The sequence below is a fragment of the Psittacula echo genome (genome assembly GCF_963264785.1).
Source record: "Psittacula echo genome assembly, chromosome: 4".
In the NCBI taxonomy this organism is placed as follows: domain Eukaryota; kingdom Metazoa; phylum Chordata; class Aves; order Psittaciformes; family Psittacidae; genus Psittacula; species Psittacula echo.
Window position 1 is genome coordinate 21,571,088 of NC_137738.1, and position 288,358 is coordinate 21,859,445.

Here is a 288,358-nt window from a genome sequence, read left to right on the forward strand (position 1 = left end):
AAGTCCTATAGCATTTGCTTGTAAAAATTGATAAGACCACACAAAATGAGTAGAGATCAGGCCAAACAGCATAGTGATACTGCTCTCCTAATTAAAACATCCTTTCTTAGAACTTCCAAGGAACAGGTTTGGAGTCTCTGCTGTTACCTGTGTCTTGATAACGTTCTCAGGTCTTCTTGTCCAGATTTTTTTTTTCCCCTTAAACTTTATGAACCCATTCCTTGCTTTTTCTTACACAGGAAATTGAAGCTTAGGTTATTTGATTCAAATTTTCCTTTGGAGTTGGCAGTAATTCTAAGGCTAAATGCCAATTCATTGTTCCCATGCCATTTCAACCTTTAATGCAGTTAAACTTTGTAAAACTGTTTAGCTAAGTTTTTCTCTTATTGTCAAATAATCCATCTTAGAACCCATTATTAATTCTTTTTTTAGAAAAAACCAAGAGCCTTTTAGAGAGGTGAAAATGCATTTATTCATTTTTGCATTACATTTCTTGACTCTTAGGGACAGGTGGTTTTGTTTTTCTAAAAATGGCTGAAGAGATAGGGAACCAGGTTTTGCTTAAATTTCTTAGCTTTATTTTTTTCCATTAATCAGTAATTCTCAACTCTGGGTTTTTGGTTTTTTTCCTCAAATTTTGTTTATTTCTTTATGAACTAACCTATGAGAAAAGAGCTAGGATGGTATTTAGTCAGAAAAAGAAGTCTTATGGGAGTTTGTGATAGTCTTCCCACTAATAGGAATTGCTATAAAGGGGATATAGAGGATGTTCAGCACACACATTTGAAATTTCATCATAGAATAGTTTGGGTTGGAAAGAACCTTAAGATCATCTAGTTCCAAACCCCCTGCTGTGGGCAGGGATGCCTCACACTAGATCATGTCACCCAAGGCTCTGTCCAACCTGGCCTGAACATCGCCAGGGATGGAGCATTTACTACTTCTTTGGGCAACCCATTCCAGTGCCTCACTACCCTCACAGTAAAGAACTTCCTTATATCTAACCTAAACTTCCCCTGCTTAAGTTTGAACCCGCTACCCCTTGTACTGTCACTACAGTCCTTAATGAAAAATCTCTTTCCAGCATCCTTGTAGGCCCCCTTCAGATACTGGAAGGCTGCTATGAGGTCTCCACACAGCTTCTCTTCTCCAGGTTGAACAGCTCCAACTTTCTCAACCCATCTTCATACAGGAGGTGCTCCAGTCCCCTGATCATCCTTGTGGCTCTCCTCTGGACTTGCTCCAACAGCTCCATGTCCTTTTTAAGCTGAGGACGCCAAAACTGCACACAGTACTGCAAGTGAGGTCTCATGAGAGCAGAGTAGAGGGGCAGGATCACCTCCTTCGACCTGCTGGTTATGCTGCTTTTGATGCAGCCCAGGATATGGTTGGCTTTCTGGGCTGCAAGTGCACAGTGCTGGCTCATGTTCGGTTTCTCATCAACCAACACTCCCAAGTCCTTCTCCGCAGGGCTGCTCTGAATCTCTTCTTCACCCAACCTATAGCTGTGCCTGGGATTGTTTTGACCCAGGTGCATTTTTTGATCTGCTGAGGACAGGAATTTTGCCTAAATTATCTCCTGACCTCCCTTTATGAAGTTTTTTTCCGTATGATTTTGTTGCTTCTCAAGTTTTTCTCTGAACCTTGAATCACCTTGATGGGAGAAGTTTGCATTCACATTTGGTGGCTAGGAAATACATTTTGCAGCAGTACTGGCGTAGGAATAACTTTCAGCAGTATAGAACTTTACTGGTCTGCTCTGTAGAACGTATAGTCAGGAAAAGGGAAGCAAGATCTTTCCATAGATGGTTGTGATCTGATAAATAAGCTTGTGTGTTATTTAAAACCATGCATTCGATTTGCAGTACTGATCAATCATACTTTAATTCTTTTTAGTCTAATGATTTTAGACAAATGATTGAAAACATTTAATCAAATGCTTCTCAAAAAAAACCTGAACAACAAAGCAAACCCCAACTTTTCCTTATTTTCCCTTTTCTCTCCTCTTTTAGCTCATTATCTCAGTCCACACTGTGCACCCAGGCAGAGCCCCAAAATGTATAAAAAGTTTCATTTTGGGAATGACACTTGCATGACCTGACCTTAAAGAGACTAGATAAAATTACAGTTTTGATTGGAAATTGCTGCCGCTCTTTATTGGCATTTTTTAAAGTAATGTATTATTCAGCCTTAATGGCATTAGGTATTTCATCTACTTTATTACTTTTCTGAAAAGTTAGAAAGGTAATCAACAAATCTGTGTTGCTTTTTTTCTTTTCTATAGATAGGTATAGTTTTTAATAGCTGAATTTAGATTGGAGAGGCAACATTGTGACTAACTGGCATGGAACCAGATTCTGATAGCATCACAGTGTGTTATAGGTCAAGAATTAATTTAGTGTGGCTTCTAGTGTGAAGAGATTCTCCTCTAATGTCATGTCTTTGTTCCTGACATACAATAATAGCTATTTCTATTTACATCTCATTTTCAAGCCATAAAAGTCTATGCCAGTACTAAAATGGGAAGAAAGGTACAGGATAAAGATAGTGTCCTTGCTATAGTTCAGTTGTTTCTGGAAGAGCAGAAATAGGTGTTGAGGACTTAGTTTTTGTCCTGCTCTCTTAAAGATGGCTAAATAAAGGTAAGATAAGGCTTGCATCTTTAAGTCACCTGTTTAGTGTATCAATATATGTTGATTTATGTTTTGCAGCCCTCCAGTTTCTAAGTTGCTGATCTAACTAATTCTAATGAATCTGCTGCTGGGATTTAGTATGTGATAGCTGAGTTTTGCAGAGACTGCAGATACTTGTTAAAGAATTTACACCTAGCTTATACTTGTGATTAATACTGTGTTTTGATCCTTCTGGTTTTAAACATGTAGTAGAATCACGTTTTCACATCTTCTAGTTCGTTATTGCTCCTTCTTGACAAAGTAACAAAATGTATTCTCTCTCTCTCTTTTAATAAGCCAGACTGTCCTCCATTTCTGGCAGCCAAGTTTTAGGTCTTTCCAAGTTTTCAATCAATTATTTGGGAACTTGCTGCTGTTTTGCTTTATAGTATTTGTATAATCTTCTCCTTACTGCCTATTGGGATTTGAGTTTTATATGCATGGGATCTTTAATCACCCTTTTTTGGCATCTTAGCATCTTGAATTAATTTAAGCAGATGAAAGAGATCAATAGGTAAGGTCTTAAATATTCTTGATAGCCAGATCTCCTACATTTTGCATGCAGAAAGCTTCCAGCTGCTCTCAGGTTGACAAATGAACTGAGTTTTGAATGTGTCCCCCATCTCCTTTAATGGTCAAGTGTTCAGGTATTCCAAACCCCATGTTCTCTCTCTGCATTGAAGTGCATAGGCCTTATAGCAGGAAGCTTCATCCAGATTAGTTCAGTATATAATACATTTCTGGTTTAGTGCCATTAGTAGTAGTTCATCTTAAATATTTGTAAGTATCTTCAGATTTGAACTCCAAACACAGCAACATTTAACTGCTTCAGGCTTGCACAGAAGGCACTTGGGGGAGGAGGAGGAGCAGCTTATTTCAGTAGCTGGCTTTTGAGAACTGGAACTGAGAATGTTATTCTTTGTCACCTGTGTTCCCTATAATTATTTTTTTAATTTGATATAAAGTTGCTGTAAATCAAAACTGTTTCACTGTAGTATATACACAGATATTTCAGTTAGCCTTAGATATTATTGCATTATTCCAGTGTTTGCAAAGAAGCTTTTTTAAAAAAATAATCTAAAGTAGTTACTATATTCTCTGATATTGTTTATGGTAAGGACTTGTATCAAAATACACACACTGTCCTGCTGTAGGAAGGTCCCACACTCAGAATGTACAGAGTATCTGTTGTCACTATGTAAAGCCTTAAGACTTGTTGACAAAAAAGTTGGAAGGTAATGCAGCATGTGGAGCAAAATTTAAAAGACATTATCAACCATGTTATCATCATTCTACTAGAATAATTGTAAAATTCAAGACATTAGATATAAAGATTTTATTGTTGCTTAATGACTTAGAAACACAAAAAGAGGGAAATCCCACAGGTGGAAGCACAGCCAAAATCTCTGCCAAAGTGCAATTTGGACAGATGCCATATAACCCCCAGAAAAAATCCTGCCAGAAGCTTGGACTAAGAGTTGTTCAGACTCACTGCCTAAATAGTCTTTACAGTCTATTGGATGATGATAATACATAAAAATATATATTATCCCAATAATGGGGCAATACCAACATCTTAGTCCTACATATGACTGAAAATAAACACAGCACTTAATATAAAGGAGCAAAAAGAAATTATCCAGCCCCTGTATTGCTGTTCTTGCTAGCCTCATTTCCTAGGGAAAATGGATCTATGCAGTCTTGTCGGCTGTCCTCATTTAATACTTTCATAACCCACTGGCTATGTTCAGCCAAACTGAAACAGAGGCATAACTTGTCTCTAAGACTTTTCTTTCTTTCTTTCTTTTTTTTTTTCCCTAGATTTGTGAGGAAGCTGGGTAGATAAGGATAGATAAATTTGTGTCTCCTGCATGAAAACTTTCTTATTATCATGTAACAGAAAACTCAACCTTGTGGGGTGAGGAGTGTGGGGAACCATTAAATGCCCTGAGAGCACAAAAAGTCAGCTGAGACACAAATCAGTAGGAAGCCAGGCCTCAGTAACTCTTGTGTATGCAAAACTCCTGATTTAGTTATATCAACATGATCCTTAAAATCTCTGTTCACAGCACACAAATTTGGACACTGTTTACTTTTCCACCAAATTTTCTCTCTTAATATTCCTTTGTATAATGGAGGGATTTTTTACTTACACCTATTACTGCTTTTCCAGTGTCATAGCATCTATGTATATCTAGGCTAAATTCTGCTGCCAGTGACAATGCAAACCACTGTTATAGTTCACTTTTGCCCTGTATTGCAATTAGTGGTATTGTTTTTGTCAATGACAAGCTTGCATTCAAGTGTTCGATAAAAATGTGTAGCTTAAAATCTCCAGATTTCAGTTCTGAAGCAGAATTTGTGACTATAACTCATGTTGATGTTTCTGGGGAAGGGTTACATTCTGATGTACAGTGACTTTCTTTGGAAAATTTTTCCTGTGTCTGTCATCATAATGCTAGTTGTTGTCAGTTTGTTCCAGACTTTCTACCGTAGAGGATGTGGTGCTTTGCTTCAGGTTACTAGCACTGTCTTGAAAAAAGAATAGGAAAAAATAATAGCTAAAAATGAAGTGTGAGAGGGAGGGATGAAAGGGAAAAGGCTTTTCATTTTCTGTGTTAAGTAAGATCTGCCAAAATCCTTGGATTGCAAAGTTGACAATTATTTTCTTTAGGTGTCTTCTTCGTTTCTTTTGAAAAGCAATATGTAATCTCATTGAAATACTTTCGATTGGTAGTAGGGCCTAACAGGGGTTTATGAGTAAGATACGTATGTATTGTCCATGGACTTGCAAAGTTTATCATTTCCATAAAATACCCTCACCATACCTGCCTTTGAAAAGAACAGATGAATTTTGCTATTAGGTTCTGTGTATTTCAGTGAAATTGAAAGCTGCTGCTGCCACACGGGCACCCTCATTGTGGTTCCCCGCTGCAGCAGCACTGGCTGCTTGCTTTTCATGTTTAATTCTTTGTCTGGACCCAGGGAAACAGCTGTGAGTTTCTGGAGGAGAGTTTCTTTAAAGAAGGGATTTCCATTCCTCACTATGTCACAATTCTAAGTTACAGTTTTAAAAATACTGATAGGGAGTGTATAGGGCTTCAGTCAGCCTGATCAGTGTTTGAGGCCAGAATTTTCTTTTTTTGAAGCTAAAGTTATTTTCAAATCAGAGGGATTTTTTAAAAACAAACCAACCAACCAGGTAATAATCTGTAGCAGTGGTAGCAGATTAAAGCCAGTCAGAAATTACCAGTTTTAAAGGGGTTTCTTTGACTGTTTCGTCACAGAGCTTTCTCTTGGGCATCAGAGCTACGCTGATAGTAGAAGTCAAATGTAAACCGTTTTGTCTTCTTGCTTTTCTGTAAAGAAACCTAAAGCAAACCAGTAAACATAAATATTACTACTAGTTTAATTAATTTATGTAACTTGCAGGAATCCTAAATCAGTTTGCAGTTGGCTTTACATTTTAACTCAAGAGGATGTGAAATTCAGCTTTCATGACAACAATGACTGTAGGTGACATGCAGAATTTTGCTTTAAGAAACCCATCAAGAGCTTGGGGCAGCCAAGCTTTTCTGCTACTTGACCTTCATACAGAAAAAAGCAGTGGCCATGGCCAAAAGTAACTGCTGAAAAGGAAATCTCCAAGCTCTTGAGGATTCATAGAAAAATTCTTTGCTGACCACAACTAGAAGAGGAGTTAGCTGTCTTGCTGGTTCTTGCTGGTTGGCAGTTATCCCTGTTCCAGTATTTTTATATCGTAATGATGTTTATCTATATACCCAAACTCAGAGTGAGATAAATGAGTTACATATGTGTTTGAATACAATGCAAGAGGGAAGAGTAGTCTGAGACACAGAAAAAGGATCAGTTCCCAGAAATAACAATGATCTAGTATTTCTACAGTCTTCATAATTTCCTAGGCATGAGTGAATGTATAGCTTCTGTAACGTGTGACTTTTTGAAGATTAAATAGAATAACTGAATTTTAAACAAAGCCAGTGCTAAAGCTTACTGCTTTGTGTGCTAATACAGCACCAGTCTGATTTTTTGCCTTTTTTTTTTTTTACCCCCTGCACACTCTTCAGTGCTACTGTAGTCAGATATCCCAAGAGATCCACCCTTGGAAAATCTTCCACGTTCCTCAGGTGGGATACCTACTTTTAAATTTTCTTATAGTTTTTGTAAGTGAACCTTAGACCTGTTATTCAGGCAACTAGTTGAAAAGCGAAAGAGGTGTCTTGTTGATAAATATTGCTGTGTGGTTTGAAGCACTGGTTTGGTGTATAATTCCAGCAGCTGGCAGATTTCAAATGCAAGAAACTTTCAAGTTCAGCACAGAATAATCTTCAAGCTGCAAGTAGCTTGGATGAAGCCACAAGATGAAATAAAAACAGTAAGCTCCCTTAGAAATTATTTATCTGCATTCACCAAATGTAAGAAAACAGCAACAGCTTTTTCTCCAGTGTTGACACTGCAGCTCAGTGCCACCAGCTAAAGCTTTGCTTACAGATAGAACACTCACATAATAAAGTACTTGCAATTTTTCATATTTGCAGATACAGATTTTTGAATAGAGAACACTTCAGTAATGTTTTATAAGCTTGCATAAATGAAGGTTATTTCTTTTCAAATTTCCAAAGTTGCATTGTTATTTACCCATATTAGTGTAGCACCTCTGATAGGCCCTGCTGTTCCAGTCACTATACAAACTCAGAATTTGTCTGTTTCCAGAGAAATAATAGTCTAAATTCAGTATTGCACAGGAGCTGCCTTGCTACTCATTGCCTGAGAAGTAATTTTCTTATTTTTAATAAACTATATTAAAATACCCTCTAGAAATCTTAATCATAGCAGAAGAATAGGGTAACAGTTGTTACAACAGGAGAGTAATAACTCTCCAGCAAAGCACAGCAAATGCTGGCTGCTCCTTAAGGGCCAGCAAGCTGGGGCAGGGGGGGCACACACCTGGCAGGGTGGGGTCCCCACTAGCCATTGCCTGAGCAAGGCAGAGCTATAAGCTGTGGCCAAGTTCAATCAGGCCTAAATCATTATGTAAACTCACAGTGATGAGGCAGGTCCAAGGTCAAACCAGACCAGGGGTTGAGATCAACAGGTCCATGGCTGTGACAGAGCTGGAGACCAACACTGTGATAAGTAGAAGGCCCTTGGCTGGATTTAAATAGAGCTCCTGAGCCCATAGGCAGGTGTGTGTGGAGGTCCCAGGTGAGGCTGCTCAGGGCTGTTAAGGCCTACAAGTTGCACAAGAGGCTCTGACAAGGACTCTTTCGGTGTTTAAGATAGGAAGCTAGAGTTGTTAGAAGATACAGTGTAGAGCTAATGTAGAAAAGGCAGAAAAAAATAATGTTTTCATAAGCCAGCTGTGTGAACAGCTGCATCTTGTCTGATTTTATCTTTTTAATGAAAATATCTGAATGCTACATAAATAATGGAAATTGCTGCAAACCCTCCATGTATATACAATCAGTATGTTGCAGGAGCTGTCACGGTAGATACTGAAAAAGGATGAGAAAAGGAGTGTTGAGAAGTGGCATTGCAGACAAGCCTGGAAGGGTTTTCTTTTCGTTTGCCTATAATGCAGTGTGAAAGACAGCATGAACATGTTTGTAGAGGAAGGGGTAAAGAGGCAACGGATGTTGCTAACTGAGAGAGGATCAGGCTCTACTAATTTACATACATGTATATTAAGAGGTTTAGTATCTTGTTCAAGAGGTGATGAGTAAGGGGAGGGGGGTGGATATTTAAGAGGTCTCATACGTTATTGTTACTGACAAGGAAAATTATTATTAATGGTAGCATTTTATGCTGAGAATAATGTTCTGGAAGAACCGCTTGGTAAGTTGTGGCAGCATCACTGATGGAGATTAAGCATTTGGACAAAAGGTTCAGTGATTGACGAAGACTATTTTGAATCTGCTTTGTTTCTTTGGAGTGCAGTAGAATTTTCCAAGCAAATGAAACCTGGTCCATGTTCTTTCCTCCCACACATAATTTACATCCTTTTCTCCAAAACACCTCTTTGATTGTCTTGTAAAAAAGAGCATTTCAGCCTCATAGCTTAAATGCAGAGCAGATGGTGCCCTTGCACAATTTAAATAAGGTATCAGCATGTTGTCACCTGTAGTGCAGTGGTTAGTGTCATTCTGCAGTGCAGTCACTGGGATGTCAGAAAACAGAGGAAAGAAATTTTACTTCGGCAAATGCTGCGTATGAGAGTTTTGCGAGTTGATTAATGCTGTTCTTTGGCTTGCTGCAGTGCACCCAGCAGAAAATCATTAGTGTGAGGCACATTCTCACACAAAAGTACTGAGAGTTAAAAAAAAAATGTAATTGGTTTCTGCCTGTAGGAGGTTGAGGGAATCAGAGGGAATTTAATATATCCATAGCTGGCAGGTTTAATTTGTCTGCTTTTAGCATGACTTTAGATGGTGATGGGCCCCAGTATGAATTTTAAAAAACATACTACCTTTATCAACATCAAGGAGTACAAAAGCATGAATACCCAGTTTTCCTAAAGTAAATACAAGGTTGTCAGCTGCAGTCTGTTCTTAAATTGAGGGCAGTATGGAGAATGTGTGCATACATTTCCCTTTTCATTTGTGTTACTATTGCCATTATGATTTAAACATTACATTAAGATGTTGCTTAAACGATCACTGTTTCAATTACTGAATTCCATTTTAGATTTTCTTCTTAAAGGGGGCAGAAAGGTGAAGAGCTTGAAAAATAATTTAGATGGAACACAATTATTTAGGGTGCCATCTTAGGAGAAAATGGTGACGTTTTTATTGTTAACTTAGAAAATAATTTGGGAGTTAAGAGAATTTAGCATCTAAGTATACGGTAAGTACTAAGCACTAGTTAAATAGTCTGGAGGGTAAAGAGTCACATTACCAGAGGAAACCATTTTTTAAATAAAGATGTCAAGATTTGCAAGAACAAGGGGAATCTAGACGGGAAAGAACAATGCAAACACTGGAAAAGTTGATAATAGTTTTTGCAGTGACAACAAGAAAAGTAAATAGAAAAATCAATTAATAAAGAGAGTCATACAGGGAAACAACACTCGAGAACGTAGTGTGTGAGTTTAAAACATTTTAGTGAGAGGAATTCATATTTTGAGTCAGTGTTTTTTTGGATCCAGTTCTGTGTTGAGCCTCTTCAGTCAGCAGTATAGATTCCATTTTGGGAAGTTATACCAGATCCTGACTAGCTGCTACCAAGGGTTGTTCTTATTTACGGTGGCATCCTCCAAGATGTCACTGAACATATATGCAGCTATAGATAATCTAAAGCACTGATATTGCATGTTAATCTATTTCCTTTCTCTTCTCCCATATCAGTATTGACAAATTAATGAAGCTTAACTAAAGCTCATCAGAAGGAAAGAGAGCATGTCATCCCTGTCAGAACCAAGCAGAATTATTGTTTTTGATTTTGCTTTTCTGTCATAATTGGTGGGTTCACACACAGATACAACTACAGAAATACAATCTTTCTCTTTTCAAGGGGTAAGAACAGAAGGGGGCAGGAAGGAAAGATTTATTGTCCCTGAGATGGTTCGGTTCTATTTTGATGTGTCATACGAGAGGCAGAAGGATTCCCAGACAATGTACAGACGTATGGAAGAAGAAATATTTCTGCTCGTTTTCTTCATGTATTCAGGAGAATGCTTTACTAATGTATTGGTTTTGTTTTGTTTTCTTTACTTCTTCCCCCCCAATATGTACTAAGGTTTTCCTGGTGCAAGGGCATGTTAATGAGGTATCTTACCCCTAGAATTTATTTCAAAGCACATCTAGAGGAATTTAAAATTGGTGAGCTAATCAAGCTGAATAAAAATTACTAAACATCACTGGTGAAAGGATTAGGTTGAAATTAACCAAGAAATTGTCCTGTTGTAATGAATCAAATTACTTGAAGGACCTATTAAGATCTATGAATATTTATTTTTTTTTGAACAGGAAACTGATGGTTATAAGGTAAGTTAGAAGAGCTGTGGCTGTACTTGCATGAGCAGCTGAGCTGGCCAAACAGCTCACTACCTCTGAAAATGAGAGATCTCATCAACCTGCCCTCCTGCCTTGTTTCCATCCACACTGCCCTATCCTTTCCTTGGAGGTTGCTGTGGTACCCAGGAGATCCTTCCCTTGGTGGACTGCATTTCCCACAGGTTCCTCTTTGTACAGCAGCTTTTTGTCAAGTTGAGGATGACACTGTCACAGTGATGTCAGTGGTTAGATGATCACTGGAGCTGAGCTGTAGGAGTGCAACTCTGAAGTGAGGAAAAGAGGACCATCCTCATTCTCACAGCACTGATGTCATCTCACATGGCTGTGTTCTGTGCTTCAGGATGAAATGGATAATTAAAACATTCGTGTTAAACATCAAACCCACTTAACTGTTCTACAGAAATAAACTGCCCTGACAAAATTACTTCTCCTTTTGAGTCGGGTGTTGAAGTATGATTTGAACATAAAAAGAAACAAATATAATGAACCAATCCATATTTTTAAACATTAGTTTTCTTTTGCCAGACTAGATGTTCTGTAAAATGGTATTTGTTTCTTTGAGGTGTCTCATTTGTAAGTGAAGATGTAAAAGTCTTACATGCAAAAAGCTGGCTTTGAAGGAGCTGATTGGGAAGGTGACAGAGCTACAGTCCTGCAGCCATTAGAGGCTGTGAAACCCATTTTAAGAGCTGGATAAATGCTAAGAGGATACCCAGCTTTCTGCCTTATCTGTACAGAAAATTGCTGTTTTAAAGGGGACTTGTTTCTTTCATTGCAGCTGGTCTGTGATTAGATCTCTGATTAGATCAACTGTGTGGAAAGAGAATTTCTATGCCTTACCCAGCAGAATTGTGGTTACTGAGTATACCCACTGCTGCAATAAGGAGTAGGAATTAAAGCTATGTGAAACAGCTTTTCATCTATTTTCCCCCAGTCTGTTTTGCATTTATTTTCCCAAAGAAAGAGACCAAATAAGAAAAAAAAGGTTTGAGTCAACCAACGTTAGTAATTTCTTCCAAAGCGTGACTGGGGCAGATCTTATATAAAGAATCAGGGAGTAATAGCTTTGACTTCTAGGTTTTGTCACAGCCCTTCCATTTTCTATGATACCATATATATATATATATGTACATATATCTGTTCTACCATGCTGCTGTAGGATTTCAGTAAATAGTTGCATTTTGGTTAAGGTACAGACTGCAAACCAGGCAAGTTGGTTGCTTTTGGGGGGAGAAATAAAATTCTGTTCCTTTCCTGTACTACTGTTTCATTGTTTGAGGATTCTTATGCATCTAGCCAAAATAGAAGCAAAACTAACTTCAGGTACAAGAAATTATGTGTCCAACTATCTGTACATGTACAAATGGTGAACATGAAGGGCCAAATTATTGCTTAAAAAGAGGAATGAAATGATACAACTTGCAAAGTTAATTTTTGTTTTAATCCTCTTTTACAAATTTCAGAAATTTTTACTATTAGCTAGAGCCAGATTTTTATTCTAGAAAGGTCTTGGATTCTTACTGCTCCAGTATTTATTTATATGTCTATTTTCTGAGTCTGTAACAGTGTGTCTGTGTCAATACAGTATTCACCTGTATTTTATAAAAATTAAAACCAAATTTTTCTTACCAGCAGTTGACATCAATCATGCCCTGCTACCCACCTCCCCAGTAACCTTTAATGCTAAACAGTGTTCTAAATGGAAAACTTATTAGATTACCTATTTAGGTTTTCTGACATCATTCTGTCATGGCAATGAAGTGATTTACATAGAAAAAAATATTAACTCTGCTTTTAGACAAAATGGGTTTATGATGATTAATGCTTTCACTCCTAGTATGATAAAAACTGGAACTGGCCAGCCTTTTTAAAGTGAAACATGTCCTGTGCTCAGTTTTCCTCCTTATTTTCTTCACCCATGGTAAAAAGGCTTTGAGTTTGAGTAAATTAAAATGTAGAAACTGTCTTGTAACTGAAGTGAGCGATAAATGCAGGGTATCCATGGTAACATCAGTGCAACTAGAGACAAAAGGGAGAAAGCAATTAGTTTGAAGACCACACTTCAAACTAAGGTGATGGTAGGGGACCTAGATCACGTATTCCATGAATAGTCGTATTCACTGAGGGAACTAGATGTTTAGTTTGGGGAAGAACAGGCTAAATGGATGGTCACCTCCAGCTGTCACTCCTGGTCAGCTTTTCTGTGATTCTATGATACAAATTAACTTTAGGTAGAGAACTTAGTATACAGAATGGTCAGGAAAATGGCAAAATGGTATTTTAATAAGAAAGCAGGAGGAAATAATCTTTCCTGAAACATGTCTTAAAATGACACTTGAAACGTTTCTTTTAGCTTCATACAGAGCTTTTTCCTTAGATGTCATACAAATAACAAGTAATACACAAAGGCCTAAACTGAGAAGATGATGCTGAATCAGAACTCTGAAATAGTTTCTTTGCGTATGCTAACTGAACTAGAACCCAAAGGCCATTTATGGAAAAGCTGTTCAACTATGGAAATGCTTAAATTTCAGAAAAATATAAATAGTGTGATTTTTTTCCAGAAGGCTTATGGAACAAACTCAGTCTGATAAAAAGACGGCAAAGGTTGAGGTGAACGCTGCTGGCAATTTAATCTACATGGAAACTGCATCAGTCACAGGATGTAGTATTTGGGAACGAACAGAGAATAATTTCTGTATGACAACTCAAGCACATTTTGCTGTGGAACCTCAGATTCTGATGTAGTAGGATGCTTAATTGCAGCCTGTGATGAATGCTGGCACACTGAGCACTGTTCTGTTGCCTCAGTGGAGCTTTGATGTGTACAAGGTCAGTGTTTTGAAATCTGGAAACTGAACTATTAGGGGAAAACGGAGACTGGATGAATTTACAGTCACGGTTTGTCCTTAGTGACATTGACTCAACAACTGTCTTTGAGGGCATACTTGGCAATAGAAAATCCCTTGCTGTTGGATTCTGTGCCTGAAAATGCATTTGCAATTAAAAGCAAAAGCGTATTTAAAGTAGTAATGAAAAATACACTTACGTAAATCATATTAACATTTTCAGGAAGACAGCAGTATCATAACAAGCATTTTAACTGTGTTATTTTTATTCAGATGATTAATCTGTGTCTTGCACTAGGCAGACATTGCATTTAGCATTCTAGTGCAGTTCTCTATATGCAGCCTTGAAATTTCAACACTATCCTTCATTGATTTCTGCTAGCAGTACAGTCTCTTGAGAGCTCTTCAGGATAGAACCATCTTTCCTGAATTACACAGTTGTTTATCAGGAGCCATGTACTGTTGTTCTCCTATTCTTTGTTCAAATGGCTTGGCTTCTCCTCTGATACAGGTTATTGATGTTCAGGTCCCTGCTCTGTGCCATTTGTTCATCTGGCTATTTGTTTTCTAACATGAATGATTTCCTTGGAGGAAGAGCTAGAAAAGAGCTGAAGGAAGTCCAACACATCAGTGTTAGATGAAGGAGGTCTAACACATCAGTGGCAGTGCAGAAACAAAAGGATATTTTGTTTTCTGGAGTACCTCTGCTTTGGTCTCTGCTGTCATCAACAGCAGTTGTCTGTTGTGTTGGTTTTTATAGTTACATTTGTTGTGTTGGTTTTTTTAAACTACAGTGAAATCTGTATTGAGCTAAATCATCACTCAGATGTAATTTCCACCTTGTCTTCCCTGTTCTGTCATATGGATCAGGTGGTCTCTATTAGGCCTTTCATGTTCCTCATGTTTAGAGCCTCCCGGGGAGCTGTATGATAGCAGGTGTTGCAGTGTCTGTGTAACCTGCCTTCACACTCTGTTGCCTTTAGTGACTGTGAGGCAGATGGGAGATGTATTGAATTGAATCTGGAAGAAATTTTTTCCCCCTAGTTTGGGGCTGCTGTAATGCTCTGGGACTTATGCAGAATCCCACATGCTATAGCAAAATTCAGCCAGCCAGATGGTTACATGATTTCTCTCATGATTGCTGCTGAGCTGGAGGCCAGCCCCTGTGAATTTCAGGTATCACACCACATTTCACTGGTTTAAACTGCCTCAGAATCCAGTTGAGATTTGCAGTCACAACTTGGTAGCTAAGAGGATGGGTCCTGTTGGCAGCCATGTAACTTCTTTTCCAGCAATCCTGCCGTTGGCTATTAGTTTTTGATCTGCCATGTCACCTCCGTTTCCTCTTGAATCACTGCCATACTACATTGCCAGCAAATATTTGCAAGGTTTTCAGGACAGCCTGAGCTGTAGCTATATAGCCAGGATGCAGGCTGGGATTCGCATCCCACAGGAATGTTCCCAGCCATGGGATCTGGCACCCTGGCTTCCCTAACATGAGAATGCCACTGCTTGGCTGGGCCGGCTGAGCATCTGTAATCATGGTGGCCTTGCTACATCCTGGATTAACCACACTAAAGAGCTGCTGTCATACTCTAGGCATAGAACTGCGCTGCACTGGGATTCAGCTAAGACTCCTGGACAGCTGTGTGGCATCCAACTCATTGCCACTTTCTTAAGCTGCTTAAAATAATGGTAGAAATAAGCTTATTACTATTACCAGAGGTTTCAAACAAAGGAATTCTTACTGACAAAGTCCTGGAAGTTTGCATTGATGTGGTTCTTATTAATTTAGGTATAGTCAAAGATTTTTTGTGGCTGAAAACTTGCAATTTCAAGGTGAGAGAACAGGACTTTTGGGGACATCCTGGCCATTGGTTTGTAGTAGGCTGAAAGACATTTTCTGTTGCCATTCTTTTTCTGAACCACATACTTGCTTAAATATCTGAAAGAAAATAGAAAAGATGGAAACCCCCCACATTTTGCTTTTCCCATTTGCTCTCCTGGTAAATGAGAAAATACTTAATGTAGCAACAAAAGCAGTCTGTAACAATAGCAGATTGGATTGTTCATGATGAGATTTTGGTTTGCTTTAGTTTTCTGGTTTGGTGTTTGCTATGGTTTAAAGATGTGTTCATATGTGTGCTATTGGGAACTGTGATGTGGTTGCTTTCTACCCATAGAGCTTTATGTAGAATCATAGAATCATACAATAGTATGGGTTGGGAAGAACCTTCTAAGGTCATCTAGTCCAACCCCCCTGCAATGAGCAGGGATATCTTCAACTAGATCAGGTTGCCCAGAACCACATCCAATGTAAAGAGTTTATGGACTACTGCAGGGTTCATGCATGTCTGTGGGTGTGAGTCAGTAGGTGAAAAGGAGAACAGTGAACAGAGATGCAGGCCAAATAAATTGAAAAATAATGGAGGACGTGGCTAAGCTGGAAGTATGGAGCACAACACTGGCAGCAGCAAAGTGGCTGCAGGTTTTTAAATGCTGTGACCCATGGCATGTTTGAGAAGCATGTTCCTCATGTAAAATCATGTCTGGCTTGTTGGTCTAGCAACCTTGATAGATCGGCCCACTTGTTATTTTTGCAAATATACATTTATAATTTGGTTTTAAGTGCAATTTCAGGCATTATTGTCGAAGCTTAACAATCTCTGCTGTGTGAAAGTCTCACCTGCTACCTCATTTCTATGTGTCTTTGAGGGGGACAATAATACACTTTTCTTACTCCTAGATTTTCTTGGGGCTCTGCTTGCACTGGTTCTCAAGATCAACTCATCTCTTTTCCCATCAGAAGAAGGGCTACTATGTGCCCTGTAGAGTCTCTGATAAACAACATGCTTCTTTCCTTTCTGGACTTTTAACTGAACAACCTTAAATACAAAATTGGTATTAAATTTGTATTAAAAAGATAAGTAGCATTAATATGGGTGGAGACCTAAGTGGACCAGGTTATCACTTTTCGAGAGACAAGAAGCACAGAACAGATTGCAGCCTACGGAGATATCAGGTCACAATATGCAGAACTCTCAATCAAGATGGAACATTGTGGTTTGGGATTTCTTTTCTCTGAGCCTTTATTAAAAATAGAGGCAGCGGTGAGACTATTTTAGAGCTCTACTATAGAAATTCATTGCACAGGTATTGTATTTTCTGAATTCATGTTCTAGGAGAATAAAACAATGGCAACAACAAAATCTCTGGAGAATTAAATGTTTTTACCTGCTATTCATTTCAGTAATTGTGGAACTTACTCTTACCCCCCTTCAGCTTACTCTGTTTCAGAAAGCACATATGCTGGCATAAACACCTGCACATTCCACCTAATGTTGTCACTATCTATGGAAAAAAAAAAGAGGGAAAATAAAGCTCAGAAAACTGTTTTTCAAAGATTGCCAGAGCAGACGCATTTCTGCATATAGAAATACGTATCTGTGTATACACATGGTAAAGAAAAAAAAAAAAGGGAACATATATCTGAAATAACTTCTGTACCTTTATACTTTTTCCTTATAGTAAGATAAATATAAATCTGTGTTTCCTTTCCATTGAAAAATGCTTCTGATTTCTAACTACAGAGAGTTCATGGTTCATGGAGCTGAGTCCATCTGATGGTGACTGGCTTCTGGAAAAAACCCAAGGAAACAAGATAAGAACACTTCTGAACCACACTACTACAAAGGCAGCACAGAGGTAAAAAATGAAGATGCCATGTCTGAGAAACTCCAATTGAAAACCTAAGCCTAAATAATTCTCCTTCACAGGGATCAGGGTATCATAGTATAGTCTCAGCTTACATCTAGGTCAGCTGGATTTGTGTTCAGATATTTATAGGTAAACATGGTCTATTAATAATATGGTTATTTGTTTATCAAGCTATTTGCCTTAGGCTGGAAAACAGAACATTTGTTTATGTAACACCAGAAACATTTTTGGGGAGAAAAACTCCCCTAAGAAACACCCTATGTAAGGGATTACATAGTTGCATAGAAAAACAGGTTGTTTTGTAGAGATGTTTTGGTTTTTTAACTGAATTCCCTATTTGATAGAGTAAGCAGAGGTTAAAGCCATCATAACTGGTGTAGTACATTGATTTCCTGTATTACATGGGAGTTTTCTTTTAAGTAAAAAGAGTTCAAGCTCTACTGCTTCTTAATAGTTCATCATCCAATCACAGAACCAGTGCCAGCTCCACACCAAATCTCCCTAGAGGCTATTGGCAGACCAGTGCCTTACCTGTGCTGGCATGATTTTACCTGCTTCAAGGAAGGCTCCTCGACAGGCTGGCAGATGTGCAGAATCTCTACCTTGAACTTAGGTCAAAAATTTAGAGAAGAAAAATAGTAACAAAACCCAACCAAAATCACCAAACAGGCTGCTGTTGACCCAGTCAGCCTATAGTCCCACATACTTTATTCTGCTAGCACCTAAACATCTAACAGGTAATTACTGGACTGAAACTGGGTGGTTTTTTACAGGGTTCTTGTTTCAAAATTTGTTTTTTTTTTTTTTTTTTTTTTTTCTAGATTGTCATCTTTTTTTTTTTTTTTCCTGTGTAGCAGTGAAAAGATTACAGGGAAGCATTAATCCATACATTTATGCACATCTTTTACCCAAAGGCAATTCCAGAGGAAGCCACTAAACCTTGCAGGGGCATCATTCATGTCTGTATACAAAAGAGTACTGTGTCTACAACTGCAAGAGACCCATTGTTTATGCATAGCAAGCGGTGTAACAAGTGATTTGCTCTCAGGAAGCACAAGGTTTCACAGATTGCTGAGCTGTGCCCTCTTCATTAGCACTGTAGGCAGACTCGGTCAGAAAAGCTTATCATTACTAGCCATTACTAGCATAAAGGAGGACTACTGCCAACTTAGGTGTTATGCTTTTCCTTTGGTGGAGTGGCTACAGCAATTGCAACGGCTGATAACATCCCCCCCTACACTGCACAGCAGTTTGAAGCCAAAGGTAGGACCAAAACCACAGGCTAAAATTCCAGAATGATCTAATGAGCAAGTTGCTGCCTCTTGCTTTTTGAAAATAAGTTCTGTTGATTTTTAAAACATTTGCTACAAAAGCAGCAGAACAGTTAAACCACAGGACTTTAACGTGATGGTTAGAAACCATCTACGTATATAGGTTTGTATTCAGTTTGATAAAATGGTAAAAGATATGGGGAACTGGTTAAAGAAAATACTGAGTTGTCTACATACCTCATAGGATTTACCGTGATTTTACTGCAAAGTAACATAGCTACCTTGTGTGTTACATCTAAAAACCTGAAAAGGTGTATTTCGTATCTCTTGCCAAGTTCATGATTTACTTCCTAGACTGTAACATAGTTGTAAGTTATTAAGGATTGAATCTCTGCATTCACTTGATGCAATACGATTTCAGCTCAGGTTAGCAAAAAAATGATAATTGCTACGTGGATACAAATCAGAGTTTAATATCCCATGCAGTTGTTTACATCTGCTTAATTAAGCAGCAGTGACTTCACATCAGCATTGCTAGATACCATAAATACACGCTAGAGAAAAAGGTACAATCATGTTAGCCACCCTTTTAATGTCAAATCAAAGCAAGTCAAGTACTTTCTATTTCAATGGTTTTTTTAATGATAAAAAAGTCTTCATGTTTAAGGAGAATCTTCAGGTCTGATACATTTGGGTTCGGTACAAGTGCCAGGACTTTATAAAAAGGCTGTGCTCCTTTAGACAGACAGCTTAATCACTAAGTGAAGAGCTTTAATGGAAACCACTAACAAATACAGTTGGAAGTTGGTGGGTATTTTGCTTTTGGAGCCTTTACAATAGTATCGCAGTCATTTTGTACAGTAATAGCAGGTAAGTAAATACCCATCTAGAAAAATGCAGTGTTGTATTAACACTGATAAAGGTCTAACACTGCCTGTGTGGCACAAGCTCTTTGTTTCCTGTATTCACGAGAGCTCTGGCACAGAGCTGCTTGGCTCGCATTCGGATTAAGAATCCCCTAAAATAAGGCAGACATGCCTAAATTGGGATTTTGAGAGGTACATACAATCTGGACAGGCCTTGCATTAACACAACGTATCAGTGTAACAGAAAAATAGTACTTTGGTCAGCACTATCAAAGTCTGTTAACCATCAGCATAAGAACACAACCTCAGTTGGTGTCATTTTTAATGATTAGGAATAATACATGGTAAAACAAAAAGTGAAAAAATTCCAGCGTGACTCTCATAAACAAAGAACAAACAGAAAACAAAAAAGCTGCGGTTTTGCCTGATTTATAGTATTTATAATACAACAGATCATTAGTCTGAGGTAATACCAGTGATAACTTTTTTAGTCTTTTAGACTGCTCAAAAATTAAGAGCAGTGAGAGTAATGCATGTCATCATGTTAAAAGCGAGACTTGATTATTAAATCAAGCAAATCCCTTTCCCTTTCTAGTTAGGGATCTGTGGTTGCAAGTATAAAACTGGACAGAAGTCTACACAGTAGGAACTACAGAATGTTCTCCTGTGTGGCACGTCCTTAGCCCCTGTCATCACTTAAAGAGTACAGTTGATTATCTAAAAATCAGGCATTTCAACAGAGGAAAGATGTTGTCTCAGAATAGCCCTTAAGAAATTTAGAATACCGATAGTTTGCATAAAATAGCCAAATAAAAGATGAATTCAAGTCCAAATTTTGGCATGAGGTAAAACCATGTGCATTTATTTCATCTGCATTTTAGAATTAGTAAGCATAAAGTTAAATATGTCGACTGTAATGAATTCAGTCATACAAGTGCAAGTCTTCAGCTAGAACGTATTTTATGGCAGTTTATTTAAAAAATGTACCAGTAAATCATAAAAGAGGGATCATGTCCATTTAACATTTATTGAAGTATACAGGAGGTTTTCTTTAGAATCAAATATGAGCATGAATGTATGGCCAAACGTAAAATCTATCAAATTCAGTGAAAATTGTCTGACTTTAAATAGTAGCTGTAAGAATGACCAATATATATTCTTTGTTACAACCGCCCTCACTCTACAAGTAAAAAAAAAAATAAACATTCAGTAAACATTCTTTCCTAAGGTAGTTTCCCTTATATAGCAGTGATTTATCCATTTCTTGTATACATAACTTTTTAAACATACCAATCAGTGGTTCTCACAATTGAAAAATAAAAGCACAAAAAAGTTTACACTCTTGTACAGGTAAATAAAAGATCATCTTGAATTAAACTGTATATCCTTAAGGGCATAGTATAGTTTCGATTTCATTACCTATTACATAATTAGCTTCTTACATACAAATATTGACATATTTGGCTTGTGCTTCAAAGCCTTTGTGTCTAGAAAGTCCATGTCAATGCAACTCATAACTTGAAATCAGTGGGGATGTCTTTACTGCTGCTGGGTTTAACCTGTTCGTGCAACATAGTCTCTTCTGAGCCTGTGGCACCACATTTTTCTGTGGAGTCATCGGCGTCTGGATCCAATCCTTCAGGACAGGGAAGCTTCAGAAGTTCTTCCCGCAACTGAGCTGTATGGCGCTGAATAAACAAAAAACAGTCGGTGTGGAAGGTCATAGTTGAAACAACACTTTTCACAACATTGGACAATGTGAGCAAAAAAAAAAAGGAGTAAGTACAAGAGGTGTAAATGTACTGTTTCAAGGACTGGCTAAATTTTCCCCTGGTGTTTAAGGGCTGTTACTGTCCTTGTAGGGACAGAATAGTCAGCAAGTGCTGCTAGGGACAAATTAAAGAACAGAAATGCAACAGACAAGTGCATCAGTATAAATGCTACGCTACTTATCTTGCAGTCCTATCTGTGTTCTGTGCTCACAGGCTTAGACTACGGAGGTCACACAGACAAAATGGACCTTTCTGATGAGTTCATGATGAGATCTGTTACAGACAGAGTTAGAAAGATTTGTATTCTGATCCTAGCAACCAACTGTAACCTCATTTTGAAGACCAAGAATTTTGAAAGCAAACAAGTCTGGCAATGGAAAAAAGAGGCTTTCAAAAAATTTTTTTTTTGCTCCTCTGGAAGGAAAAATAAAAGGAAAACCAAAGTAATACAGGTGTGTTGTCCGTGTGACACAATATACACAAATGCTAGTACTTGGCTAGGAAAGGAGAAAACATTTATAATGGTTATAACTGTTGGTAAAAATTAACACAGGGTAAAACTAAATGTAATGGACTACAGTTTAATAACTGCTTGTGTATTCAAAAAGCTTATTTGTTGCTGGCTGTAGTACAATAGTACAACTTCATCATAAACCAACACTCACCCTTAGAGAGAACAAAATAAACTCTCTATATAGAATCATAGAATAGTTAGGGTTGGAAAGGACCTTAAGATCATCTAGTTCCAACCCCCCTGCCGTACGCAGGGACACCTCACACTAAACCATGCCACCCAAGGCCTTGTCCAGCCTGGCCTTGAACACCTCCAGGGATGGAGCAAGATATCTTACAGAAGTATTCACAGAAAAATAGGCAGGACAGGGACCAAAGGAAAATCTTAACTTGTAGAAAAAACTACTGAGAAAGTGGAGTGCAGAGACATGAGCTCTTGACAACAGGGAAACACAGGTGTGTTTCCATGCTTTAGAGTTGCTAGAGTTTTCTGTTAGTGTTATTAGCAAGCTCAGCTGCTGAACAATTTAATTGCCATTTGTCATCTTTGGATTAAAGAACATACAATTACAAAAAATGAGTCTCACCTTCAGAGCTGCAGCATGATGGGACATAGTCCTGCCTACCCGTTTGTCGCTGCTGTACTGCTGTATGTCCGCTATCCACTCCTCACACTGAGCCATGATCTCCACTCTTTTCAAGTAAAAATGTTTGTGGATGACCTGCAAGGAAACATTCTGAATGAAAGAACAGTCTGCATTGTTTCTTAAGAACCATATACTTTAACAATACAAAATTTGCAAGACCCCTAATGAATCTAACTGGATCTAAGGGCAGAAAAAAAAATCAGTGTGAGGATAATTCAGCATTGAACCAGGCTGCAGATAAATTGTGAAATTCCTGTCCTTGAAGGTTTCCAAGAACCAACTGGAAAAAGCCCTAAGGAACCTCATCTGAATTCAGCTGATCCTGTTTTGAGGATCTTCCAGCTTGTATGAATCTATGAGTTCTGTGCAGCCTGCCATTTCAGCGTTCACTGAATGTTATCTGTGTGGAGGGTAAATGACAGCCAGCAATAGTGTCCCACCAGGGAAAAGAAAAAGTAGTAGCCGAACGTTAGATATGTTCTTTAGTTCAGTGATAACCTTACTATGCAGGCACCAAGTATGGATGTTTATATTTGCATATGTATTATGTTTATGTTACACAGATACACTATTAAGGCTTTTATTGTTGCTCTCTCAGTCCTATTTTATTAAAGCAGCATAGGCAGAAAGTGTTCGTACCATGTCTAACCCTGTCACTAACCACTTGCTGCCTGAACAGACAACAGGTAAGCAGAAACACTGTTGACAGTATAATCATAGGAACATAACACGCTTCTGCACAGAGAAGGATTATACCAGCTGCTACGTTCCATGCCCTACGCAGAGGCAGCACCTCTGGGGACACTAGAATTCCCAGGCAATAGCAGTTGAGCTGCCCATTGTTTGGGTGGGAACCAGTACTGGATTACTCAGCAATTTTGGTATTTCTGTACAGATTTGAGTTAAAAAGAAACAAGCCCAAAACCCAACCAATCAACCCTCAGATAAGAAGTTGTGAAAGTCTTAGGGCTGGCTTTGTCTTAAACAGTGTTCTAAAACTTTGCCTGATGAAAGAAACAGTAAAATCAAAGAAATGTTACTGAGCACTGAGAGCTTCTGGCACTACTGCAACAACTGACAAAATCATCTTTTCCTCTAGAGGTTAGAGAATATAGCTGTCTGTCTTCAAGAAAAACTGCATATTGAAAATTAAAAACGAAATTTAATTTAATTAATTGAAAATTAATTTACTTCCGTTCCAGATGCATTCCTTAGATCCATAATGGAGCTTGGAAAAACTCCTGAAGAACAACAGTTTAGATTGAGTGAGTCTGTCACTTAAGCCACTGAAGGGAAGGCAGCTCAGATTTGTGAAGACAAAAGATCTTAGGAACTGAAGGATGTACGCTCTTAGACCTCACTTTTCAGGACACCTTTGCATTTATGTCTGATCATCATCATTAGGGTTCTCAACACAACTATGCAAAAAACCCAGAGGTCTTAACGGCAGGCTAGTCTCTCAGGGAAGTGCTCAGACAATCTACACAAGAGATGCATTTTCATCTGGCTGGGGCTGCAGATGGAATCTAGCCTTCTTCCAAAATTCAGCTATTGCATCAGAAAACAGTGCATAGGTTCCATTTCTGGATATGTAAAGGAAGATACATGCCACTTTGCATCATGATAGGGAGTGTGTATTTAGAGAAGTAGCAAGGGAGCTCTCATGCTCACAAGTTTATAAGACAAGCTTAAGCTGGTATGATTGTGGCTTTAACACAAAAAGCAAGCTATCTTAGCCTCAAACTTCCCCTTACAGAAGCAGGCTGTCATAGCTTAAAATTTCTTGTCAGAATCTTGAATCTTTCACTTTACTGCCCAAAAAAACTCAAAGGGAAAACCAGAAAACTATCTTGGGAAACAAGGAGAACTGCAGTTACTTGAACCTGAACAAACCAATCTGAATGCAAAGCTTTTAAGTGTTGGCCAGTTCTCTTCCGTGCAGCAAAACCATTGGCTGTTCACAGGTAACAGAAAGGAGTTTCAAATGGCTAAGATGATCTTTAAGGTCCTTTCCAATCCTAACCATTCTATGAATCTATGAAGATACCTCTGCAAACTGCTGCCTACCTCTAAATGCTGCTTTTCATTTATGTGGGTCTATGGCTTAGCTCAGTCCCAGCTACACACCACACTTACAAAGCTAGTAGTGGTAACTGTTTTCAACATCTGCCTTTCATGCCGTGCTTAGGCCATCTGTTCTCAGGGAGCCAATGTTTTTCCCCTGAAACACCAGCACCTGGAGACACAGGATTACCTTCCTGAAGATGTAACAAGATGTCAGCTTACAAGCTGCCTTTTGTATACCAGTAATCAAAAAGCTAAGCTGCAGAGTAAGCACGGTATTGCTGAGACTCTTCTGAAGAAAACTGCAGTAACAGCAAAGTGGGATTAATTTACCAAATAATGTAATATTCCTTATCCTTCATTTCTCTATGTGTGAAAGGAAAGACGGAGCGTTACTGCTGGAGAGCCTACCGCCTTCTGGTATCTTCAATTGATTTAAGCTTACTGTAATTTGAGAACTTCTTTTTTAAAAGTGAGATTTTTTACATTTAGCTACAAGAAAAGGACCTATGAGAGAGGTTATCTGATTATGTGTCACAATATTATCTTCATTATGGGCTTCAACTTCTTGAGTAAAACATTTAAGCGATAATTTAGAACAACTGCCACATTTTTCTTCATTAATTCAAGATACCAGCATACACTGCACATCCTTCTTCTCCTTTCCACCTGCATGTGGATAAAATATTTAACTCCTGTCATGCAGGTGAAGGGTCTATGGTTTCTTATTCCACAAGAGACAGTAATTATAATTAAAAAAGGTTTTTGCATTCCAAAGGATGTTTTTATGGACAGCAGGGAAGGGATGGGAGAATACCCTTCTCACTCAGGCCCACACTTAGCAATATGCATAAGCCTAAAATAATTATGCTTTTTCAACATTTTGGTATGCAGCCAACTGAAAGCACAGGTGATGCCACAAGATGGTTCCACACACTACAAATGGCAACAGTTGTAGTAGTTCAGAGTAAAATGTATTTTTTTCTTAAATATTTGCTGGTAGTACTGTGAGACGATTCTATATTTGACCAGCCATTTTGCATTACTGTTCATACAGATTCTCTTACTCAGCATATCATCAGCTCTTTTTCCCTTGGATCCTTTGCCAGAGATGTTCAAGACCCTGAGATTTTATTGACCAGCTTTGAGAAAGGAGTTGGGCTAGAGACACTGAGAAATCCCTAACAAGTAAATTATTGTAATGTGTTACAGTGTGGTAGTCTAGTTTCAGAAATGTAAATAAATAAAGCAATTTCATTTCTTTCAGTAATATTTTTAAAGACAGTGTGCATGCATGGAGTTATTATTGCTTTTATCAGCATCCAGACAGTTGTTTCCAAAGGCAGAGATTTCTAGTACAGCACAGATGCTTTGTGGATCCTTCCATAAATATCGTACAGAATGGAATGTGTTTGAAGGTATTTTACCCATTTGCATTGTTTTGGTGTATCCAAAGTGTTTCCTGATACTTGCTTCAAATTCATGTTTTTTGGAAAAATACTTCCTGTCAGCTGGGCAGACTAACAAACACCAAGTGCCCATTTGTAGGGCTCATCAACAGTTTTCGTTTGAATTGTAAAAGGAACCACCTGACATTAAGACTGAGCCACACTGTATGAACCATGTTTGACGAAACTGCGCACCAACCCTCCTTACAGATCATCCCCAGTTTATGCACGCTCCCCTTTCCCAGAAAAGAATCTGTGAAGTCAGGTGCATCCTTATTCACTTCCGCCTCCACTCAGCTGCCCCAGTGCATAAGAGGAGGCTAAAAGGGACACTTTGTGCATGATGTTTCCAAATATTTGCATTATTCTCAATGCTCCAACAAGATAAATATTTACTGCGTTTCACAAAACCTACCTCCTTAAAACATGGCGATGGGTTTCTGATCTGTTCAAGCATTGCCCACTTGACTGTTGCCTGTCGTATATTTCCATCATATTCTCTGGAGCTCTGGGTACCACTCGGAGTACCTCTGGATCGTTCATAACCTGGTTCATTAAAATATGGTTCTGCTACCAGTATTAGGGATTGGACAGACACTAACACCTGTTAAGAGAAGAAAATAAATATTAAAACTGTGCTACCCACTTGTTTTTACAAATATACATAGTTATGCTCACCCTGTGTGCAAAACCACTTCTATGGCAAAGTACTTTCATTTGTAATACAGGCTACGTGCAAGTAGGGAACGTCCATGCTTTCAAACTGAAACCATTACCATACATAAACATTAAGTCCTATTATAGTGTATTTAGCTCAAGTGCTGAGAAAATGACAAATATAAGTTAAAAAATAACAAAAATAACAATATAAGTAAATGCTTAGAGGAACACATGTCTAACTGCACCCTTCTGTAAAAGAAAGTGTATTTGTTGTATTTGTTACGTTCTCAGTCAACAGTTCTTTTCCTGTAGCTGGGCTTACTAATTCTTCTAATGCTGAACTAGATGGAAAGGGAACAAGGGAAGTGAAAGTAAACCACTGAAATGAATCTTGGTATTACATGCTCTCCCATTTCTTCTTTCAAATGCATTCGATTGTTTTATCTGTGTTTTTAGCCCTTTAGTTTCAGATTTTACATACAACACTGTGTGTCACATGCCACTAAACAAAACCTCAGTATTTCTCTAAAGATAGATAAAAATATTTTTTCAGTACTGCATCAACTATTCGATGATAAGGAAATGACAGTTTTCTCCATTTCAATTTTATTAGCAAGTACATGTGGGAATAGATGCTTACATACATACAAGGCATTTAACAGTAATATCCCTAATATAAAACAAACAAATAAATAGAGACATGGGGTACTTAGGAACCCAAATGTGTAAGTAGTGCATATTAATGCTTTGATGGCTAGCTAATTTTTCCAGGATTAGAATGTTTGTCCCTGTCAACTTTTTTGCTGTATTTAATCAAAATTATGTTACTGCAAAGATGTCACAGAGTAGAAAAGACACAGCTGAATGGGTTTGTGTGGTTTGGGGTTCTTTTTCTTTTTTTTTTTTAACTTGGTTTTTGTTTGTTTGCCTTTTTTAATTTCTGTTAAATGAAGGACAGGTTTTTCTTAATGTACTTAAGAGCAAGTCCAGCAAGAATTTTAGAGATTGCAATTCTGTGACACAAACCTAGTTCCAGAACTGTACAGAATTTGAAAGAAAACAAACGGTGACTTGAATATTTGGATGTCCTCAAATATTGAAAACCTGATGACAGGTTACATCCCTAAGAATGGTGTTTCCAGCACCTGGCATATTGGCTGCAAAACATCCACTTCAGTAGATTAAAAATGTCAGGGCAGCTGTTTCTGGAACTTAAGTCTCGTCCCAGCTTAGAAACAATTTGAAGTCTGAAGCTGTTCCCTCATATAGCATTCCAGCTGGTGAATCTGGATATGGGAGACAACAGTCCTTTTTCTTGGAACGTAGAGCTTACATCAGATAGACACTGTGCCAGTGACAATTCAAGACACTGGGGTTCTTTCAACCAGGTAGCTGTGCGCTGTCCTTAAGTGTGCCATTGTCTCAGAGTTTCTCCTGTAGCAAAGCCAGCACAAAAGTGTTCCAGCTTTCCACCCCCTCTGCCATGTGTACTCACTCATAGACATGGTGCCAAACCGGTAGCTCAGATCAAAGCAACAGCCCAAGAATCAGTTGAATAACCTGGGTTAGTCTCAGTCCCACCATCAACTCACAGAAACACACCCTCATCCCTTTTGGTGCCATGACACTCTCAGTTTGTAACTGTGCAGTTGCTGTGCTTTAAGTATAGGGCAGAAGAGCAACCTAGGGCAGCCAAGTCTCTATCCTGATGGATAGGGCACATGGCTGTGCTGTGGTAAACATGGACTGGCATTCCCCATTGGGCTGAGAAGGAAAACCGAACAAGGTTTAATGTTTCTCCAGCAGGTGCTCCAGTTAGCTGCTGTTACATGGTATTGCATGTACCATCACACTGTCTCCCACGTCTGCCATGCGTTCAACTACAAGCAGCCATGGCTAATTTTTGTTACACTTGAAAATTAAAATACAGGTAAATGCATTAAAATACACAGAATGTGCCTCACAAATCAGGTTCCAGCAAGGGAACAGCCACTTACATTAGTATTCTGCCTTTTTTAGTGGTGTTAAGTGTGCTAAGCCAAGGTAGAGTAACTCATGTCCAAGGCTTCAGGTACCAAAGGAGTTCTGGTGATCTGTGGCATTTACATGTATCTGGAAGTAGCTGGGTTTTGCTTTTTTAAATATTGTATGTCAGATACATACCTAGATATACAGCTATGGTACAGAAATTTGACATTCTACAGCATTGTACTTTCTTGGCCTTAAGAACCAGTTATTACTTTGAAACGTAATTGTAATGAATGAGAAACTAAACTGATCTTCCAGTTTCATCTGGGTTATAAAAGTTAATTTCTGAAGTATTTTGGGTGGCCTGACAATAGTTTAATCTCTGAGGCAGAAAACACGTGTAGTGCTTAATTCTTTCCAAGCAATTTATTTAGTCCTGCAGCTGGTTTCCATTTAATAGCTATAGTGTTTTTCCCAGTATGGGGAGGGGGGGCTTTTCCAACAACTTTCTTACTATTTTAAAAATGAAACCCTAATAAACTTTAAAATTTGAAACTTAAATGTAGCATGAGATTTCTTACAATCAAATCTAACATTCTAATCTAAGAAAAAGGAATTCAGTGAAAATAAAACTTCCTAATACTTGCACCTTTCTACATTGATTTTATAGTTATAGTCCAAAATTTCAGTTCATCTTTAAGAGATTAAGTTCTATCTTCGGAGAGTTACACCATGTAAGGAACCACATCTTAGATCTCCAAATCATAACTGTCCCTTGAAGGAAGAGGGAACACGAATATCTCCAAGGATGGAAATCCCACAATCTGTCTTAGACACCTGTCACAGTGTTTGGTCACATTTCTAGTGAAAGAGTATTTCCCAATATTTCAACCAAATTCCCCATGTCCCATCTTGTGCCTAGTGGCACAAGAGATGTCTGCCTTTATCCTCTCTGCACCTTCCCCATTTAGGTACTGAAGACAGCAGTAAGATCGTTTTGCCATTAGTCCACAGCACTTTGCCACTCACTTATAATACACGTCATACCATCTTGGTTACAAAGGTAGTAAAAGAGACTGCACCAGAGGTCTTGCTGAAGTCAAAGCAAGCTACATTCACTGCTCTTCCTTTGAAAAAAGCCAGTCATGCTGCTGTAGAAGGTAAGCAGGTTAAGTGCTGTTTGCTGCCAGGAAATACACACGGCTGTTCTCAGCCACTTCCTTGTCTTTCATGTACTTGAAAATAGCTTCCAGGATGATTTGCTCCATAATCTTCCCAAGGACCACAGCTCCCCAGATACTCCTTGCCCATCTCGAAGATGGGTGTGAGGTCTGACAGGTAGGATTTGCCCTTGACTGTTCTGACCTTTCAAAGACAAGAGTTAGTGGCTTTGCAGTGGTATTGGCTGGCTCTCCCAGCATCTCTGGGTGCATGAGACTTGCTTACATGAATACGTGGGTCTGATCAGCTTGAATACCATTTCCTCTGCCGTGGGTAGTTCCTCATTCTCACAGACCTTCCTAGGGAGGGCTCAGGCACATGAGAAGCAAACCTTACCCCTAAGATGAGAGGCAGAGATGAGCTCTGCCTTCTGGATGTCTTGTCAGTAGGTTCCCTGCCCCACTGAGCAGCAGGAAAGCCTAAAGAAGGTGTGTTCTTCTGCTGTCAACATACTTAAAAGAAGCCCTTCTCGTTCCTCTATACCCTTTGCTATTTTCAACACCAGCTGACCTTTGGTCTTCCTAATTTCTCTTCTGAATGCTCAGCCAATGTCTCTTTATTTCTCACAAGTAGCCCACCCCCTCCTTCCACTTTCTGTGTGCTTTCCTTTGGCAGTTTTGCTTAGGCAGGAGTTCCTTGTTTACCGATGCTGGCCTTCTGCCACTCTTGCTTGACTTCTACACCTTGGAGCAGACCATTCTTGAACTAGGAGACTGATCAACCAGCTGTTCAATGCCATTTCCTGAACAAGCTGAAACCTGTTGTGCTGAAGCCCAGGGCTGTAATTCTACTACACAGAAACAGAAACTGTGCAGTCTTTCAGGATTTGGAACAGACAATGTACCTTGTGCTATGTACAGGAAGGAATAAATTCATAAAGTGCCATAGGAAAGAAGCCACTGCAAGCTTTACTTACATTTAATGTTTGTGCTTATAGTCAGTGCATCTCTATGACATAAAGCTGAAAATTAGGAGGATCATATGTTCTAATAAATTCTGGTCTAATTTAACAGTAATTGTTACTGAACACAGTATACCTACACTTCAACTCTCCTCAGCTTTATTCCTCCTATTCGTCCATTCAGCTCGCTTGTAGACTTCAGAGTAGTACATTTACAGTTTACACTAGGATACCTCACTTTCTCATCTCTCACAACATGGAGCCTACTTTGTCCTCACCATAAAAAGCTTGTGACAGAGTTCTAGGATATGATGCCATCTGCCAGTCTGGTTTGTTGTTTTGTTTTGGATTTTTTAAATTTTATTTTAATTAAAATACTTGAAATCATGCAAGGAGAGTCCAGGCAGTGCCTTCCTTATGCTTACTTGAGGAAGAAAATTCTGGTTTAAAAGCAATACAAAAAGAACCCTCAGGACCGATGGACGCTTTGCTACTCCTACATAACATCTACTGAAGAGAAAGAAGAAATGCTCACCTGCAAAAAACTTGATGTTTGGGGATTCCATTTCTCTTCTGGCCTCCCATGCCATGTGTTAAGTATACTTAAACACACCTAAAAAGGTGACATCATTAATACCACAGATAAATATTACAATAAAATTGTTCTGCTTGGGCAGAACAGAATGTTACTATTTTGTTTAAATTTTGTTTTTTTATAAGCATTTGTAAAAGTGCATGCTAAAAGACAAATTTGTTTCTTATGAAACCAATTTGACATGACAGCAGATAAAAGTAATGTGGATAAGCAAGAACTGCATGTTAATAAATAAGCAAGGCAGGGTAGATTACTTTTCTTCATGGAAAACATATGGATTTTAGTGGCTCCAAAAATAAATGAATCATCAGTACTATCTGATTCTTCACTTTCCTCTTTAAATACCGCTCTAACAGTTATTGTGGTTTTTTAAAGACAATCATTCTGTGCAGCGTGTGAAAGGTGGTTTCTGTCACACAGACTATCAAGAAATAGAAAATATTTCTTAACTTTATGACTGATCTGGACTTTAGGAAAGTCTGTGCAGTTCTTGAGCCTTATCACAAAGTGCGACAATCAAAGACAGGGAACACAAAAAGACAAAATAAACTACAGAAGTTTAGAAGCAAGTATGTGCCAAGACTCAACGCTTAGTGCTAGGCACAGAAAAAAATGAGATAAAAGTCTTCAAAATAAATTACATTCTGTGTCCATGTTAGGAGAAACCCTGTGTCTAGTACTGGAAAGGGGTATTATAGTTTGTGAAACCGGGAGCATGGGGAACCCAGGAACGAGAGCGGAATAAGGGAAAAATGTTAGCCTATGGATTAAATGTTTATACACAAAAAAGGCTGATGAAGTGCCAGACAGCTGCAGCCAAAGCTATTTTGTGGGTCTATGCTTCAGTGAAGACATACACGGAGCCACCTCTACCGCTCTGTAGACAATTTCATGTGTGCTGACTTTCAATATAAGTCGCACCTCCCTGATATGCACTCGACTTCTTGTTAGCTGTTTGAAGCCTTTAGTATGAGCCACAACATACCAAGGAGATGGAGAAAAGAAAGGAGGAAAGCTTGTTTGTTTTAATCTTAATGTTGCTTCCAAAAGCTTTACTATTTTTCTAAGAAAACTATCATTAAGTCCCTATTTCAGAGTTATATTTTCTTTTTTAAAAGATACTGAGCTTAAGGGAAGTCTTTATGTTCCCTCAAGAAAAATCACTTTGGTGTGGAAAAAGAGACAAGGCACTTGGCAAACACATTCAGCTGCAGCTGCTATGAAGCATATGTTGACCGTGGAAAGGTTATTTCAGCTAGCCAAACAGATTTTTGATTAATTTAGCAAAGAAGGTGGAAAAGAACATTTTTTCTAGGTCAAAATTACTCGCTTTTTGGTCCAATCCAGCTCATAAAGGCTCTAAAAATTTCCCAAGACAATTCAAGAGAGGAGATCATTCCTGTTTGAAGCTGTTAAATCACTCCTCATTTCAATCTAAAGCCTAGCTTTTATCCAAACAGCTTCCTCCAGGGTGCTAGATGATGATGATATTTTTATTGCAAAAGGAAGAAAATTTCACTTCCCTGGTAGATCTATATACAAGAACAAAGCTGACCTACCTTGCCATCATTGTAGAGGTTTGGATTAAATCTCACACTGTGGCCTCCAGTTGTTTCCAGATTCACAAGTGGAGGAGAATTAGGATAGTCTTGTGGAAAATATACATCAAATTCAAAGCAACCATTTGCGTAAGGGGTGTCTGCAGGACCAGTAATAAGAACCTACCATTGTAAAAAAAGACAACAGCTTTTTAAAAGACCCCTTATGTATTTGTCTCACAGTTGGCATTTTTTAAAGTTATATGAAACATGCTACTTATCAGAAAATACCATTAGATATCATAATCATACACAGGCTGTCTGTTCATTTTGATACTCTGGCTAAGTGAAGCTCTCTGCAAACCAGGAGGAGCTAAAAATCTACCCTCTACTGCATGCTATTAATAGAATCTTAATTCAAATTTCAGGTCCAGAGATAGTCAGTGTATTTGTCCACATCTACTGCTTTTAATTGACATAAATGCTTGTATGCGAAGACACACTTAGACCATAATGGAGTAACAAAATTAAAGTCTTCCCTTAAGAACAGCAGAAGAAAAATGAACCTTGTTGTGATGTCTCACTGGCTACCAGGGCACTCCTGGATAGAGGGACTCTTGCTGCTCCTGCCAGATTCTTGAGAAATCAGGATCAGACTCTAAAATCCTATTTCTTATGTTAAAGTTTGGACAGCAGTTAAAGTACACGTGAAATACTTCTGATTTTCCTTAAGATGTAAGGCACCTTCTTAAACATTTATATGCCAAGCTTAAAGAGAGAAATAAAAATAGCTTTACTTCTTCACCTTCATTATGTCAAGCCGCTCCTCATCACAGCGTACAAAAACGCTGGATGAAGATGAGAGAGGCAGTGAGGTTGAAAGAGTCACAGCTTCTTGAGCAAGACGTCGGGCTCTGGCAGCACTGTTGGCGTCACTTGCGTTTTTTACCTGAGACATGTAGTGGTAATTTATTTTGAAGACCAATTTTCCATCATCATCTTCAGAAACCATTTCAAATGTATCTAGAAGAGAAGAAAATGTTAATGCTCGGGGAAGCAGTGAAGTTAATAACGGATTAGTCTTGGATAAAGATTCTGAATATTAAAATCAGAAAAGTTTAATTTGCATTACACTGCTGCAAAAAGAAAACCCAACCCTGTATTTTGTGACTTAACAGTGATCACAAAATAAAGCATTAACAGTCTTGGGTCAAATTAATTTCTGCAGAAAATTTATGAGCTTTCATATGCAACTTATCAAATGTACACCATTTCTGACTTGGAAAGCTACCAACTATGCCAGGCCAGGAATATAATGATACTTACGAATACATAATCATGCTAATAAAGGAATCGGTGTGAAGCAGCATGCCTGCGGTATTTACTTCTGTGGTGGCTGCAATGTTATTAAAGAATCATAAAATATTGGAGTGAAGCTGGTTTTCTTTAATCACTTATAACACAAAATCTGCAGCACGGCTGCCAGGGTGAAAAGCTGCCGTTGCAAACTTCCCTACCCCCTGCTCTTGGGATACACTCCACAAAAGCATTTGTGAGAAAAATCCCGAGCAAATACAACAGCAAAAAAATATGACTGCAAATTGTATTTCTCTGCAACTCAAAAAATACTCATAGAACATGTTTTTGCAGTAATTTTATAGCTCTTTTAGGATGAGATACTATTTGTTCTTTATGAATTCTTTCTGATCATTCTTCCTTTATGGCTAAATTAAGCACCGAATCCCATCATACTTTCCAAATGCAACATACTGCACTCCATGAAAGGACTCAATGAAGGTTACTACAGTTTCATTTTAGAAAACACATTATGATCTCAATTCCATTCCATTTAAAAAATAAAAGCTACAGTAACAAATATATAGATTTATACATAGTCAGACAGGAGCTTTAAAAAGCACTACTACCCTGTTACTTCAATATAATTTGAGGATTGAAGGACTTACAAATCATTACTGCAATGAAAACATGAACACCATCATCGAATTCATCTGGTCCCTTGTATTAATCTAGTGTGTGCTTAAAACATTTATTAGCTCAAAGAGTGAGTTAGTTGGTAACCTGAAAGCACAGACCTATATAATTTTCCGTATGTCTAAAGTATCAGTGGTCACATACGTAAAAAAGTTGGTAACTTTTAAAAATAATTAGGGGTTCCATCCAACAGATTACGTATTTCTTCAGCATCTGCTCTGTAAAACACAAATATCCCACTTCTCAACCTACCAAATTGGAGTTTTTTCATGACAGCCACATATTTTTCTTCAAGAGACCGTAAAACAGACAAAGGCTTGGGTTTCACAGCAGCCTTTTTGGAGTATTCAGCCATCTTCTTTTCTGTTACATAAAATGTGATGATTATTTGTAGTTAACCATGTTATTCTGAGACAAGTACAGCAAGCATGTAGGAAGTATTTAACTTGAAATGACATTTTATGGCTACATCGTTTGCACACAAGTCTCAAATCCGGGGATCACTTACAAGACACAAAACCTGGTTTTCTCATGACCCTGTGTTTCATTACCTGAACAGCTACAAGTAAATTAAGGTAATAATTTCAGTTCAGAAATAATTCATAACTGCTGCTGCTATCAATAGTCTTTTATTGTTTCTTCTATGTTTATTTTATTTAAAATTCAAAGCGTGACATATGCTTGTGTGGATGCACATTCACACAGGTATTCTTGATGCTCTGGCAAAATCAGGAGCTGATTACACAGGCCTTTTTAAAATCCACTCCCCTTTAGTTTTCTTTACTAGACAACCAGATGGTCCTCGAGCATCTGCAGGTTCAATCCATGATTTAGATTTTTGGTCTGTGTTCATCTAGTTAAGAGCTAATTTACTTCATAAGATGTAGTTTTAACATCAAAAGCTTTACTATTAAAGGTCATGTAGGTTGTCTTCTGCCAAGAAAAAAACCTGTAAGTCATGAGATGTACTCTAACTTACTGGCATTATTCTGTTTCCTGATAAAAACATTTAGGACTACTACAAGGTTTCAGCCACCTTTGAAAATGTAGTTGGGGCAGAAGTGAAGTATTTTTTTCTTGCCTTTAAGCTAATTGTAAGTTATCTGTTACTGAATGTATTACAAACAACACTATACAGTATTTAGAAAAGTATTTCTATTTTACCTTGGTTTGCTTGGCGCAAACTGGTGGTAGCAGCATAAACTATCTCCGCAGTTTTCTGGATGTCTGGTACCAAAAGCGTCAGCCCTTCCGGTTCTTGATCAGAAGTATCTGGTTTTACTCCTGCTTTAGCTTTGTCTTTTTTAGACCTGTTTTGAATACAGAAATAGGATGTAGCATGAAAGAAAGCTTTTTCAACCACTCATTAGTACTCAGCATATTTGTCAACAGGGAAAAATACCAAAGCTTAAAGGACCAAGTTTAAAACAAGTCTTCTGAAATGGAATGTCTCTGTGGACCTACAGGTTAGCCACTGAATGTAGCAATCAGCTGTGACAATACCAACACACAGTTTTGGTTTGACAAACAAAAGTATGTCTGACATGAAGAATAAAGATATGAACATGAAGGCAGCGAGACTAGTTTCTGCTTCAGCCATTTAGTACTGTTGATTGTTACGCTGAACGCTGACCTTATGTTTGAACATTTTCAATATGTGTTGGAAAAGTTTACAAAATCAATGTACCAGTGATCATGTGACAAATGTGCCTTTCATCCACCCATGCAGATCCTTGTGCAAAATCAAGTCCTAAACAGCTAATGAAGCACTCTTTCCTACTACACAATACACCAATTATTTAAAATACACTAATGGCAAAGCACTAGGAAACCTCTAGTAAAAATTCATAGCCTATCTGACCTACAACCCAAGCATCACGAGAGAGTGGGGCCAACATGAAGTTTGTCTCTCTCTGCAGTTCTCTCCTGCACTATAGAAGTTAAGACATTTTATTTCAATAATCAGTTTAATGTAGTATAATTTTGAAAGTCTTACAAATATAGAAGGCAGCTATATTAAACGTTTACAATGAACATATTGGAAATCAAAATGTCAATTTAAACATCTTAAATTTTTATAATGAAATAATTTGAAAATACAGTATCTACTAACACCAGTGTTTGATAGAAGGTAGTTGCCTTGTAATTTGAGATACATGTAAATATTTAGATTGTGACAACCCAGTCTCTACTATCCTTTATACTCAACTGTTGAAACAAAGATACGGTATTGATAACACTGTGACCTATATGTGATATTTAAAAGCTTCTATGTTTTAAGAGCTATCGTGTTTACATTGGTATCCTGCAAAACTTTGGAGATTTTAGTGCTAACAGCCCCCAAATGACTGCAATTTCTGTATTTCTTTTTTTGTTTTAACAGTACTTGTTCATTTTAAGACCCAAGCAAGTTCAACAGCCAAGCAGCACTGGTGTTTATAGTATTACACTACCATGCTAAGAAGCAAACCAGAAAGCTAGCTACACAAGAAAACCCAGTAATTTAATGCTTTGATGCCCCAAACATATTTCAGCAACTACCACATACTATGTCCTTTCTGCATTTTAATCTAGACTGAAATCATGCATAAAGAATGAGCCTCTAAACTATTCAGTAGAAGTGATTACAGTAATACTGAAAGCCTTTGCATAGTACCTAATCATACAAGAATATCCCTAGAGTGCATTAATAAAGGAATCCATTACTGTAGCGTGGTACATTTTTCCTGTTCCAGGCTAAGCCAAAAGGATGTCAGCCTGCTGTTAACCTGAAGCAGTACTGAGCTTTCAGATGCTAGAAGTCGGGAGGAAAGCCTCAGAGCCAAACAGGGTTGTTCAGCCTTTGAGGAACCATTTAAGACAAAAGACAAGGCAGCAGCAGCTGTCTCTCCCATTCATACTTTCAAAAATCCTATCACTGCCTTTTCCCTTGTGAAAAATCTAGGCCGCTATTTCTTAAATAACCTATTAACCAGGTTCAGAAATACATATTTAAGCCCGCTAAACCTCAGTGATAATCTGTCACAATGATCACAGACATGGTAGCAGCCACCAGTCTCAAGAACAGCGCACAAATTTAGAACAGCTTGCTGTTGATGGAGAATCCTTACGCTATTTGCTACAAAACCCTTGGAGATATTTTGGCTAAAATGAAATGTCAGTGGACTTATCCAAGAGAAAGATGTGTGAAAAGCAATAACAATGCGATTGGTGAAGATACTGAAAGTGAAATTAATTCTTACAAATTTATTTTCAAGACAGTTACCTTGCAGTGTTTCATCTTCCATGTGGTTTGACAATTTAGACTACCAGGTTTTTTTCCTTCTGCTTGGTCTTAGAATCAAAAAAATTAAAGTTTGGCCTTATTAGACAAAATGCTTAATCACATGCTTAAAACCTCCTACAGATATACTGAGTTACTGACAGCCAACTACCTGAACAGTCAAGGAACGTATCTAGCTGAAACTGTAGGAGAAAGAGGCATCTACTCAAATGCAAACTCTCAGTACCAATAACAGAATTCCCTCTCCCTCTCCTTGCGGTCCAGAACCTAGTTAACACTTCAATGCTTCAGAAATATCAGAAGAGAATGTGTTTTCTTAATGTCCCCTTTACCAAAATATGATTCTGTCCACTGCTACCATCAGCAAGACAGACAACATGGCCCTCTCCTCAGAGTAACTTTTAAAACCAAGTGTTGGCAGAATCGCTCTACCCTCTCACCTGCAGTTATCTGGAGCTTGCATGATGGTCTACATTACCAAGCCATCTAACTTCTGAGTCAGGCCAGAACTGTGTGAAAGCAGTTTAGGAATTAAAGTGCAAGATTCTGCCTTGGACACAAAACCCCTCCAGCCAAGGTCTCATATTTGACCTTGATTCTACCTAATCAGGGATTTCAGCCAGTTTCTTGGGGAGTACAAGCTAGCCCCACAAACCCCCCAAATCAGACATACTGCCTTATCAACATCTAGTTTCCTTACACAAGCCAGGCTTGTCTATTCTAATGGTTAGGGGAAACAGATTTTTTTTTTTTACCCCCTCTTTTGGGGAAAACCCCAACTGGTACGGCCAGAACTTGCAAGACTTCTATTAATGATGACCTCTGTTTTTTTATTTCCCTCATTGCCTCCCAACCTTTATTTGACTGAAATTTTTTGCAGTAAGAATACCAATTTAATACAGTTAATCCTGCACGCTTCATAAGATGCTGCCTGCTACATTATCTTACTCTCTACATATTTAGTGTTGTACAAACATATTTGGAGATATTTAACAATACTTTACAGCTTCTCAGTTTATTTACAATCACCATGTGGGCAAATCAACCGATTCTCTAGACTCTAGATAGGGAAATATGTCAAAGGTTCCCCAGTGCTATGTACCTTCACACTGATCACAAGTTTTAAAGTTCACACAGTTTTGTCATCACTTGCCACATGAGACAGAACTGAACTCCACTGCAGACATGAGCTACTGCACTTGATTTCATATTTCTTTTACAAGACCACAGCAGCCTTTTCTAACATCATAGCCTTCAAACATGGTTGATCATAATTATTAAATAAATGCAATTTCAAAAAGAAAAAATAAATTAGGTACATAATAAAATTAAAATCTTGTGTGAACCAGCTCTGGGACTGAAGGTAGAGTCGTGAAGCTGATCCATATTCCCATCTCCCTAAGGTAACAACATGCCCTGGTCTGGTAAATCTGAAAGTCTATATAGTTTCCTTAACCATATAGTTATAAAAGGGGTGAGACAGATGTAATTCAAAACCCTGTAAAAGGTTAAATGGGTTTTACATATAACTGACCAACTAGTGTATCTTAGAACACATGAAGCAAACCAAGGTCAAAGTCACTTCTGGCCTCTGTAAGCCCACAGTGGCCCTGCAGCCAGCTATATGAATCCCAACTAATAAACACTAATGGGCTTTGGTAGATTCAATCTTGGAGGTGGGAAGCCAGAATGTCAGGGGAATGCAAATGTTACTCCCAGGACAAAATTACAGCATTACTGAAGACGACTGGTTTTGGGTCATAAACCTATCTCTTAATGTAATCTGAAACACATGGTATTAATTTGTGTGCACTCAAGAAGAGCAGCCTGGTGACCACTCCACCATTTGTGAGCATGTATAACACAGGCAGACCAAATTATTAGTTGAGGAAATGTCCTCCCTTCTTGGCATCATCTCACTTTGATACCGCTGCTGAACTCCCACCTGGATTCAGAGCTGCAGTCAGCTCTATCCAAGGTGTAAGACACACAAGTGTTGCAGAGGGACAAGTGGAGTCCCAGCTGGAGAGAGGGAGTTGCTGGGAATTACAGGGCTCTGCCAAAAACATATGAACGAGGAGATGAAATACCAAAATCAAAGTGATAAAGCCAGTAAGATCCTTCAGCTCCCTCCCTGCACTCTAGCAACCTGTATACAGATTTCTGCATGCAAATAACCTAATGGTGTTACCAAACTCCTGAGCTCCGATAGTATGTTTTTCAATGGTATTACAAAGAAATGTGAGAACCTCATGAATACTACTCATGAATAATAAGCTACAGTCAAATACATAACCATATGAATATTTTGCTATAAATGTTCTCTATTTTTGGGAAACACTTAAAGGTCTGCATTATGCTGTACATTTCTTTCTGCTAAGATTCTGCTTGTGGAGCAAAAGGTAATGCAGTTATTTAGTTACAGTTTTCAAAGTGGAGGAGAAGCCAAATATTTAATTTAGACTTAGACACTTTCATAGTTTTTCAACCATTGAAGAAAAAGAAGACAAAATCATGTCACCTTGTATTTAAAGGGATGACAGTCACCAATATATTTGCTAAAAGAGACAGCAGCATACATGCTAATAATTTAAGCCATTAATTTAGCTTGTGCTAGAAGTTGACAGCCTTCTCTTCACACTGTGCCAAATGAATAATGAATGATATACTCCCAGGGCAACTTTAATTTTTAAAGCCAATACTAATACTTACTCATCCATGCCTGCTACTTTGAGGTAAATGTGACGATATGGAATGATATCTTTACCAAAGCATTCACCAAATAAAAGGGAATGCACCATCCAGCCCCTGTGTACTACTGAGACAGCGCTTATAGCAGACTTCTGCTCGGTTTTGATATTCATTGGCTTGGGATAAACCTGCCATGGGCTCCCACCAGGCGTAGCTCCCACCAGGCGTATCACCCTGCCCTCATGGTTTTCCACAGGTACCAAATAGAAGCTTGTTCCTTCCAGTAATTCATAGATTCTTAAACTAACTTCCTGAAATCAGGCAAAACACGCAAGGGACCATGCCTTTGCAGATAAACACTGGTGAAAACTCGTGACCTTCTCTGAGCTGGCTCCACATCCTCCTCCTTAGGACTTCCAGAACTGTATTTACAGACACTATGCTGAAGCAGTCCAAACCGGTAAAGGCTGCAGGACAGATCCTCACAGCCAACCATCAGGCCTGAACAGAGGTTTGAGAGTGCAGTGAAAGAAACGGACAGTTGTTTTGTCTTCTAAAAAAAACAAAGCAAATTACACCTCAAGTCTTGGTACTAAATTATAAAGAAAAATTTCTGGTTGCAAAACCTACCATTTCACATAGTAGTTCTGCAAAAAAAGAACCCAGTGAAGACAGTGAAAAGCTGTAGAAGGGAAAATGCCAGGGGCCTACCTGGTTGCATTCCAGCAACCTCACGTTACAGAAAAAACATCCAGGTCGTAACAACGATTTGGCAGTCAGACAATCTTGGAACTGTGCAGGATTAACCCTCAGTAGCAGCATGACAAGTGATAGAAGTGTGAAGATGACCGAATTCAGATCTCCCTCAAGCAGCTATTGTGGAGGTGGCCAAAGGGATGTGGACAGATAAAGCACAGCTGGGAATTTTAGACATGGGCTTGCTAGACTCCACACTGTAAAATAAGCCAACAGCTTATTTTGCCAAATTTAACAATTTGCCATGAAGTTCCCCTGGCAGATGGCGGCTCAGATGAGCCTGCTTTGCTACGTGGCATAGAGCTCAGCCATCACAGCAATCAAATGTCTCAAACTCAGCCCCAGTGGCAACCATTACACAAGCATGACCATGCTCAAACTAGTGATGGCTTTTGACTCCCTAGCAGTCCTAGCAGTCATGAGAAATCACCTCATACCTAAATGTCTTCTCCATTATCCAGAAACCTCCCCATTTCCTGACAGAATATAAATATTTTTTGAAAATAAATAAAATCAAATGGACAGTCCAAAACTGTTCCTCTTAAAGTCTGGAACTAAGCAGACACTCTCACTCCAACCTGGAGGTGACATCTGGTAGACATGCAAGTAGAAATGCTCTCCAGACAAAGGAAAGTCTTGTCTTTGAAAGCAGATCCCATAATTATGTTGTTGTTCTGGCATTTGACCTAAAAGGGGCAGCAGATTGTCCCATTTAAGAAACTCATGCCAGCACTTGCTCATATTGCTGGCACCCCTTCAACTAAAATACTGAGAATTAAAACATTCCACCCCAATGATTCCAGGCTGCTCACCCTGTTGGTGTTTTCATCCTTGCTTAGACACTGCTTTAGAGACAAACAGTATTATGCTTAACCCAACCAATGAAAGACAAGTCATATCAAAGTCATACAAGAAGACTGAACAGATAATGTAACTGAAACAACCATGGGATTTTTATCAAATTCATCAACTATTAAAATAATACCAACTGTGCTTCTAGAATTCTTCTTTGTTTTCAGACCCTGAGCTGACACTGAAGAAATAGTTATTTTACCAAATTGAAAAGATCTTAAGAGTGGTAGTAATGTGCCATTCTCACAAAGAAACTTTTTAGACTTCACCTGGGAAGTGACATGAGAAGACAGACGTTTCCATGCTCATTAAATCCAAGGCTCACGTGTGACCAGATTAACAAAAAAAAAGTGTGGTAGAGATTTTACACATACATCTATACCAGAAAGGGATTACCCAGAAGCCAAATACATTTTATTTTCTATTTTAAGAAGATTACGTATACAATTATCTACATAATACTGGCAGCAAGCACAAGCTGACATTTTTAGGTGAGTATCCAACATACGTAACTATTATTTGTCCTTTCTAATTCTGTTTCTTTTGCATTAAACTGGCAAGAAAAATCCCACTGCAGGTACCTTACGTGCTTGATATGCAAGATTACTAATCTCAGTCAAGAAGGATTAAAGAAATTCATGGTTAAAGACCAGAATATCAGCAGATACTAGAAAGAGTTCCCAAAAATGGGATTCCTGCTCTGAAAAATCTCTGGGGTACTGGTTGGTAAATATTCTCAGTTTAGAGTGGGAGGAAGAAATTCTACAGGCACCTTTTCCTGACATTATATTGACCTTCTTTTTGTGACATATCCACATATGCTGACGGAAAGCACTACATTTTGCAGGGAAGGACAGGTATTATTTCCTAACAAGCCGTCTTTAAATTGGAAGCACGTAAACAGAATCAAGAAATCAATTAATTGCTGGAAGCAGAAAATTACTGAAAGAAAGAAATGAAAATTTGTATTGCAGCATTTGCAGTTAGCAGTGAAGTGACAGAAGCACACAAACCTCCCCCAGCTTCTCTGTGTTGTACAAAAAATTCTTCGTAAATAGTAAAATAAAACAGATTACAAGCATAAATCTGGATCAAACAATGGTACATTCTCACTCCAGACCGCAGCACCCATTCAGATAAATATACAGAACTAAATCTTCTTTTGCTTCTAGATTCATGGTATGTAGGTATAAAATACAGTTTCAATGAAGATCAGGAATGATGAAAGCGCTTACCTCAGTCGGTTGGTATAGGTATCTACGCAGGTCTTCATTTTAGCCAGCAAAGTCCCAACAGAAGCTTGTGACTCCAACTGTTCCTCCTCCTCTTCACTACTTTCCCCTGACAGGGGCAGCAGTAATGGTACCATCGATGTGCAGGAGGCAATAGCACGGAGTAATTCTAGCAGAGCTCGGTAAAGGGGAACGTGTCGGGCCATATCCAAAACTAAGAGAGAAAAACAGTTTACGAAAATTAGTCAAATTGAAGAGTCTTAGTACAGATGTTTTAAATAGAATAGTTAGATTCTAATTGTTATTAAAATACTAATTACATTAAATGGTAAAAATACAGTATTTTGCAACAGGCATTTGTAATTTGTGAAAGAATTGAATAAGATACCTAGAAAACAAAGGTTAGCAGGAGATATAAGAAGACAAGAGTGCTAACAAGGTATGGAACAGGATCACCATACACTATATTAATTTCTAGCAGCCTAATACACAATCCTGGCTCAAGTTGTATGTCAACAGTAATTGCAAACAAGTATCTATGGAGGAAAAATTGTAACTTACAGTGTAGCAGGGTAGCATTTGCTGATTCTTATAGCATAAGCATTAATAAAGACAGACTTTCATATGACCCATTTTATAGTTATCTTCTCCTTTGGGAAAAGTTGTCTGCATTACTGCAGAATATTTATGGTCATGAAATACATGAAGTTACCTACTAAGAAGCTTAGCTTTGCTCCTTTTCATGGAGAAAGTATCATTTTAAAAAACATTACACTTTCCTCAGAGCATGCAGAGGCTCTGAAAATGATGCAGATTTTATCTGCATACATACGAACCACCACGCAGTAAACATGAATAAGAACATATATTAGGTGGGCAGCCTTAGTGCTGCTCAGTGTGATGTATACGTATCACAGAAGGAACCGTGGTTAGAATGTGGACATCAGCTCCTCTGAGGAGAAGACAGGCAGAGACACACAATTCTAGTGGATTCTCCAGCACCACATTGTTTATTTTTCTTTTCCACTTGCTTGGAGAAATACATAATGGATGTCATTTCAACTGACTTTCTATCATTAACAGAAATCCTGGAAATCTAGCAATACGCAGATACTTTAACACAGCTGCTTCCTCTGTCCCTAGGACATGCTATTTTTAACCTAACTGCAGAAAAAAATTGCTCTAGTTCAAAGTACTTACAAGTGACCGAGTTTATGATAAAATAAATCTGTTATTTTCCAGAAAAACAAAACAAACAAAAAAAAACCTCAACAAAAAGCCCCGACAACTTGCATTAGGGCAGAACAAACCATAGAAGAACTCTTTAATATTTCATTTAGCACATCTCATCCTCCAAGCTAAAAGCAGATCACAAACTTTCATCTGTCACCAAACTCTTAGCTCTAAATACAGCACAATGGGACAGTATAAACAGCCAAGCAAAATTCAACAAGCCAGTTTATCCAAGTTTAAATATACATTTCTCTCTCTCTACAAAGAGTTCTTTGATCAATAGCTTGCTATTTGTATTTTGAAACTGTTACAATGGCACAAAGTCTTCATTGGGTGAAGTTCTGATGTGGTGAACAGGAAGAAGATTTACTGGATCAAAGTACTAATGTGTCAGGCTTGGTATCATGGCTCTAAAAATATCCTGTGTCAAAATATCCCATGTATTTAAAGCAAACTCCACTGAATTTAAACACTGGCATTAAGAAAATCAGTTTCAATAATCTGATCCTTACGTTTTATATATTTTTATATATATCCATTCCTTACGCTCAGTCTCCAGGGAACAACAGTTGCCCGCAGAAAAATCCCCACAATGTGTAAAATTGCCTTAAACATGAACAGATCTGATGATGGTAAAATTAAGCAAGAAGTAAAAAAAAGAAAAGGAGAAAGAAGGGCGGGGGAGGAGGGCGTAGCAGGGCGAAAGGAAGGGAGAAGTGGAAATCCTAAAACCACATATAGCCCCCATCAGAAACCTCCCGCCTGCACTGCTAACCATGAAGCAGCTCTTCAATGTAATCAACTGCTGTTTATTATGGAGGCAGCGAGTGAAGGAGAGATACAACCTCTTAGATAAACACAGCATTTCACTTCTGGAAAGCTTTTATTTATTTTAACCATGAAATTTTCATGAGACCAGAATACGTAACTGGAAATCCTGCACTGCCTGCCTGCCCTCTCCCTTGCTAAATGGGATAGTTAAATTCAAAATTACTGTCATGAGGGAAACTGAACTGATGTAACTTTAAAATGGGACTGTTTTCCAGAAAGATAGGAGAGATTTCTGGGTTTAGCAGATTCAACTCACTTGCACTGCTTTGCAATTGTTCCCGTGGGAAACACATGAAATGCATTCACTTGGTTTCAATTTAAACAATCTTTTAGGGAACAGCTACCAATTTCTTTTACCTTAACATTCGACTCTCCTAAACTCAATTTCTTGATACCACTATGCGTCTTACGCTATTTTCGTCCAAGGCCTGTATCGTGCTTAGAAAGGATTATGACTCATGCAAGTCTGTCCAAAATGCCAGAATTTCCCACCCATCCCCAATCTAAATCCTAAGCCATGTTTACCAAGGCTGGGTGTCTGTAAGTAAGTATCAGAAAAACTTGCTGTAAAGAACGCAAAATTGGCAAATTACAGTTTATTACCTTTATTTGGCAGTTCACCTACTCCTTGTGCCTACTTTGCTTTCAAATGAAAGGGAATGCCAAAATTACTACTAAAGTATGTATCTGCAGACACAGCTTTGCTTTCTGAAATAGGTTAAGAAGACTTGAGCATTTTTTACATCCCTTTACACATAACTGGATGTTCCAAACTGGACAGCAATCAATTTTTAAGACACTATGTTTATGCCACTAGGACTGAGACACTCTGTAAAATACTCCCCTGGGCCAGATCCACTGTTTGCCAACTTGTCTGTCTCCTCCTGGTATGGCCAGCTGCACCTGCAGCCATCCAAACAGCACCTTCCTGAAGTCCAGAAGTGTTCAGACTAGAACTTCAGTGTTTGGGCTGTACCACTCAGCTGCCACCATTATCTTTACCGCTTTTAGTGTTTGCAGCCTATTCAGATAGTTGGGATTTAGGATAGATGCCTTCCCTTTAGATATCATGTCTAATGAGAGTATTTCAGAAACCTTTGTGTGAAAAACAAAACAATTTATATTCTGTAACAAAGTCTTTTTAAGGAACTGAATTAAAATACTAAAAATATGAATAAAAATACAGAATACAAATCTGCAAATGAACAAATCCTATTTCCATTAAATAAAAGCAATGCACCCTTTGGACTATCATCCTTATATAAAGGTATCTTACCAACTAAGATGCCAGCAATTTGGATTTTAAACAAATACAAACTTCAATGAAGAACAAGTGTTAAATGTAACCCACTGCTTTCTTCCAAGTGTGTTACTCCTTGGGAACACATCCAGCTTCTTTCTGCCTGAGTGAGTTGGGCAACGTGGGTGTAGCGTAACACTTTACTTGAATTAAATAAGGTAGCTGCTTGTATAGGAAAGAAAATCCAACACATCACAAAATAGAAACAGATACTTTTGTTTATAGCAGAGCTAGAATTTGAATAGCATTAGCACATCTCAAATATGTCAGAATTTTTTTTTATATGGGTACTTCAGTTGTGTTAAGAAGGCACTAACATTATTATTATTTGATTTCTGTGGGCATGCACATAAGCGCACCAAACTGCAAATACACAGCATTCCTAAGAAAATTAAAACAGGAGATTAAATTCTTAGCTTTGTAAAAATAACAGATAGATATATTACCTAGGATTCTCTGTTATTCCAAAGTCAAAACCATTATTGAATAATGACAAATTCTTTCTCCAAACAGATCAGTTTGGTGCTCTCAAGACTCCCACACCGCGTGTGTGCCTGGACTTCCTTGGCTGTCAGGCTTGCACGGACGGGGGTCTTTCACATCTGCCCATTTTTGTGCTGTTGGTGCTTGCCGATTCTGCAGGGCAGTGAATTGCTGAGGAAGGTGAAACCCCCTTGTACCATGGACCAGTTCAGAAGCTGCCCCTTGTTGACTCCCAAACACAACTGCTGCCCAAGAGAGCCTATCTCGGTCGGCTTCTGCTAGGTGTCCTGAGCATTTGCCATTTATTTCTACCAAAAGAGAGGTAATAGAGAAGCTGACAAGGACAGGTGCCATGCTTGACCTCGTGCTCACCAACAGGGAAGGGCTGGTTGGAAATGTGACGCTCCAGGGCAGCCTTGGTTGCAGTGACCATGAGATGGTTGAATTCGAGATCCTTGGGACAGTGAGAAGAGCATGCAGCAAGCTCACTGCCCTGGACTTCAAGAGAGCAGACCTTGGCCTCTTCAGGAACCTGCTTAGTAAGGTTCCATGGGATATAGCCCTAGAGGGCAGGGGGGCCCAAGACTGCTGGTTGTTATTCAAGGATCACCTGCTCCAAGGTCAGGACTGTTGCATCCCAACTAGAAGGAAGTGCAGCAGGAGGGCCAGGAGACCTCCTTGGATGGATAAGGAGCTGCTCAGGAAAATTCAAAGGAAAAAAGAGGCTTATAGAAGGTGGAAGCAGGGACAGGCGGCCTGGGAAGAATGCAGGGATGTTGTCCGGGAAGCTAGGGACCAGGTGAGGAAAGCTAAGGCCCAGTTAGAATTGAACTTGGCTAGGGATGTTAAGGATAACAGGAAGGGATTCTATAGGTACGTAGCGAATAAAGACAGTCTAGGGACAACGTAGGCCCTCTCTGGAAGATATCTGGAGAACTGGCTACCCTGGATTTGGAGAAGGCTGAGGTTCTTAATGACTTCTTTGCCTCGGTCTTCACTGGCAAAGGCTCTGACCGCATCACCCAAGTCTTGGAAGGCGGACGCAGGGACTGTGAGAATGAAGACCCTAGGCCCACTGTAGGAGAGGATCCGGTCTGAGGCCATCTTAAAAACCTGAACGTACACAAGTCCATGGGACCTGACGAAATCCATCCGCAGGTCCTGAAGGAGCTGGTGAATGAAGTTGCTAAGCCACTGGCCATCATATTTGAAAAGTCATGGCAGTCAGGTGAAGTTCCCAACGACTGGAAAAAGGGAAATATAACCCCCATTTTCAAGAAAGGAAAAATGGATGACCCAGGGAATTACAGACCAGTCAGTCTCAACCTCTGTGCCTGGCAAAATCTTGGAGCAGATTCTCCTGGAAGGCATGCTAAGGCACATGAAAAACAAGGAGGTGCTTGGTGACAGCCAGCATGGCTTCACTAAGGGGAAATCCTGCCTGACCAATTTGGTGGCCTTCTAGGATGGGGCTACGAAACTGATGGACAGGGCAGAGCAGTTGACATCATCTACCTGGACTTGTGCAAAGCCTTTGACACTGTCCCACACAACATCCTTGTCTCTAAGTTGGAGAGACATCAATTTGATGGGTGGACCACTCGGTGGATAAAGAACTGGCTGGATGGCCGCACACAAAGGGTTGTGGTCAATGGCTCGATGTCTGGCTGGAGATCGGTAACGAGTGGTGTCCCTCTGGGATCGGTGTTGGGACTGGTCTTGTTCAACATCTTTGTCGGTGACAGGGACAGTGGGATTGAGTGCGCCCTCAGCAAGTTTGCTGATGACACCAAGTTGTGCGGTTCAGTTGATATGCCGGAGGGAAGGGATGCCATCCAGAGGGACCTTGACACGCTTGTGAGGTGAGCTGATGCCAACCTGATGAAGTTTAACTATGCCAAGTGCAAGGTCCTACACCTGGCTCAGAGCAACCCCAGGCACAGCTACAGGTTGGGCAGAGAAGAGATTCAGAGCAGCCCTGCAGAGAAGGACTTAGGGGTGTTGGTTGATGAGAAAATGAACATGAGCCGGCTTCAGTGTGCGCTCACAGCCCAGAAAGCCAACCGTATCCTGGGCTGCATCCAAAGGAGTGTGACCAGCAGGTCAAAAGAGGTGATCCTGCCCCTCTACTCTGCTCTCGTGAGACCTCACTTGGAGTACTGTGTGCAGTTCTGGTGTCCTCAACATAAAAAGGACATGGAAATGTTGGAACAAGTCCAGAGGAGGGCCATGAGGATGATCAGGGTACTGGAGCACCTCCCGTAAGAAGATAGGCTGAGAAAGTTGGGGCTGTTCAGCCTGGAGAAGAGAAGGCTGCGTGGAGACCTCATAGCAGCCTTCCAGTATCTGAAGGGGGCCTACAAAGATGCTGGGGATGGACTATTCATCAGGGACTGTAGTGACAGGACAAGGGGTAACGGGTTCAAACTTAAACAGAGGAAGTTTAGATTGGATATACGGAAGAAATTCTTTACTGTAAGGGTGGTGAGGCACTGGAATGGGTTGCCCAGGGAGGCTGTGAATGCTCCATCCTTGGCAGTGTTCAAGGCCAGGTTGGATGAGGCCTTGGGTGACATGGTTTAGTGTGAGGTGTCCCTGCCCATGGCAGGGGGGTTGAAACTAGATGATCTTAAGGTCCTTTCCAACCCTAACTATTCTATGATTCTATGATTATTTTACTACTAGACTCAGAGCAGGGATTTGCGCTCAGTTTTTATCCTGCCTCCTTGTCTGCTCTAAACAGGGTCGGCAGGACACGGCTGCTTGGTGACAACAGTATTGTTTTGAATGAAGTTCTAAAAGCAGTGCCTGGGACCTTTGGCACAGCCTGACCCACTCGGCTTCCCCTGTGAGCTTCCTACGTGCTTTTCAACTTGCATTCAGCAAATACACAGAGGTTTCACCTTCTGGCCATACCAGTAATTAACCAGTTAAAAACAGTGGAGCATGAAGCAGAGCACAAATGAAAAACTGCTGTGGAACCTGGAGTGTGAGCAGCCAGAGACCTGTAAAATGGCCCCTTGATAGTGTCCAAGAGACAGCTGTGACAGCCCAGGGTGAGGGAGTGGGGATGGGAGGCAAAAAAGAGCAGCAGGGTAACATCGTCACAGAGTGGGCAGCAAGACATGACAGCAGTGCTCTGGAAGTGCTTGGAGCCCCAGTGCTACCACAGACAGCTGATTTAAAGGATCACAGCAGCAGCATCTTTACTACCACCACTGTTTTATTAATTGCAGGAATTAAGAGTTCTAAGAAGATGAGTGGACATATCAAAAAACAGGCCAATGTCTTACTGTTCTTGCTAATTAGCAAGGAAATTTCATTGTAGCCTTTCTGGACAATAGGCAGCAGGCACATACACTTACAATTCACATAAAGAAAGGTCTAAATTTATTCTGTTGTGTTTATGAAATGCAGAAATCTCAGCAATGTCACTGTCATTTTCTAAGAGAAGCAGGGATTGCAAACAGCTGGAAAATATTTCATGGTTTAGTGGGATAAGGTATTATCTCTCCCTCCCATTCCTTTGGGTACTAAAGGTCAAGTTTTACTGGCATCACTACAATTCAGTTAACCTCTTGACACAATATTTGCAATTTAGAAAGACACTGAATGCTAAATAGGTAAAATACAGTTATTTAATATAACCAGATCTCCCTTATATGCTAATAACAAGCAGTCTGATTTGGGCAGTGGAGGTAAGAGGAGCCTGAATGAAGTTATTGAGAAGGCCTGACTTTCAGAAACTGCCGAGCATCCTGTCTTTTGAAAACTGCAGTCTTTCACACATGCCTAAAGGTCATGAAACATTAGGGCACTCACCACATGTTTGGAAACTTCTAGACACAGCCTATTTACTCCTGGGAAACAACTGGTTAACATTCAATGACTGTGCATGATTTTAAAACATTTCAATTGCTCTCCACACATCTGTTTATTCATCACCAATATAGATCTATTTCTTACAGAGACCTAAGGCTACCCCTATGCAACTACAACCTTAGTGTAACGAAAAAGCATATAAGGGCAGGTAGTTTCACAGGATCAAGGTATCACCTTAAATTGCATATATATCTGTAAGAAGGTAATGGCCCAACTGAGTCTAATACTCCTTTGCTTTCTTTTAATATTATACAATATTCAAACAAAGAACAGCCAGGCCTAATGGCCCATTAAATAGACAGTACTGAGCAGCAATAAATTTTTTTTTGCAATTCATTTAACATCCTCAGTACAACTTAACTGGCTGTGAATAAGATTATAAAACTTATTCCCATTGCAAAGGATGTTTAAAACCTATCACAGAGAATATGCACATTTATGTTAAAATAAAGGAAACTATTAATATAGCATGTCCATTATATCAAAAAATCTTCACACTTAGCAGCAGATAAAAGCAACAAATAGAGAAGAATAATTTGTGAGAAAACAATGACAAGTTCTGCTTTACTTGCTCTGATATAAAAGCATTCCTACTGCGATTCTCACTGTGACCAAACTAGGAATTTCTACTCAAAGGAGCTTACTAACTTGATGTAAAATAAAGCAAAGCAGACACTTGAGGAAAAAACCAAACAACTTTACCAGCTTTAAATACATCACATTGCCCACTGCATGTCCTCCTTGCTTCTGTGCGAAGAGAAATATGATATATATATCCTCTCAATCTCTCTCCTGTACATCATTTCTCATTTACTAGACTCTCATCATTTAAGGACTCCTTTAATTTCAATTATTCTAGAGGCCCACAAACTTTGACTATTTTTTCTTCTGCGCAGTTTCTTTTCACTTCTGCCAATATCCATGGACTGACTTTCTGCCTCTGCTGAAGGAAAGTAGGGTGTGATGGCAGCAACCCTACTGGAAACTCTTTCCAAACTGCATCCCTTCTGTTGGCTTTCTCAATGAGATTTGCCACTGCAAAACCGAGAGCGATGGTCACAAATGGATATTAAAAGGAAATAACTGAGAAGAATAAGGCATTCTGAAGAGAATGCACATCTACAACCAGGAAATGTAAATTTAATCCATTAAATTCTTGTGAATGCCTATGAGCACAGCTTACATTTAACAGATGAGAAGAGAGAAAAAAATCACCCCAGGTTTAAACTTGTAATGAACAAACTGATCTCTATAATCAGACAAAACTGCATTCTGATTTTATAGCTATGCTCGCATCTTCCATTCCAAGAGGCCTCCTTACTGCATTGGGTAGTTTCCAGTGACCCAAGAGATGCTTTCAAGGCTTATTTCTTATTTTGGATCTATTTTTTTCCTATTTCAACGAGACTTTACATTTTCCTGGAAAGATGAATGATTGTGTTTTTTTAAATATTCATCCAGAAGCAGCCACCTAATTCTGCCTCTGTTTTAAGTAATGTGAAAGAAAACCTCTGACAGTTATGTACAGCAGCTATATTACAAAACTGTTCTATTCAAATCATGCACAAATGCTTGAAATTTACTACACTGTATCTAAACCTCCCCTGCAAAAACCCCAAGGAAATACCTTTGTATTTCAAAGCACATTTTCTTTTATAGTTAAGTTTAATGGACATGGAGTCCCATCAATTTAAGAAGCTAAAAGTAAAATAAGACATTCTTATTACCATGTTACTTAGTAAACAGCTTAAGTCCAATGTCAAGATCACAACTGCGGTACCACACACACCTGCCACCACATTTTTCTTTTACCTTTTTTACCTCTAGATAACATAAAAGAGACAAAGTTCAGTCAATTTTATACCATTTCCAAAATGTGCTTAGTACTGAGAATGTATTTTTGATCCTTCAGGATATTATTCACAACCTAACCCTCACAGCCACAGTTAAAATGAAGACTTGAGCACCTCATTACCATATTAAAGACTCTCAGTAGCTACAAACACTACTGTTCAAAGAAGCCACACAAAGGAAACAACCATTTTGTATTTTTAATTGAAACCTTCAGAGGCAGTTTTGTGCGCACAGACACTGCCAAGCACGAGTGAGGCACACTCTCTTTCCAATAAGGCCACACATGCTCTCACTAAATATTTAAATACAGAGCTGCCCTCAGCCCCCCTTTACTGCATCTTTGCAAGCATATGATCTATGAATGCGGTCCATGCTGCAGGCAATAGTGTCAGTTCCAAATACATCATGCTCTGCTGCCTCTTGATTTTCTGTTTCAGAATCAACCCAGGGCAAGCCTCTTTTCTAATAGGCCTAATTAACACCCTGTGTTCTGCTCCAGTTTGATAGGGGGAAAAAAAAAAGACTGCCTACAGAGGACTTCAGAATCAGATCTCTTTTAGAAAATATGAGCCTTCGGGTAAAAATGAAACAAAAGCTTTCTAAATATGGTCATCTTGTAATAATTTAATTGGCTTGCCTTTTTCTTCGCTTTTCTTTATAGGAATAACACAAACGTTTTCACAGTACCATTTTGAGCATCTGAAAAAACAGCATCAGAAAATACAATTCCCCTGCATAACGGAAGCAGGAGGAGGAGGAGGCATTAATTCCCCTTATGGGTCATGAGTTAAAAATCCTGTGCCAGAGCAGTGAAGCAATGCAAGAAGGGTGGGCCTCTGAATTCAATGTTCGGCTTCAAGTTGATTCTTATTAATGTTCAGATACAGCCTTAAAATTTTGCTCTTCTGATGTGCATTAGAGTCAAAAGAGAAAAAAAAAATCAGCTTAAATAATAGAAAAAGTGAAGAGAAATTAGGAATTACTTAATGAGACTGCATTCAGTCATTAGTACCACTTCAAACCAGGTGCATTTTTACCCTATCTCAAACATACAGGCCAGAACTTGAAAAGGGACGAGAGAAAGGCGACTAAACAACCTAAGGTACAGAATGAGCTCCTGTACTATCTGGAATGAAATCAAGTAAGACTTTGCAGCTTCAGGGACTAATGAAGTGCACCATAAAGGTTTTGGGTTTTTTTTAATTGTAAGTGGTAAAAATAACAGAACTGGACTGATCAATAGATTCAGAGGAATAGACACATCAGTAGAAGAAATAGTGCCACTTGCAGAAGAACATACACTACACAACACATCACTGTTAAGCTTTGGAAAAGTTCAACACTAAATGCTGGGGCAGTAAATATTGTTACAGGTTCAAAAGTAATTGGGTAAATTCATGTAAGAAAAGGCCAATAAATGAGAAGACACCACCCTTGGCCACGAACTAGCAATGTGGGGCAGCATCTGTGTCAGCCCCATCCCTATATTCTCCTATAGGCACCTGTTATTGCCCACTACTAGTGACAAAGTAATGGGCTAACAACCTTGGTTTGTCTTGGCATTGTTATAATTTTAAGTGTCTTCTAGGAAATCTGGAAAAAACCCCCAGCTTAACTGCAACATAAAAGCAAAACTCTGTTCAATCATAGAAGCAAATGCATTGCTCGAGTTATTTGGTCAGTCATCTGGAGTTGGTGTAGTAATTTGGCTCAAGGGAGCACACCATGGCTCTTAACTATTTCTGGTTTGCTTAGTTTTAAAGAATATTTGATTTTGAAGAATATTGGATTTGGTGAAGCATTTTCAGGAAAGTTTATTTTACAAGTCAAGTCAAACAACATGTAAACGTTTGTCATAAACGTATCCATGATTCCAGAAAAACAACCCCTCTGCCAGAAAAAGCAGGAGGCATTATTTCATTAAGGCAGTGTGTACAGTTGAGTAAACAGACACAGCTTCCTGTATTTTCAAAGGACAGGGAAAAAAAACCCCAAACAATCTAAAAGACAAGCTGAGCTTTTAAAGCAGCAGTGACTACTAAATATCATGTGTGGTTCCCAGTTTTGGGGATATTACTATTTCCATGCCACACTCTAGTCTCTGTGAGAGAGATCACTCTGCCATTACATTTGCTCCAAATAGTCTTGAAAAGGTGGTCAGGTGATGAAGGGACGCTTCTTGGAGGCTACAGAGCCATCTAACATGGGAGGCTGGGAACACATCATTCATTAAGTAAGAATTATTAATGAAAACTAAAAACGCAAAATTCTACGCCCATTGGTTTTGTTAGTTTGTAAAAATGGCCCAATAGGCATCAGTGTAGAAAGGATGCGAACAAAATACTGAGAAGTCCATACTGCCCTGGGATCTAACCCCACTGCAACTTCCAAGAATCCCTCCTCTGAGAGACAGCTGTTTTACCCAGCACCAGTTCTTTAAAATCAACGAAATATGAAGAAGCACAATTAAAAGCATAAAGCTACAAACATATTCTGTGTGTATCGAATCTAGTAAACAAGTGTAAGGAAGCATCAATGTAAAGCTACAGGATTGCTCCACATTATCCAATAAATACATAATGATATAAAGAAAGGCATAGATAAATGAAAGATATTAAAAAGATATGAACACAGATATATATGTAAAGCATTCAGAGACAGCATGAGAATAAAGTTTTCTGCCTGGTCGGGTGATGAAAAAAAAAACTTGACTATTAATACAACTCTTTACTATGGCATTTAGCAAGATAAAAAGGAGCAGTAATTTCCAAGCTACAAGTGCCAAACTGATCTTCCAGTTAGCCAAGAAAATAAGAAATATATTTTCTGTAGGAAAACAAAACAAAACAAGATTTAAATATTCTGCAGACAAAATCTTCCTTGAAAAAGTAAAAATAAACCCAAACCACATCAAGTGCATTTTAAGTGTCAGAGAAGTGGGCACTCCACAGAGACGAAAGGAAAAGTATCGCTACACTAAAAACACGGAGCAGGATTTTTCAGGATGTTAATCTGGCTTTCATCATCGCTGCACTGGAGGAGGGAACAGTGATTTCACTATTTTTGGCAGAGGAGTGGGCAAGGAGCCATCCTGAAATGGTCCTTAGTCTGAGCGTTACCCCTTCCAGCCCATAAAGCAGTCACTAGCATTTTAGAGTAAGATGGGAATTGAAAATGAGATGGAAACCTGCCACTTCATTGCACATGCTGCAGAAATCGACGTGGAAATTCAAAATTAGATAATTAAGTTGCAGGGTGTTTTTAAACCATTACCTCAGCAGATGGAAAAAGGCCAAGACTTGGGTCTTCTCTTCTAACTGTCAGCAGAGGATACCAACATTGTTACTGGAATGAAAGGACGTGCAGGTCTTATGCTTTATGGCCAATTTTCCATATGTCTGAGCACACCTACAAGATCATGTCCTCAGGGAAAAGAAAGGAGACTACTTCAGAATCTCATTCTACCTCAAATATCTGTTTTGTCTGGGCAAGGTGGCAGAGCCCCTGTACATACGCAAGAAAACCTTCAGCACTTCAGTGTGCATTCTAGAGAATGGTTGTTTCAACACCAAGATGGGCATTTGGTAAACACACAAAGTGAAGGCTGAGGAGAAAAATTCAAGCCTAATAGCCTTCCTGAGTCAAAGTTAAATGAAAGGTAACCCCTTGCAATCCCTGCATATTACTAGTGCCTGGGAGTGTAAATAGTTACGTGGTAAATTTAACAACCAGCTTAACTGGAAACCACATATAATGGAGAGCATCATCTCTATGGCCCAGCTTTGTGGAATAGCAGAATTTGCACGTTCTGTGCAACCTCATGCAAGCTCCTGCAACACTTACTGAAATGGATCATCCTTCATTATGTTATGGTATACCACTAAAGGCTAACTCAAAAGAAAATAATATTGTTTTCTTAATGAGCCATGCCTGAAGTACTCCTCTGGAGAGCTCAAAAAGATATAAATGGTATTAAAAAAAGCTAGAGTTTGTGTGTTGGAGTGATCTACCACAGATTAACTCCCACACTAACTCCTTCAGCCACAGAGATCTGTTTCCTTTGACCTACACTCAATACTATGAATACCCTCAGACAATAATAAGAAAGGAAATATCATGAATGGGAAGTGTCTGCATAAGAATATGAGAAATGTCAGGACATTTGCAATATTTCATTCAAAAAACAAGAGAGAAAACAAGAACCCAGAGAGAAAACAAGAACCCAGAAGAAATAAAAGACAAGTGAGACTGTTATGGCCTGGAATAATGAAGACCAAGCACTTGACCAATCAAATGAGACTTTCAACTAGTGAGAGTGAAAGCTGGCTCTCACCTCAATGTTCCAGCAAGTTCTTCAAATGCAAGTTCAGCTGCACACCTCATCTGACAAAACCCTTCCCTGAAAGAGCAGTGAGCTCGTTCTAAGGAAAGGCAAAGTCAAAAAGTGTAGAACTAACCCTGGCAATCTGCTCTGGACATGAACTGAAATAAAGGGGTTGCCGATTTATTTAGTCAAGAAATTTTTAGCAGCTTACCGAATTGTGCTGCCACCAATCAACAAAGCCATTAATATGGAAGGAAAAAAAAAGAAAAGAAGATGCATTACTTTCATTACTCCTTTCAGGAGTCTCATGTGTAACCAATGCAGCATTTGTGCCCCACAAGTGGTTATTGTATCTTTAGCAACAAGCACCAGGAAGGCATGGGAGCTCCAAAAAACCCAAAGTAAAGCAGCAGATCACACATTTTGTGACATCCCACGGAAGCAGAGGACATCTCCTGCGCTGTCACATTCTCCTCTGGTGGCACGGTCTCCTCTCAGAAAGGACTGAGTCTGTAGGTAATGAGAGGCATCATTTTTAAAATTAATTCTTAATACCTCCAGCACAGTCTGTGAATGTCTGCAGGATGCAGTGCTGCACAGCAATGTATTCCAGACACCCAGCACTCATATTCAAACCCATGATTTCCAAGTCTAAGCAAAACCGCTTGAGATGTACAGACTAAAGTAAAATAAGAATGAATGGCAGGCCCTGTAACATTTACTCTGTGAATTTTGAAAGACACAATGTGGTTTCTCTGATTTTAAAAGGCCTGCTGAATGTCTTTACCGATTACCCTCAGAGGGAAAACCAGTCTAGACTCTCAATCTTGTCCTACAAGCAGGGATACAGCTACCAGTGTTGGCTTCCAATTAATGAAGGGAAGAAAGGAACTCCAAATGAAGCACTCATGGACCTTAACACAAGATAAATGGACCAGGAAAGCTTAAATGCTCCCTCCACCTTAAACAAGGCAGAAGCATTATTGCCTTGTGCCCTGAATTGTCATGTCAGTGACCTCTTCTGTTTCCTGAAATTTAAATTATACTGCTATGACAAGATGGTGACAATCTACTGGCAGACAAACTCTCATGGAACACTTATGGTCAAACCCAAATGCTTTTGAAGCAAACAGCCCCTACCTTTTATTTCTCAAGTGAATATTTCAAAGTAAACATACAGAAACTAACTTCAGAAATGAGAAGAGCACCAGCTGCATCTCATGTATGATTTGTGGGCTCATACACATCATTGTATCAAGCATCGGCATCTAACTGTATTTCTCGGAAAGCTTCTTAACATAGATAACGCATTTGTGGGAGACAGGAAGGCGAACAGGACTGTTTTGTTTCCTTTTACACAAAACACATTACACAGTGGAGTGCAAGGCATCAAGGTCTGCCAAAAAAAGTACATTAGTACTGGCAGTGCTGTCTAAGTTCCCAAAGGGAAACAGTAAAAACTTACAGGTCCTTGGCAGGCAGATTCAGATACATATGCACTCTGTTGCTCACTCTTTCAAGACAGCTCTGCTGTCCTGTAGCCACAGAGACCCAGAAATTCACAGTGGTCTCCAGATGAGAAACAAACCTTAGTTACTTATGTTTTCAGGACCGTGCTGTAAAGCAACTTCAGTGGCTTAGTCATCATTTGGGAAAAAAAACCAAAAAACCAACTGTGATTTAAGGCTCATAAAAACAAACAGACCACAAAACCTCACCCCACTCTTGCTTTTCTGAAAAGTACTCTGCATTATTTAGCCAACAGGACAAAGAATATGTGGGTGACAAGCAGAAGAAAGAACAAGGTGAGATTCAAGATACCTCTCTGAAATCTGGCCTTTACCCTTCCTATTTCTCACCTGATTTCTAGACTCCCTTTCCTACAAAACTCCCTTCCCCCTGAAAAATGTAACATGCACTTTAATTCATTGATCAAGTGAGAAGGGCCAGAGGTTGCACGTTTGTCTGAAGTATGCTCTGTATATGCAGCTGCAAAATCCACCACCAGCTATATAAATCAATGAAGAGTTCTCCAGTTAACAGATTTATGTTTAAAAGCCATATAAAGCAACATGTAGTACAGAAACAGATAAAGACTGAAGCAGAAATTACAGCCTCTCAGTGATCTTTGCTAAATAAAGATTCGTTGAAAAAAATACTTTTGTTTGGCTCTTTGAAGTAAACTTCAGTCTTTAAAGGACTAAGTGCTTTATCTGCAGTCCAGTACCCAATTATAAGCCAAATTTAAGCTGCTTCGTTCTTCCCAACAAGTAGGCTTTTAATTCTCAAAGATCTCAATGCCATGATGCTTCAATGCATACTTCATAATTACTCCCTATAAATTACAACAAATTTCTGCAACACAGAAGAGCTACAAGTACAAATTTACAATTTGTTCTTTCATAAATCTTTTATATTATTACCACTCAAATGGATAATTGGTTTTGACATTTAAAAAGAATGCTGTTATTAGATTTCTACTCCAAAAGCACTATCTAGTAGGAAATAGACCACTACTTTAAATGTTTTGAAAACCTAATAAGCATGTATTAACTTTTTTCAATAGAAAATAATAGATTTCCTGAGATAACAATTTCATCCTCTCATTCCAACACTAAGATGACAAATCAGAGGAAAGAAGTGTGGCAAAATAATATGCTGGGATGGTGGTATTTTGTTGTTTTTTTTTTTTTTTTTGAAGATCAGTCATCTGAAGCCTTGTATCAACAAAATTTGTTCTTTCTCACAAGGTAAGATGCTTTAAGGGCTTCAGAGAAAAAAGAACTTGTTTTAGTATTGTTGTTCTCCATGAGCCACCATCCTGGTCTAGGATGAGAACTAGGTGTAGTTCTCACCACTCTGCTTCCCCCCTGCTTTCCCAGGAAGGACGCAACATTCACTTACACTCAAACCAAGGTCAAGAAATAGTCCTGGGTACCCACTATCTTTGACCAAAAACCTCTTGAGCTGCAGAGAACAGCACTGAATCATGACTGAAGCATATTAAAAGTTACTAACTGCTTTTTTATGTGTGATACCCATACAAGAGATTCTTTCTGACTCCAGCGAAGAAGAACAAAATGAAGATTGCTTGATGTCCCATGCGAGACTAGAAACTGAAGAGAAATAAACCCTCTTGCCTTTTTTCCATTATTCCTTTCTACCATATCCAGAAGGTCACCACACACAGTTGGGGCTGAAACCCTCACTTCTAACTCAGGAACATTCGGTCACCAACTTCTGAGTTGCTTCAGTTCAGTAAGCGTGATTAAAATAGTTCCCTCAAAACAAGTGTGTGACATTGCACTTGACACCCTCCAAGCGCAGACTGGTTCAGTTTTTCCTGAACTATTACTCAACTGTCAAACTTGCCACTTTTCTTGACAAAATACCAGGGTGCATTCTGACTGTATTCACATACAATAAAGGTGGTTGGGCTTCACTGGTGCTAGAGAAGCTGGTGTTGAAAGGGATGTGGCAGAAGAACCAGTACTACTCCATGACCATTTAATTGATTTCTTAACACAGAACTATTTTAAAGCAGGTGTAAGCGATTGAAACAAGTAAATTTCTGGTAAGTGAAGACTGACAGGTGGGAACAAACTAGAGCAACTTCAGTTAGTTATGAGAGAATTCTGATTTTTTTGCCCAGGATATTCTGAATCAGTAATCAAGTTACAAAATCAGGAAAAAACCCCAGACAACACCAAAAGGCACTGAAGTTCCTCAGTCAGAGGGAAAACAAGATGTAGACACATAGTTGAAGTCTCAAAATAATCATGTCAATACTGAAATGAAACACACAAAAGAGGTGTGAATAAGAACAGAAAGAAATCTGTAAGTAACTTGTGTTGCTACAGATGATCAGAGTTCTTCCTCTTTTTTTCAACAGAATAGTAAAAATATTCTTCTAAACCTAGCTCAAACTGGCCATGCCCATCACTGCTGACTCAAGGGCATCAACACATCGATCTGTATCATAAAAAATAGGCTAACAGCTCTCACAAAGAAGACAGTAGCTCTGTCTAGTTCTCAGGAGACAGAAAAAAAAGGAAAAACCCAAACCAACACAAAACCCAAAGGAAGCAGGAAGGAGTGGGGATATCCACTTCTTACTTACGCCAAGCAAACCAGTTCATCCTAATGTGCACATACTATCGCATTTCCCAACAGACAGAGCTTTGTTTGCTGTTCTGCAATTTAACTGAAAAAGTGCGAGATCTCATAAAAGGAAGTCTGTGGAGGTTGTCAGAGAAAACTACAACACATCACCTACAGGAAGCACATGCTACTACATTTCAAGTAGTTTCCTTGTGTCTCAGAGAAATGCAAAGCAACTATACGGGAAAATCATCTTCCCCATCTTCTGGGGATGGACTATTCATCAGGGACTGTAGTGACAGGACAAGGAGTAACGGGTTCAAACTTACACAGGGGAAGTTTAGATTGGATATAAGGAAGAAATTCTTTACTGAGAGGGTGGTGAGGCACTGGAATGGGTTGCCCAGGGAGGTTGTGAATGCTCCATCCATGGCAGTGTTCAAGGCCAGGTTGGATGAGGCCTTGGGTGGCATGGTTTAGTGTGGGGTGTCCCTGGCCATGGCAGGGGGGTTGGAACTAGATGATCTTAAGGTCCTTGCAATCCTAACTATTCTACGATTCTATGGACAACCAATGTTACAAATGATTGTTTGGATTTCATTATGGCATGTTAACCTAAACAGATTTTAAGTCTAGACAGCTCTTTACATTTTATCTTCCATTTTCTCCTTCAAATATTCCTTTACATTCTGCTTTAACTTGCATTCTTTTTGAGAGCATTTGCTCTCTATAAGGGTAAACAATATCTGACACAAAACATGCTATTTTAATGAAAAAAATTAAAATACAGCGTATAGAATAATCTTAAACTGCATGAAAAATTATACAAATCTGTGCAAATTCATGGCGAAAATAAAAACTTACACTATGGTTAAGAATACATGTTCCTTTTGTAAATGGTGATGTTATGGGTATTCCACATTACTCACAGCAGTAGCATATAGAAGGATAATGATCACCTAAGGATCAAGGCTGTAAATCATTGAATTATACCACTGAGTTTTTACAAGACAGCCTGGCAACTTCCTCTTGCAGTATGAACACCTTTAAAATATGACATACATTTATATTGGTTAAGGTCTATTCCTGTGCAATACAAATGCTCAAACACCAGTGGTAATGAACAGAACAACCTCTAATTAACAGAATTTGTTCTGCTTTTCAAATACTACATAAATCACATAAATCAGTTACCAAGGAATTGCCGAAGTCTTACAAAGCGCTTGAAAATTCAACTAAATGAATGTAACAGATTTAAATTCAGGACATTTTTGTATGTGTCCAAACCCAAACACTATGTAACCATGTAATGTCTACACTGAAACAGGTGGTTTTACTACTGACTTGTATAAAATGCACTCCTAAGCTGATGTTGTTTTTCAGAAAATGCAAAATATCTCCCCCCATCTTTCAAATATCAATTATTGCAGGTAAATCAAGGCCTTTTCACATCAACCTATACTACTTCACTAGTGAGAAATCCTGTGAAGTTTTCTCTTCATACTGGAAATGCACTGTCACTATAAGGAATTTATTTGTAAATACCACCTTCCAGCTAACATGAATGAATTCTTCCAAGTTTCCTATAACTGAGGAATGTTAAGCCTGACAACCCTTCCTTCCTTCTTCCTAAACAGCAACTCTTTGTCAGCACTGACAACTTAAGCAGCTACTGTCCTATCCCTCCTGTTGTGCTAGAGATTCATTTTTGGCTGGGTCTCCTTTCCAAACCAGCTCATGGCATGTGCATGCAGACATGCACACCAATACAGCAGAAGGATGGGAAGGGAGAAATGCCTCTAATCAAGGACCATAGCAAACACTGGATCTGAATCATAGGGTGCAGGAGGTATTGCTCCTCCTGGACTGCATGCAGAGGGAACCTAGAGAGATTTGTTTCCGTGGGTTCTCCTTAGCCACTGAAGCACCAGCTGCATCACAACAGCAGACCAACACCAGACATCAACCATGGCAATAACCAGGCCAAGAAATACTCTGTGAATCTTTTGCTGCTCTCTGTGGATACATCTTATTTTGCTGGCTATTTGCAATGGAGCTGCTGAATTTACTTTACTGGCACTATTTACACTTGATAATATTGCAAGAAATTCTTCTGCTGGCTTTGACTCTTTATACAGCTGTCCTGCCGAGGTGACAGATTCCTACCCTCCAAATGCATCATTAATCATTAAAGATGCACTTTGCACAATTTCACAAAGGAAAAGGTTTGATTTTTAACATTAGAGCATTAATATTGTACAATGGCTTGAAAATTTGGTTATTGTGACGTGCTCGCAGCAATGCGAAGGGTTCAGAATACACTGGTGAAAATCTCACCATCTTTGTATCTCTGAATGCATCCAAATGAATACAGAAATACACTCAAGATACATATGCAGAAAACAATTCCAGGAACAACTGAAGCTGCAGCAGCCTTTTCAGAATAAGAAAAGAGCTTAAAATGAAAGACCACATAGACATATTAAAATATATTTTAAGGAAGTAATGCTAGAGAGATTTAACCTAATTACTTAATTCTTTTAGAGTCAAACAATTCTACTGAGGCAACATTACTTTCAGGATAAAGAGCAAATCACGTCCAAGCAGTATGCAACTCATGGTACTTCAGACATGGTATTTACATTCAAATAATGCATATATAAAATACACAGTTTTGTCCATTACTGAGAAACTAACAAACGTACTGCGATACTTTAGAAAAACGAGAAACAAAGTGTAACGTGTAAGTAAATTAATTTTAAAATGGAAGTATTTAAAGCAATGTTTTTACCCTCTTTTGCTTTCTCACAAAAAGATTATTGAGAACTGAATTTCAAACAATGCCTTGTAATTTCTAAAATATGCTGTTCTGGAAAGTGATCAAGGTTTCTAGTTCCATTCCTACTGTTTTAATTCAGTGCAATGAATTATGTTTTGATTTTTCATATGCATAAGCTTTTTGTACTTTTCAATTCTGAACTGCTTGATAGTTTAAGTATTTTTAAAAACATAAGTTTTCCAATGTATATAAAATGTGGCTGCCTTTATATCAAGAAGCTGCACTGTACCAGTGAAAACACAGCATTGGTAGCCTTCCTAGCTTAAAGTGACTGAATAAAAAAAATCTGGAACATAGCTACTTGTAGGGGTTATTAAAATTGTGGCTTTTTATCTGAAGAGATTGGGAAGAAGAGCAGACTTCAGGCTCCCCCCACCCCCCTTTTCCAATAAGGCAGGCAAAATATACCTCTCTGATTTACCTAGAAAAACATTGGGTTTTTCTTCCTATGAAATCACGACAGGAATATTTTTCTGCAAGTCTGTGTTTTCACTAATTACGCACTAACCTGCATTCTTTGGGTGGCGAATAAAAAGGAAAAGTGTTAGAAGTACCATTTCCCATAGAAACAAATGCCTGTCAAACAAAGCATAAAGAGACAAAAGGCAGAAACACTATTTCAGCTTGAATGCCTTAATGTCACCATTTGTCATGCAGCACTTCTTCAGCAAACCCCAAAGTACAGTTAACTCTACTCCTCCTTACACGGCACACTTTCTCCTGCGTCGGTACTACAGGATTAAAATGTGCGGGGCCTGACAATGAAACAGCAGAGCCATCGCACATTGTTATGCAACTCACTGTCTGCAAGGGTGGCTTGTAGCTCCTTCTTTATTCAGCAAGTGCCAACTGCATGTTTAATCAATGTCACAGCTCACCACAGTGTGCAACTAAAGCCACTGTCATTCCTCTCTTCAGATTTGCCTGGCTAAGTTATGCAATGCTCCGAAGAATACCTTGGAATTCTTTCCGGAGGCTCTGAATGCAGGTGTGTGGCAGCGTTCACACAACTGCCAGTAAAGCAGACTTCTTTTCATCCTTTTTCAGGCTGGACTACAATTACATAGTGTGACTGCACGTAGTTCGCTGCATTTGGAATTACAGTGTGTCAACGTGAGAAAGCCTCTTCAGATGGCTGCCACAGAGTAAATCAAAGGCTGGCTTTTTCTGAAGTCTTAATAAATAACTAAGTACAACTGAATAAACCCAGCAGCTGTTTGGGTCTTTTTTTTTGTAGGTTTGATTTTTTTCTCCCCAGGACAAAACCAAACAGTATGCATCAAACTGCTCTGCATCATCTAAGGAAAAAAAAATCCTCAGTTTTAGTGAGAATTAGTCAACAGTGAGGATCATTACCAGAAAGGGGTTTACTGTTTTTCGACTAGACTTCCTTTAGTGGATTACCGAGAGAGAAGGCCAGTCATTTGGAAGATTCTGTAACATTATTATCCTCACCGATAAACTTCATCAAGGAACTGTTCATGCTCCTATCTGGTCTGTATGAGTGAGGAGAGAAGCCTCTCCATGAAGATAAAAGCCTGGTTTGCCACTGAATCAGCGAGTAAGAAGCATGTCTGATGACATTTTATTCCTGATGCAATGTAGGGTAAGAAACATCTTTGGTTTTTTTACCTTTCTGTGACATATTCTCTGAGCTGATGACTTGAATTTAGACTCATAGCAGAAATACATTTATCTCTAATGATTACAGATGCTTGCCAGGAGAGAAAAATGCTATTACAGTATAAAATGTGAGTGCAAATCTTCAGTAAATTGTGGGTTATCTGAACTAGTAGAAATCCCAATCAAATTTTGGTTTAAGGCTAGATATTTCTGATCAATAGGGCAAAACGAGCATAGCAGATTACATATAAGATGAACATCTCAGCCACTCAGCCAATGAACATAATTTTACAGGAAAGATGTTTTTACAGGAAATTTGACTGTAAATTAAGAGTACAAGAGCAATTAATAGAGATGACCCGTAAACCTCACTTTCGCAACAAAAAAAGGTAATAAATCATACACGCATCCGTAAATATCTGAAGTCTTCTTATACTGCATAGAATTTTACTACTATAAAAGTACTGCTGTCCTTTGACATACTGCAATAATAAGCATATATAATGACAACAACAGCAACCTTTATATTTGAAGAGACAGACATTTTCTGTTAAATGTTTACTGTTGCATGGATGTCCAAAAGCTGATTTATTAAACAAATAAAAGGATAAGATCTCACCTGTAACTGCCTACTTAGGGCTCACTGGTCAAAAAAGACTGTGATACTGTGTTAAGGAGGCTATTTTCCACGTTGAAGAACAGCAGACATGAATATTTTCAACTGGTTTTGTACTGTGATAGTTAAATATTTAACAGCTGAAAATTCACATAATCTCCCCAGGCATTTCAGGGTATCTGACAATGCTCACATACCTGCTTTCATCAATTCCCTGTTTTATAAGGAAACATATTAGCTGGCTAAAGACAAATTCTGTACTTCTTTCATAGTAAAGCATATTAATTGGGCTTGAAGCATCAAGCTGTTTTTCACTCCTATCAAATCTACAGAACAATTAATTTTAATGTGGACACACACACACAAAAATAAAAAAAAAAAACAACTCAATAAACCGAGCATCAGGAAATACTGTGTATAGAAGTACAGAATTGCTTTTAAAAAGCCGAAGCTTGCATGTTTGTCAGACCAGATATATCATTTGCTTTCTTTCTTCTAGCTAGCTGCCAGAATACTGGTGAAGGTATTTGCAGGAAAAATGGGGACCTCTGCCATCACAACGCTGGAAGATGTAAAGAGGCAAGAAGAGAAAGAGGAAAAAGAAGAATCTATTTTAGCCCTACTTGGGATTATTGGAACTGTGCTCAATTTATTTGTTATTGTTTTTGTGTACATCTACACCACACTTTGATGACATTTTTGAACATCAATTGTGCAATTGCACACCGTGCAAAGACCAGCAATGGTAAGAATGATTACTATATTTAAAACAAAAAACCACCGCTGTCTGAAAAGATTATCAAAAACATTCCAGAGCAAAGTGTGTGGCTAAGGGCGCTGCTTCAGTGACTGCTACACATATCTGCGAGCCCAGCTAGGGTGCTAAATTACGTAAATGAAGGCAGATGATATTCAACTCCTCATTGATAACAGATGAAATCCAAATAACAGAGACAGAGATGGCACTGTTTGATTGTCAGCAAACAAGCAAGAAATGTAAGCACTGAAAACAGTGAAAACATAGAAAGAGATGAATTAAATATATAAGTACATATAAGCAAGCCCCATGATGCTTTCTATGGTTTTGTGCAATATGTGTCTTCATAGCTGAGACCAGAAAATGGACAAAAAGGTTTTCTTTTTAGATCACTATAATTTAGGCTTATAATTTACACTGATGTATAAATAAGTGTGGAAACAAGAACACTGTTATACCAAAAATCGTAATATTACAAATAAAATTTTAACAATTGACTATATTCCACAGCATTTTTATTAGTCTTGTGGAAAGCTGAGAAAGGTTAGATTTTCTTGCCTTTCCCAAATCTGTATTTGAAATCATCATGCTATATTGACAATGTGCTTTCCCAATTAAAAATCCTTTAAAGTGGTGTGAGAAAATAAAGAATAGTTTCAGTATTTCTCTTAAGAAATATTAATAATTACAATGGCACACCAATACATATTCTCCATATGAAAAACATCATAAATTACATTTTTATATTGCCATTTTTAGAATGTGTTTAACATAAGTAAAAAAAAAAAACTTTCATGTTTTCATCCTAATGCTAACATTCAAGTGAAATAAAACATATCACACAAGCATTCATGGTGTTGCATGGAGAACAGGTTTAATCATTTCTGCCCAGAAGCGTGTACTCTCTGTTTCTGGACCGAGTTCTGAAGAGATTTTTCCCTTTTTGTACCATTTATGACTGAGGCCCAGAATTGCAGCTCTTCAGCATGTTCCATCTACTGAAACTGATGAAACTCTTTCTACCTTTTAAATTAAATCTACGTATGTCTTTGAATTGGATCCAAACTGCAGTCTGAGATCATAGAAGATTTTTGTATACATTAATACGTCTTGCATATATCTTCTAAAAGAAAAGCTACTTTTGGGAGCTTAGGATTAGAAACAGTAAAAAAAAATAAATTAACACATACACACACAGAGCAAAAATAATAATAAAAAAACGCCCAAACCAAAAAGGAAACACTGAATTTATTAAATATCCTTCTTAGTATTACACGTGCCACAGAGGAACAATGGAGGAGCTGCATTTCTGAAAAATCAGTTCAGTTCCTTCTCCTGGACTGCAAAGCCCTTCCATAAATTGACAAAGCAGAGCAATACATCCCTTGTATAGGTGATAGCTGATTGCTGTATACAGCTTCATTACTGCTAAACTAACTGAGCCTTTGGAAGTCACTCTGAAACAAGCACATGCATTAAATAAGGTCAGGAATCCTGAACAGAATGAATTTGGCAATGTTATTTCCATCAGCTGCAGAAATTACTTTGTAATACTGATTTAAGGATGAACGAGGTAGATGATGGTATATTCTGGTTCTGCATTGTGAACCAATACTGGCTCAGCCAGAAGAACTGATAAGCAGAGCTGAGGCTGCACTGGAAGGAAGCATATGCAGACAAGAAAATTTATTCACTATCCATAGTCTACAGCAAGTCTCTGGTATTCTATACCTGTTTTCAATACATGAACCACCAAAGCATTTTATAAAACTAAGCTACATTCTACAGGAGTTATGCAGGTTATTCATCTTTAGTTAAGACTACAGAATAGAGTCAATACATTATTAAATTCTTCAATGTACTTCATATTGACATACTTATGGATATTATTGCATTAATCTTGTAATACAAGGGTATTTGAGATGGGTCTTAAAACGAGAGGTTACAAGAACCTGAAAACTGAACAGAAATATGAAATTCAGGTAGAAACTACTGCTGTTTTGATCCTGAACTTATTTAAAACTTGTCAATTCTGTGAAATAAATAAACAGTTTTATTTGATGTCATTTCAACGCATAGCTCCCTTCTCAAAATTGTGAATCAACTAGTACATCAGCACTGGACTGAGACACTGCACCTTTTTTTGCAAACACTTCAACAGTAAAATAGATAAAAAGCAAACCCAAAGTTTTAGCCAAATGTGGCAAAGGTTCAGCATCATTCCTTTCTCCAATGAATGAGTTCATTAACATTAATGAAAATCAGTGGAATTTTTAATTTCAGTAATTATATACTGTCTATCTAAACTGCCACTGTACTTTTAATTTCACTTACAGTAAAAGGCTTTGACGCTCTGAAGGAAGTCAAAGGGTAATAATATCATTAGAGACTGCCCTGGCATATGAGCTATATTTTGTTTTAAAACAGAAGTCTAATGTCGTCCCTTAACAGGTAATACTTGTCCTCTGTTAGGCTCATGCAGACCTAAGTCTTACCTTAGCTACATGAGCTCAGTATACAGCTCTGGTGCTTAAACATTTAACCCAATATATGCATAAGAATCTCAACAACATAGAATCACAGAATAGTTGGGGCTGGAAAGGACCTTAAGACCATCTAGTTCCAACCCTCCTGCCATTGGCAAGGATGCCCCACACTAGACCATGCCGCTCAAGACACAAATCATCATTAACAGCAACTACCTCTTATTAGACACAATAAAAAGTCAGTAGGCTATGGAAAAGCAGAATTTCATGATGATTCAACCTTTTCACCACAGTAGTACCTTTACACCTTCAGCAATGAATAAAGATGTAGTACACTCTTAGCTGAATGAGCTCAGTGTACCAACTTCATATAGCCATAAGGGAACACAAACTTCCTAAAGTACTCAGCCTACTCAGCCCTGTGGAACTGGACTACTTTGCAAACAGTAGAGCAACACCATATAATGCCTTCAAAATAAGTATGACTAGTAGAAAAGAAATGCCATCCTTCAGTAGACAATCTAGTGTAGTTTAAGCTCTGAGGTAAGGAGACAAGGCCTGAAAAGTATGACTACAATGGACTAACAAAGGTATATCAAAAGAGGCAGAAAAAAAGAATTCAGTGTGTTCACTTTCAACAGATTTGTCCATAGAACTTACTAAACGAAGTTCACAATGAGGTACTGGACAGCAGGATAAAGCAGCACAACTGTTAATGAATCCACAAGTCCAGGGTGTGATTGTACTTGGTAAACTATGAAAGGTTCATTAAAAGCAAATATTGGACTCTTACAAAGTGGAACATGCCGGTCAGTATACACAATCCTTTCAGTAAAACCCTCACATAGAAATGTGTCATCTCTTCTCAGCAGTCAAACCCAAGGAAGAGTGAGCTAATCTAACGACACGAGCTATGCTGACAGCATCACATGGAAACTTTGTCCACCAAAGAAGGAAGGGTGGCTAAGAGAGGTGTATGCAATAAAACCCCAGCTAAAATCACAGTATTGTCTGCTTCTTGTAAGCCTAGGAATTCAAGCATTCTACCTAATATTGTGGTATCACTGATAAATCCCAACTTCACTGGGGTTTTTATTGTCCAAGCCTATAACAAAATAGACAGTCCCTGTCCTAGAAGTCACTTGATTTTCCTTCTGTTTCATGATTCCCTTCCATTGCCTTCTCTCTGTAAACCTCATTAACTATTGCCTTCTCCTTTCTCACTTGTAAATACTAGCTTTTATTAGCCTTCATAAACCTAGGGCCACCAGCCAAGTAGCTCTTATCAGCAAAATCTAGACCTTCAAGATAGCCATGTACTCGAGTTAGAATCTGACGGTCACACGTTTGCTGGGAACCTCTTGTTGCACACTGTAATTATACTGTTGTGCATCTTGTTCAAGGAGACAAGTGTTCACATTTGTAAGAGTTCTACAGCACTAACTCTTTCAAATGAAATGTCCTATATAAAATACAAGTGAAAAGATTTTACATGACAGCTTTTGGTGTCAAGTGTACATAACTATGGTAACAAATACATGCCAGATGTTCCACAATATAGAAGAACAACATCAATTTTATAAATGTAAACCTGAATTAAGTCCTTAGGAATAAACACAAGTGTAATAATAAAAAAAAACCTCACCATGTTCAAGATAATCTTTTTTCCTTTGTAAAATGAAAGGCCATAAAAGCCTGTCATATAATGCCAAGACAACAGACAAAATAAATACAGGAAAAAATGATCAAGAAACAGGACGAAGCAGCTATTGCTCCTTGTGACTACAGCTATCTTGCATAATAAGCAAAGTCCTTCATAGACAGCTAAACCTAAAAAAAGCAATTATAGAAGTTAATGGAAGTGGTCAGTTCACAATTTTCAAGGACTCCACAATCACCTTGCTCTGATGCAGATGAAGCTGCAGAATGTGTCAGAGCAATCTCTTTTGTAATGATCTGCTTCAAGGTGAGGAGGTTTCTAAAAGATTAAACATTACGTGAGGACTCCTTACGTGATCAATATTCCTTTTACCTAGAAAAATCTAGATAGTAATCTAGTCGGTGTACATTTTGGGTAAATTATACAGGGATGGTGAAACATATTTAAACAACAAAAAACTAGAAAAATTTTTAACTGTGACATGGGCCAATTCTATATAATGATACTGGAACTGTTAATGAATTTTGCCAAGCCAGCTTTGCAAGAAGGAAGTATCACACCTGTACCTAACTGAGCATCTGTACACAAAATATAAAATTCTCATCAATACCAAAATACTTACTCTCTTGTATCACCACAGTGGTATCAGCCACTTGTTTGCAACAAATACAGCCTATCTCCAGCTTCACTGCACATATTTCTCTTAGAGAAAAATTCTCCCACATCATTTTATGCATATGACAGAAATGTGTGTGTGTGTGTGTGTGTGTGTGTGTGTGTGTGAAGATCACTGTCACTGCAACTACTGCCAGCAAAAACTAAAATCTAGTTGAGTACCTTCAAAGCATAAGGGTAGCCTTTAACTGGTCCCACCAGCACCCATGCAGGTCTGAGAAAGTTACAGAGTTGCTGAAAACTGCTATTTTCCCTCAGCACTGTGCCCGGCACAGCTTGTTCCTGCTGGGGTGCCAGAACCTGGGAACACTGTATTAGCATTCCTTATGCAGTGTCCTAATTCCACAGTCCAGCATGTTACAGGGACACGGTTCTTCCCCATGAAAGTACCTTTCAGCAGCAGAGGGTACACTGGTCTCAAAATTAGAATACCATGCATGCGAGTGTTTCTACTAATCCTGTTTCCTCTCCTACACCCCCTGGATAAGCATTCAGCCCTGTTGGAGATACTCAAGATAGAGAAGCCTGAAATTAGGTCAGGTCTAACAGAAAAGACTCAAATCTGTCCTACTGCTTCAACATTTGAAATGTTTCAACCATAAACAGACTAAGTGTATTTTTCAATCTTATGCCCATTGTACCAGAGCTTAACAGAGCTCCAGAGCTTCTCAACCTGTGTCTCTCTTGTGACAGCCACCATCTGCTAGCTATGTTTCCGGATACTCTGCTAGTGGCACTGAAAGCCCCAGCATCACCTGCAGCTCACACTCAGTAATGTGAGAATTATTTGTCTGCTTTTGAACGAAACAGTAATTACTGCATTGGAATTATGCATGGCGCTCACTAAGACAAACTGCTTTCAGGGACTTCTTTCAAACTCAATGCATCTGACTCAAACATTCATGAGAAGGAGTATACTTTCCTTAAGTCATCCTCTCTCTCACGCTGATAGCCTATTACGTTTTCAAAGGCAAGCTTGACTGATATAAGCCTGCAGAGTTATTATTTTTTTTTTAAATCCGGAAGAACATTGTTAATTATAGCTATATGTATTGACTTCTGAACAAATACATCAGGAAACATTCAAGACTACTGCTTGGATCAAACACAGAAAAACCACCTTCAGATTTTACTGTTCTGAATTCCACTAGAAATAACCTCATGCTTCGTGAATTCGTAATGAGAAGAGAATCTAAAAGCTTTTTGCTGAAAAGCAAGGTTTTGCTTTGCTTTGAGGTAGTTTAGCTGCTACATTAAGAGCTGCACATCTGTTTATGAAAAAGCAGGAAGCATCTCCCTTGTTTACTCTTTATTAATTGTCAATTCACAAGCACAACATTTCAACATCTTCTGCCAACCACAAATAACAGTAATACAACACTGGAAAACATACCTAAACCAAACATTTGCCACTGAAAATTTGCCTTTTCTTTGTACTTTGGCAAAACAAATGGTCTCTGAAAGCCAAACTAGTCTGAACTTGTCACTACCAGCCACATATCTCATCTCTTCTATCAGTATCTGACTGTTCTTTCCCAGTTAAAGGTGACTTATACAGACAGATACTTTTTTTTCCTGCTGAAAACAGCAAAAAGCAATTTCAACAGCCGTGATTCATCTGTAGTTCAGAACCAACAGCTTCATCCTTCAGATAATAAAGCATTTTTTGCCAGGTCTTTCAATGACTTGTCCTTCTTTACCTCAACGAGAGTATCTGTTCGAAAAATTACTTCATTGGTTTACACATTTTCATTTGTGATAATGAGCCCGGTCTATAAGCTCATACACAGCTACATATTTCATTTTCCTCACTGTAATATATGCAAAGTAGAAGCAAGAAATTAACTGCAGAATTAGGGAGAGGTGTCATACTGCAGACCAGCAAATGAAACCTATTTTTATTTTTACTATAAGGCCCCAGCAGACTTTTTGAACTACTTCAATTCCACCATGCAAGATTATGTTATGCCCTAGTTACTACAGATTAAGAGAGCTACGTTCTTGCTTTAGTCCTATGTAGCTTTGTAAATACTCAAGACATGGATGATTTCTGTTTTACCTTGGAGATAAAGTATACTGTGTAATTCAAAAAGAAGCTGTAAGAATTTCACATCACCAAACTCTACAACTGACATCCAAAAGAACTTTAGTATCGTGATAAGACATTTTACCAGTTACTCCAAAAATAGGGCAGGCAAAATAAGGTTCAAAATCAAATTATTCAGATTTGGAACAACTCCTTCTGCTACTTAAGGATTAAATCAATCTTTACAAACTAAGCAACTGACCAAAATCCAACCTAAGGCTCAGGCAGTGTTCAAGAACTTCAGGCTGACAGTTATCTGAAGAAAAAACGCATATCAATAATCCTCCCACTAAAGCTGTCGTGTAGTGAGACTGACGACAAATCACAAACCCAATCTGCTGGTTTTGCCACGAGTTCCACATGGGCATTTGCTTAACTCATACTGCTTGATTCTGTTGTGTACACTGAAATGGTTTCCACACTAAGGTGCGACATACTGGATGAAAATTATCAAAACATCTTTGTTTTAAAATTACGAGTAGAACTGTGATGACAACATAACTCATTTGTTTTCCCTTTAAAAAAACACTAAACAAACCAACAATTTAATTGTTCCCAGCTTTTTGAAATATTTTGCAGCTTTGATAAAAGGCTTATTTATGTATTTCCTAATCAAAGCAGAAAGAGCTTTGATCAAAATAAAAGAGAATTCCCCTAATACTACAACTTCAGGCATATACTTGCTCATTTTTCTTACTGAATAACATTTTTTCTTCACAGTAAGATTCATGGTCTTGTATAAAGTACTTTCCATGTATCTTCTGTAGAACAATTAAAAGGTAAACTTCTCAGATGGAAATACCATCTTCCTGTTAGTTTCAACCATTTAAGAAATTAATTTTAAATTTTAAAAGATATTAAACCAATAAAGTTTAAACTTTCACAACAAATGAATGTTTCAACAAACACTATCATTTTGTGTGCCAAGGCTCAAGTGAATGTTCCATGAGTATAATTCTAAATTGGCAAGTATTCTGAAAGAGACAGAACAACCTATTGTTCATATAATAGCTTATTTGACAGAATTAAGCTAACTTTGATTAGGAGACAATGGCACACTACCTGAATCGTTGCGGAGGTATGACGACATGGCTGGGATGAGGCAAGACTGACTGAGTAGCTCCAGGAGAACGGATGGAAGAGCAGTGCTGTTTTGTCCTCTCCCCTCATGGCTAGTTTGGGTGTCTCCATTTGATGTACTCCCTGCAGGGTTTATGTAACTGGCAAGAACCTGAAATACACAGAAATATTTCATCAAAACTTATCTGTTCTAGGCAAAACAACTTCCTTCCCTCAAGGAAGACGCCACAATACTTTAGTAGCTATTCTGCCAATTCAGTACTGGTATTTAGTTCAGCAGTCCCAAAGATGTCTCAAAAGAAATTCTATACAGTTATTAGATCATGATTTCAAACTTTTGCTAATGATACAATTAAATAGATATTATAATTCTGAATTACCTTAGAAGTTCAAATAATATGAATTCTGACAAACCTGCTGGAGTTACTCAAAGCAGGAGTTTGCAGGCTCACACTGAGACATGCAGCTGATGAGTCCCATTCACTTTAGAACACCAACTAGCAGCAAAAGATGCGTGTTTTGCTGTTGGTGTTTTTTTTTACTGCAAATGCTTCAAAAATCTTTGTAACTTCCTTTTGGATGGGACTTCAGGGTTTACAGATGAAACGACAAGTTATGGTGAGCATGACAGTTATTTGGAACAACCACTCGTGAGCATGACTCTTGCTTAAGTGAACAAAGAGCAACCTTCCCCACAGTGAAGGTAGGAGTCATCTCACACTGCACACCTGCTCCTCCGTTCACAGGCCCTGACTGTGTGCTGTACAGCCCAATGTACTTCCATGGGACTGATTTGTGCAGTTTTACTTTAAAACCAAGTAGGCTTGAAAGGCTGTATTATTTGAGATCTCAGGGGCTCTATTCACCTTTCCTCCTTTATTTCACTCCCTTTTTGCTCTGACCCCACTACACATGGTATTTTGCTGCAGCATCTTCTCAGCACCTCCATACAACAGAATTTCTCCAAACAATCTTTCTAGAGAAGAGACCTTTGGATGGCATAATACAAAACACTGCCTAGAAGCTCTGTGGAGAGCTACTTCAGGTGATTTTCCACTTTCTTGCTTAGGAAGGTTGTTTCAGATTTTATTTGATTTACTTTTGCAAAAGACATGATACTTGTGCCTCGTAATCTACAGTGACTGAAATAACTGATTATATCAAAATAATAATTTCATCAGTCAGGTCATGGCATTTTCAAAATCTCCTCTCCTTTGTGCTCTGCCCCAGCAATGAGTGTAGCTAATGCATCTGAGGTGACAGTTCTGTGAATGAAATTTTTCACGACTGGATAGAATCTCGTTTTCCCTACACTGACCTAAGATAACAGGGGTTGGTTCCATTTCACAATGGACTGAAAAGCCTAACTATGCAGTATTTTCTTCTCCTTAGCATGAGGCATTTGGAAGGCAGACTTTTACTAGTGATTTGCTATTGTCATTTAATTGACATACTCATGATTCGATAGTATGCCTGAGTGAGGTCTTCTTATACTGCTACAACACAAGGATGCTGGGGAGGGACTCTTCATCAGGGACTGTAGTGACAGGACAAGGAGTAACGGGTTCAAACTTACACAGGGGAAGTTTAGATTGGATATAAGGAAGAAATTCTTTACTGAGAGGGTGGTGAGGCACTGGAATGGGTTGCCCAGGGAGGTTGTGAATGCTCCATCCTTGGCGGCGTTCAAGGCCAGGTTGGATGAGGCCTTGGGTGATATGGTTTAGTGTGGGGTGTCCCTGCCCATGGCAGGGGGGTTGGAACTAGATGATCTCAAGGTCCTTTCCAACCCTAACTAGTCTATGATTCTATGATTCATTAGCACCAGTAACAACCATGGGCATTTCCTTGAAACAGAGCAAAAATATGCGAGAAATGAATAGGTAAGATTAGTTGGCATAAGGCCCAAAATGCCTGTTCCCACATTCTCCTCCTTTAATGGCCAGTTTTTACTTTTGATTGAATGCAGCAGCATTGACAGAGGTATGTGACAGCTCCAGGGAAACACAATGGAATGCTTCTTGGTTCACTGTCTATTCAGAACTGTCACCCGGGCTTACCCACGACGGTCTTTTTTACACAGCGCCCTAGTGATGTTTGAAAACAGCCCCACTCAAAACATGATCTATACCATTTTTCATGTACACAGGTGGTTGGTTGTACATTATTTTTTGCTCAAAAGAACATAATTACTCTGCTATAGGACTTAAAAAAATACAGGCTGCATTTTTAATATGCAGTTCTAATTTTTCAAGTGCTTATCATTAAAGTTTTTTTATTACACACCTGTAGAAGGCAGGTTACATGCTCTTCTTCTAGCCTTTGCTTAGTCAAAGCTTGTTCAACATCCCATCCTGAAGCTGTGGAGCCTGTTCCAAAGCCTGTACCCTTGGCCCAGTACAACTGCTGTTCTTCTGTTGATGCAGTGTTGTGTGTACTTGACACCTGCGGCTAAATTAAGAAAAGTCACAATAATTTCATGCTTTTCATCTTATGAACATTGTCTTTAGAAAACCTTTGTACTGCAAAAGAATGTAATCCCTATTTATTAACATCATAAAGATATCATCAGGATGCAGTGAAGTTCAAAGCTTTAGATCGGAAGGACTTTGCCACAAATACAGACTTCCAGTACAGATCAGCCCTAAATTGTTGTTAGTGGTTCTTCAATTTGACCAGAACTCTAAGCCCATTTTTGTTTTCTTTTAAGGTACTACTACTGCTTAAATGATGAAAGGTATCAGAATGCTACTTAATATCAAGGTAAACATCACAGCTCTGTAATTATTACTGTTTAGCATGTAGTCAAGTTTAATAACATATTCAGAGTGAAGGGGATGGGAGTAGATATGTTATCAAAAGCACAAAAATGAAATGTTGAGATGCTCAAGCACGTGCTGATTTTGAACAAATGCCCCAAAATAGCAAGAGGTGTAAGTTACATGTATAGCACTGAAACACAAAATATTTCCTCTCCAGGTAAGGGCAGGGAGGGAAATATCTTGTCCTTAAAATCATCTGAGAGAATGCATTTTTCCAAAGGTGCTTGTTCAGGTTTTTCCAGTGGTCTGCCTCACTGCATTTTACTAATATAACTCCAATATAATATTGTTTGGCTGTTATGAATATTTAAGTACTTATGTTAATTTTGAAATTTCACCATATATTTGGTGAAAAGGATAAAAAATTTGATCTGCACTTTCTAATCAATGCTCTCCTAGTTACATATTCAGCACCCTAAACAAGTGACTTAATTTTTGGGAGCACTGAGCACTGCTACTTTCTTTACTGGGTGACAATTAGCCTTACTGGAAACCAGGCATGTGCGTAGATGCCTAACTTTAATTTGTAATACTTGATTTACAGCTCTGAAGCTTCATTTTGTCTTCTTCAGTAAACTTCGTTAAAGGTTGTATTTGAAGGAAAAGAAATGACATATGAAATTACCACAACAGTAAATAAATTTACCACCTATGAAGTACCATACTGACAGCAGTCTGGAATCACCATCTAACTTTTACAGTGGGAATGTAATGCATCTCGGTGATGAAACAGCTGTGTGGTTATTCTCATGTAGACATTGCTCGTTACATCACTCATGAACATGTTATGCCTTTAAAACTCAAGAGGACTGTCATAAGCACTGACTTTAAGCACTTAAGGGAAAGCCTGGCCCCAGAAATATAAGCCTCAGTGCGGGCCTGATGGATCTCTAGTTTCAACTTACCATCTATCACCTGACAGATGCAAATTATGAGAAAGCAAGCTGTTTAAGAGGTCATGGTAGAACTGAAGCAGAGATAAAAATTAATGGCTGCCCTTTCCCTCCAAATGCACAAAAATTTAAGGCGTTCATGTGCCAGTAGCCTGATACCCCATCAGAAGCAGAATATCTCAACTTCCCCTTCAATTTGACTAGTCATTAAAGTGAATTACTCTGAGGCACGGCTTCATCTCTTCCTTGCTCAGCCCCTCAGTATCAGCTGATAAAATACAGACAGCCCTATACTTTGCAGCTATCTAGACAAATTTAGCCACAAAGAACTTTTTTGTTCAAGCCTCTGCCACAACAATGCTAAAGAGGGCAAATCATGAAGTTTTTTCAAACACTTTCATAGACAATAGGTATGTTATGCAGAAATGGCAACTCAGAATCTTAAAAACCCAGGGGACACATGTTCTGAATAGAAGGTATAATATAGGAAGCACACTTGAAAAGGTTTCATTTTGGTGATTGACGCAGGATCTTGAACCCTATGGAAAATTTTTGTCTTTAGATATCATTTACTCATCAGTAAAAGGGGTATAAAATAATTGCTGCATTTACTCATTAATTTTCACAACTCATTTGTTTGTGAAGCATTTAAGAGGAAACAGTTTGCAGCCAGTAGAGTTTAGATGATGAATACCAAATAAGGTAATGAGGTCATGCTATCTAATGAGGATTAAAGAACCACTATCCATTGAACATTATACCTCTCATACACTGAAAAAGAAGGTCCTATAAAAGAAACTGATTACATCTTAATGCCTCATGACAAGCCTTCTTTGTTGGTTAAATTTCATGATTACTAAGTTCATTTGCAACATGCAAGGACAATTACTTATTCAAGTTCTATTCAATTATTTTTGTTTTTCATTCAAATGCCAACTCTGCAGAAATTAAGACTACAACAAAAGCAATGGGATTATTTTCTTTTCTATAGTTTAAACTATTACTACTTCTCAGTGACAATAATGCTGCTGCTAAACTTACCTCTGCCTGGTTGGGACTAGAGTTGGGCACTCTTGGTGCATGGTGGCTTAGAGCAGAGAGACAAGCGAGGATAAGATGTATAGCCCCAATCTCCAGCGCCATGCGCCTAAGCAGTACTCCATCATCAGTAGTTAATGGTGTAGTGCTGAACAAACTGCGCAACACATGGAACGGCAGAGTCGGAAGCACATTTGCTGAAGGAGACTGCAGAATATGACCTAGATTGAAGAAGAAGAGTATCAAACCCATATTTTCTTTCAACAGTTCAGTACAGCCTGTTAATCTCTGCAACAATCTATAAGAAACACATCCAGAAAACTACTAAGGTCTTAAACACTCGGATATAGTGAGCTACCTTCACAAAGAAATTTCAGCTTGGGAAGAATGTAGAAGAAAGAATATTTTTTTATTTCTTTTATAGATTTTGTTAAGAACCAAAGTTATAAAATCTGATTCACCATTTCCAGAGGGAACACTTAGTTTGTGAATAATAGTGAGCATACTCCTGTATTTGATGACACTTCAGGTTGTTATTTCTGAATTAAGAAAACAAAGGAGGTTTAGACTAATTTAAAGAAAAAAAATAGTAAAATTCCAACTAGAGCAAATTAAAGAATGCACACGGTCAGCTAGCAGCAGCTCAGCTGACAAGGAGCTGCAGTTAGTCTTTTTTTTTTTTTTTTTCATATTCATGTGCCTGAAGTGGGAATTAAGTCACTGACACAATCGAATCTGTGATGCTATTCAAGTTGAGTGTGTGGTGAAATCCTAACATAATTTTAATTAATGAGTTGCATGTTTTGTAGTAGAATTATTTTAAGTTTTTAACCCTTCTGCATTATGAGCAAAAATTACTTCTTTTTAAAGCTACATTTCAAATAACAGCAAACCATTAATGCAACATACTCAGATGTGGGACTGTCTCAATTTTTTCTGTATTTAACCATGCATTTCACATTCCTTCCCCAGTGCATATACAGAGATATCTGAAAACTGAAAATACTTGAAAATAGCCAACTCTGTTGAGAAGTTTGCTTTTTATTCCAAATATATTTTCTACCTCATTCTTAGAGATTATCAGCTGTATTGTCATACTGATATCTAAACTGAAATGCATGTTTAAACTGAAATACATGTCTAAACTTAAATACATATGTCTATATTTGTATGTATATACTATGTAAGTATACGTTTGTACGTATACAACTACACACACTCATACACACGAGTTAATTCGTATCTATTTGATACTCTGTAAAGACAGTAACATGAAGGAAACAAAAAGTCCTCTAGGATCTTCATAAACAAAACCAAGCACCCCTGGAAAAGAAGCCCATCAGATATACTTGCAGAACTGCAGGTGCAGCAAAACAGATATGTAAGTTTAGCTCTTCATATTATATGAACAAGTAAAGAGGTTCCAGGTGTATGAAAAAATGCATTTTCAACAGAAAAGTAGAATATATACAGAGAATGAATGTGGGCTACTGTGTAAAACTGATCCCACATTTCATCAAGTTGAATTCAGAGGTTTGGCTTAGGGAATGGACAAATTCTTTGTTTAGTCCAGCAAAAACAAAGGCTAGGAGGGAAGACAGTTCCCCTCAACAAATGCATTGGAGAAAGAAGAGCTATATATGATGAAGAACAATGCTAGCACAATGATAAATGGGCAAAAACTGGATATGAATAAATGTAGGCTGAAAATGAAAGCAGCCCCTACTTATCAGGAAAATGAGGTTCTGGAACTGTATTCCAATAGCAACAGTGGATGCACAGACAAAAAAGAGAGCAACTCAGATTTTAAGGGTTTGAGCTGGTCTTTTGACTGCTAAAAAACAAAAAAATAAAAAATGGTTATTTGCAATAACATGGGACTGGAACCACCCAAGGACATAAGAATGGGACTGCATAGAGTCTTTCAGGTAGTAACTACTTTATCCAGTTTATTCTTGTCTACTGTCCTACAGCTTGTTACGGCAGAAATAAGAAACAGAAGGGAGAGTAAACAAGACTCTTAGTTTCTCAGCTGGTCTTATGAGCTACATGTTATCCACCACTCTATAGGCTGCTGGATAGACTATCTTCAGTTGACTGCAGCATGGAAAGAACAGCATTCTTTTCAAAGTCATAAGGAAAGGCAATGTCTTAAAAGTACTAAAACATCTTTCACATACACTGTTCCAGTTTTTCAAAACACTAACAAATACAAATATTAGAACTATATGCAGAATGGCAGGTTGGGTTGCAGACACTGACTACAAATTGTCTCTTTGCTCAATCTGTTCATTCACTGAAAGATACCCCATTTCCCTCTCTGAACTCACACCATTAGCTAATTTGATCACTATGACCTTTAGATCTTTCTCTTCTTTTCTGAAACAGTGTTATTCAACAGTTTATTCTACTGGAGCTATGGTCCTATCCATATTATTCTGCATTTGGCTGCAGAATTATATGATGTTTGCTCAATTATTTGAGTGTATCCAGCTACTTGTATTGCTCTGTTTGAATGCACTGTCATCTTGACAGTGTCACTCGAAGTTTTATCAGCAGTTATTTTACAATTACTCTGACACCGAGATGAGAACGCTTGAACACTGATGACTGTGACAAAAACTCTACAGACAGAATTTAATAGTTAGAGACAAAAGGCTATCAAAGATGCTATAGAAACACAGGTCTGCATAAACCAATTCTAACTTCCTGCTAAAAGCATTAAAATGTAAATAAATTTAAGTAAAATGATCTATCTGTGGTCTACAAAGAAACATAATAATTGCAGCACATACTTCCTTCACCATCATCTGTAACTCCCAACACCAATCTCAACAGACACTGAGCATGTTTCCGTTCTTTTAGCAGCACCTCAGCATAGCCCGGGAGACGAAGAAATAAACCAAAGGCAGCCAAAGAATGTGCAGGTATGGGAGACATAGTCTGAACTGTTGATTTGATCGGCGGAGGTTCTGCAGCAATTGTTTCTGGTGCTTCATACACCAATTCTCCTGATTGTTCGATGGTGACCCATTCAAACTGATCACTGTCCTTCTGCTTTTCCTGTGTGGTTGAAGTAACCACCGGAGTGCTCACCTTGACCACAGAAACAGCAAAACAATTTTGTAGTCATTCATTTAATCAAACAGGCAAAAATGTTACTAAAGTTAGGTTCTAAATGACATGCATAGGACTCCATTAAAAAGTCACATGAAATACACTACCATTTACAGACATGGGGACCAAGACAACTAAAAAGAGCACCTGTTGTGTTTTTAATGTAGCTCTAGAAAGTCCTGCCTACACAAGCAAGCAACTCTGTTTTGCCAACCTAAAACTCTGTTAACATGCTGCTTAAAATCTAGAGGCATAGGAAGCAAACTACACTGAAATAAAGAATACAAGGATTAGTTTATATATCAGACTTAAATAAGGAATGGACCTTCTATTTTTAACATTAAACATTGAGTGTGAATTCAGGTATCTGATTTTTAATTATGTGCTGCAAAAAGGAGAACAATTAATCATAATACCTTTAAAAAACTATGAAGAAATTTGGATATCGGCAGTCTTTTAGCATCTTGTGCTCCTTGATTTATTACTATTAATCTCCTAACACAACAGCCTGCTGTTCTGTTTTATGAACTATGCAGGAGGACTATGAGACTAGAGGACTATGAGACATAGAGGACTATGCAGCCAGGCACTATGATGGGCATCACAGTCTAAGGGGTAACAGTTGTAAAATTCCCCAGGAAACAGTCATACATTAGGTTAAAATGAAGGTATGACAGCCAGGTCTCTCTCACAACTAAGCATCACAGAAGTTTCAGGCTTTTATGCTATTCAGATGAACTGATGCAATCATATTTAAAATTTTAGTATTTATCACCAGACTGCATCAGAAAAGATTAATCTGAAAAGCCCTTGCAGAATTTATTCAGAATACCAAATTCCTAATTAAAAGTCAAAGCCATGTTTAGCTGCATTTATTCCAATCACCTACACATTAAGAGAGTAAGAACTATCAGCAACTTAGAGAAATATAAAAGTAAAATTAATGAATGAAGGGTCTGGAGAATTCATCAGTGTTCACTCAGAATCTTCAATTTGGTATTACTGCACTTAATTTGGTTTTATGGATCACAGAATTCTTACTCAGTATTTGAATCCAAACTTACATCAAGCTAAATAATGGTGAAAATAAAGTAACTTCTCAGGACTATAGAAAAAGGAAGGAAGAAAGGGATGAAATGCCTCCTGGTCATAATTTGCCTTTTATCTGTTGCAGAATCCCTTCAAACAGACTTCCTCAATACATAATACAGTTTATTGGTCTTGGATTTCAAAATACAATAATTGTTTATGTGAACATATTTCCTTAACTTTTAATTTCTGAACTGCATTAATACCAGACCTCTAAAACATCTTTGCAGAAGTATTTACAAAGAATTAATAAAAATTATCTGATCTTGCTAAACGGTTCCTATTCCTGCCATAGTTTTGCAGTCAGGGTACTGAACAGCACCCTGTTCATGAATTAATTCATGATTAATTTAATCTCAAAGGGAATAGATATTCAGTCTCCCCTGTTAGGAGTAGCAGGCAAAACTTCAAAAATAAAGCCAAACAGAATCTGAATAATTCACAGGTTATTTTTCCCTTTTTAATAGTTCGTGTACCAGAACAGCAGCCAAAGGAATAGTTTCACACTAATGCCACTACTGACACTTTTGAAATGCCTGTCAGTGCGTCCAGAGAAACTCCATACATAATTATAAGTATACAGATATATGTTCTTATATTATCTTGTAATTACTATTTATGAATATAAAGATAATTAAGATTATACTGTTGTTTATTATTTACAATAGTAAATTTAAATAAAATCATATAATCTGCTTTGAGAGCTAAATTTCACTTCATTAAAAAAATAGTTTAATGGTTAAGTGAGATGATCAACAGAAGCAAGGCAATCAGCAACAGCGAATTCATGCACTTGTTCCACAAGGACTTGGCTACTCAAGCAGACTATAACATTTAGCTGGACTGCGCTGTGTTAAAATAGCACTTGCCTATTTTAAGGCAGCTTCCCACACAACTGAGATGTCAAAGCGAACCGTAAAGAAATATGAGGAAAATACTATCCTTCAACACACACACACACACACTTTTAGTATGTTTTTCTACATCAACTTTTTCACTCACTTGCTGAATTACATCAGGATAAAGCATAGGGAGTCTCTCTGCAATAAGGGCCAATCCACCCATTCCTGCGAAAACTTGCAGTGGAGACTGAATGGGACAGGTTTCAAGAAGCGACTCATCTAGAACTGCATCCATACACTCATCCCCAGGACTGATGGCTTCATCTTCAGGGCAAGGTCCCAGTAAATCCACATGCTCTACAAAAACACAAAGGAAAGAGAAATTCAGACAACATCCTCAATATTGAGTTTATTTCTTCATCCTCAACTTAAAAACGGACTTCAGAGGTACCAGCTCCTTCTTAAGCAAAACCTGAGGTGAGAAGCTGAAATGAATGAGTACAAGAATATCAAATGAAAATTAAAGTATTCATGGTACTTTTTGCCAGTGATGGCAGATCATAACTTGGTATTATTTATATAAAGCTACATGTTAACAATTACATTCTTAAGTTTTATTAAAACTTGATCTATACCTTCAAGATGCTTTTTAAGTGTCTTTCATCTTAAGAGATTAAAACAGGTTTGTTAGTCTTCGATAAGTTCATGGCTTAAGAAAGGGAAGAACCTCACTTAAATTAGTCTCACTTTTTCCTCAAAAGTGCTGAACAAGAATTTTTTTTTCTTTTCTCCCTCCCATCATTTAACTCGCCATCCATAAGGTTGTATCACCCATCACTCACCACACCTATCATTCTCACATCTCCTCTCTGTGAGGCGTCCAAATGCCCCTCTGCCAAAGCTGTGAAATTTAATGCTACTCTTTCTCATAAAAAAGATCAAGATTTCTATTTTTAACTTTCTACTCACCTCCATCCTCCCAGTTTATGACTAAGCACCCTAATATCTTGTACAAGAGACAAAAAAAAGATTGTTTTGTAAAGCAATGCACACAGGTTGTACACACAGCACCCTACCACAGTTAATTTTGCCAAAAATCAACCCTCTTTGCTCATTACTGCAGGAAAACTTCAGCGAATAAGCAATATAGTTAATCTAAAAAAATCTGTATAGCAGTTATGTTGTTAAATACTACAAGGCAGTGGTCCTCAAGGCCTTCACAACATAGCCACATCAAAAAGCAGCATAGATCAAGTGATCTCACTATCTTTTAACTGTGATCAGTCTGATACACAACTACCGAAACAACCTTTTTTTGTTTCCCCCCAAGTTTTAACCACAGATATTTTATCTTTCCCTAATTTGAAAGCGAACAGGAAACAGCAGGTCCTTATCATCCTAATTCTCAACTTTCTAATGTGCAAGAAGCACCAGATTACAAGCATACCATGGATATGCTGTGGGGGAAGCACACTGCTATGGAGCAATATGATCAAAGTATCAGATTTAATAATCTCAAATCAGGGATGTGTAGGAGTATGTACATCAATTCACACTTAATTCAACCTGACAGATTATGAGAAATAGAAGAGGACACAGACTTCCAAAGCAGGATCATCCTTCTGAGAAAGAGCCCAAACATAAAACTTTTACAGAGAGCTTTTACATCTACTGTTCTTAAGGACACAGACAGAAACCACTTGTAGAAGTTTTCTGTATCATCACAAATAGTGGGTGAGGATGTCTGCAAACATGATGGTCTCAGTAAGAGATCACCACCTAGTATCAGAGAAGTGGAGGATTCCACCATGCTAGGCTGAACATGACTTACAATTTTTGATTGCTTGTGATGACATGAATAGATCAGACCACAAGAAAGGTCTGATTTTCTGTGATGAGGAAAATTTTTAAATAAAGATTTTAAAGGAAGACTCGCCCCTCTGCTTTACAGTGTAAAAAGCTGTAAGCCTTCCAAAGAAGGAAAAATAAAAAGAAGCTCTTGTCTTAAAACAGATCAATGATTAAATTGTAATTCCATTCTGTGATCAGCAGATCAATCTAGCTTAATCTCAACGACCCATTTCTCTAAGTCCTTCCCTGAAGGAACGCTATATTTCAAACCAAACTCCTGGGATACAGCTCCTCCCTCCCCTTTCCCCAGCACTATTAGTAATAACAAGCAATTAGAAAAAACATGAGCAAGAAACAGACCATATTAGAAAATGTTAAAAATAATGTTTTTAAAAGCTAGTTACAAGACCTGCCTAGATGGGCTTCAGAAAAATTCCCATTTTCAAAGAAGCATTTAAGTACCCAAGATGCCACAACAGAAAAATTCACAGGCTCCTAGAAACTGGATGGTTTCAACCAGCTCCTGCATTACTTAATCTGCCCTGGTTATCAGCATATACACTTGCTACAGAAAACCAGTATACTTGTCAAGAAATAAAGTATATATATCTATATAATAATATAATTGTATCATATATATATAACCCTACAATGAAGAAAGAAAAGTGAAACCAGAACAACCATATTGGTGCATCTTACAGATACAGTCTAAAGATGGCCAATTAATTTGTTCTTTATCGTTAAGTTTTACACTTGTCTTATAAAGAATGGCTCAGGAACATCATCCAGGAAAACTCAGAAAATTGATGCTTCTTAACAAGAAAATCAAAACCATTTTTGTCCCAAAGAAAAGCATTTTAAAATGAAGATGCCAAAAAAGTAAGAACACTCACCTTTTTCTGTGTGAAGACGTTTAAATGAGTCTGTTTTTGATAAGCTTGGATCTGAGATGACTTTGGAGCCAAGCTTAACTATCAAATCTATTGATCGGTATCCTTGAGGGAGTTTACGGTCATAGAGCAGAGTCAGAAGCTGGGCAAGTGTCATTTCAGCTGGTAACGGTTGGCCTAAGCAACAGTGGCATCAAGTCAGAGAGGAAAATGATGATTGGGTTATTTTAACATACATGTCCAGGTGCTGCTCATTACTTGTACCACAGATGCCAAGTGGACTAAATATTACCTGGCTCCAAACCAAGGCCTTAATTTTACCATTTGTTCTCTTGGGAAAAGGGGCCCCATCAGTTTGGAACCAACCATCAAAGAACCATGCCAACATTCCCTAAGGCAGCTCTGTGCTGAGAGCCCAAGCACTTCGCATATCTAACAAATGGTTATAATTTTATGTGCATTTTAGGTGGGTACTGCCTGTCCCTTAATATTAAACCCCACCCCTGCATTATCCTTGAATTGTGGTGACATAAAGGTATGTGACCACAAGGTAAAATGGCTGAAATGGAAAAAAAGGGGGGGGGGGGAAACCAAAACAAACTGCAATTCTTTTTTCAGTCCTATTAATCCCAAACATAGCTCACTACTCTTGTGTTGGGACACAACTCAGCAAGAAAAAAAATGAACGGCACTGCCAGGAATAATTTTCGGAGCAGCAATGCAGACTTGATATGCACATGCAATACAGCCCAAACTGGTTACTCAAATCAAGATTTTGGCTACTCTGCTGTTTCCAAAGAATATGTTCTTCCCTGAAGTTACAAACTACTCTCAAGGCAGAACAATTTTTTTTTTTTCCTGATAACAAGTAGTGAATAATTTCTGATAACACCTGAGGTGAAATATTCTAGAGTTGGATTTTATAATACACTTAGCATGCCCACTTCACCTTGACTGTACTTTATCAAGTAATACAAGTTCCAGGAAGGTCTTTAGTAGCAACCTGTTTCTTCAGTGGCAGATGGTGTCTGAAGAAATTAAAATTAAAAATGTCTTGCCAATGTGCAACTGAGTTTTCTACATTTTCTTTTATCACCGATTCTGCTTTCCATGGCTTCCCTTTTTGTAACAACTGGCACAAGACGTGTGATCAACCTAATCACACAGAATGGTCCGCATGACCATTAGTGGACAGTCAGCCTTTGCCAGCAAGATACTGAAAACACACACAGAGTTTTGATTTCCTCTCCAAAATAGCAGCATTAGCTTTATCAATTTTAGATAGTTTAATCCAAATATATGATCCCTCTAATAATTGCCAGAGGTTAGCCTCATATAATTCTGTAGTAAGCTGCAAATTTATTTTTTATCAGGCGAAAATGACTTTGATGAGAAGTTTACCACTTAATTCCATCAGCTTGTTCCTTATTTCTCTACTACAAACCAGATAAGCTGCTCTTCTGCATGATATTCAAGTGTTTCACCCATGTTCCTGTCCTATTATCCTTAATCTAAGGTTGAGAATTCCAGTGTCACAACCAATCTCTCTCTATAGGAGATCACAGAATAATAATCATAGAGTATCTCAAGTTGGAAAGGACCTATAAGATCTCCTCTATGCTCCAACTACAACATTACCACCAACTTTGTCCAGATACCTGATAAAATGTATCTGCTATATGTAAATCACGACTAGCTGTTTAAGACATGCTGGTTTTGAAAACACAAGTATTACGGAATTCAAGAATATTCCTGAACTGCCAAATCAGCCTTCCAGAGAGGAATGCAAGCTGGCTGTCCACTCAGAACACGAAGTAACAGGGCACAAATACCAGTTCAGTTCTGCCTTGCAAGGTGAAAGAAAATGTGAGTCACCTCATGAACCCATCCCCCTTTTATTTCTGAGTGAAGGCGGAAATCATTTTGAGATTTTGTTTATGAACAAGGAACTACAAAGAAGATCAGCACAATCATTACTTTTGTCAGGCCACTATGATGTTAAAATGCTCCACTTATTGTTGAAAGCTGTTACCAACCCAGAAGGGCTCTACAGTTCCAAGACTCTCAATAAAAAGATAAAGATGTCCATTAGCATTACATCTACTTTCTGATGACATACCAGTCACTGAAAAAGACCATAAGACTGAAGTTTAAAATTAGTTGTTAAAGTCACCTGGTAGAAGTTTATGGTATAGATGAAAGACTGGAACACTAATAGTCTTGCTGGAAGATTCTCCTCCTGAGGAAGAGGTACCTACTTTATCTGCCATCACTCTTCCTCGCCTTGATGGTGGACGTGGAGGGGTGGATGAAACAGCTCTTTTTGACTGAGATTTCAAACCTAGTACAGAAGAAAAAAAATCAAATTCATTCTAGTATTTAGTAAGTTCAGTCAGTCAAGACGCAATGCACTTAACAGCTTCAATGATAGCAAAAAAGATTAATTTTTCAGCACTGAGTAATTATATATCAGAATAGCATTCATGTATAATATATATTTGGATGCAGTCCTGGTATTTTTACAGTTGCAAGGCTGCATACTCCCCCCCGAGCCCCAAACCATAACTGTACTAGATCATATCATCCATAAAGAAAGCAAAAGCTATTCTGATTCTGCTCTTAAAGAGCCTGTCCAGCAATGGGTCCTACAGTTAAACTTTTTTAGGTTGTTTTTTCAACTAAAAGTAAAAAAGGCAAAAAAAATCTAAATTGACAGATATTTCAGCACAGACTACAGATAGCAACCACCTCTCTGGTCTACAAACGTGACTTCAGCTGCAGTAGTGACAGTACCACATGATGAAAGACATATTTAAACATACTTTTAGAGTTGCCTTGGTCAAAACATTTAAAGCACTACATGATAATTAAAAGGCAAAACGAGGTACGTAAAAGTACTAAGCTCATATAGCAAGGCTGCCATATTTTGGGACAGGTTAAGTTGACTTAAGGTACAGCAAAAATATACTGCTATCATGTATCCTTCTATGGAGGTGACAGATCAGCAGGTTAAGATCCAAAGACACCTACAACTACTGCCTTATCATTAACCAAGAGCAGCCGCAAGACCAACAACATCCACACCTGAAATGCTGTAATACACTCTGGTTTCAGCTGGTCAGTAGGAGCAGCTCTAACACAAAACATACTGTCCAATAATCTCAGTATACTGAACTAGCTTTTCTGAGAAAGATCAGGCTCCAAATACTATCTCTGCCCTCTATTAATTTTACCAATAGGGAACAAGTTAAATACTGGATTTAAGGCTCTGAGGACATTAAAAAACCTCAACAAATCACCAGAATATATGAAAAGATAAAGATAAAAGAAGAAAAGATTTCACAAACAAGTGGTAAACCCAAATGCACATAAAGTAAGCTTGTATTTAAACTATTTTACTTAACTGGAAAAAATGCAAACAAAAAGAAGGAAATACTTAAGTCTGCTTCATTCTAAACAGGGAATGGGCTATATATCATCAGGCAGTATGATCAGAGACGCAACTGGGATAAGACATCGCTGCTGACTACGTTATGCCCTATCTTCAAGCTTGGCATATTATTATTTTAACTTGTAGACTCTTTATTCATGTTTTAAACCTTCACTTGGGCCCGTTAACATTTTAAATATTATCAAAACCTGTTTACCCTGTTTAAGTGGCACCTACTGCAAATATCTTTCCAGGTAAATATGCTGTTATTAACATCAGCTGTGTTGCTTTAAATGTATAACAACATCCATGAAACTGCTGCCCTGTTCAACACTTGAGTTTAGAGTTGTATCTAAAAACCTGAAACAAAAAGCTTAAGAAATATTGGTGTCAGAAGTCAAAGGAAATCAGCATCTCTTCTTCATGCTTCATGAAGTGTAAATGAAATTGAGGTACCTCAACGAAGGCAGAAAACTAGATAGGAAAAGAGTAGTTTGAAGTTCATTAATCTCTCCACACAGACCAGAACTTCAAACTGAAAGACTAATGACCTCTACAGACATCATCTGAACTGTAATCTTGTACCACTGCAAAATTACTATGTTCAATCTATAACTTCCAGAATAGTTTTAGAAGAAAAGTGTTTATATGAATGATTTCAGGAGGATCTTCACATTAGCTTTTAAAAGATGAATGCTTGGAAGAAAATCCTGTATTTGTGGTTTCCAAGTGGAGTAACAGTTCAGTGCTTACATCTCCACCTGACAGTTTTTAGCAGAGTACCACCAGTTGTTACGCAAAGTATATGATCTGTTTCCAAAGCATATTGTGGGAGTGACTGAACTCTGATGCACCAGGCACTCCTAAAAGGTAAAGACAGCAATACCCATACCACAGTAACAGTATACAAATGCTAATATGTTGCCATGTAATCCGAGCTCCATGTGTGTGCCTACAAAATCCTGTAAAATGCACTAGCAACAGCATTCACAACATAATCACTGATACATTCAGGTAGAAATTTATCAAAGTACATAAGCTGCTAGAGGCAGTTGTTCTACCAGGAACCATTCTTTGCTGCCTAACAAGCAGTTAGATTAACTGGGCACTACAATTTTTCTAACAATCATTAGTAATAAAACCATTGTAGGTGGATATTCCACACACAAACACACCCTCTTTTAACATCAGAAAGATGTTTTTAGATGGTAGAAAAAGAAAGACATACCAGAAGCAACGACAACACTATAATTGTCCTGAAATCCATTTTCTGCTTTTACTTTTTCTTTCTCTTCATAGTTCTTTTTTTCTTTATCTTCCTTCTGTTCATTAATTAGCTTGGCTGTAATACTGGGGGTATCTATACAGGGTTAAAAAAAGGGCAAGAATGGCATTTCAAGACACAAAGTTGATTTTATTAATTTCTAGGCTGTTTAACAAGGCTATTCTCAACTACTTTTGTGGCTCAGAGTTCCACCCCTCGCAGTAATAGTCCAATAAGAATCTATGAAGTATGGTATTATGATAATTCTGGTCCTCTTCCCCCCAAAATCTCTCCTTTGACAATGTAAAACTGCAGCAGTTTAAAACCACTACACCTGATAAGCCAAATGTATTCATGTTAAAACACTACTTCAATCAAAGAAAAATGAGGTTAAGCAAAGAAAAAAACAAAACCCCAAAAAACCCCAAACAACAAAACCCCCAACAAATCAAACCCACCCAAATGCCCCAAAAACCCAACCCAAAACACCACACCAAAAAACCCCAACAACACAACAATAAAAACTCAACCAAAAAATCCAAAACTTTTTTCAAGGACACCTGTAGACTTATTAAAATTAACTGTTGTATCTAGGTCTGGGTGTTTAGTGTTATATACTGACCCAATTTCACAACTGGCAAGTGTGACTATTCCTTTGAAGCTGGAAGGTGTACATTACATATCTAAAACTTGTGCTGCTTGCTTAAGTGAACATTACTGCAGTTCAACTGGTTTGGTTCAGTCAATTAGTGTACATCTCAAATATCAGCAGGCAACTATTAGATGACACACGTGCGGTGACAATGGATCATTTCACACCTTGTAAGGTACAACACTGGCACCAGAATAGCCAAATCTAATTGCTTCTGAGTAGTAACTTGTTTCCACACAGCCACAGCAGCCTTAGGCTACAACCACAAAATCAAGACCTAGAAGTACCATTCAGCTCAACTTTAACTGTGTATCACCAGTGGGTGAGGTGTTGAGAGAGATATGGTTTGACAGCTTCAAAATACATTATTATTTGTGCCTGAAGACATTGGTTATATGTGTGTCAGACATAGTGCAGACCGAAAGAAGATACAGAGGATGAAATTGTGAAACTGCTGCTATAAAAAATTCTTATTATTACTACTACTACTATTATTATTTAACTTCTCTACTTTGGTCTGAATGCCCATTTAGTGCTGGAGAATTTAAAGGCCATTAATAAAATTATTAAGGAAGCTTAAGCTATGGTATTTTTGCTATTCAGGTGATACTCAGATTTGTTGTTCCATTTTTCTGACCATCCAAGACCAGTAAATTAACACTAAGTTGAATGACATACAAAACAACTGGTATTTGTCCTAGAGCAATCCTATCTACAGTGATACTGCACATTTTCTTTCTATGGTGAAGGAATGCAAGTAGCAGATTTAGCAATGATTTTAGAATCTCTCCCTCCCACACACATTTTTAAAAGACTGGGAGAAAGAGTATGACATGAACATACTTATTGTGATTTATTTTTGCAGCAAGCAAGACAATCAATTTGAGACACTAACAGCTTAGTTAACAAAAATGAAGTTAACTCAAGGGTCAGACTCTGACACAAGACCTTCACGACTTCCTATTTGTTGCAGTGGCAGTCTTTACTTCTTTTTCTTCCCTCTTCCCCAGTCTTTCTCCCTCTCAATCCAAACACACATTTTACTCCTCTTATATAAGTCTGCTTTACTACGTCCTAACCATGGACTTCATGGAATGATATAAAAGTACCCCAAAGCTTTTAATAACAGTCAGAGAAATCACTTTAAATGAGGGATGGAAATATAAGAGAAACTGTACTTTTCCAGAATTAATTATTCCAACTTAAAATGAGAGTTAAACTGAGGAGTAATGATTCTGCAGCAAACCCCAAATTTATGGTGCTCTACAAAGTCAGCATTTGTGATCAGTTTCAATTACAGGCTCTACAGTATATCACATCATCACATTCCCCTCCCCAGTCCCTATTAGCACTGGCTATCAAGCTGACTGCAATACACCACTAAGGCAGCTATTCAGTACAGTTTATGTCACTGCTCAGCAACTGACCCCTACCTCATATGCAGTGACTATCCCACCCATTACAGTAACTCTGACCATAAACTGCACAAAGATCTGAAGACCTCAGTCACATTCCACATGACTGTGTCTGCACAGTAAGTGAATATAGAATTCTATCAGAAATAGTGAGCTATTGCCTGGTAAATAAGCTTCAAGTATTTTTCACTGTTTTTTGTTCACTACTTTTTAATTAAAATCCCAAGCAAATTTCAACATAAAGATTTTAAGTAGATGTAAAAAAAAAGTACTAGTTCCTCTGAACTCCATGAAGATCTGCTTCAGAAATGGAAAGTTTCCAAAAAATTACACATACCAATGTATCTGCAGACAAGAACACACATATCCAGTCAGATGTGTGTGCTTCTAAGCGTGCACACTTCTGTGCACATCTGCAATATGGCAGTTCTATTTTCTAAAGTGTTAAATAGATGCTAAAGTTGAAGGTGGGATTCATTTTAAGATTAAGGCATCTACCATTCAGGTGTCAACAGAGGTGTGGTCAAAAGAACTCCTTAGAGAGGGATTCATCTCTCCATGTATATTTAAGTAGTACAACTGAGAGTACAGAACTTTGAACAAACAAATAAAATTCATGCCTTAACATTATCCTCTCATTGTATATAACTGTAAAATTAATCTCAATTTAAATTATGGTTTTCAATCTCCACTTAGTAAGCAAACCCAAATGTTTACGTAACAGGCAAATATATATCCACAGAAATTAGATGGAGCCTTCATTAATGTCCTTTCCATAACATGATTTTCTCTCTGTCTTGAGACCAACCAAAAAACCTCCAACCAACCAAAAAACGAATGAAATAGAAATCCCACCTTCACCACCCCAGTTTTATAGAGAGAAATAGTTCTATACTACAAACAAGAAAGAAACAGTTCTATACTACAGTACAGTATTTAACCTGTGAAAGCACATTTTAAATGCAACATGTAAGGAACACTGAAAAGCCTAAAACTTAGCCCACTGTTTCGTATTTGCCATTTAGCAATGAACGCAGCAAATATTTATGTTAGATATATCTAGTTTATGCAGTTTTTTGGGGTTTGAGGTTTCTTCTTTGAAACTGTATTTAAAAAAGTAAAATATGAACTATTGCAAACTTGCCTGACACACGATCAAGAACTTCTGCTAGAGTTGTTGAGACAGGCAAGTGAAGGGTACGAAATTTGTGTCCAGCTCCATACATGGGATGTTGAATGACATGACTGGTAGCATTAATTCTGCCTTTGTACAGCTAAAAATAAATAAATAAAAAAATCAACTTTTATCATGACTGACATTCAGAAATAAGTTAAAACATTATGTCCTTATAAACTCACCTCAGCAAAATAAAGCTAGATCTTTAGCATGCTAAAAATGAAAACTGACATATCCTTCAACTTGGAAGGTACACAGCTAAAATGCATTAAATTAAGACAAGTTTATTTTTTTAACTCAAAAATTCAAAAGCCTGGAGTATTTTTAAGATCAGCACCATATCAAATATGCTATCGTATTTGTTAAAAAACCACAACAAAACAATTACTTTACATAGCTGTATATGAGAGAAAAACTGAGTCTGAGACTTGCAATTACTTATGAAATTAGAAATTAATTCTGAAATTAAATTAGGAAAATCACAATATACTTGGAGTAGAGAAAGACATCATTTCTCTCTTGCTCTGACTTGAGGATGAAGTTTATTCTAGACCTAATATCTACTTTTTGCTATTATGATGGAAATCTAAGTCACTGCTAGTTAAAACACTTCAAGGATTTTATCTTAACATGTTTTAGCTTGAGCTCAGTTTGCATTTTGCATCATTCTTTACCTGCAGTACTTTTTACAGTTATTACACTTACCCCTTCCTCACATCATCAGAAGACGCCTTTACTAACACACACACACAAGACCAATTCATTGTTATGCAATATTATAAAAAAAATTAATATTTGATGACAATCACAATTTAGCTTCCAAAGTACAGTTTTGGTAAGAACTTGTGAGACAAAAATGAGGAACCAATCTTTGAAAGGTTATGTTGTCAGATATACTAAAATTATATGCTGCACATCCACATTATTTTTTAAGGTTTCTCTTTGGATGCTATAATAAAGAAGAATCATCTCAGTAAGAACAGAAGACTGTTTCCTGGTGGTTTCAAGAGAAGAAACGAAATTATCTGACAACTTCTTTTCAATATATTTTTTCTCCTTTTACATATCTAGTAACATTCTGTAAAAATCTGTTAAAACATATTAGTAGAAGACAGGTGTTACCTTCACATTACCAATGGCCATGTTAAAAATTTATCTCAGTTTGTGCTAAAACCATATTTGCTCCTCCTTTTCCTTTTTATACTATCTGATCCAGTTCCTCTGTCATATATCTCATGTAGTACTTTACTTCTAAGATATAGTAAGAACAGCAGAAACCAAAACAGAAAATAACTATTCTTTGTATGTGAGTAGCAGATACTTTAATAACTTCTGGTTTTCCTTTATTTCTTTATTCACAGCATTCAACTGAGAGCAGAGCACTTCAGACATTAATTATAATTCTGTGTTCTAGTGAAGCATGTGGAAGTATAAAAGCATTCATTTGTTTTATAAATTAATTCAAGTATCACTCAAAAATTTATTTGTGGTGTTCTGGCTAATGTTGAAGGATTTCTGCCGATTTTGAAGCACTAAAACTGTTCCTTAATGAATCTGATAATGAAGAACTGCTGTAAGGACTAAAACTGGCATCTATATTTACTGCTAATGCATAAGGATACTATTAAAAAGTCTTCCATAAGATAAATTTCAGTTGTCAGTTCTTTCCGAAGCAGAGTATTTTCAACAAGATGGCTTTGTCTTACAACAGCAGCTTAAATTTTCTTTCATGAAAAATGCTGAGTTGCAACTCAGCAATGGGTTCACAAACCCATTTCTTTTCAAAAGTCTACAATATGTACAGCAGGAAAAGCTGCCATCTGACATTTCAAAGTTGACTATACCTCTTTTTATTTATTTAATTATTTTTAAAGGCTACATTTATTCCATGGTCACCATATGGATATCAAAAATTCTTACTGGACACGGGGACTGAAGAAACAAAGTGACTTTTTCATCCTCTAGCATGAGCTGCAAAAAAAGCCTCCTAATAAATCCTGAAATGTTTCCAGAGGTTGGGAGGTTCCCACGCTGAGGAGAGGACTGGAACAATTCACAGAGAACCTGGGAATGCAAAATGACATCAGATTGAAAACATTCCTCTATTTAGGTCTCTAAAATATAGATCTACACAGCCATAATAAGCAGTGCATAAGATCTACCTTCCAGTCATTATTCAAACAGAACAGAAATGAGCACCACTGAAGAAAACATCAGCAGCAAGTTGTTTTTTTTATTAAAAAGTTCAAAACAGTGACTACAGCAACAAAGTAATTGTAAGTACACTGACTACTCATAAAGATAAAACCAAGAAGATTAAATACTTACAAAAATAGCTTTCAATTCCTGAAGCAAAAATTTTCCACTGCATAATGCAGTATTGCTACCATACAGAACTGTACTCATTTTTTTACTGAAGTTTACCTGTTTCCAGTGGATCATCATTCTTAGCTGAAAAAATTTATAATTTAAAAAAGGATTTTTCAACGCTAAGTCTGCAAGGTCAACAAATGTAAGGAAAATAGCTGGATTTGCACTAGAATTCCAAATGCAAAGCCTTATTCTGCAATAGCCTCTATTTCACTGGCCACAGATTGCGCAGGGTATATGGCTGCACAAGCAAATTTACCAGGAAATCTCTCTAAGTTGCTAACATAAAAGATGTGCATGAACCTTGATTTTCAAATTCCATTTCAGAAGGGTTTAGATCTATCCAATTCAATATAGTATTTTGGATTCTGGTCTAAAGTTTATTCTTCTAAACCAAGAGGAATACAAATCCATACATAGGACTGGATGGCCATGTCAAAATATTTTTATATGTTTCAAAGTCAGAGCAACAAACTATCAATTTTAATACAAAACTGTTTTTGTAAGCTGTCATTGACTAGAAGTTAAAGAAAGCTAAAAAAGTAAGTTTTGAAAGTTGGCTGTAGTTATTAATAGAGAAACTAAAACTTTTTTACCTCCTGACCCCTTACCTGTGCCATAAGTCTCTGGTTGTTAGGATGGCAAGAGATGCACTGTAAGAAGAAAGCAACTGTTGCATTTTCAATTGCTGTCCGCTGCTGAGTGGTCAACCCTGCTGTTACCGTGGAAGAAAGTAAGCTAGACCTTGTACTGGTCTGTTGTGCTGTCACATTGTGTCCTCCAGAAGTAGCACCAGAATGGCACAACAGAAATAAAAGTGCTGTCCACAATGGATTGACTTCAGAGCCACCCAACCAATCCTTCATCATGTGGCTGTTGCCAACTTCTGTCAAAAACCTGAGAACAGGAGCAACCAGGTCTGCCGTGATAGGCATTTTATTAAAGTGCTGTGGAACATGATGCCTCCTAAGCCTGTCCTGGGTGGTATCCATTGATTGTGCAGTGCAGTCAGAGCTAGAAGTATGGTTAAAGCAAAAACTAGCAAGACTTCTTACAAGCAGGGAAGGCAGACCTGAGTCCAATAATTGCTTGATAGCTTCAGGAGACTGAGAGGAGGCAGCAAGAGTAGCCAGGTGAGACTCTGTTAGTGCAAGAGGGGCTTGTGCATTTTTAGAGTCATCTGTTAAAGATGAACTAAGGTCCTGCTTTTTGCTGTCATCAGTCATGGACAGTCTGTGTTGACACTGCATTGGAGGAGGAGTGATACCCATCCATCCCATGAGTAAGGAAAAATAATTTGGGTGGATGTGGCACATTGAGCAAAGCAAACTATCAACAGCTTTCTTCAAAACCATGTTGCAGGGAAGAGACATGGACCAGTTAAACAGTGACCTGCAGAAGACAGAAAATCATGTCAATATATAGTTTCCCACTCTTATTCTGTTTTCATTGGTTCATAAAAGATCTTTCTACATTTATGATTAACTATTGTAGAAGCTGTAAAACACACTGTGCTGAGCTTGGAAGTCTCTTCTGGATCACAGTATCAGCAAAACATTCATTACCCAAAAGGCATTCCTTAACTGTGTTTAAAGTTCTTTCATCATACCCCATTTAAAATAGATATAAGCTAGCTTCTCTGGCATGCTGCGTATGAAAGGATTTCAGTCTTTTGACAGTTATCACATAATTTATGTAGTTTTGAGCCAACTGCAATCTCTTTGTGCTTTCAACTCTCCACACTGCAGCTACAAGGCTCACACACATGCATGCACACACACTCATTTAAGTAAAGGTCTCTTAATTCTGTAAGAACTGAAAGTATTTTAACATGTTTCCAAAATTTTTTAAAAATTTGCTTTATTGTTTTTTGTAAGAAAGTTGCAAAAACATGGAAGCACCAACAATCTTGTTGGTTGAATGACGTTAACCTCACTATCCTTACTCAACTTGCACTCAGGATGCAAGTTAACAGAGATACAGAGATGCTAAAATCCCACCTTACCTTTGGACTCAATGCCATTCAAATACTATCTGATTGAATGCTAATCCAAGGCATGTGAATGCAAAAGCTAATTTAGCTCCTATTACTCAGCTTAAAGTTCAGAAGTGGTTATTTGGAGAGCAGTGAAATGGTAATTTCTTCATACAGACATTTTCAGAGTAGGTGAAGTATTAAGATAAAAAAAAAAAAGGCAAGTTTTCAGACCCGCATTCACAGCACCTAACACCACAGGTAAGTTACATTAACTTAACCTTGACATACAGAGGTGAACGCACACTTTGTGCCACTTCAGTGTCAGGTTTTCAAATAAGTTTGGATGTATCATCATATATCACATTCCTATTTGAAGACAATGAATTTTTTTCCCTCTCCTCAATGGAAGCATTAGTCTATGTTTAGTCTGAGGGACTGTAAGAGTCCAGAAGAGAACATGGGCTCACCAAAAGTTAGCTTTATCATCAGTCTAGTGAATGGGTGATAAAAAAACCCCCCACGAAAACCTTTCCAAGATAAAACATTAAAGTCATCTCAGTGACTAAATGACCCATGACTTTGGGAAAATAGTCAAAATTTCCCAAAGTTCACATATAAAGGTAAACTTAAACTCTTCTCCAACTACATATTCAAACAATCCTTCCACCAAAATTTTTCTGGGTAAGTTCATGATCCATGAAAAATAAGATTCTTTTCCAACTAGATATTAAAAAACTAACTAAGGAATAAATTAGTATCCCCTAGCCAAAGCACCAGAAATGTTGAAATGGAAAATGTGAATGATGGAAAAATATATGCAAGAAAGAAGGGAATATCACATGAAAGAGAAACTAGGAGTTATAGCTAGAATCAATGAAAACATTTCAAAAGCTAAAACATCAAAGAGGATGAAAAATACACAAAAGAAATTATTTTTATTAGAAGAATTATTTACCCAGAGAAGTCTGACAACAATTCTGTATTTATTAAAAATGTATTTTATAATTTGCTCCAGATGCTGGCTGATATGAATTCTAGTTTTATTTGGCAGGAGGTAGAGGAACAGGGCTGTACTGCAACATGCACACTCAAGCTAGGTACAATAGTTTTATTAGCATTCCTTCATTTTGTCCTGTGATGAAAACAACATACTTTCCTCCAAAGTCAGGAATTCAACTGTGAAACCCACTTTTATATTACTATAAATGTAAATGGACTATCCATTTTAGAAAGTTTACTTTTATTAGAGTTCTTCCTTTGCAAAAGTTAAAACTTACTTGTATCCAGAAAATGTATTTTTGTTATAATGCGTTGCTGAAGGGACTAACTGACCTGCAATTTGAAAATCCTTAAATTGATTCCCAAAATGAACAAGCTTGCTCTGAATTACCTATTACTTATATTCCAGTATCACTGAAGGGTCTTTGTAAAAGGTCTAGCTTGTAGTCACAGATCTAAAGATCATCATGTTGCACATAGGTAAGAACTCCACATGCTTATACCAATAACCATAACTTGTACATTTCCCATTATTTGAATGTTTGACTGTGCCTAAACGAGATAGTGAGGTAGTATTAAAATATGAATGTTTCTTAAGGGTGACAAAAAGAATTACGTGCTGGCAAAGCTCCTTTCATTCACTGGAAATGTATTACTGGTACAAATGAAAGATGCTTCACTAGATATGAGAATTTACCAGTTACATTTTTTATAATACACATGAAACAAAGCTATGTGGCTTCTCTTCTGTTGCTTTGTTTAAACAGATGTTCAATGGTTAAGCAACATAAAGGAGAAATGTTTGCTCACATATTTTCAATCTGGAGTCACTAAAAGTATACATTTGGTGTTTAGGGTGAACTTTTCCTTAGAATACAGCAACATCCACAAAATTCATAGTTCAAGATTCACTCAAGAGTTTGTGCTTTGTTTCTTTCAAATCAGACTGGTCAGAAAAAAACAGTGGCAACTCCCCCCAAAAAAAAAAAATCCCCCCACTTCTCTAGCTTTTTGTTATTAGTTACAGATATTACACTCAATTTCAACAAGAACAGCCCTGAGTTATTAATTAATAACACCCACAAAAACCCCCAAACTTGTAACAGTTTACCTTTCACATATGTGCAAGTATATACATGGATTTGCTGGTTTGTTTTGGATTTTTTTATTTTAAACACAATTATGCCTGGAATATGTCAACTGCAGTTTTGTGTTTAGAACTACAAAACAATCCGTTCAAGTACTGTTAAGTATTCACTCTACCACTACTGTTTCACAATGAGTGCACTTCAAGTTGTATCATTTCATTCAATAAAATAATTTAGCTATAAAAAGCATGTGGTGCAAAACTTCGCTTTACTTACTCAAAGAGCTCTCTGTCCAGCAACGCTGGAAGATCGTATTCAACAAGTAATTCATAACTATGCCACAAAATTGCTGCCACACAATGCAAATGGGAAGGAGATGGCATCAAAAGACCATACTCTTTTGTTGAGCTATTCGGACAGATGTAGCTGACCCGGCCACTTTTTTTCATAGCTGCAACTCTCGCAGAATCACTGACCCATTTCAGCAATGCTTGAATTCTGGAAGACAATATGACGTAGACATTATAAAGGGTCAAAGAAACATTCAGAAACAAATTAGCTTCTTGTTTTTTTGCAATCCAATTTACACAGTTATCCTTCCCTTTGAAGCAAAGTTCAAGAATGAGCTCAAACTCTTTTCTCAAGACTTAGATCACTAACAGGGAAAAAGTTAATTAAAACCACTTATCTTGGACAGCCAAATATAAGTTCTCTTTCTACAGAGAAAGAAAACATAGCAGGTATCTGAGTTCTGAGTATTTGAGAGAAAAGTTGGTTGAGCCACAGAAGTTTTATCACATTAATAAGAGCAAAAAAAGAGGGACAGTATTCTCTGAAAAGTATGCAAAGAGCTATGAGGCAAGCTTCTTTGGATGTCTGCACACTCACACTATCTTGTAACAATCACATCTGAAAAAGTCTGTGCAGTCGTATCAAGCCAGTATTTAGCAGATTATTTTTGTATACACTTCCACATGACAATCCAAACAACATTACCTATCTTTTGTTCCAGGGTCTTGAGTTGTTCCAAGCTGATAAAGAATGTCTATTGTGGAGTCAGAAGAGAGACCATTTAATCTTCCAAACAGTAAAGGGCTATTCAGATCTTGCAGCATTCAAAAAAACAAACAAAACAACAAACAAACAAACAAAAAAAATGGGAGGGGAAACAACAGAAGTACTTACATATGCAGATTTTTAAAAGTACTAGTGAAATTATTATAGAATTACAATATTAACATTGAATTAAGTGGTGCTAATAACATAAGGATGCAATTCTCATATACACCACTATGTTGAAACTCTGCATTTCGTACGTTCAATGTAACATTCAGCCTTACTATGAAAGGAAAAACCGTTGCGATATTCAGCAGATACAGGACTTAAACGTTTAACTAGCAGGATTTTCTTACAAATATTCCAAAAAGATGTGACTAATTCCAATAGAGCTGTCAGACCTTGTGATTCACAAAAGCAAACATTTATTTCAAAATGGAAGTTAACTCCCATTTCCATCCCACTGGACTAAGGCTGAATATTTTCTCAGATTATTTCCTATTAATCTTCTCACTGTGTTCATCTCCTGCCCTGTATGAAGTTACTTCTTATCTAACTGCATTCCAGCAAAAGGCACCAGACTACACTGAAGCATTAACTCACGGCAAAATAAGTCATGGAAGCCATTTTGAAAAGTGTTTTCTGTTAGTATCAGCAACCTCAAAACAGGAAAAAAAACATGAATTCAGTTTTCTTTCATTTGAAAGCAAAGTGGTGTAGAATCATAAATACAAAAGCCCCGGTTCATTAACAGGAAGAGCTACTGCAAAATTCCACTGCGGGACACAGGTGTATGTCCACTTGTAAATATTTTCAGTACTTAGTGCTATTCAGAATATATACTGCCCTCCAGACAATTACTGCCCAAATAGTGCTGTGTTTGTTTTCCTTAACAGTACTCATGGATGCTCTTTATTCTGGAAGATTTGGACATAGTAAGACACACAATATATTGCATGTCCTCTCATGTCTTCAAAGCATTCACCTAAGTATCTATTCCATAAAAAAATCAAAACAACCCTGGTTGCACTGTTTTACTGTTGTAGAACTTCTCACATACAATGACTGTGATACTGAGAAACATGACAATGCACAACGGCAAGTTCTGGTAACCCAAATTCAGAAAGTAACATGCAAATATTTGTAAATTTATACAAGCCATGTTTTTAAGCAACAACTGAAAAGAAAAACAATGTACTCACCTGCAGGATCACTCCCTGAGGCTGAGCAGTTTCTTAGAAGAATGTCAATCAATTTCAGGCCTATTCTGGTGGACTGAAGCCCAATTTTGACAAGCACAGCCTCAATGTTTGGAGAATGCATACCACAGTAAGGTGACATTAGTAAAGCAGCGCATGTCTGCAACAGATTAGCTGTGGGTGCTGCAGCACTAGCCATCATTCCTTCTAAATCACTTATGTGAGTGAGGCAGTGGTGTAACAATCTTAACCATCCAATACTGAAAAGGAAAACATAAACATGAGCTAATGTAGAATTTTCTTACTATTTTATTTTTCATCTGTAACATAACTACCTACATTAGATTCTAGGACAAATATTGCAGAAAACTGCTGTGACATAACCACATATCATCCGAGAAAAACAAATTAAAATGACTGAGTTTAAGACCACAATGTAACATACATCAGTAATTGCTGTTGTAATCATTGGTTTAAGGTTGTAAGAAAGTAAGGATTTCAGGTAGGAACAATGAAGAGCCTGCAAGTTTTATTACTACAGTTTCTCAAGATTTCTTGATTCATATATTAAAAAGAAATGGCCAAAATGTAAGTGTGAAACATGAAAGGCCACACTGCCTCATTGGGGCACCACTCCATTTATTCCTATTTAAAGTCAAGATCCTGCAACAGTGATTGGCATTAAAGTTATACACCTGCACAGCTTCCTTAACATTACAAACTTTTAGGGTCATACACATCAACAATAAATTAAACCTTATTGAACCAGATTTAAAAATCACAGAAAAAAGGAGCAGAAATTAAAAATGTTAGCCACTGCATTTTCCCTGTCTCTCTTATTCTTTAACAATATCATTCAGCATTCCTTCTAATAATAAATTTTGTAAAGTAAACTTACTATAATGAAATCAATTTGGAAACACATTAACTACATGTTATTTATAAAAATACACTATAATGCTGTTTAAATTAGCATCAGGAACAAGATGAGAATCTAAGTTGCATGTGAAACAAATGACAAGTTCTAAATTAACAGGTTAACTTGTTTTCACAGCTAATCTTATCTCCCATCATTCAAAACAAGGTAAAGTTGCACACAGATCTTAAATGAAGTTTACAATTTATTTTAGGAATGATTTACTCCTAAATATTTATCATTTTAGGAAAGGGCAAGTTTTCTGTTATGTCTAAAAGATCAAAGTTTATTGAATATATCTATCACATTACTACCACTGCTTTATTGAGTTACTTATAAAACTAAGCCAAAAGCCACAATAAAGCGTATCAAGACACAAAGAACATACATTCATCTGCTTTCCTTAGATACTGATTATTTTTGTGTGACTTTAAGATAACCTTTTTTTTTTAACTCCTTGTCTATTTATTTTTATTTTAAAAATGAGTAATAAACTCAAGATGCCACCTAACCAAATAAAAGCTTTGGAAAAGAAATCTTGCTGATATGCCAGAATCCTAACAACATTCAGTTCCTATTTCTCAAATGTTTGCAAACAGCAATATTAGATACGACTTCCACAAAACATCCCATTGTCCTATTTCTATTTCTGCTTCAATACTTATGCAACTCCCTTGACTTCAATAGGGTTAAGAAATATGTTGCTACTTCAGTTTTTCTGACAACTGCCTACCCATTAAAAACACAGAATGCAACTCTAAATGCTTTCCTGTGCTTTGTATTCTTTCACCATTGCAGAGATGAAACATCCCCTTTTACATATGCAGATAAGCATGCTACCAAAAAAAGTTAGCACTGCTTCTATTTGCCTTCTGTTAAAAAAACCCAAAACACCACCAAACAACAAAAAGAGCAAGTTTTCTAAGATACTTGAAATAGATTCTGTAAATGTTAAAATTCAACTACAAAAACAGGTACTCATGAACACAGTTTGCTTCTGGAAGATCTGACTCAGAGCAGAAAACACCATGAAAAAAAAGCCCCAAACCATGAAGTGGTACGAACATGCCACTCTCCATTGATACTAGAAACTTACCTTGTTTTAGACACCTGATCCTCAGAGGGAAGGAATGGATTATTGACAGTTGCAGATGAGGTGTTTCCAAATGCTGTGAGGCCTAACAGTTTAATCTGAGAGAGGCCTAGTGTACTGGCATCCCGAGGACGATGGAGACGAAGGCAGACAGCTGAGGCAACTTCAGCTTTTACTAGCTGGATTTTTATATAGGTGAGACCACTCGTGATAACAGGAGTTGACAAAGGTAACATATTGACACCATCTGCGCTTATTTCAACAGATACTGATGAAGGGCAAGCTAAAGAGGAAGAGAAGGTTTAATACTATTTGAAAATGTGTACTGGTTTGAAAGTGTTAAACATGTATACAGACTAAGATGATTGAAAAGGTTTTGGACAAACACTGCTACAGAACTGCAGCTGGAGTATTTGACCTGTGGGATGGTATATGTTGAAATGCAAAAGCATTTTGATACATGCTGTATATAGTTTATTTTAAAGACTTAACATGAAGAAAAGTTGTGTCAATGTAAATGCCACATGTTTTCCTAAGAGGGCTACAACAATAAGAGCTGAATATCCTACACTTTATTCCAACTACCACATAAAACCATTTTGCCTGAAGACCCCTGACCAATATCTCACTAGGTAAAGTTTCAAGGAGTTTGACCAGGCATGTGTAGCATTAATGCTAAAGAAGCTACAAGAAACCAAGCAGAGGCAGGACCTTCTATTCTTAAAGAAAGCAGAATTAGGAAGGTTTTCCATTTATTTTACAGGTTTTCTTCAAACAACCCACCAGCTTTAGTTCCTCTGATTATACTTCTTGTATCATTTCTAAACCTACCCTTCCAACTGTCAAACCAGTGTCAATGTCAGTAGATGTACTTACTTGCCAGAGAGGCCAAGTGAGGCTGGATGTGGATCTCCTTGAGCAGCACAGCTGCAGGAAGGTGAATAGTGAGGTCACACCAAGCTTCCTCAGGTAAAAATATGTATGACCATGCAGCAGACCGAGCTCGTCTGTGGGGAGGAGTAGCCTGTAACAGCACTTCGGCAGGCTGGGCAGTGGGACTGCTTGAGGTGATTGAACCTTCAAAAACAGCACCATTCACCTTGATTATTAATAAAATCCAGATAAATTTACAACCTGAACTGCAGAAAACACTTTTTTTGTTTTTTAACTCTATCTCACCTGTTTTGGTTTATTGATAATATCCCATGTGTAAAACTGACAACTGCTGAGATTCATTTCTTCTACGCTGTTTTAAACAGGTAGTTTACATACGTACATATAGCAAAAACCAAAACTAATCACAGCAGCAACTGCTTATTTTTCTAATCTTAGCATGAGTTAAGAATGAAGTAGGAAGATCCAAGCTATGCCTTCTTTCGCAAGTATTACGGCACAACAAGACCAGATTGGTGCTGTTCAAGCTACAGGTTCTTGGGGGTTTATGTGAAAGTATCTCTAGCCTGGCACCATGACTGAATGCCTAGCAGCAGCTGTAGGTGAATTCCTGGCCACTTTTTAATAGACTTTCATCCTACGTAAACTGAATTCTCTCTCAGAGAGCACTTCATGATGAGAAACAGAATGTATTACATGAGGACAACCACTCCTGACTGAAAGTAAAGTATTAAGATAGATGCAGTCATAGCAGGTCATCAAGAACTGCTGGGAGATAAGGCGTGCAAGAACCCATCACCATATAAATGTAAGATATTTGCTACTAAAAGTAATCAAGAACCAACATTTGCAGGATTCTTAAATTCATCTTTTAGGTATTTCTGTAAAGCCAAATGGACTGAATGGATTTCTCACTTGCCCAAAAATTTTACCAGAAAATTTAAAAATAATCCTTTCTCTCCTCTTGACAGTGAGAAACACTTTATGAATACGTTCATGGGCTACGCTAGACTACTGGGCATTAAGACGCTAGCAGTGAAAAGGAGCCTTTGTAAGATATTAGAGTACATCTTAAAACACATGCATTTTAGTTAACTGACAAGCACTGTATTGTTATCAAAACATCTCTGTAATTCTAACAAATGCTCATGCAGGCAACATTAGAGCAATCAGGTGCATGTGTGAGAGCAGCAGCAGCAGCAATATCAGCCCTACACTCCAGCTTCTTCTGCTCTGATGCAGGTTAGGCTCATCCTGTTTCATCCAAGTCTGCTATGCTATGCTTCATAACATCATAATGTGACATGCCTTAAGTGAAGTCAGTGAGTGTTAATGTTATCTATAGCAGATGGTGGGGTGGAACTGATTACCCTGACCTATGGAAGGAGGAAGGGGACCACCTTGCTGCATGACTACATCAGATACAAATCACTTTCTTTCCTTCTTTGCCCTATCCACAAGAGGTCTTACTGTAAGTGGAGGAGGTGCACTCATATCCTTCCCCAACATCTTCCTGAAATACCAGCAAGCTCCCTGTTTAGAAGATTTAACAGCATCGCAACATTTGACACTACCACAATAATTCTAAGAACTTGATAAAGATTCATATGACCACTGGACATTAATGTAAGAGAAAGAAATATTACTTACCCAAAGGGGCAAAATTGTGAATTCCTTCTGCATTATCAGGCTCAGAAGCTAGCACTCTAGCTTTCAAACTGCTATCTGTTGCTTTGGTGGGTCCAGAATCAAGAAATTTCATAATAGTCGAAACCATACTTCTTGCTGTGTTAACTATAGCTCTTGTGCTCGTTACCATGTTGTTACAAATAAGCTGAACACCACCTGTGTACAACAGGGGCAGAGGGAGAGGAAACAATACTGTTCAGAAGCCTGAAATGGACTCTAAGCAAGCAAAGTACTAGTCAGTAAATTTGCTCCTCCAGACACGTATCTTTATTCCTGCCAAAAAAACCCCAAAATCTACAATAACCCTTTTACTTGACACAGCTGAAGGAAAGCCATTCTTACCCATATCATGGAAAGCCTTCAGTGCCTCACTTGTATCCAACACCCGCAAAATGAACCAGAGCAGGGGCTCAGATAACTGACAAGTGGCAAGAGAACCCTAGAAGAAAAACAGTTAAGCAATACACGGTTTCATACAAAATTAATATGACAGAAATACACATGACTGCTCTTAGCCTCCCTTTTTAGTAGGCAAAAAGCCCAGAGAGGAAATGCCAGCCCAGCTGACCTCTCTGCTACAAAATAGCAATACCATGTTTCACATGGTTCACTCCTTAAGTAGGAGCAGCCTTTGAGGTAAAAAGAAAAGCAAACTACCAGGACAAGCAGCTGAGGGAAATAATATTGAACACTTAAAACACCCACATTTATTGTGTTCATAAGAGTATTTCCCACCTGCACATAAGAAAATATTCAATCCATCCTCAAGCTTTTAGCCAGGAACTCTTACAGGAATGCTGAAATGTCCTTACAGAACTCACACACCCTCTACCATCGGCAATGGAGAGAGGCTTCCTAACTTCAGTACCAAACTGAAGTGACGTTGGAAAAACATTAACACTTCTTTTACATAGCATTAGTTCAGGTTTGTGAGCTTATTATAAATGACACCATCAACTAATCTGTAATTCCTCTGAAGCACAGTAGACCTAAAGGAACTTACCTGTCTTCCCATGTACCCACAGGCCATGTAGGTAAGAATCGGCTGAAGCATCACTTGCACTGTTGTTGCTTTTTTACTAAGCGTTGTCAGGATAGTGAACAACCCATCTCCAACTGATATTGCATCTAAGCCACCATGAAAATTTTCATGTTTAGTGAGATGTAAGCCACTTGCACCTTAGTGAGAACAGAAACACTTCAAAGGTCAGAAACTGAGATCTAAAAAACCATTACAGCACATAAGAGAACTCAAGGACATTTAAATTTCTTTTCAGTTAAATGTCCACATGGATTTTACAAACTACAAACTGAATGAGGTTTTCAGGATCAAAGAAATTGCTATCAGTGCTCTCAGATACGTGCTACCTTCTTTACAGTATAAGTAGGAAGACTCAACCCTGGAAGGGGGTCAGGAATTTAAATCCAATTTTAGGTAATATGTAAATACCTTTTAGGTATTTAGTGAAAGAAGCAGAGTAAGAGCTACATGGATTGGAATAACTCCTAGCCAGAAGGAACTGAAAAGAATTTTTTCATATAATAGAAGCGCATTTGTACAGCCAACCCCCTCCCCCCAAACATTTAACATGAATATTTCTATCAGAAATACCTCTCAAAATTCTCCTTCTCAGTGTTACAGCTCAGGATTTGTTCATGAGGATTTAACGGAATAGCAATATTCACCAATATTGATTACAGAGTGCTGAAACTGACGATGGAAAGCAAAAGAATAGTCTTCCCAGGGAAGAGACTACCTCCATAAATACAACTCTCTTATCAAGCATACAACATCTATCTGGAAAAGCTTTTAAAGTGGTTTTAGATTTGAGTGGGAGGAATCTATGGAATAATGCTGTTCCATTTAGAGAAACTGGAGTTATACTAAAAAATTATAGTAAAAGATGTGTTCAAGTCATCTTTGGAACATGCCTTAGAGAAACAGTTTGGCAACAGCATTGACAGCTATAGTACTTTAAACACCTTAAAGCTGTCGAGAAAGAAAATATTGATAAGCACTGGATGCATGGAGATAGACAAAAAAAGTCTTAAGAGTCAGCCTCTGCACAGCCTAGGAAAGTTAAATGGAATCAATGATGAAGCTTAAGACAAGTAATGTGGGTTTGCTGTGAAGACTTTGAAGCGAGGAGTTGGTAGACGAGGAGGGGAATACTTTTACTTGCATGGTTTTCATTGTCTGTCAATGACAAAGCATAACAACCTAATGAAATAAATAGACAAAATGGTCATAAAGAAAATCCAACAAATGTTTTAACTTCATGTGACAAATTAATTACTCAAGGCCTTCCTGGTTCCTGACCAGGTGGCTTACCAGGTGTCGTAAATTAACATGATTAGCACTAATTTTGACACCAAGGCCACATCAGTACACGTGCAGACATTGTCTTCTTTACCTTTCCTGGCTAGCTAGCATGCTGCACTAGGTATTACATATTTACTACTGAATGTTGATAACTGATTTTGTATCATATGTAACCTTGGCTGCAGTCTTGTTCATAGAAATTGTCCGGAGAGAGTTTAATGCAGTTTTTCATGAAGGAACTAAAACTACAAATAACCATGTTACATCTTCTCAAAATACACATACAAATTAGTTTCAATAACCTGTATCAAAAGACTGCAGGAGAAACAATCCACTGAAGGGACCAGCTGGCCCTGAATCCAGAATGCAATGAAAATACTTTGAAATAAGACTGCCTTTACAAAATTTTTAAAAATGCAGAACAACTGCTGGACAGAAATCAGTGGTTAGAACGACATCAAAGTTTAGGAGAAGAATATCTGAATTTCACTCCAAAGCAGCTCATTCTCAGACCAAACCACCATTCCCAGACGAAACTACTTTTTGTCTTCATAGTGTATTCGCAATATGACACCAATTACACAGAGTAAAGGAGGAGATGTTTCAGCATTAATTTCAGGAAGGTTCCAACAGCGCAGTCCAGACTTGTCAGCTCCTGCCTGCTGTTTAATTTGACTACTGGAGATTTTTCCTCAATTGTTCTTATGCCAAAATGAACCACTGGTCTAACATTCACATGCTCTCATCCAAAAAATATACTGCTTTCTGCTAACAGCACTGGTTAACAGTTTCATGTCTACTTAAAAGAGATGAGCGCAGAAAAGGCCAGAGGTACTTTGAGACAAGAGAATCACTATAAAGAGAACCACATTTTACAAGTCTTTATGCCTGAAATGGAGTGCAAACTCTTTGCCTATCCTCCTGCAAAATGTTTTTCCAGTTTTGCACACAGAGAAACATTTCCGGCCAGTGGTTTCATTTGTGCAAATAAATCCTATGCTAACATCACTGCTCACAAGCAAGTCACATCAAGATAGTCTCTCTGAGAAAATGCACCTTAGGTACGTGTCTGACAAACACAGTTAATGAGATTTCTAGTACAACAGAGGAATAAAAAAGTTTATGTATTCTGTGCAAGGGCCATAACTGTAATTTGACTGTTTTCAGAAACAATTGAAAAAAAGTAATGCAATACTTAAAGAACTGAGGTAATGTGTCTATAGGATAAACTGAAGACTAATTTGTGCACAGAGGCATGTGATGGGCATAGACTGAAATACAAGAATTACATTTAAAATTAAGAAAAAGGGTTTTCTACTTTAAGAATAACTGAACACTGTTAACAGACTGCCCAGGGTGGTTGTGGAGTTTCTACCCTTGAGGAATAAGAAACCCAACTAGAGAAGAGCAACTTGCCCTCTGAGGCAGGCTCTGAGCTGATCCTGCTTTGAGCAGGGAGATGGGACTTGATAATCTCTAGAGGCTCCTTTGAACATTGACCATTCTTAGATTCAGCAAATTTAAATGCCAAATGCATTCCTGTTTGGTTTTAATTACTGTCTCCCACCTCATGTTAGGTTTTTTCACATAACATTCTTTTTTCTTTCACTTATCAGTCTTTCCCTGTCATTTCTGTGATGCATTCTCCCATGTCTACATTCAATTTATGAGTTTGTAGTTTTAAGTATTTCATCACCCCAAAAGATCTTCTGTTTTATTTACAAATAAATAAATTACAAATACCTACCAATAATCATTGCCATAGCACTGCTGTTACACTGGCCAAGTGCAGACAAAATCTGGCTCATAATCTGCTGGTTGGCTAACACCAAGTCTGCCACATATGCAGTTGATCCTTGAGTATTAGGGTTGCTTCCATTGCCATCTTTTCCTCCTGAAACCTTTTCTTCATCAGACACACTGTCTGTAGTACTGCTTGCTACTGGAACACGGGCACTATATTCTCGGTTACTGGAAAGCGGAAGTTGAACTAAAATGTTGACTAGTTTTAACAAATCGAACATCAGTTGATCCCTTGTCATCTCTCCACAAACAGCTTTGGCATCACCTGGACGGATAATATTGGCAAAAAGCCCTCCAAAACAAGCTCGAGCACCCACAGAGCTGTCTGAGCCGCTGCGAGACATCACTTTGTCCGAGCATGTAATGTAATGATGCACAAGGAAGGTTATAGACTCAATCACTGCAGAAATAGTGCTAACTGATACAACTTCAAAATTCTGTTCCAGGGTAAATTCCAAGAGTTTCACTTGTGCATCCAAGGGTCCCTGGCCTGTCTGGAAAGCACCCCTGAAAGGAAAAAAAAAACCCATAAATAAAAATTCATCATTCAGTATTAACAAGTTTAAGCAGTTTGTTTCTTTTGGTTTTGGGTTTGGTCTGGATTTTTGGTGGTTTGTATTTTTTTTTTCCTCTTGATTTTTAAAGACTCAGAAAGCACACCAGAATTTCAACAGATAAAACTCCAGCCATTTTCAGAAATGCATGTTGAAGTACAATCTGATCTTTCACAAGTCAAGCATTCTTAAGTCTTTAATCAATGTATTGGTCATTACTGTAGAACCTGCTCATGCTATCACTTTCTTGATATCCACTGAGGATTACAGATTCATTTGAAAAAGTTGAGGATCCTTTTTTTTTTTTTTTTTTTTTTTTAATAATTCAATTAATTTTGCAGGTACAGGCTTGGAACAGAGTCCTGCTCAGTTGTGGGAGAAAAGTGTCATGTGTTCGCAAGGAAATTCCATAAGAAGAAGCAATCTAATACTTTAAAATCATTAGGATTATTAGTTTTCTAACAGGAAATCATGTTTTTTTTTTAATCTCATAGGAGAAGGTACTCAAACTATCACAGGCTGGTGCTTGCAGATAGATTGTTTGAAGGAACCCTCTTTTAGGGATAAGTTTATTTTCTCAATTGCTTTTGCACATACACTGGTGGACTACAAATCGAACCTTTTGAATCAGTACTTTTAAGATAAAACTGGTGCTAATTCTTGAAGTGTTAGTTACTGATTTTTGATATATTTCCCCTTTTGACATTGACCAATCTTAGTATGACTAAAAATTAAATACAGAAGAAAACATTTTACATAAATAGCCCTGAAGAAAATATTTGGCATTTAATTAGTTCTAATAGCAAAATGCTGCTTTTCTTCACAATCAATCTTATGCTTTGATCAGACATGCTATACTCCAGTCATTACCTGAGGTTTCAAAAATAACCATCTAAACCCTTTTTTGGTGCTTTGCTTCCATTTTCTGACATTTCAGTTCACCTTTGATTTGTCTCAAAAAAAAAAAAAAAAAATCTAATTCATTTCAAAAACTATTCTTTCCATGCTCTCATTTAGCTTATTTCAAATAAATTATGGCATGAAGATAACCATTCCAAGATTCATTGTGAATTAGTGATTTTGTTGTATTATGCATTTTTTGTATGAGTGAGTATCAGTGTAACCTGGTAAGCACCACTTAACCAATTTAAGTTACTAAAATAAAATCTCTTAGAGAAGGCTGAAACAGTTTTCTGCATGATTAAAGAATAGATAACACCAAAGTGCCACCTACTGGGAAGCCAGAAATTAAGGAAGCTCATCCCTAATTATATAAATCTTTTGTCTGGGGATGACCAGAACACCAGTACTGGAAATAAATGACAATTCCTCATGCACTTCAGACCAAACAATTGCCAGATTTCTAGTGTACTACTGTCTACACAGTAGTTCTGTGCTCATTGACCTAGCCTTGAGAAAGCAGAGCTTTCTCTTATAAAAGGCAAGCCATAAGCTCTTATCTCCTCTGGTCAATGGCATGTGTTATCTATACTAGTGGGAAGACTGGTCATCAGTAGGCCCCGGAAGAGTGGGGCAGAGGGGGTTTTCCACTGTTTGTTGAGAAGAGAAACAGAAGACAAAACAATAAACATGCATTTTGCATGAATAGAATTACACAATCTTGTATTACATCCCACCACATTATAAAAGCTATCATAGAATCATAGAATAGTTAGGGTTGGAAAAGACCTTAAGATCATCTAGTTCCAACCCCCCTGCCATGGCCAGGGACACCCCACACTAAACCATGTCACCCAAGGCCTCATCCAACCTGGCCTTGAACACTGCCAAGGATGGAGCATTCACAATCTCCCTGGGCAACCCATTCCAGTGCCTCACCACCCTCTCAGTAAAGAATTTCTTCCTTAGATCCAATCTAAACTTCCCTGTTTAAGTTTGAACCCATTACCCCTTGTCCTGTCACTACAGTCCCTGATGAATAGCCCCTCCCCAGCATCCTTGTAGGCCCCCTTCAGATACTGGAAGGCTGCTCTGAGGTCTCCACGCAGCCTTCTCTTCTCCAGGCTGAACAGCCCCAACTTTCTCAGCCTGTCTCCATACAGAAGGTGCTCCAGTCCCCTGATCATCCTCGTGGCCCTCCTCTGGACTTGTTCCAACAGTTCCATGTCCTTTTTATGATGAGGACACAATCTACGTGTAATTCCTAGAATCTTTCATTAATTCAGGTGTCTCAGAATACTCTTTTTAAAATAGTTAAACTAATCAACAGTGCCCCTATTTTAGGGATTACTTTAACAAGGCCTGTTTTGTAGGTCTCTATAAAATCATAAAATCAGTCCAAACAACTGTTCAGTGCTTTTATTCATTGTCCCTCACAAAAGATGGCTGTGTATGGATTCCAGTCACACTCTTCCACATGCCAGAAGCACCCCAGATCCTGCTGGTAGTGCTGCAGCAATAGCTAAGTTCTCCATCTATACATAACTTGACAGGATGATAAGGAAGGTCATATACATCTTAGTTGTGATTAATACACAGATTTAAAGATAAACAGGGCATGAAAAGAAAAAAAAATAGTTAAGATTTACCTTTCTGTTGAAAGTATATGTATTAATTTCAATAAAAATTCACTGAACATCTGAGGACAAGTTGAAGAAAGGTGCACTTGTAATCGAGTAAGAAATTCTTGCATAGCTTGTGTTGCTGTTGGCCCAACCTAGAGGGAAAGGCATTTTACTAATTTTTATAAGAACCTGAAATGTCTTCAGGAACAGTGAGTAGTATCTAACAAGAACATTTTCTAAGCACAGAAATGTATTATGTAGCTTAACTTACTTTCTGAAAAATCTTCCAGGGTTTTCACAGGAGAACTATTCTGCATCAATTTTTATTATGTGCTTTTCTATTAGTAACCATGAGCAAAAAACAAATAATTCTTTGATTAAGATGCATTTTGCAGATTGAGATTTTCTGTTCAGCAATGCAAACACACAGAATACATTTCTGTGCTGAACTGAATGCTTTTTCACAAACCACACATTACATGCAAGTGCTTTAAATTAAAGGAACAGAGCAATATTTAAGTTCTGGAAAAAACTTTGCAATTTCTGGAAAAAATTCTGAAAAATACTGTGTCTTCTGTCCCCTAAACTAACTGTTTCAGATTCCTGTCTAATGTTGCATACAATCTAGTTAACTTGGGCTTTTCATTCAATCCCTACTCACAGATGTTTCAAAGACTGCAAAAACAAAACAAAACAAAAACAAGAAAAAAAGCTGAAATTAGGAGCAACAGTAGACCCCACATGAATTCAGAAACAGGCCCAAAATAAAAGCATAATTTTAAATTCTGAAATTATTAGATATTTAAACTTAATCTTCATTGCCATTTTAATTGCAACCCAGTGAGATTTCAGGAAGCTAACAGAACTCTTACATTTTTCATGCATGCAACTACAGAATCCTAACAGGGAACACATTCACTGACATATCACATAGTATTCTCTCCCTGTGTCAAGTCTCCAAGTAGTTGTAAAAACTTATGATCGCTACTCAGAACATATAACCAATATGAACTTGCCTGTGGTTGCTTAGAGTCAACTAAGACTATAACCAAAAAAAGGAAACAAGCCAAGAATATACTATATTAAGAGTAACACATATTCATGTCAAGTGTACTGAAATCCTATTATGAAGAGGCTTTTTCCCTTATTTTAATTGCTAGTTACCTGTGGACTGTGTTGATTTGTTCCATGAGGATTAGTGCCAGAAAGAAATTTCACTAACACATGAATGAGGTTTGGATCTGACACCAACAATTGGGCAGTACTTTCCTGAGCTCCAATGGCACTGCTTGGACAGGCTTAAAAAAAAAGACAGAAGAATTAAATCTGTAATCTTAAGTATTCACTGTAAATCACACATTTATACTATATATCCCTTGTATTTATTTCATGATGTGCAAATATTTTCAGCAAGATCAGCTACTGCTTACTCAGATTTACAATTCTGAGTGTAGAGTTTACCATTTAATGCAGATACAACCCCCCAAACTGTTCCACCAGTATTTCAGGCTTCCTAAGGCAGTACTCCTGAAAGTAGAGCTTCATTTTGTAGAAGTAACATATATGGACATTTCGATTTGTTTTTCTTTGCTAGCCAAACACTTTAATAAGGCTTAAATGCATATATTAGTTTGCCAGACAGAGACTACGTGTTCTATTAACCTGCAATCAAGATACTTTTGTCCTTGGCACATTCAGAGACTTATTATCATTGACTAAAACTGTAGAGAGCTTAAGATATAAGAACTCTGAGAACCGGAATTAGAATTAAAATACACCCTTCAATGATCAAACAAATGAGCTTTATTAAATGTGAAGTCTTACTCATTCAACCGTGGTACACTGAATCAACTCAAAACAACTTGAGAAAAAGCATAACTACCTACTGAATAAAAATACACATTCTTATAACATCACACTTATCTAAATGAAGTTACAGGTTATTGTTGAAGATGCTCTTTCAGACTACCTCATCATACATAAGATTAAATCAAGAGGAAATGATGCTCTGGTAGAAGAGCTTGGCTGTCATTCCTTCACATCCCAAGATAAGATTCTTAATTAGGGAGGCTGTTGAAAGAATCAAATCATGAACTACAAACTAGTCACTCTGTTTATCAGAGTCTTCTTCATTCACAATACTTTCCCTAACCTAAGGGGCATTAAACTAATGATCCCTAATAGGAGTGAAATATCTCTGTCAAAACCAAATGAAACCCTGATTGCTTCTATCTCAATTGAAAAGCTTACAGAGAAATGAAATAAAAATAGCATTAGAGAGACACTTGCTATAAAAGAAATCCTTACAAGAAGGTGGAATGAGAAGATAATTCTCATGAGAAATAAGTTTTCCCTTAACAAATAATATTTTATTCTCAAACTATAAAGATTTCTTACTTTAGATAAATACAGAAAACTAATGCTGAAAGTATGTCTGGAAAAACAAGGCAAACCATTTTGCACTGATTTATCAACACTAGTAGTGGAACAAGACTATATGGCTATGACTGATGGCATGGCAATAGCTGGGGTTGAATATAAGCAAGAAAGCATCCCATAGCATTCCAGTTCCACTGTATTCTAGACAATAAGCCAGCTGTAGTTTATATTCCATATTGCAAAAGTTGAAGAGTTTAAGTGTTGTTTGGGTGAGGGACAAGTCTTTAGAAAGCAAACACATGATTTTACAGGTTCTTAAAAAGAAAAAACAAACATTTCAGAACAGAGAAGCCTTCCATGGCAGGCTGTGCCTTGGAAACACCAGTCTGAGTGAACTTCCCAGTTTATTCTCCATGCTGAATCTGCACCCCTGAACATTACTGAAGTAAAACATACAATACACTGATGTTCTCTCTAAGGAAATAAGGTAAGCAGGTTGATGGTGAGGACTGTTTTTTCATTTTTTGTTTTTGGTGGGTGTTCCTGAGTATATCATAATACAAGTTAAAACCGAAAATGATACTCAGGTCTCTAAGAACACAGCAAGCTCTAGCTCGTGCATGTATACTTAGACCTGTTACATTACTGCCTTCTGTGTTACAGTTTTTTTTAATTTTAAGTTCCTTATAAACAATTTTGAAATTTAAGACAAATCACTATCACTAAAATACGTTCAGCTGCAGCTGACAACTAATCAAATTTGGAAGTCAATCTGAATTTGGTTATTGTGTTTTTCAGTTTTCTGTAACTTGCCATCATTTCAATGTAACTGCATCATTCAGACTTCGTGTACAGCTTCAGTTTTGAACTAGATGTCATATGAGTTTGTTCAAAAATACTGAGTATCCAAATTAATTTTAAAATATATAGACAAAACTTAGGTAATTTTATTTTCATATTTTATATTTAAAAGCAAAAAATACCACTACAATATAAAGCACACAGCCCTCCTTTTTTTTTTACTACATTATATTTATAGTCTAACAGGTTTTGTTTGGCATTCTAGCTCAGTTTTCAGGATGCATCTACACTACGTGCTCTGTCAGGTACCGTTTATGTTCAAACCACTGCTCTCAAACAGTATTTCCAGTGACAACAATAACAGAAGCAAAGGGCATGTGAGGAGAACATGATTAGTTCTTGCTCAAGGAACAGATGACTAAATGCACTTTGAGAACGACTTGATACATGACGGCTGTTTACTTGAGAGCAGCTGTAGCTCTGAGAAATTTTCCTAGCCACGTATCATTATCATTGTAGATTTGCTTCTACCCACCTTCCTTTACATGGCATTAAATGACTCCAGATGTCACCCATCAAATACTGATTTTAAACACCATCCTTGCACAATTTGTCCCTGGATCATGTAACCAATTAAGGTCATTGCTCTGAAAAGAAATGGTTGGGGTACTGAACTGACCCCTGAAAAATATCTTGCACTCCTCAGGTAAGAATTTCTGAAGCACGGAAGTTACACAGCCTGAGCTCTCATTCTGAATAGATTTATCAGCAGGTAATGGCATAACAAAATACGATTTTCTGATCATGAACTGACTTGCCCTAGACAGTGGTTACTAAAAATCCTAGCATATGACAGTTCCCCAAAAGAATCTGCCCTACACTCCAAGCATGAGGAGGGGAAAGAAGGAAAGACAGCAGGACAAAACTTACCATTAAGCTGCATATTTGTCATGAGAGTTAGGCTATGAAGCACAAGGCACCACGTCCGGAGTAAGGTATTCGGATACCATGCCAGAACTGACAGGAAGCTAGTTACTGAAGCTGTCAAGAAAAATATGTTGTTCAAGCTTTAATCTTCAGCGTATTACTATGAATTTCTTATTTTTACTGTAAGGTGCTATGTTTATTACTATTGTTATTAAATTCAAGAGGAGTAACATTAAAAATACTTTGTTTTGTCAACTATTGTTCCAGGAAGTTAGGAAAAGAAGCCTCACCAACACTTCACAGATGCCGTCCCACAGAACTTACTACAGTGCCCACACCCTGACATCTCAGAGCAAATGAAGCAAAAAACTGGTTCCAAAATGCTCTCATGGAAGTAAATTTAACAGGTTCGTTATAGCAGGCATTAATGTTTTGAACTATAGTCACAAGAGACCACAGATTCTTAACTATACAGTATAATATGTAAAAAACCAGATTCTGCATATCTTTGTACTACCATAGTAATTTGATGGCAGAAAGTAATAGGGTTTCCCACCTCCTCTAAGCCATTTGGTAAGTCAGGGAAGTGCATACAGGTGCACAATTCACCTTAGACTAAGACATGTATTTTAAAAATCCCTCCTCAGTGTTAATGATGAGTTAAACCCCACAAATTTTACACTTTAATTTCCAAGGAGATTATGCAAATTCATCTTCTCAGTTACAACTCGCCACACATTTTTCATGTTAAGAAGATAATGAGCCCAAGGGCTCTCTAATAAGAACACAGAAATTATCCTAACACCGATCTTATCAAGAATATTTACTGCAAAAATTGACTAATTAACCCCCCCCAAAAAAAACCCCAGCAAACTTATCTTACAGTTCCTGAAAATTAACTTCCCATATTTAATGTATTTTACCTTGGTTCAAGGAAATGACAGGTATTCGATTAGCATTATAAAGGAAAATATCAGTGCCACTATCTTTACTTCCAGAGGAGCTGGAATTCAGGCTTAATGTGAGCCATAACTGTAAAAGGGATTCAAGCTGAAAAAGAAAAAAAAAAGGGGGGGGAGGGAAAACCCACTATCAGATCAAAATCACACTCTGGATTTCTGGAAAAATGCGTAACATGTATCTGTTTTGATTTCAAAAGGCTTATCTACATTCTCAGCTGCTACTGTTTCACTGATAATACACACACACTCTCTCCTTTACTGAATATGCTGTATTTGAAGACTCTTCTAACCATAATATTCAAGGCAAACTCAGCATAACTAGAAAATGCTTCTGCTATGTTTTTGTAATTGAGTTCTCTAAATACAGTAAGTTTTTCTTAACAAGTTTATCCAAACTTACGTTAAGGAAAAAAAAAAAAGCAGCTTTACAGACATTTCTGAGCAGCCTGTATCAGAACCTTACGCTTGTAACCTTGGTTTGCATGTAGGCTTTTGGAACGTCTCAATATAGTCAAGCAATGTTCACCACTCAACCAAAATTATTCAAAAGGCCCATTTAACTACTGGGAAACCTCCTTTACTATCATGGACACATTGATGCTCACTGAAAAACTCCCTTGAGGATAATAACTACTCAGATATTCTGGGGGAGCATCAAGGTCCTTTACACCACAAACTGTATTTTGGATGAGGTATTTAAAGAACTACTGAAGAATGGGTCAGCCACCCAATTAAAATACAAACAGGCAGGCAGGCACCTCATCACTTATATAGCACACATGGTGTTCCTTCATGTGTATCAAAAGTGTTGCTAAACCAATGACTTCTCAAAAGACACTTTTGACATTTAGGATTATTGAACAATTCAGGTTGGAAGGGATCTCAGAATGTTATCCAAGCCAATCTTCTGCTCACAGAAGGTCCAAAGAAGGTAGCAGACTGGGCTGCTTGGGATTTATCCAGCTGGGTTTTTAAAATGTCCACAGATGGGAGACTGAATACTAAGTGACAATCTTCACTAATAAGCTAACTATTATCCTTCAGTGAACCTACAAACTTACTTTCACTGTAACAAGAAATGTCCTATTTAATAAAACCTTTCAGCAGCTTGTCTATTACATTATTGGTACTGTTGTCCATGACAGCTTCACAAGCAATAAAGCACATAATGTAACAGGTTACTTGAATCCTAATTAATAAGAAGTATATGAAAATAACTTTCTAATTTAGTGAGAAATACTATCAAAACATTTCAAAGTTCATAATTCTATACCTGAACATGGTGGACCTGTAGCATGGAAAAGAGCTTGTTGAAGCATGCACTCAGCATAGGTATAGATGACAACTGTACAACCAACTGGGCGTTCTGGTTAGCAGTATGTAATCCTCTTAGCAATGAATCATCTGTTCCACTAGGAGACTGGGTTACTAAGAAACAAAACAAGAAGTGCCATCCTCCCATGAACTATTTTGTAAAAGTTGCTAAAGGTAATTCCATGTTTATTTCCTTGCATTTTATACTTAAGAGAAAAACACTCGTAGTTTACAAGAACACGTTCAACGTAGTGTTCAGCTGAGTTGGACTACTGGCTACCCTACTATGAAAGGCATACTTGAATATCAGACATCTTCATTTTCACAAAAAATGCTTGAAAAGAGACCCCCACACAAGTACATTTTCACAGTAAACACGTATTACGGGAGTGTCTTGGTAACACAATGGTAAGACAAACAACTGTAACATTTCTTCCTTGCATTATGGTAAAACTATTGCAATGAATAATAAACTTCTAGAGAATAAAGGCTGAGGATGTCACTACACCTACTCGATTATCAGATATTCAACTAATGACTGCATGTATATTAAGGTACCCGGAACAGCTATAAAGAAGCACATCTTAACAAGACAGGCAGTGCAACTCACTGAAAATATGTTCAGGAGTAAATTGGCATCATGTGTGCTCTTATAACATAAAGCTTACTGAACAGCTGAGTTTAAAACTGTATTAAAATTTATTCACTTTCATCACTAAATAGGTGAAACCGTCAAGTGCAAAGTAGTTTTCAAACGTGAAATATCACAATGAATGCAAGTTCACAAAACCAGGAAACTTAATGTTCACTTGCACCTAGATCAGAAAATAAAAACAATTCCTCCACTGTAGTGCAATGTACTTTCCAAGAAATCCGGCATTATTTGACCAGTTTCACAAAATGTTTTAAATACATGCACACACATAACTCAAAAATCTGATGAAAAAAAAATCTCTAATGCTCAGCCTAACAAGAAAACTCAAGCAAAATACAACTTTTTCCATGCGGTTAAGTGACTGCAGAAAAAATTAGTTGCAAATTTCAAAGCATCATGGTCATTATGTGAAGAAAATGATTTTTGAACATGTAGTTACATGTAGGAGATGTGTTTGTTAATGCTTGTAGAATGGAATCAGCCTCCAGGGTAGACATCATTTTCAGCATCAGCTCAGCCTGCTGTTCAAGTCCAACTTCTAGACGTGCATCTAAAGCTACACAAGGCAACAAACAGGGTAAAACTGAATTATATCACAGACATTTATAATCAGTTACTTCCTGTGCAAGTAATATAGCTATACAGTACACATTAAACTGAAAAAAACACCAAACCAAACAAACCTCAGAATTGCTAACAGGAAGATTCACTTTAATATGTGATGGAAGCAGAACATAGAAACTTATACTCTGAACTGAACATAAGATTCTTACAGGTGTAAAATACATAATTAATCAAATACTAAATTTCTGTGACACATACATATATTTCTTTTCACAGTCACTATAATAAACATATGCACATTTAGTCATGTGTGATAAGCCTGTTTTTCCTAAAGTAACAGTTCTCAACCAAGAACTAAAAAGCTGCTTCTCCCCAGCATGGCAAGGGAAAGACCTATCAACTCCAAATTAAACAAGTGTGCCACCTCATTCTTTAGGCTACAGCCAATTATCCAAACTATCAGCCAACTAGAAAAGAGCTTCCCAAATTTCCTAAGAAAACAGGAAAGCTTTAAACTTGCCTATAAGTGAATTCACAAATGCTAGAAAATAGGATTTTCTGCTGTATTAGGCTGATTTAAATAGAAACTTCACATATTTTCTCAGCTACCACAGAAAAACTGTGGCATATAGAAAAGTTACTTCTTTCCATTTAATACACATAGGTTCTTTACATCATTTGACATGCAAAAGTGTCAAATACAGTATCTCAGAAAAGGAATCCTGAGCAGAACTTTAGTTCATTACTTACCTTGAGACACTGATACGCTCACAGTTTGTGATCCATTTTTCTCCGTAGTTACCGGTGGTTTTGCAACTGGAATTCCAACGCCTCCAATGTAAGGATTGTAATTGTAGGTGCCATAATCAGCACCCCAGTAATCGTACCAGGTGCTGCTTATAGGCTTAAAAAACAAACAAAACAACAGAAAAAAATAAACAGCAACTCTTTAGACTGCCCAAGTAAAAGAATAAAATTTGTAATGACAAACAACAAACACTGAAGTTACAAAAAATGAAAACCAGGAGATTGGATGCAATAGCTTTAAAAAATTTTGTTTCCATAAGCTGCTGAATCCTTAGTGATTGTCAAAATCCAGCAATGCAGTTAGCTATCTGAAAGACTAAAGAAGCCAATTATCATCAGTTTTTGTTCTCACATTCATACCATTTTGTAAATTTGGAAGTGAAGACACAGATTTTTTGAGAAGTTATCTAAGACAGAACACTACAGCATTAACTGTACTTGAAGCAGCTTGAAGCCTCAGTGAGGCTCAGAGATTATTTGTAGTGGGGTCTGCAAGAGAAAGAATTGAATAATCTCCACTCAATTGTCAATTTAAGACATTAAGAAAGCATATGGACCACAAACCCAGAAAAAGTCATGTAAGACTGTATTAAGACAATTTGTGTATGCCTGTCTTTAATGGCAAGATCCAATATCAACTGTAATAAGATGAGATCATGAAGATATGTGTGAATGAAGTGGACTAAGGAGAAAGGATTTCACTATTTCCCAGGTAAAGGTTGTCCTGAAAATGCAGGTGTACCATACCTTGAAGACTTTGGCTGCAAGAGGATCTTTCTCTAAATCAATATCCAAAGGATCAATATCAACTTCCATCAGGTCCTGCAATAATTCAAGATCAATGTCCTTATCTTTTTCCAAAGATGACAGAGGTGGAGCACCTTTGAATGATTAAAAGAGTATTAATATTACCAAGTACAAATTATAAAAAATATGTATGATACTTAACAGATAATTTTAAGGCTTTTAATATTACAGCTCTTAGTGGAAAATGTTAATGAATGCAATCAAGTTGCCTTTTTTAAATAATCAGAAAAATAATTATTTTTTCCTGATTAGGTGTAAAATTAAGTGGAATTGCTCACAGTCTGCCTGTATTTTCAGAAACCTATTATGTCCCTGCCCATGGCAGGGGGGTTGGAACTAGATGATCTTAAGGTCCTTTCCAACCCTAACTATTCTATGATTCTATCACCAAAAATCCTTTACTGATATTTTGATAAGATGAATAACAGCAAAGTTTGTGGGTTGGTTTTTTTTTTCCCCCCACTTTTTCCAGTATACATATATACATCAAGGTCACGGAATAATGTACCTGTGATGTCATGGGTCAAAGGCTCATCTATTGTCTCCACTAACTGAACTGTGGATTGCTGAAGAGAGTCATCAGAATCCCCAGCCGAAGCTCCAGCATCTTCTCCCAAAGCACTTTCTTCCATAGCTTCAGCTGCTATAGGTGCCAACAACTCTCCTACGTATTAAATTAAGCAGACAACCAATTTCAGTTACAAATTAACACCACAGCCAACACCACAGTCTGTTTTTCTTTACCTAACTCTTCAAGTTCTCTAAGGGCTACTTCCTCAAGTGGAGGAGTTCTGAATAATTTTCACGTAATCAGGGCCATACAAACATTAACTTTGCAATGCACAAGTTACCAATTCAGGATTGATGGTAACTGTAATTTTAAATTGCATTCTTTACATGCTAATCTCAACATCATGGTGGTTTTATTTTGATTTTGGTTGTTGTTTTTGTTGGTTTGGTTTGTTTTTTTCTTGTTTTGTTTTTTTTTGTTTCTTTTTTTCCCCTATCTTAACAGTGTCAGCAGATTCTAACATAATAATAAAAAACCCCTAAAAACATTGAAGGAAGAAAGGTTCAAGTGTAACGTACATTCTGAAAAATATAAACATAAACTAAACCTGCTAGAATATCCTGCAGCATACAAGTCAAAGAATACTGAGCCCATGCTCCTCCCCAAGAGATGTCTCCTCTGTTAAAGTCAGTTCCCACAAGAAGCAGCAATAATCTTTCCAACTGAGTCTCATTTACAATCTCACATAAATGAATTGTTGGTCTTGTAGCATTGGCAATTCTAGCAAGAACCTGTAAGAAAAAGAAATATATGCCTATTCATATTTAACACTGAAAATATGTAGTAGTTTTAAATTTTATGATTGTTACCTTTGGTACAGAAGCAAATGAAGTATTTTTACTAGCTTAGATTTCATAATTTTGCAACTGTACTTATATGAAAATATTTTTTAAGTTACTATTTCTATGAGGTTTTGAAGCCATCATATTCTAAGTTACACAAAGGGTGACAGATCATAAGAACTACCTCACCAGAGGTTATTAGAAGTTTTAATGCTGCAGCTAATTTTTACCATCAAGCCTGCAAAAAAGCAGCAATAGAAAGCTAATGCAATGCAGTGTCCATTGCAACTACAAAGTGATGTTCCGTAGTCTGTTTACCTTACAAACAAACAGAAGTAAATCTGCATGACAAGTAAAGTCCATGGACAAGAGAAAGAGTGCCAGCTTCTGCACTACTGAAATGCAACGTTCATGTGCCAATGTAAATGGAAGTGGTTCAATTTCTGGAGTTTCCTTTGCTGTTGATACTTCTGTATCTAAAGTAGAACGAGGCCATTCTGCAGTCCGACGTAGGCGTATTAAGTCCTTGAAGTGCTGCAGAAATAAAATTTGAAAAACCAGCCACATTTTCAAACTAAGCTCTAAATCTTTTTCCAGTGAAAATCTGAGACAGTAATACCAGAACTGCATAACTTTTAAAAAAAAGAGAGAGAGAGAGAGAGTGTAAGAATATATGAGAATCTGGAACAGAATTAAAGCTTTACTGGCAGAAATTCATTCTGGCAGGATGTTATCTCGGGTGAAAGTCTCATATGAGAACCAGTTCAGGACAAATGCCAATTAAGCCTTGATCTTTGACATAAAACATATTGAGAATATGTATTTTAGAAGTTTGTTTCTTATTTCCACACCTGCACATAAAGCTACAGTTACCATGGAGCAAACTGCATATAAAAACAGCTAATCTGGAAATTTATCCCTACAAGAATGCTGACTTCTTATTTTTTCACATTAAGTAAACTATCAGTAAGTTCTAACTTTCTTAATACTTTCCAGAGTACAAAGTGTCGATTAGCCACCATAAACTGAACTAGTCCTGAACTGAACCTGATCAGGCTCTAAACTACAGTCTTTTTGACAGAGGGCCTATGTATTCAACAGAGGAAAGAAGGTGCTTCGATTAATCCTCCCATCCACCAAGGGCACACATTTAGCAGCTCAGTTCATTCTATCAGCTACACAAGCAGACTAAAATTAGTACAAATGACTCTTACAATCTCACTTAAGTAGTGAGTCTACTGTAGCAGACCAAAGAAAGAACTGTTTACTAACACACAGGTTTCAGCTTTCTCCTAAATGCAATGAATGTTTTAAGTTACTCACTTGTCATAACTGAAAGTGATTAGTAGGCAAAATAGTTAAAAATGCATGAAATGCAACTATCAAATAATACCATGGCTAGATGTTAAGATAGTGTAAGGGAAAACTCTTTAGTTCTAAATGCTTTTTTGATGCAAAATGGCTGCTATAAAGTGAAACTTAAATAGCTGCACAGCATTATTTCAGCCAGTGACTGGTTTAAAGATGTTTCAAGTGGGCCACCAGTGGAGTAGCCCCCTTCCTATAACCTGCTGGAATAAAGCAGAAGATAGCACAGGAAAGAACAGCTCATGACAAGCAAAGTTAGTGAAAACTTAGGGCTTTATTTTTATGCTGGAGTTTAAATTTTGTTGGTTTTTTTTGTGTTTATATGTTTTAATTTTTTTTTTTTCATAATTACAGGAAGTTCTAAGAATTCCCTTTAGATTGCCTGTAAGAGTAACATTCTACAATCTCTTTCCACAGGTCTACTTTCAGTCATCCTAACAGACATCAGCAATTCTGGAACCAGAGAGTAAATATTTAAAGTTTGGTAGCTAGAAAGGTTTACACATTTTTTTTTTCTTTTTTGTGTTCCCTGCAAAGTCCATGTTGCCATCTCCAGAAATCCCTACATTTCAGCACTTCTTCTCATAATCAAAGTAACTCTTTTAACTACCATGTCCACTCCCAGTATATCCTGGGCTGCATCAAAAGGAGTGTGACCAGCAGGTTGAAAGAGGTGATCCTCCTTGGACAGAGCCTTGGGTGACATGGTTTAGTGAGGTGTCTCTGCTCATGGCAGGGGGGTTGGAACTAGATGATCTTAAGGTCCTTTCCAACCCTACCTATTCTATGATTCTATGATCCTATTTGGGGCTTACTCCAAGATGCCACAATTTGCATGGTATGTAGTTTTAGGGAGCTAAGAAGCTTCTGAGAAAGTTCAGAAAGCATTCTCAAAAGTTGTATTTATCAGTTTGGGGAGACAGTCATTAGCATGATTATTTTCTGATTACTCAACCAGGAGATAATCCAGAAGAACATAATGCATAAAAGTTAGCCATATAAAATGCTATTTTACATGTTTTTCTCAAGGACTTGGGGGTGTTGGTTGATGAGAAAATGAACATGAGCCGGCAGTGTGAACTCACAGCCCAGAAAGCCAACCGTATCGTGGGCTGCATCAAAAGGAGCGTGACCAGCAGGTCAAAGGAGGTGATCCTGCCCCTCTACTCCGCTCTCATGAGACCTCACTTGGAGTATTGTGTACAGTTCTGGTGTCCTCAACATAAAAAGGACATGGAACTGTTGGAACAAGTCCAGAGGAGGGCCACGAGGATTATCAGGGGACTGGAGCACCTCTTGTATGAAGACAGGCTGAGAAAGTTGGGTCTGTTCAGCCTGGAGAAGAGAAGGCTGCGTGGAGACCTCATAGCAGCCTCCCAGTATCTGAAGAGGGCCTATAAGGATGCTGGGAAGGGACTATTCATTAGTGACTGTAGTGGGTTGGACAGAGCCTTAGGTGACATGGTTTGGTGTGAGGTGTCCCTGCACATGGCAGGGGGGTTGGAACTAGATGATCTTAAGGTGCGTTCCAACCCTAACTATTCTATGATTCTGTGTCTATTGGTGTATGTTATCCTAAGTTTAAAGATATGACTGGCACTTCCAAAGCTACAAGATTATTGGTGATTTTGGCCACGACTACTACAAAACCCCTGCAGAAGGACGAACTATCTTTCACAATGCAAGAAATTTCCAGATGGCTGCTGTTTTCAGTATCACAATATACTTGATAGCAGCCATGATGAAACAACTGTTTAAAATAAGGTCAACGAAGGATAAAAATGACTTTGCAGGAACAGGTCTTTTCACACAAAGGACAGGAAGTCAGTTAGTTTCAGAGCATCGTACCTTTGAAGTAGCCTGCTTTAGTTTTGCCTGTTCTACTAAAAGTTTGTATGATGATCCTTTGTTGCTTTGTATTTTCTCTTTTTCCATCTGTTCCACCAAAGCCTTCTGTTTTGCTTTTAATAAGTTAAGTTGCTAAAAGAAAATGTTAATAGGAAAAAATGAAAATTAAGCAATAAGATGTTAAAAGGATCAGTATGTTCATATGATAGCAATCTTCAGTTCAAATTGTAACTTGAGCTTTTAAAATACTTTAAAATTACAGCTTAGATCTGGGTGCACCTGAGTGCAAGCACCTATCTAGAAAGTTCAATTTATTGTCCAATATGAGCCACAGAGTGCAACAGTACATTCCAACATCAGTTCTTCCAGCAGACCCCATGCCCCACGGTTTGAGACAAATGTCAAAGAAGTTAGGCAGCCTTTAGCTACAGAACCAGACCTATGCAAAAGCAAGGCTGAATGAGTCCCAGGGCCAAAGCTGTTCAAAGAAATGAGATATACATGTGTGAAAATAACCACTACCATGCTGGAAGTCACCTGTTTATGATGCACAAGCTGTTTTCTGATCTTTCGGGAATACACTCTATCTAGGATACTGTTGCCTTTAGTAGATCTGCTCAGACTCTGAGTGTGAAGGCTATTATTTATAAAACTCCACTGGTTTCCTAATGGAAATAGGAAAAAAATAAAAAATAAAAAAACCCCGTATTATTAAACTTCACTTAACTCCAAAGAAAAGGATTTACATTGCAGCAATGGTTAGCATGTCCGTACACTAAATGCTGAAGAAACAAGCAAAATCTAACTCTTGGAGTGTTATGCAACTATCACCACTGATGGTAATGTTTTTGTGTTACTTTAAAATCCAGTGGTACTATCTTGTTTTTGCTATTTTTACAGCATATAAGGGTGTAAAAGCAAGAATGTCATAACTAAAAATACCAAAACAGCTTCCATAACACAAAAGCTTTACAGTTTTTATCTTTAGAAAAGATGTTCAAAGAAAAACACAATTAATTCACTTCAACAGTAACAAAAATAAGGAGACAAAAAATGCATTTAGAAATACTGGCTACAAATACCATGGCAAATATGAAAGCAGTTATGAAGTCATTTTCTCACAACACAAACTGTCTCAATATGGTCTAATCTAAATTGCTTCATCACAGATTCACAGGATAATATATAAGCATTTTACAAACTAAAATTGATGTTGCATTTTTCATTTTTAAAAAAATGAAAGAGATTATGTTTCTAAGAAGGGGGAAGCAGACAACAGTGCAAATAAAATGATCACAACATCTGTTTTTAAAATCTTATTTTTCACGTGAATTGAATATATAAGTACTTGCACAGATCCCAAACCAATACCCACAGAAGCAAGTTTTGATATTAAGTGTTAAATACCTGTCAAAAATCGATCCCTTTCTTTTCCATTCAGAGGTTTCTTGGCTGTGGCTGCTTCATCTTCAACAGTAGCTACATAATCCAGCAGCCTGGACACCAGCATTACAACCCAGCTGATCATGGGAATGTCTAAAACTCCTTCAAAATAAACAGATTTGAGTGTCTTAATGAAGTTTTAAAGCCATAACAAACTAATTTTAAAGAAACCATAAAAAGCACTCGATGGCATACATTTCACTAGGCCACAAAGATTCCACACCATTTTTCTTTTTTTAATGAGCATGTGAGTCTGAGCACTCACAAATGAAGGAAGAAATCAAACACTCAGTATAGAACTCAAGTGCAAGAGAGTACGCCACAGTTCTCTAAGTTTGAGGAAGTCAGAAGTCAACAGCTTCACCTCTACTATTAAAGCTAAAAATTAAGCAGCATTTAAAAGAAGAAATAACCAAAAATTGTATGGCTACTTTTCCTAAAAAACAAATGCAGAATGGCAGCTGCTTGCATTAAGACACATAAATTAGATGTCTCACATTCCATAGTGTGAAATTCCTCTATCAATCAGGTCTCCAACAAGGCAGTTAGAACCATGCACGCAAATACCTTTATTCTTACTCCTTTGTTAGTGTATTTTCATGTAGCCATTTGATTAAGATGTCGGAAAGCCAAGACTGAGTCCAGACGACATGAACCATGCTGGCAGCACTAGGGACTGGCTATTGCCTATTTCAGTCTCACAAACATTAAATGCACTATTTTTTTGTATAGGCAGGAAAAAACCCTACATCTTGAATATCATGCATGAAAAATCTTTGTGTGCAAATCCAAATGTACACTTCTGAAGTGAACTCATGAGTGCCCAATAAACACCAGAAGCCTACAATTAATGACCACTTAATCACAGCCATTATGCAGACAGCATACTTGTACATCATGTCAATACAGTAAAGTCATCAGTACTAGAGATTAAACTCACATTTTCAAATCTGTGCACTGTGCTGACAGCCACATTTAACTACACTACACTTTTCGTTCACTGACCTCAAAAAAAACTTTAATTAGCTCAAACTATTTTTAATTCCAGATCAAACAAGAAAACTAAAGCACAGAAATGCTTTCTCCAAAATCACACATAGCAGCTGTCAGCCCAAGCAATAGGATACAGGCCCTGACTTAATTCCAGTTTCCTCTCCACACTGGCAGAAAGCAACCCACCCCAAGCAGGCAGCGGAACAGGAGACCTCTCCATTACAGGACCTGAACAGGAACTGCAGACTTAATTGCAAGAATAAAAATGAGTAGCACTGGTGACCGCTACATACCTTTTAAGTTGGCAGAATAAAAAGGAGGGAGGCCTGCTGCAGGGTGAAGTATATACCTTTTCATACTTCTGTCTAAATAAGTGCATTTCTTTCCCTTTTATTGCTTAAATAAGTAAATAAATAGAAATTTTCAGTTTCTCTCCCTCCCTCCAAGTGCCTTGCTTACTTCTTCCCCCCTCTCTGCCTCAAAGCTTACAACTTTTCTCTACTCACAACACTCACCTCTTGTGCTGATTGTCCTTTTCCTTTCTGACTTTTTCCCCATTAAGTTTTCCCCCTTTGACACTCGGTTATTCACGACAGCTCTCAAGAAAAGATTTCTTCTGCGCACCTGATGCTTCCATCACACATAATAATGCCCTAGTACTCACCTGTACTGTCCAGGAGGAAGGAAGCTGGAAGACCAGCAAATAAAGCTCTGAAGTATCAGTTACTTCTGCTTCCTAAAGTCCTCCATGAGGACAACTAGTAAGGCAAGAGCTATGAAAGGAATTGGCAGCTGTGGGGAGAGTGCAAACAGAAGTAGAGGAGATGTAAGCTTGGGTTTGGCTCAAATTAGTTAGAGACTACAGAAGGATATGGCCTTGAAAAAGTACAACATAGGCCAATGGGAAGTAATAGGACAGCTTCTGACATGAGCTGAAGGCTTGTTTACATCAGGAGACAAGGTAAATAAGTAAGGAGAGTCTCAGCTGGCATGTACCAACTTCACAAGGCTAAGAATTTTCAACAACTTATCTTCTACAATGCTCTGCTATACGTACAAAACAAACGAAGTAGCCTAGAGTCTGATGGTTTCAAAAGCAAGCATTTTCTTCAACATCAGGTGGTTAAGAAAACACTCACAGAAAAACAAGTTGGGAGAATTTAACTTCAGTAATTTTTCAGGGTAAAAAGAAAAGGTAAGTTCCTTGTGATTACAAAAAAACCTATGTAGTTTGCAGAAACCTCACAGATACACCTAACAAACTTGTCTTCATAACCGCATTTCACCTCAAAAGCTTGAAAGTTAGAAAAGGATCAACAGAGCAGAAACGGCACTTATTTCCAAAATTCTAAATTCCAAAGTTATTCACAAAAACAACTGGAGCTGTATACACATTGGATGTTCCCCCACTTAGTTAAAACTTTGAAGCTTCCTAGCTGAATTAAAAGCAACCAAATAGATTTTGCCTCAGGTTTAAGTGGGGGTGAGGGGAGGAATCTCTTTTAGCACTTAAAGAACAGGAAGTTTCAGCACATTTTTAAAGACAACTGTGTTTTGGAAATACAGTAACCAAGCAATTTCTTCTTTTAATGCACCAAATTGTGAGCTAATCTCTCAATTTTCTAGCTTCTAATGAATATGAAAATATACATTCCCAGATTAGAGGGCTACCTTCAGTTCTTCTGTGCACAGGTAAATGAGGTTGCAGTGGTGACAGCAGGTTATCCAGGAGATTAAGTAAACTTTCTAAAACACCACTGTTGCTAAGCGATCTTTGGCCAATGCAAGAAAGCAACATGAAGACCCTAAAAATAAAATTTACATATTTAAGATTTTATTTCTTTTTCAGACCCAGTAATACCGTGAAACACCCCTTATAAAACAATATTTCCCAAGGCTTTCATCTGAGACACAAGCAGATTGCTACTGAAAGCAGTACTATGGGTCCAGCAACTGAACTGGATTTCATGATCTATTGTTGACAGGATAACTCAGTGTTTTAAGGTGAACATTTTCTCTTTCATCCTCAAGAGGTCAGCAGAGCATTCTACTTTGTACATCTGACATAAGATCTCATCTGTTTTATTTCCTATTAGATATGATGTACTACATAGCAAGGATAGAGAATTAAATATTCGTATATCCTTGAATTAATTAATTTCAAAAAAAAAAAAAAGAAGATATAAATACTGCTGTCCAAATAAGGCAGAAAGCCACAGAACAGCAAATATATTTGATTAAAATAAATGCTAATGTTTAGAATATCAAAGACCTCAATCAATAACCTGAAACAATCAACACACCTAACTTTCATTGCTCAGCTCTATGCTTGTTTGCTCTTATCTCAGAGAACTCCTTTGTATTAAATGCTAATAGTATGCTTTCCTGTCTCAACCCTACTTCCAAACACATTAGAAAAGCAGCTCTACAATAAGGGTGCACTTAAGACTGGTAAAGGAGAAGGCAATTTTTGACACTAGGGAGAAATCCTGCTAGGTATGCAAAGATCTCTATGGAAAAAGAGCAACTAATTGTGGCGCAAGCACCAAATAGGTGCAATAAATAACTGAAATCAGACATTTATCGTTTGCAGTGCTTTTGGGGACTATTTCTTAAATCAATGGAATAGAGATGGGTAAGCATCCTTCAGCCATATATTGTCAATTCCAATGTTAGGTTATGAACAACAGAATTATTGAAGTGATTTAAAGGTAACATATCAATATAGACTTACAGCTTACCTGTCTTGTGGGAATATGAGAAGTTGCTCTGAATTGTATAATTCTTGCAGTACATTTGAGAGAAATTGACCCCACCATCTTTCTCCTCCACAGAGCTGAACAAGCAGAAGGCCAGTATGCAACCGTATCTTAGGGGTTCCACTAATACACAGATGTTTAAACAATTCTTCACAAGCTTGAGCATGGAAAGTACTTTGCAGAACCACAGGAACAGAGTGCCCTTTTAAGAAAAGAAGCAACAATGTTTAAGGAGACAATGGCTTCAAAACCTAGGAGGAAAGAGTCTGTAGGAAGTTTTAAACACTGCAAGATTAGACTAACTGGCACAGGGGGAAGGAGGAAAGAACACATGGGGAGATGACAATTTGCAGGTAACCCATAAAGACCAGGCCATTTGGTCAAAACCAAATCCGTTTCACGTCTGTGCACATATTCCCACAGAATCTACGCAGAGTAAAAAACCCTAGTTTTGCTTAAGAACAAACTGGTACAGAAAATTACAAGACAGCCACAGCTGCCTATCAACAGAACAATGTAACAATGTTTTGCCTTTATGTTTTCAAAGCAAGACAAACCCCACCACTCCTACTCAGACTTCAATTCTGATTCTCCAAGAACTCATTCCATGGCAAGTTTAGGAAATAAAAATCCTTACTGGATATTAATAATCACAAACTGTGTGGGGATAATGGATTTATTACTCCACACACACACTCCACTCCTCCCACCCCCCCAAGCAATTTCTGCTTCCCCTCCCCACTTATAACTGTCTAATCTATCTCAGGTGTTGCATAGGCTTTGATTCTCATGCATCCTTCCACAAGCTGCTTCTAACTATAAAAACAATCTGAATATTCTGCCTGGGCAGTCTTTTCCTACTTCAGCAAACTGAATCAGTCCACAAAGGGATTAGATGAGTGTCTGAACAAAGGAATATGCAGCCAGGACTACAGAAAATGGAGAAGGACCTCAACACCCTCTCCTACCCTTTTCAGGAGCAGGAAGTGCTCACGTCATCCACTGGTGAACCTTTGCACTATATATTACCACGTACTAAAATCACATTAAAACATATCTGAACATAGCATAAAAGCTTTATAGTGGGCAAGTATAGATCAAGGAGTAGAAACACTTGCAAGTTGTTGTTACTAACATGACAAAAGTATCGACTTCAAAGAATACTAACCATTGGAAGAATGAAGCAAACTAAGCAAGGTATCCAGTAAGTATCTAATGATGGTGCGTAACTGTTCTGTGGATGACATCTGAATCAACTCTTTTGGATCAGACTGCTCCTTCAGTGTTTTCCTGCTTGCACCTAAAGCTACTTTGAGCCTCTGAACAGCATGATGAGCCAAGTTGAGTTGAAGCTGTAGCTGAATGCAGTCCTGGTAAGCAGAAAAGACTCTGCTATCTTCTTCTACTGCCTTATCTGGCTTTCGTAAAAAGTACTGGGCATTGTTAGCGCTATTGAGTGGTGGCAGGTCAATACTCTGCAGAAGGATTTCTAACCGGTGACAGGCCAAATTGTACCTAAAGGGAAACATTCCAACAGACAATTCAACAGATACCAGCAAATACCAATACATTTTAGTCATCCTGCCAGAAGACAACTTCTGGTCCATTTTGAATGCACTGTTAAAGCAGTAATACGCTGCAGTCTTTTTATTACTACTATAAAAGATGTTCACTGATATAACACTACAACAAAGGCAGAGTCTTCTTTAGTCTGAAGACTATCATGGGAAGAAAAAAATAAAAATACATCTACAACATTATGATATCCCAGTACTTAAGTTCAAATAATCAGGAAGTACATTCTTCTAACCTGCATTGTATGTCTTCTTGCAATGCAATCATCATTGCCAAATGTTGGTCAATTTCTGGCTGATTTGCAGCTTCACCTTCTCTGAGGGGATCATGCATTAGTTTCAAGTCATTTTCAAAGGGTAAGATATAGGTATGGCCATAATAAAATCCTAACGGGATTTTTGCTCTGGCATTTGTGCTACCATATCGACCAATAACAGTGATCTGAAAAAGAACACAACTATACTGTAACAAAATTGTATCAAAACAGGAAAAATAAAGTAAAAAGTTAATTAAAAAAAATACAGCCAACTAAAGTTTGGTCTAAAGAGAACTTAAGTGAAAGTTCATATATTATTACCAAATATCAAGAGTTTAGAAGATAGAGTATGCAGTCTAAATTAACTTTTACCTTCATAAACCTGCAAACTGGGGGTGGTAACAAGTCATGTAGAATAAGTGAATGCGTGCTAATGTCAGTAGCCACTACCAGTCGCCTTCCATCCACTTCTTCTCCTAAAGTCCAGATGTCAATTGACAAAGAAGCCAAATCTCCACAAGTGGGAATCAATACATCCGTCAGTAGTATAGGTCTTCCAAAATCTAAGGTCACGAATCTTCTTGCTCCTAGCGGAAAAACACAGGATGGCCTAAATGCCAGTGTGTGCTAAACCTCAAAGAGATGTTACTTCTCAGACAATAAAGCCATTATCTACATATTCTTCAACAGGCGTATATTTCAGGCTAAAAATAGCTGCACAATCTCAGAATATCTTACTACAGCTTGCATACTTTGAAAAGAAATTTTGGCTTCAACTAGTTTGAAGTAGTTAGACTTTGTAAGCATTACTTCAGAACAGGTTCTCTGTCCAGAGACCCAACATACTCGCTCAGCCCTCAGAACTTTTTACCTTGATAACCGATCACTGAACATTGGGACTTAAATTTCCAGATACAACAGAAATGCAAACTGAGAAATATCTTTTCTTTGGGAAGCCAAGTGAGACTGCAGCTAAGCAACTTACTCAACACTCTGGAACACTTATTTGAAAATGTGTCAAAATTATTATTAGGAATTCTGTTTTTTACCTGAGTGCATTCGCTCTATAATAATTGACTGATGAGGTGGAGGTTGAAGAAAATGTGAAGCGTGAGATATTGCAAGGGCAAGACCAGATCCAAGTGGATTCTGAGGAGTGCGAAAACATCAGTAAAATTAAGTCATTAAAATCTATGCATTTATAATCTGCTCTTCTCAAAAGACTAAGAAAACCTCTTGTGATTTAAAGATGTGCAATTTTCACAACACCTTGCTACACTTACATCTGAGCATGAACCATGAAAATATATTAACTACTAAGTTCAAAGGTTTAATAATTCCTTATACAGTTAAGCTAGCTTTAATTAAAAGAAACCATTTGAGGTACTATTAACAACTCCATCATGCTTTGTTAAGTCTTCCTTTTCATGTAGTCTAAATTTAGTGCTGTACATTTCACATCTCATCCAAATCAACAGATTTTTACAAGCACTTAAGTACAAATCAGATACTGATACAGCTTAAGAGCATTTTGCTTCCCTAACAAAAAACAAACAAAAATAATTACCGTTCTGGACTTGCTTGTATTTTTGTTATGTGCTGCAAGGTTAACTGTTGGGGGATCAATGACTGAACCAGGGAAAAGCTGAGCAAGTTCTGCATTAATAACAGCAGAAACTGCCTCGTTAGGAGGAGTCAAAGGTGGAGTCATGAATAGAGGAGTTGTTTTTGGTGTGGGTGGAATGACATCTGAAGGATGGATGAAGAACCCTGGGGCTGCTACTGGATTAGAAGGCACAGAGTTGTGAACAGGACCAACTGCTGATGCTGCTGCCGCTGCCGCTGCTGTTGTCTGATGCAGTTTTGCTTCCAGCTTAGCTTTCTGTGGGGAAAATTAAAGCAGTGTATGCAGCAGATAATACTTGTGAACACAGCAGTCATATTGAACTTCAAGTGCAACTTTCATTACAAAACTAAATTTAATAAATCCAAGCTACCTTCAAAACAGGCATGTTAGATAGGCAACTAGAAGCTGAAAAATTAAATACTGTTCAATTTAACCTTCCTTGCTGAGGAATGTGAGTAATTAATTGGAGAAATCAAAAATAATAAAAAATCTACAAGTGAACAGCAAAACAGGGTCAGCACAGCCAAGCTTCATACTGACAGTAGCTTTATGACTGGTATTTTCCTGTGTCAGCATTTGCACTTCTCACTTCAGTGGGCTTTTTCAATTTCAGACTGATACACTTACATATTAAGACTTGGTCTTCATTACAAACTCCCAACCCACCCTCAAAATAACAAAAAAAAAAAAAGTCAGAAAGACCAAAGAAGCATGAGAGACACTCAGCATTAATAACAGTGCAGAGCTGTTCCTTCCTCACATACGGTATGGAGAAAAAAAAAGGAAAAAAATAAAAACGGAAAAAAAAAAAGGTGACTAGCTCTGTGACTACTTTCTCAGCTTTTGAAGTTTAGAGACACCATTAAAAAATAGCTAAATAGCCTCCAACCTGTTGCTGAAGCTTCAAAAGCTGCTGCTGTTTCTCTTGCAGCACCTGGAGCTGTTGCTCGGCTGAGGCCATTGCATGAGAGAGAGACTGCAAAGCTACCTGGGCTGCTGAACTCAGTGCTGTCGAGGCTTCCCCAACTGTTCCAGAAGAGAGGCCACCAACTGCTGGGGTAACCCCAAAGGTACTCACTGGCATGAAGCAAACAAACAAAACAAAAACATGGATGTAGAAAATAAATGATAAAATACACCTTTAAATTAATTCCTTACTAATTGTTAAGAGCCATGTAATAACAAGAGGAAGATCTCCTTTTATCCAGTTCTTGCTAAAAAGCAGTATCATCTTGAATTACAAAGTATATGGTTTACAGACTATGCACACTCATGATACATGCAACATTCTCATTACAGAAAAGCCACCTAATACCCTGGAATTCTTTTGCTACATAAGGCTGCAAAGTAAAGATGCGAGCTTGTATGTTACCCTCTTTGACAGAAAAAAAATCGATCCAATCTAATACATTTTTTTGTTTGTTTGTTAAGCTCGAAGAAGTAACTATTTAAAAAACCAAAACACATTTCAACACTTACAAAGCTATATACAATCTGTTTGGCACACAATGTTCATTATGTCCAATTAAAAATAACTGTATTGTGGAACTATGCTAAGTAGAAAAAAATGAAAAATTGTATATACCAGTAAACGTACTTGCATCGTCCCTTTCTATTCTAGTTCCATCACTTGTTGAAACACAGGTGAAGTGCAGAGGTTCAACTTCCAGAAGTCCAGTAAGGGAAGTAAAACTACCTTCAGCAGCTGCACAGCTACTTATTTTCCCATTTCCTGAAAGAGAAATAAATATCTGTACAATGAGCTTATGTTTTCTTGATAGTGACATTTCAAGTCATGAAGAGCTGAAAGGAACAACTAAACACAATCCACATATTTTATTACTTCATTTTGTGGAACAAACACCTTAACACTATCACATTCACAATATAAATGGAAATATATTTTTTAATGGATAATACTGCCAAATCTGAGCAGAGTATCTTAGTAAATCACACTAACAAATGTAACAGCAGTAGCATAGTGTAATCTTCTTAATTCCAGATAAAAATTATACATGATGATGTTCTTTCCACACTGTAAGAAAATTACCTTGCAAAAGTATTGATGCTACTGGAAAGAAGAGAAAGTAAATAACAGACCAAAATCATACACCAAGTTAGATTAAAAACTAGACTACTACTCAATATACTAACAAATTCACAGTGATATATGGAGGGAGATGGGAAGGAGATGGATAAAACCATACAAGAAAAGGCAAGGAAAGAAGTCACTATGACTGATGAATTTGCTTGCTATGAAAAGAGTTTCCTGAAAGGTAAAAACTGTCTCATTCTTAGGACATTCCAAGGCCTAAAGATTCACTTACGATCTAATGTAAGAGGACGGATATAAATATGCTTTAAGGTATTTTAATGTGTCTGAAACAGAGAACATCTCATTAAATCTGTAATATTTAAGTAAAAGAGTGCCATGTGGCAGCTTGCCAACTTCAGAAAAATCCATTTAGATTTCTCTGTCTATAAGGTGGTTGCTAGTTTAAAAGAATAATAACACATCTCAAGGAAGCTGCTCAATAGAAGGGACAGATGCTTCCTAGACGAGTCAGACCCAGGGAATGACAGCAGCCTTTCTGTTTAATCTCTAGCCTTTTCTTAGATCTTCCAGAAGATAAGAAAAGAACAAATACCAAAAAGAGTCTTTTTTCTTGCCCTAAGGGCTACAGGAAATGTAAGAGATCTCCAGATGCAAAGAATATCTTGAACTTCATTATGTACAGCTATAAAACAGATGGCAAGTATAACATCCCATCCTCACTAAAGGAAAACAGTATAGTAGAAAGAATTACTAATTCTTCTATGATAGGTAACGGTAAAACATACATACCTGATAGAACATCAGACAAATCAATTTCATCTGATTGTACTCCAATGCTGCTGTTGTATACATTTTTACAAGAAGAGCCACTTATTTCCAAATCAAACAGAACTGGATCAAAAGGTGAACTATATAATCCGTATCTGCAAACAAAAAAAGACAAAGAGCACTATTCAAACACCAAGAATTTATATAAAATAATTTACAGAAAAAGGCCAAATATTTAATCATCAGGTTTTAGTATATTCCAAACTATTCTTTTTATTCAATTGACATATCTTAGAAATTACCAGTTATTATATTTCATGAAAGTGATTTATTAGGTGACCTTTTCAAACAGCTTATAACGCTAACTAAGTAAGTAACTCTTTGTTACTAAGTTGTTCTGAAGATGTAATACTGTCCTAGAGACATAACACATAATCACACTTGGACATGGAAACTAGAACTGCAAGCCTCAGACAATCAGACACAGCAATATGCATGCCTGCACGTGGTAAATCAGACATTTACCTAAAGTCAATACACAGTACTGTTTTCAAAACAGCAAAACTAATTCAACCTCAGCTTGTCATCAGGAAATGCTGCTAGGAATACCCATCAACACTTGTTGAGTATCTCAGCAGAAGAAAACCTTATTACTCTTACTCTCGCAGTAGAAAAAAATTATACAATCACTCAGTTAACAAGGTAGTCCCCAATCAATTATTGTTTTATAAGCCAAGAAAAGGAAAATTCAAAGTAATAACAGAATCAGTGTTGGGTTCTTTTGTGTACCAATACCTATTAGCAGCAACTGACAAGAGGAGAAAGAAATGGAAATCAGGCCAAATTATTAAACAGGATTAGAAAGAAAGAATGCATCTGTGTAGATACAAAAGTGAGAAACATGTAACACTTTGTGGTTTGACTGGTAAGAACCAAAATATGAAATACTTTCATGAACACACCAGAAGCAACACGAAGTTCCTCCACCCCCTTTTCTCTGCCTTGGAGCAACTTCTCCATTCTTTAGCAGGCAAGGAAAGCTCCCAGAAAGTAACACTGAGAAGGCTGGAGTGTTTAAGTGCCTTTTTCGCTCAAGTAGTCACAAAAGGATAAATGTCTACATGAATACGATAATACCAGCAACAAGGCAGGACAGGCTCTAGACATCTCTGAATGTTAAAATGCCTCCATATTGGCTAGGCTCAATGCTTTTTGCCACACAGTACTAAGACTGTAACTAGTCAGAAAATGATGTTCTAAAGAAGGACAATAATTGCTTACAAGCACCTAAGAAGGTAGCAAATTTAAGATGAAAACTTTATATTAAGAGTAACAAGTATTAGATGAATCCAGGTTGCCCTCTACAAGCATGTACTACACAAACAGTGCATACTGTACATCTAGCAAGACTGATGCTTTCCTTATGAAAAATGGACATGTAGGAAACACGAGACAACATGCTACTGTATAGTGGTTACTAAAACACACAAAAATGGTCAGACAAAATTCAGTAGGGTACTTTCACAACCTGTTTTAGAGCTCAGATTCAAAAGCTTAATCCACTAGGTCGGCTTAACATTAAAACCGCTTACTTGCATGATTTAAGTGAAGAGTTTGATTTATTAAGCAAGCAGGTGATAAAACATAAAAAGGAGTTACAAGATCTTTGTAGAACTGGATCAGAATTTGAATGTATTGCAGAGAGTGAAATAATCTGGGTTGGACAAAATATATTTAAATAAGCACAGTGCCTTTTACTGATCTTCCAGCAGGAATGATCAGGTTCACAGCTTTAAAATGCATCAGCAACACAATATAGAAGATACATCAATAAAAAAAAACAAAGAATAGATCAACAATGTCACATAAAAAGCCCCATCACCCTATTCATCTATGAATAATGAGTATAAGATTTGTGAAATCTTTTCTGCTTTACTCATCAGTGATCTTAACTGGAACAATGTTTACAATTTTGTGTACCACAATTCAAGGAAGATGAGGACCAAAGAAAACAGCTGAAGGAAATGCTTTAAGAATGACTACAGATCTGGAGAACACGATCAAGATGCAAACATCCTCTAGACATCCAAAATTTGTTAAGAATTAAATAATCTACTCTTTATCGCTAAGGTGTACAAGACACAAACATTAGAAGCCTTTAGCTGCAGCAGAATATATTTCAGATTAGACACGGGCAAAAGGAAATAGTTCAAGTCTTAATGATAAGAATAATTTAGCCATAAAATAGCTTAAAATATTTAGAATTAAATTCTACCAGTACTTTAATCAGATGCTCTCAAGAACAGGCTTGAGAAATTTTTCAGATTTGCTAGAGACAAACCAACCTGCTTTGCTGTGAGGCAGCCTAAAATATTGTCTGAAATTCCTTTTTTTTTGTTATTCTCTGAACTGCAAGTCATGTAACATAGCCATCTGACCTTAGCCTTCCAAGTTTTACTTGCTTCATTTGCAGCACAGAATAGTAAAATGAGTACTACTCGGCCTTAAAGCAACATGAATGTACAGGCCCTTTAAGCAGACATCTGCTTTTATTTGATTAACAAATGGTTGGCTACTGTACCTGGGAACAATAACAAAGCAGGAAAAATCTGTACTAGAAACTCTGCAACGCAAATGCACACAAATATGATAAAATACAACTCAGGGAGAAGAGAGAAGGGAAAAAGAGTAAAGCAATGGGTACCTACTAAATTATTAAAAAAAAGAAAGTTTTTAAAAAATAAAAAAGGTATTAATACTTATCTTCTACTTAAAAGGAGAGAAATTACAGTATTCTCTTATCTGTAGACATAAAAGAAAAAGACAGTAAATTCTGTCTAAATTTGTAAACTATGTAGGGAATAGTCAGTCCTTGCTAAAGACAAAAGCTACAGTAATCAAATATGGGACCAGATAGATCTGTCTCATGCTATTCTTATCCTAACTATGGGGATACGGAGTTAGAAAGCAAATTCAGTTCAAAGAAGAAAATCAGTAAAACATTATCTAGAAACATTCAAAAAAATCTAAGCTTGAAGGATGCCATGTTCACCACTAATTGATCTGAAATGTCATATGTACCAAACTCAAAAGTGGGCAACTGGAAAGGAAAAAAAATCCCTCTATTTCAAATATGCTGTGTAGAGGAGGTACTTGGAAACATGCTATATAAAGGAATGAGTCAATACCTACAGAAAGGTGCTATTCTACAAAAGGCTGGAGCACCTCCCGTATGAAGACAGGCTGAGAAAGTTGGGGCTGTTCAGCCTGGAGAAGAGAAGGCTGCGTGGAGACCTTGTAGCAGCCTTCCAGTATCTGAAGGGGGGCTATAGGAATGCTGGGGATGGACTCTTCATTAGGGACTGTAGTGGTAGGAAAAGGGGTAATGGGTTAGAACTTAAGCAGGGGAAGTTTAGATTAGATGTAAGGAAGAAGTTCCTTACTGTGAGGGTGGTGAGGCACTGGAATGGGTTGCCCAGGGAGGTTGTGAATGCTCCATCCCTGGCAGTGTTCAAGGCCAGGTTAGACAGAGCCTTGGGTGACATGGTTTAGTGTGAGGTATCCCTGCCCATGGCAGGGTGGCTGGAACTAGATGATCTTAAGGTCTTTTCCAACCCTAACTATTCTATGATTCTAGTTCTTGAACTTCGCACAAGTCAAAACTATTTTCTAGAGCTGTACCAAATTAATCCTTGCTCAAGAAATACAGAAAAATCCTACTACTTTAAATGGCCAGCCTTTTTTTTTTAGAACACTTGAGGATGGCATTAGCTTCTATGCTCGTTTTTATTAAGTTTACAACCACCACATTTCTTAGTACCTTGTTTGAAGTAATGCTTCCATAGGTGTTAGGCGATCCTGCAACTGTCGGGACACAGCAGTTAGCAATGATGCACAAGCTGTACTACATCCTGCCAAATCTTCATCCTTTACATAATTCAGCAAGACAAAATACCAATACACAGATCCTGCATTTAAAAAAAGAAAAAAATATTAATTCAAGGTGAAACATGATATGCATTTTCCACTCAGAAAGAATACACTGATGCATAATCAATGAAGTACCTAATGGTTACTGAATCCAGACTAGGAAGCATTCTCCCCCTCCACTTTTTTTTCTGAGATACTCCAATTTAGAATCATTCTCTAATCATTACTTTCCACAAGCACTTCAAATTCTCTTATCAACTAATTCATAATTGAAGAAAAAACGGTTTCCAAGAGACAGCTTTGCACATAGTTCTTTCCTTGCTTCTGCCCACTGATTCTACTAAGGACAAGAATCAAAATGCTCTTGATACACTAAGGTGCTAGGCTAGGGGTGCAAATTCCTTCAGAGCCAAGCCTTGCTCTATATTCAACTCTTTCTCTGGTTTTGGCTGCTGTCTCCTTATTCTGTATTTGCTGGAGGCACTATTTCCTTTACAAATCAGTTCTGGAAGCATAGTGCAGTGGTTCTGTACAGAAACACAAACCCTGGCTTCCTCCTCCAACTCTCCCCAAGCACTCCAGACCCTCAGTAGCAGCATGATAAATGTTTCTACCTGGATGGTAGCAAAACAAGCATTTTGGACTGCAAACTAATTTCCTTACAAGACCCCTTGGTGATGCCAAGCTAGATGCAGCTCAACAATGTCATACTGTGAAAAACACAAAGCAGGTTTTGCCACCCCAACTATGAGTACTAAAGTCATCTTCCCATTCTATCTGGCACTCAAAAGGCTTCAACAAGGTCCTAACACACCATTACTCTGCAGTAATGATGAGTAGATGAGGAAGGAATTTAATTTAATTAAAAATTTTTTTGGTGCAGAAATGGATTGCTAGATGGACATCACTCGGATAGCCAGGCTCCTTGGAATAAATCTTCTAATTTTCAGAAGTAACAGGCAATCCTGACTCTCACAGAATGTGAGAGAATGTCAAGAGAATGTGCGGTTGCTGAACACCTTTCAGTGCCTTAGTACTCTGTTCTAACCTAGCTAATTTGTTTAAAATTACATCGTCTACAAATGCATACTTCTACCTGGATACTATCTAGCAAGCCACTCCAAGAAGCAGTTTTTACTAACTGAATAATTATCTAATTCTTATTCCACAAGACAACCCAACAAAACATGCCAAACAACAAATGTACTGTGCATTTTTATGACAGCAAACTTTGTATACATACCACCTGTTGCAGCAGCAGGCAAAAGAGGCATATTGTCAAGTAAAGCTTTTAGAAGAACTGATCCAAACCCCTGCTGACTTGGGTCACACCTGCCATTGCTAGAAAGAACCACACAGACACTTTAGCATTTAATGAAGTAAGAGCAAATTGCAAAATCTCCCCCATAAGATGAAGTTGAAACACTGATGTTCTTTGCAGTGTTGCCTAACACATTTTTCCTTAGCTGATCTTCCAGATCTTGTTGCTTTACAAATTTGATGGTAAATGATAACAAACACACATTTACAATTCAGACCTGCATGCAACCCTCCAAAATAGACATAAAATATAAATATATAAAAATATAGAAATAATTAGCACTGACCTGATGCATAGTGCAAGAAATCGTGCACATTTGTGAGCTATGCTCCGCCCAGCTTCAAAGAAGCAAACACGTATTATATCAGAGACACATCTACGTGTTTTAGAAAGCAAGCTATCATTTCCTTCCTTTGAGCTGTAAAACAAGTTGCATATTTTAGAGAACCATATAAAACTTCATTTTTTTAACAGAGCTAATGCTGAGAAATAGCCATGCTATTTTAAACTCAAGTTCTCTTACCTGCCAGGTCCATTTGAATACACTCCAGCCAGCCAACAAAGCGTGTCTAGTACAAGACTCTGAGCATGTTCTGTAGTCAGACCATCATCTGTCTTCTTGCAAAGAGTGGTGAGCAGCTTCTCATGGAACTCTGAAAACTGTAACATGGCACACCGTTGAACTCTAGGGAGGAAGGGAAGGAAATGAAAAACAGAATTATCCCATATGGCCATTCTCCCATTAAAGTGTCCCTCCAGCTTTGTATCCTGTCTTCGGAGTGGGAAAAAAAAGATGCCTATATGAGAGTAAAAGTAGTACATGAGCATATCTGATATTTTCCAAGCTCACATTCTCAGTCTTTCTATTTTCTGCTCACAGAACTTCTGTATATTTACTAACCTTCAAGGATTTTTTTTCTTCCTATTAACTTGTCTGGTAAATTGTAAACCTACACAAACTTTCACCATCTACAACACTCTTTGGCAACCATTTGCACATACCTCTCTGCAGCCTCTTTAAGCCCTTACATACAAACTAAATACTGTATTATTTATATTTAGGTCTGCAGTACCAATTCATAGAGACTTTAACCAGCTGTTGTGTAACAGTTTGCTAGTTACATTTGATTCTAAACTTTTTAACAAATAATACATCCTCTGCTGTAAGAAACAAGACAATGTGGAAATAGAAAGGAAAGACGCTTCCTTAAAAAAAACCTGAAAAAACCCAAAACAAACCCCAAAAAAACCCACACAAAAGAACCAAAACTGTGTCCAAATAATTTAGCTAATTTATCAAGAAAACGTATTTAAAGCAAATAATCACTCAACATACAATTTCATGCATGGTGTTATTCTACCACAAACTGCACAGCACAGTGCTCTCAAACTCACAATTTACAGGACTTTCCATAAGACATGTTTATGAAATAATTTGAAACCGCAGTTTGACCTGAGCTATTTTGAACTGTTTAATGGTAAGTGTAATTAAACCTAGTATTTTTTAGAATTAAAAAATACCTACTAACCTTTCTTTTGACATGTAAGTTTTTTTAAATCTTCGAATTGTTACAGATACTTCTTGAAGTAAGTCACAACCTCTCAGATTATCTGATTTTCTTGAAGAATTAGTGGCTTCAATTTTGCTAGATGGCTTTTCCTGGTATTTTAGGGAGAAAAAAAAATAATCATAAATCACACTGGTTTTGACTGCTTCATTTGTATACATCATTCAGAGAAATACTGTTGAGTAAAATCTCACCTGAGTTTGAGCAATGTAGTAAAATAGACTACTTTGCAGAGAATCATAGAATAGTTAGCGTTGGAAAGGACCTTAAGATCATCTAGTTCCAGCCACCCTGCCATGGGAAGTGATACCTCACACTAAACCATGTCACCCAAGGCTCTGTCCAACCTGGCCTTGAACACTGCCAGGGATGGAGCATTCACAACCTCCCTGGGCAACCCATTCCAGTGCCTCACCACCCTCACAGTAAGGAACTTCTTCCTTACATCTAATCTAAACTTCCCCTGCTTAAGTTCTAACCCATTACCCCTTTTCCTACCACTACAGTCCCTAATGAAGAGTCCATCCCCAGCATTCCTATAGCCCCCCTTCAGATACTGGAAGGCTGCTACAAGGTCTCCACGCAGCCTTCTCTTCTCCAGGCTAAACAGCCCCAACTTTCTCAGCCTGTCTTCATACGGGAGGTGCTCCAGTCCCCTGATCATCCTCGTAGCCCTCCTCTGGACTTGTTCCAACAGTTCCATGTCCTTTTTATGTTGAGGACACCAGAATACTCCAATACAACACAATACTTCAAGTGAGGTCTCACGAGAGCAGAGTAGAGGGGCAGGATCACCTCCTTTGACCTGCTGGTCACACTCCTTTTGATGCAGCCCAGGATACGGTTGGCTTTCTGGGCTGCGAGTGCACACTGCCGGCTCATGTTCATTTTCTCCTCGACCAACTAATTGCCTTGATATAGATAATCAAATCTGGCAATGCTCTGTAATTTGTTATGTTTCAACCTTTCTAACAGTGTCCAAAAGATGTACATTGTATCACCTGATCTTACAAGTATGAGAGCATCTTGATCTTACAACGATCAAGAGTAAAATACACAGACACAAATATAATCCTTTGTAGCAGGGCGAGGTGTATGGACTATTGAAAAGAGTCACAGAAACAGCAGTTTCAAAATCAAGTGCTCAGAAGGGGGAAGTGGCAGAACAGACCTTTTCAGCTAAATTTGCACAGAGAAAACAACTTAAGAGATGCTGAACTCCAATTCTTGAAGGTGTTAACACAATGTTAACTCTTAAAAAAAGTAATTTTAATGGATCTTAACTCTCCTAACAGCTGCCTCATTTTCAGATTCCATAAATCATACCATTTCTACAACTTTAACACAGATGTCTTTCTTGGCCAGTCATTACCTTGCCTGCTGCTACTTTCGCCAATAGTGAAGCAAGGGAATGGCCCTTGTTAGTCTGAGGTTTGAGAGATGGTATTCTAACAACTGGTCTAATGCCACCATTGCAGATTTCTTCTGTTCCTCTGTCATTCACTGCTTTAACATGAATTAAAAACGAGCGGTACTTGCCACCAGCCATGCCTAAAAGTGGGGAGAAGAAAAAAAAAAAAAAAAAAAGAAAAAAGAGAGGAAGGGGGGAAAAGAGAATTTACATAGTTTCATAGGGGCAAGTTGTAAACAGATTTCAAATTCACAGATATAGTGTAGAAGCAAAGCTCAGCTACATTTATTCCAGTACTTGAGAATCAATTTGCAAAGTTAAGTCATTATTATGTCATACGACAAAATTTGGCAATGTGAAAATAAATACAAACTGAAGTCTGACTACAGAAGTGCACAATGCACTTTAGTCACACATACTTCATGTGAATAGCAAAATAAAATGGCTTACCTTTAACAAGCTTTGGACTTGTTAGAGTCAACATTCCAGCATGTCCTGATAGATCAAGTCCAGTAGCTAGCCATACTGGACCACAAAGTATATCTTCCTTGTGTTCCTCCAGAAATGCACACAATCTAAGACCTTAAAAAATACGAGTAATATGGACCTGAATTACCCATAATTGAGTCACAAAATCTGATCATTTGCATGGGTTAAAAATACACCATGTCAAACTCTAATCAGTAAATATATGCAATGCAACATTGAAAAACTAACATGAGGTTCACTTTTAACCATTTCCAGTGAAATCAATAAAGGTAAAGGACAGTTTTCAAAGCTTTTCCACTTATATTATTAAGATAATATGGACATTGATTGGCTCATTAGAGCCACAAAATACAAAATGTGTAAAATAAGACTGTTGAAAGGACCAAGAAAAAGAATCATAGTTCTGGAACTGATTTACTCCACCTATCAAGTTTTAGTCTCTAGATCTCACTCAGATCCAATGTGACTGTCTTTCAGTGCCTCTAACAGATTTTGTGGAAGCATACTTGTTAAAAGGTTATAACAACAGGCACAGCAAGTGTGATGTGGCCAAAAGTCAACATGACTACTTATGAATTCCCTACTAGCTGTTTATTATTTTTGTTGGTTTACAGCAACAATCTCTATAAAGTCCATGTACGCAAAGTAAAAAAAAATCTATTAAAACTAGCTAAGGAAACCAAGTAAAATACTGCTGGAACAGGGTGAGAGTTTAAATTCAAAAGGTGCTATATCAATCTACTTTATTTATAAGTTCAAATAAATACTAATCTACTTCTAAGTACCAAAACCCTGCAGTAATTTGCTGTTTTGTGGGATTTATTGTTGGGTTTTTATGGGTGTGCCCATGTTAAACTTTCAACTTCTACGGTAAACAGACCTGTGAGAGAGGCAACATACAGAAGAAGGCTGCAAAATTAGTTGGTTTAAATAGCTGAGATATTTTTTGCAAGGAAACACCTGTGCATCATTAAAAATAGAAAAAAGCAAGCTCATATTTTAAACAAAATGTAACAAACGAAACTTACATTGTGGTTCCTCTACATCCATATACTGCATTTCTTCATTGAATTCAACCAGTCCTGGTTTTCCGTTTCTTTCCACTTCAATATTGTGAGCTGGAGATAAAGGAAATGTGATCTGCCTGTCTACCGCTGCTTCTAGAAATAAAAATATTAGCAAGATATCATAAACATTACTTAAGGCTCACAGAAAACAGAAGCAGTAGTTTTCATTAAAAAGTCTATCAGCTTCCTGCCCGTGACACTGTTTCTAATACAAGAACCACAAATACACAAATGCATGTTTTTCATAATAGGATTGCAATTGAAGTTGCAGCAAATAATTAAACAAAATATTTCTTCGAATGACCTGTAAACAGCCTGCTTTGCACATATTATTTTCTCCTAATAATCAACTGCAGATTACTCCAAAGTTTAGATTCTGGTATTGAAAGTTTGATAATTTAAACTACAAATAACTGGATTGCTCCCACTGAATGCACATCAGACATTATTTTGTTAATACAAAAATACAATAAAAGAGCACAGCTCTTTTTCCAATTCAATGGTTTTCATCAATCATAGACAAAGAGAACATGCAAGCAAATGAACAAGAAGCATATACAGTGAATTAACTGCCAGATCAAAAACATTAGTTCAAACTGGAAGAATAATGCCTCTGGCCTTCCCATTATTACACACTACATATTTAACTGGTTCCAGGGTTCCTGTCATACAAAAAAGTTGACTAAATAAACTTTCTCCTACACATCTTCCTTAGGTCTCATTATCTTCAAATTTCAGTTCCTTTCTCCGTCCATGGAAGAAGAGATGGGAACAGAGGGGTTTAGCTGAATTTCAGTCTGAAGATTTTATACATTTTCAAGAGCCACCAAACAATCCTGAATATTACTTATACCTGGGATTGGAACATTTTGGTTAATATCCAGTACAGATATAAATTACCTAGGTTTGTCTTCCCTTAAAATGAAACAGTTAGTGCCCTATTGCTTCATTCAACGTTGCATAGAAAAGAAGACAAATGTCATTAAGGTATTTTTCCAAAACCCATGAAATTGAAAAAGGGTAGGCAACAACTACAATGCAGTAACACTTGAGAGGATGTTGGTTAGTTGAGGCTCCCCAGTCCAACAGACTCAAACAGAAAAAGACCTTACCAAGATTGCCTTGCAGGTGTCCTCACCTGCTCCAGTCCCTTCCACGCTGCCTGTGTACACCTTGTCCCTCCCCACCATGCCTTCTCCACCTTATCCATAACAGGGAAAAGCAAATTTTGCTACACTGCATGCAAGAAAGTGAAATGTCACTTTCTGGAAGAGCTCTGTCATGTATTATGATCCGTATACTGTACTGTAAAGCATCCACAAAAAGCGATCTATTTCACAGCCAAATTAAATACCTTCAAAGAATTACCAACCCATAGAACTGCTTACTCAGAAATATTTAATACAGAAACATTAAGGAAAAAAGTGTAGCTTTCCTTCTACTGTTTTGTTCCACAGGTGAAGATTTTCAGAGTAATTCTGACATTCAGATCTGCAAATGAATTCTAAAATTCACGCTGAAAACAAAGCAGGTTCTGTTCAGAAAAGCAACATGGAATATCTGTCCTATTTTTCTCTTTGACAGAAAGAAATTCTGCTGCATGTTAAAAATTAAGGTTTTACTTCAAGTGTTAACCAAAGGAAGAACCTGCAAGAACACTTACTGACTGCTGTCCTGCAGTCACAGCTAGCACTTCAGTTAAAACACTTAAATGTCTTGTATCCTACAAGAATACACGTTTCTCCAAGAATATTACTATGCAATAATGATTTATTCTCAGATAACCACCAGTTTATAGGATTTCTTCAAGAAGCATCTCCAGCACACTTTTTTTTCTTGTTAAACACTGGGGGATACTAGGAGTGAGAAGTTGTATGAAAGCATGTCAATGACCTTTGGTATGCCTGTATTCCTTTTCAAAATTTAGAGCACTGTTACCATTGTTTAGCTGGAGTGCTCTTACTCAGCATTTATAAAATAGAAAATGAAAAAGAGCTTTTATAATCGCACTTGCTGTTCTCTTCTCCACAACACATTTTATATCCGGCCGACAATTTAATAAGATGTGACAAAAAGATTTCTCTGAAAAACTGGTTTCCTAGAAGGTTTTCAGAAAGAGGTGTCCAGACAAAGATAGTCAATTAATGCCTCAATAAAAGGAAGAGCTGCATGTAATACCTTCCATCCCTAGCAGACGGAGCAGCACAACATGCAATGAACACTCACCACAGGAAAATCCCAATAGAGGCACAAACTCTTCCACATCAAAGTGACTTTTCAATTTATGTTACCCCCTCACAGGTTCTCTGAGAGCTAGTAAGATGCAGAGATCTTACTTGGGAAGACTCCTAGATCCAGCTAGGAGTCTTCCTAAGGCAAAAGCATTCATAACTTTGGTCTACCCTGTCAAAACTGCAAAGAACAAAAGGTAAAATCATACTGAAGCTTTTGCACAGCTTACTTAATAAGCCAGATGATGACAGAATTCCCAAGTAAGCCAGTTATTATCTTGTGCTATGAAAAAAACACTTGCTGTTTTCTCTCATGCATCCAAGAGGCACTGGCAAATAACTTCCTTCTGCGATTTGGAATAATTTATTATAACATTTCTAAATATATATGAAGAACTTTAAAATGCACTATTTGTTTCATTAGTCAATCTCTAGGATGATTTACAATTATTTAATGACTTGAGGATTCAAGCAGTACAAAAGAATAATTCAGTTCAACCTTTTTGAGCTACGTATTTTTTTGTGTAAAATTCAGGATTTTGAAACTGTTTACCCAGTTTGTTTCCCCAATTTACTTCAAACACGGTAAGTGAAAACAGACTATGATGCTGAGGAAAAAAATTAAGTGGAAACAAGTAAAACCAAATACATACACAGTTCTAAGCAATTCTTCTAATACACATCACAGAGAATAATAAGCTTCAGAAAAGAAATAATCTGAACTATATCCAAGTTCCTTCTTACCATTGACTTTCCCTAAGCCTGGAGCTTTATTTTTCAGTAAAGTCACTTGAATCTGGGGAATGTTTGTGATGTTTGAATTCAAAACAAATTTGAAGTCCACATGTCCAACCATACAGGCTTTTGGTAGAACAAGTTCAAAGACATGCTCATCCCAGCTGTTGCTGTCAGGAAAAATAAGAAGACAATGACCTACTGTTAAGAGAAAATTCAGATCAAGCAAGCAGCATTACCCAGTGCATTCTCCATCTGTGCACACTTTCTTTAACAAAAGTTAAAAAAAAAACCCTTATACTGCATTGGTTGATGTCCACATGAATTTCTGAAGTAGAAGTCTTTCAAGCTGCTGTTACCCGCATTCATTTTGTAAAGAACATGTTAAAAGCTAACTGATAAAACAAATCAACATTCGGATAAAAGCAGCAATGAAAAGATTCCCTATTAACCTCATTGTAGTACCGTTTCCATAGTACTACAAATACCAGTTACTGTCTTCCTGGAATGATGCCCCAACAGAAGTTTTACGTATTTCTCAATAGGCATGGTATGGAATGATCCTCCATGAAGGTCTCATATTAATCCAACAGTAAAGAGATCTTTAATACTTGTTATACCTGTGGCAATGAACTTCACAACCTAATTCTGTGATGAATGAAAAACTCTCCTTTAAGCAGCCTTTTAATTTCTCATAGTTCTGTTTAAGTGCATCCTATTTATTTGTGAAGTTTCAAATAAGAAAAAAAAATTATTTAATATTTTCACAACATTTTAGCATACCCATGCTATGTATCACTTTTCTCTGATATTCTAAAGCAAGTTCTTTCAGCAGCTTTTCTCACCTTTGAAACCATTCTACAGCACCTTTTTAAAGAAGAATACACAATCAAGACCATGTTCTAAATGCAAATACACCATCATTCTCACAACTACAAAATATTTTCTAACACACTTCTTCATTCCTTGTCTAGAAGATCTCATCAATGTTTGATCTTACACTACAACTGACCTTTGAGCTGCAGACCCACTCCGAGCTTAAACACTGGAAAGCAGATCAGTACCTAGCTCCTCCTTCTTTCATAAATTTTCAAGTATGTCTGCATTAGGTGAAAACAGAAAATATTTCCTATCTAAATTTGAGAAAACCCAGAAACTCAGATGTTACTGTTTTATCAAAGCACATTAGGAATTCACATACTTTATTTTTTTAAACAGGATTAATCCAATTCAGCATTTCAATGAAGTTACCACTGAAGGGGAAATACTGATATTTTAGGTAATTCACAAGTTAAACCAGACTCTGCTTTTCTGTTTTCTTAGTTACACATCCATCTTAAAATAAAAAAATAGGATTGAAAGAGTGCAAGTGTAATATAATGCCATTCCCTAAAATACATTTACAGGATTATCTCCTATCTATTTGAGAAACAAAAGAATCATATCAAATTGCATTACTCATCCATCTAACCCTGTAATCCCACATCTTGATAGGAATCAGTATGAGACACTCAGAGGAGATAAAAGGAACTTTAGAATAAGGACCAAAAAAATAATCCAGAAATCAAAGTTTCTTCCTAGATAACTTTCAATTAAGAGCTAATGCTGCTCTTGGTCTTAAGATTGTATTTTCTACTCTATGAACAAAAGGACTGTAATTTAATCATTTTCATCATGAGTCATTTAGCAGCTGTCAAAGATTTCCAGTACTAAATCACAACTTGTAACTTTACCTCTTTACATTACTGTTTTAATTGCAGCAGGCATAATTCTTTTCCTCTAATGAAACCAATACTCATACACTAATGTTCCACCTATCATCTTCCAATTAACAGCTATTACTTGTTTGCTTCCTTATATATTCATATTGGTAGCTTTTTATTTTTCAGCTGTTACTGAACACACTGGATAACCAATAGTTTGAACTGGAAGTTATTTTGCAAGGAACCACCTCCTTTCCACTTGTTACATAGAGAGTATTTTACTCACACAAAGATAAATAAAAATTTTAAAGCCTGCAATACACTGCCAGTCTTTAACCACAGTTTGTAACCATTTAAATTAAAGGAACTTCAGCTCATGTGAGGTGTCAGCCACAGAAATACCTACAACTATTACCTTCTAGACCCATTTTCTCACCTGGAACAGTTTCACAGAATCGCAGAATCCCGAGGGTTGGAAGGGACCTCAAAAGATCATCTAGTCCAACCCCCCTGCAAGAGCAGGGTAACCTAGAGTACATCACACAGGAACTTGTCCAGACGGGCCTTGAATATCTCCAGTGTAGGAGACTCCACAACCCGCCTGGGCAACCTGTTCCAGTGCCCTGTCACTCTCACAGTAAAGAAGTTTTTTCTGATGTTCAGATGGAACCTCCTGTGCTCCAGTTTACACCCATTACCCCTTGTCCTATCACCGGACATCGCTGAGAAAAGCCTAGCTCCATCATCCTGACACTCACCCTTTACATATTTGTAAACATTGCTCTCACATGCTATTCCCCCAACACACGATGTCTAGCTCCCGTACAATGCTTTGGCTATTTCACTTTGGCTATTTCCACAGTACAGACACTCAGATTATGTATTTCTATCCAAATCTTGTACATCAGTGGTACAGACAGGAGACAGCCTGACCCAAAAGATCTTGTAGCGCTTTATTACATGAGTTCCTTGATAAAACACAAAACACAGCTTCCACCTATATTTTGTTTCACTGAGCACTTTTCAGAAAAACTATGCAAAGCTATTTCAGGTACATTTTAAACAACTTTTCAAGACCACAACACTGCTATTCTAGTTTTTAGGTTCTAGTTTTAGTCTTTAGTCTAGAGGAATTCCAAGTTCTCAAGTTACATGCAAAAAACTAAGCAGTACTACTCATAGCATGTCAGTACAGTTCATTTCAATGAAAATATTGCCTGAATTTTAGCAGAGCCACGGCTATATAATGGCTTAAGTAAATGACTCTTGTATAAAGATTTAACTTGACATGAACAGAAGTAAATCCAGATTCTATCTTCACATTTTTAAATAAATTACAATACAATTTCATTTATGACAGCTCATTAGTCACACTGGCACCTGCAGCTTTAATTTTCCCATTGAAAAAAGAAAGTACTAAAAACATGTGTATGCATAAGAAGGGTGAATCAGACTTTTATAGAAACAATTAAGAATATTTGTAATTCTGACAAACGTGCTTGTCTAATTATATAATGAAATGGCAACATTTGGCAAACAAAAATAGACAAGTTAAAAACTTGATTTTTCAATCTGTCTCAAGGTTCACTAAAACAATTCTGGCAATCTCACAAAGACCTTGAACACAAACTACCAAAGAGGGGATTACTATCCTTCAAAGTATAAGTTCTTAAACTTACACACTACTTAAAAACAATTAAATTGCACGAAATTTGTGCTTAAATTGACTATATAAACTACTTACGCAATACTCATGTGATTCTTTCTGCATCACTACCTACCCACCTGTCTGTCTGGAGCTTCCAAGTTCGAGTATGCTGAGCTGCATCCCCATGGTGCTGCTGGTGCAAGTGCTGAGGATGCCGCCTTTGCTGCTGCTCTTGCTGGACTTCTACCCAACAGGGAGGGACAGTGGCTGAAAACCGTGGCGTCAAGGTCTCAAAACGGGTCAGTTCCACCAGGGATGTCAATGTTTCAAGAGAAAATGGCTGATCCACTAAAAGATCAACTCCTGAGTAATTACAGAACATATATTAATTACTACACAGATACTTTTCCCAGAACATCCTACACAGTTTTGAAATACAACCAAACTGCTATGGGTAAAATTAACTACATGGTATATGAAGTTTCTAAAAAAATGAAGCAGAAAAAAAAAAAAAGCCCCAAATAACTAAAAACCCCACCCCAATAACAAAAATACCCAAACAAACAAAAAACCTAACAACAAAAAAACCCAGACACAAGCCACTAAACAACTCCAGTCTCAAAGCCAGCATCCTTTGAAGGCAGCTCATTTGGAATAAATTTTGAGAGCTCTGAGCATGCTGTCTGGGATTCAACCACAAGCATCAGGAAAAAGTAATCAGCCAGCTACACTTTGATGATGTAAAGCTGATTAGAACATTCTTTTAAACACCTGTACTGACTCAGATTAGAAAAAAAAAAAAAAAATTAAAGTTTCATATTTCTTGAAAACAGACATGTGGAATTACTATGCAATTTTAAACAGTGATAAAAATGTTGCAACATTGCTTTGGCACCTGCTTATCAATATATACTTGTTTTATGGTGGGTTACTAGAACGCTTTGGAAGGCTCCCAGTTTAGCTTAAAAGAGAGGTAAGTGAAAAACAAACATGTTTTATTTAAGGCACTTGAAAGACACTAGGCCCTGACAAGTATTTTGGCTTCTTGTCTTCATATTCAAGTCTTGTCCTGAGGAAACAAGGATATGAACTGAAGGAGTATCAAGATTAAAATACCACAGGGAGACAAACACCTAAAGAAATGTTACAAAAGAACTCTAAAAATATTCAGGTGTCCTCAGACAAAAAACATTGAAAACTTGAGGGAAAATAACTATGCACAATGTCAATCTTCCTGTATTTAGAGTATTTTTCTCTTAAAGATATATTTTGGAAAAAATCTTTTACTTGTGAAGAAACAATGGTTATCAAAAGCAGCAAGTTTGCTACCTGACTGCTACTTGTCACCATTCAGGGAGCAAAGAAGATTACATCCTTCAGCTTGAGAGAAGGCAACAAGGCACATGCAATTCCTCCCCAAAAAGTGGAGGAGCTCAATATGAGATACCCAGAGTCAAGCAAATAATTCACCCTCCTTGCAACAACTATGATTTTGACTTTTTAGTCCAGAAGACAGGAAAATGCTGAAGAGATTAGAAATGTGACATTATTTAGAAATTTAATTTCAGTAATATAGCAAACACCTTCATTTTTTTATTGCCAAATATGAACCTCATTAGCTAGATGACACTGCAATGATAAGTGAGATCATAGCTCACAGCGCGCAACAATTCTACCTTTGAGTAGATTGGATTTTTTCTGCTTCATCCCTCCCAGTAGAAATAACAACAAATTTGGAGTATTCGGAGCAATAATATGTAATTTGGTATCAACCCCTAAAACTGAAAAATTAAGGAGCTAACAGCACTCACAAGTTACTTAGCATCTTTTGCAAAATTACATTGTTTTTGTTATATTGGAATAGTGTGTTATGGCGAGCTGATTCTAGTTCTAATGGCAAACTTGAACAAAGGTTTTAAACTGTTCAGGAAAACTAACATCCTTTCACCACAAAAATCCCTCCACTCCTTAAAAGGGAAATATTATTTTTAACCTAATCTAAGATTTACAACTCCCTAAGATTTACAACTCAGTACACTTGAAGTATTTTCTTCTAAAACAATACAACTTAAAATGCATCCAAGTTGTAAATTCTATTTTCTAGCCTTCGTTTAAGAAATGCATTCCAGAATGCCAACAACAGAGAAAAAAACCCCCACACAAACAGCCACAATATATATGAACAAAAGCTTGTGCTTGTTACTGTGGTTTCTCTACTGACCACAGCATCTTTTAGCTACAGATTCAGAGAACACCAAAGTGATTTCATAAAAACACCCTGCTGCTGCCTGCCATCAGCTGTGAACAGGATTGATAGATCAGGACTTCATGCTCAGTCAGATCTGCCTAGTAGTTCACTTTCTGAAACAGAAAGCTTTCTGCTGAGCTATGTCTCTGTTTGAAAAACATGTTAAGACAAAAGTTGAAGAAAATGGTTTTTTTCTCCTGGTTGGGACTTGATTAAAAGAGGAGCAACACTGATGTTACAAATGTTGGGGGCTATGTCTGCTCACAATCCATACACATGCTGACAGCTTCATTATACAGAAAATGTTTGCACAGTCCTAGCCATCATTTGCACATTCTATGCTAAGAGCTCAGGATTACTGACTTTAGCATCCTTAACCCGGATAGCTAAGACTAAGAGCTATGCAACCAGCATTTGGTTTCAGCCCTTCTCCCCAGCCCCCTCATTTCAGCACTGGCTTCCTATGACTATTAACCTTCTCTCAAAGCTTTTAGTGGCTCAGTTTGATGGCAGAGCAAAACAGTACTCAATCTATCTGATCATTATTGTGCATCTAACAGCTACTTGGAAATCATTACAGACCAAGATCAAGCAATACTACATTCTCTGAATTATCTAACTACTTAACGAGGACCTGCAGCTAGTAGACTATCTAAAGATACAGCTACTTTTGAAGTCTTTACATAAGTAAACCCCTTCCTTGTTCCAATAAGCTATAATCAAGCTATACTGAAGGTGGTGGTTTTCTTGTTATTTGTTTGGGTTTTGTTTTAAATCAGGAACTGCTAAGTGTTATGTTTGTACATAGCCAGTGATAGACATACAGCAACTACAGAACTGGGGGCAGCAAAAAAGTATAAAGCAGCATGCAATGAAATAACTCAGAATCACCTTAAAATACAACTTCCAAAAATTTCAAAAGCATTTTTACTTATGATACACCTAAACATGTGCGATTTACCCGTAATGCCTGGACTTGAAGGATTAGATAAGGGCTTGGTGCCTTCTGAGGACTGTTCTACACTTTTAGAAAGGGATCCATCTACAAGTATATCAGCTTCATCTATGTCATCACAGGTTCCTCCAATCTGAAGGAAATGAAGTTCTCCACCTAAAATCATCACAGACAACAAAGAAGAAAGTTTAGACACGCATATAGTAATACTCAACTCACAAGACAGGTTTTGCAGTTAAAAGTGCTAAACAACTATGACAGTAATGCAGGACCTGAAATCAGTAAGATTATACAGGAATACTAGTTTTGCTTTACTATTACAATTTTCTTTAGGGTAAATGCAAGACAAAAATGCTGACTGCAGTTCTGAATGGCATGAAAAAAAAAAAGTTGAGAGAGAGGGGATTAAAGGGTAGTTAATTAAGGAAACCTCAGCAGAAACCAAAAATCAACCATTAAAATCACTTCCCATAACACAAATTATCCCTTTAAACAGAAAGTAGTCCATCATGTCAACTGAAGGCCTACACTACTTCATCTGTAAAGCTGCATAAATTTCCTTTTAAAGTTCAATATTTGAAAACCAAAAAATCACTTCCCCTCTTTAACTCTCATAAGGGGCTGTTCAAATTATTTCACCAAACTTGGAATTACAACACTGATCAGGGCAACAGCCAAAAGAGCAAGTCCAAAATTTGCTAAAGACACAATATTCTGATGGAAGCTGGAATGATGGACATCATTCAAGGAAGTTGCCCATTAGTCACCACTACAGATATACATAGATGAGTTCTGTCATTTACAGGGAAGCCACCAAGAAGAAATGCTCAATTTTACATAAGGCTGGGGGAAGGGCTATTCACAGTTTTAGAAGTTACAAAAATCCTACTCAGTAGGATTTAAATAGAGAAGAAAATCCTAGGGTAGGCCTTCCATAGCTTTTACTGAAAATTGACTACAGACTGTCCTTCAGCATCTCAATACCATTATGACAAACCCTGTTATGCAAATTCTCAGATTTATCTGAAACAAAGTTCAGATAATACACCTAATAATAAGCCAAGATAAAAGCATAATCAGGAGGTACATGTTCTGCACTGTGAGGGGTGAGTAGAGCAAAACAGTGATAGAGAGGCACAGAGAGGCAGAGCAAGCATGTGAGAGGCACAGAAGACTTGCAAAAGGCACAGAGAGAGCTGGTACAAGTTTTTTTTCCGTTTCTCAGTATGAAAGGCCTGACAACAAATGGCTTAATAAAAGAGCCAGAAAAAATAAAACCAGAATAAAAAGAGGAAAACAGTAGCTTAAATGACCAAAATGGACAAGATTTGTGCACTGTGGGAAAATCCACCCAAGGTATGGGCAATGCTGCACAAAAGCAGAGCTCCCAGCATCTGAAGGAACATGAGATTTCCTCACTACCTGTATTTCTCTTTTTACTTTTATGTTACTAAAACAGCTTATTTCATTAAGCCGTTTGTCGGTGAGGCCCTTCTCACTGAGATCTGATAAGAAGCCTCTATCACATCTCTCTCCACCCCAGGTCACCCAACTCTGGTATAGAACAACAAATTCCAAGAACAGAAGGGAAAAAAACCATAGTTCTAGCAAATAACAATGAGTTTCTTTGAAATTAAACCACTCACAAATGAGCAACTTTCCTTAAAGAGAATTAGGGACACATTAGAAAAAACAGACCTTGACAGCCTCAGCTGGTAATAAGCCAAACCTCAGTTTGTTTGCTGTTCTGCTTACTGCTCAAGATCAACGATCAGAATAATCTCAACAATCAAAACCAGATAATCTCCTGTACATAAATAAAGTACACCCTCATGCCAAGGAAGTTCAACACACTGAATTGCACCATTTGTCATTTTTATGGCTCTCAGCAGGAAAAATGCTGAAGAACTTCAGAAAGCTGTGGGTTTCCTAAGCGAAAGTTGTGCTAAGGTCTCACTTATTCTGTAAATGGTTGGGCAGAGATTGCTCTTAAAGAAACAAACCTTTGGTTCTCAAACCAGATTTCTGAGTTTCTGTCACTAATTAAACAGCAGTGAAAACCATCCTTACCATTATTCCTCTACTACAAGGAGAGTCACAATCCCTGCAATCCTGAAAGATTCCACCACTTTTCCAAGAAAAATTCTATGTTCAACTTGACAAATCCCACTTCCTCATATTTGTTTTATAAAAGCTTCTGTAAATAAGATTATTATGATTTTCAGTTAAAAAGTATTAGCCTATACAATTCTTAGTGCTTTTGCATGCTTTCCAGACCCCTGCAGGGGGCTTTGCTTCTGTATCACAAAGGAGGCATTTGCTCTCATAGAACACCCAAAGGCGACCTTTCTGATGACGCATACTTGATAAGTTGTCTCAAAGATACCATAGTTCCTATAGTCAAGTGCCAGGAAAAAGAAACAAAAATCTGTAAAAAAGTCAATGCTGCTTTTGGTTTGGTTGCTTGGTTGGGAGTTCTTATTTTGTTTTTGTTTTGTTCTGGTGTTGCTACTGGCTCATGTTCTGCACTACTAGGCTGAAACAGTGATTCATCTTTGACAACTGTAGCGCTGGAAATTTATGCGTCCAAACCAAACTGTATCTGGTTCTCTTAAGCACCAGATAACAGGCTTCAAATATCACCAAAAGAGCACCCTACAGCTGTAATCCTATTCAAAACAAATACCTGTAACCTACTGCATAGCTGACATCAAAAAGTAACATTTTGAAGTGGGAAAAGAATAATTATTCACAACTCACAAACACAAATGATGTCTAATGCATGGTTACATAAAAACACTCAAAATCTAAACACCCATTCACACAGAGGTTTCTTTTCAGCTATATCTTATAGGCAGCTATGGGAAAAATGATATAATCAACACATGAAAATAATATGCCAACAAGATATATATGGTTTCTGTCAACAGCAGGAAAAGGCTGTTCTACATCCAAAACTTTCAGACATGAACTAGATGATCTTAAGGTCCTTTCCAACCCTAACTATTCTATGATTCTATGGAAGTACCTCTTAACTTACTCTCATCATCCAAGCAAGTAAACAGGAAAGAATATAATGCTCAGCTTATATTCTTGAATAGTTTTCCAAGATCCAAGCATTTCCAGTGCATGCATGTTCCATATCTTATACTTAACATTTTCACTTTTGTCTTTCCACTAGGGATACTTGCTGGAAGAATTAACTTCACATACACCAGTGAATACAACTATTATACTTTCAACACATATCTTCCTAGTCAGACTACAGGCACTATTCCATATGTGGTAGTAAATACTTGGGTAGTAAAGCCCAAAAAACTGGAAGGGGGGGGGAACAACAACAACAACAAAAACACAAGAAAAAAGAAAAATCTCTAGCCATATATCTGCTAAGTGAGCAATTTTACCCCCTTACAGCAGAAAGATTAAAGGACGATTATGATTCAACACAACAGAGATTACGTAAAACCTATTCCTTAAATCAAGTTATTAAAAAGTGTAATAACACATAGGAGAAAAAGTTATATTAATAGTTCAGCTTTTTTATTTGCCTTTTCTTTCAGTATTCCTGAATCTTATGCAGTACAGTTATTTATAAACCTTAAATATCAAGTAATTCTTTACAAAAGCTTTGTGTTTTGGCATAAATGCTAGGAGTCTGAGGCTTCAGATGTATCTAGCATCAGACTCTGAAATCCAGACTTATAATGTATTTTTATGGACATAAATACTTAATCCCTAAATATTTATGATGGCTCAAAAGTAAAGAAAAATTATACTAGGACAAGTATCACAGTATCACAGTATGTTAGAGATTGGAAGGGACCTCAAAAGATCATCTAGTCCAATCCCCCTGCCGTAGCAGGAACACCTAGATAAGGTTACATAGGAATGTGTCCAGGCGGGTTTTGAATGTCTCCAGAGAAGGAGACTCCACAACCTCCCTGGGCAGCCTGTTCCAGTGTTCTGTCACCCTCACTGAGAAGAAGTTTCTTCTCAAGTTTAAGTGGAACCTCTTGTGTTCCAGTTTATACCCATTACCCCTTGTCCTATCATTGTTTGCCACTGAGAAGAGCCTGGCTTCATCCTCGTGACACTCCCCCTTTATATATTTATATACACTAATAAGGTCACCCCGCAGTCTCCTCTTCTCCAAACTATAGAGACTCAGCTCCCTCAGCCTCTCCTCATAAGGGAGATGCTCCACTCCCTTAATCATCTTTGTCGCCCTGCGCTGGACTCTCTCCAGCAGGTCCCTGTCCTTCTTGAACTGAGGGGCCCAGAACTGGACACAATATTCCAGGTGCGGTCTCACCAGGGCAGAGTAGAGGGGAAGGAGGACCTCTCTCGACCTACTGACCACCCCCCTTCTAATACACCCCAGGATGCCATTGGCCTTCTTGGCCACAAGGGCACAGTGTTGGCTCATGGTCATCCTGCCGTCCACTAGGACCCCCAGGTCCCTCTCCCCTACACTACTCTCTAACAGGTCGTTCCCCAACCTATATTGGAACCTGGGGTTGTTCCTGCCCAGATGCAGGACTCTACACTTTCCCTTGTTATATTTCATCAAGTTTCTCCCTGCCCAACTCTCCAGCCTGTCCAGGTCTCGCTGGATGGCAGCACAGCCTTCTGGCGTGTCAGCCACTCCTCCCAGCTTAGTGTCATCAGCAAACTTGCTGACAGTATACTCAATTCCCTCATCTAAATCATTGATGAATATATTAAATAATACTGGTCCCAACACTGACCCTTGAGGCACTCCACTAGATACAGGCCTCCAACTGGACTCCGCCCCATAGACTACAACTCTCTGGCTTCTCTCCTTCAGCCAGTTTGCAGTCCACCTCACTACCTGATCATCCAGGCCACACTTCCTCAATTTAGCTATGAGGATGCTGTGGGAGACTGTGTCAAATGCTTTGCTGAAGTCAAGATAGACCACGTCCACCGCTCTGCCATCATCCATCCACAATGTTATTTCCTCCTAAAAGGCTATGAGGTTGGTCAAGCATGACTTCCCCTTGGTAAAGCCATGTTGACTGCCCCTCATAACCCTCTTATCCCAGACATGCCTTAAGATGGCATCAAGGATAAGGTGTTCCATCACTTTCCCAGGGATGGAGGTGAGGCTGACCGGTCTATAGTTACCCGGGTCCTCCTTCTTGCCCTTTTTGAAGACTGGAGTGACATTTGCTTTCCTCCAGTCCTCAGGCACCTCTCCCGTTTCCCAAGACTTGGTAAAGATGATGGAGAGTGGTCTAGCAATGACTTCCGCCAGTTCCCTCAGCACCCGCGGGTGCATCCCATCTGGACCCATGGATTTATGGATGTCCAGATTGCTCAACTGGTCCCTAACCCATTCCTCATCGACTAAGGCAAACTGCTCCAGTGACCTGACTTCATCTGAGGTCTCAGGGGTACAGGGCTCTTCAGGACTGCCTCCGGCAGAGTAGACTGAGACAAAGAAGGCATTCAATAACTCTGCCATCTCTGTATCTTCTGTCACCAGGGCACCCATCCCATTCACCAGCGGGCCAACCTTGCCTCTGGTGTTAGTTTTATCAGCTATGTATTTGAAAAAGCTCTTTCTGTTGTCCTTGACCCCTCTGGCCAGATTTAATTCTAAGGAGGCCTTAGCCATTCTAGCTGCCTTCCTACATCCTCTAGCAGCAGCCTTATATTCCTTCCAAGTGGCCAGCCCCTCCTTCCATGACCTATAAACTCTCCTCTTCCACTTGAGCATACCCAGCAGTTCCTTATTTAGCCATGCAGGTCTCTTGGCCCTCTTCCTTGACTTCCTACATGTCGGGATGCTCTGCTCTTGAGCTCGGAATAAGCAATTCTTGAATGCCAACCAACTATCTTGGACCCCTTTACCTTCAAGCAGCCTTGCCCATGGGATTTCCCCTAACAATTGCTTGAAGAGGCCAAAGTTTGCCCTGCTAAAGTCCAGGGTTGCAATTCTACTTGCTATTGTACTGGTCCTACCACACAAGATCCTGAATTCCACCATATCGTGACTGAGCTGTTAAAAGAAGAATAGAAAAGAAAAGCTTCTAAAGACATTTTAACAATGCAAATAATGAAGTTAATTCTAGTTAGGTTGCAGAGCAGAAAATCAAGTTCCAAACAGAGGTGCAGTGGTTGTAAGTAAAAGATAATCAATGGATTAAAAAGAAAAAAGAGTTATAAAAGTACTATATTAAGAAGAGGAAGCTTGAGGGCAGAGGGATACCTGTGACACATAGATAGGACTACAGAAATAAAAAACCAAAATCACCTCAAAGGCAGCAAGAACGAAAGAAGTTACAGCAAAGCTGTTTATAAATTACTAGATGGACATTATAACACCTTCAGAGGGAACAAAACACAGAGATATTTGCTGAAAAAGCATAATGACGTGTTTGTCTATTATGAGGAAAGATGAAGTGCTCTCCAGTCGGTAACAGAGGTGGTGGTTATCTAGTTAGAGTAGGTTTCTAGTTAGAAATCCTACAAACACTGAATAAATGCTCCCAGCTCAACAGACTTGCATATCTTGCACTCAAGTCCCCAGAACAGGTTTAGATAATACGAAATGCTATAAGAATATAACTACCATACATGCTAACACTGGATGGGAAAGTACCCTGCACAGTAACAATAAGCCCTTTAACTTTTACTATTAATCTTAAACCACAAGAAGAAGAGAATAAATTTGCTGTAAGGAAGACATGAATTACAGTACAATTCTGTAGGGAAAAAAAAACCAACCTAGAGATGTTTGGTTTTGTTGGGGTTTTTTTAAACGAGATTGCAGTTTGATCAGCAAAGTAGAGGCAAAAACATTATGACATGTATATGAGACACTAACAGTCTTCAAGGGCAATTAACCTTTCAGTTTGAGTTTCATTTTGACTAGGAAAGAGTGCATTATTAAATAAAACTGAAACAGTTTAATAAACATTCCTTCAAAAGCAGTTACCAAAATAGAACAGTTTAGCAAATATGAATGTTTCCACTGGGAATCTGCAAACATAAATTCTAGTTGCTAACATGCAATGTTTTCATCCATACTAAAGAAGCAAATGTATAATTTCCACTGCTAAAAACTCTTGGTAGGTAAGTGATTATTACAGTGCCCTTCAGAGACATGTGATTTTTACAGTAAGCTTGACTTCATCTGTTGGACTTAACAGGTAAATCTGATTTAGCAACTGCTTATAGGACGACTGTGTAATCAACATGACATCATCATGAAAGAAGGAAATGTGCCAATATAAATTCTTCCAGTAAAGTTCAACAAGATATTGGTGGGACTTCATCTGAAATGCGAGAACCACCCCATCAGTTTAGCTCCTCCGAGAGATTAAGCATTTCCACCAGAGCTGCATTCAAGTGCAGCATAACTAAACAGAATTCAGTTGGATGACACCAGAGCTGTTTCCACTGTCCCTGTGTGACACGGAAATAGGAGGTGTGGTGGTTTAGGGTCTTCTGCAAAGTAGCAGTTACCTGAACCAGAGTTACACTCCCCTCCCACCTGCCTTCTTCCCTCAAAATGTCTCAAGTTCATTTTGAAAAAGATCTAACAATCCTGCATGGAGAGCCTGGCTCTCACACTTAAGAGAGAAGTAGTAACACCAATTGCAAAAGGCTGAATCAGAACCAGCAGCCCTATCTGAAAGAAGATACAACCGACCACTGGAAAAAGGTATAAAAGCATTATCTTCTCTATCCTCTTAAAAATCACCAATTACAGACAGGAGGAATTTTTCTGAAACGTGAACCTCTACCACAGAAATAATTATATACAAGAATTACTTCTATTTGGTTTGGATTGAAGAAAATCTGTGCCTCTACAAGAACAATTTATCTGTACACTGGACATACTCAAGAGTTACTTCCATTTCAGAGACCTAAAATCTACATTTAAGATGAGGAATTAACCAGAGTTCATATTCCCTAGAACAGAATCAAACTGTACATAAATTCAATGGAATTTACCTATTACTATTTTGAAACTCAAACTCTAACATTCTAGAATATAATCCAAATACATTTGTAAGAAAAAAAACATTAAAAATTTATTTTTAAATAAAAGTCTTACCTTTGGTGCATGCACATAATCTGTCTGTGCCCGAACAGTATATCACAGAGACAAACATATCTGGTTCCTCAGTGCCCTCTTTTTTGGGTGGCTCCACTTTGGCCAGAATTTCAAAGTTAGTAAGATCTAGTATTTTTACATATCCTCCCTGAGTAGTTATTACCAGGTGCCCAAGAGTAGAGATCTCTGATCTTCTCTCTCTCCCACTGCCATTTTTAGAAGTTAACTGTATTTCCTCTACAGGCTCCTCACAGTCATCTTCTCGATTATCCAATATATCTGGTGGGAGCAAAATCATTGAGGTAATTGTGTCTTGGGGGTCTTTGATATGCTGGATTTTTACTGGTTCCTCCTCTAGAGTAACTATTCTAGTGGCATAATTCATCTTATAAAGCACTAGGTATCCACCACTAACACTTCTCTGTTCAGGTTGAATTATTAAAGGAGTTGGTACATCTGCTGGTGACTCATGTTGGATTACATCAATACTCGTGCCATTCACTACAGCAAGACTTGATTCTAGTTCCCCTTTCCTTCTATTACATAGTGCCGAGTTTAATTTATTTAAATTATTCAAGGCCTCTACTTGATTTATTGCACTCAGAGATTCAACAGGACAAGTCCGCAGTCCTACTAACAGATGAACTCCATCTGCACAAGGCGTGATTGAATCTACACACAGGTTCTCCTCCTCTGCAAACTTTGGCAGACGCAGGCATTGAACCAAAGTCCCAGGCTTGGGAACCATAGAGCTCCACTTGTCCGAGTCCGGAGAAGCTAGGTTGGCTGCAGCATCTGCAAACTGCTGAATGTAAGTCACAGGGGGATCCTGTAATAGCAACTGCTCCTGACTGTCCAGCTCCATTTCAATTATCTGTGGAACTGTGAAACCATCATCATGTATACTTTTACTCATAATATTGTTCATCTGTGAAAAGAGTTTTCCTGCTTTTTCATCAGACTCCTTAATGCTGTATAGCAGCAATACAGGTAAAGTCCTCCTTACCAGAGGGGAATTCAGTTCGGAATTAGTGCAGGATTCATTGTCAGTTGATCCCTGTTCCGAGACACTCTCACCTCGAGTCCTACTTAAGCCATCCAGTGACCTCTGAGAGTTACTGCTAACAGGAGAGGTAGCAGGTGATTTGTATGTTAATAGACCTCCAGCTAATAAACAAGGAAAGGGAATGTTGTGTTGTTCTAGATGTTTTTCCTTCATCTTTTCACTCTTACAGTTGGCCAAACAGGGATTTGCCCCAAGTTCCTCTAGATCCTTAACCGTGTCTTCCAGAACATTTGCAACAATTTCCCACTGAAGTTTTTCAGGTTGTTGAAGGATGCTGAGAGCTGTTATATCAAGGCTGACTTCCATAGTTTCTTTTTGTGATGTATGCCCTTAAAACAAAAAGGTTTAAGATATGTGAACAAAAAAAAAAAAAAAAGAAAAAGAATCACCTTGCATATAATACTGTTTGATGAAAAAAAGCCCTTCTTACATTTCAAGTCAATTTCACTGCGAGTGTGTACATGCATGTATTCTTTTTTCCCCCCACTTGCTGACCCTTACTCAAAGATGTAAACTGGATTATGCAAAATGAGTAATCCTCCCTCCCTTCAAAATCTCTGATTCAGTCTCTAGGAAAATAAGACAAGAACAACATGCATAGCACTGTTCTGCTTCCATATGAAACCTTTATTCAGAAAGAGAAATACTCCAACAAAGTGCATACCCAGAGGGAAACAATCAAAGTACTCTCTTGAGCCAGAAGTTGCTCCTCAGAGAGAGGAACTCTCTCTGGCATTCCCCTGAATTTAAAGGAGTTGCTACAGCTGTAATTTGTTCCTATTCTAAGTAGGTTCTTTTAACTTGGTTTGGTTTACTGACAGCAAGATAAGCACTGCTTGTTATCAAATAAGGCATTTATTAACTATCAAAGTAGGGATTTTCCTTGTGTTCTGTGTGTAATCTCTTCAACACAGAATGACTTAAATATTGGCATTGCTTTCAAGGTCAGTATTTTTCCTTTTTTCTAATACAGTGAATATAATATCACTGATTTTGATACGGCTTTTTTAAAAGCCCGAGAAGAAAAACTTCCCTCCTGACCTTCAAACTATGAATCAGACATAACCTACCTGTCACAGATTCTGATCTGGAATGCTCTTCACTGTCTGAATCCTCCAGCAGGTCATCACTGAAAGAAAGTGCATGAATGACACCATGTACACTGTTGCTGCATTCTTATTTTTAATTAAATAAATAAAAATAAAAAAATGTAATGTGTATTATAATGTGTACTATAACTTGGCATTTCTTTTAGTCAGCATTGTAAGCACTGAACATCCATTGGTAACTTGGTCACTGACACTAACAGTATAAAGACTTTTTTACTTCACCATCAAACCAGTAGGCCAGCTTTCCATTTGCCTCATTCTAATCCTGTATTCCCAAAAATTCAGATACAAATGGAATTAAAATGAAAGCCTGTTCTCAGGAATTTTTCCAAGAATAACAAAGCCAAACAAACAAAACCTCCAAAAACTGATGACACCTTCTTCAGAGCTCCTCAATATAGTCTCTGAAAAGTGGAGCTGCCAGGCTGGTCTTTTAATTCTACCAAGGTGATTTTGTAGCTAGTACCGAAAGTGTGTATGAAAAGTGTCTTCCTTTTAAGAATACTACCAGATGAATCATTTTTTTGGAACAGCAGATTCTGTTCAAGATACCTCTTCAAGAGAAACAGGCCCTGCATAGTTTTAAGAATATATGAAGATTTCACACACCTGGCTTTTCCAATGTAAGAAACAATTTCGTATTACAGGCTCTTTACACACAGGAAGAATTTTGCAGCTTCAGGCATAACTACTCACTGGAGTATTAAGCTGGATTCCCAAAATTCAACAATTTCCTCCTCACACTGAAAAAACAGATATTTTTTAGCTCAAAACTAATTAACCTTCACTTCATGACAAGGCAGCAACAGTTCAATACTTTGATTTTAATTCACCTTCCCCTTGAGTGGGAAGGTGATAGTAAATTTCATACTGGCTAAGTGAAGTGAAAGATGCTTAGTTCTGAGCAGTATGACTGTACTATTCTTTAACCAGCTCTTAAAAATGTCTTAATTTTTTAACTGTCAAGGAGTTTACAGCCCTAAAAGTCTAGGCCTCGGCAGCTGTTAGGCCCCCAACACTCTAATGTTGCCCACATTTCTACATACCCTTTTCAGAAGGATAAGCTTCATATTTGCTCTGCAATACTGTAGGAATCACACCAGGCTCAAACCCAAAGATTTACTTTCCTATGCACACAGAATACTATTACTTTCCATGATGCTGAAGAAACATTCAGAAAACTAGCAAGACTTCCCAAACACCTTTTGTCTTGAGTTTTACAGCAAATATTCACCCTTTTGTTTGAGGTTTGGTAATAGGAGAAAGGAGTTTCCAGTAACAGACTGTAAGAAGCATAAATGAAAGAATACCGCTTTTTCTCACATGACACTTTCTAAACACTGGCATACCCTTCTAGCTTACCTAAAAGCTTACAACAGGACTGTCTAATTGTTTAAAGCCTGTATGTATGTGTTAAAGGCAAAAAATTAAAGCAATTCCTAGCACATCCACATAATTAATTTTCAGAATGACATAACCAGACATTGTGGAGAAGAAACCAGAGAATAACATGTTTCAGAAATTCATGGGCAGCCTTTATTTGCAAAACCCAAAATGCATAATCCATAAGTAAAATCAAAAGCTGTTCCAAAACTTATATTCCTTTCTCTTTTTTTCTCTGCCTATGGAACACCAGCACAGGCAGCAATGAGATTTGGTATCTCTGTTAGTGGTGTATGAAAACTGAAACAGCAGGAATAAAATAGAACTGACTTTAAAGACAGAAATATAGATTATTGGGTTTTAAGTGTTGAATTGTGTACATATACACAGTGGTTAAAAAAAATTATCTCCAAGAAAATAAAACAATCTTACCAATCTTACGTTTCACAAAGCATGACTTAACTGAACAGCATTTACCGCCAACACAGCAACATTTCATATTTCTAATTTTGTAGATCAGCATACCTGTCTCCTTCTAATTTTGGTATATCTGAGCAACTAGATGAATCTTCTAGCCATGCTAGTGTTGGTCTCCTTGAGTCAACCCCTGAGCTTTGTTCTCCTGATAACATAAGTTGCTGCACAATAGCTGGATCATACGCATTGATCTCAAATTTCAAGTGGACCTGAGAAATAACAAAAAAAAACCCACAACAAAACAGAAGAGGTCTTTGATTTGAATCAAGATATGCTTAGTAATTAGTTAATAAAAACTAGTTGTTTATTTTATGTACCTTCATAAGTTTGGAAACATCCCATATACAGATCTTTCCTCGTTTTGTTGCAGCAGCTAGAAAATGAGGGCAACTTCCAGATCCAAAACAGGCTATTCTGTCGGTGCCATCTGTGCAGGGAAATTGTGCTGGACTTGTTGCCAGTGTGACTGAAAGAGGTACATTCTGAGTGTGCTCACCCTTGACAAATGGGCAGTTTGGGGAATGTCTCTCATGTTCAGACCTTTAATGTTAAAAACAAACACAGCAAACATTGACTTTTAACTGTGAAAAAAATACACATCATATATAAACTCAGCCCTTGAAGTGAAGCTGAAACGGAACTGTTTGAACCGTTCCGCAGTCAACCATACAAGAAAGTTCTGAAGCTACTAACACAGCTTTCCCTGCTGTTTCTCAATAGCATGACTGTATTAAAGCCTTTGATCGCTTAATGGATATTGATATTCAAATGGAATTAGTCTACACACAGTGCTCTTACTACATTTAGTCCACTTTAAAACATAATTGTTCCATAGGCAGGAGTCCATCATGTCCTCGTGAAAAAAAGCCCGGATTAAATTCTACAGAACACACATTAGAATTCCAATGTTATGAGATACCATCCCTGGAAACATTCAAGGCTAGATTACACAGGGCTCTGAGCAACCTGGTCTAGCTGAAGATGGCCATGCTCATTGCAGGGGGGTGGACTAGATAACCTTTAAAGGTCCCTTCCAACTCAAACCATTCTGTGATTCTATGATATTATATGATTATATTACCTTAATAAGATATAGCAATGTCCTGTCTTTAGTTCTACATCCACACTTACAAAAAGCAAAACTGAAAACATCACTGAATGACAAACTGACCAAGAAACATGAAAAAAACCTTCTCAACTTAATATATACCTAAGGCAGAGACATGGCAAAGCAATTACACTACTACAGAATGTCTGGAAACTAATGAGGGAAAGGAGGAGACAAGACTAAGAATATTACAAAGGAAAGTTTCCAGCAAGTCAAGAATAAGATGCATTCAAATAACGATTATAAATTACCAGATAATAAAGACAAAAAGTACATTAGGAACCCTGATAAAATCACTATAAGGCACTGCATTTCACTGCATATCACTGCATGATGATAAGCATGCACAATTTTAGCTAATTCAGGGAACTAATAATGGATCTTGCAACTTCACATAAAAAACAAATATGCACTGCATGGCAATTGAAGTTTAAGAACGTAAAGATGTGTTCTAGTCACAATCATACAGAAGATTTAGTTCAGATCCCTGTAAAGAAATGTTGTCTGCCATGGAACATCTTGAACATCTTTGCCATGGAACAATTTGAAATGAAATAGCAAATCAGAATTAAGAAATAAAACTAACTACAATGGACTTGATTTAGTATTATACAGAAATCAGACATAGTAAAGGGAATTACTTTGTGATTTGTCCCATGGAATCATTATGGAAATCCATTTTTGTCAGTGATGCTCCCTAAACTCACCAGAAATACCATCAAGATAATGGTGATCTTTGTCCTCCAAACATTTCTAACCAACCCATCACAAAACTAAGCCTGCTCCAAACATAATTAAACTTACCAAGGTTCATCTGTAGGCTCCCAACACACCAAACATACACTACAGGTAAAACACATGGCTCTGTCATCTCCTGATGAAGCAGGCTATAAAATATGAAGAAACACTTGAAATGTATATAAGTATATATTACAAAACACTTGAACCAGGTGATCAAAGTCACCTTCTAGTGGCATAGCAAAGCATCACATCAATGTATGTATGTAACAGCCAACTTGATCGTTATTACTGTTAACTCAGATCAATTTAATACTTAAAAGTGTTTTATATGCTGAAGTTCAGAACAATACTCTCTGTGATTTGTAAAAAGGAAGCAACCTCTAAGCATGGAAAAAACATGAAACCTTTTCACCTGCTCCCAAACCCTCATCTAGAAAACAAACACTACTAACAACTGAGCTTTTTTACCTGGTGATAGAAGCCAGCTTGAGCCATAGGATCTGGCTGTGCCCACCTATAACCCACATGAGGCCATGAAGTGAACGTCTCTCGTCTGTTAGCTTCACTATACATCAAAGACCTACAAAGGCAAAAAATTCTACGTTATCTAAAACTGCCACTTAGGATAAGAAAAAAAGTAAACTACTTATGTATTTTCAATGCTTTAGGAACCATTAGAAATACCACAGACTGTTAATGATGACAACTTTAACTACAAGTTATAACTACTACAGAAATGTTACAAAGTTCTTTCACTGTGGTGCCTAAAGTACAGTCTCCACAAAAGACCAAAAGCAATGCAACAACTTACAGGTCTTAAAAGAAAAATTAATACAATAAGCTTCTAGGTAGCCTGTTTGGTCTAACTGAAGAGAAGCATCAGATATACAAAGCTACTCTGGATTTACTGAAGATGAAGAATCTATTCCAATAGAACTGCTAGAGAGATGTTGGTTTGTTTCCTTTTTAACATGACAACTATTGTAAAAATCTGGCATTATTAGTTGAACAGATACAAATATGCATATTTGAAAATACTCCAAAGTGATATTTTAGGCTTAAATACATGGCACCAACCCCACAAAATTTGTCAATCACTGACAGTATAATACTTAAAAATTATAAACTACTACATCACAAGATATGAATTCCTCTGCAGCTCAACATCTACAGAGAAAAGAAGTGCCTCTTTTCCCCTTTACTCAGTGCATGTCCCTCATCTGAAATAGTACATAAGAAACAAGTATCAGCTTTTCCTTTTCCTTGATTGAAGTTTTTTCTCCAGTATCATCCCAAGAAATAGTGCCGCTAGATAGAAAAGTGCCTCACTTCTTGTTTCTGACACTTAGTTTCAGGAGATTTTTTTCTGTCTTATAAGAGAACGGATATATTAAACATTTCCTACCAAGGAAGTAAACTAGTCCTGTAACATCCCCCTAATGGCTGTGTTAACTTGGCATTATACCATTTTAAAGAGACAGATCTTGGAAAGCTTTAATCAAAAATACAATACAGTAAGGTACAGACAGACTTGGGGAGTGGAAATATGAGACGAAATTATATTGTATTAAATTTTTCTGAGCTGTAAGAAATGATAATAAGCTTACAAAAAATATTTCTATAGAAACGTGCTAGATGGAATTACAGACTTAGAAGATTTATCAGTATTCTAACTAGTCTCTGCCTATGTAGATTAAAATAACAGGTCACTCACTTGTGTGCACATTATTATTTGGATCAGAAAGATAAGAAGCAACAGTCTGAGGCAAAATCTTCTGACCCAAACACACAGCAGCTGACTAGAGGGTTCACATGCTGCAAAGGTAACAACTTCCTAAACTTCTGAACCACAAAACATAGGCATAACCCTTTCTTATATGAAGGAACTGATTTCATATTGCAGCACAGCATGCAGGCTTTGTCTTTGGTAGACAAATAAGTGCTGTCTTTGCATTCAAAGCAGCATACATATGCTCTTAAAACTATGCAGTTTCTGAACACGTCAACATTGCAGTGTCAGTAAGGTCTCAGTTCCAGTTTAAGTAAAGCCAGCAATGTAATTAACTAGTTATACACACTTTACTGTCCAGATAAAGCCCATAATCAAACATGTTGAAAAGTAAAGCCTAGGCGAACATATCACATTAACATGTTACAATACCATCTAAGTATGTGTATTTAGGGCTGCAATTGTTACCTTTTTGAAACTATGTGTTGGGATTAAGAGAAAAGTGAACTCAATTAGCCCGGCAACGGAGCTAGGAACCAAAGGAAGTCTTGTGGCACCCATAAAGGTTTCTTTAAGTTTAGTGAGATGTTCAGCACAATGTGCATTAAACAGTTAATTAGCGGTATGTGCAAGAGCAAGAAAATACAGAATAGGACTAATTCCTCTGGCAAATATCATCTTTAAGAGCTTACTCCGATATAACTAAGAGGTTAAATTCATCACTTATTTCGTTTTAATATACCTGTCCACAGATCGACCGGGTCCCACACCAAGTTCTGGTCGAGCACTGGGTAAGAGGTAAGATAACCTATCCATCACAGAGGATGCTACAGGTAAGGCAGCAATATTTTGATTTATCTTCTTGAGTTCATTTACAATGGCACTGGCGACAGACTTTAAAACATGATGAGGAAGGTGGAAAGTAACTGTTGCCCACTAAAACAAGAATAAAAAGCACCTAGTTTATATTTTAAAGTTTTAATGTCTAAAAACCAAATAGATCACCAAAGTGTCAAAAGCAAAAACAAACGCACACTTTGAACCTTCTCTTGATTTAAGACTTAATACAAGAACAGACACACAAAAGCTACAAGAAAATAATGTAAGTAAAGTCAGTAACTCCAGATTTTAAGCTCAGTTCAGATTATTACTTGGATTTATCATCAAGAAATTAACCTTGTTTGTTCCCTGAACAAGTGAAACTTCACACAAAGGAACTAAGGAACACATAATACATTCTATCCTCTTCAAACAAAATCCACCACAGGAACGCAAGCATTTTGTATGCTTCAATGACAGCCAAACAAATTAGACTTGGAAATCCATGCTAGACAGTACAGAGACAAATTCTTACCTTTGCAACTTTATGATTTGCTGCTGTTTCATGTGAGGTATTTTTTAAACCATCCTTCAGTTGTGTAATGAATAAGTCATATCCCTCTGTACTAGAAACATCTACTTTTTCTATGCAAGCAGATAACAGCTGCTGAGCCTAAAATGCAGATGTGCAAGAAAAAATTAGCATCCACACTGAATAACTACAGACAAGAATTACACCTGTTTCATCACTCTGGGAAATGTAATTTGGCATATCCTACTTTACCATATATTATATCAGCGTAATTCCCATAGAAGATCCTGAGTTGAATAAGCAGTTCCAAATTTTACTTTGTAGGCCACCTAACAGATAATCTTCAGCAACAGTGACAGTAATTACAACAAGCTCCCTCAAGGGCAGTATTGCCAAATGTTAAACTTGTCAGTCATATAAACAATTAAAACACAACATATATTAAAGCCAAGCAAAAAAAGTGACATCTATTGCCCAATGCTTTCCCTTCAAAAGGATTAGTTCAGCTTTAGGGACAAACAGTGAGAGCAAGAACAAAGCCTTGATATTTCTGAGTAGCTCTGGATCTTAAAAATAGTAAATGATAACGAAAAACAACACTACAACAAAATTAGAGATACATTACTTACAGTGCTAGCATAATGAAGCTGAAAAGTTAAGACAAGAAAAAATGGGCTAGTTCAGGATCTTGAAATTCTTAAAACTCACAGATAAGGCATCTAGACAAGAACATATATAGACTTATTTTCTTCCAAGCCCCATTTGTTTCTAGCTTTTCTGCTAACTTCACGTTGCCAGGTAAGATTTAAAGGTACACTTCATGTGTAAAGCATAGAGTATTCTGTATCTGTTGTTAGGTGGGCTAACATCTGAAAAATGTTACATGAAATCTTTCAAGTTACAAACACCAGGAAGTATTTCCCAAGGACAATGGCCACTTGGTTACATCCTTGTCCTTGGGGAGCTCAGGGGAAGACAAACAGAAATAAGATCAACCAGTCTCCTAGCTAAGGCTGTATCCATTTCTCAGATTTCAGTATCAAGACAATTACAATTTTTGTGACATCTCATACTCCCCAAGTCTCTTGCAGATGACAGAAGAAAAACAGTTTGTGGAAGTTCATAAATTTACAGCTTTCTATGAGGAAGTAAAAACAGCATAGAGGCTGCATCATAACTTGTTAATGCTGCCAATTCAAAATGCATAAAGATGCACTGCATTACCAGCAGATCAATCATATAAAAAGACTACTTAGGTGCAAAAATTTGCAGAAAAGTTGTAGAGACTAACAAAATACAAAAGCTCTTGCTTTTCTATGATGAAAGGGGTGGACTGAGGCATTTGTATGATACTTCCTTCATATTTACTAAAATTTTCTGAGGTATGGGTACCTCCTGTTTAAAATTAAAAGTAAGAACTGAAAACTGCAAAAGTTCTTCCTCCCACCTCACTGATTTGGCCATGAACTCCCCAGATCTGTTCCTACTGAACTACAATATTTTCCTTCCCCGTCGTCCCCCCCCCGTGCCGCTCTCCCACCTTTTCAGAGACGTGCTCTATTTTAACCTCGAGATAATGGTCTGTAAACTCTTTAGAACCAAAGAATCTTTAGCTAAAACTGACACAAACTTTCCTGTTAGACTGCAAATCAGTGACAGCCAAACTTATGAAGGCGAATGCTGACTTCTCTCAGTCCCTTCACACTTGGCCATACACACCAAGATTTATTAGTTACCCGCAAAGGGTGTAAAAATGACTCCAGTGGCAGAGAGCTTGAGGAACCTGGAAAGCTCTCTTCGGAGACCTCTGTGAAGCAACATTTTATTGCTGTTAGTCCCACTCAAGACAAGTAGTTAAAAACCTCACATATGACACACATTCTTGGTTCATATTAAGTACCTACTATCCAATACTCCCAGAGCACACAAACATTTTAAACCAATACCGAAGGTAAACCAATGCAACAAAATCCAAAGCATTACACTCCAAGCAAAAACATGTACACTGGACTCTCTTAATCAATAGCAAGCACTTGCTTATATTCTCTCAAATCAGAAGCCATCACATTACAGCCGAAATAGTCCAAACATAAAAAGGAGGCCAGGTTTGCGGAGAAAAAAAGTTTTCAATTAGGCCAACTGACCCAGCTAGAACAGTTAGATTTCAGCATTAATTCTTCACTTGTAGCAACATCATATTACCTGATTTTATTTACCTTTTTTCCCCCCTGAAAGTCTAAAACATTCAAACACCTCAAGGATGCCTAGCAGCCTGGACTGACTTTGTAAGCGCACATAGATTCCATACATAGCTCTGGAAATGAGTCTTGATTTCTGGTCACTAAAAAGTTCTTTCATCTGAAATAATGTACTCATGATTCTGGCAAGCTCTTATTTGTCAGAGATACAGATAACTGCAAAAAGCTACTGCCCTATGACAGGTAATAACAAAGAAACTTTTCCATTACATGCTGTTAATATCACACTAGAAACCCAGGGTCAAATGTCTGGTTTCAGTATTCCTGACAGCATTATTTACATACTCTTTTTCCCCCCATTCCCCACACATCTTACCTCTGTAACTGGCAATTCAAGCTGAACCACGTCATCTTGTTTTGAAACTGGCGTTTGCAGAGCTGTGTCTAACAGTAAGATGCCATTGAGATCTTTCCTACATCCTACTGCATAATCATCCACAAAGATCACTTTATCCACAGCAGAAATATACTGACATTTCACCCGTCCACCTGGTTTAGCTACAAAGGGAAAGGCAAAAAGCAAAATCTGATTAGAAAATAGCTTTTAAAAAAGACCTTTAATATCTGTTCCAGAAATTAATGTAATATTTCAACAAAGTCTTTACTTGAGTGATCAAAACCTAGCATTTCAGGTACTACACCTTCCACCTAACTTTATATTTCCTACATTAAAAAACAAACATCCAAAATTTACACATCCCATCAATAAATACAATTATTTTATTCCCATAGTGGAAGCCATCATTCAAGTCCTGCTCCTACCAGGAAGCCTAAACTAGCGTTTTCAAGCCTAACGTAGACGCCTGCTGTACTTGATGTTAGCTGACAACCAATAACAAGAATTAAATTGTACAAATTGGCATGAAAATTACAACAAAATTGCTAAACTACCATTAAGGCTGATTAACACTATTTCATTCATCAAAACAACACTCAAAAACTAAGTATAGGATATAACATGTGCCGATGCTACACATGTTCCTTCAGACACTAATGCAGCTTATTTCTGTTCAGCGCCACACACAGGATGTCAGCAACAGGTTAGAGGAGTTTGGTGGGGGTGAAGGAAGACTGTCAGCAAATAAGACTGGCATGGGTATTATCCCCAGAGATTTTTAATCTCGCTCATTGTTACATGTCTAAGGCTGGATGGATTGTAAAATTAAATCCACGTAATATGCTATCTGTGTAGAAGGCAAACTGCTTTAATTCATAGGAAGTGTAAGTTGTTGCTACAGAAGCTGACTATACGTATGCTTTAAGTAGGTGGACACATCATTCAAAGCACAAAGCTGAAATCACTGGATCATCAACACAGACCTCTTCTTGTTGCACTGGAACAGAAGTTTCATTAAATTTTGCATTAATTGAGTTGAGTCCCTGTTCTCCTCTTTCTGCAGGCACTGCATACTGGTTTTATTATGAATAATTAAAAACCATCATTAAGGTAGCTACCACACAGATAAAGCATCCAGATAAAGACAGCCACTTAAATCTGTCATCTTCACACTTTGATATATTTAAGTGGAAATTAAAACTTCTCCAAATATAGGTCATATCAATCTGACTACACTGCATTTGTGATATCCTCTCTTGAAAACTCAGATCAAGAATAGTTGTCAGCTGCCCTTCTCACCAAAAGTTTGGAAACAGTGACTCACAGACTCTCAAAATATGACACATAAGCCCTTGCCTGCATGAAGTATGCTGCAATTGTAATCATTGCTATAAATGTTTCCAACTTTTTTCAGAAACACTTCAAGAGCCCTGGAATCACTCAATAGCTGTCAAGTCGTTAGCTCTAGCTTAACATAAAAAGGTCCTCTGAATGTCAAATCTAGTAGTTTCAAACTGGTTTTTTGCCAATACATTGGAGTTCCTCACACAAGACTTTCTACAGACAACACAGCTGCAACAAGGAAGTAAGTCATTCTACAGAGAGGAAAAAAAAAACCACCCCAAAAAAAACCCAACAGTTTTAATAAAAAAAAAAAATCAAACACAATTTTTAACACTTTTAAAAGTATTAGTTTCAACAATGTTCAGAAAACACATTTCAAGATGGATCTGCTACTAGTCACAAGCTAGTTCACAGGTGGCTAGCCATACCATTAGAACAATGGGTTGAGAACCAGAAAACTAAAAAATTTACATGTCACCACTATAAAAGAAGTCATCACTGTAGAAGAAATGCCTAAAAAAGTTTAATCACCCTCAAAGCATTGGCAGAAAGGTCCTTTCTAACTCAGGATCAACATTTTACAATGTGCCAAAGGACTCTGACCTATATCTTTTGAAAAACCTACTGGCACTACTACATTATATCCTGCCTGTCCAGCCTGGCTAAGTTTACTAGAAGCAAGTACTGATCTGCATCTTCACAAATCACAATTCAAAAGTTTCACATAAACTTACAAAATTATTTAAGCCAGATCATCAAAACCCAACTTCATTCTCATTTTAGTCCTAATTCCTTCAGCTGTCATTCATGGAAGGTAAAATAGACATTCCAAGGTTTTAACAATTTTGCTTTTCAATCTCGGCACAAGTGGATCATGGCTTCTCCCAATATCTCCAGTTCTCTATCTAGGATTAAAATCAAAAGAACTCTCTAAGAAGCCATTAAGCCTTTGGTCAGTTCCTATAAGGAAACCCAGTAAGCTGCTAGCATGCTACAAGTGGAAGCCCAATAGCAAACTACATCATGGTATGTCATCTATAACAACCTTAGAACTAGCAACCTGAACACTTAAAAGCAAATAAACAACAGAAAAGGAACATTCCCCCTCCACCTTCTTTGTTCAAACAATGCAAAACAGAGATCAGCAATTTCCTGCAAACAAAACTGACCTACAAAAAATTTCAGAAAACAAACTTGCTCGGAGAATATGTAACAATCTAAGCAGCATCTATTGTGCCTATCTGCAGGCAATGAGACGAACCAAACTAATTAGAGAACTAGCCTTTCATGTCAAGAATCAGAACAAAAAAGCTTGTCTCCATCTCTCTGATACAGATAGCTTTAGCCTCAAAGCTTTAGAGCTTAAGAGGAAGTGACTCACCTGAGTATGCATGGCTACCTTCATGAAGAGATGTAGATTAATGTTGATAGTAATAATACCTTTGATCTTTCCTAATGTTGAGAAAAGTCAATTCACCTTGAAAACTGCTAGGAAGGAATGGCACTAAAACATATCACAACATCACTAATTCTCTAGGCAAGAAACTCCTAATGCACAGAATGCAAAAACCAAAATCGTTTCTAAATCACAGAAAACTAATAATTTTATCTGCAGCTATAAAGTGACAGTTGTTAACATATGCATCACAGCACTAGTTCCATAATGCTAAGATCCAAGACCAATCAAATAGCTAAAGGAACATCCATAACCTCAATCTATGAATACAACTAGGTCTTTAAGAATTAAAGTAACATTTTTGGAGAAACAGAAATCCCATCAGCTTAGCAAAACATGTACACACATTAACTGCACTGAGCCCAGTCTTTGCATTTCTAATTTAAACTAGAAGATCCAAATAATACCTCATTACTCATTTGAAAATACTGCAACCATGGGAAGCTATACGGATGAAGTTTCAGGAAATCAAAAGCCCTACCTATCCTACTAAGTCTGTATCGTTAGATTTGAACTTCAAGCTATTTAAAGGCAAGAGAACCCAAAAACTCAAGAGAAGGGAGTGGTACAGCTGCAGAAGTCCTTAAAATTTACTGTAAGAATTAAAAATAAAAATTTATTCCCCCTTCCCTCCTTCTATCGTGAAGTGTGGGTGTAAAGCTTCAAGTGTACGAGGCATTATCACTCCTGGTAATACGCTGTGTGAAATTCTCCTTCCAGAAGCCAAATCAGCAGACAACAAAACCATCCTTTCAACTGGAGGCAAAAATGCTTCTTGACAGAACATTGCTCAGCTGGTTCTCACACATTTTTCAGATGTACATGGGATTAAAAAAAAAAAGTATGTATCAGTTGTCCTCATTTGCTGCAAAGCAGGTGCCTTTCCTAATTGCTACCCAAGTAGCATACAATAAGATATGCCAAGGCAAGCACATCAGAACTCCTGCAGTTTGAGGAAGTTCTACAGTACAAATAATAATAAAAAAAATCTTTTAAACTTTAACTTGCTGGTTTAACTCGCTATATTTGCAGGAAACTACTCTAAACTAGTACTATATAAAATCACTACTATGTATTAGTTGCAATGGGTAATATTTTCACACAAAAGAGGACAAAAAGCAAACCACTGCAAGTCTGGTTTAAAAAGGAGAAAGATGTCTTTAAATTGTTTTAGACCAGTGTCTCCCAAAGGAAACCAAGACATAGTGGTTATGAACATTTGGGAACATAGTAATGAAAATACAGCTAAGGGATGATGAAACCAAGCCATCAGTGCCCATCATTATTGAATTTATCCATTATAGATTCTGCTTGCTCCTCCTCACCTACATCTTCACTGGGAACTTCAGCAGTGCACTTTTATCTTCCAGGTCCAGTTGTCCAGGCCTAGCCCCTTATTTGCTATAGACATCACCTCAGCAGAGCAGCCACCATGAAGCCCATGGGTCCCTCCTTTCCAAAAGAAAAGGATTCTCCAACTTGAGGAAAACATTCTCCAAACAGCAAGGATGACAGGGGAGGCAGAAATACCCAGCTTAACATCACAAAGTGCCTTCAGACTCCCTTATTTGCCAAAATTGGATTTAGGTAATCCAGAATGTCATCTACAGTTTATCTTTTCCTTTAGCAACAAACAGGACAGAACTGCTTCAGCAGCAGTTCATTATATGATAGCTGGTTTTAACAATCTTCATAGAGTAAGAAGATGTGTTATCTGGGCCAAAGCATTGGAGACTGACACATGAATATTAACTCAATGTGTCTGATCAAGCAACTACTAACAGAAGCTAACATTAACACTTAAAAGGTTTCAGAACATAAACAAAACCCCACTGAGATCAAGGTAGTTCATATCTGACTAGCTTTGCAGGCATAGGGTCCTCTTCCACTCTCCAGACTAAATCAGCAGGAAGACACTGGTGAGCAATTTGTGCCCATGCTCTTCATGTGGTTTCAGATCTCCATGTATCTAACATTAATACTGCCTTGTATGTCACACAGAACACAACTGCTCACAGAGCTTTATACTATTATCTGGAGAACAGATTATGAACATTTCACAAGGTATACTACAATCCTGTCTGCCAACTCAGGTAAATTCTGAAAATTTAAGTCCCTGCAATTCTCCTGCAAAAATCTCACAGAGGGCAGTGTCTTCTTCAAAACTTTCCTCAAAGTGAAAAAGCATGATTAAAACTTTCAGGAAAGTTTTCTTTCACAAACTGCAGACACAAATTACAAAGCATCCACCCAGAACCAGAGACAGGCAAGGAATACTTCACAGCTCAGTAACAGGAACTTCCCGTTCCACAAGAGCAACTCCCATCGCAGCATTTCAGAACAAAGAGCCTTTTCCAGATGAAATTTTAACACCAGTTCCTCTTTTTGTCACTGAAGTGGCTAGAGCATCTGAGCTCACCCATCATGTACCCTGCAGCCTCTGTAACAGGAGGAAACATCTCCAGTTATGGCACTTTTTAAACTCTACAGTCTGTTTGGCAGGAAACGGTTTAGCTCGCCCCCACCAGCCCAAATATTACAAGGACCCTTCAAAACATCAAGCTCAGAGAAGGCGCAAGTTCTCAAAAGCATACGGGTGGACTACAAGGTAAGTGAAAAACAGGCTAGACTGTCATGGGCAAGGTCAGTAATTAAGGATTCAACACCTACCTGGCAGCCAGTTATGACTAGTATTCAGTGAAGCTTTGTATGGCTTAACTATCTTCATCAATGACTTGGATGATGGGATAGTCTGCATCTTTAGCAAGACTGTGGATGACACCAAATGGGAGGCAACTGAGGACAAGAGATGCTGTAAATGGCAGGGCTGCCTTTTAAAAGGTTCTCAAAAAGCCAGAGAAATGGCTTGACACAAACCTCTCCTGTAGCCCTTAAGAGGGCTGGAGAGGGATTTTTCTATAGAATCATGTAGTGATAGGACAAGAGATAAAGGCTTTATTCTGAAAGAAGGCAGATTTAGATTAGCTATAAGGTAGAAATTCTTTACTGCAAGACTGGTGAGGCACTGCGACAGGCTGCCCAGAGAAACTGTGGCTGCCCCATCCCTGGCAGTGTTCAAGGCCAGGTGGACAGGGCTTGGAGCAACCTGCTCTAGTGGAAAGCATCCCTCTAGTGGAAGGCATCCCTGTCCGTGGCAGGTGGGGTTGGAACTAGTTATCTTTAAGGTCCCTTCCAACCCAAACCATTCTGTGATTCTATTAAATTCAACAATGAGAAATGCAACATCCTACACCTGGTATGGAATATAACCACATACATCCACAGAAGCTGGGGACCGAGCGTCTAGGTGGCAACAGTTAGAGGGATGTAGCATACAACACATCAAGACTAAGATAACTGAGCTTGTTTAGTCTGCAGAAAAAAAAACAGTTTAGTAGGAAATCTAACAGCAGCCTTCCATTACTACAGCAGCAGTTCAACAGCTATGTTATACAGCTGAGTTACTATCTTTCTCTTTCTGACATTACTTTTAAGGAAATACAACATGGAACAAAAGGTTAGTGAAGAATTTAAAGGTGTGCATACAATGGTACCTTCCTGTAACACTCTCAGCCCCTAATCTGTGCTCAGGGACCTTCTGAGCCAAAAGTGGTTGGTTGTTCTTCCATCAGTTTGTCCAACACTGTTGTAATTTCACAAACATGTAATATCCACAATGTTCCGCAGCCAGGAGCTCCATATTTTACTATTTCTTACAGTTACTTGCTTTTATCTCTACTAGCACAGGAGCAGAGAGCATCATCAACTCCCAGTGTACATTTTTCACACATCCAGAATTTTGCAAGCCTCTGTCACTCTCTTACTTCTCCACTGCCAATCACCTCTTCAGGTTGAATTACTGTCTCACATATAAAAGCATCCCACACCTTATGCTTCCAGTTCCATTATATTCTTTTTGAGATGGAAATATCAAAACTGCACGCATCAGGCATTGAAAAGGACTTATATTCTCAGTTGTATTCTCTAGTACAATTCCAAAATCTCATTCTGGCATTAGGAGTCAGAGTCCAGTGCACCAGGCTTCAACTCCACTGAATTCTTTCAAGTACTTCAAACTAACCAAATGCATTCTCACATTCTCCTAATAATTGCTTCTACATAAGAAAGCTGAAGCAGAACAGACTAGATCTATTCATGTTTAAGTGAAATTTAAAAATGAAACTATTCTTTAGGATGCCTTTTCAAATTCTTCTGTGAAGCTGGCAAAACTGAAGGACCTGGTATGTTTAAAACACCTACTTGCAGCATAAGAATATCTGAAAATAGTTAAATACATATATTTAACTTTGGTTCTGTCACTGGAAGGGGACATTCAGAAAAGCTAACTTAAGCCTTGTAAGACTGGTCTTGCCAGGCTCCTTCTAAAGGTAATGCGAAGGTAGGCTCCTCCAAAAGTTCAGACTAAGGGCTTTTCCTTTGTCTTCAACGGAGAGCGAATCTAAGACTATTTGTTGAAAAATGCTAATCTTGTAATTCTGACTTTAAAAAGCTACATAAAACAGAACAAGAAAAAACAGTATTAAAAAGAAGTCTATCGAGCAGTGTTGCATGTCATGGTTTACATCACAACATGAATCTATGATCCTGTTCAAGACAGGTTAACTAAATCTATCACTGTATTTCTCCACAATAACCACAGCACCTTTCTGCCCCCCAACAAAACACTCTGCAGTTTCCCAGCCTCCATTGCCATCTATCCAGCTTTCTACTTCCCTAACCGGTTCTAACCCTTTCTCATTGTCATTCAGCCACTCCACCACAGTTCTCAGTCCTATTCGTCACCTCCCCAGCTCCTTCATTTCCATAAGGTGTTTTTCATGAGTCTCTGTGCCCTGTTGCCCAGCAAACAGTTTATCAAACTCTTCTACAGCTGCCAAATGCTCAGATAAGATCCTGGTTGCTTCACACTCAGCCAGGTCAGGGAAGTGCAGTGGATCAAACTGCTTTCTCTCCAGGAACCGTATGGGGGACTGAAGAACTGCCAACAAACTGTATGCTATGCAAGCCACCTCATTAACCAACACTTGAGACTGGATATGCGTTTTCACTAATTCTAATAATTTTGAAGACTACTTAACTGATAAGCAAATTCCCTCCTAAGTTACACATTAAAAAAACTGACAATAAAACACACACTGAACAGCCCTAGCAAATATCTCAAGGAAATTCTAAACATAATAGTTCTTACATTTATGAGACAAATAAGTTATTATTTCCATAACTTCACACTTTTAGTCTAGGCTGTAAAACAAGAGCTGTTTTTTCTCTTCCACTTTTTCATGCATCATCTTGATCTGTGATCTTTCACCTAGCATACATGCAAATCTGCAAAATAAATGTTTTGCATATACCATACTTCCCGTCTACTTTTTGACTAGCAGTATGCACAGGATCCTTACCAAATCTTGATACTCTTCACAAAGACGAGGCAGCAAAGGAACTGGGCCAATACACAATCCAATATTTGACTCCAAAGAAATCAGAAGAAGATGCAAGTTTTGATGTCCAAGAGTACTGCACAAATGGAAGAACTGAAGGCAACAGCTGGTCTTTCTTGAACCATTCACTCAACAATAAGCATTCACTCTGTGACTGCAAGCAGCCACTGCAGTTAAGAGAGCATTAACTATTTAAAGGACAACTTTCTAACAGCAGAAAGCAATACTATGGCATCACTTAAGAACCATGAGGAAAGTGAACTGATCCAGGTGTAAATTTTTTATTTAAAAATAAAAAAATAAAAAAAAAAGGGTGAGCAGTTACTGATCCCACTGTAACAGGCAACATGCAACTAGCTAACATGACCTAGGACACACTGACATGCTCAGAAGCCGTCCACATGGTTGTAAGCCTTATCTCCATCTCCAAGACAGCCCAAAAAGTATTTCTGAAAGATGTCATACTGTTCTGGAGAATTAATGAACCCTTTCAATTTTAAATTTAAATTTAAAATTATTTGAAGGCAGCTTGAGAAGAAAGCCTGAAATAACAGATCAACACCATACCAAAAAACACACATAATCATTATTAAAAGCTTGAAAGAAACAATTAAGCTGAATCTTCAGGCTAGGAAAGATTTTTCTTAATACTCTGCCTTCTAAAACCCTACATGTTGCATTTCACCTGAGTTTAAGGTATGGATACCAATGCAATAGCAGCCATAAAAATATTGTTGTAAACAATATAACTGAAGACCGAGAAAGAGGCTCTACTGAGCCAGCCAACATTATGGTGGGCTGCTAGAAAGGACCAATTATAGAACAGGAGAATATACTAGATCCAAATCACTTATCACCATGATCATGAATTCTAAAGATCATTAGTCTGGGCAATCCAAAGCAAAACCTCCTCTATGTTTCCATTACTTCAAGTCCAACAACCTGCTTTCTTTCATAGGGTGCTGGACAAGAACTAATCAATTATCTCTGCCAGAACATATTTCTGACAAATTCTCACACATTTTCTATAATACGCTATCCAGCACCACTGGATGTGATGAGTTAAGCCGAGCTGAACAGTCATATGGGCATATTAAAAGCTGCCTTAAACAAAGCTGGACCACAATCCGAACAGAGGTTCAAAATGAGGTTTTCTCTAAGGATACTTCATATCAATAAGAAATATCTTAACTACCTGTGAGATGGAATAGGACAGGAAGTCAAAGTTCAAATCCCTGACACAGAGCACAGTAATTTTTCCTTGGGTCAGTAAGAAGAATTTAAAGATACATCTTTCTGCAGAAGACCTTTTTCAAAGTCCATTTGCAGAGGGCTAGGAATTCTTCTGATTCTCTAACATCAAAGCGTTCTGCAACCTTTATTAATACAGTGCTACTGTTGCCATGAATTCATCAGTCCAGATATGAATAATCTGTCTATAAAATGAAAAATTCACTATCTTGCCTGGCAACATAACATATGCCTGCATTGCTGCCTCTTGTTACTTCTAGATGCCTGCAATAAACATAGTAATGCAAACACCCCTTTAAAGGCATGTGGAAAGAAAAGATCTCCATTTTCACTCTCTTTTAGCTTCTGCAGAAGATAATCCAGATGTGCTTCCACAGAGCATGGAAATACCAACCAACAGCATCTTGACGGTCTGGCAAGATGCCTAGCAAGTAAAAATGGGGTATCAGCCATACTCTGATTAAGGTAGCGGACAAACAGAGTGCACAGCGGTCTAGAATCTTCACCAGTAGAAAACACTGAACTCAAATCTAACAGCTCTCCTATTCTGCTTTTTCAAGTGCGAAGGCTCTTCATGAATCACAGTGAGATCACATAATACAGTGGAATGGTCTCTCTGAGAAGCATTTCACCTAGGTTAGCACTGTCATTTCACCTAGCACTGTCATCCAAGTATACTCACAGGCAAGGTGGGCTGTAGCAGATCATTAGATATCTGACAATAGTCCCTATGCAATGAGAAAATGATGGGAAAAATCTGTATTAATAGCAATAGCCTTCTTTATTAATATTTTTGTCTCATAATTGAACAAATTATAAGAAGAGCCAAGAAGATGAAGAAAACTGCCCCTATTTTAAGGCATGAAGGCGCCAACTTGAGCAGTATTACCAGACTGCGCTTGAAGCAGCTGAAACTGCTGCTGATGTTGTCAAATAATTCAAGCCTAGAATTGGATGGCAGAGTATCCCAACAGTTTCTTCCCAGAGATGTTAAGAAGTGTACATTCCCTCTATGACTTCCAAGCTGCAAAAGAGAATCTTTTATTCTTGTTTTTCCTCCTGCACACCATGGAAAGGATTCAAAAAGAATCAGAAGCTGATATCCGTTGATAGATTTCCAATGCTCCAGAATTCAAAGTAAACCATTTGAAGACAAACAGGACTTCCCAAAAGGAAACACTAACAGACAGACAACGGTGTTGAACTTGCTGGCACATGTGAGCCTTCTGGGCTGGGATGTATTACCTTCTAAATTCTTCTGTTGGAGAAACAGCAGTTGAGGGCCTCTAGTGATAATCCAGACTGTTGCCCCTACAGGAACTGGTACAATGTACACTGAAGAGGTCCTTCTCTGCATGGATTCAGAAGTCTATCTTTTGATTACTGTCAGGGCCTGCATAGCAATTTAGAAAGCCTTAGCTGTGAAACACTATGCATTTTAGCAAACGAGGCTCTGAAGCTATTGCTATGTCCAATTAATCTAAGAAAACCTACAGAAACATTTAAGATGGTCACTATCCATCTGACTGCATGTTTTCACTTTCTATTGCGTTCCTGGCCAAGTTTCTCTGGGAATTCTTAGAATCATAGACTGGTTTGAGTTGGAAGGGACCTTAAATATCGCATAGTTCCAACCCCCCTGCCATGGGCAGGGACACCTTCCAATAGAGCAGGTTTCTCCAAGCCCCCTCCAACCTGGCCTTGAACACTGCCAGTGACTGGGCACCCACAGCTCCTTTGGGCACCCTGTGCCACTGTCTCACCAAGACTATTCTGGAAATTTGCTTGATGCTTTGGGTTTTTTTGTTTGTTTGTTTGACTGGCTTTTTTGTTTCATTTTTAGGTTTTTGTTGGGTTTGGGTGTTGTTTATTTGTTGTCTGGTGGGTTGGGTTTTTTTTGAGGCAGAGGAAAAGGCACATCCTTTGTGCTGTATTTGGAGATTGATCACTCATTCATGCTCACTGGCTACCAGTGTTCAACTTGAAACTGAAAGCACATAATAAAACTGAAAGCACACAAATATTTAAATGCCTAAAGAGGAAAATTAAGTATTTCATAGACTTGCACAACAGATTCAAAACTAGTCCTGACTAACCACTACTAGGAAAAACACAGGAATGCATAATATCCAGTAATCTCAAGAACTGTCCTTGCTCTCCAAGTCCCACTCTCTGAAATGCATAGTGTACAAGCGACAGCCTTGGTAGAATAAAAAGGACAACCTCATGACCAGATAAGACAAAGATTAATATTAAAGAATCATCTGATCTTCCCCTTACCAGTGATCTTATTCACTACCATGCCCTGGACTGTTGCAAATGATCACCTTGCCCTCCTGAACAGGCCCATACAGGAAATAAATTAAAGAAATAGATCTGATGAAGATCCACTGTGGTATACCGATAATCATAATCCTCATTGGATTCCTACAGTCTGGGCTCAGAAGAACAATCGCTGAATCAGCTCACACATCAGACATTCACATGAGAAACTGAAGCACAAAGACCAGGGACCACATCCTAATGTTTGGACCTGATTTATAACTGAACTGTCTTTTGGCTGTGAACTTTTTGTCTTGGTCTTTTACATACCAAAGACAGTAAAGACATTTATATTCTAACCAAGGCAGTCTCCACTGCTCTACCAGATTCGGTATTCCACAGGTTCAGTCTTTTCACTGAGAGTGAGCTCGGAGCTTAATGTACTGCCATAGTGAACTGTGACTGAAAATAAGAGCAAGACTGAGACTTCATGGTATTTCCTTTTCTTCCCCCCTTCCCTTCACGGAGGATCCTTTTTCTTGCTCCACTTTCTAGAAAGAAGTGACTACTATGTTGTTTTTCCTTGGGTAATGAGGAACAGCATTTCTGTCCAGCAGGAATCTTTTGGCAGGGCAAAAGACTTGCAGTGCCACTATCAAGGAGGACATGCAGCCTAGTCTCCCAAGAGAAGCAGTTTTAATTCCTAGGAACTCTATTTTTAGTTATAGCACCAGAAGTCCCAAAGCAACAATATCCTTTGACCTGTCATTTATGGCAGGGGAGGGAGCAGGGACACAGCTGGCCTACAGGTCTGAGTGTCCAACTAGTACTATCCTGCATCAAAAAAGCTCACCCTGTACAGATCAGGCAGACATCAAAGAACAGTTGAATGCCCTTTTCCCTCCTCTTGCCAAAGAAGGGCTGAAGAGGGAGAGAACAAGAGTCAACATGATTGCTAACAGGCCCAACAGACACCAGCTGCCAAGATGAGCCAGATTTCTCACAGGCACACTGGTCTGAATCTATAAGGAAATTCATTTAAAGTTTCTTCAGACTAAACTAAGGTGGTTCTTTTCCCCAGCAACATAATCATCAGCTACACTGCACAGATAAAATTTGGGTAGATTGCAAGCAATTCTGTTGTTTCATATGAGGAGGAGTAGAATCCATCTTTCACAGTCACGCTGTCACAGAGAAGACTGACACTAGAGGAAGTATACATGACTGAATGTACGTAACAGAATCAAAGCAATATGTTATTTTTAAATAGTTACTGTTTAGGGGAGAATTTCCATTAGCAATTTGAATACTAAATCAAATCTCTTGCAAGGGTTCTATTACAGAAAAGTGTAAAACAACAGCTTAGGCTTTGGTTTTATAGTTCACTTTTCCTCTTCATAAGAATTAAACATGTTGTACACAGGCAACCAATTACAAATTAAGGCCATGATTTATGTCCTACTCATCCACAACTTAACAATTCTCAAATGCTGGCAAGAGCATGAAGAAAAGTAAGAAATTAAGTTATTAATAAAAAAAGCACTTCAGTAGACAGCATGACAGAAGAAAGGGAATGACAGAAGCACAGTGATCTGAAGAGAGCAGGAAGCACAACAAAGGAGCCTCATTTTCAATACAAGTGATCAACACCAAAGCAATAAACACACCTTCACAATAATTTCACAAACTTTTTTTTAATTGCCTCAAACATTTTACCTTTACACTTTACAATGTACCGACTCTAACTTAGGAAAGGAAATCAGTGATTGTTGTCCTGCTGTCTTCGGTTTGACATTGTAATATGGTTGGAAGTTTTCAAGGTGAAAGTATACGTACTACCTAGGCTATGGCATCACCATACAATTCTTGGCATTACTACACTATGTTCAGGTGGCAAACATCAACCTTTCACTATCACCACTCAGCACAGCTTGATCTTAACACACAACTGTAAGGACAACATGAACATGTAAATACACAACTAGTAAAAGCATATCTTTCTATGCCAAAGGCTGGTCTCGCAACACACCAAAAAAACCCCTACACCCTCACCCCCATGATATTCTGACAAGTATTGCAGTTTAAGAGCTATAATGAACGAGGAACAAGAGGTGTTCATGGCACATGGATCTTTTTCCACACAGCTAGTTCATTAGCAGTGTAAAAACACTAACAGGCAACAAAGAAAGTTGCTTCGCATGATGGAGATGCTATAGTCTTGCCTCTCACAAAGTCAGTGGGTAATCATGACTCCCTAACATAGCAGCAGATATACTGTTACTAGCACCAGACACAGTCAAGACACTCAGCAGCTTGAAAAACTATGCAAATATATAGAAAAACATACCATCAAATAACTTTATTAAGAATTCTGATTTAAAATAATCCTGAACTATAAGATAAGTAACACTTCTAATTTTGTATTAACACTATTAAGTATTATTTAAGTGTTAAAAACATACTTTAAAGAAATGCGCCTTCTTAGCAAGCCCAGATTAAGGCTCAATAAATTCCTACAGTATCATATATCAACAAGAACTAGAACTATGCCTATCCTGCATAACATGCTGTTTCTAATCTTTGGAAGGTTCAATGTTACGTCAACCATAAGAACACCTGAAAAGATAAAACACAAAACACGGCCCTCAACATTAGCCTTCCATCTCCATTTCATCTTTCAGTAACCACGCTAATACATTTTGCAGAAGAAAAAGGCCTCAGTGCTGCCTACATGAGTATCTCTGCCCTGAAGAGTCGGAACCGCTCAGGCTTCAAAAGCGACAGCGGGTGAACAAGCGCCAGGGCATGGCTGGCACCACGGGCCCGAGCTGAGCTCGGCCTCCCCGGGCGGAAGCCCCTCGCCAGCCTCGACACCTGCGTTCAGGCGAGCTCCAGCCACCTCCCCCACAGCTCCGTCGCGCCAAGATCGTGCCCTCCAGCCGCCCCGAGGGTGCCGCTGCCAGCTCCCCCCGCCACCGGTTCGCGGCAGAGGGGCCGGGCAGGCCGCCCGGGCCCTGCGCTCACCGTTCAGCGCCGACGCCTGCAGCGTGGCCCCCGAGGTGCCGTCGATGACTTTGATGGCGCCGCGGGCGGTCACTGCCAGGATGGCGTTGAGCGCCGGGTGGTAGCACAGGCTGCAGAGACCGTCGGCGTCGCAGCGCAGACAGCCGTCCCGCAGCAGCAGCCACTCGCAGGAGCCCGGCCCGGCCGACACCGGCCCGGGCCCGGCCCCAGCCGGCGCCGCCACCGCCGAAGAGCAGGAGGCCGCCGCAGCCATCTTCCGGGCCGCTGCCGCCGCCGCCCTCAGGACAAGAGGCCCGCGGGGAGCCGCTCACTGACAGTCCCTGGAGCCGCCGCCGCCGCCAGTCACCATCCGGGTCCGGGGAGAGGGGGAAAGGGAGAGCGCCAGCGTGAGCGGGAAGTGACACAACCGCGCCGGATGCGGAACCAACCGCCAGCCTCACACGGCGGGAGGGGAGGTTCGGGGAGCGGGCCGCGGATCGCCACAGAGAGGGGCGGGGGCAAGGGGAGAGGCAGGGGCAGGCTTCTTCCGTGCGCGCGCGGCCTCAGAAAGGGCACGCGCCGCCGTAGCGCTGGCGGGGGGGATACTGAGGAGGTCGTGTTTCTGCCCCAGGGCGGTGGGAGCGGTCTCCTGAGAGGAGCCGGCGAAGCTGCTCCTTCCTCTCCGGGGGTTCAGTGCGGTCACTCGGGCTCGGGCTCTTCCCTGCCCCGCCGCTGCCGTGTCAGAAACTCGGTCGTAAGCGGGTGAGCGCGGCTGCCGCCTCCCTCTTCGGGGAAAAGGGAATGAGGGTTTTCGCAGCCTGGCTCTGCGGCTGGTTTTCTGTCTGCACTCGCAGAGCGGTGCGAGAGCCGCTGGTTAGGCTGCTTCCAGCTCTGGTACAGAGTGAAGAAACGCAAGCGCCGTTCTGCTACCGCTTCCTTTTGGAGTGAGTTTGGTTCACACAGGTGTATACGCTCCAGGAGCATTTCCTGCCTGCTCTACCACCCCCCAAAGTAGGGATGGAGTCATTGTACCCATGAGAGCATTTTTTTTTATGAAGCAGGATTCAGCAAGCTTCGAAAATGACATAAATACCTTCTGTATTTCGCTGAGGCTTCCCCCCTCCCCAGAACACCAAACCTACCAATTGGACTTATTTTATCTAAGTGACCTGCTCGACTAAAATATTAGCGAAAGTTTTTATGGTCTTAAATATATTGACTGTTTTTGATGTCTTAAAAACTTAACTTCTGATTTTTTGATGGTCTTAAATACATTGACGTTTCAAGTATAATGTGGTTTCACGCAGGAGAGTATTTTTATTAGAAGGACCCATGTTAGCACGGGCTGCTGTAGGAGGTAAATGATTAAAGAAATACAGTGTCTAAGGGGAAAATAAAAGAATCCACATGGGTATGCCACCAGCCTTATCAAAATTGTCCTGAGTGCAGAATAAGCAGCTTTCAAGCTTGCTTCACTACTTCAGATGAAACATGAAAGACCAATGAAGTTAGTGACAAAATTTAAAGCGAACCTCAAGCTCTGTGTTGTCTCCAAAGCAATCGATTTCACATAGTTTTCAAGTAGGTATAATTTTTCTGATAAATGATGGAGTATGTCTGATGGGTAGAAGAGGGAAGAAAGCAAGTTCACACATACATGTTTCGCTGCTCTATCCAGAAGATGGTCCAAAGAGTATGTCTCATGAAGGTATGATACCTGTGTCTCTTCCTTGAAAAGAGGTGTTGCATCTTGGAACCGGAACTTTGTGCTAGATGGATGTGCTTATGTTTCCAATTTTGAGAGAAATTGATACCAAGTTAGTATTTCACTGAATATAGAGACTTGGACATAGTTGGGCTACCAGGATTCTTAAACTAGAGTTTTACTGTGTATAGAGGCTACAGTTCTCAAGATAAGAAAGGCATGCAACGAGAGAACCAGATGTTTTCTCTCAAGAAGAATGTAGGCTTCCTCCTGTTGGCAAGGCCTCAGAAATAGGTAAATAGCTGCGAAAGAAAACTTGAGGAGCCTCTCAGGGTCGTAAATTAGACCAAACAAGAACACGTAGTTAATTGGAAAGACTAAACACATTCCAATGTCCTTAGCTAATGGCTTTCCATAAAAGGATAAAATGAGTAAGGGTATTTCTTTCTCCCCAGCCAACCACCATGACCCACAGAGAATTCACAGCACCTGCGCCACAGCTTTATCTGCCCAATTACTGTATGTGTGAGTAACAAGAATTGGGCGGGTATTTTGTGGAATTATAATGAATATGTATATAATGAAGATACATAAACTGTAATCTGTCTCTTTTGGTGTGCGTGATGAGCAGAGCGAGCCCCCATGCACCCGGGGTTGCCATAATAATGTTGGCTTTCTAACCTGTCAGTCTGAGTCTATTTCCCAGATTTCAGTGACAATAGGAGTACTGTATCTATTATCACAAATACTTATCACCTCAAAGCTTGAGACTGATGACATTAATAGGAATATAGATGTTAACTCAGTAAATATAAATGAGCTTCATACATTCTGTAAACAAGTTTAATTCAAAATTTTTATAAAATACATCTTGTATTTACACACATACCTCATCTAAAAATATGAGTTTGTTGAATGCAAAGTTATTACAAACTATCAGAACCATTTGAGAGCTGTTTGTACATACTTCTTGCACAGCATACGCAAAGGATGACCCTAGAGAGACTAAGATTAAAAGGTGCAAATCTGCAATTGTGTATAAAATCTGTAGTATGTTAAGTGCATATCTACATTGCATATTACACATGTGCCAAGTCTGTGGAAAGGAACAGTTAAAATTGCAACTATAAATTTCATAGAACATTACTATAGAGGAAAATAAGATACTTGGAGATTAAATAGAACATTCTTGCATCCTTTGAATATTCATAGTAATTTCAGATGCACAGGACCTATTACGGACATTGAATAGAACAGCTATGCAATGAGGAACTAAGCTTAAAGCTCTCTGACAGCCTAATAACCTATGTTTGTGGGGATGTTTAGTAAACCAGTATTCACTGACAGGGTCTGGGCTGATACTGGGTCTTCTAATACTAGTTGGATATTCCTTTTAAAAAAGAAATGTAAGTCATGGAAACAGAGATAAGACCAAATTATCATGCAAGATTCCAGAGCTAATACACCTTTTTTGTTCATTTGGGTTTTTTTTAAGAATATGTTATGGATGCTCACAAAACACTTGCAGGTAAGAACAAAACTGGTGCTATAATTGATTTAGTATGGATCTGCAGTAATTCCACCAGGACTCCTGCAGAAATCAACAATGAGGTGAAAAGACGACCTCTCTTCCAGTTTTTCCTCTTTAATGTATTACAAGCTAGAGTATTATGTTACAATTTATGACCAGCACCAACTTTTAATTAGTTCTGTTTGAAACCAACACAAGCATCAGCCAGAAAAGCAGACTGCATAAGCTAAAGGTCTGTGGTAGAGCTGGAATTTAAATATATATTCCGCATCAGTAATGAGTAGTAAAAATAAGTTACTAAAATGGCAAGTTACACAGTTTAAAAGTCTGAAAAACTACAGTTCTGGTAAGGAAATATGTCCATTAGGGATCAGACAGCCTTTGCTATTACCTTGTCACGGCTGATTTTTATTTGAAGCACACAAAAAAAAGGGATGGGGAATGATTTTTTTTTCCTGTTACCAAAATTAAATACTAAGAAACTTAAAATCTATTTGGCAATGCTAAATACTGAAGATTGCAAATACCTAAGTTAATACCATGCAAAGTGAACTTCAGTGGACTTCCCTTGTGAAGAAACATTACCATAAGGACCATTACATAAGCAATCAACACAGTACACAGGAAATATTTAACATGTCACCACGTTATTACATAATCCTTGGATAGTCAAAATTAGCAAGACTGTAACTGTTACCAAGGCTGTCATTCTGCCTTGTTTATTGGAGGGAGAATCTGCCCTTACAAATCTTTTATTTCTCTTTACAAGGGATTAATAGTACTGGGGAAAGAAAAAAACCGAACACACAGCCAAAAAAACCAAACCATGGATGCGTGTTAAATACCATGCTATGAAAAGCAAGACAGAGCAAGATGTTGTAAAACATAGTTAGGGAAGCATTACTTTTATTTTGTCTTCATAAAATAACATTGTTTTAAGATCACACAAATTTGAAAGCTCATCTTTTTTTCCTGCAACATTAAGCCATCTCTACAGTTGGGAAAGGTGTTCACCTATTTCTCTGTAAATTTACACTTTTGAGTAAAATAATTTGATTCTCTAAAGATGCATTCCAATTCATTACATCGCACGTAAATATCTTGCTCCTTTGGTCAGAGATAGTAAATGAAGACTTCAAATACTTGTATCTTCAATTTTTAAAAACCCAATATACATCCTTAACCAAGGAGTACTTACGCTACACACAAGCCATAGATACAAAATACACAGTATATACATGTTTTGAAAACAAATTGGAATTTATAAAAACTCAATAGCCAAATCAAAGTAATTGAGGCACTAAATTAAAAGTAGTATCTTCATGTCTTGATCATACAGACTATTCTGTGAACAATCAGAACCGTTTCATAAATATATATTATCTACAGAACCTGCTGTGCCAAAAAAGCCAGCTGTGTTTAAGCTGAAAAGAAAAATTGCACTTTGAGATCGTTACCATTAACTTCTCATTTTTTTTTCCTCGAATATAGTAATCTGGTCCTAGTGCTTTTGGCACAGGTATCGAGTTGTGGTTTTGCTACACTTTTTTATAAAACACAAGGTTCTTTTATTTTGCTCATTAAAATCTGAAGAGTCTTAAACAAACCTAGAACTTTGATACAAATCTATATAGCTACAATTGCTTCATTAAATAATATACACAAATATGCTCTTCGATCTTAAAACATCTTGACAACTGGATACAAAACAGTCACTTGTATTATCTCCAGCCTCCTTAATCTTATGCATTATCAGTCTGCAAGTGAATAAGATACGGTTTCTGGCCACATCTTGTACTAGATCACACCCCAGTGTACAAGGACAGAAAATAAATGTATAATAAAAAGATTGGATAAATTAGAAGGGGTTTCTTGGTCTTGAATTCTTCTCCAACTAGTAATGATGCAGCACTGTATGCAGCCCAAAAGACTCCAAACAACTGAAAAAGAAGATGAACAGTCTTAGCCGACACCACAAAAAATACCTTTCCAAATACCAAGATAAAAATCAGCTCTTTTCTCAACATAGTTAAAAAGAGAAAAAAGAACCCCCCCAAAAAAATTGAGGGGGGGAGGAAGTGAGGAGGGGAAGAACTCCAAATACACAAAGAAAATACTGTGCATTTTCATTTAAGTTTAGAGAAATATTTCACAAATAGGTATGTTATTTTCATTTGAGGCATTTTTACTGAAGTGAGCAGCTTAGGATCTACAATAAGTTTTCCCTGATACAAGACATATTGATACCACGAAGCAAACAGTAAGATTATATACACCCAGTTTGAAACTTTGCTGCAAACTTTCCTTATTACCTTGATTGTCCCCAGCTATTCACTCCTTACGCTCTTAAAGAGTTACTATACTTGACTTCCTGCTACAACGTATACCAGAGTGTTAAATCACCATTTTTTATTTTAGGATTTGTCTGGCTTGTAAGCTTGCATTTAATTGTTTTGCCTCCACCTCAAGGTAACTGAACCTCACACTCTTGTTCTTTTCAAGTGCAGTGAGAAGCCTGTCAAAATACAATGTATGAAAGCATATTTATGTTTCATATATGGAAACAACATATAGTTGTATGAAAAAATATATTGCTTATGAATTTAAGAAAGAACCAGTTTAAAAGACTGGTAGAAAGTAACATTAACGATGAATATCCAGTATGTTATATGAAGTTAGCAAAATAAATAAAATAAATAAATCTTGAGGTCAGTGAATTTGACTTAAAGCTCAAACTCACACGGTTATAGCAAAAAGTAATCGGACATGATCCTCTAGCAGCACCTCAAATATTAATAAAAAAGAAAAAATACTAAAATTGAGTGGCATGAAAAAACACTGTAGTCTTCTGCAAAACACAAGACCAAAGAGGGCACGCATAACAGGACCCCAGCAAAGAACTTCTTTCACAGTTCTGTCAGAGGAGTTGAAGCCCCTTGAGGGATTATGTGGCCTGTTCAACCGCTATCATAAAAACAAAACCCAAAAAATTGCATGTGATCACATATTTCCATTTTTGCTGCCTAGCCCAGGCCTGCAGAGCTCAACAAGAAGACTAATCAATATCATGACTGAATTCCTAAAGACACATTAGGAAAAGTGCAGCAATTAAAATAATCGAGGCACATGACTCAAATGGTTTACTTTGTGGATTGCAACTGGAAGAGAGCTGACTTTCTCGCTATTTCACTGTAACCTCCCCAACTTTAGGACTGTGAAGCATTTCTCCAAGCACTGAGCTTCTCCTGCCATAACAAGTAGTGCTTGTCGCAGCACAAGTAGGTTTGGCCATATGGGGCTTGTCCTCCATTTTCACACTAATGATCTAATGATGCAAAAAGATTTGCCCTGCAGTTAACATAAACTGCTAGTAGGAATCAAGTAAGAGAGGTTTAATTAAAATATATTTCTGCCAGTTAACTGGCAGATTGATGATTTGCTTTCTGACTCTATCACTTAATAGTAATTGCAAGTTACCAAGTCACAAACACAGCAATTGTTTCTTATCATACACTTCAGCTGTACTTCAATTATACTGTTTACCACCAAGCTAAAAGAACAGAAATCAATCACATCAGTAGAACAAGAACTTAAAAAGCATACAGCTTAGCTAGTAACAATTTTCTCAGTCAACCTTTCCAAAAGTTCAGCAATAACTTCAAAGGCTACCTAAAAGGGTTTTAAGAAGCCCTGGAAGTGTTCAGGAACATTACATAGTGCCAGGATCTGTCAGGGAACATTGCTAGCTTCACAAAAGATGCCAAAAAGCAGGTGGCATCAGGCAAGTTATTCTTGCTTTGTACCTTACATTCCACACAGAATCAGAACAATACCAACCTTCTCTGCAAAGGTTATCAAGAGCTTTGTACTGCTACCACTATGGGAAGGTCTCAGAACAATGACTAACGTCAGACTCATGCTGCAGTACCTAAAAATAAAGTGGATGATGGGGGGAGGGACAGAACAGCTTATTTTCAGACTCTTCATTCTGAGGTTTAATTATGCATCCTCTTCTCAAAATGATAATCCTATTTATTTTTAATGCAACTAGTAGAGCACAGCAAAATCCTTAAACAGCAGCTAGCTGATAACAACAGGTGTTGTTATAGCAACAGCATTGTATATGCCCAAGTATTCACACATCTAAAGCAGAATTTGCTTAGCAGTCATGTCCAGCACACTAGCCAAGAGGATCACAGAGCTCACTCATGCTGTAGTTCTGAATATTCCAACACATCATTCTGTTGTCCTGAATAGGTTAAGACTTGAAGCGTTAGGAAAGTGCATTAAAAATAGCCATAGACAATTCTCTATAAATGATACTGAACTTACTTTTATTAGGGTAGAAACAACTTCAAATGATCCAACCACCAAAAGTACAGGTGCTATGACAATGAGGGGAAGTAGGGAGTATCCTATCACACCAAGAACTTGGCCATAAGCAACCTGAAATTTTCAAGCACATAAAAATAAACTTTGTAGCACTCAATCTTTGTCACCAGGCTCAATCTGATTTTGTTATAACACATTATTATTGCTATTTATACTGTTATGTATTTATGAAATTTTAGCTAAAGGAAGCTTGCTAGTATGAAAAGTGGTTTTGTATGTGACCCTCTAGAATTTTGTAATCAATCATTCAGATCTCTTAGACATATCTTGTTTTGGTGTAGTTATTTTTTTTTTAAAAGCCAAAACCCACTGTAACTGACAATTCTGTCACTTCCAAAGGAAGTATTTACACCAGTTAAAATACATCATTCCAACCATCCCTCACATTTTCGTGTTCTGCCTTAAGTGGTTCTCAACTGCCACTCTCCATGGACTGTACATGATACCCAGGAGCACACCCCTAGAACAGACCTCTCAGCTTAGTCCTGCCTGTCACAAGCAGGAAAGACTTAAGTTTTTTTCATTAATATACTCATATCCACTATATATAAATAAATACATAAAGTACATGAAGGCTTCTGGCATCAGTGGAAGACCTAGAACTTGATCCCTTTAAGGCACAGAAATCTTCTGATTGCCAGTTTAAAATTATTACGATTATTTTAAACAGATTTCGTCAAAGTATTTCCATAACTGGTTTTAGCTTCATGGGGATTATGATGTCTGTTTTTACCCTACCATGGTTTGAAATCTTCCTGGGCCCAGCCAGGCTTCTTGGATTTAACACAAAAAATAGTGGTGAGACAAGAGACCATCTTGCAAGTGATCTCTTGTGGCTGTTGATCCTTCCCAGTACAGACCTATACTTTCTTCCCAGCTTATACATTCTGATAATTTCATTTTGAGCCACAAACCAGAATGATTTCAGGGCGTCTGGATTATGCTGTTACGCAGAAAACCAAGCAATAGCATTTATAAAAGCTTTTTCTCTCAAAACAGTGTTCACGCAAGAAGACTCTAGTAATTACGATTAAAAGGAAAATTTAAAGATGAAAGCAAATGTAAATGATGTAGGAAGTTTGCAACACTAGTTCATCATGAATGCAATATGCACAGTAAAAGTATCAAAATCAAGCACCACTGAATATTTAGTACTCCACAACACAGTTCAAGGCATTTTAAGCTGCAGAGCCATTTTAAGAAGTTTCTAACCTCCTGACTGTTAAACCATAGCAGTCTGAGGGCCTTGTTGCAAGTCACTTCTTGTTGTTTAAAACCGAATCACTTAGTGACTCAATTCGTAAACAGCTCAAGCAGCTATTCCAACCCTGCTGGTGCAAGCAGCTGGAGGGAGGGATGGAGGCCAGAACTTCAATTGGCTTTGCAGTTGAAAAACATGTGCTTTCATTCTTTAATGGGTTTGAACTGCATCAGGCCAAGGATGAAAACAAACACTGGTAGGTGCTCTCCCCACAAGGACGTTATACAACTGCTGCTAGCCTCATTTAAAATAAAATAAAAACTAAAAAGTTTAAACAAAGGGCAGTGCAAAAGCAGTGCAAAGGAGGAGAAACTGTCTCATTCAGCTAAGTGATCGAAAAATTGAAAGCACTTGTCTCTCAAGAATGGGCTTCAGTCCTAGCTCACAGACACCTGTTCACATCTGGGATTCACACTACAAATTTCCAGATTGTGTGTCACACCCAGCAAGCCGTAATCCACTGCACAGGAAGATTAGCTGACCATCTCTGTATTTTCAAATCTAGATATTATGCTTACCAACTGCATCCATTCTTAGCTGGCTACAAGGTCCAAAACAAAGCACCAAGAAAACCCGATTACTACTGAAAAGCGTAGCCAAGAGACTTTACATTACCTCCCTCTACGTCCTTTTGCATACAGGTACTTACTTCTCCTCCAAGAACCCTGGCCAGTAAAAAAATTGTCAAGGATCCAAATATCCAAATAGTTATAATCCAAGAAACCACCTTAGGAGATAAAAAACAATTAATTTATATTAATAATTTTCATTGTGAGAAAAGAAACTCATTTCTATTAATCACTTTTACTGCAGTCAAGGATTTTATTATGCAAAACCAAATTCTGAATAGTTTTACTTACTATTACAACAGAACTTGAGAATAAAATTCAGAGGTTATATTTACAGAATCACATTAATGGTAGGTTTAGTGAACATGGAACGTACATGCAATGTTTTTTGTAAGTACTGTAATACTGTTGCAGATTTAGGAAGAGTTTAGTTAAAACTGAAGCTAAGACCACCCTAGCTAAATGTCTTCATATTGCACCTATTACAAAACATGGGCTCAGGCAGTTTTAAGTCAGCCCAACCAATACAAGGCATTGGACTTCTGCTTTTTTTTCATCCATGAAGCCACCACTTTATTCTTTACTCAAACTGAGAATGCCCAGAAGTCAGACTTTAACTCTCAGCAGAACTTGATGATTATAACTTAATACAGCCCCAGACTCCTGGGACAAAGTCTGTCATTACTTTTTCTTGCTTCTTTCATTGCTCTGGTCTTAAACTGAATAAAAATAAAAATAAAATTAAAATTGTTCTCTAGCTTAACAGACCCTTCAAAGTAACTCAGCTATTCTTGGAGTTGAGCCACGGGGAGGACTAGAAGTTAAGCTGTCCCTTCTGAAATACCTTTTCAGAAGGAAATGACAATATCAGTCCAGTCTCTATTTCCAAATGTACAATGGACTTATAAATGACTTCATATTTGTCAGTATTCAATTCAATATATTGCTTAATTAAAACTTCCAGATTCACTGAAGAATCAAACAGGGAAAAAAAAAAAAAAAAACAAACAACCCAACAAAACCCAACCAACCAAAAAACCCCAAACCAATCTACAAGAAAAACCCACAAATAAAAATCATAGCACCACTTAAACACAAACAAAACTAAAAACCACAGCTGTATGCTATTTGTGAAAACAGAACATGGCCTCCTTTTACTTTCCACTTTCCTTCACAGTCTAAGAGGATCAGATTAGTCTTAGAGCAGGAATGCTCCACTCTTCCCAGCTTACAGCCCACCATCCAGCTCATCTAGCCTAGCTGCTGTCAGCCATGCTGTTGCTAGCTACTAGCTTTCCCTCCTCACACACATACAACACTGTTACACCAGTATAGTAAATCCACCATTCCTAAGAAACATTAAACCTACTGTTCATGTATAGTACATACACAAACTGCAAAAGGTAGTTTATCTGTCATGGGATCAAGGAATGTTCCTTGGTTTGCCTAGGAGACAGCTAAGTGTTCTGCCCACAAGACTGGATAATACAGTGGTTTAGCCTACTCTCTTTGAGCCTTGCAGAAACAAGATACCGAGAGTGACGTCTTAGTCAGCATTTGCTACACCATATGGAAGCCAGAGGTTGCAAAGGGAAAGATTTTATCTCACCATTCACAAAAATCCTTGCATAAGCATATTCTGCTACTTTACATATGGCTTATTGCTATACTACGTTATATTTAAACCAACTGTAACTACACATATAGTCATAAAGATTTCTGAAGCAGGATCACCTAGGCTCATACTTAAATTCCAGTTAGTTATGATACCACTTCTCTCTTTCAATCTGAATATAAAGAAAAAACCTAATAGTGTTTATGGAGGCCAATGAAATCTGCACAATGTGGCTGAATAGCTATTCACCCTGGATTTCAAAAGAATTATGGAAAAAGTCTATTGACCAGAGGAAATTTATCTGATTGTAATTGAGCAGGGAGGACAAAATAGCAAATGGCACTAATGAAGATTAAATATACCAGATAACAGCAGTGACAGAATATGAATTAAACCAGTAGCTTTATTTGTCAGGAAATTAAAATTCATTACATCCAAACACATGTTCTTCAGTAGTATTTTTTAGTGATAAAAAGCATATTAACAAAAGGTCACAATTAAAATTGAAAGATTCACTAATATGACTATAAACCCATTAGCATCAATCTGTTCCCTCTAGAAACCACATCTTTCCTTTGTCCTACCGTATAAAAACAAGCCTGACATTTCATCACAATTAACTTACCCGTGGGCCATTTAATACATTTCTGACTGCTGTCTTTGTACATATTAACTTGAGAATCAGCATTTGAAATGCCCTACGTTAGTATGTGGGGAAAAAAATAAAAGAGAAAGAAAAAAAAAAAAGTCTTCTACCTACAGAAGAATGCAAATTGCTTAGCAGTCATATCCCTAAATTTAGTTTAGATTTACTTTTGGGTAGAAGGCTTATACCTACCTTAAATTGTCCATATAATGAAATCATTGAGAAGAAGAGGACTACTGCCAGAGGACCCCAAAAGTCTGGATTGTCTCTCACTACCTGCCTGTTAAACCCAAGAGATGGCATAGGCATCAACACACATCGAATTTTGTAGTAAATATCCTTCAGATCAATGTCGAGTTCTTCCCTGAAATTGTAAAGTAAGAGAGTGTTACTATACAGCACAGCAATGAAACAGAGCAGGAAAAAAGTAATTGCAGGGGCAAATGGCAGGTTTATGAAGCAAGTCTCCTGTCATCACTAAGGCTTTCTGAAGCCCTGGGTAGCAACAGAACAGTTTGCCCACAACAAACCTTCATCCCACATTCAGGAACTGGCAGGAACTGGTGTGACACAGTTAGATACATTTAATTGCTCAGTACTCAGTTACATGATTGAGAATAGAAAACACACACAACATACCCTAACAGTCTACAATAAGACAGTAGGTCTATTTTCTGACATGCAGGAACACATGACACATTCATATCATTGTAACAACTTAGAAATCAGACATGCATATACAAAAGTAGGATGTTTGTGTACTCCTATGCTGAGCAGTTTGCCGTGAGTACACTTGTTATGGAAACATTTCCTTTCAAATTCTACAAGAAAGAATACCTTTACATTCACTAATCCTAAACCATTCAAAACATGAGGTAAAAACAATTCTTTTAAATGAAATGGGGTTTCACTTCCTTCAACAACAGCAGTTTTCAGCCGACCAGTTTTTTATGCCAGTTGTTTAATTACTGGCTTGTTTCCAATATGGGTAAAAATAAATGAAAACAAATTAAGCTATGAGTAAATTCTATCAACAGATCTTGCTCTTTTCTGCCTTCTTCACTCCCTGCTGCAAACTATCTGTAAGCAGCCACAAATTGACCAGAAGACTCTTTTGCACAGGAGATTCTTAACTGGTACATCTTGCCCCAACTGTCCTAGCAGAACAGGAAGGAATAAGACTTGTCAAGTAATGGGCAATTCCACTTCGCTAAGCTTATGCATGGAACCATTAAAGACAAAACTGTACACTAGGGTTTTCCTTATGCAGTCACAACCAAGGAGCAATGAAGAGTTGCCAAGAGGCTTCTGACAGACATGCCTCTGCTCTATACTTAACAGCACAGTAGAGAAAAATGCAGAATCATATCCTAAGTCAGTTTATGAAAGTTTTATACATGGGTTTGATTTATGGCTTTTTCTTCAGAAAAGCTGAAGCGAGGAATAAACACAAAGACATGATTCACCATAATTTCTCTAAAAAAAAGGTAATTAAATACTGCTCATTGAGTCTCTCCAGGCAATTTCAGGATTGCTATTACTGAAGCTATTTCAGAATTCATATTATTAACCTGTGACTAAATAACAAAAATTGTTAACACATCCCTGAATTTAAGGAGTAGACTAGAAGCATCTATTTGCCTCCATTTATCTAAACAGGATGTAGCATCCCTATATTTTACTCTGAAGACTGTGCAGATATTTCCTGTCTGCAAATAATTCTTTGTCATTGCCTAGAGCAAATTCTGACAACTTTTCATGTGAATAGACTGTCTTTGCATGAAGTTGGCAGCTACCTCACCCAAGAAGTGATGAATGCTGTAAGAGGAAACAAGTCTCTGAGGTAAGACTGCCCAATGAGAAAGAAAAAAAATAATCTTCTGCTATTGAACAAAATACTTGCATGGTATCACCGCATGGTTTAACTTCCCTTAACTGGCTGCTAGTCTCTAAGTCATATCAGGATTCAGGTTACAAGGCTTCATTACAGCACGTTATGGGAATAATCAGAACTGCATAAAAACTGCTACGTAACAGTCAGATTGAGAACTTCTCTGTTGGGATGAATATATTCACCCTGTCTCATAAACTGATCGTGTTCCTGGCATGTACTCCTCACTTCCAGCAATCAGCAGGTTAGAACACCTTGAGGATGGAAAGGACCAGCAGAGGTTATCTAGTCCAACTTCATGCTTAAGCAGGGTCACCCAGAGCACATTACTCAGGATTGTGTCCAATGTCTCTTGAATGTCTCCAGGGAAGGAGACTCCACAGCCTCTCTGGGCAACCTATTGCATTGCTCAGTCACCCTCACAGTAAATAAGTTCTTCCTCATGTTCAGGTGGAACTTCTCTTATGCCCATTGACTCTCATCTGGCCCCAGCCTCCTGACACCCTAACTGCCTTTGAATCGCAAACTTGTTTTTTGTGGTATAAAAAGTTATGCTAAAGAAAAAAATGCATATGTTGAAACCTCAGTGCTCCATTCTCTTTAATAATTAAATTTAGAGCTTTACAGAACAGACTTACTCACACAAGGAGCTACTTCTGCACCATTTAAAGGACTTCTCAAGTAGCAGTGTCCTTGCTAAGCTCTCCATACATCTGTTCTCTCCAACGCTCTTATTTGAGTTCTCCAGAGTACCCTCCTGCTCACTCCATTTTTTTAAAACACCATTATCTTCAATTCACACAGGAAAACAGAGACTCTGAGAATGTAGCTGCATAGATGCAGAACAAGGCCCGAGACTCAGGCTGCCTAGCCCACGGTGTAGTAACCTTAAGATACAAAGTTTCTTCAACCAACCACATTTCTGTGCATGGAACAAAGGATGCAGTGATTTTCGGTTTTAAGTTGTCCTTCAACGCTACCACCCTTTTAATCTAGCTTTATATTATAAGACAGCATCAAAGATAATAAAGTTTGTGCTACCTTCCTTCTAATATCCCTTGTGTAGTAAGTACAATGCACAATGATTTTACTTCAGAGTAACTGACAATGTATTTACTTAACATGAATCTTTCCACTGGATTGGCCTTAGCCTCTGATTCTTTGACAGCAATAAATTCACAACAGCACAAAATAATAAATTCTGGGTTTTTGAATCATTACAAGATCAACAGATAAGAGCAGAAAAATCCATAGAAGTTTTATAGAGATGAGTAAAATTGGATTTTACTTCTTCCTTCCTCCCCAGCAGTGATTAACAAGCCTCTCTTTTACACTAAAAATAAAGCTTATAATGAGAAATGATGTTTTCATTCCTGCACACCAAGTAATTTGTCAAAAAGAATTCTCGTGACAGCAGAAGGCTGTGGGACAATTGAGAGGTTACAAGTTGTTTGTTTTTCCTACACAGCTAATAGAGAGATATAAAAAAATAATTATGACATACAGGAGTGGCTTGTTATCTTCTGGGTCATCATCTTCCACTTCCAGAAGCCAGCCATACCCCCTCTGTCTTAGGAATGTAGTTGCAGAAGATTCTTTGATGAATTCTCCTCCAAGATTTAGCTTAACATCTGGAGTTGTTATGGAGCCACTAAGATCTGAGAGCAAAAAGGGAGAGAAAGATACACCATTTTATGTCTTGTCAAAAGCCATTTAATTTCAAAAGTACTGGGAGACAAACAATAGATGCATAAAGTTAAATGTGCTGGTCATCATCACCATAAAATATTCCACGTTATAGAATAAAACTCTATTTTAACAGATACATAATTTGAAAAGTCCTTCTGGTTTTAATACAATTGTAACAATGTTGGTCCACGACTCGAATTACCATGTTTTAGTTTCCAGATGGAACTCTTGTCTTGATGACACAGTGTTAAGGTATGACAGAAAGGCTGAGATTTGTGTTTTATCATGAAGTATTTAAAGGCATAAAAGGAGTTAACTAATGTAAGTCTTATCACACTGAGTTGGGGATTATTTAACATTTTTTTTTTACTAATCACATTACAATTCTTTTGGAGCCTGTTCCTGCACAGTAGCACTGTTTGAGCAGAAACCATTCTCTGCTTTTATGTTCAATTTTTCATGAAAGGAAAACGTTTGTAGATGTTTTCATTTTTAGCCGGCCCTATAATACAGCTGAAAATGTCAGAAAAAGAATATTATCAGAGATCCCAAGGCTCCAGCTAATAAGACGAGATACAAGGAGTTCTCTTCAATATACTATGTTCTTGCTCTGCAACAGTACCAAACAAAACAAAAAGGGCGATTTATGTATGTTCTGGCTGTGTTGAAGTCACCAATAAATATTGATTTTATTAACTCACTATGTTCAGTTATATATAGATGAAAAATACAAAATAATAACTGACAATATACCAAGCAACTGGAAAAGAGATAAAATATAGAGGAGGAGGATAATTATTCCTTTAGGAAATAATGGATTTCCGTTTGCTAAAAAGTAAAAATCCTAACATAAACATGTAACTTTTATGTACAAATGTTACTACAAGTGTATTGAGAGACAAAAAACTCTCTTCTCATCCAACACCTTTTTACTTCACCTAAGCAAATCTTATTTTGTCTTTGTATTGCTGTGTCTGTTCTTCAAACAAAGAAGCTCCTGGGCACCAATTCCCCCAAACAGCCACTTACAGCAAGTATTTCTGAAACACATACTCACAGAGGCAAGTCAGGCCGTATTTGTAAATTACACTTGCAACATCTATCAAAATACAACCTACTTTTATAGAAGAAAAATGTGTAGAAAGACAGAACCTCACACAGTCTTCAGCCAGCATGTCACAAGTGTTCACTGATTACTCAGTATCACAATCAACTTAGCAGAATTCTCCTTCCCAATCAGCTTGCTAGGCCATTCAAGCTTAAATTTAAGCTTCTCCATAACTGCTTTTCAATCATTTCATAATCATGAGAGTTAATAAGCCACCACTTTGATTCCAGGCACACCATCTGTGCGGGATCTTTGTAAAGATCACTGTAACTTAGAGGAGGAATTTTTCTTTGCTCCTGTCAGTATTAGCACACATGCTCTGTTCTCACCAGACCCAAGCAAAGCCGCCTTCTGATATGATGTTTACATACGGAGGAAAAAAGACAAATGTATTCTTGAGGCCTGGGTCTCAAGGTAGAGAAAGCCTCCAGAGTTTTGTATTGGCATGAAACCCTTTTGCCATTTAAAAATTTTTGTTTATGCTACAACATACCGCCTCTCTGCAAGGTGAGGCTGTTGCTACTCTGTGCACAAATGTGACTGCCAAAACAAGCCAATGTAACAGCCCAGCCAGCCACTTATTTCTCCTTTCTCAGTGACCACTGACAATCCATTCTGAGGCAGGAAAACCTCTACACAAGTCTTGCTTAACAGGATTCCTTTTAGCAGTTCATGACTGGTGAATGTCTACAACTATGCTTTTTAATCATGAAACCTATTAACATGATTTTAAGTCTATTTTACAAGAAATCTCAGGTAGGACATATGGCTGCAGAAACCAAAGGAAAAAGAAAAGTCCACCACCTCTTCTTTATAGCACACACTGCTCCGCAAGAGGTGGTTAACAACAGACCAACCAAGTGCTAAAGAATGTGCCAAGAATTGATGGTTCTGCTGCTCACTCGCAGGAGTTAGGGTGTTTCACTGCTACTGTCTCAAGCAGAACACCACAAAAGCAAAACTGGGGTACCTCACATGCCTCATTTTTCAACCAGGCATTGTGGACATTCTTTGCTCTCGTTTTGAAAAAGCAGTACAAGAGACAAAAAACCCATCAGACAATCTGTTCTTCATACCGTATCTGCCTACTTAATCGAGAACACTTATCCAGCATTATTTCCCCACAAACAGCTTCTACCATATACAAATAAAGACAGTAAAATAAATCAGCTTATACTTAAATATATATGTATATATATATTTATATCTCAAGATTTGGTAAACATTTGGTAAATTAGAGTGCCACAAGTAGTATTTTAATTTAGAAATACCAAACTGTTGAACTTCTCTTATGTTTTTCTTTGTTGGGGTAGGTCTATGCAGCACTTTGCAGAACATGCAGGAGATCACACCTTCCTTGTGTTCATAAAGAACGCAAAGCCGAGTCCAACTCGACATATCCTACAGGAAAGGTGGTTGTATTGGATTGGGTTCAGCATTGCTCAATAAATACTTCCAGGGGAACCCAAAGAGTTTCCATTCAGATGGATCCTTTTTCAGGCCAAGGCAAAGAAGAAAAACAAACAAAACAAAACCCCACAGCCAAGATTGTACCTGTTGATTAGCATCCCTTGTCAGAGGGACTTGGAAGTTCACCAAAGAAGGGGTGTTCTATGGCAGTTCTTCCACTTCAGTAATTCTTTTCCAGTGTGGGGCACATGACTCAGGATTTACATGATTCCCTACCCCATCCACAATTTCAACAGTTACTAAATACACACATAAAGTAGAATGCTTGCTGTTTAAATGGGTAGAGCCTAAAAGATTCATCACCCATCAAATTAAGTTACTACAGTGTTGACTCTTAGATGTTCATTTTCACAGTCTTGAGGCAGACCTTCATGGCATGCTGGAACGCCACAGCTATTTGTGCAGCAGTGAGGCAGCAGGCTACGCTTCACCCCTAAACTATGTGCACGGCTTCTTCCCCCTACACCCCCATTCCTGTGCTGACACGAGACAGCGTGCGGCCTTTGGCACAGCACTACAGCGAACGTGAACATACAGTACTATCTTCAACAGACAAAAACCGGCACCTCCAGCAACGTGGAGAAGAGGAGCGGGCTGTGACAGTGCTTGTCACGGCTGTGTCAGGTCGCCGGGCACAATTTAGATTACGGCTCTCGGAGAACCTGAGGAACCGAGAGCCGCGGCCGCCCCTGGAGCGAAGACCCGAGGGCAGTGGCCACCGCCGCCACCTCAGCCACCCCGCTCCGCCTCCAGCCACGCCACCAAGCCCGGCAGCGGGGGAGGGGGCAAGGCAGGCATCTCCTGCCTCAGTGGCACGGGAGCTCCCGCTCCCCCGAGCCTGGCCGAGCCTTTCCGTCGGGAAAACGAGCGGCCGCAGCCCCGCGCTCACCTTCGGCGTCTGCTGAGGAGACAAAGGTGAAATCCCCGTTGCTGGGCGCATAGAGCGGCGGCTGCTGAGGGCCCGGGGGCTGCATCTCCCCGCCCTCCGCGGGGGCTGCGGGGCCGGTGGGGGGCAGCAAGAGGCGAGCGGGCACAGAGGCCTCTGGCCTCGCGGATGGCTCCTGCGGCAACGGCCGGCACCCAACAGCACAGCGCAGCCGCCTCACAGGGCAACAACAACCGACACCGCCCCTCCCATTGGCTGCTTGCAAGACGAGCCGTGATTGGCGGCTGTACAACCAGTGCTAAGTGGCTCCCCTGCTCTGTCTCGGGCAGCGAAGTCATTCGACTTCGATATAAAGCTCCTCCTGATTGGAAGAGGTGTGACGCGTCGGTGGGAGGGGCGAGGTCGGCACGCTACCGGGGCGGGGGCTGGCGCCGCCGTACGGCCGTGTCTCATCTTTGGGCCAGTGGCCGCTGTGGCGTTATGGGCGGCTTCTTACCCCTTTTCCCCCTTCCCTTTCGAGAGCGGCCCGGCGCCGCTGGGTTTGACCCTGCTGCCGTGAGCACCACTTGCTAGTGCCTTATGCGCCTGGCGCTCCGAGGCCCGTGGGTGACCAGCGGGTACTGGGTCGGTAGGGTACATGAACGCCCCGCCGCAAGGCAGACCGGGGAATGCCCTACTTTCATGCTGCCGGCAGTTCTTCGCATGGAAAGCTGCGTGGCCGGACCCAGCGAACAATGAGAAACAGCCGCTTGCACTGAGGTCTTTGGAGGACTCGCACCGGGGCAGCTGGCGTTCTGCTGGCTGCTCGGTGTGAGAGCTGCTGTCACCGAGATGGGTCAGCGTTAAAGGTGTGAGGCTGGATGGTTTTTAGTCTAGTCTGGCCTCCCAGAACCGATCTCAAGGCTGAGAGCAGAAACTGGGCACCTGCAGCACCATGGGAAGACAGCTTCACCCCCTCACTGCCACCTGCAGCAGTTTTCCTCGGTTTCTGGTAGAAATGGTTCATCCAGGTGCCCAGTGCTTTCTGCCTGTTGCCATGTTTGATTATATGCCTGCAATAGTGAGGTACTTGGGCTTTCTGTATGCTGCTTGACCCATGTAATTGCGTTCTGCGTGCTGCTAGAAAGAGTATTTTGAACTTTTGAGTATCACAGCATTTGCTGTGAATTTTCTTTGTTGAATAAGAGAAACATCTCAAGTATTTTCATTCCATGATGGATATAAGAAAATACATCCTTTGTCTTCACTTCAAAAGGATTTGCCTTCATCTTTACTAGCCAGTGATATTTTAAATGACTTCACCTCTCAGTGTCGTCATGATCATGTGCAACCCTTTTGCTAATTATTTTCCATAATACAACCCTAAATCTATTCTGTTACTTGACACCTTTGTTTGGTTGGTTGTGGGTTTTTTGTTTGTTGTTTTGTTTTGTTTTTCTCCCCTATTATTTTGGCTTTTCTTCCTCTCAGTATCTATATGCAATTTTCATGCCTGGTCCCTATATATTAGTGGTATCCTTAGTAGTTACCTGCAGTTCTGAGGTTTCTGAACTGTATCAAGGGCATTGTCCAAATACCTCTTAAACACTGGTAGACTTGGGCCATCAACCACGTCTCCAGGAAGCCTGTTCTAGTGTTTGGTCACCCTCTCTGTAAGAAATGCTTCCTAATGTCCAGTCTGATTATCTGCAGAGCGTCAGCAAGTGGTCTGTTCCTGATCTGGTCAATGATAATGCTGTGAAGCACGTCTTTGACTGACATGCAGTACTACAGTTGTGTAAAATAATGCTATTGAGATGCCATTGCTAGTCCGTGTTACAAGAAGACAGGCAGGATGTCTTTAGCTGTGGTCTATGCTTTCAAGAACCAGGACCTCACCTTTTACATATTCAATGACTACTAGATTGAACAGGAAAGCTCCTGTATAACCCTGCTTAGGCTTAGCCATTAGCTCCTTCCCTCTGCTCCAGGCTGAACAGCAACACGTCAGCAAAAGTAAGTGTCCTCTCAGAACAAACATCTCAGGGAAACAGGCTTAAATTTAATGTTCATGCTCTATATATTTAATTCTACTTCGCACATAGAACTCATTAAATGCCATGGAGTATAAATATAGCTGTATGTTAAGCTGAAAAAGTTCCAGGATGAGAAATTGCATTAGAGCAGTGGTTTGATTTGGAGAAGGAACCTCCTTTCTCATAAATTCCATTAAAGGAAATAACTGCAAGTTCCATCTCAAATCTGAACAAGAAAAAGCCAATCTGATTTTTATGGGGAGAGTGTAACTGGGAAATTCTACTTTGCCATATTCAAAGATCACAGAATTTGCATTTATATTAAATATTACTTGGGTTCAGATTCTCTGTGGATTTTTACAATGGCTATCAGTTTCAGCAGCAGAAAAAGCAGTGTGCCTCTTGATAAATGTGAGGAATAGCTTTCAGGGCACTGTAAAAGGGTGGGAGGAGACAAAAGAGATGAAGTCTCACACTGGATCAGGTCTGAGGAGGAAGCTTTGGACAATAATTAGTGGTAGAATATTATGCAATAAAATGAGTCACAAATGCATGGTTTATTTGTACGCCAAACAGAAGCAGTGACCGGAGAGACTGCATGATAGGCTGGGTGACTAGTTAATTCTCTCCTCATTTCATGCCTTCATGCACTTGACCCAATGCTATTTGGGTTATATGCATCATACGCTTATTTCTAAGTACAGCTGAAGTATATGTAGGTTGACATGGATCAGAAGACAAATTTATGACACTGCAGAGCATGTGGAACAAAGAAGAGATCTTGTTTGCTATTTGGAAACGTTTTCCAAATTTTCTTGTAGTCTGTGATTTGGACTGTGATCTCTGTGAACACGAGCAAGTAAGTAATTGTATTTATTTGCTTTCAATAGACTATTTTTAAGTACATTATCACTTACTATCTTCTTTTTAACATGGTTTTGGTAATAGAAAGAAACTTATTTTATTATTTCTTCTCCTAGGGGCTTTTTGAGCAGCTGAGATCTAAATGGATTTCACATAGAAGAGATGCTGAAGGAGGCAGAGAAAAGACATTCTGCCTATGCTTACCTAAAATGAGAACAGTGAATAGGTTTTCAAGAGTTGCTCCTCCTCTTGTGTGATGCTCTGTCATACAAGAGCAATGAAGGATCGAGAAACACAACAGATCCAGACAATGGGATTTTTTAGCACTTGCTGAAATGCTAAGGCTGCCCTCCCCCTCCTTTCAGCTCCCTTCCCTTTCCCCCTCAGACTCTCGAAGTGAGCAACACGTCCCCTGCCCGGTCTGTGCCAGCGGAGGGCACTCTAGCCCTACTTTTCCCAGATCAGGTTTTGCCCAGGGTTTCAGTTCAGGGTGGGATTCTGAAAAGTGGTGTTGAAAACCAGTTGAGTAACTCGTTTCACCCAGATGCTGCTAATAGATTTCTCAGCATTTTATGAATTTTCCCTTTCTGTGCATTTTAGAAATTACCTTCATAGATTAAGGCTCAGACAACATCTGAAAATGTGAGCACGCATAAAATGCTCCAGTTGGTCTGCTGAAGTTTAGGGGTTTTTGTAGATCTTTGCACATAACCACCCTTCCATGTAGTTTAACTGTTTGCAAGTGCTGGCTTCACTCCTACCACCAGTGGGACAATTTGCTTGCACTGTGACTTACTGTATAGTAGTCAGGGGAAGGAAAAAGGGAAAAGAGGTATTTAAAAGGCTGTAGAAAGTCGTGCTGCTTACAAATGCAACCTCTCTGCAAATTTTACGTTATCTTAGGAAGACCCTTGTTTAATTTTAATTTTAGAAATACAAGAATATTTCAGTATGTGAATTTACTGGAACAATTTGTAATATTTATGGTGTGAAAAGGAAGTCAGAATCATTGATGTTGAGAGTCCTCTTCCAATTTCTTGGGGTAAGTCTGGAGCCAACTGCTGTGACAGGAGAAGTAGGCAGACCTGCTGAGGAGTTTTATTCCTCATGTCTCAGAATAGTATCAGATTAGGCTACTCTTTATAGTACAAATAGTCCGCTTTGAAATGGCTTTTGCATTTGCATCCAGGGTTAGACCCTTTCTTTGGGTCTGCCTTGCTATATCTAGTGATAGCAAGATAGATAGTGATCTAGTGAGGAAAGCTCTGAGCCCTGGCTCTTGCAATAGCAAGGTTTAGTCTAGATGTCACAGAGCCCTGCAGTGAACATCTCACTTACGAATTAAAGTTGCTGTCTTTCAATGAAACCATTAAAGTGTGAATGAAGTAAATGCATCGTAGATGCACTCATTTTAACTGGTAGTAGAAATACATACTAACTTGACCAGTAACTCTAGACTGAAGGCTAGGTTTCTGCTAACTTCTATATTGTAAAATTTCAAATAGTTCTGAACTGCAACTTGCTTTACATCAAGAAACAGTTCCAAATGTTTCTGGCAACAGGAAGGTTATTGCACAACATACTCTTTAAGCCAAGAAGATAGTAAGCAATTGTACAAGGAGAAAACTTGCAGACAATGAACCTACAGATAATATGGAACCTGTTTTTGCCAAGCACTTTACTGCTTACTGAGTCTTTTTAAAGATCACACTGATGTGGGTAAACTGCTTTCTTTCTTACCACTACCTTCTCAGAGATGTTTTTACTTCATTTTGCTGGAAATATTTTCTCTTAAGAAACCCCACATGCCTTTGGCAGTGCAGATATTTATTTTAAATATTAAAAAAAAAAAAAAAAAGAGAAAAGCCTGTGTGCCATTTGCTTAGAAAAAAACTGTTAGAAAAAATTGCAATATTTCAGGTGATACTTTTTACAGGAGCAAGTTCAAATTAGTCTTTCAGCACTGTAAGTCCTGAATAGTTGAAATAGTGCATAGCAATGGAAAATCAGGCACTAGACATGTGGAGCATTATGTTGCATAGAGAACTGGAGTATGTTCCATGTCTTGTGAGATCAGAAATAACTGCCATTAACTCTAGTCCTTGGAGGAATCCTTTGCTTTTGGTAAATAGTGCAAAAGTCTTTTTTAGGACTGTTGATGGGAAAAGCAGCAAGCAGCCAAAGTGCAACGTTTTAACAACTTTCAGATATGGGTAACTAGCCTTTGGAAGATGTTTCTAAAGAGGAGTCAGTCGTAGCCCGTGGATAGTCTCAATTGTACTAGAAGAAAGGCATAATAAGACCAGACCCGAGCTGTTCCATGGTGGAGTCAGTGAATAAGCCTACATTTGGTGTCCTGTTTTCCTTGGTAAACCAGCACAATTTAGTATTTCTACAATATACTTTGAAAGTGAAAAATTAGCCAGCAGTATCCTCCGCTCCATCCTATAAAGCAAAGGCGCATATATAAAGCTGATTTTTCACATCCTCTCAGTTACTTTCCAAAGTTTTCCTCCACAGTATCTGGGATCATATTCTTCTATATTTTGTACATGCTTGCAGTAAGCATAGTAGCACTGCTGTAAACATGAACAATTTGAGGTTTGTTTTTACAGTCTACCCTCTTCCTTCCTAAAGGTCTAATGATTAACAAGCTGAGTTATAATGCTATTGCCACATATTCACCACTTAGGGATAAAAAGATGTTGACGAGATACTTAAAATGTCAAAACACAGATATGGAGAGAGCAGGAAACTGCACCCTACAGAAGATCATTGTTTGTTGTTACAATACTATATAGTGTATGTTTTCAATGATTTATGAACGATCATTTAATCTGCCTTCCCAGCCCTCTGGACCTGAATTAGTCTCTTGATAGCTCTGATTAACTTGGCCCCCTTCAGTCACAGAATGCTGGTTTTGCTTGTAGATAAGCAGCTTCTGGTTCGTTGTATTTGGACTGTTTCCCACAAGTGGTATAAATGTGTCCTTAATGCTTCTTACAAGTTTGTTAATAAGATTAGAAGGATGATTGTAATATTTGTTGATGACTATCCAGGATACTGCTAATCCATTATGTCGGTGAGGAAAGAGAAGTACATGGCATGGATTTGAACATAAATCTCGAACAGTAGCACTTGTTAACTTTCAGCAGCTTATGTATTTTATTCTGCTCATTGCTAATTAAAATTCTTACACAGAAAGCTTGCTTCACCCTAGCCTTGACCTGCCTCATATGATGCACTGAGGTGGCAGTTTCCTTGAATTAAGGTAGTTTGGGCATGTGACAAGCGTTCTCTGATCCACCTTATTGTGAGTCTGTAATAACTAGCTAGCACGCAAGAAGGGCATTAACGCCCTTATTGTGTTAGTTCTCTTATGTGAACACATAATGGCTTCCAATGGAAGGGAAATAAGACTGGGACTGTTTCTACCCATAGAGATGCCTTCACATACAGATTTACTCCTCTGCATTTGCTTTCCTTCTTTAACTTTACTCCTTTCTACTCCTTTTTTTTTTTTTTTTTTTCCTGTGAATCTTCCCTGACAATCTCTTTTTATACAAAGAGATTCTTTAAAAAATGAATCTAAATGAATGCTAAATTTTGACTGGGATAAAGGAATGATCAGGTTCTCTTTGTGGGAGCTGCAACTGCTCAAATTCTTTCAAGACTGGGACCTCAAAAATTAGCTTGAGATTTGGACCAAATGATGTCACTTGCCAAAAGGCAGAAAATAACAATAATTTTGTCAGCGTTAAAATTCAAAAAAATTTTCTCCAAATTACAAAAATATAGTAGGAAAACCAGCAAAGGGTTGTTCTTCATCAAGCCCGTGAATATCTCAGTATACAGAGAGAAATCTCACTGATCTGGAGACACTTGCAGAAACCTAGCTACTTCTAGGCTGCCTTCATGGCACACAGATGTTTCAGGAGCTCTGCTTGCTATCCCTAAGGTTCTCTACTCAGAATTACCCCAGACCACTTCCAATTGAAGTTTCAAATGTATGAATGTGGAATAGACTTGGCTGAGTGCTCCTACTAACAGTATCTTATTGGAAAATTCTGGTGGTTGCTCGTGTGCTCAGGGCAAGAGGGCATGTCAGGTCATAGATGAGCCTAAAAAAGGCCTAAACAACCCCTGCTCTGAGCTATATATCAGAAAATTAGAGTGAACTTGTGTGACTCTCACAGGTAGGAAGCAAACCTTTTCCAGTACTACATGAAGAGAAGTCAGGGAGACCTGTGAGAATTTTCCACAGATTCTAGACAAAAGCAAGTATTTCATTAAAGCCACAGCGTGGAAGGTGAGTCACTATAACTGACTAACCCTGACCCACAGCAGTCAGAGTTACACTGTTCTAGCATATTAGTCAACTCAAGCATGTACCTTCCCCAGCCTTGAGGGATTTTCACAGATTTGCAATACCATGAATCATCTGAGGCAACACTCGTGGACAGCTATGCATTGTTGTGCTCCACTGATGTCACTGGGAGTTTCTGTGGTATTCCCAGTGGAGCCTGGGCTTCACTGCTTCTTCACCTCCTGAACATGGTGAACCTTCTTCACCTTCACTCTTGAACATGCATAATCTTGTCTTTGCAGTATACTCATGCTAGTCTGTATATGCCATATTGATATATGCCTATCTTGATATATGTCTGTGCCTGGCACAGAATTGCCGTTACACTGCTGTGCTCCTTCTGCTGACCATAAGGACATAAGAATAAATGTGAATCTTCAGAAAAAGATTCACCAAAAGTTTCAGATTGAAGGGAATTGAATTACTGAGCTGCTGCTCTATGTAAGCAGTCAATGACTCTACTGCTGCTAGACTGGAAAACAGGAATCACTCCTCAAGATGCGCTTCATTGCAAGCAGAAACTTTTCAGTCATGTCAAAATGATGCAAGACCAGTTTGGTTTTTTAATTAAACCTGGCACTGGGTTTCTATTTGAAGCCTGATCTGGCTTCTGCAGAAAACCCACAATAAAATTTCAATCTACACTTTAGAGGTAGAGGGGAGCCAGTTTTGTTCCTGAAAATATGAAGAGGTCTTCACAGATTGCCAACTGTAAGAGCAGATTTGCTAGCCAAAACACTAAAATAAAGATGGAACAACGAACGTAAGCTGTATTATCTTCTGACCTAAAGAGAAAATAGAGAATTTTTTCCTACACACTTGACTAGGAGAAGTTTTTTGACAAATGAAAACAGCTATTTTTAGCATTTTTATTATTCTTTGCCCAGTATAATTAGTGCTGTGTATTTCTATTTTATTTTAGTTTAGGAGCAGCAATGAAATATATAAAATAGAAAAACATACTGAATCTGAGTTGTTTTTTTTTTTTTTCAATAAACAGTATGTTCTGGAACTTTTCTGACCCTGGAATGCATATGAGCTTGTTAATGATCTGTTCAGGGCTTTAACTAAATTATGGGTCAGTCCATTATTTTTAATATCAACCACTGGGTGTCACTGTGTCTCTACAAATATAGCTGAAATAGGCTTAATATATTAAGGAAAAAATGCGTATCAGTTGCCTATCATGCAAACCATTATTGTGTCTTTTTATGGAACTGTCAGGTTGCTTATTCTCCTGTGTATAAAAATCCCTTAAAACCCCCGAAGTAATGAACAGCAAATGATCACAAAACTAGCAGCCAACTAGGAGGTTGCCTTAGGAAAAAGATAGTCTTTCATTTGCTTTTTATGCAGTCTGCAGCTGTGATTGCTGGCATCAGCATGGCTGTAATTCATTTTATATTTCTTTGTTTGCAATGCATTGGCTACAAAAATATGGCTACCATACATCTCGTCAAGCCTCTGCAAGTATTGCATTATTAAAGCCTCATACCTTATTGCAGTTAGAGGACATTCTCCTTTAAAAGATTCATAGCAGCTATAAATATCAACTTCAGCATGGAATTCAGCCTGTAAACAACGTGTGCTCCAGAAGGAAGTTATTTTTTCAGTGACTATTTTAAAAGATTGATTAGGGCACACAACAGCTCAAAAGTCTGGTTTCCACCCCTCTGTTTCATGAACAGCTTTCACTACAATGAGGAAGAAAAGGCCAGGATGACTTTTAGGCTCTGGACAGACTATTGCACATATTACTCCCTACAAATACATCTCTATTTAGGTTTCACAAGGCAGAGCATAGCTGTCAGTGAGGGTTACTGTGCTACTCAGAGGGATGGACAAACTAACCTCACCAGCACAAGCACAGCCTGGAGCTGAGCTGTGCTGAGCTCCTGCCAGCAAGGTTTGAGAGGTTGTTGCAGGACTGACTGTGGGTAGAGGAGACACAGAAGGAGGTGCTTCTGTTAGAGGAAGAAGGAACCTGGACCCTGCTCACCGTGATACTTTAAAGTCCTCACTGGAGAGATCAAGTGTGAGAGTGGCCTCTCACAGTCTTTTTTCATATGACTCTGCCATGTGGTCTTGTCATGAGCTGCATATGTGCAAGGCTGAGAAGAAATATGTGGTGATACTCTGCTGGCATCTATGGACTTAAAACCATCATGAACAGAAAGTATTAAGACTGACAGATTCTCCTGAAGATGTGAGTTTTAACATTTCTTTAGCCTTGCTCCTATGGTTACCATAGAGCAAGGTCAGAAAATGCTGGTGAAGAGCTTTTTTATTTAGGGTCAAATTCATGTGATACATTCAGTTATCTGAAGCATTTATAATAGACAGGCAACTGTAGGTATCAATCACAATATTCTGATAAATCACAGCAAAAGAGGCAGGAAGGTCAGTGCCCTGATGACAAAAAGAGAGAGAAGTACTGACTCAGTGTATTTTGTCTTCTAAAGTCTGATTATGCATCAGAAACATTCCCCAGTGAAGAGCTGGAGCAGCTATGCTGTTAGCTCTGTCTCTGTGAATCTGTAGATGCTTAAGCAGTTGCATAGATTGAGGCCTTGAGGCTGCTCTACAATTGCCTAAAACTTAGCTTATTCTCGGAAACAAGGAAAATTTCCCCTCTGATCTGGAGTGGAGACTGCAGTCACTGTCATCCCCTGCAGATTTCTCTGTTCTTCTTGCTTTGTTATTTTGTTCTTTTTTTCCCAAAGGCGATGAAGCTGACTGATCTGCTGGGGCTCTCCGGCAGGCTTGCTGCTGGAGCCCTGCGGCCTGGCACTGTGCTCCGCTCTCTGGCAGAGAGCCCAGGACACTCAAAATCCTTGTCTGCATCCTGAATCCTAACCCCAGCTCAGGCAGCCTAAAAATTGCCGTGTCTACATGTGGCACCCAGTCCTCTGACAGGGAGCGGGGAAGTCTTGCCAGCCCCTGTGTGAACTGAGGCTCCCAGTGTTCCTGTGCTCTGTGTTACTGGGGGGTCAGTGAGCAGGGAATCCTCTTGCTGGACAGGCGGGTTACTTGAAGTCCTGGGGTCTTTTAATCATCAGCACCCGAGCTTTGCACATTCTGTAAGCACAGAGTAAATCTATGTGGGTGCCACTACCAATCTGCCATTAGTCTATCCTCTATCCAAAACCGAATTTGGTCTCTCAAGCCCCAAATCAAGCCTGTACTCATGAAAATAAGATTTATGAAAAACTTCCCTCTGAGGTGCTGTTTCTCTCCTCCCAGGTCTGCAATGCAATGTCCTCATCTTCCTTCCCAACATGAAGCAAAGACAAGTCCTCTTTGGCCTTTCCCCTTTCCCAGTGAGGTTTTGCAGGGATGCAAATGAAAGGAGCAGTCCTGTTGCTACCAGGTTGGAGCCTCTGCTGCTGGATTATTTGTGCTCTGATCTTCTGTAAGGAGGGCTGAGCAATGGACCTTGCTTGCTTTCTGCAGAAGCTGTTGTCAGCTGCTGTAGCCCAGAAGCAGGGCTGTGAAGCCAGCAATCAGTTAGAGGGATTTCTTCTGAATATTTTGTCAAGTGGTCTGTTCTGCAAAGCATCTTTCTCTTCGCAACCTGTAAACTTTGGGTCTTCAGATCCTTCCAACCCAACTCATTTTAAGCTTTGCCAGAGCTGGCCACAGCTTTGGACCTTGGAAACACAAAATCCTGAACAGCCCACTAATGAATCGTCAAAAAACTGGGCAAGTTTTAAAGGAAATACAACTGTGATTTGGGGAAAGTTTGTTAAACCCAAACTATTTCCAAAAAATGTTTTTTTTGACAGATCAGCATTTTCCAATGACATTACATTTTGTCCTCAAATTCCTGAACAGCTCCAGTCAGGTCTTCGTTCTGGTTCGGTGACAGCAATGAGATCATCATGCAGTCATGCCAGACAGCAAATCCAGTTCTGTAAAAGCACCTTTCTCAAGCTGCGAGTTTCTGCTTTACAAAGGGTCTTGCCACTACTTTAAATTGCCATTTGCATTCCAAACTTCCCTTTCTTGAAGGGAAAATCACAGGATGCTAAGAGATAGGAACACCAAAGGCATACGTTTATAGTGAGATCATCTGTTCAAATGCAACCAACTGCATGTGTTGATGACATTTTTGGAAAGGGAGGTGAAGCTGATTACCTTAAGCCAAATAAGAAATCAGGGTGCTTACACACTCTCTCCTACATTCCGCAAATGTAGAAGCAACATCTGTGGGTGTATGTCTCTTGGTTGAAGGCAAATATGGGCCATAAGGTAGGAAATTACAGAGCTATTAGGAATTCGCTTACATTCAACTCACATGCTGTGAGTCCTGACAGGTCACCAAATACCCAGCAGTTAGAAACACTTGCAGCAGTGCTAAGGATCTTCACCAGGAGCATCTCGCTTGAAATATTTAGAATCTATTTGTACAGGATTGCCTCTGATGTCTTATTTGGTTTACCATGTTACACATGCTTTTATCAGCTATGTTTATTTTCTATCCCACTACTTAATGATATGGCACAGAGTATATCCAGTTTCCTACCCCTAAATCCCTTTTTTCACAGTCTACTGTCAGAATGTTCTCTGACATATTTAACCATTTTGAATTGAATACTGTGATTTTTAACACTGCAGTCCTCTGTGGTAACATCACCACTAAGAACGTGCATGCAGAGATTCTCAGATTTTGTTGGCTTCCACTGAGCAGAGTCTCAGAATGATGTGAAATGTTCCCTATTTCTAAAAGGCCTGTGGGCAATATTGTTGGATCACTGAGATCCAGCAATAAGATTTTAATTCTCTAAGTTTCAGGTGATTGGTAAATTCAGATTCAAAGATCATGATACAAATCGGCCTCAGAATTGCTTGGCTCAAGACAAGTAAAAATGTAGTGGGACTTGCTTTTCAAGGCTATTTCAGATTTTCCTTTCTGCTAAGGAAATAAGAAGTTCACCAGCAGGGGAGAGACAAAACTTTCTGGAAATGCCACACAAGAATTCGGTGCCATTACACTTCACCTGGTTACCACTTAGATTTGTCTTCAAAGTGAGACGGAATGCAAACTAGCCATAATGCAGATTCACTCTCAAAACTTTTCAGTCCATGCTTAAGTAGCATTCAACACAGTGACAGCCATAAAAAATCCACTGTCCACTAAGGAAACTTGTTAAAAGAGACATACTTTTGATCACTTGAGACAATAAATAAACAGAATAGCAAGTACTGCTAGACTCAGGACTTCAGGTGAGCCAAGCTGAAAATACTTGTATTTACTGACCTTAGAGTGAACTTTCCTGGACTGTGGACAGACAGGACTACCTTGCACCATTTGTAAGGTACGGTGGTGGCACAATTCCTGATGGATCAGGCACTTCCAGGCACACCTCTCAATCAGATCTGGACGAAGCAGCTGAGAATGAGCATTTTCTTGCTCTGACCTTTTGTACACAGGTGTGAGGTTTGTTCTGACCTTCATGGTTACACTTGGGTCTGGCTGCCCAGCTCCACAATATGGGATTTACCACAAACATCTTATGGGTCATTTAGGACCCTCTAAAGTTCATAGCATGTGGGGAGCTTATTGCTTAAGTTTTATGGGACTCATGCAAGTAAAACCAAGTAATAACAATATCTCTTGAACTCAGTAAACCTGGAGGACTGTTAGATACAGTTAAAATGGTGCACAAGCCAGAAGTATTATTAGAACTGATTCACCTCAGGGCTGTTTTAGCCTGGAAAGCTTGCAGCTGGTTTATGTCAAGGTTACTGTGGCTGCAACATCCTGATGAAACCAATTTAAGTCTCCCTTATTCATTTTTCTACTCTGTTATAGCTGTCAGCAATATATAGACCCACTGCTAACCTCAAGGATATCTTTGAAAAATAAAGGTAAACTTGAGTTTATTGGGTTTGGTTGAACAGATAAAAACCCTGTAAAATATCAGGGGCTATCTAGACCTTCAGTTCAATGTAAATTCAGATGTTTGCCATAGAAACAAATATGGGATGTTTTTTTCCATACTGGAAGAAACTAATGAATTACTGCAGTGGGTTGAATAGTTTAGAAGATGAGTATGGATGACTGCTTAATTCTCCAGCAGCAAGCTTGTTCTATTTATAGCATAGCCTCCTTTTCTTCTTCTTTCTGTATGCATTTTAATAATTTACTTATTCACTAATAAAGTATTATGTGAGCTCAGTAACCTCAGTGTCCTGTTCTATACAATCACACGGAAAATGTGAGTTTAGGAGACTTGCTTCTGAGGTCAGACAAAGAGGGCACATAAAGAAGTTGATCAGCTTGAGGGCAGAGGTAGTGATGCTGGAGTGTTGGCATATATGCATAGTCCTGTGACTGATTTATCAAATGTAGTGTGATGACACTGTTGCATGACTGACAGTTTAATTTCAGAGTCTGGGATGACACTACATAATTTTCCTTCTGCCTAGAAATAAGAGGGCAAGTTGAATGTTAATCCAGTTAAATAGTTCCAGGAAGGGAATATTTTACTGCAAGAAAGTGCAGTTGCAATGCAGAGGATCCCATGTGAATTAAGCAATGTATTACTGAGTGTATGACATCCTAGTTGGAAGTAAGACATGGGTAGAATCTCTTGTCATGGTTGAAAAGGGCACATAAAGACAAACTGGTATGGCCAGGTATTCAGCCAGTGTGAAGGCAGCAGCAAGCTCCCAAAGGCAATGACGGAGGTTCTGGAATGGAAAATAAAGAGATAGGTGCTCTGGAGGTCAAGCAACATTATCATGTGTGTTCCGCTTGATACCAGTGAATGTTACAGCAGTGCTGGAGAGATCACTGACAGGTATCAATGAGCAGTTTTTCTCCATTCACATTTTAAGCTTTTTGCTGCTAGTCATTCAAACTTCCTTTAACAACAGTTATAGTTCTCTTCAGCCAAAAGGTAGACAAGATAAATGCTACTTAGCAAAAAGAAGACCAAGAGCTCCAAACTCTAATATACACAGTTTCTGCCATGGGACAAGATACAGAGAGGCAAGCAGACAAGGCGGTGCATGGCACAGGATCAGAAAAAACTGTGGGAAAATGAGCCACTGACTATTATGCACCTGGATTTAAAATCTGAGGAAGCAAAATTTTGGGGAACAGCAAGTCTAGAGAATCCGTTTCAGCAGTAGTTGACTAAAAAAAAAAAATAGCACAGCTATATAAAAATCATAGAACCATAGAATGGTTTGGGTTGAAAGGGACCTTAAGATCATCTAGTTCCAACCCCCCTGCCATGGGCAGGGACACCTTCCACTAGACCATGTCACCAAGGCTCTGTCCAACCTGGCCTTGAACACTTCCAGGAATGGAGCATTCACAACTTCCCTGGGCAACCCATTCCAGTGCCTCATCACCCTCACAGTAAAGAACTTCTTCCTTACATCTAACCTAAATCTTCCCTGTTTAAGTTTGAACCCATTGCCCCTTGTCCTGTCACTAAAATAAGAACTCCTACTAAAAAAACCCAAAACTAAAAGGGTCGACTAAAAGAGTAAATGTTTGCAGTTAACATGAAGACTATAGGCAAGGTATCAAAGGCTCAGAAGGATGGCAGGATTTTTATCACACAGATTTCAGATATATCAACACACTCCACCATAAACTTCAAGCAATCAATTGACAGGTTTTAATATCAGGATAGTGGAAGACAAGTCAAGTAAGAAGACAGGCTTTCACATATTTGAGGCTACGCTGAAAGGAGGAAAATGGAAAATAATATAGAAACAACTGGCAGGTTAAATATGAATACATAGGAAGGCAGTTTGCAAAAGAGTTTGAGGAAGAACTTGAAAAAGACATAAAATGTCATATAGATGCTTTTTCAAACAGATGAGGAATAAAAAGCCAGCCAGAATGTTTGCAGGGCAATTGATGGCCAAACATAAAAGGGAGTACTCAGAGAACATGAGGTCAGAGCAGAAACTGTAAAAAAATTTTTTTGTAGCTGTGCTCTCTTTGGAGACTTTGGGAACATTTCCCATTGGAGTCCTTCTTCCCACTGGATGAATCGGAGGATGTGTCATGGACTGAATTGTGGAAATGTGGAACCATCAACAAAGTGAATGGTTACAAATAACTGTACCCAGATGTTGTTCAAAACAGGGCTGTAAAACTACACAAGTCTGAAATAGCTGACCTATTAACTGTCACATGTATAACTTCTTGTTTAAAACCAGCTCCATACCAGCTGAAAGGAATTTCTTTGATTTGTCAGAAATAAGAATTCAAAACCATTGAAAACACCAGCTAAAGCAGTAAAAACAGTGGTAGAGAATATAATCAGTGAGCTGGAAAGGAGGTTAAACAGTGAAGTGGCAAAATTTGCTGATGCTAGTGTATTGTTCAGGGTAATCAAAATGAAGGCTGACTGTGAAGATTTGCAGGAGATCCTTATGATGCTAAGGGAGTAATAAAACAACAAATGAAACTGAATGCATAAATGTAAAGTAATGCTTGCAGGAAAAACAATCCTATGTACATGGTAGACTCAGAAATAGTTTCTATCACTCAAGAGGAGGATTTTGAAAAATGAGTCCTTACTAACAAACAATTAAGCTGCTAAAATGCTGGAATTATTTGGAAAAGAGTATGGCACGAATCCATAGCAGACCCAGAACTTGAAAACTGCGTGCGCTTCCAGTGCCATCATCTCAGAAAGTTTATAATAAAAATAAAAAAGATAAAGAGACGAAGGATTGTTTAAGCTAAAACCAGCTTCCCTAAGAGAAGTGGCACACAGCCCAGAAAACAATGGAGGGATGCTGTGCTAGACTTCTGTAAACAGAGAGTAACAAAGAAAAGGTGAATAGGAGTTAATTGTCCACTACCTTTTCCAATATAAGAACTCTGGGTATCAAATAGACCTTGCAGATGACAGATTCAAAACAAATAGAAAAGAAACACTTAAAATAATGCATCACAAGTTCTTAAATGCCTGAGCTGAGTATGTATTAGGGCAGCACCACTAGATCCCTTCCCAGTTCTTTTGTAAGAATAGGGACTCTCCTAAGATTTGGAGTGTTAGGGGTAGGATGATCTTCTCATGTCTAAGGAGAAGGTTGCTATTCTCATGCCATAAGACAGAGTAATTTCATTCCTCTCCTTTCCGTTTTCTGGGTTTATTTGTTAAAGGCTCTTATCATGGCAGCAAAATATACAAAGACCTGGAACTGAACTGCTGAAGCAAGAGCTTCCCAAGAAAGCTGGGGATAAAGAGGTAATTTTAGTTTCTGTTGAACTTCAAGCAGAAGTAATTTTGGTTAGACACATACCTCCATAGAAAAAACATCCCTGTTAAGGCAGAACAATATTAGATTACAGGGTATGTGACACCATTTTTCCACATTCCAGTTTAGCGTTCACACAAGCTCTTCCTCCCAGATGTGACATTTCACCTGACACTTACTGCATGTCATGCACTGGCCTGAAGGCAGTAGGTGAAAGTGACATGGCATTTAAAGAAAATGTTCCCAACAGCATTGTCATGATCTTCAATCCCATGAAATCACTACTGTTTATTTACAGTGGCTTGGTTAAAGAACCATACCAAGCCTAAGGACATAAAGCAGTGACCTAAAGTCTTAAATAGAATTCTACATGAAATAAAATAAAGCAAAGGAAATATGCCACAGTAATAATATTTGAAGATCTGCTGAGTGGTAAAATAAACACTGCCTCCATTTATCTGGCCATCAATCCATGGAGAACACAAAGTAATTTGTAACACTGGAATGGTGAGACTTGTGAGCATCTTTTGGATCACTTAACTCGCATACATGAAAATTTAGTGGGAAGACACAAGATCAAAACCATTCTTTTTTTAACCTGGTATTACAGCCAACACTAACTAATAATTTCCCTTTCCTTTTCCCAGCAGTTACCATTCTTACCAGTTACTTCAGGAATTCGAGCTATTCTCAATTTTAATTTAATATCTGAATAAATCTTGTCATGTGCACTAAGAAAGCATTTTTGTGTATTTGCGTATTTTAAAAAGGAATTTACAAATAAGCTGAATTGGTTTAAACAATGCATTTTAAAGCATACATGATATTCTGTAAGGGTATTTGGCAGACGGGATGTGTGGATTATAGCAATTTCCCTCTGCAGATGTGATAGATAGGTTTGGGAACCACATGGTACATACCTTATGAAGGTCTGCTGCGCAGAAGAGGAGCTTGTGCGTGGCATGTAGTGTGGCCAGCAGGACCAGGGAAGTTATTGTCTCCATGTATTGAGCACTGGTGAGACCACACCTCAAATCCTGGTTTCAGTTCTGGGCCCCTCACTACAAGTGAGACACTGAGGTGCTGGAGCGGGTCCAGAGAAGGACAACAAGGCTGGTGAAGGGTCTGGAAAATAAGTCTGATGAGAAATGGCTGAGAGAACTGGGGTTGTTTAGTCAGGAGAAGGTTCAGGGGGGGACCTTATCGCTCTCTACAACTGCCTGAAAGGAGCATGAAGAGATGTGCAGATTGGTCTCTTCTCCTAGGTAACAAGCGATAGGACAAGAGGGAACTGCCTCAAGCTGCAACAGGGGAAGTTTGGACTGGATATTACGAAAAAGTATCTTCACTGAGAAGGTGCTCAGGCATTGGAACAGGCTGCCAAGGGAAGCGGTGGAATCACTGTCACTGGAAGTGTTCAAAAACCATGTAGATAAGGCCCTTAGTGGCATGGTTTAGTGGTGGACTTGGTAGTCATTGGGTAAAGGTTAGCCTTCATGATCTTAAAGGTCTTTTCCAGCCTGGTTGATTTTATAATTCTATGTACTCACACCTGCAGTGCCTGCTTTGTGTGACAAGTCAGCTGCATCCCTGCAGCTCAGAGAGTGGTCCAGGGTTCTCCCTATCAACTTGATGGAAAAGCTGTACCTGCCTGGCAGAGCAAAGCACCCATGGAGATGGGTGCTTGCACTGGCACTCAGGTGCACGGTATGCCCATTCTTTCCCCTTGTATGTGCCTGATTCCATTGCCAAGCCAGGCCTTGCATTCATACAAGGAAAAGGAACAAGTCTGAGCTCAAATATGGACCAAAGAACAACACATATACACCCATGTTTCTGGGGTATTTTCTACCTAGTCCTTCCTCTGGGTCATATTTTTGACTGCCTAGTTGATGGGTGTGAAGATGCCAACTGTTTTGCACAAGAAAAACAGAAAATGCAGCCATTGTTGTTCCTAACAACTGGCTATTGAGGTACATAAAAATCAGAATTACAAGGCTGTTCTTTCATTTTATGTATTCTTGTGCTGCATTTACCACATGCTTCCAGATTTTCAGTGAACAAGATAGGAATGCTACAGACAATCTCAGTCATGACAAGGCTGCCACACTTGCCATGTACGCCACTAAACATTGAACAGAAATGTTGCTGGACAAAGCAATAGATAAAACTCTCCAAGATTCAGTGCAGTGCTTAGCAGCAATGAAAAAACAAATCTACGCTGTATAAATAGAAACAATGCCTGTGATCTGGCAGAAATAATTTTAGAATTATTTCCAGTGGACAGCAATATGCAAATATGAACAATATGCACAGAGATTAATATTCAGGGATTAGTATGAGGGGGAAAAGTGACTGGAGTAGTGTCTGAGTACATATTTCGGGGTTACGGAAAGGGTAATGGAGCAAATAGCCTGGTTCTCAGAGGGGAGCTCTGTGAGGAGTTCCGAAAGGTTTTCTCTCCCCATTTTATATCCATGAGCAAAAACCAGAAAATTATTGAGAAACAAATATATAAATAATCTACTTAGCACTGAAATCCCGATGCTATCAACTCTTCCCATAAATTCAGTGGGGTTTTGATGAAGCCCTTACATACCCAGAGCAGGGAAAAGAGAAAGGAATGACCAGGAGAAACAGTCTGAAAGGTGACTTATTTAGTTATCTTTGGGGGATTTAAAGAAATGGAGAGGAAACAGCAAAGAGCCTGGGGCAACGACACTGCTGAATGTCTTGCCTTCTTTACACTTTGCATCTCCTTAAGGCTTCTCATTAGAACCAAATCTCTGGTCTGAAACAGTAGGAGTCAGCAGGATAAATGTACTGTAAGAAACACATTTTCATCCAACACTTCAAAAGCCTCATTAAAAATGGTAAAGCTTAATCTGTCCTCTGTGGGCTGTAGCAGCAGACAGCATGGGTGGGGCCTCAGTGAGAGTCTTGGCTGCCTGTTTTTTTAGGGAGGTTGAATAAAGATATTTATTCTTGGAAGAAAATAGGTCAATTATTTTCTATGGTAACTGGAAAATAAACACTCAAAGTGGCAGAAAAACAGCTATCCCCTGTTAAAAAAAAAAAAAAAAAAAAAAAAAAGGAAAGGAAAAAAGGAAAAAAAAAGACCAAGTAAAAGGTTACTTTGTAATATTTGTTGCTAAACTATTTATTCAGTTAAATTCCATGTTGGCTTTTTAAAGCCTTGTGGAGCACAGTCCACATTGCTGGGAGCTGATGGAATTAAATCCGAGAATTGCTGTGGAAGCTGAGCCTTAGCCTGAGTCTGATCTAGACCACTTCTGACAGATAGTTACACCTGGATGCTCATGCAGCAAGAAACGTGAATCACAAACACCGTCTCACTTCCAGCAGGATTCATGTGTGCGTTATTTGTATATAAATTAAATTCACATCTTAAAATATGTCAGTACTAATGAGTTGTTGAGGTCAGAGGGAAGGTACTTATTTACTTACTTCGTCTCTGCAGAAGCCAGCACTACTTGCTTTCAACAGTGCAGGCAGCCTGCGGTTCATTCACTTCTCATAAACTCAAACCATCTTTGTTTCTGCAGATAGATTCTTCCTTCCAAAAGTCAGAGAGTTTCCTTAGAGGGAGGAAAGGAGCCTCCTGGCTCCATTCAAAAGAAAGCTGATTGACTTCCTCACCCTTTTTCCTACCTTTAACTGAAAGGGAGCCTTACTCCCTCTCAGACTGGGACAACTTTCAGTTGTACATCTCATTGTCGGCCACTCTTCCTCTTTGTTGACAATATGCCAAGCCCTTGATTTTTAGAGAAGGCAGGTAACATATACTGTTATGGTCTATACTTGTCAACTGAGACTCAAATTCTTATTTCTTATATTAATTTGGAGTAACTCAATGGATCTGAGTTGCAGGATTCACTTCAAACTTAGAGTCAATCGATATCAATTGATGAAGCTTTACAGAAGTACAGCTAACATGGGATGCCAGGCTATCTTTGTTGGAGAACTCAGAGCTGTCTGGGTTATTTCGAGGCAAAAGGATCAAAATGGTGGACTATAACTAAAGTCTGGTGTCATAAAATGACAGTATCTCTGAATACCATGAAAACCGGACAGCAGCAGGAGTGCAGTAGTAGGCACAGCACTGAAACTTAAACCTGTGAAGTTCTTAAAAAATATCTTCACATTCCCCATGAGCAGAGAGGAAAACATGCTATTACTGTTAGCAGCATGTTTTGATCAAAGCAGCTGTTAGATCAGGATCTCCTAAGATCTGCCAGTTGGGAAGAAAACTTAGCAATGGATTCAATCACATCTCTCTTATGCAACTTGACTTACAGGAATGTACAATCCCACTTCTTTGACTGCAGAAAAAAACTCAACCAACCTATGACAGCTTCTTCACTTACCCCTTCAAGATTCCTTCTGCCAGAACCTTAATCCAAAAGTCACCTCTCCAAGCTTCCCACAAGCTTACACAGCAGAGCTGTTCAGACTGCTGAAGCTGCTTTTTCTCTCTCTTCCATTGTGTAGTCTCACCCCTCATATCCCCAAGCCATATCATGCACACACATGCACACAAGCACATACACACGCACACTCACACGTACTTTTCTTACCATCTCATGCAGCCAAAGTATCTCTGCTCAGACTATTCAAATACCTGAGCAGCTTTGTCTTGCCTTTATTTTGTGTTGAGTATCTAACAATGCAGGAGTCCCAGGGTCAGAAACAGAACAAGAAAAATCCAGCCTTGACCTGAAGGCTGTAGTACTAGGGGCCTTCAGCCCCAAAAGCAGGCAGAATATTTGCTCTAGTGACAGCTTCCTTAAATTATTTTTCTTTCATGGAACAAAAATGAACTGTGAATTGCACCCTTTCTGGGGAATAGACTCTTCTCTTTTTCATGCGAGTGCTTTAAACAAGGGGGCAGAATGAACACCTCTCCTTGCTTGCTCTAAGTGCTCCAGCACTCACTGTTCCTCCCAAGTTCCAGGCATGGCCCAGCAACGCAGACCTCTCTTTAGAAACTAAAATGTGATGCAGGAGTCATCCTTTGAGCATTTTTTTTCAGATAAAGTCTGTGAAGGTGTCCTGGGTTCAGCAGTAGCAGTCACTTTTTCTCCTTCTTAGTAGCTGGTGCAGCGCTATGTTTTTGACTTTCGGCCTGGAAATAATACTGATAACACCGATGTTTTCAGTTGCTGGTCAGAATGTTTACCCTGACCAAGGACTTTGTGAGTCTCATGCCCTGCCAGGGATGGGGGGAAGCTGAGAGAAAGCAGGGACAGGACACCTGACCCAAACTAGCCAAAGAGGTATTCCATACCACAGCACGTCATGCCTGGGGATGTAACTGGGAGTTACCGGGAAGGGCACAGGCTGCTCGGTCGGACTTGTTTTCGGCAGGTGGTATCATATTCTCTTCCCTTGTTATTTCCCTTATCATTATTATTATTGGTGGTAGCAGTAGTGATTTGTGTTATACCTTAGTTACTGGACTGTTCTTATCTCAACCCATGGGAGTTACATTCTTTCGATTCTCCTCCCCGTCCCTCCAGGAGGTGGGGGGGGGGGGGGAATAGACACTGCGTGGCTGACTTGCTGACTGGCTTAAACCACAACAGAAGAATCCTAGGTAAAGAGTCCTAAAAGAGCTAGATAACAACAGAGCTGAATTCCCAAATTAGGTTGCTTCTGAACATGTATGGTATCTACCTTTAGGTGTCTAACTTCTGATCTCTAAATACTTTAAAGATTAAATATTTTGAGGCAGTAGGCTTTCTGGACCTCCTTCTTGAAATTTCTATCTTTATGCAGCATAGCTAAAGCGGAGGCAGTTTGTACAATGTCTTTGGTTCTGATATTCTTTTTCAGTCAAAATAGCACTGTTTACTTCAGTGACAGTAATCTTCATTTTTTCCACTGCAACTGAATAAGCATTGAGCACAGGAGCTGTGAGCCACTGTAGCATAACTCTAATAGGTTCTTCCTCTTGGATAATTTTAATAAGTAAAGATGCCAAAGGGTACTTGGGTTTGGAGAGCAACACTGTTTTCACAGTTTCTACCTTCTGTGAATACTGCTTGAACTTCTACTAGTACAAAACACCTCTGTTAAAAGAGACCAGACATGAAACTGAAGAAACTTTTTTTATCAAACATCTGTACTGACAAATCCTTGGGAAAAGGAATTTTGTCAAAAGAACAGGTTTCGCTCTTCTCCTCTTTTATTTTTACCACCGAAGTTTCCATATACCCCTGTTTCTTATTTTCCACTTGTAGAACTCAACAGAACTGGTGCCGTTCCCAGAGACAACTCTGCACACAGGCTTGCTGCTCTTGCAGTTCCTAATAGCCCATATCCCATTTAAGCCATGGCTGCTTACACTGCAGTCATAAATATCTTGGGCAAGAGAAGCATGGAGTTCTTTTTGCTCTTCCTGTTAGTTTTCATTCTTTGTTCTCCTGCCATAGCTCCACCTCCCTTCCTGTTCCCAAAGTAGTAATTTGGTGGCATCTCTGAGAAGTCTGAGAGAAGATGGGGAAAAATGTCGTGCCAGAATGTGGCAAGAATGGCTGGTAGGAAACAGTGGAAGAAAAGAGCAGTTGAGCCTTGTGGCTTCAGCTGACTAGCTGCATGCAGCACCTGGGGTCGTCCAGTGACCCATGTCCAGACTGTCCCAGAGTAGACTGCATGCTGGGGATTGAGGGGTGACCCCTGTCCTCCTTCCCGTTCACCATGCCTTCCCAAGATGCCACTTTAGAAGCGTAAAATGGCCTTCAAATAAAGATAAAATTGCACTTGAGAGAGAATATTTCGTATCAGATTGTTATCTGGGATCTTCTCATGTTAAATGTAGATTCTAATGTGGAAAAGGACCTGCAACCTCCTGAAGATCCTTAGTACTGGGGAGTTAGTTACTCACCCTGATTGAAATTCTCCCTGCAGGCTGATGTGAACAGTTTTAAACATCTACACGGATCGCCTTACAACAAATTTTTATTCCAAAACAGAAAGAAAAACAATGAATGTGGCTTATTACTCACTCGAGTGAATAATTACCACACAATGGTAAAAAGGCATTTGGAGAAGACAATGCGAGTGACCACTAAACCTATTTTTGGTCAGTATATCTAAAGTATTGAATAACTGACTCCATTTGGCTTGATTTGCTGGCTATTCACACTGGTAAACATTAGTTTGTTCCCAGCAGCTCCTTAATACCTTCTAAAGCAAAACTGGGGTATGGGATAGGGCATTGTGGTGCCAAGTGAAAACACAGGGCCAAATGCTCTGTGCTATGTGTGCTTTTAATCTGCTCAGGAAGTCTTCTCAGGAGGTTTCTGAACCTGATAGAAAGATGTGCTGACACTCATAATGGGTTCGCAAGACACTATCGAGTATTTGGAAGTGGAGACAGAGGAGAAAGGGGCATGACAGGGAGCAAGTTTTGGTGATGCTCAGTTGTCTATCATCTATCACAAAAGACTTCCTGAGAACACTGTTCCAGGATTATGTTTTACTTGGCTGAACTGAGCAGTCCATTCAGTCTCTATTTATTTGGATTTGATGAGATGCTAGAAGCTTCAGGAAATTAAAATGAGCAATAGTTTTAGAGCAAGCAACATCTTTGGGTAATCCCTTCTACCAGCTTCTTCCCAAGCTGCTAAGAGAAGGAACAGGCTGTATAGCTGGCCAAGAGGGCTGCTGGGCTTCAGCTGTGCTCTACACATGAAAGCCTGTCCTGAAGAAAGCAAAGACATCAGAGTCTACCATTTAAGGGAATTAGATGAAGTTCAAAGACCTCATTAAATTCCAATCCTAAAAATACATCAGGGAGGAAAACCATTTTGCTGGTAAATGGGTTCACATTTATTTGCAGACTCATGTAGCTTAAATCTAAATGCCAAACTCCAGAAACTTTTTGCCAGCTGGTGCAGACGGGGTATATATTGACACACAAGCAAGAAATTCCACATACAGGAGGAAATGGAACAGTAAGAGGTAAAATTGGAATATTTGACAAAATAGTAAATCTAAGTAAAAGAAAAAACACTTAAAATCTGTTAATGGAATACAAATGATTTGTGACATTTTCCAAAATAAATTCTCCTACATATGTGAGCATTGAGTTGGTGAGAAGATTAATCTCTTATCAATCCTTGTTTATTTTGGACACTTCCAGCTTGTGCAACTAACAGAATGATTTATCAGTGGCTCTGAAATACTGTAAACATGTCATCCAGAGTTTCTACATGCACTACATGGCATGTCTAGGATAAGTTCTACTGCTGAATTGGTATTCATGTTTGCTAGGATAGAAGACATTGATGTGATTCCCATTTCAAGGATTGTTACTAGATGCAGCAAGCAAAGAAAAAGGAGAAAATATTAAAGGAAGAATTAAAATGAGCAATATTAATTACTACTCACAGCAACATGTTACGAAGTCCTATCAGCCACATGGAAAAATTCACTCCCTCTTAATGCTATTGATTCTACATCCAAAAAGAAAACCATAAAATAGCCTTTTTTTCTTTTGAAGATGGCATCCAAGATTGCTGTAATTAGCAACAGGAGACTGAAACCACACAAGAAAAGAGCTTAAAGCATTTTGGAAATATAAGCTTACAGCATTTTGGAAAAGAAGACAAATTTCCTTAATATGCTTCCCTTTTTAAGACTGAAATGTAGTAACTAATTTATGCCACAAACCTGGTTTTGTGGCAAAGATCAGTGTAGTCTGTTCACTGCAAATGGTGGAAAATTGCAGTATTTAATCAGAGGATATATAATCCGAAATGCTTTCAGCAGGACTGAATTCCTGTTCGTAATCACAACTGCATTTAGAATCTTTTGGCTGATTTGATTAAAACTTTGTATTATGTTCAGCACAGGGAAACAAGAAAATGATTGACAAGAACTAGCATCATGGAAGGACATGTATTAGCAAGTTCTAACTTGTTAGAACACCCTTCTGTGTTCTTCTGTTGTAACAGAGAGCTGCAAAGTTTTCATAACTTGAATGATTGTGTGCTTTACATGCTAGAAGTACAAAGCCTGTACTTGGATGTTTCATTTAATAAACTGCCAATGCGTTTTTCATTGTCCACTTTGGTAGGAAAAATAAAAGTATATATGTGGGCAGGAAAAGTAACAACCCTGATACAGATATATTCAAACTTGCATCCCTAGAAATGCTGTCAGTAAGTAAATTCATATGTATTCTTGGTACTTTCTTGTCTTTATCAGTCATCAGGCTCATCATTCATGATAAAAAGGCATTCTTTAAAAATGAAATAATGCAAAACATTTGAGACCCAGAGGGCTTTAAAGGAGACTAGGTGGTCTACTTACCTCTCCTGCACCACTTCTCTATTTGTTCATAATGCTGGAGGAGGTTTCTAGTTTCTGGGGATGTGAGAGAACAGGCATATAACTCGCACTTACACAGGGTTAACAGGGCTGCAGAAGTCCAGAAAGAATATATTGGGAAGAAGATAATATATGTAGTCTATGAGAGAGAGATCAGCAGTGTAGCTGAATGATACCCTTGAGTTGACTTTGTTCTTTTTCACTGAGATTACTGACAAATTTAAATGCTCTGTATATATAGGGACCCTTGTGAATTTCTGAAAGGCTATCTATAAAGAGAGTTAGTTCTAATGAGCTTAAAACTCCACTCCAGTGTTATGATATTTAAATAATCACTAAGATTTATTCCAACAACGTATAAGGGTTTGTTTTGATATTTCTGTCAGTTATGACATTTCCTACAGTTTTATTCTGCCTGTACACATATAAGATTGAGAGGGGAATAATTAAAGAATCATTAAAAGCATACGTAATCTAACAATGAAAGACAGACAAATTGTCTGCTCTTGTATAATTTCTAGTTTCACTTCCAAATTGATAGAACAGTTATTAGACTGAAGATACTTTACTACACGGAACTGTAAAAAATATATGAAAATTATGTAAAAGAACAGTGGGGTTTCATTGTGATGGCCTCAGACAAAACGAATAACAATGTTGTCTATAAATCCTTGATCCCATCCCTTCATATACATGCAGTTATACTGCTAATTAGAAGCTCATGTATGATATCTTTCCTGCAAGATTTCTATTTCATTCAGCATGATGTATCATTACATTTGTCAGTGACTTCTCAAAAAATCTCATTAGATCCTTGCTGGCCTTGCAAGACCCAAACCTATTGAGAAGAGGCTCATTTTTCCTGACTTTTCACAGGAGCAGTCTGCAAAACCCTTCATAAGCTTGGCTTTTAAAGCTCAGGGTAGGGTCAAAATCTTTGTTGGGAGCTTTCAATTTACATCTAATTAAGTCTATGAATAAGCAAATGTTGCTTTTTGCCTGTCATAAATTCTGTGCTCTTTGAGAATTTCAGTTGTCACAAATACACTGTTGAAGTCACTGCTGAATTATGAACATCATCTTCAATAAAACATGCTTCCTATAATCTACTGGTAGAATGCATGTTGCAGTTTTTAGCTCAGGTTATAGCTGCTATGCTATAAGATGTTGTCAGCACTAACCTTTTCCCATTGTTAGGTCCTCCTTCCTGCTTCTTCTTTACTGCTTTGATTATATAGCAGCAGTGCTAGAATTATTTATGTTAGAATTTTATACTAATGTGCATCACTATACTGTAAATGTGCCATTCATTTATATGCAAATTTCATTTTATACTTCTTCTATTCTTGCTCCAGATTGACAATCTAATTGTAAGGATTCAGCACTAATAAAATTAGTACAATTATTATCAGTGCTCTCAATTCTCAATTTTTTTAACAGTCCTGCAATAGTTGTTCCATGAGATTCTCTGCTACAGTAGCAATACTTAAAGACTGCAGATGCTCTCATTACAGGGAAAAAAATAAAAAGGAAGATTTCTAGCACTTCAGTTTTGAGGGGAAAATTTTAAAATGCTAATTTTCAATGCTGACACTCAGAAATACTTAAAAAGAAGCATAAATCCATTATTACTTTTGCATTGTAATTTTATTTTAAGCCAGTCTTAGTTTGGGGGATCTGCTTCACATTTGACAAGAATGGTTGTTACATGACTTTCTATTTTCATGAAACATAAAGCACTATATGATAGAAATTTAGTTTAAAAGCAGAAGAGAAAACTTTGCTGAAAGGCAGCAGCAAAAAGAACTCGAAAATACTACTGCAAGTTAGGAAAAGAATTCATCCTAGAAGAAAAGGGAGAAAAAAAAACCTTTTCATCCCATTACTTCAGAAGCAGGATCTGTAACATCTGGTGTGGGCTCACACTGGTTTCAATCCCAAATAAATGTTTCTGTGCAATTATATAGGACAGGAGCTACAGTCAGCAGATTTAAAAATCAGATTGCTTTTTGTTTTTGAAAGATTTTTGCTCATTGCTCTCACATTTATCATATTTTCATTCTATGCAACATCACCAAACAAAAAAATTATAAATGGTTGCTACTTATATCCTGCATTTAACTTTGTCAGGAAGCTGTTGACGATGTAAGTAGAGTTGCCTTGACAGATATCAGATAGCCATAGATTCCTTACTGAATTATCTGGGCTTTTTCCTATCCCAAATTTGCCATCCAGCCAAAAACTAATTCTGCAGTGTACTGCTGTCAGACAAGATGCTGACCTCATCTTCCTTAGTCTTGTCACTGACTTTGTTAGGTGAAACTGATTCTGGTGTGGATACCTTAGGAGCCCAGAGAGCTCAATTTTCTTAAGGTATCTACTTCCTGACTCTGTCGACAAATGAAGTACAGTGAAAGCCAGAGGTAAGAAATCTCCAGTTAGTGCAGTTACTTAGCCCAAACAGGCCTTTCTATAATATAGGACAATCTCATCTTTCTGTAAGAAAGAAGCCTTCAGGATTGTCACAACTAATCTTTGGCAGTGCTTTAGAAGTCCAAGGACTGTACCCACACACCACTCAGCAAGTGAAGGGGTTAAGTCAAGGACCTCTTTCCAGATCTGTGCGGTTCAGTAGCAAAAGGCTCCATAAATAAACAATTTTTGACAACCCAAAATCCAAAGAAAAAGAAGCATCTACTGTGTCATGATCAGGACACAATAAGCAACTTTACAGAGACTGTCAAAGCTAAGATTACTTGGTAGAAAGGAACATCTATCTGACCCAAAGAGCAAATGAATTAGATTGAATTGACATACTGCAACACAAAAGCATAATTATTAAATGGCAAGAAAAATCATAATTTCTGATAACAAAAATAATGAAGAGTAAACTTGAATGATATTACCTCTTCAAAATCTTGTTTTTATTGTCATTCTGTGTGTTCTCAGCTCTGACGGTGTTCATACAAAGACACATTGTAGGCCTGGCAGATGTATTGCCACCATTTTTAAAGTGGCATTTTTAGTCGACAGTATGCATCACAGCATAGTTCCATTTCTTCATGCATGCCATATGATAGAATCGGAACCAGTTAACTCTTACACAGTGTATTTATTTCATAAGTTCCTTTCCCTGTAATGCCCTGTGACAGTCAAGGAATGTACCCTTTGATATGTATTTACTGGCGGCTTTCAGAAACATGGTACTGTTTGTATAACAAAGTCAGTGCATCAGTGAGAAAGGCATGGACCTCTCCCTTGTGCAATTTCTCTTGTCTGCAGCCTCACAGGCAGAACTTGTCAAAGGCTGTTGCCAGAGCAACAGAAACCTCTCATAAAATAGGATTTCTGATACGAGACAGCTGTGCCCCAGGAAAATACAAAAGCAACTGTTTTCAAATGGCTAATGTTGAAGTAACTTGTTATGAAAATGGCATACTATGATAAACAGTAGTAAGAAATAACAGTTTCATGGCTGGTGGGATCATCTCTTGTAATGCTGCTTTCCTGATAAATAGAAAAATAATCTACAAAGCAGTGTTTATGAGGAGGCTTTTAGGATAGGTTCAGCCCTTTACTCCATGTATGAAAAAAGGCTCTTGATACTATAACCCTAATGGCTCAAATATGGGATAAATTCAAAGGACTGGCTGAAAAAGGTCATGATATCCTCATCAGTTCCTTATGCTTCTGTTCAGGAAGCAAGAAGAGGCAAGAAACCAAGCTGTGCTGAGCTTGAAGAACAGTAAGAGAAAAGAGGCTTTTGATTCTTCAGGTTGAAGACTAGTATTATGATTTATTGCCGGACTACCAATGCTAAAAATAACACTCCCATGCAGGTTTCTCTCCCTGTTTGACTTAGCATGCAGAACAGATCTTCAGTGAAGAAGCGATTACCTTTCAGTCTTTAGCTTGAGAAGATTTAGACTTAACAATATTTTTTTTAAATATAACTGAGGACTGTCTGTATACAGAGTCTCTCATTCATAATAAATATATCTTTCATCTAGTCATCAACTTTATCTTTTTTTGGGGGGAGGGGGCAACTTCAAGTTGAAACTCATGAAGAAAATGTTGATTAAGAGAAGGCAAGAGACAAAGAACATAAGTAAAATGAGTTATAGCATGTACAACAAGTGGCATTGGGTTACTTGAGCAGGCTATATTCCATTCTCAGGCCATGCAGCATCCTCATAATTTTTATCCTGCAAAGCATATGAAGGTATAAAAGCAGCCACTGGCACTGGATACTTTAATAGATGACCTTCAGAAAAATAGGGTTGTATTGGAAAGTGGCTGTGACTGAAGAGAATTTCTAGGGCAGCAAATGTAATTTCTAATTTTTCTTGGAGCTGGAAGCAGTGATAAAGAAAAGATGTGTCGCTTATGAATGTCACCCACGCCAACAGCCACCTTCATCTCAGATATGGAAAAAGATGAAGGAAAGAGTGGTGGGATTAGAAAGTAAACACTGATTTGCGTTTACGTTTCTCACTGGGGCTATCAAACTGCAAGGTGCTGAGCATGCTGTCCTTTTTTAGACTATCCTTGTTGATTTCAGTGACCCTAATAATTTATTTAAGTCCATCCCTGAAGGTTTTGCTCTATTAGGCTGACAATATTTAATATTTTGCAGAATCAATTTCAGAGCTCTCTCACTGGTGTATTTTTCTTCAGAAGACATAACTGACATGATTCTCATTTCAGATGTGTTCAGTTTTGGTTACGTTTCAAAATCTCCTGACACTACTTGTCACGACAGTTATGTCATGTGAAGAGAAATATTATCTGCTTTTCGTATCTGTACGGTTTTTTAAGAGTTTAGGACTCTGCAGTGCCACCATTTGTCAAATTAATTGAAAAGTAGTTTCCTATTTTTATTCTTCATTTTTTAATGTCATCAGTGCTCAGATGCATAACTAGAAGTATAGAGAAATGGATTTTAGTGTCAAAGCTGTGTTAATCAGGAATCAGTTCATCAAATTTAATGGATTATATCAGGCCTGAACTGAATAAGCATTGTTACTTGAAAGAAGTCAGTACAACCCTCTTAAAAACAATGTTAGAAAGAGCATCTGGGAACTCCTTCTCTATCAAATTAATCCACCTAACCCATATTATACGCTCTCCGCTTTATGTCATTGTTTCCTGTTTTCTCTCCTTCTTCTAAGTGGAAAATTTTTGTTTCCTTTAAAATAGAAGTTTATTGATTATACATTATCTGCATAAGGTGCACTTACCTTTCCTGATATCCCACTTAACTTTTTCAAGAATTAGGAAAAGAAATGTGCCATTTTGCATAAAATGTGGTTCACTACAAGGCACTGAATGAGAATACTCTAATACGATAATTTCATTATGGGGTTATGAGGCATTTCCATTTGAATCAACTTAATCTCACACAGTTTATACATCTTTTAAAAATCATTGTTAGCAATGTTTGAACACAAATGTAAGTACAGAACAGATTGTATTTCAAAATGTCTGGAATCTAGCTACGAATATTTTTCTAAATGATGTTTCAGCTGTCCAGCTTTCAAGCGCTCCAACACTAGAGCACTTGAATTAGAACATATGTATTTACCAAACTGATGATTTTTAGAAATCTCTTTGAAGAATCCTTGTGTCATTAATGTTGTTTCTATACTAATGACTTTTAAGATTGGAACTTTGATTGCTTTATTGCTTGTTTATATGCTGCTATTAAAAAATCGAATCACTATTACATAATATTCAGTAAAGAAGACACGGCGTCTATCTCCATTTTCTCACTTTTCTCCATTTCTAACAGATGAAGGTCTATCCTGTGGTAATCAGCTTGCATAGATTGAAAACATCATTTAATTTCAGAAATAACTCCTCTTATCCACAGGTATTTATTTTGCTTTTGTCTCTGGAACTGTTTCACCTAAAAAAAAATGGGGTCATAATGTGGAGGGGCCTTCTAAACTGCAAAAAAAAGAGTATGTCTGCCCTTTGATCTCAATCTTTTTGTGAATCCAGTGCAGTTATTTACTCACATAGTATCTCCTTACCTCAGACAGGAAGATTCAGGCTTCCACATATGCAAAGACCTGAAATGAGAATACCATAAGTGGATATGAGGAGCTCCAGTGGCATTTCATAGGCTTCATTATCAAAGGGGAGATAAACACATCTACTGAGCCAGTTCTGAGAACAAATGCTGAGACAAGAAGCAAGAATTTCTAGACTCTGAATGGAAAGCTTGTGTGTCTACCAAATATCTTGAGATAAACTCCTGAAGTACCTTTGATAATGTCAGGGGATTAAATGGGAATTTGACTACTGACTCTTTAGTGCAAACATGGTTTTGCTTCTGTGTTAATAAGCTGAGCAAGTGTGCACTCTGATAGATGTCAGGGAGATCAAGGTCCTCCACAAAAGGACCTTTGAACAGTTTCCTCTGTCTTCAAGAGCTCCTTCAGACAACCTGACTGGGTAGAGAGGAGAGAAAATGCAGGCTTGCTTCATTTTCCACATTTTTCTCATAGTAGAGTTGAAATAAACTATCTGCATTTTGAGGCCCTTAATTATTAAAACTCCTTTGTACCCTTCTCCGTGTTCTCTCATGACTTTCCTTCCTTTGCCCCAAAATTTCCTTTCCACTTTAAAATCACTTTGACAACTGGAATTTGAGCACGGCCCAAAGCTGTTACTTTCCCAGCGGGTCATGAAGGCCTGTTTGCAGTTACTGGGTATACTTTCTGCATGGTCTTTTTCTTTAAACAGAATATATGCAAGCATTGTAATATTTCTGTCTTTGAAACACAAGAGGACTTTCTTTCTTTTTGTGAGATCTTAATCATAAATTGGTTTCTTGGACAGGAATATTCTCTTGGCGTTAAGCAACAGTAAAGAGCTTTGCTTTCACTTCAGGCTGCTTTAGAATATTTCAAAGGCTACAGGAAATATTCTTTCTAAGATTTATGCTCTATCTTAATTGTGCTGCAGTATTTCCAAAACAATATTGAAGGATGTTCTTTTGTGGGTAGCTAGGAACAAAAATATCTTGTTTAACTTTTGAGCTATGTATACTTTCTTGGCAAAGATTAATTTGCTAGATGGATGGAAGATAGCTTTTTTGCTCCAAGGAAGGGTTTTACTGTAGCAGATTGAATTTTGTTACTAGTGCAAGCTTTTTAGAGATTGGGTTCAGTTATAAGAAATAAAACTGGAGAACTGATATTTCTCTGGTTATTTCCCAGAGACTGTTGGTGTGACAGGCTTTTTGTAATTCTTTATCACACAAGGTATTCTAATGTTTGTCCTACATTTCTCATTTTTAGAAAAGAAACCAATCCCAGGGTCTAATACAACTCAGCATGGAAAAGGTGAGGAGTGAGGAAGAAAGATCTCTGGCAACCCTATCTTCTCCTGTCTTGTATGACGTTTTTCCTTTTCTTTTTGTCTGCTGCAACCCTGGCTATGAGAATAGAAACATAAGACTCTTTCTAGAACCCTGATGAAAGGATAGGAATCATTTAAAAGAATGCTTCCATCAGACCTAATGTTAACTTTTGTGCAGAAATGTGGCAGGGAGGAGGACTGGCAAGCCAGGAGAAGGGAGCTTAGAGAGTTGGGGGTATCTGGAATTAACTGCCATTTTTATGCTTCAAGAAGATGGGAATTCTTTACTGGGTAGAAGTATTTTATGACAATGCATTCTACTTTCAGAATAGCTTTCAAGATGCAGGGTTTTTTTTGTCACAACGTTGTGGCAACTGTGCAATATGGTTTTACTTGTTTTTTCGGTGTTTGTTTTTAAGAATGCAATAGTATCTAGAGAAGGCAGTGTTGCCATTCAGCGAGACCTGGACAGGCTGGAGAGTTGGGTGGGGAGAAACTTGATGAAATTCAACAAGGGCAAGTGTAGAGTCTTGCATCTGGGGAGAAACAACCCCATGTACCGGTACAGGTTGGAGGTTGACCTGCTGGAAAGTAGTGAAGGGGAAAGGGACCTGAGGGTCCTGGTGGATGGGAGGATGACCATGAGCCAGCAATGTGCCCTTGTGGCCAAGAAGGCTAATGGCATCCTGGGGTGTATTAGAAGGGGGGTGGTCAGTAGGTCGAGAGAGGTCCTCCTTCCCCTCTACTCTGCCCTGGTGAGACCGCATCTGGAATATTGTGTCCAGTTCTGGGCCCCTCAGTTCAAACACGACAGGGAATTGCTTGAAAGAGTCCAGCGCAGAGCCACAAAGATGATTAGGGGAGTGGAACATCTCCCTTATGAGGAGAGGCTGAGGGAGCTGGGTCTCTTTAGCCTGGAGGAGACTGAGGGGTGACCTCATCAATGTTTACAAATATGTAAAGGGTGAGTGTCAGGATGATGGAGCTAGGCTTTTCTCAGTGATGTCCGGTGATAGGACAAGGGGTAATGGGTGTAAACTGGAGCATGAGAGGTTCCATGTGAACATCAGGAAAAACTTCTTTACTGTGAGAGTGACAGAGCACTGGAACACATTGTCCAGGGGGGTTGTGGAGTCTCCTACATTGGAGATATTCAAGGCCCATCTGGACAAGTTCCTGTGTGATGTACTCTAGGTTACCCTGCTCTTGCAGGGGGGTTGGACTAGATGATCTTTTGAGGTCCCTTCCAACCCTCGGGATTCTGTGATTCTGTGATTCTTTTATCTTTGTTGCAGACACTGAATGTGACTGTTGATTTTGATTTAATTGATGGTGTAATTCATCTAATAGCAGTCATGCAGTATTTCCTCTGATCTTAGATTTTGTTTAACTTTCCTACTGTCATTTAAAATATCAGCATTATTATTATGAATTTCTGAGATCTTTTGGAGAGATTATATGTTGAGCTGAAGTGCAAGTTTACTTAAGAATGAAGATAACAAATTACATACCATGAATGTATTTGTTGCATTAAATTCCATCACTTCATAGTATTTGTGCATCAGTTACACTCAGCAAATTAAACTGAGGTGAAACTCCTATTATAATGACCTCTCTGGTCATGGTCAATGCATCCTGGCCAGATGTGTACAGCTAACTTCCACTCAGTGACAGTCATTCTTGTCTCCACATGTATATGAATGCATCTTCTTGTCATTAAGATGACTCTTATTTCAAAAGAAGTTGGCTCCTTTGCCACAGCCGTGCTTCTCCCTCCCCCAAAATGTGCAAAATGACACATTTCTCTCACCTCTTTTGTGTTAACCACAGACCCTCACTCACATACCCTCACCCATGCACCTCTCTGTGGCATGCAAAAGGGCGTTTTTACAGATCGGTAGATCCTCTTAAATGCACCTTTTTGAAATACGCTTCACCTCAATATTTGCACAGCACTTTCTACAGAAGCTGATACTGATGTACTCATGAATACAGCTGGGACCACAGTGGCAAGCTTGTACTTGCTTTCAGTTCTTCTGTATTGAATTTGGTTGCAAAGTGGCTGTTTTTTTCCCTTTAGAACTGGGATGTAGATGCTTTACACACATCTACTGTGAACTTCTGGCAATCTCTGAAAATCTAATGCTGATGGGCTGTGTCCATCACATGTGCAGAAGCAGAATACAAAGAAAAATGTACTATAAAATAAAAAATATTTCTAAATGTATTGAACATCTAACATGCAACATTTCTGACTTAAAATGAATCTTATAAAGCAGAATTGCTAGCTTGTTTGTGTGCTTGTGAAATGCATAATTAAGGAAGAATCATTTCCCTTCCTCTTGTCTCCTTTTGGCTCTGATAAGAGAAATAGCCCATATTTAAAACAAAGTGTGGTGGTTACAACTGAAATGTGGGCTTATGCTGACAAACACACTTTAAAAAGTGTCAAATTATGTTTATAGTTATTTAACTGCACATTTCTGTCTATAGAAGAATTTAAATGTTTTCAGTCAAGGTCTGGTTTTCCAGCCTAGACAAGTTGGAAACATTGTCCTCTCCAAAACAAACTTATTTTTTCTAAATTTGACCTACCTTTAAGAATTTCCAAATAAGCAGCTGTTTGTCCTGTTTCTGGTTTCAATCAAAACCAAACCCAACACATTTATGCTGTAACTGAAATTACTAAATTTTCTTTGTCTGTATGAAGTTGAACACAACATACTAATCTTAAGTTGCAAGGATACAAGCCAGAAACAGAGAACCCAAAAACTGTTGCTGCACATGTAAATCAAAATTGGCAAGGTCTACAGAGTTCTAGCATATGGATTTGCTCCAAAACTTTTAATACTGCAAAACAGACTTCTGAGCTAGGAATCTTAAAGATGCTCAAAGAATTAAACATTTAGAGAAAGGAAAGGCTGTACAAATATTTACTTACAGTTATTATTATTATTGTGTTACTTTCAGATCCAGGCCTCCAAACACTTAATAGACATACTTAACTTTAGCGGGAGTACTTCCACTGAGTTAGTAGAAATATTTGTCGGCTTAAAGTTAGGTACAAATGTGTTTGCAGGACTGGAACTTTATATGATTGGTATTAAATTCACTTTCTAACTGTAGCTTTAAAGTTCATTTCATAATGGGTCTCCTAGGGAAGCAAGCTTAGAATAATATATGGTCCTGGAAAAATATTTTGAGTTCATAAATAATATGATAGAGGATATTTTCAAACTTTGGAATAACTTTTGCATTGAGGCAGGTTTAAAGACTGTTTAAAAGAAATATGAAGCTTGACTTAAACATTGGAATATATTGCCAGAGGGAAGAGAGTATACATTTTCATTTTATGAATTAGGTTTTGCTGAATTTTCTTATTTACTGCCATCCCATTTGCATTTGCAAAGGGCTTATTTTGCAAAACACAAGAAGAGAAAGGACAATTCATGCCAAAGGTGTATTCTTATCTTCTGTGAAAATGTGGCATATATTTCTTGAATCTGAGATTTAGGTATGCTCACATGACATATAAATGAGAGAATTCAGTATGATAGGGTCCAAGTTACTTACTCTTGCTTTTTGCCCTTTGCATTGTTAGTAACACTGAGGTAGTCTGTAAAACTCCATGAGGTCACAAGTGCCACCTGCCCAGGTAGAAATGACTGAATGTAAGTACAGAGTAGTAGTGCATAGGGCCCAGCATGCCTCTGTACTGAAACAAAACACTGCTCATAAAACTGTAGTGAATGGAAAAGGGTAAGGGGGGCCATAATCCACTCGCTGTGCTGTATGTGAAAGCAGGATCTGATCTGGAGCTTGCAATGCGGTGCTGAAAGCTGAAGGAAGTGCCTGAGAAAGAGAAAAACCACAGCAAAATGACAGCAAAGCCCTCTTTTATAGGACGGAGAATTATAGGTCAGCTGAGAGGGATAGTGAAGCACTGGGCTATAGAAGCATTTGGGAAGACAGGATGTGGTACTAACAGTAAGTCATCTTTCTGGGTAAGGTTGAGTGTTGTTTTTCAGATGATTAGCAATTTTAGGCCACAGTTAAACTTAAACTTTTGTGACTTTTCTATGAGTCCAAGTGGAATGTCTTTGCATAGTTCAGTTCCACACATTACTAACAACCGTGACAACTTACACCCAGGATATATTTTTCCTCTGCTTGAGGAGGTACTTGTGGAAAAGCATGTAAGAAGGCAGAAAAATGCTAGAATTTTATAAAGAATATTATGGAAATGATGATAATTAAAAAAAAAAAAAAAAAAGACCAAAGAATATCTTCTCCATAAGCTTCATTAAATAATTCTGGGAATATTGCATAGAACATGAACTTTTTCCATTATAACCCCTGAGACTGCACCATAAGGACCACTGGCATATGCAATCTAGTCAAAACACTAGAGCTCTTTTAATGTGGTCACTACCTTACATTTAGAAGATAAGGTTTTCTAATGTAAGATTTAGAACAAACAAAAATGCCAGATGGTGTAAACAGACTAAAATTTCTGTGTTTGTTTAGGGAAGGACTGCCTGAGCAATATAGAGAGGCAACCATAAAACTTTTCCTCTAGGACCTCTTTCCAAGCATAAGAAGCACTCTGAGGTCAGAAGAAATAAGTTCAAAGGGGGTTAAATGCCATGCAATGCTTAGGAAATTACAGACAGTGTTGTCTAAATTAAACCAAACACTTCTCCATTCTCTGGGGTGTCACTAGAAGGTGCAAAGATTGTTTAAAGCTACCTTCCTTGCCAAGACACGAAATGCTGTACAGCTAGTTTCCTAGGCTGTGAGAGTATTTCTTGGCCACATGTCTGACAAACACAGGAACTGGACTCTGCACTGACACAGATCTACTGGACGTGCTTCTATTATCCTCCAAGCCACTTCACTGAAGTGATACAAACTTCCTCAAAAATCTGTTCCAAATCCAGTCACTTGGTTGATCAAACCAAGGTTTTGCTGCGTTCAGGATCTTTCCTCCTAGGAGAGAATGAGTAATGACATGACCAGGATTTAGGAAACTGAAGTCTAAACACAGTTTCTTCTTTAGTAAATGTGTTCTTTTTTTTTTTTTTTTTGAGTAATTCTGTGACTCCCATAACAGAGTTTATGAGATTTATAGACTTTCATCTAACAGAGATATTTACATTTCTGAATTCACAGTAACTTTGCAGTTTCCACTAGTTGATAAATTATTACTGAAAGATACTTATTTCACCCTCTTGAGGTGATATACAATTAAAGAACTGTCACTTTATATCTTTGTCATTTATATCTTTAATATTTTGCCTATATTTGCCTATATTAATGATTTAATCCAGATTTGTATATTTTGTAATGTCACTGATTAACTGTCATTCAATGCCAGTGAAATCTGTGAAGTTCCATCATTGATAAAGTCATCCCAACACTGCTTTATTTGAATGCATTTTCTGTAGCAAAATGTCCTAAATTAGGGAGCAGGTATATTTTTTGGCTATGTCTATATTAGCAACCAGTGTGATAAAATTGGATCTGCAGAATGAAACACCATGCAGAGGATTCAAACTTAACACCCCATGGACTGAATGCTTATTAGAAATTATGCATTATATGTGCTCTTAGATAATCTCCCATTTAAGCTTCACCTGGAAGGATGCCATTTTGTATATTCCATAGCTTCCCCGTGATGCAAACGCAAGTGCACTCCAGATTGGCACTGAAGTGCCAAAGAAGATAAAACTTAAAGTTCAGAGATGCAGGGTTAGCCACTCAGACCTTACTTTGCAGCACTGTGTAAGAGGTCTGAGACAGGTCTGTGTGAGCTAATTCTAGTGGAAATACACTTGGGGTCCAATCAACACTGTGGGGTTCTTCAGCTCATTAACCTACCATTCTCACTAGTGCTTACTCTTCAACCAGTTTTTTCAGTCTTCTCTCAACAATCTGTTCTGCCATGGGATCCAGGCTGACATGCCCTTAAGCAACTGCCAGAATAACAGTTTTATTTAACATGCAGGTGGACGAATCAAGTTCTAAGGGAAACCTCACTGTGTCTTGTGGAGTGCATGTTCCAGTCATCAGCTGAACCCAGCTATGAATTCAACTCTTACCTTTGAAAACAAATCCATCTTTCTTTTTAATACAAGCACTCTAAATTGTGTCTGATCATACTAATGAAGAATACACTTACTGCAGTCTTGTAATTTAACTTTTTAATTACCAGATACCACAAGATTTACAAGAGATGATGTAATGGGCCACACTTATCAAATAAATTAGTAGCTGAGTAACAAATTATTCTTGTCTCACTAAAGCTTGAGATACCAGAATACTTTAGTATTAGTTTCCTTTGCTTTTATTTGTTTCAAGAACTTTGAAAAGTTATCATGTTAAACAGTATGCAAAAGTAAAGCTTGCAGGGAGAGGTAATATTTTGTATTAGATCAACAACTAATTACTTCACATTAGATCAAACAGAAAAAAAGGATAACCTTTGGGATCAGACTTTCTTCTCCAGGTCACTACAATCATTGTTTTGAGCCCTATATTTTGTTTTCCATGGCATTATAAAAGCTTTACAGAAGCAGATGTGCTGCAGATTTCATGGGTGAAACTCTTAGTAATGGGTACTTAATTTGAGTACTATAGCAAAGTTACTCAATAATAATACACATAATTTGAGCAACATAGATGTTGTTCAGAGACCTTATTTTCAGCAAAAGACAAAAATTGATGATTCTGCTGAGGTTTTCATGGTCTATGACTGTGCAGAGCACAGATTTAGGTACTTGATTCCATCAAAGAACCCAGAAAAAAAGCCATCATTTTTGAACTGTGAATTAAAATAAATGGAGATATATTAATCCTTTGAAAAATAGATTAGTTTCAGGTATCTCACCAGGCAATTGTACAAAGAACCTATCTTATAAGCTAATATGTTGGGAAAAAAAATCTGAAACATACTGAATTCAACAGAAGGAAACAATACTAGTAATGGAAAAGGACTATTTGTAGAGACACAGCAACACTGAGAGATGTTCTGTAATAAAGAAGAGAGATTTCTCTGTGTCACCAGAAACTTGATATAATTACTTAAACAGAATAGACAGTGTAAAGGGAGAACAAAGAAAGAGAAAAGTGGGTGGAGTCTGATGAAGACTTCATGAGATACCTTTATGAGGAAGATCTGCTGACCCATCATCAACTGAAGAAAGGATATAAGCAGCCTAAATAAATGAAAGGCTAGAAAATTCTAGGGCTAAACTGTCTTCACTGTATTCATATGAGTAGCCTTTTGAAATCAACAAAACAAATACTATCAGCAAGCCAGACACAGTTCGACCTTCAAGAATGTGAATTTTTGTATGTGAAACTTAGATTTCCTCAGGCAATGTGCTTCACCGAGTCACTGGGCTGGGACTCAGAAATGCTACTGATAGTATTTCCAGTTCCCTGGCTACAGAATCTTGAACATGCTCATTTCCCTGCACACTTCCATCCCTTTTCTTTCTTATTTATTTAGTTTGGAAACCCTTTGAGGCAGAAACTTATTCTTGCTATGCAAACACACTTAGCCAAGGACGCATTTTTGAAGGGAACGTCTAGGTGCAGTTTTCACACATCAATACACATTCAATATAACCTTTTAAATACATACTCACAGTACAGGTTACTTGCCTTCACATCATCAGTTAGGTCTAAATTCCATTCCTGCTGCTTTAGGTTTGTTTGGGGTTTTGGTTTATTTTGGTTTTTTAATTTTAATCATAAAAACACACCTTGAGAAGGGTTATGTTCATCCAAGAGGGGGATCTTTGGATTAGCTGGATTTGAGTAAAACACAGTAACTGCGGTACTTAGGGAGAGCTGTTGCTTTCCTCTAGAATTTTGTCTTGTATTCTGTTATCAGTTTACTGTTATATTGAAAGAGCAGGTTGGTACTAGTGCACTGTAGATAACTAGGCAAGAAGGAAACCTGCCCAGGTCATTTATGAAGTTTAAGATTCTATTATGAATGTCTGTCAAATATTCTGCTAATATAACTCAATTAATTTTTTTAACCAGAATCACCACATGGGCTTGGACAGCTGGGGTTAGTACTAAGCAGCATAAAATACTGAATCTTGAAGAAAAAGGTTGCTTTGTCAGCCAAACGCACAAAGCATGAATTCCCAAAGAGGCTCAATGATGTATGAGATAATGGGGGGTTAATTTTTCCTAACAGCAAGCTGACATATGTGTAGGGCAGCATATGTACTGGAAAAACTATAAAGGGAAGAATTTCTTCAAAAGTCTACATTTTGTTCTTAAAACTCCATTTCTTGCATAAAATCATTTTGCAGCTCTTCTGTCAAACGAGTTCATGAATCATAATTCAATTTACTTTTATAGTGTAATGCACCAATGACAGCCACCTAATCAAATGGTGAGTGTTTGAAGATGCTTCTATTAAATGTCTTATGCCACATTGAGATGGCATTATTTGGGCAATGACACGAAATTAGAAAAGTCAAGGTGTTCTAGTTATATTTACAGTTTCAGTGGTTTTCTCTGGAAGTTGCTTAAGTATCAAATGTAGCAAACCACCTGCTCTTACTTGGAGTCATGGTGGGATACACACTTTACCAAAACTCATTTGATTTTAGGTCCATTTTTTCTCCTTGACCTCTGAGTGACCCCGTCTGCTCCCACTACCTTATCTTTCCTGCATGAACTCTCCTCTGACCCAGCTATCTCCATCCAATACAAAATATGAGCTTGTCTCTGCACCTTGCCTTCTAGCATTTCTCAGTTCCACTTACACAAAACATTTCCTACACTGAACTGCTAGGGAGAGATTCTTCATGCCATGTAAGAAGGCTGGAAGAGCATCAAAGGGCCCTGAAGTATTGTATCTGGTGAGGGATCTATTCCAGCACTTAATCATCTTACATACCCTTGTGCCTGACCTGAGTTTCCCACACTGAAGTTTAAGCACATCGTATTTTTTCTCAATTTCCAACAAACATGAAGAACAATTTGTTTCTATCCTTTCCACGGCAGTCTGTATGTACTTAAAGACTGTTCTCCCATCTCTCCTCAATTCTCTCTTCCCTGGACTAAACAAACCTCATCCTTTCAATCTCAGATTTTTAAGACTTTTGATCATCTTTGCTTCTTCTGTCTGGTTCATCAATTTCTTAAAATGGGCTTCCCAAGCCTATGCATAAGGCTCCAGACGAGGTCTTGCCAGAGCTAAATGGAAGAGTTACAATGCATACTTTCAAGGTCTTACACATTTTTATACATCCCTCATTATATTCAGCTTGTGATCTATTGAATCTCCCAGCTGGTTTGCCCAGAAAGGCCATCTAGCTGTTTGTTCTGCCTCTTTCAATCATGCAAATCAGTATTTCAAAACATACTACTTGTCCTTATTGTACCTAAAGCATACTTGTCCTTATTGAAACATTACATATTCGTGTACTATTTCAGTAATAAAGAAAACTAAATTTTTTTCAGCATCTAAATCACTTGTGAAAATGGTGAAATTATTGATTTAAGAAAAGACCTTTCTAAACACATTTAAAGCATCTTCTATTTTGACAGAACAACATTAATAACTATCCTTTGAATACAGTTTTCTAACCAAGGTTCTATTCACCAGGTTATTAGATTTCCTTTACCATATATCCCCAAGTTGCTTATATCATCTAAGACCAAATTAAGGTAGGTCATTTACTACTTCTCCTGTATCCACATGGCCAATTACTATGTCACAGAAGGAAATAAGGTTAGTGCTACATCACTTGTTCTTTATAAGCTCATCCTGCTAATTACTTATTATCCTACAGCCTTCTAGTGATTACATTGTTTAAATACCTGTTTTGATATATTCCCAACAGAAGCTCACTCAATCCATCTCTTTATAATAGAGGGACATTATGTTTCTTTTTCTATGAAACCAGGGAGAATGACATGCCTTTGAAGAATCCCCTTGACTTCCCTTGGTACAAGCCATGATAAGAACAATACCAGAGGTGATGGCAGAAGGGCACAGATGAACCTGGGTGATTATACTGAAGACTCTTCAGATGACACTGCTACATGTTCAAGACACATAAAAAATACATCATACAAAAACCACTTCACTTGTGGCCTGCCCAGCCAAGGCTGAACAAACGACAAAGCTAACCTCCCCTGTCACTTACTATCCTTTTCTTTATAGTGTTAACCACAGTAATGGGCTTGTTAAGTGATACTTTACAGTTTGAGTGCCTTTCTTAATGGGATCATAATGAACTGGCATCTCCTAGTGCAAAACACCATGCACCTAGACAAGTGCAAATCATTTTCCCCTGTACAGATGCTCAGCGTCTCTTGTCATACTGAGTTTCATAACTTCTCATGCTGCATGATTCCCCCTTTTCATCACTACAAAACACAGGTGCTATGTGCTTATTACTTTATTCATTTTTCCTCATCATTCTGATAACATCAGTTTCATTCTTCACACTACCCAGCAGCTCCCCCCTGCCCCACCATGATGCTGTGTCAATGATAAACTGAAAAGCAGCAGCAATGAATCACCCCTTGCAGCTGTTCACACCTCTCTTAAAAGCAGTTTGGGGAGTGGCTGTGAGCAGGCACCAACCTGCCTGTTTCTTACTGATATGGGTGACTTGTGGACACCTGCAGCCAGCCAGCTGGCCAGCCTGGATATGCCAGTGTTATATTAACTCACTTCGGGTGCTCAGGCACACAAGAGCTTTCATGCTCCATTAGGTACTGCCCAATCATATCTGGGGCCATGTTTTCAGGTTCATTGTCTGCACAGACAGTGATTTTTTTCTTGAAGAGAGCCTCAGTGCTCTGTCACACAGACAGTGTGGGTAGGTCTAATGATTTCCTTGTGGCATTTGAGCATGTTGTTATAATTCATTTGGAAGTATGCAAGGATTCAGGTCCAGTCCACTCCACAGTACTGGTGTGAAGGACTGAGTAACCACAGAAACAAAAAGCCATGGATATTAATTAAAATATATACTAGCTATATATTGTGGCTTCATAACAAATGTCACTAATGATTACATTATTTTTTGTTCTACCTAAATAGTTTTCTATTTATATCTATTTATATTTCTATAGTATTCTAAAATGCTTGAACATTTTCCAAATAAGAATCCTTCCTTTGATGTAAGAATGTGCTGGTTTGCTGAAGACTTTTTTTAATAGGGAGATAGAGACCAGCTGTTGATTCTTGAACAGGATGCATATATTGGACACCTGGATCTTCATCCTCATAGACGGCACTGCAGTAAGAGTGAGTTATGCAGGGATGAAGTCAGGAGGGTAATAACATAAGGTGTGATAAAACAGGAGACAATAAGCAAATCCCCATAATAACATCAAAATGTCATAAATGGCAACAAAAGAAAAATATCACGAGGAATGTATTACCTATTTAATGAGTCCTTGGCCATTTTAAAAAATTGAATGACTAATAGAACTTAATTACTTACATGCCCAGCAGTCTCAGTGTGAAAGTAAAGGATCTTTCAAACTTGCCTATGCAACCAGAGAGAACTTGTGTAGAAATAGGATGTAAAGATTTAACACTAAAGATACCATGTTTTACTTTTCCCCAGATATAACAAAAATTGCTCTGACAAATATTTTCTAATGAGCATGTCAGAATTCACCTCATACTGTTGTTTTGTGGCTACAGAGAGAGATGCTCATCTCAACACATGGATAACCCATGGAGTGTATAGTGAAGCAGACTTAGGCTGTTAACTACTGTTCCTCGTTTATCCCTTCACAAATCCCCAGAGAAAGTGGAATGTTCTCTGCCTTGAGTTATAGTTTTTCCTTCTCAATTTTGCAACATATCACAGGGGATTTTTCCAGTTCTTTTGGGATGTCTTGTCTTTGGCTTCAGGCTTTCCTAATCGAAGAGTTCAGTAGTATCTAGTAAGGGGCATAAAATTTCAAATACATGAGAAATGTGTTAGTATGCCTAAACTCTTTGCTACATCTGTGTGCATATATAATGTGTTTCCACTAGACTTTTTCATTTTTGTGTTGACAGAAGAAAGAAATCAGGCAACTGCTTGTCTTCATTTGCAATCTTTGAACTGCTCAGCATTATGCCTGCATTGATACTGTGTCCAAAAATGCAGATAAGGATTTGGTTGCTTGCAAAATAAGGGATCCTTTTTGAGACCCCGGAACTCCAGATTACGAGTTATGCTTACTTGCATAACGGCTGCAGGGCCAGATTTATTCTGTACCTGAGTTAGCGTGTTGCCAAAATAACCCAACTTACTATAAGATGTATTATTTCCTAAAAGTAGGGGGGAGGGGAAATTAAAGTCAATAGGAAGCTTGTTTGTAGACTAGTCTAACATGAGCCACGAAATGAGAGAAACAGACACACATAAGCCTATCTCAACCATTCAATCAGTATGTAATTGCACTCATAATTAGAGCCTGTGAATGAGTAAGGTTCCTTCAGCCACTCCTCATGGGTTTGGGAAATAGCAAGACTGTTTTTTTTCCAGAAACCTATGCCAACATCTGTTTTAGAAAAGTAATTTTAAAATTTTTATCCTTTTGATCACTTTTGTTGCTCCTTTGAACTCAAGCAACCTGAAGGAACAACAAGCTTAACTAAGCATTCAAAGCTAAAACCAAATGAGTGCAGTGATTCTTCAGTAGCTTCCCCAGCTCTGTTTCAGATATGCTGCAGAATGGCTCTCGAACATCTCTTTCCCTTCCCAGGCTTCTCAGAAGACCCCCAGGGCAGGATCTATCAAATTCTGGGAAGAGAGGTAATACAGATAGCAAAGAAGAGAATAAAGGTAAAAGGCAGGAGAAAAAGAGCAATGAAATGAGATCCATGAAGGAAAGGTCAAGCAAAGACTATCTAGTCAGAGATTCTTTCAAGCAGCTGCACTGAAGTATTGGGATTAAATACTACAAAATCATGGACGTATCTTTTATCTTCTCACTAAGCCATTGAGATAGCAATTGCCAGAGGTAACAGTCCACTTTCCAGCCTTTAGTATCTCCACAGTAAGTTGTTGACCTGTATTCCTGATGGTTCTTTAAAAGGAAAAGGTATCCCTTATGGAGAGATGAATGTAAAATTTTTCAGGCAGAAGTTGTTTTCCAAAAATAATTACACAGCATTGTTGCAGAACATAGATCAGTATGAGAACAGACTACTTGCAAGCACATCTACTCACAATTCATAGAATCATAGAATAGTTAGGGTTGGAAAGGAACTTAAGATCATCTAGTTCCAACCCCCCTGCCATTGGCAGGGACACCTCACACCAAACCATGTAACCCAAGGCTCTGTCCAACCTGGCCTTGAACGCTGCCAGGGATGGAGCATTCACAACTTCCTTGGGCAACCCATTCCAGTGCCCCAGCACCTGCACAGTAAAGAACTGCTTTTATATCCAATCTAAACTTCCTCTGTTTAAGTTTGAACCCGTTACCCCTTGTCCTACCACTACAGTCCCTGATGAATAGTTCCTCCCCAGCATTCCTATAGCCCCCCTTCAGATAGGAAATGTGGGAAGCACTATTTCCAAGCTGTTAATTCATTGTCTATGAGTAATTGCAACACCTATTTGCCTGTCAGACTTCTACATGATTGGGAGACACTCCTGATCTCCTTGGTTCTCTCTCTGTGAAGTATGAGAGCCCTGTTCTTGAGTGCTAATACCGTTTTTCCAGACAGCCAGTCCACAAGCAGGGGTTCAGAAGTCAGAGAAGACTTTATCAGGGGCACAAAATGGTTTAAGACATCAATAGCAACCAGCCATTTACTGGACAAAGGAAGAAACAATGTTGAGGTAAGAAATGTAAAAAGAGGAAAAAGGGAAGAGGAAGAAAAAAGTAAGTCAGTCACAAATTTTCACATGACTAAAGCAAATAGCTGGAGGTCCAAGCTCCTAGGATCTATTGAGAGCTTTGCTGAAGACTGACCTAGGCTCTCTCCCTTTGTATCTATGCAAGTTGCAGGGTATAATTCCCGTTAGATCACTTACCTGTATTACAAGCATGCCAGAGGGATTTAAATAGTTGGAAGGAAAGTATCTGATGTGTGCTAAATTTTATCATTATTAGAGGAGATCAGCCACTGCAGATAAAACTCATCTTTCTTCTTCAGACTGTGCCCCTGTAAGTGCTCTGCAGTTGCGTCAACCTTACCAAAAGACTAGCTTCATGGCCCATCATTTTAACTGATCTGTAGCAGCTTTATGGTTAAGGCACTCCACAGCTATTTCTTATCTCTCTGCCACTAATTTTGCCTGACAAAACACAAATTTCACTTTGTCTTAGCTACTGATTTATAGAATGGCAATGTTCCTAACAGGCTCATTATGAAGGTCAGCCCATTTATGATGTGTTCACACAGTACATGTAGTGCTGTATGAGGGGGAAAAAAACCCCAAACATTCTGACCTAAACAATGTATTTGTGAGGCAGAAAAAATAGATCATCAATCTCCTACTCCTGTCCAGCACCTACATTCCCTGTTACTGACACAGATGATATCTCTGTCTAAAATTTCATGAGAGTGCCTTAGAAAAAACCTGAACAAGACTAACACATACCAGAGACTGAAGTAATATGCACAGTTATCTTGATGGAAAAGAAAAAATAAACACAATTATCTGAATAAAACCCAGAACTTGCAATACTTAGATAGGAAGCATACCAATTTTGATTTGAATGAGTTACCAATTCAGTGCTCGTATATCTACTTAAGCTGTCAAAACATTACATGCTACAGAATATATTATATATGTTAGATGGGTCAGATCTAGGCCACTTCCTTCCCACATACAAAATTGGAGGCGGTTAAGTAGGGCACAGATTTTAAGCTTGTTCATGGCCTCCCATAATCCCACTCTCAACAAGTCCTGTAGTAGGAGCCAAAAGGCAAACAGAAGGAATTAGAATGAATAATTTATATTTTTTGTTATTACTGCCTATCAGCCTGATATTCTCAATGCTTCCCTCTGACAGAAGTCCTTAAACAGCCAGGCGTGATATGGAGCAGATGACTTAATCATCTCATGCTCTCCAGAAGTTGCCTGAGATTCTCATGCACTTACTACATGTTGCTGCGGTCTCTACCACTCTGTCACCCCAGACACCAGAAGTATTAGGTTGACGTGATCTACTGCTCTGTAATCTGCAGACCAGCTGGCTCTTGTACATGAGGTTGTGGAAAAGGGAGGAGATAGGATTCTGTGAAACAGAGGCAAATTACATCTCAGTAGGGCTCAGTGTTGAAAATAAGAATATAAGAAATACTCTACTGTGCTGAAACAGTATTCTGCCTCCACCAGTGGCCAGTAGATGCCATTCAGGGAGGGCATGCACTTTTGGCTGCGATCTCCTTACTACTCCTCCTGTGTCTGCAGCTACTGATTAAGGAATTCCTGTTTATTTTCTTTAATACAGTATTGGCCTGGTTTTCCAGGAGTTTCTAATTCCTTTTAACCTCTGCTGAAACTATCTGCCTCCAAAATCTGTAGTAACAAATTTCTGAACTTGGCTGCCTGCTGTGTGAAAAGATATGTATCTTTACCTGTGACACCTAGTTTTATTAGTGAAGGACTCGGTGAGTTAGCTCTGCATTCACTTCATTGACTGCCTTCACATTTCTCACAGAGCATTCTCCATTCAGAACTGAGGATTTGGGCTTTTAAGTCTCTCCTTTGAATTCAGTTGCTTTGACATCCTTAATCACTTCATTTGCCTTCCCCTTTTCTAACTCCACTATGACTCCTGGTGATGTGAGGATCAAACTGCACGGAGTGCTCAAGATGTGATTACAAAATTTTGTATTTCAGCAAAATGATGTTTTCTGCTATCTTCTCAGGGCCCTTTCTGATGAAGTTTGACTTTTTTTTTCTTTCTGACTTTTGACTTCTACTGTATCTTAAGCTGATGACTTCAGAGAAATGCTTCTGGTGATTACTCTCCTCCCTGAGGTGTAACTGCCAATTTCAAGCTCAGCACCCATAAGCACAGTTTAGACTATCTTTCCCTGAGATTAATTACTTCACTTTTTTACAGTGATGCTAATTTGACCCTTTTTTGTCCATTCACTCAGCTTCGTGAGGCCTTTCTGGAAAACAAGGCACATTCCACAACTGCAATTGCAACCTGCAACCGTATGAGATCCCTCATGTGACTGGAGCACTTCCAGCACGCAAAGCACTTTCCAGATACCCAGCAAAGAGGTGATTCAGCACACAGGAGCATCTCTCCTCCAACCTGAAAGAGGCTCTCAGGTTCTGGGAAAGCAGGAAGTTGAAGTACCTGCATGCTTAGTAGGAATATCCTATTTGCAGCAAAAGTGTTCTTCAGCCATTTCTGCAATGACTAAAATATAAAATGCTTGTATTTGAGTGGTTATGATTTAATCTTTCAGATCAAAAACAGGGAAAGAATTTTCTTTCCTGAACAGCTATGAGAATTTTGCAGCCTAGTGAAGCGTTCCCATACCTTCCCTTCACTGGTTTCTGTGTGCAGTGACAGCTGGTCTGTCAGCTCCTCTGACTAGTTTGTTTGTTCAGTCCTTTGGGATCCATCTTTTATGTCAGGCTATTCTTATCTACAGGGATATCAGAAACACCAATTTGCTTGCCATGTCCCTGAGGAGCCAGAACACAGGAAGGTAAAGGAAGCATAGTTTATATCCTATCATGGATTTAAATACCATTGTAGTGTAGGATGAGGCAAATTAATTTCAACTGTAATGGCAGAGCCAGATTACCTCACTGTTTTCAAATTTTCCCCAATCTGAGACAGATTTAGCAATGAAAAGTAGCAAATAAAGATCTGCAACCAGCCAGGGAAGACCTAGCGAAGGAATGTCAGAGACTTACATTACAGTCTGTAAGGATCATGCGAAAGGCTGTCAAAGTAGCAAACACCCTTTGGACTCTTGAATCTAGGAGCTAAAATAGTAGTACTCAAGTCAGTTTTTTCAATAGGCTATGCTTACGTGCTGCACGAAGCTTGCTTCTCTTTATCCATGCTTTGTTTCCAAAGCTTGTACTGAAATGAAATGCTTCAGAAACAGACATATTTTGCAAGCAATCTTTCAGTCTTGAAAAATGTATGTGAAAAACAGTTCAATCTTCTAGTGCTCTCCTACAATGTAAAAATTATTGGTTCATCATTTTCATGGTGTTTGTCTTTAATTTAAAAACAAAGCAAACCACCACCATAAGATTATACCATAAAAGACAAGCTATGTATTCTGCCTCAGGTGGCCACTCCTTTTCCAGGATGACATAGTTCATACCCTAAATTAACATTCCCTGGAAAAAATTAGCTGTTTCCTCTTAAAGCCTGTCTCTGCATGCATAAGCTTTCACTTAAACCTTTCTCAGCAGGACTGCCACCTGCTTCCAGGGCAAGGTCCCTCAAGCAGTGTTAGCCTTGTACAGGACAGCAATAGCCTGATCTTAATTCCTCATGGTGACATACAGGGAGAGAGCTGAGAGAGCTGGGCTTGTTCTGCCTGGGGAAGAGATGGTGCAGGGGGATATTCTTGGTGTGTGTGACTATATGGTGGTGGGGAGCAAAGACAGAGCCAGGCTTCTCAGTGGTGCCTAGTGAAAGCACAAGAGGACATGTATTGAAATATAGGAAATTCCATTTAAACATAAGAAAAAACTTTTTCCACTGTAAGGCTGGTATAACAGTGGAACAGGTTGCCAGGGCAGATTGTGGAGTCTCTATCCTTGAATATAATTGAAAACCCAATGGGACATGGCCCTGAGCATCCTGCTTTAGATGATCCTGCTCTGAGCAGGGAGGATTGGATTGAACAATTGCCAGAGGCCGCTTCCAACCTCAACTGTTCTATGTGATTCTGTGTGAATATCCACAGGCTTAAAAATATTAAATTCTCTGCTCTGCTTTCTTGCAGATTTGCCAGAGGATATCGAGGGTTTGAACACAACTCTCCAGCATGTACGTTTGGGATAGGATGGGTTTACACCATGCTAGCTCAGGAGAAGAAGAGCAATAAACTTGAAAGACAGATGTGCAGTTTATGTTCGGACATCTGGCTCTGTCACGTGCTGTAAGGCTGACTCTGCACCAGGAAGTGAAATGCAGAATCCCTCAGAATCAGCATAATAACAATTAAAGAATGCATCTCAGAAAAGGATTTTCACATGTATTTGCCTGCAGATTTTAGTGGAACATGCTTGAGCACTCTGCTGAATCAGGACTAAAATCCACCAATACTAACAGGCAGTTCACCTCTACATGGTGACCTACTTAATTACACTAATACCTTTTAAGAGATTTATTCCTCTTCTGTGGTAGGCATTTTTCCCTGGTGTTTTAGGAAAGCCTATGACAGGCATTATAACGTGTTAAGTGAACTGTTAAAGATTCCAAATAGTCCCAGATAACAAAGAACACTTCTTCTTTAATGTGCTTTAGAGAAGCAAAGTAAATATATCTGGAAATTCAAGAGCACCAGTTGAAGTATTTATGAAATTGTACATGAGCTATTCAGTTGTAACAATGCTTAGCTACAATTCAGTGGTCTTTGCAAAAACTTTTGTCTTTTTTTGTGACTTGTTTTTTACGGCAATTCACTGTGCTGTGCCACTATGGGTTAAAGTGTCATGCTACAAACTAAGATCCACCTTTTGTTGTTTCATATGGCAGCCTGGTTTCTCTGATAGTTCTAGGAATCATTTTCCACAAATATGAGTGCAGACAAGTTTCAGCCTCATTTGCCCTTCTTGAAGGAACACAGAGGTTTTAGGCCAAAAGAAGTCCTTTTGAAGAGACTTCAGTTGCCTAACCAAATCCATTAGCTATTCATTTCCAGAAAAAAGATGTAACCACCATACAAATGTTGCTAATAAACATACCAGGACTTACTCCTCCCATCAGATAGCATTGAAAACAGTTGTCTTTATAGCATGACCTAGGTTGGATGAGTTCAGCACCTGTTGTAGCAAAACGCGGTATCTGTTAAACATGTTTTTCTAAAGCAGGTGTTGAACTTTCTTGACCTTATTCTCATCAGCTGGAGAAATGGGCAACTGTTTTTCCTCAACAAAAAGCACATGTATGATCTTGACATACAGTAGTTTCTGTGATTTTGAGAAGCCTCAGAGTAAACTCTGAAGTTTGCAGATTACTCATTCCAGTAAGGTGGAAATCAGCCCTGAACACTTTCTCCAAGCTAACCTTGAACTCTAAAAGGTTTGTGATTGATTTATTTAGTTGATACCTCTTACAAGAACACTAGTTCTTATTCTCTCAATTCAGGTCTTTTATTCAGCCATCTGGAAACCTGTAGTTGATCTCTCCCTTCAACATCTCCAGAGGCACTTGTTTTTCAGCCTCAGCTTCTTCTGAAATTCTTGGCACCCTGTCCTCTGTAATACCATTCAGCACAGGGCTATTGCTTTCTGTAAGATTTGTTTCTTGGACATTTATATTAGGTAGGATTTTCTTATTTCATACCAGTTCCTCCAGGAAGGGTAAGTGATTTTGTCCCATTTTGTGTTTGTAGTGTGATAATCGCTTACTCAAGAAGATTCATCTGGGTAGATATTTTCCTTCTGATATAAGCCTTATAATCGTGTTACCCTTTTCCAGAGGGAAAATAGACTATTCTATATAATGGCTTTCAGTGGAAGTTAGTAACAGTGTTGTTCACAAGGCTTTGCCCTGTTCCTTTTTTGTGATTTTCAGATGCTTGGTTCAGTGGACCAAATAGTTAAATCTTCCATTTACAGAGCACCAAGATGTCCTGGAACAGAAGATACTTTCGAAAAATCTACAGTTTAACCATTAAATAGGAATATTTAAACTTGTTTTCAAATCATTAAAATACATTAACATTTATATGCAAGTATGAGATTAGAAGAACTGCAAAGTGTACAGCAGTGTATACTTTTTTATTCTGTATACACAGTAAGATGCTGCTCTGGCCTTTCTTGCTCCACTGCAGTGGAAATCACTGACATGTTTGTGAGGGTCTCTGCCAGATTACAGTCCCAGTCACTGGAGGAGCTGAGCCTGTCCCTCACAGATCAGCATGAAGCTCTCTCCTTCATCTCAGTGACAGTAGCCTTTTTGATTTGTTTTTTTTTTCTTTTTGTCTGAAAAAGTCATGCTTAGGACTCCTGCTGGGTGTCTCTCTGAGAAAACATCCTAGTTGAAAAATTAATCTATGGTTCTTTCTGCCTAAACTACTTGTGCATGTTCTATATAATTCATGGGGTTTTTTTAAAGACTGGACAGGATGGAAATCACACAGATTTTTTCCTATCTGTAGAAATCTGTGTTTCAAAGCTCGTAAATGGTCAGTTATCTCCACAGAGAAACCGTCCACACAGAGACTGAGTTATCTCCGCACAGAACTGATGTTAAAGCATGTTAAGCACCAGTAAGACAGGGCAGCACAGTATGATCTGAACATCCATTACAGCTTGGATGATTCTAGTGACCTCTTTGTAGGATGTTTTAATCTCTGCAAATTGCAAAGCTGGCATCTGGACTCTATTCATTCTCTCCATAACTAAACTATACAAATACAGATACTTTTAGGCACAAGACTGTTCTGTCATGATAAAGATAGTCCCTACTTCTGTCATTATTCATTTAAAGGACACCAGGGCACTTTTCCAGCTACAGAGTGGTATGCAGAGGTACTGCTTGAAATCACACGCTGTGCAACACGTATAAATAACCACTCAAACGAAAAGAAAGTTTATCTGGTAACTGGGATTCTTTCCGTTTGTGTTGTCTATGAGTATACTTACAACTTTCTCCCCAGCCTCTTCCCTCCTGGGTCTCTGAAAATGTGCAGGATTTATGAAGGCAAGAGGAGCAGTTTAGGGCCACAGCACTGCTTGTGTGCATAGCCTGGTGTTCTGGGGACAATAGCAGAGGGGTGGAGGCGCTGGGCACTGCTGCAGGTGCTGTCCAAGCTAAAAACCCTGCTCTTCTGTGCCAAGTAGCACATACACAGTGTGTCCTGAAAATGTCCAGCTATTCGTGAGCAGCTTCCCTATTCTGGAAAAAGAGCCCAGTGCCAGGAAGCTGATGTTGTGGACACCACAGCAGTGGTCCTTGGAGTGCTGCACTGCTGCCAGAAGTGCTTGTGGAATGATTACAAGATGTGACAAGGCTCTCTCTGTCAGGATAGACATCAATACTACAGCAAATCACCCCACTGCTTGCCAGCTCCGTGGTCTGAAATTACTGAGGTTGGACTGTGTAAAGCTTTACTTAATTTTCATCTTGTAATACAACATTGTGTTCCATTACGGCATTATTATCCAGCCACAGGTTTTGTGTTTAGCTTGCACTAAATATTTCATTCAGTAGTACATTTAATGAACACCAGCTACCTCTGAACTAAAGATTCATGTAAATAATGAGAGTGCTTTTGAAAATACAGGGAAAATAATTACTCAGAGTGGAACAGGTAGAATTCTGCTCCAAACAAAAATAAGTGAGAAATGAAACCATCGAAACTGAGTTCTCCTGCAAATATGCAACAACAAGTATTTGTGTTATTACTATTACATAAAAGGTTTGTAAAGTAAGCCCAAGTCAGAAGCTCAGCCAGTAAAACACTGGGATTCAGCAACTGAATTTCTGGACCAGGAATACAAGTTTTGGGAGGCAGAAAACATTTTCCATCTACTAACCTACTGATACTCTAACAATTTAAACTAATAGAGCACCTGGCCCCTACTGAGTCTCCATCTTATTAGAAACACATTGACGGCTGCTTGGGAAGCCAAGAACCACATTCATCACTGGGGTATCTCATCTGACATCAGTGAGATCAGAATTTGGCTTTAATCCTCCAAACCGCACACCATTTTTACACAGGAACCATGTGAAAATTAACTTTGAATGCTACACTGATTCTACTGTATTTGGAGAAGGCTACCTGTTTCTCTTTGTTCAAAACTTCTTGTAATAGCATCTGTAAGCAGCTATCTTCAAATGAAAAGATTTTTGTTCACTAGTACGGGAGATGGAAGAATTAAAGCTGCTTCTCCTTCAGCCTGTGGGGGAAGACAGCACGTGTGACAATGTGTGAGTACCCACAACAGACACAGTATTGCTGGACCAGGCAGGTGACAAGGATCTTAAGAACAAAGACTGAGCAGACATGCATAAGCCCCCTTTTCCCCTAAAATATCTGTCTAAGGCTCTGGCAGCAGCCAGTATTTCTTCGTGACAGCTGAGTTCTTACTTTGCAGCAGCAGATAGGGCTGGGCCTTCACACCACATGCTATCAGGAATATTATAGCCTAGAGAATAGTCTGGCTGTTTCTCACTGAAGAATGGAAACTCGCTGTTTATCATTTGATACGCATGTTCTGATTTTGTTTTAGTTTTGGCTGCTGACTAGAAATAAGAAGATAGACAATCTTTGTCTAACTTTAAAATAGCTTTTTTTTTTTTTTGTCTAGCTTTGAAATGAAGTAAAGACTTCTGGTAGGAGACTTTTTACAGTTACATTTTCATTTTAGCTGGAGTTTGGGTGAAAATTATTTTTGTATTCATAACATAGAATCATAGAATAGTTAGCGTTGGAAAGGACCTTAAGATCATCTATTTCCAACCCCCCTGCCATGGGCAGGGACACCTCATGCTAAACCATGCCACCCAAGGCTCTGTCCAACCTGGCCTTGAACACCGCCAGGGATGGAGCATTCACAACTTCCCTGGGCAACCCATTCCAGTGCCTCACCACCCTTACTGTAAAGAACTTCTTCCTTATATCCAATCTAAACTTCCCCTGTTTAAGTTTGAACCCATTACCCCTTGTCCTATCACTACAGTCCCTAATGAAGAGTCCATCCCCAGCATCCTTGTAGGCCCCCTTCAGATACTGGAAGGCTGCTATGAGGTCTCCATGCAGTCTTCTCTTCTCCAGGCTGAACAGCCCCAATTTTCTCATTTAAATGCATTTTGTTAATTCTGTATGGTATTGAAGTAGCCATAGTGTATAATTTGTCTCCTATACTATGTCAAAATTCCTGTTTTTATAAATCAGAGTTTTCAGTTACAGACTTTATTTTTAATAAGTGATTCAGACATATTTTGGGTGTTTGTTCTTTGAAGAGGTGGCTCTGATAAAAAATGGTCATAGCTTAATTTTAAAACTGACCTTTCCTCTGAAAATCAAAATCTTCTCAGAGCCTTGAATTTGGCTAATTACTCACTTCTTTAAAAAATTAAAGCTGGTACTCCCAACAAATTAAATTGGAGATTTCTATCTATCTCAAACACAGGAGAGAGAAACCCACAAATTCTGGACACCCCCTTCATTGTGCCTGAGTTTGTGCATGAATATGTTTGTGCAGAAGTTACTAAGTTTTTCATAACAAAGCTTCTGTAGCTGCTGAATAATTATTGATGTTCTATAGATTGCGAGCGATAATTGCAGGGAGCTCTGACCAAGGTGACTTTTAGATAAGTATCAAAAAATCAGCTTTCTGGAATATTTCTTGTGTGATAAACATTGTTTGGAAGTAGTTTTATGCCTTATAAATAATAGACTTTAATTAACTTTACCTTTCACTGGCCTTTTTTAAAAGAAAAACAAAGAAAACAAGGACACACTGCTACAATTGATTAGTTCTTTATTACAGAGCTTTTAAAAGCATTTTCATAAATGGTTGAATGATGACACAAAGATTTAGATCCTGCACTCTAACTTGAGCTTGCTCTTGTGATCTTATCTATAGGTGATTAGCGGATTTATGGAATAGGAAAAAGTAGAATTTTCTTTAGTTTTCAGTACAAATCATGCCTAGAACATGTTCTTTGGCATCCTGAAAACCAAAATAGAAAAAGAATGTGTTTCTTAGTATGAAATGTTAATCTAAATTGAAGTATGTTCACCCTCTGGGGGTTCTATTCTGATTTTTAGTGATTGCCAAGTATCTTTGTAGATGACTGATTTGGTGAGTGCTCTACCCAGCATTCAGCAGTATGAGCACTAGAAATATGTCATTGTGTAGCATTACAGAGATGGGATTTTGCCAATGAGACATGAACATAAATTGCAAATACCTTGTGCTCTGAAGAGCACAACTGCTTCCCCACCATGTGCTATCCTACATACGGGGAAACTTAGTCCAGAATAAAGGCAGAAGTAGTATTACCTTATCTAAATGGTGTAAAACTGGAGCAATCCCCATTGCTGCTTTCTCCAGGTATTTCTCTATGATTTTGGAAATAGGAAACATAGACATTTGCATAGTTGAACAATAGCTTACAAAGCCTAGGGCATGCAGCTCATTAAAGCACTGAATACACTGACATGAGAATACACTGAATACACTGTCTCATGAGACAGTTGCTCGATAAAGCCATCCACAGGTGTAAAGCCAAAATGTTATTAAAAGAAGCAGAAGCAAAATTTCACTTTTGGTCAAAAAATGGGACTATTAAAGAAACAGGTGCTGCATTGTACTCAGATATTAAGAGTCTGACTGCTACTGACATCAACAGTCTTAGATCACTGACAATAAGAAAATGTAAAATTTATCTGAGAGGTCTGCTCTGTAAAATATATGCAAAATATGTTAGGTATTTATTCATAGTTTCGGGATGATGTTTCTCATATCTCTTTTGCTTTGAGGGGCTATTAGCACAAACCCTTCTTACGACTTTTGAAACATTAGAGGAGATCCTATGTTATGGTACTGAGAAAGGGAGCAGTTTACATACTCTTTTTTAGCTACCATGAGAAGACATTGCTTTGCATATTGCTAAATTTTAAAAGCACAGCCGCTTTCTTACCTGAGATAAGGTAAGGTACATGTTATCTGAAGGGAATGTATGTGACAATTATTGAGTAAAATTAATGACAGAAGTCTCAGTACGTACTGAGTCTTACAGGCTTAGTAAAGTTATGAGGCATATAAATGCTAAGAGGCTAATCTAAAATAAAAATATGTTACAATTTTAGCATTTCATTATGCTTTAATTTGAAAAAACATGTCAGTGTCAGTTTATATCTACAATTGTAGTTATCCTAAGGTCTGATAGAAAGTTTTTTTGAAACCTAGTCCAAAAAGTACCCCTTATAGTTAGAAATCATGAAAAACAATCAGTATGTGTGTATGCAGAATAAGAACACAGATGCCTTTATCTTTCCTAGATTGAGTGGTGAAAGGCTTAAATGAAGAGTGAAATAATTTTGGCAATTTGATGTAAGCTTGCAGCACACAGGCAGATCTGTTCAGAGGCAATGTCCTCATCAGAAATAACACTGGAGGGATAAATGCTGGGAAAGACCAGGAAATCAAACAAAGAATTGAAATCCTACCGTCTCTGAATCACTTGCTTATATATGGATTGAATCTATTCAGTGCCAAAGTAGTTAGGTCTACATGTTGCAGAGGAGCAGAACTGAGTTTATTTTCACATTATAACTATTATCACACTTTAACTTACTAAGAATACTCATCAGGATACCACTCGAATATGTGTAAAATAAATTACTAACAACAGGGTTTTATGGTTTGGAGTCCTGCAGTTTGCAGGCTTCATTAATTTCTCTGTGGGCTAACAAATGGGCGTGGTGTGGAGTAACTTCTAAGAACAGGGTGTCTCCTTAGACTCCATTCTGTCACTTTCCCTACGAACTGTGTGGTGCCTTTTATTCATGCCACCTATTTGTTTAAAGCCAACTATGATTTTAATGTTAAACAAAGCACAAATTAGTTTACAGAGACAGCTGTTGATACAGAATACTAAAGAATATTTCTTTCGCTGTTTCTACTTGGCAAGATCTGCAATGGCATTTCACAATTGTCGTGTGTTTCTCATAGCTAAAGAATAAAAGAAGATGAAAATTAACCTGTATGAACAGCTGTATAAATTCTCCTTCTGACTTCAGCGGATGATTGTTTTCAGTTCCTTGGGGAAAGGTCATCCTATTGTCAGGCCTTTTCATTACTCTCCCTAAAAAGTTCCTGTTACAGGTGGTGTACACCACAATTGCTGCAGTCTGACTAGAAGAGAGTGTGTGGCCCTGCATATCAGGCACTGACTGACACTGTCGAAAATCTCTGCTGCATGTGATTAGGCTTTCATGGCTCACATCTTTGCATCTTTGTAACTAAAGGTGCTACATGTTGTGGGCTAAGTTTTTTCAACTCACTTTCCTGCAGTTGCTGCATATAAAATGCTGGGAATAGAGTTTTCTTACCAGGGAAAAAAAAAATCTGACTGAACTGAAAAAATGCTGGAAAGGAATTCGCTCCATCTTTCTTCCTTCACAGTGTATATACAGAGTATTAATCTTCAGACAGGCGAAGGATGATAACTGGTGTGAGCAGGCATGCACTACAATCAAAAATGATTTAATTTCGTTCCAGTTCTAACATTTAAAAACATTACCCTTTCCAAGTACCATCAATCAAGTGCTTGTTTAGGAAATACCAAATTAGTTGCTGTTGCTAAAAGGCCATCTTTAGATTTTATATTTAGGAGAAATATCCCACTGGTTTTTTTTTGTTCAGATTTGGTTGTTGGCTGTTAACTTTTCAATTGGAATGTTACAAAAGGCTTATTCAGCACATCTCTATCTTCAGACTTGAGATGGATTAGAACCATCTGCACTGCATAAAGTATCCTTGACATGACCGTGATCTTACAGGCAGCTGCTCTCCCATCCATGAGAGAGGGAGCTGGTTTCAGTGCCTGTGATTTTCTTCTAAATTACTTGAAGTTAATGTGGTTCACAAAAGTGACTGGGTTATTTTAGCCTGTAAGTAATCCAATTAAGGTTTGATCACTAATTGGATAACTCTGTGGTTTACTAAACAGCTGGTGGAAAAAATAAATGCATTCCATGACTAGAAAGAATGAATAACAATAAGATAGGATTCCTCAGTTAGGAACTAAATTATTTGAATCTACCTTGAGTTACCTCCTTGAGTTCAGTGTAGCTTGGTAAAGGAGAGGAAGGAGAAATCTGATCTCATCTTCTCTCTAACCAAGTTTATAGTTCATATACTTACATCCAGTTTATGGTCATTTTCTTCCATCTGTCATTTTACAGCTTACTTTTTATAGATAAAAGTGCTGTGTTTGGACAGATTAGGTTCCAGGCAACTTTGCTGCACATTTTGTGGCCTCCTACATAGTGAGTAACCTGGAATCAGTATCATGTGCTTTCACAGTTGAGGGAAGAATGGATTAAATACAAAGCATGACCATTTGAAAGTGCAGTTCTGGTATGGATAGTAGAAATCTCTATGAATATTTGAACAGTTTTGTTCCGATGAGTGAAATAGGCATGTGTGAGCAGCTGGTTAACTGCTTCATAAAATGGCTGCTCCATTAAACTGACCTGAAATTACACTGATTTTCTCCAAAACTGTTTGGCACCTGTTTCAAGCTACATTTTTCTGTGGCCTGATGACAATATTGAGAATGCACGGGTTCACAGCTTTCATCATACTTTTCTAATTGAATGCTTCAGTCAGGTCTTAACTTCCAATCTAATTCAGTGTCTGCTAAAACCGATTGAGAGAGCTTGAGACACTTGAATAGACAGTAAATACACAGAAATATTAGAGAGTTCTGTATAGAAACACTCCTTCTAACATTACTCTTACTTAACTTAAAAGTTGTATTTTCTTATATTGTTCCAGGATAAAGCCACTATTAAGGAAAGATTTGCAGTACTCTTGTAAAATACGTAGAAATCAAAATATACCCACTAACCTGAAATGCAGACTGCCCCAAGGCAATGAAACCAATTGATATCAAATCATAATTAGAAGCAGTACAGGCATCTGCCTAAATCTCTGGCTACAATAAAACACCTTTGTCCCCAAATGCCTTTCTAAGTCAGCTTCTTCATCTGTAACACTGAGGATTACATTACACAGCAAGGATTAAGTTGTGTTTATGTCTCTGTTACTTCACATGAGCATGCCAATTAATACTTGGCATAATACGGAGCACATGGTGTGTGTTCAGGTAAGTCTGGTGAATGGTTTCCTGGAGTAGTTTACTGTGGAAAGGTTCACATAAAGCAAGTATCAGTCACTAAAATCTAAAGCTGATTAGGAGGATAGAAGGAAAATTTCTAATACATTTGGATGCATTTATATCTATCCTTCACTGTAGTTGTGCATGACAAGGTCATCTCTGGATGCATTCACGTGGGTATCTAGAAGAGGATTAACTTTGCAGCAGCATGCACTACGGTAACAAGAGTTACTATACTGTTTCTGCAATGTGCAAAGAGTATACAGTCTTTTGCAAAAAAAGAAAGCATATATAAACAACGGATGAACTCATCTATTTCGTCTACCTTAATGGCTTCAGGCAAGAATCTTGAATTTGGGTTCAGGGTTTTGTCTTATTTTGTGCTTGGATTTTTATTTTAGTTTTTATTTTTGCCTATGCTCCTCATCTGCATTGGAGTATCCTTTCTTTTTATTCTTCTTCCCTATGTCCCAATGTCTCGACATCCTTCCTTTTCTTATTCCCCAAATGGTCTCCACATTCTCCATTTCTGTTTCTTTATTCTTTCAACAGTTAATTCAAGTCTCAAATAAATTCTCCCTTCTTTACCCATTCCTCCTATTTAGGGATGTTTGCCTCAGTCTCTGAAACTCCCCAAACAGTCTATACTTCATAGAATCATAGAATCATAGAATCATAGAATCATAGAATCATAGAATAGTTAGGGTTGGAAAAGACCTTAAGATCATCTAGTTGCAACCCCCCTGCCATAGGCAGGGGCACCCCACACTAAAACATGTCACCCAAGGCTCTGTCCAACCTGGCCTTGAACACCGCCAGGGATGGAGCATTCACAACTTCCCTGGGCAACTCATTCCAGTGCCTCACCACCCTTACAGTAAAGAACTTCCTCCTTATATCCAATCTAAACTTCCCCTGTTTAAGTTTGAACCCGTTACCCCTTGTCGTATCGCTACAGTCCCTAATGAATAGTCCCTCCCCAGCATCCCTATAGCCCCCCTTCAGATACTGGAAAGCTGCTATGAGGTCTCCACGTAGCCTTCTCTTCTCCAGGCTGAACAGCCCCAGCTTTCTCAGCCTATCTTCATATGGGAGGTGCTCCAGTCCCCTGATCATCCTCGTGGCCCTCCTCTGGACTTGTTCCAACAGTTCCATGTCCTTTTTATGTTGAGGACACCAGAACTGCACACAATACTCCAAGCGAGGTCTCCCAAGAGCAGAGTAGAGGGGCAGGATCACCTCCTTTGACCTGCTGGTCACGCTCCTCTTGATGCAGCCCAGGATACGGTTGGCTTTCTGGGCTGCGAGCGCACACTGAAGCCGGCTCATGTTCATTTTCTCATAAAAACACTCCCAAGTCCTTCTCCGCAGGGCTGCTCTGAATCTCTTCTCTGCCCAACCTGTAGCTGTGCCTGGGATTGCTCCGACCCAGGTGTAAGACCTTGTACTTGGCATAGTTAAACTTCAACAGGTTGGCATCAGCCCACCTCACAAGCGTGTCAAGGTCCCTCTGGATGGCATTCCTTCCCCTCCGGCGTATCAACCGAAGCACACAGCTTGGTGTCATCGGCAAACTTGCTGAGGGCGCACTCAATCCCCCTGTCCATGTCATCAACAAAGATGTTGAACAAGACCAGTCCCAACACCAATCCCTGAGGGACACCACTCGTTACTGGTCTCCAGCCGAACACTGAGCCATTGACCACCACTCTTTGCGTGCGGCCATCCAGCCAGTTCTTTATTCACCGAGTGGTCCACCCATCAAATTGATGTCTCTCCAACTTAGAGACAAGGATGTCATGTGGGACAGTGTTGAACGCTTTGCACAAGTCCAGGTAGATGACATCAACTGCTCTACCCTTGTCCATCAGTTCTGTAGCCCCATCATAGAAGGGCACCAAATTGGTCAGGCAGGATTTCCCCTTAGTGAAGCCATGCTGGCTGTCACCAAGCACCTCCTTGTTTTTCATGTGCCTTAGCATGCCTTCCAAGAAAATCTGCTCCAAGAGTTTGCCAGGCACAGAGGTGAGACTGGCTGGTCTGTAATTCCCTGGCTCGTCCATTTTCCTTTCCTTGAAAATGGGAGTTTTATTACCCTTTTTTCCAGTCATTGGGAACTTCACCTGACCGCCATGATTTTTCAATATGATGGACAGTGGCTTAGCAACTTCATTCACCGGCTCCTTCAGGACCTGCAGATGGATTTCATCAGGTCCCATGGACTTGTGTATGTTCAGGTTCTTAGGATGGTCTCAAACTGGATCCTCTCCTACAGTGGCCTAAGGTCTTCATTCTCACAGTCCCTGTGTCTGCCTTCCAAGTGCGTGGTGTGGTCAGAGCCTTTGCCAGTGAAGACTGAGGCAAAGAAGTCATTAAGAACCTCAGCCTTCTCCAAATCCAGAGTAGCCAGTTCTCCTGATAGCTTCTGGAAAGGGCCTGCGTTGTTCCTAATATGTCTTTTATTTGCAATGTACCTATACAATCCCTTCCTGTTATCTTTAACATCTCTAGCCAAGTTTAATTTTAACTGGGCCTTAGCTTTCCTAACCTGGTCGCTAGCTTCCCGGACAACATCCATGTATTCTTCCCAGGCCACCTGTCCTTGCTTCCACCTTTTATAAGCCTCTTTTTTCCTTTGAATTTTCCTCAGCAGCTCCTTCTCCATCCAAGGAGGTCCCCTGGCCCTCCTGATGCACTTGCGTCTAATTGGGATGCAACACTCCTGAGCTTTTAGTAGGTGATCTTTGAATATCAACCAAGAGTCTTGTGTCCCCCTGCCCTCTAGGGCTATAATGCATGGAACCTTACTAAGCAGGTTCCTGAAGAGGCCAAGGTCTGCTCTCTTGAAGTCCAGGGCAGTGAGCTTGCTGCATGCTCTTCTCACTGTCCCGAGGATCTCGAATTCGACCATCTCATGGTCACTGCAACCAAGGCTGCCCTGGAGCGTCACATTTCCAACCAGCCCTTCCCTGTTGGTGAGCACGAGGTCGAGCATGGCACCTCTCCTTGTCGGCCCCTCTGTTACTTGCAGAAGGAAATTGTCTTCAACACAATCGAGGAACCTCCTTGATTGCTGGTGGTGGGCTGTACTGTCCCTCCAACAGATATCAGGGTGGTTGAAGTCCCCCACGAGAACAAGGTCCTGCGAGTGTGAGGCTGCTCTTATCTGTCTATAGAGCGCTTCATCCACAAATTCCTTTTGATCAGGCGGTCTGTAACAGATCCCCACAATAATATAAGATAAATGTCTCCCATCGCTGTTCTTCCTTTAACCCTGACCCACAAAGTCTCTATTGACTGCTCACCTGTCCCCAGGCAGAGTTTCATACTCTCCAGCCTATCCCTAACATAAATAGCAACTCCTCCTCCCCGCCTGCCAGGCCTGACTTTTCTAAAGAGCCTGTAACCTTACATTCCAACACTCCAGTCATAGAAGCCATCCCACCACATTTCTGTGATGCCTACTATATCATACCCCCATAGATGTGCACACATCTCTAATTCCTCTTGTTTGTTCCCCATGCTACGGGTGTTTGTATAGAGGCATCTGAGCTGAGCTCCAAATGAAGCTGGCTCATTGGCTGGAATATCTCTACATTGCACCGAGCATTTATTATAGGTGCTGGCAACTGACTGGGTGTGTTGGGATGGAATGAGGTCCCCATCCCCAACACATCTAGTTTAAAGCATCCTTGACCAGTCTGGCAAGCCTCCTACCAAAAATGCTCTTCTCATTTGTCAGACCAGCTCCACCAGCTCCCAGTAGACCTGGCCTCCTAAATTGAGTCCCATGTTCTAGATACCCAAACCCCTGACTATGGCACCAACCCCTGACTATGCCACCAACCCCTGACTATGGCACCATTTATACTAGTGTTGTATTAGACCATTTCTAACCAAACTTTCATAACCCTCTCACTCTCCTATGTTTTTTCTTCCTGGTTCTACTGTCTTTGAACCCCTCCTTTCTACCCTAAATATAGTGAATAGTTTCTATTCCTTATTTTCAGTTTCTTACTCCTTGTCTGAGATTGTTTCCATGGTTTTCCTCCCTTCCTTCAAGCTGTCTTAAGGCTGTCATGCCTGCTTTTCCTTGCTCTTCCTTGCTGTCACTTCTGGTCCTCCATTCCTCTTTCAAAACGCTGTGTGTCTCATACTTTTTTCTGCATGGCTGTTGTCTCTTGTCAGTTCTGGTTATGTATCTTTTGCTCTCACAATGGGCACATGTCGGAAATAAGACATTTTGAGGAGACTGATGACTCTGAGGACCGGTGCTGGATGTAACAGTTTGATTCAATAATCAGGATGAACATGAACACCATCCCATGAGCACGTCCTTGTGTGAGAAGTGGCTTTCCCTGTCCTATACAGTATTGTTCATGTGTCAGTATTAAAGCATTTTTCTTGGCTACTAGCATCACTCCAACCTTATTCCAATCCTGAATGTCAAACAGACCCTGAGCCATGTGCAGGCTGAAGCACTGCAATGGATGCCTTCGCATTTCCCATCCATGATTTATGCTTCTGGGCTACTGCTTCTCATTTAGTGTGCTAGGCTTTTGAATCTGAAGTTGACAGATTTCTATAACGAGACCAACTATCATAAGCTGAATTCTAACAAGCAATTTTTATTCAAACTTTCTGTCAGTCACCACCTAAAGAAATTTAAAGAATATTGAACTCATGATGAAGCATTTAAGTCTAAATTTAAAGCAATGACAATCTGAAAGCAGTGTATCCTTGGTTTTTGTATTAAAGACTACAGTGTACCAAAAAGGACATCAGATTCTGCACACTGATAAGCCAGCCTCAGCCTGTGCAGTTTCCTTTCTTATGGCAGGAGTCTTCACCTGCTGAACACATGCTTAAATACAATATACCTAATTTTTAATTACTGTATTGAAAGACTAATTCTGTTCCTCTCCTTTGAGGAAAGTATTTCCCCAGTGACAGATCAGTGAACCTTCCATAAAAAGAAATGCAAAAGTGTGTGTGGGTTAAGCTACAGATTTCCTTTTATCAGTTCATAAGAACAGCATACTCTGACACATCTAGCAGAAAGCTGAAATTGCCTCACAAAATTTGGAGGCGTTGTCATCACTGGGTAGAATTAGCCGTGTTCCACAGTCAACAAAGCAGTTGATTGGTTTCTGTGTCCTTAAAATGTATTTTACACAACCTGTCACTTACTTAAAAAAATTGGATTTCAATTATCCTAACAAGGGAGAGTTTTCTCAGCTGAATGGAGCTTTAAAAGGTGAAGCATTTCTCTTCTGTTCATGACTGCCAGAACTGCTCTTCACAGTATCACAGTATGTTAGAGATTGGAAGGGACCTCAAAAGATCATCTAGTCCAATCCCCCTGCCAGAGCAGGAACACCTAGATAAGGTTACACAGGAATGTGTCCAGGCGGGTTTTGAATGTCTCCAGAGAAGGAGACTCCACAACCTCCCTGGGCAGCCTGTTCCAGTGTTCTGTCACCCTCACTGAGAAGAAGTTTCTTCTCAAGTTTAAGTGGAACCTCTTATGTTCCAGTTTATACCCATTACCCCTTGTCTTATCATTGTTTGCCATTGAGAAGAGCCTGGCTCCATCCTCATGACACTCTCCCTTTATATATTTATATACACTAATAAGGTCCCCCCGCAGTCTCCTCTTCTCCAAACTATAGAGACCCAGCTCCCTCAGCCTTTCCTCATAAGGGAGATGCTCCACTCCCTTAATCATCTTTGTCGCCCTGCGCTGGACTCTCTCCAGCAGGTCCCTGTCCTTCTTGAACTGAGGGGCCCAGAACTGGACACAATATTCCAGACGCAGTCTCACCAGGGCAGAGTAGAGGGGAAGGAGGACCTCTCTCGACCTACTGACCACCCCCCTTCTAATACACCCCAGGATGCCATTGGCCTTCTTGGCCACAAGGGCACAGTGTTGGCTCATGGTCATCCTGCTGTCCACTAGGACCCCCAGGTCCCTCTCCCCTACACTACTCTCTAACAGGTCGTTCCCCAACCTATATTGGAACCTGGGGTTGTTCCTGCCCAGATGCAGGACTCTACACTTTCCCTTGTTATATTTCATCAAGTTTCTCCCTGCCCAACTCTCCAGCCTGTCCAGGTCTCGCTGGATGGCAGCACAGCCTTCTGGCGTGTCAGCCACTCCTCCCAGCTTAGTGTCATCAGCAAACTTGCTGATAGTACACTCAATTCCCTCATCTAAATCATTGATGAATATATTAAATAATACTGGTCCCAGTACTGACCCTTGAGGCACTCCACTAGATACAGGCCTCCAACTGGACTCCGCCCCATAGACTACAACTCTCTGGCTTCTGTCCTTCAGCCAGTTTGCAGTCCACCTCACTACCTGATCATCCAGGCCACACTTCCTCAATTTAGCTATGAGGATGCTGTGAGAGACTGTGTCAAATGCTTTGCTGAAGTCAAGGTAGACCACGTCCACCGCTCTGCCATCATCCATCCACAATGTTATTTCCTCATAAAAGGCTATGAGGTTGGTCAAGCATGACTTCCCCTTGGTAAAGCCATGTTGACTGCCCCTCATAACCCTCTTATCCTTGACATGCCTTAAGATGGCATCAAGGATAAGGTGTTCCATCACTTTCCCAGGGATGGAGGTGAGGCTGACCAGTCTATAGTTACCCGGGTCCTCCTTCTTGCCCTTTTTGAAGACTGGAGTGACATTTGCTTTCCTCCAGTCCTCAGGCACCTCTCCCGTTTCCCAAGACTTGGTAAAGATGATGGAGAGCGGTCTAGCAATGACTTCCGCCAGTTCCCTCAGCACCCGCGGGTGCATCCCATCTGGACCCATGGATTTATGGATGTCCAGATTGCTCAACTGGTCCCTAACCCATTCCTCGTCGACTAAGGCAAACTGCTCCAGTGACCTGACTTCATCTGAGGTCTCAGGAGTACAGGGCTCTTCAGGACTGCCTCCGGCAGAGTAGACTGAGACAAAGAAGGCATTCAATAACTCTGCCATCTCAGTATCTTCTGTCACCAGGGCACCCATCCCATTCACCAGTGGGCCAACCTTGCCTCTGGTGTTAGTTTTATCAGCTATGTATTTGAAAAAGCTCTTTCTGCTGTCCTTGACCCCTCTGGCCAGATTTAATTCTAAGGAGGCCTTAGCCATCCTAGCTGCCTTCCTACATCCTCTAGCAGCAGCCTTATATTCCTCTCAAGTGGCCAGCCCCTCCTTCCATGACCTATAAACTCTCCTCTTCCACTTGAGCATACCCAGCAGTTCCTTATTTAGCCACGCAGGTCTCCTGGCCCTCTTCCTTGACTTCCTACGTGTCAGGATGCTCTGCTCTTGAGCTTGGAATAAGCAATTCTTGAATGTCAACCAACTATCTTGGGCCCCTTTACCTTCAAGCAGCCTTGCCCATGGGATTTCCCCTAGCAATTGCTTGAAAAGGCCAAAGTTTGCCCTGCTAAAGTCCAGGGTTGCAATTCTACTTGCTATTGTACTGGTCCTACCACACAAGATCCTGAATTCCACCATCTCGTGGTCGCTGCAACCAAGGCAGCCCTCAACCTTTACTGCTTCGACCAGACCCTCCTTGTTAGTGAGGATGAGATCCAGCAGCGCTCCTCTCCTGGTTGGCTGATCCACCATTTGGATGAGGAAGTTATCATCCATACACTGGAGGAACCTCCTGGACTGTGGCTGGGTTGCTGTGTAGTCCTTCCAGCAAATATCAGGGAAATTAAAATCCCCCACAACAACCACGGCCTGTGACTGTGAGGCCGCTCTCAGCTGCTTGTAGAAGGCCTCATCAACTTCCTCACCCTGATCTGATGGCCTGTAACAGACACCCACAACAGTATCAGCCCTGCCATCCTGCTCCTTAATTCTCACCCACAGACTCTCAACTCGCTCATCCCCTGTTCCTGGACAGAGCTCAGTACATTGCAGCTGCTCTCGCACATAAAGAGCAATCCCACCACCCCGCCTGGCTGGCCTGTCTTTCCTGAAAAGGACATAGCCCTCCATGACTATATTCCAGTCATGTGAGCTGTCCCACCACGTCTCTGTAATTGCCACCAGATCATAATCTCCTGACTTAACACAGGTCTCCAACTCCTCCTGCTTATTTCCCATGCTGCACGCATTGGTGTATAGGCATTTCAAGGAGGGAGCTGAGCACACCGATTTCACCCTAGGATTATAGGAAGATTACAGTCTTCATCAGTTCTAGAGTGCTGCCCCACTGGGGCAAGCCCAGCTACAACCCCATCACCCTTTGAATCTAGTTTAAAGCTCTCCAAATGAGCCCTGCTAATTCATGCCCCAGCATCCTTTTGCCTCTGTGAGTTAAACCTTTCCCACGTGCCATCATCCAGACTGGAGCCTTATAAAACCAGCTGTTACCAAAGAACCCAAAGCCCTGCCTAAAGCACCAGTCTCGTAGCCAATTGTTTATGGACTGAATTTTCCCATTCAATCCCACATCATCACCGGAAGATGGAAGAACTGAGGAGAAGATCACTTGAGCCCCAGACTCTTTCACCATCCGCCCCAAGGCCCTGTAGTCTTTCTTCATCCCCCTCAGACTGCGGGAAGCAGCTTCCCCCCCACCTGTCTGGAAGACCAGCAGCGGGTAGTAGTCTGTCGGGTGCACCAGGCTGGGGAGCGCCCTGGTGATATCCCTGATCCGGGCTCCAGGCAGACTACACACTTCCCTATGATGAGGGTCAACTCTGCGTATCGGGCCCTCTGTTCCTCTCAGAAGGGAATCGCCTACAACAATGATTTTTCTTTCTTTCTTGTCAGAGGCAGTCTTGAGGCGTGAAGTCGACCGCCTTTTCCTATGTAACCTTGTAGTCTGGCCTTGCACCACATCCTCACTTACCTCTCCATCAAGATCCAGGGCCTCAAACCTATTACGGAGGGGCACCTGGGGAAGCAGGGCAGGAAGGGAGGAAGGTTGCCCACGGTTCCGAACTGGGACTCGCTTCCAGCCCTCATCGTCTTTTTGGTCCCTTACCTCTGCACGACAGCTACAGAGCAGGGGCTGTCTCGGGTCATCCCCCTCTGTCTGAGAGGACAGGGGGTCCATCCCCTTTTGGGGGGTATCTCCCTGGAACCGTTCCTGCTGACATGCTAGGGAGTTACTCCACCAGTCGATCTCCCTTTCACAGTCCCTGATGGTCCTCAGCGTCTCGACCTCCTCCTTAAGTTCTGCCACCAAGCTAAGCAGATCTTCTACCTGCTCACACCTCACACAGGTGGAATGCTGGCCTCCCTCCCTCGGCAGCAGCAGGCTCTGGCACTCCCTGCAGCCAGAGACCTGAACAGCCACGGTTTGGGACGGGATGTCTGTCTGAGTTGCTACAGTCTCCTTACTGCAAGCCCTCCTTCTGGAGGCGACCATATTGGTCAGCAGTCTGGGACACCAGACTCTTCCCTGAAGCCACTGTTGGCTGAAGTTCCTGTTGTAAGAGATCTGTGGACCATACTGTGAGAAGAAAGGTCAGATAAGCACTGATAGGTTTTTCTAGTGTGCTTGAATGTAATAGTAATAACTACGAGATTGTAACCTGGTGAGCTAGACTTTGTGCACTTGCCAGATACAGGAAAGTTTGTTCTGCTAAACTTTTGTTTCATTTAATTCTTCTTTCTAGTTTCTAACACAATCAACATTGCTTTCCTTAACATAATCTTGTTTCATGAATTGTTACTGAAGCAGGCTGCTCCAAAGCAATGTAAATGATCTTATGACCTCTGGGGGTGAGAGAAGGTCGGTAAAAGACACTTGGCCTGTAGCATTCTGCCAAAGATATGAAGATAGAATGTTGCCAAGATGCTGGCAAGAGTCACTTAGTACAGAAAGCAAGTCAAAAAAGAGGGGGCTTGTCAGCCACAAGACCAAATACTGACAGGTGTCAAGAAGAATTCTCTTTTACAGTGTCAATATTTTTGTTTTACTTCGTAAGAACACTTGCCCTCAGCTATTCTGCAAACAGTATTATTAGAAACACATTTTCGTGGGATACAAAGAATCACGGGCAGAGGTGGTTATTTCAATAAAATGTATTTCACTTAATTTGGACACACGTAATTGGGGCAGATGCTTTACTGAAAAAGCTTCTAGAGAATCAATTAATGACAGTACATAGAAAAGTCTGGGACTTAATTAGGACAGTAGTCACAAGTTTTTCTTAATATGGTGTGTTTGGACACTGCCATGGGTTTATGTGGTGTTTAACCTGGTGTTAAATGTATGAAATACTAAATTTCAACCTTTTCATAGAAACGTTGCCAAACAAAGATTTAAAGAAGAACAATAAATGAAATTCAAGGTTATTATTCTTATTTTCTTTAGCACTTCGTTTCATTCTGAACCTGCTCCCTTTTGTGTGGGTTTCAGTGTCAGGTCGAGGAAACACTATGAATTTCCATTTGCGTATGTGAATGTCAACATTATAAAAAAGATAATTTCCTGAATAAGCTAGGGTCCTGGAGGGCAGCAGGCTTCCAGATCCTGGAAGGTCACATATGTCTTTCCATTTATGTTGTTTTAGCTCTAATGTCCCAGTTCCAAGCGTCAGATTGCTCTGAAGTCCAGCTGAATGTGCAGGCTGAATTATTCAAAATTACTGAAACATCGTTCAAACAGCTTTTTCTAGCAGTAGCTGTTTTTGCATTAGGATTAGGAGTGCAGCTTTATATGAAGGAAAGTCAGCCCATAAATTCCGCCCCTGGTACCCAAAGGACAGGGACACATTTGTTTCCTTCCATGGGACTTCTACCAGAAACTGCAGTGAGTGCTAAGTCAGTGAAGTTCAAGGTCTTTAACCATTTTCAATGAGGCTTTCCCAAACTGTGAGGGTTTAAAAGTAAAATACGCGCTTTATCATTGCTGCATATTTACATTCACAGATCCTATCTACACAAGAAAGCTATTTCCTCTGTACAGCTTAAGATGAGAATTCAAACAATAAAGACAAACAGTATTCAAACAAATTCAAACAGTAAAGACAACTTCTGCTTTCTAAGCAAATAACTTGTTTTATTTTTTAACATGTTATTTGATTTAGTTCGTTCATTTCGAGAACAGCTAACAGAAAAGTGGTTCTAAAATTTAATGACTGTAAGAAAAGTCCACAACTAGACTGGTGTAACTGAGGGGAAATGTTCTTTGTTTTCAGCCTCACAAAGGATAGCACAATAAGTTAAAACTGGGAATTCTTGTATGTCTTGTGGCAAAAGTGGTCAAGGACACTGCTAAGGAATATTTGAGAAAATACAGGAATTTTAGATGAGAGACGATTATTCAGGTTTCTGCTAAAATACATAAAGTTAAATCTTTTGCTCTCTCTATGCACTACATGTTCTTTTCAAGGCATTTGGATGTCTAAACACAGGGGTACGCTCCTAAGATACTCCTGGTGTTGTGAATTCATTCATAGTAAAATCAGTCCTTAGAAACCATAAGAGGCAGCTAGAAAGAATTTTTAAAAACACAAAACTGTATAGTACTGAAGAGTATGATCACATTTATTAGTGAGAAACTGGGCTTCTCCCTTCTTGCTTGTCTTGGGGAAAACAGAGAACTTCAAAGTCAACTTACTTTTTCTCCTCACCTTGATACTCTCAGCTCCATAGAGTGCTTGAGCCTGGTCTAGCGATGCAGAAGAGTGTTAGAAAGAGGAACTCCCATTTCTTTGCAGAGCAAGGACCCTGAGAATAAATGTTTTCCTATTCAGCTGTGAGCAAAACTCAGGAAACTGGAAGGCAGAGCTATCAATCTCAGGATGCTTTGATAGTCATCCTGCTTTGCACAGTCCGGAAAATCTTCTAGTTGCAATAGGAGAAGACAAGATGGAGGAGCAAGCTTGTATGAGTTATTATGGATATGAGCTGTCTTCACATGTACTCAGCTTTTCTAGGGACTGAAGGAGATACTACCATTAATTCTGGCCTGCATAGTCCCCATCTGGAGCTGAACTGTTTTATTGGAATAACTAAGGTAATCTCCCAAGGCTGTAGAATAAGAGGAGAAGTAGGAAGCAGCTGAAGACATCAACAGAAGACAGAGATCAAATCTCTGTCCTACATGTGAAGACTCCTCCTTCATGTGAAGCCAGCTTTGTCCCTATAGTTATCGTGATATACCCATAGAAGAGCTTTCCACACATGTGATAATGGGGCATACCCTTGAGGCCTCCCACCTTTTTTATTTTTACAAGTTAGATCTGCAGCCCTCATCTCAGTTCATGTATAGAAAATGTGACCCTTCATGCCTTTCAAACCAATACACAAAGCAGCTATATTTGGACAGGAGCATAACTGAAGAAGTGTCCAATGAAGTGTGCCAGTAGAACTCCAGCACATTTCCTATTTTAACAGTCTGTAATTTGAGTGTTTGTTCTTGCGTGCCTTAAAATTATGCCAATTTCTAGAGATTAGAGTCTATACTAAGTATTCTCCATGAACAGATATACAGTGGATCTCTGATTTAGTTGGAATAAGGTATATATTTGAACTGACTGCTCATTGCCTGAAAGAGCTATTCAGCCAGCTATAAAAATTGTGGTTTTGACATGGGAATGTTCCTATGGCATTGTTTTACATAACAGTGGTTGAATCTGAAACTTTAGATTCTCTTTGGACACTTCAGCTGTGATGTGGTTTGAACTGGAGTACCCAAGGCTCTCTTTGATTCCCTACCAAGGGAGAAGTAAAATATTATTGCATGTTTTTGATGTCCAGAGAAGTCTATGTTACTTTCTCTGCAGGAAGGCCTTGTTATGTTGCAGGTATTACCTTCCCGGTAAGTAATGATCATGAATTTATTTTTCTGGTGCAGGAAATCAAATTAAAGGAGTCAAGCTTATAAACTTGAACTGAGTCTAAATCACTCATTGGAAAACATTTCTGTTCACAGGCTGAGTGGTGACTAAATGTCAGTAAAAGTCTCTTATTAATCCTGTTTCATATACTGACTCAAAACACAATCAGGGGTATATCCCAAGACCTCCTTCAGGCAATGCAGCT

The 288,358-nt window shown here is 38.6% G+C and overlaps 2 protein-coding genes across 4 annotated transcripts; both read right to left on the reverse strand.

The window, feature by feature from the left end:
• Positions 1 to 19,005: 19,005 nt before the first annotated feature.
• On the reverse strand, positions 19,006 to 197,124 carry BIRC6 (baculoviral IAP repeat containing 6). The gene is given in 76 exon segments (XM_080614540.1): positions 19,006 to 21,096; positions 22,281 to 22,415; positions 26,268 to 26,456; positions 31,138 to 31,215; positions 32,757 to 32,918; positions 33,541 to 33,758; positions 34,980 to 35,090; positions 35,892 to 36,037; positions 43,545 to 43,755; positions 75,354 to 75,522; positions 77,658 to 77,822; positions 80,128 to 80,345; positions 82,920 to 83,220; positions 85,333 to 85,529; positions 87,917 to 88,090; positions 90,087 to 90,254; positions 92,572 to 92,703; positions 95,819 to 95,948; positions 97,772 to 97,915; positions 98,833 to 99,613; positions 102,563 to 102,784; positions 103,283 to 103,391; positions 104,545 to 104,801; positions 106,554 to 106,833; positions 107,427 to 107,627; positions 109,095 to 109,289; positions 109,476 to 109,572; positions 110,137 to 110,312; positions 113,204 to 113,766; positions 116,363 to 116,490; positions 117,503 to 117,636; positions 120,449 to 120,559; positions 121,369 to 121,495; positions 122,681 to 122,835; positions 123,816 to 123,932; positions 124,691 to 124,844; positions 125,495 to 125,628; positions 126,063 to 126,218; positions 126,673 to 126,856; positions 127,226 to 127,441; positions 130,124 to 130,255; positions 130,661 to 130,788; positions 131,531 to 131,668; positions 134,231 to 134,364; positions 135,301 to 135,520; positions 136,487 to 136,833; positions 137,129 to 137,334; positions 137,522 to 137,736; positions 138,199 to 138,298; positions 138,717 to 139,031; positions 139,666 to 139,853; positions 140,374 to 140,508; positions 141,622 to 141,755; positions 145,421 to 145,568; positions 146,774 to 146,871; positions 147,138 to 147,269; positions 147,375 to 147,536; positions 148,381 to 148,511; positions 149,792 to 149,970; positions 150,281 to 150,412; positions 151,348 to 151,479; positions 154,362 to 154,522; positions 157,841 to 158,066; positions 160,913 to 161,062; positions 168,999 to 170,393; positions 171,135 to 171,193; positions 173,082 to 173,242; positions 173,351 to 173,573; positions 174,946 to 175,028; positions 175,351 to 175,462; positions 177,354 to 177,547; positions 177,966 to 178,103; positions 180,537 to 180,718; positions 195,354 to 195,645; positions 195,648 to 195,684; positions 195,686 to 197,124. Coding segments are annotated over 76 exon segments (14,658 nt in total). The 5' UTR covers positions 195,703 to 197,124; the 3' UTR covers positions 19,006 to 20,919.
• Positions 197,125 to 197,829: 705 nt separating this feature from the next.
• Positions 197,830 to 214,377, reverse strand: YIPF4 (Yip1 domain family member 4). 3 transcript variants are annotated; one of them, XM_080614756.1, is made up of 7 exons: positions 214,099 to 214,376; positions 210,447 to 210,600; positions 207,244 to 207,415; positions 204,871 to 204,948; positions 202,901 to 203,014; positions 202,406 to 202,496; positions 200,376 to 200,508 (listed from the first exon to the last, which is right to left on the reverse strand). In XM_080614756.1, the coding sequence occupies exons 1-6, from the start codon at positions 214,181 to 214,183 to the stop codon at positions 202,446 to 202,448; spliced, it is 654 nt and encodes a 217-aa protein (XP_080470882.1). In that variant the 5' UTR covers positions 214,184 to 214,376; the 3' UTR covers positions 200,376 to 200,508; positions 202,406 to 202,445. The 3 variants fall into 3 exon arrangements, with proteins under 3 accessions (XP_080470883.1, XP_080470881.1, XP_080470882.1); XM_080614755.1 differs by lacking the exon at positions 202,406 to 202,496 and having other exon boundaries at positions 197,840 to 200,508; positions 214,099 to 214,373; XM_080614757.1 differs by lacking the exons at positions 202,406 to 202,496; positions 202,901 to 203,014 and having other exon boundaries at positions 197,830 to 200,508; positions 214,099 to 214,377.
• Between the last annotated feature and the right edge of the window lie 73,981 nt (positions 214,378 to 288,358).

What these genes read in the sequence shown, in the direction of transcription:
- YIPF4 (XM_080614755.1), bottom strand. Translation starts at nt 214,183, where the DNA reads ATGCAGCCCCCGGGCCCTCAGCAGCCGCCGCTCTATGCGCCCAGCAAC. An exon ending in CTCCTCAGCAGACGCCGAAG is followed by an intron (nt 210,601 to 214,098) that starts GTGAGCGCGGGG and finishes TTTTGCTCTCAG; the next exon opens with ATCTTAGTGGCTCCATAACA. An exon ending in TTGTTTCTACCCTAATAAAA is followed by an intron (nt 200,509 to 202,900) that starts GTAAGTTCAGTA and finishes CTTCTTTTTCAG; the next exon opens with TTGTTTGGAGTCTTTTGGGC.